This window comes from Amblyraja radiata, chromosome 4, assembly GCF_010909765.2.
Source record: "Amblyraja radiata isolate CabotCenter1 chromosome 4, sAmbRad1.1.pri, whole genome shotgun sequence".
NCBI classification, from domain to species: Eukaryota; Metazoa; Chordata; class Chondrichthyes; order Rajiformes; family Rajidae; genus Amblyraja; species Amblyraja radiata.
Genome location: NC_045959.1, coordinates 104,936,123 through 105,224,480, shown reverse-complemented (window position 1 = coordinate 105,224,480; position 288,358 = coordinate 104,936,123). Strand labels below are relative to the sequence as shown.

Sequence of the window (288,358 nt, the reverse complement as noted above, 5' to 3'; positions counted from 1 at the left end):
GAATGTCAAAAAAACGAAGGAGCTGATCGTGGACTTTAGGAAGGCACATCATCCGAGGACGTACACACCATTGAGGATAAATGGGGATACTGTGGATAGGGTGAGCTGTTTTAAATACCTGGGCGTCCACATATCTGAGGATATGACATGGACATCACACGCTGCAGCACTGGTGAGTAAGGCAAGGCAGCGTCTTTACCATCTCAGGCAATTGAGGAAATTCAGGGTGTCTCTGAGGATCCTCCAGTGCTTCTACTCAGCGGCTGTGGTAAGCATCTTGTCCAGAAATATCACGATTTGGTTTGGGAACTGCTCTGCCCAGGACAAGAAGGCTCTGCAGAGAGTAGTGCGTTCGGCCAAATGCACTATGGGAACTTCACTCCACCCCCTGCAGGAACTATACATCAGAAGGTGCAACTCCAGAGCCAATAAGATCATGGGAGACCCCTTCCACCCCTGCAATGGACTGTTCCAGCTGCTACGGTCAGGCAAACGCCTCCGTTGCCATGCTGTGAAAACGGAGAGGTTGAGAAGGAGTTTCTTCCCAGAGGCCATTAGGACTGTAAACTCCTATCTCACCAGGGACTAACTTTACTGAACCATTCTACTGGGTTTTTTTTAATTGCTGTTTTTTCTTTCCCTTTTCCCTTCCGCCCACAATGTTTAATATGTAAAAGAATATGTGATTCTGTTCCATTCTGTTTGTAGTTTGTTTGTTTGTTTGTGTGTTTTTTGCACAAAGTCCGCGAGCATTGCCACTTTTCACATCACTGCACATCTCATATGTGTATGTGACGAATAAACTTGACTTGACTTGATGCTTGATTTGCGCTTGTAGTCGAGTCATTACCTACAAAGCGGGCTGTTCGGCGTTGTACTTTCTCCAGGATGATCTTGTTGTTGTCGTTGAAAGGATCCCATACGGCTCCACAATACTCCATTTTGGGTCTGACCAAGGACTTGTAGGCATTCTCTTTGACGGATGTACTACAGGCGTAAAAATGTCTTTTAAGAAGACCGAGAGTTCTTTGTTAGACACTTGACTAATATGCGTCGCCCAACTTAAATCTTTGCTTAATTCGACTCCTAGATACGGGTGATGGTCGACAGCAAGCAATGTGTGGCTACCCATGTTGTATTCCGATAACAGTGGTTTAATCTTGAGTGAGACATGCATAGTATGACATTTGGTTGCATTGAATGACATCTGCCAGGTTTTTCCCCACTCACAGAGAGCATCCAGATCCTTCTCCAAGGACAAACTGTCTTCTGGTGATTTAATCTCTATAAATTATGGCATAATCTGCGAAGAGTCGACCTCTGGATGAAACTGCATTTGGAATGTCATTGATACACAGTAGGAAGAGCAATGGACCCATCACAGTCCCCTGTGGTACACCTGATGTCACGGAAGTTTCAATAGACATCTCTCCCTCCAAGAGAACTCGCTGGTGTCTCCTTGTCAAAAAGATCTCAATCCATTTTAAAAGATTGCCATCTATTCCTACATGGTTGAGCTAGTACAGGAGCCGTTAGTGGGGGACCTTATCAAAAGCCTTACTGAAGTCTAATATAATCAGGTCAGTCTGACCCTTGTTATCGAGTGACCTGGCTAGATCATTTATGAGTCCCGCCAGTTGGGTGTCACATGATCGACCCTGTCTAAAGCCATGTTGGTGGTTTGTTAGTACCTTGTGGAAGTCAATATGGTCCATAATATGTCGGTGGATTATATGTTCGAGAATCTTGCATGGTATGGAGGTATCTCGAGCTATGACCTCCATTTCGGAGAGCAGAATGGGCCTCAGTTTAGTGTTTCATCTGAACAAGACGGGGCCTCTGCCTAGAGATTGGTTGAGTTTGGGAAAGAGGTCACTGCAGCTGATGGACGCACACCAGCATCAATCCGGCCCAACGATTTGCAAGAATGCAAAATGAAGAAACAACAATGCAGATTATGAATCATCCCCTACGTTATAATGACTTGTTTTGTGAATGATAAGAATATGCCTTCATTAAAATAAACACCCTCTCATATGTTTAACTTGGAGACAAAAAAGCTCTTAAGTGATGATGTAAATTATCAACATTGACTTGACAGGATTTGGTGAAGCGTTATTGATTTCATTATGTTATTTTATTAATGAAAGAATTGAAAAGTTAGCTTGCCTGATGTGCCTTTTCATGTGTTTGTCTAATGCTGCTGAATCTGACACCATGAGATCCTGCTGGATTATTAAATCACCATTAATCGTTCATGGCAAATGAATTCTTCAGCGCGTAATGGAGGCGAAGATTATAATTTATCCGAGGAGTTCGAAGTTCAGGGATCAATAGTACTTTACACCACAGCTATTTTTGACAGGGTTCAAACTGGAGTTATTGAGTGAAGGCAGGAGAATGGGGTTAGGAGGGGGAGGTAGAACAGCCATGATTGAATGGCAGAGTCAACTTGATGGGCCGAATGGCCTAATTCTGCTCCTATTGGCACGGTGGCGCAGCGGTAGAGTTGCTACCTTACAGCGCTTGCAGCACCGGAGACCCGGGTTTGATTCCGATGACGGGTGCTGTCTGTACGGAGTTTGCACGTTCTCCCCGTGACCTGCTTGGGTTTTCTCCGAGACCTTCGGTTTCCTCCCACACTCCAAAGACGTACAGGTTTGTAGGTTAATTGGCCTGGTAAATGTAAACATTGTCCCTAGTGGGTGTAGGATAGCGTTAATATGTGGGGATCGCTGGTCAGTGTGGACAAGGTGGACCGAAGGGCCTGTTTCCGCGCTGAATCTCTAAACTAAACTAAACAAAAAACTTCACTTTTCTGCATCACACAAGGGTCACAAGTTATCATGATGCAGATTTTCATCATCGTTTGGATGTTGCGAAGTACTCAGTTCCCAGGGGCAAGAAAGAGGAAATGGATGCCCAAGTTCTTGAGGTTTTCTAACACCACAACATTTTCCTCAAATATCTGGGACTTCCCAAGTCAGTCGAGCAGCTTCATTATTTACTGCAGGTAGAAACTCAATTTTGGTCAGAATCCTATTTCCTTAATGACTTGCATTGATTTGATGCAGAAGTGGTGAGAAAATATGATTTTGGCCATTTCACCAGTGCAGCAAATGTTAATTCATAAAGTGAGGTCCAAGGTCTTAGTCATAATAAAAGACATTGCCCATTTTTGCATTTTTTAGTTTAGTTTTGTTTAGAGATACAGCTCGGAAACAGGTCCTTCGGCCCACCGAGTCGGCACTGACCAGTGATTTTTTGTAAAATATAACATCAAATGTGAATAAACTTGATACGAATATATATTATATATAAATACTGATATATATATTTATTTATATATATATATATATCACCCCATATAGATATATATATATTTACATATATATATACATATCACCCCATATCCCTCCATTTATTTTATTTATTTATCTATTTATTTGTCCATTTGTTTTATTTTATATATAAAAGAACACAAATGAACAAATAAATAGATAAATAAATATAATAAATATGCAGGGAATGGAGGGATATAGGTTATGTGTGAGTAGATAAGTGATGGTCTTGGCATTATGTTCGGCACAGACATTGTGGGCTGAAGGGCCTGTTCTCGTTCTGTACTGTTTTATGTTTTAATACCCAATGGAGATGCATCTTGTGACTCTGTATTGCTCATGAGTATTGCTCATCAGTGAAAACTTCAATACATGTACAATAGAACCTCACTTGGCACCCAGAGCATTTGACTCAAAGCAGTTCATGCATTGGGATTGTGGTTTCCAACGTGACGATTCCCCCACACCTCATTAAGACTACTCACAGGATATTAAGTCAGAGAATCAGTATGAAAGTAGGCTCTTTGCCTGACGTCATCCATCCCATCAACGCTAGCCCCATTTTAGTTTAGATTTGTTTATTATTGTGTGTGTACCGAGGTACGGTGAAAAGCTTTTTTGTTGCGCGCTATCCAGTCATTGAAAAGACTATACATGATTGCAATCAAGCCGTCCACAGGGTACAGATGCAGGATAAATGGGATAACGTTTAGTGCAAGATAAAGTCCAGTTACACAGCGGTAGAGTTGCTGCCTTACAATGCCAGATACCCCGGTTTAGTTTACGGGGTACTGTCTGTAAACTAAACTGAACAATGCACTGTTTAATCATGGGACAATGAAATACTTACTCAGGACAAGGGTAACAATTCATTGCTACTTTGTATTAAGAAGCATATTCTTTTTGTTTTGTTCATTATTGTCACATGAATCGATGTACAGTGAAAAGCTTTATTGGTTGTAATATACTAACCTACTGGGTTAAAATGTAATTTGATGTCTGTTTAGATCTGCAAGCCAGCTTCTCTGTTACAACTGGGTGTAGGATAGCGTTAATATGTGGGGATCGCTGGTCAGCGTGGACAAGGTGGACCGAAGGGCCTGTTTCCGCGCTGAATCTCTAAACTAAACTAAACAAAAAACTTCATTTTTCTGCTTCACACAAGGGTCACAAGTTATCAAGATGCAGATTTTCATCATCGTTTGGATGTTGGGAAGGACCAGGGGAAATGGATGCCCAAGTTCTTGAGGTTTTCTAACACCACAACAATTTCCTCAAATATCTGGGACTTCCCAAGTCAGTCGAGCAGCTTCATTATTTACTGCAGGTAGAAACTCAGTTTTGGTCAGAATCCTATTTCCTCCATGGCTTGCATTGATTTGATGCAGAAGTGGTGAGAATATATGATTTTGGCCATTTCACCAGTGCAGCAAATGTTAATTCATAAAGTGAGGTCCAAGGTCTTAGTCATAATAAAAGACATTGCCCATTTTGCATTTTTTAGTTTAGTTTTGTTTAGAGATACAGCTCGGAAACAGGTCCTTCGGCCCACCGAGTCGGCACTGACCAGTGATTTTTTGTAAAATATAACATCAAATGTGAATAAACTTGATACGAATATATATTATATATAAATACTGATATATATATTTATATATATATATATCACCCCATATAGATATATATATTTACATATATATATATACATATCACCCCATATCCCTCCATTTATTTTATTTATTTATCTATTTATTTGTCCATTTGTTTTATTTTATATATAAAAGAACACAAATGAACAAATAAATAGATAACTAAATATAATAAATATGCAGGGAATGGAGGGATATAGGTTATGTGTGAGTAGATAAGTGATTGTCTTGGCATTATGTTCGGCACAGACATTGTGGGCTGAAGGGCCTGTGCTCGTTCTGTACTGTTTTATGTTTTAATACCCAATGGAGATGAATCTTGTGACTCTGTGTTGCTCATGAGTATTGCTCATCAGTGAAAACTTCAATCCATGTACAAAAGAACCTCACTTGGCACCCAGAGCATTTGACTCAAAGCAGTTCATGCATTGGGATTGTGGTTTCCAACGTGACGATTCCCCCACACCTCATTAAGGCTACTCACAGGATATTAAGTCAGAGAATCAGTATGAAAGTAGGCTCTTTGCCTGACGTCATCCATCCCATCAACGCTAGCCCCATTTTAGTTTAGATTTGTTTATTATTGTGTGTGTACCGAGGTACGGTGAAAAGCTTTTTTGTTGCGCGCTATCCAGTCATTGAAAAGACTATACATGATTGCAATCAAGCCGTCCACATGGTACAGATGCAGGATAAATGGGATAACGTTTAGTGCAAGATAAAGTCCAGTTACGCAGCGGTAGAGTTGCTGCCTTACAATGCCAGGTACCCCAGTTTAGTTTACGGGGTACTGTCTGTAAACTAAACTGAACAATGCACTGTTTAATCATGGGACAATGAAATACTTACTCAGGACAAGGGTAACAATTCACTGCTACTTTGTATTAAGAAGCATGTTCTTTTTGTTTTGTTCATTATTGTCACATGAATCGATGTACAATGTAAAGCTTTTTTTGGTTGTAATATACTAACCTACTGGGTTAAAATGTAATTTGATGTCTGTTTAGCAAGCTTCTCTGTTACAACTGGGACTATTTTTTTTAAATCAAAACTAGAAATTAAAATCCATATAGGAGTTTGTTTCAAGGTTTTATTGTTTCAGTTAGCATCACAATGCTCTTCATTTAGCATTATAATACTCATACAATGCTTGGTAGCCATAGCAACACTATAGCTGACAGATAAGATATAATTTGACACTGAAACTGAAGGCAGCACAGCACAGAGCTCTGCATCGTGCCGGCTAATGCACTCAACCAAGAAAGACCCCAAAGTTACGTTAAGCTGGTTACAAGCTTGTAGTTGGGCTGGTTACAAGCTTACAACTCGTTGAGAATGCTGGTTATTCTCAATAACCAGCAGATTATTGAGAATCAGCTCTATATTCTCAATAATGAGAGATAATGAGAATATCAATATCGCTTATGGATATTAATAATTAATTATTAATTATATTAATAATAAGTAACATTTCATTACTATTGGTTATTATTGTTTAATAATAATAATTCATATTTATGAATTAATTCATATAATTATTATTTTTATACAATATAATATAATATAACAGTATAATTATTATACAATCTAATTTATAATTTATATTATATTATAATTAATTTAATTTATATTATATTATATTATTATTGCCATTTAAAATGGACACTGAATTGGATATCCTTTTGTCCTGCTGTTCCTCATTCTTAAAATGAACTAATATGTTCATGTTCATAAATTCATAGGTTGTAGGAGCTGAATTAGGCCATTCAGCCCATCAAGTGGACTCCACCATTCAATCATGGCTTATCTACCTCCCCCCTCAACCCCATTCTCTTGCCTCTCCCCCTTAACCCTTGACACCATTACTAATCAAGAATCCCCACCTTGAAAATATCCATTGACTTGGCCTCCACGGCCTTCTGTGGCAAGTGTTATTCCACTTGTAGCATTGGTGTTATAGTCTTCCGCTTCCCAGATAAGGTACCTTGGAATTCCACTTCCACATTCAAATAAATGATTCCAAACTTCCCTTTATGATCAAAGTACATAAGTTTTTTTTAAATGACACCGAAGTGCCAGAGTAACTCAGTTGGTCATGCAGCATCTCTGGAGAATGTGTTTAGGCGACGTTTCGGATCGGGATCCTTCTTTGGAAGAAAATAAGTATCCGCTCAGTTTCCTGAACATCAAAACTGCTTTTAACCTACAATTTTCTTTATAAGAAATGTTTGGCTTTGAAGAAGTGAAACTGCCACTACTGCTTTTTCCAAAAAGCCTTGAGTTCTCTAGCCTTCTGTCTTGTTCGGCGTGTTGCATGATATCTAGTAACAGAATAGAAAGTGATAGCAAAGAATTCTGATTAGGGAAAGTAGACACAATAAATATCTTCCAATTCTGCACAACTATAAATTTGGTGCTTAAGATAATAAGACTCATAATATTGTTGGAGCCTGGGGTGGTGATTCTCAGTTAGTATTTGTAACAAAGCTTCAACAGAGAACTTTATTAGTCTGTCTGTTTGGTCACAGGTTTATATGTCAAGGACAATGGTTAGTTCATTAATAGCAAAGTAGGCACACTAGTGCCACTTTTGTAGCATTATCGGCACCAGACACATGTGTGCTGCCTCGGTTGTTTGCAAAACAAAGCATTTCCCTGTACCTAGGTACACGTGACAATAAAGATATAGACAAAAAGCTGGAGTAACTCAGCAGGACAGACAGCATCTCCGGAGAGAAGGAATGGGTGACGTTTTGGGTCAAGACCCTTCTTCAGACTGAGCCACAGGCCTCAACCTGAAATATCACTCATTCTATCCAGAGATACTGCCTGTCCCGCTGAGTTACTCCAGCATTTTGTCTCTATCTTTGACCTAAACCAACATCTGCAGTTCCTTCCTACACATGTGACAATAAAGTATAATTCATTCATTCATTCATTCATTCATCCATTCATTCATTCATTCATTCATTCATTCATTCATTCATTCATTCAATTTTGTATGTTTCTTTTAAATTCAACAATCATGTATATTATTATCGAACACAGAAGAATGGTATCCATAAACTTTTTTCTCATGAACTTAATTTCATCTAATTGTATACAGATGCTTGAAAGCTGTGTTTATTTCATCAAAGGTAGACAAAAGTGCTGGAAAAACTCAGCGGATGCAGCAGAATCTATGGAGCGAAGGAAATAGGCAACGTTTCGGGCCAAAACCCTTCTTCAGAGTGATGTAGGGTGAGGGGGGTGGGGGGGGGGGGGGGGGGGGGGGGAGGGGGGAGCTGAGAAGGGGAGGAGACACCAAGGGATACCGGAAATTAGAGAAGTCAATGTTTATGCCGCTAGGGTGCAAATATGAGGTGCTGCTCCTCCAATTTCCGGTGGTGCTCACTCTGACCATGGAGGAGACCCAGGACAGAAAGGTCAGATTCGGAATGGGAGGGGGAGTTGAAGTGCTGAGCCACCGGGAGGTCAGGTTGGTTAAAGCGGACCGAGCGGAGGTGTTGGGCGAAACGATCGCCAAGCCTCCGCTTGGTCTCACCGATGTAGATCAGCTGACACCTAGAGCAGCGGATGCAATAGATGAGGTTGGAGGAGATGCAGGTGAACCTCTGTCGCATTTATTTCATCATAACAGGTTTGTGGAGATTTGTTAAAAATCAGATATTTCTAATCACAGAGTCGCTGCTTTTAAAAGATTGCCCAGCTGAGGTGGGAGCAAGGGTGAGTGGACAGGAGAGGGGTAGAAATAGATTCTACCCTTGTAAAAGAACCTGCGTTAAACTACACACTGTTAGATACCCATCTGCATAACTATATTCATTTCTGAGCACCACAACAGTAAGGTTAGTTTGGGAAGAAGGCACAAACGCTGGAGTCACTCAGCAGGTCAGGCGGCATCTGGGAAAACATGGATAGGTGAAGTTTTCGCTAAACTTCAAACTGATTATGGCGGGTGGGGGGGAGGGGGGGGAGGGGGGGGGGGAGGGGGAGAAAGCTGGAAGAGAGGAGGGGCAGGACAAAGCCTGGCAGATCACCGTCTGTATCTCTCGTTTCCCTTTTCCCCGACTCTCGGTCTGGAGAAAGGTCTCGACCCGAAATGCCACCTATTGCTTTTCTCTGGAGATGCCGCCTGACCCGCTGAGTTACTCCAGCTTTATGTGTCTATCTTCAGTAATAAGTTGATGCAGGTGGCGGGGGCTTTTTGATAGGCATACGGTTGGACATAGCCCAGTGATGAGAAGCCAGAAACTGTGAGACAAAAAGATCGAAGAGTTGCGAATTGTGAAGCCGGAGGAAGGAATGTAGATGGAAGGGAGATTTAATTGGCCTGGGGAGAGACACAGCATTAGAATCATACCTGGGACTAAATGGTAAAAATACCAGACAGGGTCACTCAGACTGAGTGTGTAATCCCTTGAATATTAAGGGATTGAAGACACTAGAGGCAGGAAACATGTTCCCGATGTTGGGGGAGTCCAGAACCAGGGGTCACAGTTTAGAAATAAGGGGTAGGCCATTTAGAACTGAGATGAGGAAAAACATTTTCACCCAGAGAGTTGTGAATCTGTGGAATTCTCTGCCTCAGAAGGCAGTGGAGGCCGATTCACTGGATGCATTCAAAAGAGAGTTAGATAGAGCTCTTAGGGCTAGCGGAATCAAGGGATATGGGGAGAAGGAAGGTACGGGGTACTGATTTTACTTCGGAGTCACGTGAGTGATTCCGCGAAGAACCCGTTCAGCACGCATGCGCGGCATTACGTCCAGCAGAGCAACAGCGGCGCAGCGGGAGTCAGGCGCTCCCGCTATGGAGGTGAAAGAACGGACCGTCAGGTAAGCTGACGTCGGGTTTTTCTTTCACAGGGAGCTTTCTGCTGTCCGGCAGAGAAGAAAGGCTCTACAACAAACCTGTCCCCCGCTCGACTCCACGGAGGAGCGTTCCATCAGGGGGGGGCAGCAACAGAACAGACCTGTCCCCGCTCGACTCCACGGAGGAGCCTTCCATCTCGCGGGGGCAGCAACAAGGCGGTAGGACCGCTTACCCGGCGCTCCGCTATCCCGACGCCGTGCCGAGCCCAGCCCGCTAGCGCCTGAGCAGCGGGCTGGAAGTAACGCCACGGAGGAGGAGGCCGTTAAAAGCCTGACGACAGCCATCACATCGTTTTTTCCTCGTTCCATGGACAAATACGGAGATGACCACAACCTTCGTAAACAAGTCATAAGACCTGCCATAAAATCCTTCATTGCGGGGTTGTGCATACCCCAGCCACTGAGCCAGACCCACTGCTCTTTGGCAAAAACCTCACAAAGCAAATGAAGGACATGCAAGAGGTTTTACAAAACTTTCGGCTCATGAGGGCAGGGCCGGGACGAGTAACCAAAAACAGTAATTCCTACGCAGCAGCACCCCATCGCGTCCATCAGTCAACGTCTACCATATCGGACTGATGAAAACTCGGGGTCCGCATTCTATCACCGAAAGTCTTCTTTAGACCAGGGCCCAGAGCGGACCCCATGGGAAATGTGCCACCCCCCAACGTCACCGCCACGTCAGACGACGTGCAACACTCGTTGGACCGGCAGGAAACAGAAGAATACCCATAACCGTGGAGGTAGGTGGGTCTGGTTCCTACCAGTATATAGAGTAATACTAACACATGGGAGTCTATCACGAGTGATCAGTATATACTCAATGGCATTAGTGGATATAATTCATACTAGAAAAATTGCCACCAGGTCAACATTCACCCCAGAGGGTATTTTTCCCCTCTCCGTTAAAGAAACAAGAGGGACAAGCTGAACTGGTGAGAATAATTACAAAGGGTATCATGGGAAAACCTGAACCCTTGCAGTTCGTATCAAATATATTCACTAAACCCAAAAAAGATGGTGGATGTCACATCATCATTGACTTAACTTCACTAAATATGTTTGTTAAGTACATACATTTCAAAATGGAACCGGTTGTTACTGCCAAACAACTAAATTCCAAAGGATACTTCATGGCAAACATTCATCTTAAAGATGTTTACTATTTAATACCATTCACAAGGATCATCGCAGATATGGGGCAGCTATAGCAGTTTAAAGCGTTACCCAATGGGCTCACATCAGCCCAAGAGTGTCACCAAGACACAAAACCAGCTCTGGCAATATTCAGAAGACAAAAACATATTGTCATGGCATATCTTGATGATATCCTAAATGGTAGGCAAGACCATGAATTTGACTATGTTAGCTGTTCAGCTACCAAACAGTTATTTGAAACCCTGGGGTTGTCTTACATCCAGATAAATCTAAGTTGAAGCCATCCTCTACCATGGACTACTTGGGCTTCACAATTAATTCAGTCTATGTGACTGTAACATTGCCAAGAGACAACATAGTTGAATTGGCACAATCATGCAACAATTTAATGGTCAACATTACCAACTACCAACTACTCGACAAGTAACAGAGTAAGTGGGAAAACGGTAGCAGCATTTCCGGCTACATAATTCGGACCTTTGCACCAAAAACGACATACAGGTCATTATGATCGTTTCATGAAGTTACCCACTGAAGTAATATCAGAACTACAGTGGTGGGCAAAAAACGTTTGACATAGTTTCAGTCTATTATCATCACTAACCCTATGTCAGTTATCCAAACAGATGCCAGTGCTCAAGACTGGGGAGCAACTAACTCTATATCCAGCACAAGTAGTAGATGGACTAACCCAGAGTCATCATTACCACTTACACTGGGCATTAATTATCTAGAGATGTTGGGTGACTTTTATGGTTTAAAAGCATATGCATAAATATGCATCACTTGCATGTACGGTTATAAATAGATAATACTACGGTGGTGGCCTACATTAACCATATGGGCGGCATAAAATCGGTATCATGCGACAAGTTGGTCAACATAATTTGGCAATGGTGTGTCGAAAGACATATTTGGCTATCAGTGACTTACCTGCCAGGTAAGCTAAATACAGTGGCAGACACCAGGTCACGTAAATTTAATGACAACATCGAATGGATGTTAAAACCCCCCCAAAAAAACAAAAAAAATTCACAAAAGTTATCAAGCAATATGGCACGCCAGATATCGATTTATTTGCATCAAGGCAAAATCACCAGGTACCTATGTATGTCGCTTGGGAACCAGACCCTGAGGCAGCAGCGGTAGATGTGTTCGCGCTGGATTGGGGAAATTCTTCTTCTATGCATTTCCTCCCTTCTGCCTCATCAGTCCGGGACTACGCACAGTACAAATGGACTCTGCTTCAGGTATTTTGATAGTACCCGACTGGCCTACACAGCCATGGTTCCCAATACTCCATGACATGGTTGTTGAAACTCCGATGATATTCCCCAGTGACCCAGAGTTGTTAACACCCAGTGTCGGGCACAAGCCACCCGTGCCATGAAAAAAAATCAAACTGCTGGGTTGCAGATTATGCACATACTACTTCTGGGACTGGGATTATCATAACAAACCGTCGACACCATGTCAGCATCCCTCCGAACATCCACTAGAAAACAGCACTTGTCCAGCATCAAAAAATGGGAGAAGTACTGCTTGGATACAGGGACCACCTACTCAACCGCTACAGTTACCAACATACTGGAATTCCTGGTGAACCTTCACCACGATGAAGGACTCAGCTACAGAGCCATCAACACAGCTAGAATTGCCCTGCCTGTCTATTTAAAACCAGCTCCAGGACAACAGGCCATGGGGTCCCACCAGCTGGTGGTCAAACTAATGAAGGGTATTTACAACTCTAACCCCCTAGACCAAGGTACACCCATATATGGGATGTCAGTGTGGTCCTGACATACCTCAGGGGATGGCCACCAGCCAGATCCCTCAACCTGGAACCATCTATGCTCAAAACACTCATGTTGATGGCACTTGTAGCTGCACAGAGGGTCCAGTCACTACACCTATTGCGACTGGACACCATGCTCACAGCTCCAGACCAGATCTCTGTCGTTATCCAGGGAATGATCAAACAGAGCAGACCAGGAACACCTAATCCAGTTGTGGAATTCCGGGCTTACTCGCCAGAAACACGGTTATGTGCCATGACCCTATTATCCTACATAGACACAACCAAAACATTCGAGGGAAATGAAAAGCCTTGTGGGTCAGTCATAAAAAACCTTATGGTCGGGTGACGAGCTATTTCGAGATGGCTCAAGCAGGTGCTAAAAGCTGCTGGGATAAAAAATAACATGTACAAATTTCATTCCACCAGGGCAGCATCCACGTCGACAGCTAAAAGAATGGATGTGCCTATAAACCACATCCTGGCTACAGCAGGATGGTGGGGGGAAAAACCGTTCAGAAATTTTATAATAAGCCGTTGGCAAAACCTGTTTTATTTGCAGGAAAAATTTTACAGACTGCAAATATTTAATTTAAGCCCAGGGGAGCAATTTAATTTCTTTGTTGTTATTGTTAAAAAATACCATTATGTTTTTCTACAAACAGATTCATTGGTTAGTTACGATAACACACTTCCTCCCTCAAAGACTTCGGCAGTGATGTAGTAATAACTGTTACACGGTTTGTAATCACAGAGCTTTGAAATCTTCACGGAATCAATCACGTGACTCCGAAGTAAAATAGTAAGATTAAACGAGAATTTACCAGTTTGAAGTTTGATCTGTATTTTATGAGGAGTTACGATGAGGGATTACGTGCCCTTCGCTCCCACCCTCAATAATATGGGTCAAACTGATAAACTGATGTCTCCTTATCTTTACTATGTTTACTTCAATAACTGTGTCTATCTGTGATTCCACACCGCTGCTTTGAAGTATGCCGCGCATGCGTGCTGAGCGGGTTCTTCAAGTAATCCCTCATCGTAACTCCTCATAAAATACAGATCAAACTTCAAACTGGTAAGTTCTCATTTAATGTTACTATTTTGAATGATCAGCCACGATCACATTGAATGGTGGTGCTGCCTCGTGGGGCCGAATGGCCTACTCCTGTACCTATTGTTTATGTTTCTATGAACACTGAAGATAATTGTGTGATCGAGAAGATGCACGTTACTTTGGAAAAGAGTGGGGGGGTTTTGTTGGTTTGAGAGTGTAGAAGAAGAGAATATTCTTAAAATTAAAACTAGCATTTCAGGGGTGACATCCGAAACCTCTCTCTCGAAGATGAGGGGAGATTTCCTCCAAAGAGGTGCTGACTTTAGGCGAATTGAGATTGATGGAATTCTGGTCAGTGTGAGAAGGAAGGTTTACATATTTCTGCAAAAAGAGGAATTAATTGAAGGATTTTCACAAGTTCATAAGAGCAGAATTCTAGGAGCAGAATTAGGCCATTCGGCCCATCGTGTCTGTCTTTCATGCCATTCAACCATGGCGGATCTACCTTTCCCTCTCAACCCCGTTCACGTGCCTTCTCCCCATAGCCCCTGACACCCGTACTAATGAAGAATCTGCCAATCTCCGCCTTAAAAATGTCCATTGACTTGGCCTTCCACAGATTCACCTCCCTCTGACTGAGGAAGTCAGGGGACTTTGGGCCATGCTGTTTATCGAGTTTGATACCTGCAAAGTAATTCATATGATTCATACAACGCCCCTTTTAAACATTCTTTTGAAGTGAGCTGAAGATGTAAAAGGCACTGCTTAAATGTTTACTTTCTTCTTTTTAATCACTCTGACTCTGATAAGAAAAGATTTTGGATAGTATTTTTTTGTTTCCTATACGTTCAACTGGCTCTTTAATACATTTACATGTGAAATATAATATGCTATGAATGCATGACAGCACTGGATACATTTGTGCTATCTGATCCATACAAATAAAAATAGTCCATGGAATGTATGCAGCTGAACCCTGCAACATAACTCATTGGAAGATTATGGACAACTTTTGTGATTTACAAGAGAAAGAATCTAATGCCAGGGCATATAACATGTCTTAGTTTAGTTTAATATAGTTTAGCTTAAAGATACAGCATGGAAACAGGCCCTTTGGGCCCACCATTCCGTACCTACCTGTACACTAACACTATTCTACACTCTAGGGACAATTTACAGAAGCCCTACATGTCTTTGGAATGTGGGCAGGAAACTGGAGCACCCGGAGGAGATCCACTGTCGGTCACAGGGAGAATGTGCAAACTCTGTACAGACAGCACCCGCAGTCAGGATCGAACCTGGGTCTGTGGCGCTGTAAGGCAGCAACTCTACCGCTGCGCCACCGTGCCGCCCATTGTATCTGAGTTCCATTCGTACATTCATACTAAACCACTGGTAGACGTTGCTTTGGAATTTTGTGCAATATCCCAACGGATTTTAAACTCTCTAAGTACTGATACCTCTGAATATAAAAAGTCAAATCTGCAAACAGCTTTAAAGCTCAGGTTTTCTTTTAACTAGCTGGTCATTACTATGTTATAGAACAAGGTGTATTGTTGCAGAAATCAACAAAAGGTATCCTTGCAGATGGTGAATTGGAAGAATACATCTGCACGGGGTTTTGTAAGGATAGAGACGGTTTTAAATCTGTTGTAATCTAGCGAGATACAGTGATCAAATAGATATCACTTTGGCAGTGTTGCATTAATTAGATTGTCATATGATTATGATGCTCAGAGCGCCACTGGCCAATGAATCTTGTGTATTTTTAGTTGTGATGCCGATATAAATGCTGATTGTGCTGTCCATTCATGTTACTGTTCAGTGGGCGATGACTGACTTCAGTACACGTACACCTAACCATGTGTTTGGATACTGCTGCTGAGGTTCAATGCGTCTTGTGAGAGAAAGTATATTTATGATTTTTTTTTCTGTACTTTAGTTTGGCTTAGAGATGCGGCGTGGAAACAGGCCCTTTGGCCCACCGAGTCGGCGCCGACCAGCGACCTTCCTACACATTCCGTCTGCTTTCCTTCCAACACATCCCCATACACTAGTTCTATCCTGCACAAAATTTACACAGGCCAATTAACGTACAAACCCGCACGTCTTTCGGATGCAGTGGGAAACCGGATCACCCGGCGGAAACCCACGTGGGCACATGGAGAAGGTACAAACTCCGTACAGGCAGCACCCTTAGTCAGGATCGAACCCGGGCCTCTGGCGCTGTAAGGCAGCAACTCCACCGCAGTGCCACCCCTGGTCGTACACTGTGCGTACCCTGTGGTTAGTGCATGGGACCCTCAGGCGGATTCAACAATCAGGATAGGTAAGGTTTGGAGAGACATGGGCCAAACAAACGCAGGGTGGTGGGACTAGCGTAGATGGGGCATCACAGTCTGCATGGTCAACTTGGGCCTGTTTTCATGCTGTGTGGCTCTATGGCCAAGAGACAGTATCCCAGAATGCGCTTGGCTCTTTTTTTCCCCACTGGAAAAGTTGGATAAGGAGTCTAAAAAAATACCCCCCAATGAGTAGATCATCTGGATCATTGAATTCCTTAACAGAGACCAGGTAAATATTGGGGGTCACGATGTGAGGGAGACAAGGTTGCCACAAGATCATATGACCAGAAGACATAGAAGCAGAGTTAGGACAATCGGCCTATGTCTGATCTATGTGTCCACAAAATCCTCTTCCTACATCGGAAGGCCTCGGACCTTCAGAAAGGTTCCCCATTGATGTACGGGCTTTATCACGTTGTCCTTAGTATTCACACAACCATCTACCTATGGAAGGGGATGATGGAGAAGTCAACGTAGATGATTACAGGGCTGGAGGGAGGGTGGCAGCCTCACTGCTTCCATTTTGTTTCACCTTGGGTTGTCCATATCATTGAGAAAAATTGCAGCCTGCCTTATTGCTAAATACTGATTTTTCCGATTATATGGATTTTTTATTAGATCAAAGAAACCAATGACAAGTAACAATACACCTGCCAGCCTACAATTTTCTATGCCTTTGAAATGAATTTAAGAAAGATCTCTATAATTATGCATGTTATTCCACTTTAGCATCCCCCCCACCCCCCCCCCCCCCCACTCGGGACAATTTACAGAGGCCAATTAACCAACAGACCCACCTGTGGGAAGAAACCAGAGCACCCGGAAGCTTACCCATGCAGTTACAGGGAGAACGTCCAAACTCCACACAGACAACACCCAAGGTCAGGATCAAACCCGGGTCTCTGGGGCAGCAAGGCAGCAGCTCTGCCACTGTGCCACCTCATACTCCGACACTGCAAGGAATAGAGTCGTAGCCTGCTCAATCTCTCCCTATAGCTCAGGCCCACTTTGCATGCTATCCAAACAGATCAGATAAGAAAGGGGGTGGGAAATTGCAACCTTCACGTGGTCCACGCTTTTTCGACGAATGCAATCAACCTGGCGTGCACAAACAGAAGATCAAACAGAACAAGTTATCTTACACCTTTGCCCCTGTTCCACTTTCATGACCTAATTCGCGACCTCTGACCTTAAACGACCTAAAAAAATCAAGGTCGGGGTAACCTACGACCTCCTACCACCTTCGACGACTATGTGTACGACCTCCTACGACTATGTTGAAGACCTTCCACGACTATGTTGAAGACCTCCCACGACTATGAAGAAGACCTCCTTCAACCTCCTTCGACTATGTTGAAGACTGGCTTCGACCATGTACGTTTTACTGCTGTTTGCTGTAGCCCTTTTGCTTCAGCAACCTTTTAAGAAAGGCAGAAGGGGAAGAGCAAGGGTGAAGAGGAAGCACAAGAAGAGGTGTCAATGGGTGAATGGAGATGATGTGATGGACTGTCCCAGTACACTAGATGACTGGAAGAGAGTAGCGCTGGGCTTTGACAAAAGATGGAACTTTAAGCTCCCCTGTGCTGCTGCCTTTGGTGCCATCTCTAAAACACAAGTCTCCTCTCCAAAAAACTCTCCAGCTATGAATGAACATGCCGTGGAGTGACAGAGGTGACGTTCTGCTGTTTAAATAACCCTTTTTTTCTACTGACCTTTTTTTCACCCCGGAGCTATTACCTTCGACTGCCTCTGACCACCTACAACTACCTACGACTAGCATCACGACCTACTACGATCTACCTACGACCCACCTACGAGTAAAAAGTATCGATTTTTTCCATGCCGACCTTTTTTTTACTCGTTGACATTTTTTATCGGGCTTGAAAAAATGCCGCGACCTGCTTGATGCCACGAGTACCTGCGACTAGCATCACGACCTGCTACGACCTACCTACGACCTCCTATGACCTCGTGGCGATAGAGCAAAGGGAAGATACAGAGTACAGTTCTCAGAGTATAGTTCTCAGCATTGTAGCACATTGTAGGGCGGTCACAGTGGTGCAGTGGTAGAGTCGCTGCCTTACAGGAAATGCAGCAGCAGGGACCCAGGTTCGATCCCGACTATGGGTGCTGTCTGTCCTGAGTTTGTACGTTCTCCCCGTGACCTGCGTGGGTTTTCGCCGAGATCTTCGGCTTCCTTCCACACTCCAAAGACGTACAGGTTTGTAGGTAAATTGGCTTGGTAAATGTAAAAATTGTCCCTGGTAGGTGCAGGATAGTGTTAATGTGCGGGGATCGCTGGTCGGTGCGGACCCAGTGGGCCGAAGGGCCTGTTTCCGCGCTGTATCTCTGAACTAAACTAAACTAAATCAATTTCTTAGACGAAGGCCAGTCTTCATTGGGGTAGTGGTGAATCAAACAGTGCCCTAGCTTGATAGAAGGATCGTTCAAAAGCCTGAAGGTAGACAAAAAAGCTGGAGAAACTCAGTGGGTGAGGCAGCATCTGTGGAGCGGAGGAATAGTTGACGTCTCGGGTCGAGACCCTTCTTCAAAAGCCTGATAACACCAACAAGAACTGGAGAGGCAGCAATTAAATTTAAATTGTTTTTCCCTACATTGGTCTTCATTACCCGCCCTCCACGTGAATGGAATATTCCTGGGATTCATCTTACTTTGAAAGCTCTGTATAAATGTCCAATGTTCATATGTTCTAGGAGCAAAATTAGGCTCATTCGGCCCGTCGATTCTACTCCGCCATTCAATCATGGCAGATCTATCTTTCCCTCTCAATTCCATTCTCTTGCCTTCTCTCCATAACCCCTGACACCCGCACTAATCCAGTTCAGTTTAGTATTTTCGTGTTTGTTTTCTAGGTCTGCATAAAAACTTGAGAGTCTTTAGTTTACAACAGAAGTCTTTAAAGTTTCACTCAATGCTGGCAGCAAGACTAGTCACAATGGTTGCCCACAGACTGTGTGCCCACAGGATCAACTATATACAAAACATCTCCCTTTCTCCTGTGCAGCACCACCTGCTGCACGGGAGGAGCAACGGGTCCTCCCATCCCACACAGTCCACCAAACATCACAAGTTTCTTGCCATGTGTGCCGAGGTACAATGAAAAGCTTTTGTTTCGTGCTGACCTGTGTAGGAAGGAACTGCAGATGCTGGTTTAAACCGACCATAGACACAAAATGCTGGAGTAACTCAGCGGGACAGGCAGCATCTGAGTACTCCAGCATTTTGTGTCTACTAGCGGAAAGACAATACATGATTACAATCGAGCTATTTACAGTGTACAGAAACATGATAAGGGAATAACGTTTAGTGCACGTTAAAGCCAGTAAAGTCCGATCATAAATAGTCTGAGGTCACCAATGAGGTAGATAGTAGTTCAGGACTGCTCTCTAGTTGTGGTAGGATGGTTCAGTTGCCCATCAAGAATCTGTAAATTGTTGTCTGTGCGGGTTTTAGGGTTGCCAACTTTCTCACTCCCAAATAAGGGACAAACGGTCAAAATAAGGGACAAATTCCCGACGGCAGTTCATTGACCGACTCGGCCGTGGCTGGGTGAATGATGAGTTGGCCCGGGTGCTGGACTGCACACAGAGCCCTGCCGGCGGGCCAGCTGAGGAGTTTTGGCCCGCGCGACGTTGCGCGCAAAGTTCGACATCCCACCCAACTCATGAACCGATGATCAGTCATGAGAAGGAGGGGTGGTGGTGGTGTCGGAGGTAAGCGAAGGCCCGAAGGTCGGACAGCTGGCCGGGCTGCCGACCGACGGGGCCACGGGCGAGGCACTGCTGCTGCTGCTGCACTCCATGGGCTGCACAACATCGGGATGGGCGAGGCGGGGCCGGACGCAGCGCTCCGACCCGACAGTCCCCTCGACCCGAGTAGTAGCAGTCAAATACGGGACAAGGGCGGTCCCATACGGGACAAACTAATTTAGCACAATATACGGGATGTCTCGGCTAATACGGGACAGTTGACGACCCTAGCGTGTGTGGACCATAGATTGTTGATACACTTCCCAGAACCATAACAGTTCCTCAAATGGGAGCTGCTTATGCAATTATGAGCGCCTTTTTACTGGTTCCATCAAGATGCAGGATAGAATGCCACAGGAAATCCTTCTTCCCCATGGCTATCAAACTGTACAGCTCCTGACTGAGACAGACTCCCCTACCCTCCCCAATCTTTGCACATCCCCAATATTTTCCACTCGTCACTTTAATTTAACGTTTCATGTATTTTTGTGTTTTTTATGACTGTTGGCAGATCAATTTCCCTCCTGGGATACATAAAGTTCTCTATGGTATATCGAATCTTATTCAGATTGCTTTTCAGAAAAAAAAAGACCTGCATTGGTCAAAGATCCCAGACCTGCATTGGTCAAAGATCCCAGACCTGCATTGGTCAAAGATCCCAATAAAATATTACATTTTCTACTCCAGGTTGAAGGTTGGTCGGAATTGCCTTATTGGTCGATTTGGGCCAGCGATGTTCGCGAAGTTTCTGGATATTTTACATCAGAGCTCCGCCTCTTGCAGTGTCACGCTGCCGGGGGTGGTGGGAGAGAAGCAGAGAAGCAGAGAAGCTGGAGAGCAATGTTTCATGGTTCTTCTCCCCTCCCCCGATCTAGCCGCTCAGGCCATCTCATCGCCGGCAGGCAGCATAAAGAATAAAACTGCAGGCTCGCCTGAGGGGCAATCCTTGTGTCTGGACCTTACAAGCACTGACTGTCGCAGAGAGAGGTGCCGTGGCGTGGGTCGCTGTTCGCTGTAGATAGAGCAGTGAGTGTGTGAAATCTACCGGAGCGGGTCAGTTTCATTACCTCGTTGCAAACTTGCAATTTCTCGCTGCCTGAGCTGTTTCTAGATTAGATTTTTTTTTTTTTTTTTTTAATTTATTTAAACGCTGCCATGGACTAGTAGTTTGCACGGCAGATGTTTTGCGGCTATTAACTGGTCTGCAGTTTGTACGTGTCTGCGTCTCGCATGTGATTTCCAGTTCATGCAATTTCAAACAAAAATCAGCCTGCTTTTTTCCCCCTCTCCCCCTAGGTCGTATAGAGCAAAGATCTTAAAGCGGATAAGATCTTTGGTATAGAGTGGCATGTGGAGAAGGAAAAAGGCTACACTCGGGGTGCTGCTGCCAGCTTGCGTTTCTGCCCAGATGTAGTCATGGGACATCTTGAGTGAAAAACAGGTGAATTTTGCCACTGGGGCTAGAACAAGTAGACACTCCGCCCAAACCACCCGGGCAGGCGAGGGTACTCTAAACTTGCACCATCTTTCTGAAAATACATTGATTACATATCCAAAAAGGATGTAGATTCCCATTTTAACTGTTTGAATTCTGTGCAGTTATAGAGTTAGAGTCGTGCAGTACGGAAACAGGCCATTCGGCCCAACTTGCCCACTCCGACCCAACATGTCCCATCTACACGAGTATGCCTTTGGCCCATATTCCTCTAAACCTATTCTATCCAAGTAACTATCTTAAACATTGCGATAATAACTGCCTCATCCACCCCCTCCGGCAGCTCGTTCCATGTGTTAAAAAAAAGTTACCCCACAGGTTCCTATTAAATCTTTCCCATCTCCTCACCTTAAACCTATGTCCTCTGGATCTGGATTCCTCTACTCTGGGCGAAATACTCTGTGCATTCACCCTATCTATTCTTCTCATGATCTCATACATTCACTCCTCATCCTCCTGTGCTCCTATGAATAGAGTCCTGGCCTGCTCAACCTCTCCCTATAGCTCAAGCCATCACAATACTCTTTTCTCATTTGAGTTTGGTTTCAAGATACAGCATGGAATCAGGCCCTTCAACCCACCCAGTCCACGCCGGCCGTCGATCGGAATGGTCACAACAATTCCATGTTGTCACACTTTCACCAACTTCACCACCTATCGCCAATTCCATGATAACATTCCACGTTATCCCACTTTCTCATCCATTCCCTGCACACTCGGGCCAATTTACAGACGATAATTAACCTACAAACCCCACGAGTCTTTGGGATGTAGGAGGGAACGGAGCACTCGGTGAAAACGCATGCAGTCAAGTCACTTTTATTTCTATAGTACATTTAAAAAACAACTCTTGTTGAACAAAGGGCTTTGCATTGGTGGGGGTACTAACGTTATACAACATTGGTTCATAGATTAAGTACATACATAAATACATACATATAGCCCTCACTCAGAGGACGTCAAGAAAGGCTTGAGAGTAAAGATGGGTTTTAAGTCTCGACTTAAAGGAGTCGATGGAGGGGGCAGTTCTGATGGGAGGAGGGATGCTGTTCTGCAGTCTAGGAGCTGCAACCGCAAAGGCGCGGTCGCCCCTGAGCTTATGCCTAGACCGCGGGATGTTCAGTAACCCCAAGTCGGCCGATCTGAGGGACCTGGAGGTGGTGTGGGTAAGCAGACTTTTGATGAAGGTGGGGGCAAGCCCGTTAAGGGCTTTGTAGACATAAAGAAGGATCTTGAAATGTATTCGGAACCGCTCAGGGAGCCAGTGGAGAGAGGCCAGTATCGGGGTGATGTGGCCCCTTTTTCGGGTGCCCGTCAGGAGTCTCGCTGCGGCGTTTTGGTCACTGGGAGAACGTGCGAATTCAACACAGAGAGTACCCAAGGTCAGAATCGAACCCAGGTCTCTGACGCTGTGAGGCAGCAGCTCTACCAGCTGCGTCACTGTGCTATCCTTTTATTTACCTCCTATTTGGAACATGTTTCCCTTATTTTGTTTTTCCCCCCCCCGAATCTAACCTAAGGTATTTTGTCTGTTCAACCAGTGCCTTTCAGTTTCGGCAAAAGGAAAAAAAAAATTGATTGGCTGCATAGAAACTGTTAATATCTACCACCAGTTGGTTCATTAATATTGCCGCTTAGCAAGAACTGACTTGTGAGCTGGGAAACTATCTTCATTGTTCATGGTTATCTGGCCGAGATAACACACTCAAAGGAAGTGAAAAAATTGTTCAATGAAAATACTTCTCAACTATTACATTTCATATCTTGGCAATAACAATCTAAATTGATATATCGATTTTTTAGTACGGCCATGAAAGGGTTAATTTGTGCACAGTTTAAGATGGCCCGGACCGAAAGATACTGGACTTTTACTAATGTTTAGTTTAGTTTATTGTCACGAGCACCAAGGTACAGTGACAAGCTTTTTGTTGCCTTCTATCCAGTCAGCGAAAAGGCTACATAAGATTATAGTCGAGCCGTCCACAGTGTACAGGTACAGGGTAAAGGGAATAACTAGATAAAGTCTAAAGTCCTATTCAAGATAGTCCGAGGGTCTGCAATGAGGTAGATGGTAGCTCAGGACTGCTCTGTAGTTGGTGATAGGATGGTTCAGTTGCCTGATAACAGCTGGGAAGGAACAGTCCCTGAATCTGAAGGTGTGCGTTTTCACACTTTTGTACACTTCTTGCCTGAGGGGAAGGTGTGTTCGGGGTGAGTGCCTTGGGTTCGAATTACCACCTGACACAATAGCATAGCGACCATCTCGCCCTCAACAGCAAACAAAGTTGGGTGGACGTCCAGTGAGAAAAGTGAAGCATTTATCTTTTAAAGTGGGAGCCAGAGAACAGTATTTTGCCAAGTTTCCTGCCATGCAGGACCGCACAAGATAATTGGTAACACAGATAAAAGAATTGCTGAGCACAAATAATGCTGAGCGAACAATGGGAGCTAGAAACGATGAACTGTGTATGTTTAAGCAATGACACAAATAACTGAATCCCAGACGGATTATACTGTGCTAAATACTTCCAATCCGTTTTCGTATGAAGATTAATCATCCGAAATATGTGAGCCTCAGCATTGTATGCAGACCCAGACAATCAAATGGCTGACCTATACCTGAGGCATGGCGAGACACAGAGCCAGGGTCATGGAAATTGTTTATATCCCCTATTATTCTGACAACTGTGAATAATGCTTGCCTGGGCATCATTTTCATTATTATCAAATAATCATAAGTGATTGGAGCAGAATTAGGCCATTCGGCCCATCAAGTCTACTCCGCCATTCAATCAAGGCTGATCTGTCTCTCCCTCCTCGCCCCCATTCTCCTGCCTTCCCCCCATAACCCCTGACACCCTCTGAGTTATTAGGTTGGCCAAATTAACATTACGCAGGAAATTAATGGTGGGGAAAGTCCAATATTGGACCTGGGAACTATTTGGGAATTTTTCAAATGTTTCGGTCTATTAATCCTGATAGTACATTCCCTGGATTGGTTTATAGGTAGTTTAAACATTTTGGGGTGGCACAGTGGTAGAGTAGCTGCCTTACAACGCCAGAGACCCAGGTTCGATTCTGTCTAAGGGTGCTGTCTGTGTGGAGTGTGTACGTTCGTTCTCCCTGTGACTACATGGGTTTTCACCGGGTGCTCTGGTTTCCACTCATGCCGCAAAGACGTACAGGTTTGTAGGTTAATTTGGCCTTGGTTAAAAATTGTAAATTGTCCCTAGTGGTAGGATAGTGTTAGTATACGGGGATCGCTGGTCGGTGTGGACCTGTTTCTGCGCTGGATCACTAAACTGAACACAAAACTAAAAGGTTGGACATTTCCACCCCGGGAAAAAGGTTCTGACTGTCAACCCTATCTACGCCTCTCATAATGTTATACACTTCTATTAAGTCTCCCCTCAAGTGTTGAGCTCAAGATTCAAACATCTTGCAGTTTCTTGTGTCTCCAAGAGTTTCCTCTACTGCGCCAACTATTGGTCTGAGATGGCAAGCAAGCAAAACAATTTATCGTGTGTGTGTGTGTGAGACATTGACCAACATGTCCCATCCCACCTGGCTGCGTTTGACCAATATCCCTCTAAACTTGTCCTATCTATTTAAATTTTTAAATTTAAACATTTATACATGTGCAAACATTCCTTAAACGTTGCGATAGTACGTGCCTCGGGGTGGGAGATTGCAACCTTCACGTGGTCCACCCTGTTTCAACAACCCGACGTGCACAAAAAATAGATCAAATAGAACAAGTTAACCTACAACTTTAGGCTGTGCACGCCATATGCAAGAAGAAGAAGTACCTGCCGCGACTACCTCCTGTTTCCACACCACATCTCAAAAGTCTAAAGAAACCGCAAATATAAATGATGCTGATTAGTTTAGAGATACAGCATGGAAACAGGCCTTTCAACCCTGGGATATGAGGAACGATTGAAAAGACTAGGCTTGTATTCACTGGAGTTTAGAAGGAAGAGGGGGATCTTATAGAAACATATAAAATTATAAAAGGACTGGACAAGCTAGATGCAGGAAAAATGTTCCCAATGTTGGGCGAGTCCAGAACCAGGGGGCAACAGTCTTAGAATAAAGGGGAGGTCATTTAAGACTGAGGTGAGAAAAAACTTTTTCACCCAGAGAGTTGTGAATTTATGGAATTCCCTGCCACAAAGGGCAGTGGAGGCCAAATCACTGGATGGATTTAAGAGAGTTAGATAGAGCTCTAGGGGCTAGTGGAGTCAAGGGATATGGGGAGAAGGCAGGCACGGGTTATTGATAGGGGACGATCAGCCATGATCGCAATGAATGGCGGTGCTGGCTCGAAGGGCCGAATGGCCTCCTCCTGCACCTATTTTCTATGTTTCTATGTAACCCACCATTGATAACAATCGTTGATCACCCGTTCACACTAGTTCTATGTTATCCCACTTTCTAGCCCACTCCTGACACATTAGGGGCAATTTACAGAGGGCCAATTAACCTACAAACCTGCACGTCTTTGGGATGTGGGAGGGAAGCCGAGCACCCGGAGGAAACCCACGCGGCCACAGGGAGAACGTACAAACTCTGCACAGACAGCACCCGAGGTCAGGATCGAACCCGGGTCTCTGGAGCTCTACCAGCTGCGCCACCGTGCTAAAATAAAGCTATGTACTAAGAAAAATCAAATAGTCATAGCGTGATACAGTGTGGAAACAGGCACTTCAGCCCAACATGCCCACACCGTCCAACAATGTCCCAGCTACACTAGTCCCACCTGCCTGCGCTTGATCCATATCCCTCCAAACCTGTCCTATCAATGTACCTGTCTAACTGTTTCTTAAATGTTGGGATAGTCCCAGCCTCAACTACCTCCTCTGGCAGCTTGCTCCATACACCCACCACTCTTTGTGTGAAAATGGCAGGATTTTACTTTGACACAGGTTGAAAAGCTAAAGCTACACCAACATGTAGTGTTGGAGCTCCTTCACAATTCAGCAGATTACAGTTTACTCAGCTCCCTTGGATCACTTCGGCCAATGTCAAACCGAAAGTAATAACCTTTGTGGAAAGTTATGTTGTAAATATATACTCCTTTCACCTGAACTGTTTGGACAGTTTGACACAAAGCACTAAGTACAGGGGTTGGGACATTGTGTTACTACTGTACAAATCATTAGTGAGACCACACTTGGAGAATGGTCTGCAATTTTGATCACTCGGTAAAAAGGGTGGCATTAATCGAGAAAGGGTACGAAAAGACTTGGAAGGGTTTTAGTTTAATTTAGTTTAGTTTGGGGATACAGCGTGGAGACAAGCCCTTCGGCCCACAGAGTCCACCCTGACCTGCGATCACCCGTTCACACTAGTTCTAGTCCCACATACTAGGGACAACTTACAGAAGCTAATTAACCTACAAACCTGCACGCCTTCGGAACGTGGGGGGAACTGGAGCACCCGGCGAAAACCCACGCAGTCTCTGGCCCTGTGAGGCAGTAGCTCTATCAGTTCTAGTTCAACATTATCCCACTTTCGCATCCATACCCTATACACTAGTGGCAATTATACAGAAGCCCATTAACCTACAAACCTTTTGCAATGTGGGAGGAAACCGGAGAACCCGGGGAAAAGCCACGCGGTCACGGGGAGAAGGTACAAACTCCGCACAGATCGAACCCTGGACTCTGGCGCTGTAGGGCAGCAACTCTATCGCTGTGCTATGTTTGCACATTTTGACACAAAGTTTGCACGTGTGTTTAACAGTTTATAATTGAAGAAATTAAAAGATCACGGCAGTTAACTCGCCTTGTTTATCTTCAGCTGATTTGATCGACTGCAGAATTGCGACCTGTGAAGATTGAGTGTGAAAATCAAGTGACAGAAGAGGCTCTGCTCTGTTACGGTCCCAACGAGGCAGCAATGCCACTACTGGAAGAAGCCACTCTCCTGGGAGACGTCTCATTAAATGTCCCCGTCGTCGTTATCGGTACGTTCTCTCTCTGCCTTTCTCCCCCACATATGATTATTTTGATCCTAGCAGTAGCATTGTTCGCAAGCAAGCAGATACAGGTGCTGGCCTTTGTAAAGGAAAGGAGGATTTGCCCATTAATGCCAACTCCAGATCGGTGAGAGACAGAAAATAAATGCAGGCAACAATGCCACATAGAACATAGAACAGTACAGCACAGGAACAGATCCTTCGGCCGACAATGTTCATAAGTGATTGGAGCAGAATTAGGCCATTCAGCCCATCAAGTCTATTCCGCCATTCAATCATGGCTGATCTATCTCTCCCTCCTAACCCCATTCTCCTGCCTTCTCCCCATAACCCCTAACACCCAGACTAATCAAGAATCTATCTATCTCTGCCTTAATAATATCCATTGACTTGACCTCCTCGGCCTTCTGTGGCATTCCAATGAATTCCAATGAATTCCACAGATGTGTAAAAAAAATCATCCTCATCTCCTTCCTAAAGGAACGCCCTTTAATTGTGAGGCTATGACCTCTGTTCCTAGACTCTCCCACTAGTGAAAACATCCACTCCACATCCATCGTAATGGTACACAATGTTAGTGCCGAACGTGATCTACATCCCTCTATTCCCTGCACCTCCATGTACCTATCTAAAAGCCTCTTAAAAACCACTATCATATCTTCCTCCAACATCACCCCTGACAATTCATTCCAGGCCCCATTAGTCTCTGTGTAAAAATAAAACGTGTTCCTCACATCTCCATTAAACTTTCCCCCTATTGCCTTGTAGCAGTGCCCTCTAGTGTTGGACATTACCACGCTGGGGAAAAAGGTTCTGACTGTCTACCCTATCTATGCCTCTCATTATTTTATAGTCCTCTATCATGCCTCGCCTCAACCTCTGACGTTCCAGAGAAAACAATCCAAGTCTATCCAACCTCTCCCTCTGGCTACAGTTTTCTCTTTGTCCTTCACATCAAGAGATTTGTTTGATTAAAACGTTTCATTATTATCAGTGTCATGATCGCCATATTGAGGTCCGCTAATCTAAGGGCTACGGATAGATAGTTGGTTTACAGTTTGTCAGTTGTGACATTTAGTTGAAACGAAATGTTCTCAAGGGCAAATTTCCCAATTGTGAATGATTGCCGAGATATTTATCTCTCTGTTCATAAGATCATAAGAGACAGGAGAAGAATTAGGCCATTCGGCCCACCGTCTACTCTGCCATTCAATCATGGCTGATCTATCTCTCCCTCCTAACCCCATTCTCCTGCCTGCTCCCCATAACCCCTGACACCCGTACTAATCAATAATCTATCTATCTCTGCCTTAAATATATCCACTGACATTGCCTCCATAGCCGTCTGTGGCAAAGAATTCCACGTGTTGCTTGTGAGATATAGCTCCATGTTGCATTTCACTTCCTCTCCATGTAAAAAGAATTCACTAGCTATGAATCTTATAAAAGTGTAAATGCTGTCTGAATGCACACACTCTCAAGAGTCAAGAGAGTCTTATTGTCATGTGTCCCAGATAAGACAATGAAATTCTTACTTGCTGCAGTAAACATAATACAAAACGGAAGATAAAAGTTCAGTGTGTCTATAGACCATAGACCATATACATAATAAATAAGCAGATATAGTGCAATAATAATAATAATAATAATAATAGACTGTTATTGTTCAGAGCTTATTTGATGTTGTGTTTAATAGTCTGATGGCTGTGGGGAAGCAGCTGTTCCTGAACCTGGATGTTACAGATCTCAGGCTCCTGTACCTTCTTCCCGATGGCAACGGAGAGATGAGTGTGTGGCCAGCATGGTGTGGGTCTTTGATGATGTTGCCAGCCTTTTTGAGGCAGCGACTGCGATAGATCCCTTCTAGATGGTGGGGAGGTCAGAGCCGGTGATGGACTGGGCAGTGGTCACAACTTTTTGTAGTCTTTTCCCCTCCTGGATGTTCCAGTTGCCGAACCAAGCCACGATGCAACCGGTCAGCATGCTCTCTACTGTGCACCTGTAGAAGTTCGAGAGAGTCCTCCTTGTCATACCGACTCTCCGTAATCTTCTCAGGAAGTAGAGGCGCTGATGAGCCTTCTTTATAATTGCATCAGTGTGCTGAGACCTAGTTGGCCTTGGCTCACTGTAGGCATTCTTATTTATCTACCAGTCAAAACATGTTATTCCAATCTACTCCAGAGCTTTAAGCACTGGGCTAAGGGGTACAGTGCAGAAATATGGAATGCTTGAAAGTTAGATGTGTGAATTTTTGCACTTTTTCACTCAGACAAGGACTTACTCAAGTCAGCAATAACTTACCCAAGTTAATAACTCCAACTTATTGGACTAGATATGCCTTGTTTCCAGGCTCCCAACATTCCAACAGACTTAACCAGTATATTTAGCACAGCCTGGTTCCTTTAAGTCGGATTGCCTACCTTAACCACGAAGGTATTACTCACTACCACCAAACTTTGGAATATTTCTGTCCCCTGTTATCAGACTTCTGAACAGTCCATCCATTAGCTAAGGTACTGCCTGATTCACCTCAATCTCATTGTGGGCATTGGACGTCATCTCTGGAACTGAGAACTACAGTCCACACTCTGTATCTTCCCCTTTGCTCCATGTATTGAACCTGAGTTTGGCTTGATTGTATTTTTGCATGGCATTGTCTGACTTGGAGACACAAGGAACTGCAGGTGCTGGTTTACCAAATTAGCATGAAGTGCTGGAGTAACTCAGCAGGTCAAGCCCCTGTCCCACTTTCCTGAGTTACTCACGAATTCTCCCGAGATTTCCCCTTGATTCAAACTCGGGGAATGTCCGTAGGAGTCCGTAGATATTTCGTAGCGGCTCGTAATGCCACAGCCGTAGGTACTCGGGGCATCAGGTAAGTCGGGACGTTTTTTCAGCATGTTGAAAAATGTCCACGAGTAAAAAAAATAGCCCCGAGTACCTACGGCTGGCATCTCCGAGTTTGAATCAAGGGGAAAACTCGGGAGAATGCGTGAGTAACTCGGGAAAGTGGGACAGGCCCTTTTGGCAGCATCTCTGGAGGACATGGTTGGGCAACATTTCAGACCCGGAAAAGTGTGAAGAAGGGCCCTGACCTGAAAGGTCACCCATCCATGTCCTCCAGAGATGCTGCCTGACCCACTGTGTTATCCCAGCACTTGTGTATTATCTAACTGGACTGGAGCATGCAAAACAAAGCTTTTCAATCTTACCCTGTGATACACATGACAATAATAAGTCCCTAATTCTAAACAATTTTTTTTGGTTTTCTCTGTATATTTATCATTTAATAAATTAGAGATTTTTAAATTTTTAACTTTTTATTTTTTAACTTTTTAGAATAGATTGTGTTTACCTTGGTCAATTCCAATTGTTTTTAAATGTCTCTGATCATGAGCTGTCAAAGGCTGCTGGATTTGCATTGGAATTGCTTGCCCAAAGACCTGGGTAGCATATATAGCCTACACCATTTGCAGGCAGATCAGCTATGAAATGAAGGACAGAAGGTTGTGTCAGCAGCTTTGTACGGGAACCACACATTACTCACTAGTCATCATATCATTCTGATTGTCCTGTGTTGTGGACAGACCACATTGGTACAAACCTGAAACCTGCCCAAAATTGTTTTATTAGTACTATTTCAAATCACAAATAAAAATATAAAGTGCAGGAAGGAACCGCAGATGCTGGTTTACACCGAAGAGAGACACAAATACTAGAGTAACTCCGGATCAGGCAGCATCTCTGGAGAGAAGGAATGGGTGACGTTTCGGGTCGAGACCCTTCTTCAAACTAATACATTTTTTAAAACTTTTGCACAAGTGATAACAGTAATTAAGCATTTAATTTAATCACTTGGAAATAGTTTCACAAACTAATTTGGGATAGCTATGTATGAATGCTTCATTATTTTGTCACACACCAACGTAGAAATATTCAGTTTTATATTCTTAATTATTTTGCAATTTCATTTTTGAGATTTTTTTAAAAAGGTGAATTTTAACATTAAGTGAAAAGTTGTAGGTGACTATTTTAACTTGGCCTCTGTAGCAAACAAACTTGAATGGTTGTGTAGGAAGGAACTGCAGATGCTGGTTTACACCAGAGATAAACACAAAATGCCAGAGTAACTCAGTGGGTCAGGAGAGAAGGATTAGGTAACATTTTGGGTCGTGGCCCTTCTTCAGACCCAAAACGTCACCTATTCCTTTTCTTGAAGGATGAAACCTGTATTGTTTGCCCCTTCCCCAGCTCCCTTATATGTTTGGCATGAGTTTACAATCAACGGATAATAAAATGACATGAAATATGAAAAACATGTTTCCTCACATTGATCTGCAGGAAAGTTGAAGTCAATGTCAAATTTTGATTTAAATTTGTCTAAGAACTTTTATGTTAATATAACAATTTTGCAAAACTTTCCCAATGCAGGAAATGGTCCCTCTGGAATATGTCTTTCCTACCTGCTGTCTGGATACAGACCGTTCATGGCATCTGGAGCTGTACATCCAAACCCAATCCTTCACAACAAATTGGAAGAAGGAATTCATTTTTCGGTTGTAGATCAGGTTGGTTGTACAACCAATGTTTCGTGCATTTATGCATTCATTTTTGATTCCTTTTTAGTTTCTATTAATATTGAGCAATTTTGAAATATACAAAACTATACTAACCTTTAATCTTTCTAACATGTTTTTATTTTTTATTTTACATTAATTTTTCAGACTACAAAACTTTAATTTGTCAATGCAAGTTTATTTTGTTTTTTCTATTAATTTTTCAGACTACTAAACGATAATCTTTCTATTTTAAATTACATTAAAAAGATTACAGTTTAGCAGTGTGGACAATAAAGGTTACATACAAAATTTATGATGTCAGAAATTAAACACCTTCAAAGTGGAATATTTTAAACATTCACTATGTCACCTGTAGGTTAAATTTGTTAAGCATGGCATGACAAGATTTAGACTTTGGAGATAAAGTGCATAAACAAGTTCTTCGGCCCACCGAGTCCGCTCCGACCACCAATCATCCCATACGCTAAAGGGCCTGTTCCACGAGCATGCGACTCCATGCGGCAAGCGCGACCTAAACGGCTGGTCCCACCAGCATGCGCCTGCATGCGGCAAGCGCAACCAAACCAGAAGCGGGGGCCGCGCGGAGGTCGAGTGAGTGACATGAAGTTCGAGCGAAGTCCGCGGGAAGTTCGCGCGTGACGTACGACGTCGAGGCGGCTGCGGGCCGGCAGGCTGTTGCCGCGCGGAATTTTTTAACACGGTCAGTTTTTCGGAGCCCCGTGCGATGTCGGGACCAGCTCCGCACAACTCCATACGGCTCCGGCGATCGAAGTGGGACTGACCCCGCGAGGCCGTACAGCTCAAGCGACCGCGTCAGGTCGCGCTTGCCGCATGCAGGCGCATGCTGGTGGGACCGGCCCTTTAGGTCGCGCTTGCCGCATGGAGTCGCATGCTCGTGGGACAGGCCCTTAACACTATCTTACACACTTGGGACAAGTTGCAATTTTACTGGAGCCAATTAACCTACAAACCTATACGTCTTTGGATTGTGGGAGGAAACCGGAGAACCTGGAGAAAAGTCACGGGGAGAACTTACAAACACCGTACAGACAGCACCTGTAGTCAGGATCAATCCCCGGGTCTCTGGCGCTGTAAGGCAGCAACTCTACCGCTGCCTGTTCATAGAGTGATACAGGGTGGAAACAGGCCCTTCGGCCCAACTCTCCCACATCGGCCAACAATGTCCCAACTACACGGGTCCCACTTGCTTGTGCTTGGTCCATATCTCTCCAAACCTGTCCTATCCATGTACTTGACTAACAGTTTCTTAAACGATTATAGTTCCAGCCTCAACTACCTCCTCCGGCAGCCCGTTCCATACACCCACCACACTCTGTGTAAAAAGGTTACCCCCTCAGATTCCTATTAAATCTTTTCCCCTTCACCTTGAACCTATGTCCTCTGGTCCTCGATTCCCCTACCATGGGCAAGAGACTCTGTGCATCTACCTGATCTAATCCTCTCGTGATTTTGTACACCTCTAAGATCTCCCCTCATCCTCCTGCGCTCCATGGAATAGAGACCCAGCCTACTCAACCTCTCCCTATAGCTCACAACCTCTAGTCCTGGCAACATCCTCGTAAATCTTCACTGGACCCTTTCAAGCTTGACAATATCTTTCCTATAACATGGTGCCCAGAACTGAACACAATATTCTAAATGCGGTCTCACCAACGTCTTATACAATTGCAACATGACCTCCCAACTTATATACTCAGGTGCTGGCTCGAAGGGCCGAATGGCCTACTCCTGCACCTATTGTCCATTGTCAATACTCTGACTGATGAAGGCCAAAGTGCCAAAAGCCTTTTTGACCACCTTATCTACCTGCAACTCGACCTTCAAGGAACCATGCACCTGTACTCCTAGATCCCTCTGCTCTACAACACTACCCAGAGGTCTACCATTCACTGTGTAGGTCCTGCCCTTGTTTGAAGTCCTAAAATGCAACACCTCACACTTCTCTGTATTCAGCGGTGAGAAATTATCATGGCTTTGCAGATTACAATATGGACTTGGAGTCACAGTGTCGCTGGAACTCTAAAGCCTAAAGAGACTCGAGGGCATAGCTTTAATATGAGTGGACATGTTTTTTTGTAGAGAGAGTGGTGGGTGCTTCAAACACTCTGCCAGGAGTGCTAGTGGAGGCAGATATTATGGTGGCATCTAAGAGGCTTTTGGATAGGGACATTGATATGTTGGAAATCAAGGGATATGGGTCACATGCAGGCTGAAGAGACTGGTTTAATCTGGCATCACATTCGATGCGGACATTGTGGGCCAAAGAGCCTATTCCTCAGCTGTACTGTTCTATGTTCTATATATTCAGGTAGAGCTAAGAAGAAACAAAAGGCAGAAAACATTGGTATGAACTATTTATAGTACAATGATTGGTAATTATCATATTGGGTTTTGTGCGATTAGCATTTGTTTATATTCAGAGGGCCCGGCATATCCTTGACAACGATTTCCTATATACAGGTGTAGCGCATGTTTCGGAATGTCAATTGGTATGTTGGCTCTGTTAGAAGAGCCTTTAATTGGAGGTAACTTACTGAAAATACATAGGGCCTCGGTTATTTGGCTTCGGTGGAATTGTAAATTGTAAATTGTCGCCAGTGTATAGGAAAGTGCTAGTGATCGCTGTTCGGCGCCGACTCGGTGGGCCGGAGGGCCTGTTTCCACACTGTATCTACAGTTTCAATAGACAATAGGTGCAGGAGTAGGCCATCCGGCCCTTCGAGCCAGCACCGCCATTCACTGTGATCATGGCTGATCATCCACAATCAGTACCCCGTTCCTGCCTTCTCCCCATATCCCCTGACTCCGCTATCTTTAAGAGCCCTATCTAGCTCTCTCTTGAAAGCATCCCGAGAATTGGCCTCCACCGCCCTCTGAGGCAGAGAATTTCACAGGTTCACAATTCCAGAAATGCCAGAGTAAATTCCAGTGTACAAGCCCAGCCGCTCCATATGACAGTCCCGCCAACCCAGGAATTAACCTTGTGAACCTATGCTGCACTCCCTCAATAGCAAGAATGCCCTTCCACAAATTTGAAGACCAAAACTGCACACAATACTCCTGGTGTGGTCTCACTAGGGCCCTGTACAACTGCAGAAGGACCTCCTTGCTCCTATATTCAATTCCTCTTGTTATGAAGGCCAACATGCCATTCGCTTTCTTCACTGCCTGCTGTATCTGCATGCTTACTTTCATAGACTGATGTACAAGGAGCCCCAGGTCTCGTTGTACTTCCCCTTTTCCCAACTTGACACCATTTAGATAATAATCTGCCTTCCTGTTTTTGCCCCCAAAGTGGATAACCTCACATTTATCCACATTAAACTGCATCTGCCCACTCACCCAACCTGTCCAAGTCACCCTGCATCCTCATAGCATCCTCCTCATGGTTCACACTGCCTCCCAGCTTTGTGCCATCTGCAAATTTGCTGATTCAATGCTGTATCTTTAAATTCTAAAGTTTAAGATACTATTATTGCAAGAAGAATCCTTGCATACTATTGATATATTTATCTTTTTCAGGATTTGGAATACCTTTCGGAAGGGCTTGAAGGCAGGTCTTCGAACCCAGTGGCACTGCTCTTTGATACCCTCCTTCATCCTGAAGCAGACTTTAGGTTCGATTATCCTTCAGTCCTACAGTGGAAACTAGAGAAACACAACGGCATTCCTCACGTAGTGCTGGGGAAAGGACTGCCTGGTGGTGCATGGCATGTAGGTATCTGATCCAGGCAGCATAATGTTCTGTAGCTCAGCAAAGATAGACAATAATAATAATAATAATACATTTTATTTAATGGGCGCCTTTCAGACATCTCAAGGACACCTTACATAGTAATCGGAATAACATATAATCGGAATATAACAAGTAATAAAGACATCACAGAGACACAAATTAAAAACAGAATTCAATCCAAAAACAGAAAATCAAAAACACAGTGTGAAGAGGGAGCAGCGGCAGCCAAAGCGCGCCAGCGTCCACTCTCTCTTCACGGCAGCCATCTCTTCACGGCAGACAATAGACAATAGGTGCAGGAGTAGGCCATTCGGCCCTTCGATCCAGCACCGCAAGGTAGAAGTACTGATGTTATTAATGCGAATGAGGAAGAAATTGCTTGGATAGACACAAAATGCTTGGGTAACTCAACGGGGATAGACAGCATCTCTGGAGAGAAGGTGTAGGTGACGTTTCTTCTCGACCTGAAACGGCATCCATTCCTTCTCCACAGATGCTGCCTGTCCCGCTGAATGACTCCACTGAGTTTTGTGTCTATCTTCGGTGTAAACCAGCAGCTGCTGTTCCTTCCCACACGAGATACTGCCTGGGCTGGGGTGGGCAGATGGAATACGAAAGTACATTTAACGATAGATACAAAGTGCTGGAGTAACTTTGCGGGACAGGCAGCATCTCCTGAGAAAATGGATAGGTGACATTTCAGGTCAGGATTGGACTCTTAGAGAACTTCACACACAACAGGCACAGAAATAGAGGGCGGGTCTCGTGGAGGATGGGATTTCAGGTACTAAGTGAAAGGACTGTCACCAAAGAGACCTAGAGGTGTTCAGCACAGAAACAGACCCTACATCCCGACTTGTCCATGCTGATCAAGACGCATCATATACGCAAGTCCTATTTTCCCTGCATTGGTCCCAAATTCCTTCGAAACCTTCCCTATCCATGTAGCTGCCCAAGTGTCCAAATGTTGCTGTTTGTACGTGCCTCAACTACCTCCCCCGGCAGCTCGTTCCATAATACTCACCACCATCTGAGTGAAAAAATTGTCCCTCGTGTTCATTTAAAATCTTGCCTCTCTCACCTTAAACCTATGTCCCCTGGTTCTCGATTCCCTGCCCTTGGGTAAAAGACTCTGGGTAAAGGACTTCTTCTGATAAGGAGCCTTTCAGACTCTCAGGATAACCCAAAGCCTGAGCCAAAGAAAGTACATCTTGAGTCTTGAGTGGACTTTACTTTAGACTTTAGAGATACAGCGTGGAAATAGGCCCTTCGGCCCACTGAGTCTGCGCCAACCAGTGATCCCACACACTAGCACTTACCCTACATGCGAGCGACACTGGACAATTATCCTACAAACCTGTATGTCTTTGGAGTGTGGGAGTAAACTGGAACACCCGGAGAAAACCCATGTGGTCACAGGAACCATGTACAAATTCTGTACAGACAGCACCACTAGTCAGGATCGAACCCGGTTCTCTAGCGCTGTAAGGCAGTAGCTCTACTGCTGTGCAACTCTGCCACCCTCTCTAAACCTTCTTGATTACCTTTTGATTAGTCTGGGTGTCAAAGGTTACGGGGAGAATGGGGTTGAGAGGTGAAAAATAGATCACCCGATGGGCCGAATAGCATAATTCTGCTCCTCAGTCTTATGAACAATGCACATATCTATCCACAATAGCTATCTGTATAACTTATTAGATCTTGTATTCTTTCAACCATAAATTCTATCAGTGCTGTGGACCCCTTTATTTAATCTCTCAATAATGGACAAATGATCTGTGTCTTTAGATGATGGAAGGGTCCATGCTAACAATTAGCCTGAACAATTGGATGGAGCTACCAGGCTTGAAGCTAAAAGACTGGACCAATGGTAAATGGAGGTACAAATACATTGTAAAATATTTGCTGAGAAAAGCTAATACCAGAGCAAATTACTCCGAATGTTTGAAATTTGAAATGAAAACACGGAATGTTTTCATTTGCCTGAAATACTCAGTAAGTCAACAGCGCCTTGTAGAGACTGAAAGAAAGTTAACAATCGAACCACGGGGAACTGCAGGTGCTGGAGTCTTGAAAGCAAAACACAAAGTGCTGGAGTAACTCAGCGGGTCAGGCAGCATCCGTGTTTTGGAGAATGGATGGGGTGACATTCCGGGTCGGGACCCTTCTTCAGGACTGAACATTTTGCCATCAGAGCATTTGTGGCTGTCATTGGGAAACCTACGTCGGCCAAATTTTCAATATATTTCCAACGCCCCTTTACCTTTCTAAATATTGTTCCACATTTTTGACAAAGTGTTTTTATGTACAGAGGGATCATGGGGTCCAAGTAAAACTCACTGGAAGTGGAAAAACGAGTAGATAGAGTGGTAAAGAAGGCATATGGAATGTTTACTTTCATAGGTCAGGGCATATGAGAGTCAGGATGGCATGATCATAAGGTCCTGAGTGATAGGAGTAGAATTAGGCCATTCAACCCATCAAGTCTACGCCATTCAATCATGGCTGATCAATCTCTCCCTCCTAAGTCCATTCTCCTGCCTTCACCCCATAACCTCTGACATCTATACTAATCAAAAATCTATCTATTTCTGCCGTTAAAAATATCCACTGATTTGGCCTCTACAGCCTTCTGTGGCAAACAATTCCACATATTTACCCACCCTCTGACTAAAGAAATCTGTCCTCATCTCCTTCCTAAAATAATGTCCTTTAATACTAAGGCTATGACCTCTAGTCCTAGACTCTCCCACATCCACTCTATCCAAACCTTTCACTATTCTGTATGTTTCAATGAGGTCCCCCTTCATTCTTCTAAACTCCAGCGAGTACAGGCCCAGTGCCGACAAACGCTCATCATCGATTAACCTACTCATTCCTGGGATCATTCTTGCAAACCTCCTCTGGACCCTCTCCAGAGCCAGCACATCCATCCTCTGATATGCTGCCCAGAATTGCTCACAATATTCCAAATGCGGCCTTACCAGCCAGCGCCTTATAGGTTTATCAGAATGTTCCCTGGATTAGTGGGTGTTAGCTGTCGGAAGAGGTTGGACAGACCTGGATTGTTTGTTGGAAGAGACTTTTGGAATAGGCATATGGATATGCAGGGAATGGAGGGATATGGATTATATGCAGGAAGACAAGAATTGATCTTGGCATCATGTTCAGCATAGACATTGTGGGCCGAAGGGCCTGTTCTTATGTTGCACTGTTCTATGTAGCATGTTCTGAAATGTGACACTTTTTTTCCACAGTTACAGACTGTGTTCACAAAAACAAAACTTGCTAGAAATATTTATGATAGACAATAGGTCTTCAAAGTATTTCTCAAAATAATTATACACAGGGGAAATAAACCCATTTGCAGGAAATTAAATCACTCTTAACTTTTAAGCCAAAGGAAATATTAAGTAATGTGCATTTAATTGAAGGCTCTTGTCGGGGTTATGATGATCCAGATTCTAGGATTTGATGTACGTATTAATCCCTTCAGAGGTATCGATATAAAAAGAATGTTCCTTCTGAACCCATTTGTTTAAAGTTTGGCAGCATATAATATGTCCACTTTGATAAGGTAGACAAAAATGCTGGAGAAACTCAGCGGGTGAGGCAGCAACTATGGAGCGAAGGCTACGGGCAACGTTTCGGGCCAAAGCCCTTCTTCAGACTGATGTGAGGGTGGGGGGTAGGGGGGCGAGAAGAAGAAAGGAAGAGGAGGAGCCAGTGGGCTGAGGGAGAGCTGAGAAGGGGAGGAGAAAGTAAGGACTACCTGAAATTAGGGAAGTCAATGTTCATACCGCTGGGGTGCAAATATGAGGTGCTGCTCCTCCAATTTACGCTGGTCCTCACTCTGGCCATGGAGGAGGCCGAGGACAGAAAGTGCTGAGCCACCGGGAGATCAGGTTGGTTATTGCGAACCGAGTGGAGGTGTTCGGTAAAGCGATCACCAAACCTACTCTTGGTCTCACCGATATAGAGCAGATGACATCTAGAGCATCGGATGCAATAGATGAGGTTGGAGGAGGTGCAGGTGAACCTCTGCCGCACCTGGAAAGACTGCTTGGGTCCTTGAGGTAAATCGACAAGTGTAGCATTTCTTGCGGTTGCAAGGGAAAGTGCCCGGAGAGGGGGTGGTTCGGGTGGGAAGGGACAAATTGACCAGGGAGTTATGGAGGGAGTGGTCTCTGCGGAAGGCAGACAGGGTAGGAGATGGGAAGATGTGGCGAGTGGTGGGGTCACGTTGGAGGTGGCGAAAATGATGGAGGATTATTTGTTGTATGTGACGGCTGGTGGGGTGGAAGGTGAGGACTAGGGGGACTCTGCCCTTGTTACGAGTGGGGGGATGGGGAGAGAGAGTAGAGTCACGGGGTATAGAAGAGACCCTGGTGAGAGCCTCATATATAGTAGAAGAGGGGAACCCCCGTTCCCTGAAGAATTAGGACATCTCCGATGCCCTGGTGTGGAACACCTCATCCTGGGAGCAGATGCAGTGTAGACGGAGGAATTGGGAGTAGGGGATGGAGTTCTTACAGGAAGCAGGGTGGGAAGAATTGCAGTCCAGATAGCCATTGGAGTCAGTGGGTTTATAGTAGATGTCGGTCAGGAATCTATCACCTGCGATGGAGATAGTGAGGTCAAGAAATGGTAGGGAGATGGCGGAAATGATCCAGTAGGGAAATGTATTTGAGTGCCGGATGGAAGTTAGTGGTGAAATGGATGAAGTCAGTGAGTTGTGTGCGGGTGCAGGAGGTGGAACCAATGCAGTCGTCGATGTAGCGGAGGTAGAGCTCGGGGATAGGGCCAAGGTACGCCTGGAACAAGGATTGTTCGACGTACCCTACAAAGAGGCAGGCATAGCTGGGGCCCATGCACGTGCCCATAGCCTTGTATTTGGAGGAAATGGGAGGAGTCAAACGAAAAGTTATTAAGGGTAAGGGCCAGCTCCGCTAGGCAGAGGAGAGTATCGGTAGATGGCTTATCATAGATATATTTTCTTCACTGTTTATGTTGTCAGAAGGAAAGGCACAAAAGTAAATTATTCAAAAGTAAAATATAGATCGAAATAAAGCTGCAGTTTTAAAAGGCATCCAACTCTATTTTAGCCCAAAGTAGTGACAATTAAGGATTGTAAAATATTGGAAGATTTGTATAGCATGGGAACAGGACCATAAGTGCAAGACCAAAGCTGCGGCACAGTGGCGCAGCGATCGAGTTGCTGCCTTAAGGCTCCAGGGACCTGGGTTCGATCCTGCCTACAAACGCTGTCTGTTTGGAGTTTGTACGTTCTGCCCGTGACCTGCGTGGGCTTTCTCCGGGTGCTAGGGTTTCCTCCCACACTCCAAAAGGTTGTAGATTAATTGGCTTCGGTAAAATTGTAAATTGTCCCTAGTGTGTGTGTGTAGGATAGTATTGGTGTGCGGGGATCGCATGTCGGCGCGGACTCAGTGGGCCGAAGGGCCTGATGAGGTTGGAGGAGGTGCAGGTGAACCTCCAGTGCTAGTCCAGATAGCCCTGTAACTCTGTATCTCTAATCTAAATTAAACTAAACTAGGCTAAACTAAATTAAACCAAGCTTGTCTACCTGAATTGTATACCTGAGCTGGGCCCGTTTGCCTTAATTTGGCCCATATGCCTCAAACCCTTTCCTTAATGTCCTTTAAACCTTTCCCACATAGCTAGTTTTATCCACCTCTGTTGCCTCTTCTGACATAGTATTCCACATTCACCATGCGAGTAAGTTGTCCCTCTGGTACTTGTCAAATCTTTTTCTTCTCACCTTAAAACGATGGCCTCTAGTTTCACATTTCCTAATCCTGGATAACTGACTTTAATAATAACTATCTTTGCCCCTCATGATTTCATTACCTCTATAATATCACCCCTCAGCCTCCTGTGCTCACGGGAAAAATGTTCCAGCCTACCCAGCCTCTCTTTTACAACTTAAGCCCTCCAGTTCCAGTAACATCCTTGTGAATCTTTGCTGCCACCCTTCCAGCTTAATGACACCGGTCTGAAGAAGGGTCTCGACCCGAAACGTCACCCATTTCTCTCTCGAGATGCTGCCTGTCCCGCTGAGTTACTCCAACATTTAGTGTCTACCTTTAATGGCAGTGGGTGACCAGAACTGCACGCTAGACTCCAAGTGTGGTCTCACCAACGACTTGTACAGTTGTAACATAACATCCCAACTCTCAGTGTAGGAAGGAACTGCAGATGCTGGTTTAAACCTAAGATAGACACAAAATGCTGGAGTAACTCAGGCAGCATGACTGGGGAGAAGGAATGGGTGACATTTTGGTTCGGGACCCATCTTCAGACTGGGACGGACCCGAAACGTCACCCATTCCTTCTCTCCAGAGATGCTGCCTGTCCCGCTGAGTTACTCCAGCATTTTGTGTCTATTTTCTACTCGGTGCCCTGACAGAGGAAAGCAAGTGTGCCAAATAACACCTTCATCGCTGAGGGTCGAGGAAATTTGAATGGGGGAAAAAAACAGGTCAAATGACACCTAATTATTGGTTCATTTAATGGTATTAAAAAAACCAACATATATTAATCGTATTATGTTTTTAAAAAACCCAACATATATTCTTTCCAATAATTCTGTGATGACCTTGGCACGCCAATGCTCCTGGAGCGTAGATAATATTTCAAACCATTATGTGAAATGTATTGGTTTGATATTCTCCTCCCACATCCAACTAGTTTTGCAGGTGGAAATAATTAGCTTCCATTACTAATCTTACAAATCCTTTGTTTGTGAAATGTTATCTAAATTGTTCCAACTAGCTCCACAGCAACTCATGGCTATGTACTTCCTGGCCTAAAGCTTAGTCCAGCTTGATGTTAAGAATTCATTATGTCTGGGGGAAATATTGATCAGGTGCTCCTTTGTGCAATGTGCCAGGAAATGTTTACGGACGTATAGACTTTCTACCATGCCTGCTTAGAACATCTTTAAGGTGAGAGGGACAAAGTTTAAAGGAGACGTGTGGGGCAAGATTTCTTTGTAGAGAGTTGTGTGTGCCTGGAATGCACTGCCAGGAATGGAGGTGAACGCAGATGCCATAGGGACACGTAGGAGACGTGAATTTGTCGACAGAAAAGATGACGTGAATTTGTCGACAGAATTAATCAATTTCGTGAATGACATCATCTTTCACATAAGGCTAGAACATGGACTCGGTGGGCTGAAGGGCCTATTTCCATGCTGCAGCTCTAAACTAAACTTTTGAGAAAGCTTAGGAACAGGCCCTTCATCCCACGATGTCCATGCTGAATAGGGTGCCAATTTAGACTAATTTGAACTGCCTGTATGTGATCCATATCGCTCCATTTCCTGTATATCCATGTGCCTATCTAAAAGTCTCCTACATGCCCCTATAGTATCTGCCTTCACCCCCATTCCTGGCAGTGCATTCCAGGCACAGACAACTCTCTACAAAGAAATCCTGCTCCGCACAACTCCTTTAAACATTGCCCATCTCACCTTAAAGATATGTCCTCGAGACGTTTTGAGAAAATTCACTCTATCCTCCACCAGAGCCTCATTGCTGCGATGTGTACCTTCTGCAAGGTCCATTGATGTCTTTCATCAGAAGTATCCCCCAATATTTGAAGGCCAAGAGCATTTGATACATTTCGCCTCATAGTTCCCTCCTCAACTTGCACAAGGGCAGCATAGTGGCGCAGCTGTAGAGTTGCTGTCTTACGGCGCCAGAGACCCGGGTTCGATCCCGACTACAGGTGCCATCTGTATAGAGTTTGTGCGTTCTCCCCGTGACCACATGAGTTTTCTCCAGGGCCTCTGGCTTCCTCACACACTCCAAATACATACGGGTTTGTAGGTTAATTGGGTTTGGTTAAAACATTGTAAATTGTCCCTAGTGTGTGTAGGATAGTGCTAGTGTACGGGGTGATCACTGGTCAGAGATGTCTCGGTGGGCAGAGTGGTCTGTTTCCGTGCTGTATCTCTAAAGTAAAGTCTAAATCATCCCGATGTAGATTGCCATGTGTTCCACACACGTGGATCCAGTAATTACCATAAAATTAATGAATTAATGATTCCAGTAATGACAAGAAATGAATGAATTGCACCTCATTAATCCCTCAAGAATCACAGACATAATTTATTCGCAACAGCATACCAATTGATAGACTAATTGTAACAGCAACTATGTCAAGCATTAATGTTTGACGATCTAGTAACAGTTTTAATTTGATATCAATATGTTTTCCACAGGAACCTGATGAACGATAGAGCAACAACAGAAGAATTGGCTTCATATTATAAAGACTATGTTAAGATTATGGGTCTGCAGAAAAACTTTATTGACAATACCTGTGTCACTTCTGTCTCAAAGATTCAGCAAGATCAGAAGTGTGCAAAGGGCAAAATGCCGAAGAGCGTCAAAATAGATTCCACCACACCGCAGCTGTTTACGCCTGACAATGGATTGCCTCCCAGCCTTTGGGAAGTCCGAGGATATCAGAGAATTGGAGATGGATCACATGTGCCTTTTTGCCTTTATGCTGAAAATGTTGTCTTGGCCACCGGCACATACGACTTACCAGCTAGACTCGGGGTGGAGGGTGAAGACCTGCCCTTTGTCTTTCACAACGTCTCGGCCTTCGAGTTGGCCGTCCAAAGCTGCAAGGTGGGTCAGGCGTCGGATCCCGTTCTCGTCGTGGGGGCCGGGCTGACCGCGGCCGACGCGGTGTTGTGCGCGCACCGCCACAGCGTCCCCGTCGTTCACGCCTTCCGGAAAAGCGTCACCGACCCAGCCCTGATCTTCAAGCAGCTTCCAAAGAAGCTTTATCCTGAGTATCACAAGGTCTATCACAAGATGTGCAAGCAGGGCTACATCAACACCTCCCACTCTAACTACACGAGCTTTCCCGAGACACGCATCGTCTCGTTCCTACCAGATATGAAATGCACTCTTCAACCAACTTCAGGAAGGAACATCGTTCTAAGTATCTCAATGGCCCTGGTGCTGATAGGTACCTACCCTAATTTGTCCTTTCTTAAAGAGCATGGGAAGCACCTGGGATTAGATCCAAGTAAACCCATTTCCTGTAAGCAAAATCCCATTGACATTAATCCCTACACATTTGAGTGCACCAAAGAGGATAACATTTTTGCTATGGGTCCGCTAATCGGGGATAACTTTGTCCGCTTCCTCAAAGGCGGTGCTCTGGGGATCACGAGTTGTTTAGTGAAACGCCTGAAGGAAAAGGGACAACTAATTTCTGAAACTGGAAGCGATGACGGGTAGCATGAGTCATAAACGGTTAATTTAGAACTATTCTACTTTCGACCAAAAGTCGCCAAACAACTGTCTTGAAGAAACAGATTCTGGATGGAAAAGAATCAGTCAGTGCCCTGTTCACCTTCGGATGCCGGAAGTGGGGGAAATAGTTTAGTTAATTGTTAGTGTGCTCAGCAGTAACATGCACATTTTTGTACTTTGTGAAATGCTCAGTTCTTTCCGCAAGAAGGGCCGACAAGCTTAGCAAGCAATGGGTAAGCAGTTCTGGGAAAAGTCCATCTTTAAAATTGGATATCAGAATATAATCGGACTCAAATGGTCACAACATCTAATGTGAGAATCACAGTGCTTTGACCTTCTGCCCATCTGTTTTCATCCTCCACACAGTTTCACAGTCCATTAGTTTCAGTGAGCCAGATATTTCTTTGCATATTTGGTCCCACGGGTATCAAAAAGGTAGATTGTTCCATAAGTATCCTTTCAACCACAATTATGCTGGTTAGGACAATTTTATAAGACTACTAGTAGAGTTGCTTTTGGACATTCCTAGAGCATTTATATACATCTCCAACTAACAAACATCTCAAAGCGTTTTGATAGTACACAGAGTTTATTTACCTGGTGAGAAATTATATTGAGAGCTCCAGAGACTTTTATCTTGAAATATTATAATGGAGCTGGGAGCGGTGTGAGAATCGGAGCCAGATTTCCGTGCTTGACACGGCCGTACCAAGAGGGAGATGACCAGTATCCGTGTGAATGCATTCATGTTCACAGAGGTAATTTTCCCAACATTGCATTGAAATGAAGAAGGGATATAGACTGCGCCGGCCTGCTCTGGGCTGGTTTGTGGGAAAACTTTCCCTAATTGGGCACAAGATCACAAATATTTATGGGAAGGACAATGCCAAGCTGCTGGGGCTGGGAGCTTGGTCTAAAACTGGTGCCTTAAGTTGGTGGCGGATGACCTGCCAGGTTTTATTCCTATCTTTTGACAATGGGCTTGATACAGCTGACTTGCTGGGATGTTTCAGTACACAATTGAAGAAACGAGCAAGGAAGATCAGGCAAAGAATGCACTTCGGAGACACGAAGAGGTGCAGATGCTGAAATCTTGAGCAAAACACAAAATGCTTGAGCAACTCAGCAGGTCAGGCAGCATCCGTGGAGGGAACGGGATAGGCGACGTTTTGGGCCGGGACCCTTCTTCAGGAATGCAGATTTCCATTCTGAGAAGTTACTTATTACACTATCGGGAGAATCCAGAAACTGTATTATCACCATAACTGATAAAGCACTTGATAGCCCCAAATTAAAAAAATTAAAATAAAATTTTAATCACACTGGTAAACAACAATATCCCTCTTTCCCTCGCCACCCTTCTCACCTTCCCAAAATGTGTTTGCCTAGTTATCATCCTGCAACAATTTAAATTTTTTTTTGTGTAAAATTGAGCCCGAAATAAAAGCAGAAAATGGTGGAACTAATGAGCAAGTCCGGCAATAACTGTGTTGAGAGGAAAATGGAGGCAATGTCTCGTTGGTGACTTTTCATCAGAACCAAGAGAAATCAAACATATTTCATGTTAAATGGAAGGGAAGCAGTGCAGATAAGGGTGAAGACCAAGACAGACCGAATGACAATTGGCATTGGTGTCAACTAAGATGGGATGGTGAAAGCTTGTTGATTGCAGGCTCTTTGATAACTGGAGGTGTAAAGAGAAGGAGATGAATGTAAACAGGAAAAATACTTTAATGGGAATTTCTGGTTCTGTAAGATACAAGCAGATGCTGGAAATCTGAAAAAAAATTAAAATACTCATTATGTCAGGCATCATCAATGGAGAAAACAAACAGGATTATCCTTTTGGGTCGATGAAAATGGAAAGGTTGATTTCAGCCGTTTCAGATAAGCAATGCTGAGTCCTGCAGAGTGGTAGAGTATGTGCCAAGTGAGAACATGCCCGGGTTCATCGACTCCATTTATACCTCACGCTGCCTCAGCAAGGCCAGCAGCATAATAAATGACGAGTAGTACCTTGGCCACTCCCTCTTCTCCCCTCTCCCATCAGTCAAAAGGTATAGTTGTGTGAGAACGCACATCTCCAAATTCAGGAACAGTTTCTTCCCAGCTGTTATCAGGCAACTGAATCATCCTACAATAGCCAGAGAGCAGTGCTGAACTACTATCTACCTCTTTGGTGATCCTTGGATTTTCTTTGATCGGACTTTGCTGTCTTGCACTAAACGTTATTCCCTTACGGTGTATCTGTACACTGAATAGCTCGATTGTAATCATATATTGTCTTTCTGCTGACTGCATAGCACGCAGCAAAGGCTTTTCACTGTACCTCGGTACACGTGACAATAAACTAAACTGAACTGATATTACACTAGCCTTGTAGAAACAAGGAACCGAGAATGCTAATTTACAAAACATAGATAAACAAATTGCTGGATTAACTCAGCCTCTCAGGCGGGATCTCTGGAAAACGTCGGTAGATGAAGTTTTGGGTCCGGAGCCTTCCTCAGACTAGCCTTCCTTGGGGTAGTGTAAACGGTCCAAGACTGAGGTGAGAATGGGAGTGCAATGGAGAATTAAACTGAAAGGTTCACAAATGACTAGCAGAATTAGGCCATTCAGCCCATCAAGTCTAGTCTGCCATTCAATCATGGCTGATCTATCTTTTCCTCTAAACCCCATTCTCCCCGTAACCCCTGACACCCGTACTAATCAAGAATCTATCTATCTCAGCTGTAAAAATGTCCGACAAATATAACAAAGTTCAGGCTCATTGTTATGAATTGACAGAGGTATTTCAACAAAAGAGCATTCTGTATTTGGTTCCTCTGATGAAGTGAAATCCCCACAGTGAGCACCATATGTAGCACGCTACATTAGAAGAGTACCAGTAATGGACAAGGTCCATGGATGGTGGGAAGGGATAAAAAGGGTGGCGTTGCATGAGAAGGTGCCTTGAGGAGGATATGGGTACTGGTGGAGATGGATGTGTGAGCCAGACCATCGGAAAGAAAGCAGTTTGTTTAGAATGCTGAAATGGAAGGGGAGAAATACACGACTGGTGGTTTCTTCGTATTGAAATCATGGACAGTGCGGGATGGGGGAATGAGAGCAGAAGTGCAAGGGAATGAAACAAAATGACACAAAGCGCTGGAGTAACTCAGCAGGTCAGGCAGCATCTCTGGAGAACATGGACAGATGGCACTTTGGGTTGAGACCCTTCTTCAGACAAATGAAATGAAACAAGTGGGGATGGCGGGACAGTCATATGAGGAAAGATTGAAAAGACTAGGCTTGTATTCACTGGAGTTTAGAAGGATGAGGGGAGATAGAAACATATAAAATTATAAAAGGACTGCACAGGCTAGATGCAGGAAAAATGTTCCCAATGTTGGGCGAGTCCAGAACCAGGGGCCACAGTCTTAGAATAAAGGGGTGGCCATTTAGGACTGAGGTGGGAAAAAACTTTTTCACCCAGAGAGTTGTGAATTTGTGGAATTCCCTACCACAGAGGGCAGTGGAGGCCAAATCACTGGATGGATTCAAGAGAGTTAGATTGAGCTCTAGGGGCTGGTGGAATCAAGGGATATGGGGAGAAGGCAGGCACTGGGTTATTGATTGGGGACGATCAACCATGATCACAATGAATGGCGGTGCTGGCTCGAAGGGCCGAATGGCCTCCTCCTGCACCTATTTTCTATGTTTCTAAATGTCCACCAACAGAGTAGATGCAATAAAGCTGGAGAAACTGGGAGAAAGGAATGTAGGTCTTACAGGTAGCAGGAGAGGAGGTGTAATCAAGGCAGCTGTACGAATCTGTGGTATGTAGAGGATGATGGTCACTAGCCTATTCTGATATGGAAAGAAGTCAAGAAAATAACTAGTTTAGTTTAGGGATACAGCACGGAAACAGGCCCTTCGGCCCACCGAGTTCTCACCGACCAGCAATCCTCGCACACTTACACTAGCCTACACATTCTAGGCACATTTTACATTTCATACCAAGCCAATTAACCTACAAACCTGTACGTCTTTGGAGTGGGAGGAAACCGAAGATCTCGAAGAAAACCCACGCAGGTCACAGGGAGAACGTACAAGCTCCGTACAGACAAACACCTGTAGTCAGGATTGAACCCTGGTATCTGGCACTGTAAGCCAGTAGCTCTACCACTACGCTACCATGCCGCCACTAAATCAGAGGTAGACCACATGAAAGAAGTGAAAGCAAGGTGGAGCGTCATCTACGTAATGATAAAAAGAGGTCTGGAAGTGATCCTTAGTGGTAGTCTTCTTCTTGCGTATGGCGTGCGCAGCCTACAGTTGTAGGACAACTTGTTCTATTTGATCTTATTTGATTGCATTCATCGAAACACGTGAAGGTTGCAATCTTCCACCCGTCAGTGGGATTGAAACTGGACTATTCCACAGAGGAAAGTATTGCTTAGTCCAATTCAGATTTTCCATTTCCAGTGGTGCAGTGGTAGACTTGCTGCCTTACAGCGCCACAGACCCGGGTTCAATATTAACTGCAGGTGCAGTCTGCATGGAGTTTGTAGGTTCTACCCATGGTGGTTAGAACGTTTTCTCCGGGTGCTCCGGTTTCCTCCCACACTCCACACTTAAATGCCACTATCGATAGACAATAGGTGCAGGAGTAGGCCATTCGGCCCTTCGAGCCAGCACCGCCATTCACCGTGATCATGGCTGATCATCCTCAATCAGTACCCCGTTCCTGCCTTCTCCCCATATCCCTTGACTCTGCTATCTTTTATCCACAAAATACCTGCATCTGCAAACTGCTGGAACAACTCAGCAGGCCAGGCATCATCTGTGGAGGGAAATGGATAGATAATATAGAAACATAGAAAATAGGTGCAGGAGTAGGCCATTCGGCCCTTCAAGCCTGCACCGCCATTCGATATGATCATGGCTGATCATCTAACTTCGTATCCCATCCCTGCCTTCTCTCCATACCCCCGATCCCTTTAGCCACAAGGGCCACATCTAACTCCCTCTTAAATATAGCCAATGAACTGGCCTCAACTACCTTCTGTGACAGAGAATTCCACAGATTCACCACTCTGTGTAAAAAATGATTTTCTCATCTGGGTCCTAAAAGACTTCCCTCTTATCTTTAAACTGTGACCCCTAGTTCTGGACTTCCCCAACATCGGGAATAATCTTCCTGCATCTAGCCTGTCCAACCTCTTAAGAATTTTGTAAGTTTCTATAAGATCCCCCCTCAATCTTCTAAATTCTAGCGTGTACAAGCCGAGTCTATCCAGTCTTTCTTCATATGAAAGTCCTGCCATCCAAGGAATCAGTCTGGTGAACCTTCTCTGTACTCCCTCTATGGCAAGAATGTCTTTCCTCAGATTAGGAGACCAAAACTGTACGCAATACTCCAGGTGTGGTCTCACCAAGACCCTGTACAACTTCAGTATAACCTCCCTGCTCTTATACTCAAATCCTTTTGCTATGAATGCTAACATACCATTTGCTTTCTTCACTGCCTGCTTCACCTGCATTCCTACTTTCAATGACTGGTGTACCATGACACCCAGGTCTCGTTGCATCTCCTTTTCCTAATCGACCACCATTCAGATAATAGTCTACTTTCCTGTTTTTGTCACCAAAATGGATAACCTCACATTTATCCACATTATACTGCATCTGCCATGCATTTGCCCACTCACCCAACCTATCCAAGTCACCTTGCAGCCTCCTCACAGCTAACACTGCCCCCGAGCTTCGTGTCATCCGCAAACTTGGTGATGTTGCATTCAATTCCCTCATCCAGATCATTAATATATATTGCCTAATATATATATTAATATATATATGTTTGTCATGTACATCAATGATCTGGATGATGGTGTGGTAAATTGCATTAGTAAGTATGCAGATGATACGAAGATAGGTGGTGTTGTGGATAATGAATTAGATTTTCAAAGTCCACAGAGATTTATGCCAGTTGGAAGAGTGGCCTGAAAGATGGCAGATGGAGTTTAATGCTGATAAGTGTGAGGTGCTACATCTTGGCAGGACAAATCAAAATAGGACGTACATGGTAAATGGTAGGGAATTGAGGAATGCAGTTGAACAGAGGGATCTAGGAATAACTGTGCACAGTTCCCTGAAGGTGGAATCTCATGTAGATAGGGTGGTAAAGAAAGCTTTTGGTGTGCTGACCTTTATAAATCAGAGCATTGAGTATAGAAGTTGGGATGTAATGTTAAAATTATACAAGGCATTGGTGAGGCCAATTCTGGAGTATGGTGTACAATTTTGGTCGCCTAATTATAGGAAGGATGTCAACAAAATAGAGAGAGTACAGAGGAGATTTACTAGAATGTTGCCTGGGTTTCAGCAACTAAGTTACAGAGAAAGGTTGAACAAGTTAGGTCTTTATTCTTCGGAGCGCAGAAGGTTACGGGGGGACTTGATAGAGGTCTTTAAAATGATGAGAGGGATAGACGGAGTTGACGTGGATAAGCTTTTCCCACTGAGAGTAGGGAAGATTCAAACAAGAGGACATGACGAGAATTAAGGGACAGAAGTTTAGGGGTAACATGAGGGGGAACTTCTTTACTCAGAGAGTGGTAGCTGTGTGGAATGAGCTTCCAGTGAAGGTGGTGGAGGCAGGTTCGATTTTATCATTTAAAAATAAATTGGATAGTTATATGGAGGGGAAAGGAATGGAGGGTTATGGTTTGAGTGTAGGTAGATGGGACTAGGGAAGAATACGTGTTCGGCACGGACTAGAAGGGCCGAGATGGCCTGTTTCCGTGCTGTAATTGTTATATGGTTATTGTAAATAGCTGGGGTCCCAGCACTGAGCCTTGCGGCACCCCACTAGTCACTGCCTGCCATTCTGAAAAGGACCCGTTACTCCTACTCTTTGCTTCCTGTCTGCCAGCCAGTTCTCTATCCACATCAATACTGAACCCCCAATGCCGTGTGCTTTAAGTTTGTATACTAATCTCTTATGTGGGACCTTGTCGAAAGCCGCCTGAAAGTCCAGATATAACACATCCACTGGTTCTCCCTTATCCACTCTACTAGTTACATCCTCGAAAAATTCTATAAGATTCGTCAGACATGATTTACCTTTCATAAATCCATGCTGCCTTTGTCCAATGAATTCACCACTTTCCAAATGTGCTGCTATCCCATCTTTAATAACTGACTCCAGAATTTTCCCCATCACCGATGTTAGACTAACTGGTCTGTAATTCCCCGTTTTCTCTCTCCCTCCCTTTTTAAAAAGTGGGGTCACATTAGCTACCCTCCAGTCCTCAGGAATTGCTCCAGAATCTAAAGAGTTTAAAGAATCTAAAGAATAATGCTTCAGACCAGCAAATTCCTGCTCAAGGGAAGGGATGTGGCAGTTTTAAGTGAGCTTGTTCAACACTCTACAAGAAAACAAATGAAATTGAAACCAGTGAGGGTGAACAAGATAAATTGGACAAAAGGGACTTATTTCTGGGAGAGGTTGAGAGCCTTTTCAAGACATGTGTTCTTCAATTACTATGCTTTTATTCCTGACTACGTGTCACAGAACCAGTGTGGAAACAGGCTCTGCAGCCTAACTTGTCCATGCCCCGTCTACACTAGTCCCACTTGCCTGCGATTGGCCCATCTCCCTCTAAACCTGTCCTATCTATGTACCCGTCTAATCACCTCAACTACCTCCTCTGGCAGTTCGTTCTATACACTAACCGCCCTTTGCGTGAACAAAGTCACTCCTATTAAATCTTTCCCCCTTCACCTTAAACCTACGTCCTCTGGTTCTCGATTCCCCTACTATGGGCATTCTCCCCACATGTTTTTTCTAAGCATCAGGTGCGATTGGCTAGAATCATTACAAAGAGTCAAAATCATAAAAATATCAAGAATTAATGAAGAGGATTTATCTCTTGCCCAGCTGGCAATACTATCATCAGAAACTGGTTCTATTTGCTCTGATTCCTGTGCCCTGCTTGAGTTTGTGTCTCCCTCTAAGATCACTGACAGAAGCATGTGTCTTGCAAATAAAGGGAGTTTGCATTGTTGGCCTAAGTAACCGAGGCCAGTTCAATGTCTACTAAGAGGACATAGAAAATAGGTGCAGGAGGAGGCCATTTCCCACTGAGCTTTTCCCACTGAGAGTAGGGAAGATTCAAACAAGAGGACATGACTTGAGAATTAAGGGACAGAAGTTTAGGGGTAACATGAGGGGGAACTTCTTTACTCAGAGTGGTAGCTGTGTGGAATGAGCTTCCAGTGAAGGTGGTGGAGGCAGGTTCGATTTTATCATTTAAAAATAAATTGGATAGTTATATGGACTGGAAAGGAATGGAGGGTTATGGTCTGAGTGCAGGTAGATGGGACTAGGGGAGAATACGTGTTCGGCGCGGACTAGAAGGGCTGAGATGGCCTGTTTCCGTGCTGTAATTGTTATATGGAGTGGGTGATGCTAGAATTTCAGCTTCTTTCGCAAAGTGGAGGCATTATTTACTGTTACACTTTTTTAAGACATACCTCTTTAGCAAGAGTGTTATTGGAGGGAGTAGTTTTCATATTTTACCTACAGTACGTATGCATTGATCAGGAGTACAGAGGATGCGCAGCCACTAAACAGATCATTCTGCATTAGAAGAATAAGACTTCACATTATTCCCTTTATGCCTACACGGTGGATGGTACGGCGGGCGAATAAGCAAGCCACGCGTGGTGAATCAAAGAGATCTTTATTGTTGAAGTAAAGAGAACAACGCGAATGAGGGAAGGCTGATCCAGGGCTCATTATTTATACTAGGGCACACCCCGAAACCTTGTGACAACTCCTTCCTGCCACAACCCAGTCACGTGACCCCTACCCCCGACTGCCGAGGATTCGCACAGTAAGTGGCCTAACCACGGGGTGGCACCACAATGGTTCGATTGTAATTACGTATTGTCTTTCCCCTGACCGAAAGCAACAAAAGCTTTTCACTGTACCTCGGTATACTTGACAATAAACTTAACTCAAAGTATGGTTCATAATTTATGATTAAGACATCAGCATACATATGGACGGATTAAAATTCTAAACATAGCTCTGCTGGATGCGAATAAAACAGTGCGTGGAATGACGTGACTCACAAACTAGCAATCTGAGAAATGGTTGGCTTTGCTGTAGAACTGTGGCAGCATTTAATCTGAGCAAAGGCCGAGCCTAATAATATCTGACCAGGTATAAATAAGAATACTTAGAAGTTACAGAATGCGTCCTTAAAGATCAACCACGTTGAATTTTGAATGGACAGCCCCAAACTTTTAATTCCTAACCTACATTAGTCAAGTGCTCAAACAGCAAAATTGATTTAAAAAAAGGTATTGACATTAACCCCTCCTCTTCCCTCCACAACTCTCTTGGGAGATAATAGTGAATACAAATTTACTGAAGCAGCTCCATGCTTACATGTTCCCTGCTCTATGCCTTAAAGAATCCAGAGAGAAAATAAATATCATGGTATAACTAAATATCATCTGGTTTCGTTTGAACCTCAATGAGGTTCAAATGACAACAAATAAATCAAGTTCAAGTGAGTTTATTGTCATGTGTCCCTGTATGGGACAATGAAATTCTTGCTTTGCTTAAGCACACAGAAAATAGTAGGCATTTACTACAAAACAGATAAATGTGTCCATATACCATGATATAAATATATACACACATGAATAAATAAACTGGTAGTGCAAATAACAGAAAGTGGTTGTTAATAATCAGAGTTTGGTCCGAGCCAGGTTTAATAGCCTGATGGCTGAGGGGAAGTAGCTATTCCTGAACCTGGTTGTTGCAGTCTTCAGGCTCCTGTACCTTCTACCTGAAGGTAGCAGAGAGATGAGTGTGTGGCCAGGATGGTGTGGGTCTTTGATGATACTGCCAGCCTTTTTGAGGCAGCGACTGCGATAAATCCCCTCGATGGAAGGAAGGTCAGAGCCGATGATGGACTGGGCAGTGTTTACTACTTTTTGTAGTCTTTCCCTCTCCAGGGCGCTCAAATTGCCGAACCAAGCCACGATGCAACCGGTCAGCATGCTCTCGACTATGCGCCTGTAGAAGTTAGAGAGAGTCTTCCTTGACAATCCGACTCTCCGTAATCTTCTCAGGAAGTAGAGGCGCTGATGAGCTTTTATGATAATTGCGTTAGTGTTCTCGGACCAGGAAAGATCTTCAGAGATGTGCACGCCCAGGAATTTGAAGTTCTTGACCCTTTCAACCATCGACCCGTTGATATAAATGGGGCTGTGGGTCCCCCTCCAACTCCTTCCAAAGTCCACAATCAGTTCCTTGGTTTTGCTGGTGTTGAGGGCCAGGTTATTGCGCTGGCACCATATGGACAGTTGCTCAATCTCTCTTCTGTACTCTGACTCATCCCCATCAGTGATACGCCCCACAATAGTGGTGTCGTCAGCGAACTTGATGATGGAGTTCGCACTGTGGTTCGCGACGCAGTCATGGGTATAGAGTGAGTACAGCAGGGGGCTGAGCACGCAGCCTTGAGGTGCTCCCGTGCTGATTGTTATTGAGGCTGACACATTTCCACCAATACGAACAGACTGTGGTCTGTGGACGAGGAAGTCGAGGATCCAGTTGCAGAGGGATGCGCAGAGACCCAGTTCTGCGAGTTTGGTAACCAGTTTGGAGGGGATGATTGTGTTAAATGCCGAGCTGTAATCAATGAATAACAGCCTGACATATGAGTTTTTGTTGTCCAAGTGGTCCAGTGCGGAGTGGAGGGCCAGCGAGATCGCATCCACCGTTGATCTGTTGTGGCGGTACGCGAACTGCAGTGGGTCCAGGTTTTTGTCGATGTAGGAGTTGATTTGCTCCATGATCAACCTCTCAAAGCACTTCATCACCACCGGCGTTAGTGCCACTGGTCGATAGTCATTGAGGCATGTCACCTTACTCTTCTTGGGCACCAGTATAATTGATGCCCTTTTAAAGCAGGTGGGGACCTCAGACCTCAGAAGTGAGAGGTTGAAAATGTCCGTAAAAACTCCCGCCAGTTGGTCCGCACAGGTTTTTAGAACACGACCGGGTATACCATCAGGTCATCAAATTGTATCATTGTTTCCTCCCTTTGGTAAATCTTCTTCAAAATATATTTCAGGAATGATTTTGGCAACTCACTTTGGTCACCTATCAAACATGCCAATTGTCTCTTCATTTTTTTTTATCATTGCAAAGAAACTTCAAAGTTTATTTAATTTAAGTTTACAGATACAGCATGGAAACAGTCCCTTCGCTCTACTGAGTCCACACAGATGATCACACCAGTTTTATTATCCCACTTTCAAATCTGCTCTGTACACACCCTGGGAAATTTACAGAAGCCAATTAACTTGTAAATTTGCTTGTCTTTGGAATGTGGCAGGAAACTTACGCAGTCACAGGAAGAACATGAAAACTCCACACAGGCAGCACCCAAGGTCAGGATCGAACCCAGGTCTCTCGTGCTGTGAGGCAGCAGCTCTACCAGCTGCATTGCTGTGTCACCCAAAACAGTTCATAAAATAAAAAGCACTTGGATTTTCAAAATGATTTGGAATAATTTGATGATCTCAGAATATCCTTTCTCTTTTGTTAGTTGCAGCAACACCTTGGCTATTTTCAAATTACAATTCTCGTAAACCCTGTGTGTTGATTTTGATTACCACTTGGTAACTGTAAAATCTGTTAAGCTTTGTGTAAATTTCCCATGTCAATATGTGAAATAATTATGTAAAAAAGGTAGATAAATGTCATAGACAACTCGTTCATAGAAATGTTTTATGATTTTACTGCAAATTGCACAAAGATTTACTCTAATAATGCAGAATTGCCATAGCATTTGAAAGGTAAGAGAAACATTAATTTAACATGTCTCAACATGATAGGTTGCTTGACACATCCAAGTTATATCTTTTATTGCAGAATCTTCAATTGGATGGTAAAATGTATTGTAATAAAAGCAAAATAATTGTACAAAAGCAATTTTGGATCAAAGATAAACTAACATGCAAGTGAAACAGGTCAGATTTCCTTCATGCAGATAATTTAGGTTTAGTTTAGAAATATAGCGTGGAAACAAGCCCTTCGACCCGCTAAGTCCACACCGACCAGCGATCCTCGTACACTTGCACTATCCTACTCGAGACAACTTACAATTTTTACCAAGTCAATTAACCTACAAACCTCTAAGTCTTTGGAATGTTGGAGGAAACCGGAGCTCCCGGGGAAAAACCCACGCAGGTCACGGGGAGAACATACAACGTCTGTACAGACAGCACCTGCAGTCAGGATCGAAGCTGGATCTCTGGAGGTGTAAAGCAGCAAATCTATAGCGGTGCCACTATGCCGCCCTACCCAGGTTATTAATGCACTTTAGTTCAGAAGCATGGAGGTCACAAAAACTCACATAATTCTATCTTTACAAATCTGACTCAAGCACAGTTGTAGTAAAACACCAATTTGTGGCATATATTTGGGAAGTTTAATGCATGTAAAGAAGGTTAAGTTCTTGCATATTTTAAACAATATCAACTTATTGTGAATCAGATATTTAGTATATTTACATTGCATAATGACAATTCCCATGTGAATATATTAATTTGTCCGTCAATTCTGTTTTGTGGCTTTCAGCAACTTACTCCGATTCTTCACAGAACATCACATAGCCCATTGAAGGTAGACACAAAATGCTGGAGTAACTCAGACTGAAGAAGGGTCTCGACCGAAACGTCACCCATACCTTCTCTCCAGAGATGCTGCCTGTCCCATTGAGTTACTCCTGCATTTTGTGTCGACCTTCGATTTAAACCAGCATCTGCAGTTCTTTCCTACACACGTAGCCCATTGAAGTGGTCAACAGAAAAAACACACACACAAAAAAAAAAATCAGATCCTGACTTTTAAAATTAGAACACAGCCAAACACAATTAGAAATACAGGGTTTTTACAGGGTTTCCTTTATTGTCATTCAGACCGAAGTCTGAACGAAATAGCTGTAAACATTACAATAGGAAATCTTTCAGACTTTTGGGTGTCATGTCCAGCTACATACAACTGTTCTCTGAAGCTCAAGAAAAGGTTTGCTTGTTGCTACAGTGATCATTTCCCCCAATAGCATCATCTTCTTTTGATGGATTTAGGATTATATCTGAAAAATCAAGTAAAATAGTAAAGTAAAAATACAATATAGGTTAATTTTTATAGGTGAGAAAACAGAATAAAATAAGAATAAGACTTGCAGCAAGCTCCTTTATCTTAAACCCTTTAGTGTTCTGGTGCAATATATTCACCGTGTGAAATTATTTTTGAAGCATTTTGAAACATTTACTAACCTCTGACTAAAGAAACTCTTCATCTCCTTCCTAAAGGCATGTCTTCTAATTCTGAGGCTATGACCTCCAGTCCTACTCTCCCACATGGAAACATCCTTTGCACATCCACTTGATCAAAGCCTTTCACTATTCAGTAGGTTTCAATGAGGTACCCCCTCATCCTTCTAAACTCCAGCGAGATGAGGAGGAATTTCATTAGTCAGAGGGTGGTGAATCTGTGGAATTCTTCGTCACAGAAGGCTGTGGCCGCCAAGTCAGTAGATATATTTTAGGCAGAGATAGATAGATTCTTGATGGGTACGGGTGTCAGGGGTTATGGGGATAAGGCAGGAAGATGGGATTAGAAGGGTGAGATAGATCAGCCATGATTGAATGGTGGAGTTGACTTGACGTGCGGACTGGCCTAATTCAGTTACTATCACTTATGATCTCCTTCTGAAACCCTGAATATGCAGAAGGTACGCACGTATAGATAAACGCATACCCAAGTACAAGCAGTCCATAAACAAATTGATCTTAATCAGCTTTAACAAGAACATTACTGTTAAATTTCTAGCTTCGAGCAACTATTATTTGATATGATTATACTGCCAAGACAAAGCTTTGCTTATCAACTTACACATGCAGTCATATTAAAACATGGGCATTTTGTGTTACATAGAAACATAGAAACTAGGTGCAGGAGGAGGCCATTCGGCCCTTCGAGCCAGCACCGCCATTCATTGTGATCACGGCTGATCGTCCCCTATCAATAACCCGTGCCTGCCTTCTCCCCATATCCCTTGACTCCACTAGCCCCTAGAGCTCTATCTAACTCTCTCTTAAATCCATCCAGTGACTTGGCCTCACTGCCCTCTGTGGCAGGGAATTCCATAAATTCCCAACTCTCTGGGTGAAAACGTTTTTTCTCACCTCAGTCTTAAATGACCTCCCCTTTATTCTAAGACTGTGGCCCCTGGTTCTGGACTTGCCCAACATTGGGAACATTTTTCCTGCATCTAGCTTGTCCAGTCCTTTTATAATTTTATACGCTTCTATAAGATACCCCTCATCCTTCTAAACTCCAGTGAATACAAGCCTAGTCTTTTCAATCTTTCCTCATATGACAGTCCCGCCATCCCAGGGATCAATCTCGTGAACCTACGCTGCACTGCCTCAATCACAAGGATGTCCTTCCTCAAATTAGGAGAACAAAACTGTACACAATACTCCAGATGTGGTCTCACCAGAGCCCTATACAACTGCAGAAGAACCTCTTTACTCCTATACTGAAATCCTCTTGTTATGAAGGCCAAAATTCCATTAGCTTTCTTCACTGCCTGCTGTACCTGTAAGCCAACTTTCAGTGACCGGTGTACAAGGATGCCCAGGTCTCGCTGCACCTCCCCCTTACCTAACCTAACCCCATTGAGATAATAATCTGCCCCCATGTTTAGGCCGCCAAAGTGGATAACCTCATATTTATCTATATTATATCTGCCACGCATCTGCCCACTCACTCAACCTGACCAGGTCACCCTGCAACTTCCTAACATCCTCTTCACAGCTCACACTGCCACCCAGCTTTGTGTCATCCGCAAACTTGCTAGTGTTGCTCTTAATTCCCTCTTCCAAATCATTAATATATATGGTAAACAGTTGCAGCACTCCACTCGCCACTGCCTGCCATTCTGAAAAGGACCCGTTCACTCCCAGTCTGCCAACCTATTTTCTATCCATGTCAACACCCTACCCCCAATACCATGTGCTCTAATTTTAGTCATCAGTCTCCCGTGCGGGACCTTATCAAAGGCCTTCTGACAGTCTAGATACACTACATCCACGTCATCCATTTTACTTGTTACATCCTCAAAAAATTCCAGAAGATTAGTCAAGCATGATTTCCCTTTCATAAATCCATGTTGACTTGGACTAATCCTTTTACTGCTATCCAAATGCCCCATTATTACCTCTTTAATAATTGACTCAAGCATCTTTCCCACCACTGAAGTCAGGCTAACTGGTCTGTAATTCCCTGTTTTCTCTCTCGCTCCTTTCTTGAAAAGTGGGATAACATTAGCTATCCTCCAATCCACAGGAACTGATCCTGAATCTATTGAACATTGGAAAATGATCACCAATGCGTCCACTATTTCTAGAGCCACCTCCCTGAGGACCCTGGGATGCAGACCATCAGGTCCAGGGGATTTATCATCCTAATAATAGCCTAACCAATACTATTTCTCGCCTAATGAAAATTTCTTTCAGTTCCTCTACCCCTTTAGATCCTCTGTCCTCCAGTACATCTGGGAGATTGTTTGTGTCTTCCTTAGTGAAGACAGATCCGAAGTACCTATTCAACTCTTCTGCCATTTCCTTGTTGCCCATAATAATTTCACCCGTGTCTGCCTTCAAAGGACCCACATTTGACTTTGCTACTCTTTTTCCCTTAACATATCTAAAGAAGCTTTTACTGTCCTTCTTTATATTCCTGGCCAGCTTCCCTTCGTACTTCATTCTTTTCAGCCCGTATTGCCCGTTTTGTTTCCTTCTGTTGTCCTATGAAAGTTTCCCAATCCTTTGGCTTCCGGCTACTCTTTGCTGTGTTATACATCTTTTCTTTTAGTTTTATTCTATCCCTAACTTCTCTTGTCAGCCACGGTTGCCTCCTACTCCCCTTAGAATCTTTCTTCCTTTTTGGAATGAAATGATCCTGCGTCTTCCGGATTATGCCCAGAAATTCCAGCCATTGCTGTTCCACCGTCATTCCTGCTAGGATCCCTTTCCAGTCTACCTTGGCCAGCTCCCCACTCATGCCTTCATAGTCCCCTTTGTTCAACTGCATCACTGCCACTTCCGATTTAACGTTCTCCTTCTCAAATTGCAGGTTAAAACTAATCATATTATGATCACTACATCCAAGCGGTTCCTTTACCTCGAGTTCTCTTATCATATCTGGTTCATTGGACAACACTAAATCCAGAATTGCCTTTTCTCTGGTCGGCTCCATTACAAGCTGCTCTACGAATCTTGTTTGACTTATTTCAGTCCTATAATTTCTTAAAAATGGGATATCTTCCCTGCTATCAAGTTAATCCCTCAAGGTAAGTGCACAACACTGAATACTTGATACTAGACATAACTAGCATACAGTATGCATTTTTATTTAACATTTTCGATGACTCCTCCATTTAACTAGAGTTTTTGTCCCGAACTAAACTGGAACTATAATTTATACTCCAAAGTGGTAAACTAAACATGAGCAGTGGTAGAGTTGCTGCCTTACAGCGCTAGAGACCCGGGTTCGATCCTGACTACTGATGAAAAAGCTACTTTTCTTAACAACTAAACCAGGTTCGCTTCTTAATAAACAGACACCACACAAACTGTTTGGTAGACCAGTTCACAACTTTACTTATTATCGGCCGATGGAAGGGAGGGAGAACTCCAGTCAAGTGACCAATGTAGACACTCGACTGTCCTCAGTCCACTTCTCTGAACAACAGAATTACATTGCATTAAATAGGGTTTTTTGTCCCCTTATCACATTCCACAGACATTAGTCATGGTCAGAGGTACAGGAAAAGGTTTCCACAGAATGCATCACATCAAATGCATTTTGTTTACATGGTACAAGATAACATTGGCCATTTGGTTTACGACATTTTATCTTTCTACTTCCCTGGTTCCTCTCTCGTCACTTCGTCCTTCATAAACATTGGCCATTTGGTTTATGCCATTTTATCTTCACAGAGATCACCCTAGCTCTTTCGCTGCTTCCTCTCTGTCATTTGGTCCCTCATAAACATTGGCCATTTGGTTTACGGCATCTTACTTCACAGATATGACTAGCTGTTTCTCTCTTCCTTTCTCGCCTCCTCCCCCATAACATTGGCCATTTGGTTTACGGCATCTTACTTCAAAGAGATCTAGCTCTTCTCTGCTTGTCACTTGGGAGACAATGTTATGGTATTTATTATCTCACACACCGCAACCTGAGGCAAGCCTAATTTGACAATAAAGATAAGCTGTAAGCTAGCCCAGAAACCTATTTTAATATTTTCTTATTTTTGTAACTTTATTCGGCCTCATCACTGATGCTGTCTATACGGAGTTTGTACGTTCTCCACGTGACCTGCGTGGGTTTCTCCGAAAGCTTCAGTTTCCTCCCACACTCCCAAGATGTACAGGTTTGTAGATTAATTGGCTTGGTACATATGTAAAATTGTTCCTAGTGTGTGTAGGATAGTGTTAAATGTGCGGGGATCACTGGTCGGTGCGGACTCGGTGGGCTGAAGGGCCTGTTTCTGTGCTGTATCTCTTAGCTATAAATTAAACCAAACTGTAATATTGTTCCTACAGATGATTCATTCTACATTCACTAATTATTCAAAGGATAGTTGAGATTGGGAACACACCAACAAACTGGACTTGAATTTAAATGAATATAATTTAAGTACGTTACATCCTTTGTATCCAACATATCTCATTGAATTTAAACAGAAGATTGGCATTACTGCAAAAACTGAGAATTTACTTTGAAAGCAAACTGGCTTTATTGGCTGGTTTCAAAGAAGCTTCAGGAGGGTGAGAAAACAAGTGTTGCCAAGCAGCATGAGAAAAGGGAGAAAACTGCAAAATACTGCTGTCAAATGGAATATCCATTAGTGAGGCCTGAGCCTCGATTGCTTAACAGAATTCAGTGATGCATTACTGTATCCAGCTAAAACTAATCTATGGGATTCTGGATTGAAACAGAATACATGCAGTTAAATGTCAATTTTTATAATTGTCTAACATTGGAAAAATGCTTGAAAAGAATATGTTTATAGAAAGTTGTAGATAATATAGTGGAGAGTATAGTCTTTCTCATTAATCTCCGAACAACTTGATGGTATCAGGGAAAGACAAAATGCTGGAGCAACTCAGAAGGTCAGGCAGCACACCTGGAGTACATGTATTGGTAACATTTCATATCGGGACCCTGCTTCAGACTGGGGCGCTGAGTTACTCCAGCATTTTGTGTCTTTCCTTGGTAAACCAGCATCTGCAGTTCCTTGTTTCTACAGATGGTATTAGGGGCAAGACAAGGAATTTCTGGTGCAGCTCAAAGGTATCCTGCGTGACAAACGGCAAAATGTTTTGCCTCATCGGTTTCCTTCATGATTTTGTAAAAAGATATAACTGGGAAACTGCAATCAACAAAATATGAACTTGGAAAACACAAATGGTTTTCAACTATTTGACATGTACACACAAGTTGTTCAAAGTCATGTGCACCAGAAAAATGTTGAAGGAAAAGCTTCATCTTCATCAGTTATACTGGTCTTGACAAAAAACAGAAAATAAAAAGTGCTGCATCCTTGAAGAGTATAACCATATAACAATTACAGCACAGAAACAGGCCATCTTGGCCCTTCTAGTCCGTGCCGAACACATACTCTCACCTAGTCCCATCTACCTGCACTCAGCGCATAACCCTCCATTCCTTTCCCGTCCATATACCTATCCAATTTCTTTTTAAATGATAAAAACGAACCTGCCTTCACCACTTTCACGGTAAAGCTCATTCCACACAGCTACCACTCTCTGAGTAAAGAAGTTCCCCCTCATGTTGCCCCTAAACTTTTGTCCCTTAATTCTCAAATCATGTCCTCTTGTTTGAATCTTCCCTACTCTCAATGGAAAATGCTTATCCACATCAACTCTGTCTATCACTCTCATAATTTTAAAGACCTCTATCAAGTCCCCCCTTAACCTTCTGCGCTCCAAAGAATAAAGACCTATCTTGTTCAACCTTTCTCTGTAACTTAGGTGCTGAAACCCAGGCAACATTCTAGTAAATCTCCTCTGTATTCGCTCTATTTTGTTGACATCTTTCCTATAATTTGGCGATCAGAATTGTACACCATATTCCAGTATTGGCCTCACCAATGCCTTGTACAATTTTAACATTACATCCCAACTTCTGTACTCAATGCTCTGATTTATAAAGGCCAGCACACCAAAAGCTTTCTTTACCACCCTATCTACATGAGATTCCACCTTCAGGGAATTATGCACAGTTATTCCTATCCCTCTGATCAACTGCATTCCTCAATTCGCTACCATTTACCATGTACTTCCTATTTTGATTTGTCCTGCCAAGATGTAGCACCTCACACTTATCAGCATTAAACTCCATCTGCCATCTTTCAGCCCACTCTTCCAAATGGCCTAAATCTCTCTGTAGACTTTGAAAATCCACGTCATTATCCACAACACCACCTATTTTATATCATCTGCATACTTACTCATCCAATTTACCACACCATCATCCAGATCATTGATGTATATGACAAACAACAGTGGACCCAACACAGATCCCTGAGGCACCCCATTAGTCACCGGCCTCCAACCTGACAAACAGTTATCCACCATTACTCTCTGGTATCTCCCATTCAGCCACTGTTGAATCCATCTTGCTACTCCACTATTTATACCCAACAATTGAACCTTCTTAACCAACCTTCCATGTGGAACCTTGTCAAAGGCCTTACTGAAGTCCATATAGACAACATCCACTGCTTTACCCTCATCAATTTCCCTAGTAACCTCTTCAAAAAATTCAAGAAGATTAGTCAAACATGACCTTCCAGGCACAAATCCATGTTGACTGTTCTTAATCAGACCCTGTTTATCCAGATGATTATATATATTATCTCTAAGTATCCTTTCCATTAATTTGCCCACCACTGACGTCAAACTAACAGGTCTATAATTGCTAGGTTTACTCTTAGAACCCTTTTTAAACAATGGAACAACATGCGCAGTACGCCAATCCTCCGGCACCATTCCCGTTTCTAATGACATTTGAAATATTTCTGTCATAGCCCCTGCTATTTCTAAACTAACTTCCCTCAATGTCCTAGGGAATATCCTGTCAGGACCTGGAGACTTATCCACTTTTATATTTTTCAAAAGTGTCAGTACTTCTTCTTCTTTGATCTTCATAGTTTCGATAGCTACCCTACTTGTTTCCCTTACCTCACATAATTCAATATACTTCTCCTTGGTGAATACCGAAGAAAAGAAATTGTTCAATATCTCCCCCATCTCTTTTGGCTCTGCAGATAGCTGTCAACTCTGACTCTCTAATGGACCAATTTTATCCCTCGTTATCCTTTTGCTATTAATATAGCTGTAGAAAACCTTTGGATTTACTTTCACCGTACTTACCTAAGCAACCTCATATCTTCTTTTAGCCATTCTAATTTATTTCTTAAGATTATTTTTACATTCTTTATACTCCTCAAGCACCTCATTTACTCCATGCTGCCTATAATTATTGTAGATCTCTCTCTTTTTCCGAACCAAGTGTCCAATTTCCCTTGAAAACCATGGCTCTTTCCAATTATTACTCTTTCCTTTCAACCGAACAGGGACATAAAGATTCTGTACTCTTAAAATTTCACTTTTAAATGTCCTCCATTTCTCTACTACATCCTTCCCATAAAACAAAATGTCCCAATTCACTCCTTTTAAATCATTTCGTATCTCCTCAAAGTTAGCCTTTCTCCAATCAAAAATCTCAACCCTTGGTCCAGTTCTGACCTTCTCCATAATTATATTGAAACTAATGGTATTGTGATCACTGGACCCGAAGTGCTCCCCAACACATACCTCCGCCACCTGACCTCTCATTTCCTAACAGGAGGTCCAGCACTGCCCCTTCTCTAGTAGGTACTTCTATGTATTGCTGCAAAAAACTATCCTGCACACATTTTCCAAACTCCAAACCATCCAGCCCTTTTACAGAATGTGTTTCCCAGTCTATGTGTGGAAAATTGAAATCTCCCACAATCACTACCTTATGCTTACTACTAATATCTGCTATCTCCTTACATATTTGCTCTTACAATTCTCGCTCCCCATTAGGCGGTCTATAATACACCCCTATATGTGTTGCTACACCTTTCCCATTTCGCAGTTCCACCCAAATAGCCTCCCTAGACGAGCCCTCCAATCTATCCTGCCAAAGCACTGCTGTAATATCTTCCCTGACAAGCAATGCAACACCTCCACTTCTTGCTCCTCCAATTCTATCACACCTGAAGCAACGAAACCCTGGAATATTTAGTTTCCAATCACAGCCATCCTGCAACCATGTTTCACTAATCGCCACAACATCATACTTCCAGGTGTCAATCCAGGCTCTAAGCTCATCCACCTTTCTTACAATGCTCCTAGCATTAAAATATACCCATTTAAGAAACCCACCACCTCTTATTCTCTGTTTATTATCTATTTCTTCTTTCTCCCCTACATGTAAATCATAAAATAAACAAGCTCTGTTTAATCTTGACAGTCTAAAAAAAAAAACTGCGCGCAAACAAGTCGACAAGATAATATTAAGAAGCCACATTCAAAGAAATGAAAAGCAACTATAACAAGTATATCAACAAAGTATTGCAATAATAATGGGAACTAAGTAAGGGATACACATTGAGGTCAGTGCAAGCAAATAAGAAACTGAGCTAATATGGGAAGGGAGCATGATTTTCAGAGAGTATGTGACCTACCACAGAGTGATTGAAACCCAAGGAACTGGGCTGGGTAGCTGGAGGGAGGATTGGACAAGAGGAGGAATGTCGGCAGATGGTGGCGGGGGAATGTTGGGGTATTTGAGTACATCATTTGAGAATAGGGAGGCAGAAGGGTGGGAAGAATTTTCAGAGATACAGCACAGAAACAGGGCCTTCAGCCAAGAGTCTATTACAACCACCAAGCACGCATGTTTACACTAATCCTGCCCTGATCCATTTTATTCTTCCCATTTTCCCATCAACCCTCCTCCAACCCCCAATTCTAACATTGGAGACTCGATGTATATGAGATGGATAAATAGGGTAGACAGTCGGTACCTTTTTTCCAGGATGGAAATACTCAATACTAGAGGTGAAAGGTGATATGCGTAAGGAATTAAAAGTAATGTATATGAATGCGCGAAGTATAAGAAGTAAAGTAGATGAGCTTGAGGCTCAGTTAGAGGTTGGTAGATATGACATTGTGGGGATTACTGAGACGTGGCTGCAGGAGGATCGGGCCTGGGAAATTAATATTCAGGGTTATACATCCTGTAGAAAGGACAGGCAGGTGGGCAGAGGAGGGGGGGTAGCTCTGCTGGTGAGGGATGGAATTCAGTCCCGTGCGAGGGAAGACATAGGGACTGACAAGGTAGAGTCACTGTGGATTGAGTTGAGGAATTGTAAAGGCAAGAAGACACTAATTGGTGTTATCTACAGACCCCCAAATAGTAGCACGGATGTAGGGTGTATGTTGCAGCAGGAGTTAAAACTGATGGGGGATTTCAATATGCAGGTAGACTGGGAAAAGCGGGTTGGTTCAGGACTCCAAGAAAGAGAGTTTGTAGAATGCCTCGGAGATGGATTCTTAGAGCAGCTTGTAATGGAGCCGACCAGAGAAAAGGCAATTCTGGATTTAGTGTTGTCCAATGAACCAGATATGATAAGAGAACTCAAGGTAAAGTAACCGCTTGGAGGTAGTGATCATAATATGATTAGTTTTAATCTGCAATTTGAGAAGGAGAACGTTAAATCGGAAGTGTCAGTGTTGCAGTTGAACAAAGGGGACTATGAAGGCATGAGAGGGGAGCTGGCCAAGGTAGACTGAAAGGGATCCTAGCAGGAATGACGGTGGAACAGCAATGGCAGGAATTTCTGGGCATAATCCGGAAGACGTAGGATCATTTCATTCCAAAAAGGAAGAAATATTCTAATGGGAGTAGGAGGCAACCGTGGCTGACAAGAGAAGTTAGGGATAGAATAAAACTAAAAGAAAAGATGTATAACACAGCAAAGAGTAGCCGGAAGCCAGAGGATTGGGAAACTTTCATAGGACCACAGAAGGAAACAAAATGGGCAATACGGGCTGAAAAGATGAAGTACGAAGGGAAGCTGGCCAGGAATATAAAGAAGGACAGTAAAAGCTTCTTTAGATATGTTAAGGGAAAAAGAGTAGCAAAGTCAAATGTTGGTCCCTTGAAGGCAGACATGGGTGAAATTATTATGGGCAACAAAGAAATGGCAGAAGAGTTGAATAGGTACTTCGGATCTGTCTTCACTAAGGAAGACACAAACAATCTCCCAGATGTACTGGAGGACAGAGGATCTAAGGGGGTAGAGGAACTGAAAGAAATTTTCATTAGGTGAGAAATAGTATTGGGTAGGCTAATGGCACTGAAGGATGATAAATCCCCTGGGCCTGATGGTCTGCATCCCAGGGTCCTTAGGGAGGTGGCTCAAGAAATAATGGACGCATTGGTGATCATTTTCCAATGTTCAATAGATTCAGGATCAGTTCCTGTGGATTGGAGGATAACTAACGTTATCCCAGTTTTTAAGAAAGGAGCGAGAGAGAAAACGGGGAATTACAGACCAGTTAGCCTGACTTCGGTGGTGGGAAAGATGCTGGAGTCAATTATTAAAGATGTAATAATGGGGCATTTGGATAGCAGTAAAAGGATTAGTCCAAGTCAACATGGATTTATGAAAGGGAATTCATGCTTGACTAATCTTCTGGAATTTTTTGAGGATGTGACAAGTAAAATGGATGAAGGGGTGCCAGTGGATGTAGTGTATCTAGACTTTCAGAAAGCCTTTGATAAGGTCCCGCACGGGAGGCTGGTGACTAAAATTAGAGCACATGGTATTGGGGGTAGGGTGTTGACATGGATAGAAAATTGGTTGGCAGATCGGAAGCAAAAAGTAGGATGGCAGGCAGTGGCGAATGGAGTGCCGCAAGGCTCGGTGTTGGGGTCACAACTGTTTACCATATATATTAATGATTTGGAAGAGGGAATTAGGAGCAACACTAGCAAGTTTGCGGATGACACAAAACTGGGTGGCAGTGTGAACAGTGAAGAGGATGTTAGGAGGTTGCAGGGTGACTTGGACAGGTTGAGTAAGTGGGCAGATGCGTGGCAGATGCAGTATAATATAGATAAATGTGAGGTTATCCACTTTGGCGGCAAAAACAAGGGGTCAGATTATTATCTCAATGGGGTTAGGTTAGGTAAGGGGGAGGTGCAGCGAGACCTGGGCGTTCTTGTACACTGGCCACTGAAAGTTGGCTTACAGGTACAGCAGGCAGTGAAGAAAGCTAATGGAAGGTTGGCCTCCATAACAAGAGGATTTCAGTATAGGAATAAAGAGGTTCTTCTGTAGTTGTATAGGGCTCTGGTGAGACCACATCTGGAGTATTGTGTACAGTTTTGGTCTCCTAATTTGAGGAAGGACATCCTTGTGATTGAGGCAGTGCAGCGTAGGTTCACGAGATTGATCCCTGGGATGGCGAGACTGTTATATGAGGAAAGATTGAAAAGACTAGGCTTGTATTCACTGGAGTTTAGAAGGATGAGGGGGATCTTATAGAAACATATAAAATTATAAAAGGACTGGACAAGCTAGATGCAGGAAAAATGTTCCCAAAGTTGGGAGAGTCCAGAACCAGGGGCCACAGTCTTAGAATAAAGGGGAAGTCATTTCAGACTGAGATGAGAAAAAACCTTTTCACCTAGAGAGTTGTGAATTTATGGAATTCCCTGCCACAGAGGGCAGTGGAGGCCAAGTCACTGGATGGATTTAAGAGAGAGTTAGATAGAGCTCAGAGTTAAGGGATATGGGGAGAAGGCAGGCACGGGTTATTGATAGGGGACGATGAGCCGTGATCACAATGAATGGCGGTGCTGGCTCGAAGGGCCGAATGGCCTCCTCCTGCAACTATTTTCTATGTTTCTAGAGGATATAACTTTAAGGTGAGAGGAACAAAGTTTAAAGGAGATGTACGGTGGATGTTTTTTGGTTAAACAGAGGGTGCCGAGTGCCTGGAATGTGCTGCCGGGGGTGGTGGTGGGAGGTACAACAGTGGCATTTAAGAGACTTTTGGATGATCAGGTGGACATGCAGGGAATGGAGGGATATGGATTATGTGCAGGCAGGTAAGAGTTAGTCTTGGCATCATGTTTAGCACAAACTTTGTGGGCTGAAGTACCTGTTCCTCTGCTGTATTGCTCTATTTTCTATGAACTACATTCTTATAATGGAAAATCTCAATAATTTATCTTTCTCATCCTCGGGGGAGGGGTGGGCAGTATATCTCTATAGAGCACCAATTCAATTGAGGTTTGAGTAGTCATGAAAGCAAAATTGGCTATTTCTCTTCATTAGTATCATGTGATAATTGGATACATGCATGAATAATTTGAGCCTCAGCTTTTATCGTTATGTTATCTCTCAGCAACCAATCTTTTGCTTAGACAGGAAAATACCCTCATATCTGATGTGAATTACATCACCATTTTGCTACATCTGTGTTTGTAGGCAAACATAGTTTCTAGGCAACATTTGCTCATTGCCTTGCAATGTGCAAAGATTGCATACATTTGTGCAATCTATGTCAATACTTCTTGGCAGAGCTGCAAGTACATGGGGAAAAAATGTAGCAGCGGCCAGTTCTGTGTTCCATAGTTCTACTAACATAGTCACTGCTCTCCTTCCTCAATAATCAATACAGTAAGTATTCTTCACGCTGCCTCCGCTAGGCCAGCAGCATAATCAAGGACGAGTTGCAACCTGGCCACCCTCTTCTACCTTCAGGCAAAAGGTATTGAAGTGTGAAAACGCACACCACCAGATTCAGGGACAGTTTCTACCCAGCTGTTATCAGGTAGCTGAATCATCCTATCACAACCAGAGAGCAGTGCGGAACTACTACTTACCTCATTGGTGACCCTCGGACTATCCTTGATCGGACTTTGCTGGCTTTACCTTGCACTAAACGTGATTTCCTTATCATGTATCTATACACTGTAAATGGCTCGATTGCAATCGTGTATTGTCTTTCTGCTGACTGGATAGAACGCAACAAAAGCTTTTCACTGTACCCCAGTACACGTGACTATAAACTAAATAAACTAAACTGAAGCATTTATCTTCTGAACCTATTCCAGAAACAGGTTATTAAACAGAGTTAAGGGCCTGTCCCACTTATGCGATTTTTTCGGCAACTTGCCGACACCCGTCATAGCCGCAGCAGGTCTACGAAAATTTTCAACATTGAAAATCGAGCGGCGACCAGAAAAAGGTACGACTCTTTAGCAACTACTCACGACCATACATGTCGTGGGGGTACAGGCCCAGTGCCCTTTCACAACTCTTTAGATTATGGAGTAGTTCCTGAGGATTGGAGGGTAGCTAATGTAACCCCACTTTAAAAAAAAAGGAGGGAGAGAGAAAACGGGGAATTACAGACCAGTTAGTCTAACATCGGTAGTGGGAATGGCAGACAGTGACTAGTGGGGTACCGCAAGGCTCAGTGCTGGGACCCCAGCTATTTACAATATATACTAGACTAAGTGGGACCCATTGGGTCCCAGCATCACACAGGAGGGCTGGTCACCAACGCAATATTCCACCTCTCCACCAATTCCAATACTGCTCGCCAGTGGGGGGGGGGGGGGCTGTCTGTTGCGCTAGTATGGGTGTTGCGGGCTGAAGGTACTGGTTTCCAGAGAGCTAGTCTAGACATTGTGGGCCATATAGATGCTTGGGCAGGAATCCAACTGTTGCAACGATTTTAAAAGCCAAGCCAAGGCAAACAATTGGGCTGCAGCCACCCGACTACCAAAATTCATTTTGTGAACACAGACTTGTTAAAAAAAGCGAGGCAATCAATTGGGCCGCAGACACCCGACAACCAAAATTCATCTTGTGAACACAAACTTGTTAAAAAAGGCGAGGCAAACAATTGGGCCGCAGACACCCGACAACCAAAATTCATTTTGTGAACACAAACTTGTTAAAAAGGACTGCAGCCACTTTACAGCCGCATCGAGGGGACTCACCCTTGCCGAGGGGATGTGCGTTCAGTGTTATTCGCAGCTCAGAGAGCCGTGACCTTCTCGCTTCCTGGTCTGGCAGAGACTGAGTGAGGCACGACACTTCCTGGTTTTATAGCCCCTCCCCCTGTCACCAGCGGGGGCAGCAGAGAGAATGGGGAATTTTGTAAAAACATTAATATCCCTCTCATTTATCATCGACGGAAAAAATCCTCTGCACTCATACGGCGGAGGGGGGCTCTGAGTGAGGTGGCCAAAAATGACGGCCGTAGGTGGCGGCGTTCTCTCGGAAATCGCAGCACAGTCGGCCAAAAGCGGTCAAGATCAGAGATTTAGTAATATATAGATTAATGATTTGGACGAGGGAATTGAATGCAACATCTCCAAGATTGCGGATGACACGAAGCTGGGGGGCAGTGTTAGCTGTGAGGAGGATGCTAGGAGGCTGCAAGGTGACTTCGATAGGCTGGGTGAGTGGGCAAATGCATGGCAGATGCAGTATAATGTGGATAAATGTGAGGTTATCCACTTTGGTGGCAAAAACAGGAAAGTAGACTATTATCTGAATGGTGGAGGGGAATTAGGAAAAGGGGAGATGCAACGAGACCTTGGTGTCATGGTCCACCAGTCATTGAAAGTAGGCATGCAGGTGCAGCAGGCAGTGAAGAAGGCGAATGGTATGTTAGCATTCATAGCAAAAGGATTTGAGTATAGGAGCAGGGAGGTTCTACTGCAGTTGTACAGGGTCTTGGTGAGACCACACCTGGAGTATTGCGTACAGTTTTGGTCTCCTAATCTGAGGAAGGACATTCTTGCCATAGAGGGAGCACAGAGAAGGTTCACCAGACTGATTCCTGGGATGTCAGGACTTTCATATGAAGAAAGACTGGATAGACTCGGCTTGTACTCGCTAGAATTTAGAAGATTGAGGGGGGGATCTTATAGAAACTTACAAAATTCTTAAGGGGTTGGACATGCTAGATGCAGGAAGATTGTTCCCGATGTTGGGGAAGTCCAGAACTAGGGGTCACAGTTTAAGGATAAGGGGGAAATCTTTAGGACCGAGATGAGAAAAACATTTTCACACAGAGAGTGGTGAATCTGTGGAATTCTCTGCCACAGAAGGTAGTTGAGGCCAGTTCATTGGCTATATTTAAGAGGGAGTTAGATGTGGCCCTTGTGGCTAATGGGATCAGGGGGTATGGAGAGAAGGCAGGTACAGGATACTGAATTGGATGATCAGCCATGATCATATTGAATGGCGGTGCAGACTCGAAGGGCCGAATGACCTACTCCTGCACCTATTTTCTATGTTTCAAACATTCATCATATGTTAACCCAATCATTCCTGGAATCCTCCTCTGAACCCTTAACTTGCTAACTGGCTCTTCCTCTGAACTAGTGTACTGCATTCAGTGTTGGTAATGCTTTGTTGAGCACCCTGATTTCCAACTTGTGCTAGCTCTGATACAGGTCAGAAACACAAAACATTTGCTGGAGAACTTCACCCGCTGAGTTATTCCAGCTCTGTGTCTTTCTTGGTGAAACATTAGCTGTTTCTCCTTCCATAAACACCACCTGACTGAGTACTTCCAGTATTTTCAGCTCTTCTTTCAGATTTCCAGCACCAGCAACCTGCTATTATAATGTGCCCATTGTAGTTCAACTTTCCCTTTTAATTTACAGAATGGTAGCTCAAACATCATAGAAAAATTCTGCCAATGATGCAAACATTTTGACCATATGCATTTTAATTAGATCTGTGCTTCAAAAAAAAAGGTTAATCCCCTACCTGAACAAATCATCAGCAAGATTCTCTTCCTTAGCTTTCTGGCTCTGTTCCTGAATGAAAGAAAGTTTTGAATATGTTACTTCAGAGTTTGATATTTTGTGTAACAACTTAATTCTCCGTCCATAGTTTTCTGTTCTTATGATATAAGTGCTCAGGTCTTTCATACATTTAAATTAAAAACAGAATTGTAGGCATATAATGTCAGAAGCATGTTAATAGAAATCATACCTCCACTTCTTGTCGTAACCACTCCTCCATTTCTGAGCTCTTTTTAGTTTGATAAGCCTTCAGATCCGTGCCCCCAATAATTTTAGGAAGTGCCTTTGCTCCAGGATACAACATCTAGGAGTTAACATAAATAGGTGTTAAAAAATACGATCGAAACAGCACTTTAATTAATATTTAATTGTTCAAACAAAACTAAAAAGGTTCACAAACAATCAATTAAACAACATTGAATGAAAACAGGAGACATAATGCAGCAGGTGCTGGAATCCTACGCAAAAAATAAAAATAAAAGTAATGGAGGAACTCAACAAGCCAAGCAGCAGCTACAGAGGGGAATGGACAGACGACGTTTCAGGTCGGAAGCTTTCATCAGACTTCATGACATTTCCTCGCTGATTCACCTGCACAGCTTAAATACGTTTCACACCACCAGCTGCATTTAAACTCAAGACTATTTTGTTTTGGCTGAAGACAGAATTGTTGGATTATCTTGTGGGACATGCCCCATTAACCAGTTAGAAAAGCAAGCATCATCATTTGTTATTGCTGTTACAAAGAAGCAATTGGTTCTTCGCAGATAGACAGAATCAAAGGTTTACATTTTTAACTAACGAGAGTTAATAGTGGCAAAAGAAACAAAATAATAATGAACAAGGCAGTGCAGTAAGAGAAATAGAAGAAACAAAAGGTGGGAATAAAAAAAGAGGAAAAGCATAGCCTTTTAATATAAAAAGTTTTAAATCCGTAAAAAAGACTTTAAACCCCTAAAAATCTTAGGTTTATATTTATTATTGTCACATGTACAGAGGTACAGTGAAAAGCTTTGTTTTACATGCTATGAATTAATACTAATGGATTAATGGATAACGGTAATATTAATGCCAAGGAAGCTGAATCTCTGGACCATTTCTACGTCCTCGGCATTAATACTGACAGAGGCATGTACTCCACCGTGCTTCCTGAAGTCAATAACTAGCTCCTTCATATTGCTGACATTTAGTGAGATGTCATTGACAACATTTTACTAAGTTATCCTGTACTTCATCACGTCATTATTTGTGATTCGGTCCACCAGTTGTGTCGCCTGTAAACCGGAGGATGGAATTAGAGCTGAATTTGGCCGTACAGTGGTGAGTGTGAGCATAATACAGGATATAGAACGCATCCTTGCATGGCACAGGTGTTGAGAGTTATTGTGGAGGAGGTGTACATTACTTGTGCATGTCCGTGAGGTCTTGAGCTCTATGGGTCAGAAAGTGGAGAATCCAGAGCAGAGGGGGGGGAAGCTGATTCCAAGATCCCCAGAGTTTGCATCTGAATATGGATAGATTATGGTACTGAAGGCAGAGCTATAGTTAATAAATAAAAGATAAATAGGGAAGTGAGAGACTAGAAAGTAAATTATTTTAATTTAGGACCTGAGCTTCATTAGTACTTATCAGCAATTTCATCTTTGGAAAAGTACTTAATATTGAATTAACAATTTCTGTGATGGGTTATGGGTGTAAAGGGAATTTACTATGCTAATCCAAGACATTATTTAAAAAACAGGAAGGTTCAAGAAATATTGTCATTTCTGACAATCAAACTCAGATAATTCACAACTCGCAGGAATCTTTTATCATTTTACGTTTCTGACCAATTTTCACATGGATAGATTGAATGGAAATGGAAACTTGCCCTTCAGCCCACTGAATCCACGCAGACTACCCATTCATGGTACTTCTATGTTATTCCAATTTTGCATCCACCCCCTACAAACTAAGGGCAATGTACAGAAGCCAATTAACCTACAAACCCACGAGTCTTTGGGACGCGAGAGGTCGGTGGGGGCGCTGCAAGCCGGCAGCCCTGTCAGCAACGTGTTGGTCTTTTCAACTTTTTTTGTATTTTTAGTATGTTTTAATGGATGTTTTTAACGTTTCTTTGTGTGTCTTGTGTGTGTGGGGGGGGGGGTAAAGGGGAAACCGTTTTGGTTGCCTCCTCCACAGAGAGGCGACTTTTTCCAGGTCGCCTCCCCAGGATTCGGCGAGTTTTCCCGGAGACGCGCTCGGGGCTTTAGCGGCGGGCACAGCGCGGACTCTCGGCATGGAGCGGGCGAGCCCTCGCTGGGACTCGCCGGAGGGGAGTGCTCCGTTTCGATGGCCCGCGGCAGCCTGAAGCCGCGGTCTGCAGAGCTCCAGCTAGCGTGGCGTGGCGTTCGCAGCCTGGGATCCCTCGTTAGGGACCCGGGAGAAGCCACCACTGCCGGCCCACGGCCTACTTCTACTGCGGGCCCGGCGTGGACTTACCATCACCCATGGAGGGGAGCTCCGACCGCCGGCCTTGCGGTGCTTCTGGCTGCGGCGTGGCAGGGACTTTAAATCTTCGACCGCCGGCCTACACCAACCTAAAGCCACGGTCTCCGGTGGGGAAGAACCGACTCTGGACTTACCTGGACTTTTACCTGTCTGCACATCTGGACGCCCGCAGCGAATGCTGCGGAGGGTTGAGGTCCCGGCCACGGGGGAAATGGAGGAGGACTAGCCAAATTTTGTGCCTTCCACCACAGTGATAACATTGTGTGTTTTTAACGTTGATATTTTTCTAATGGGATAGAGTGGCATTTTAAATGGATTTGCATTTTTTACGCGTACTAATTATTTGGGAAACTGCAATTCCAAAACCTATTTACCTTCTACTATGAAAATAGAGCATATAAAATAAATATTAACCTTTCTAAAATTTTTAAAGTTCTTCAGTTGAGTGTCCTTGGCATTAACAGCAGAGGTAATCTGTGTCTCTTTTCCAGTCTGGCAAACAAGCGACTTGAACACTGTTAACAAAAGTTTGCTTGGAATAGTCTCATCATTTTCAGATTGAAGAAGTAATTCCAAATGCTATAAAACAAAGAAAATATTAAATATTAAAGCAACCAATGAACACTTTATTTCAAGCATTCTTTTCATAAAATTGCTATACTTGAAATTACAAAACAGTATTCCTAAAATAATTTGATATGGAGTGTTTTGGGTTGTATAAATAATGGAATAGACATAGTAAAATAGCAAAATACAAGAAGATATCGAAGCATGATGACTCTTCACATGCTGCAATCGGAAAATCTACTAACGGGCAGCACATTGGTAGAATTGCTACCTTGCAGCGCCAGAGACCCGGGTTCGATCCTGACTGCAGGTGCTGTCTGTACGGAGTTTGTACGTTCTCCCCATGACCTGTATATGTTTTCTGAGATCTTCGGTTTCCTCCTACACTCCAAATAAGTGCAGGTATATAGGCAATTGGCTTGGTATAAATGTAAATTGTCCCTAGTGTGTGCAGGATAGTGTTAATATGCGGGGATCGCTGGCTGGCGCGAACTCGGCGGGCCGAAGGGCCCGTTTCCGCGCTATACATCTAAACCATACTAAACTAAAACTAACATCTATATCAACCATTCCATCCCTTTAAATCTCAATTCCCAAACCAGTGGAATTACTAACAACATTCTCTTAAATCTGCTTTCAGGTTTGGTGATTTGCCATCCACCAGGAGCAGCTGACCTCCCAACCCGACCTCTGGATCCAAATGGTTCCGACCATCTAGGCCCATGACGAGACCTACCTTGACCGTGGCCTACCCCAACCTCAACATTTAGATGAAAGGATTCAAAGTAACATTATCAAATTTGCAGATGACACAAAGCTGGGTGGCAGTTTGAACTGTGAGGAGGATGCTATGAGAATGCAGGGTGACTTGGACAGGTTGGGTGAGTGGGCAGATGCATGGCAGATGCAGTTTAATGTGGATAAATGTGAGGTGATCCACTTTGGTAGCAAAAACAGGAAGGCAAATTATTATCTAAATGGTGTCAAGTTGGGAAAAGGGGAAGTACAATGGGATCTGGGGGTCCTTGTTCATCAGTCATTGAAAGTAAGCATGCAGGTCCAGCAGGCAGTGAAGAAAGCAAATGGCCTTTATAACAAGAGGAGTTGAGTATAGGAGCAAAGAGGTCCTTCTGCAGTTGTATAGGGCCCAATGAGACCACATCTGGAGTATTGTGTGCTGTTTTGGTCCCCTAATTTGAGGAAGGACACTCTTGCTATTGAGGGAGTGCAGCGTAGGTTTACAAGGATAATTCCAAGGATGGCGGGACTGTCATATGCTGAGAGAATGGAGCGGCTGGGCTTGCATACTCTGGAGTTTAGGAGGATGAGAGGAGGTCTTATTGAAACATAAGATTATTAAGGGTTGGACACGCTAGAGGCAGGAAACATGTTCTCAATGTTGGGGGAGTCCAGAACCAGGGGGCACAGTTTAAGAATAAGGTGTAAGCCATTTAGAATGGAGACATGGAAACACTTTTTCTCACAGAGTTGTGAGTCTATGGAATTCTCTGCCTCAGAGGGCAGTAGTGGCCAGTTCTCTGGATACTTTCAAGAGAGAACTAGATAGGGCTCTTAAAGATGGCAGAGTCAGGGGATATGGGGGGGAGAAGGCAGGAACGGGGTACTGATTGTGGATGATCAGCCATGATCACATTGAATTGCGGTGCTGGCTCGAAGTGCTGAATGGCCTACTCCTGCACCTATTGTCTATTGACTCTTATCTGCCTGCAAATAATCCATATTCCTCCATTCCCTGAATATCCATGTCCCCATCAAAAAGTCTCTTAAATGCCACTATGATATCCACCAGCACCCGTGTCAGTGCATTAGGAGCTTACCACCCTGTGTAAAAAACTTGCCTCGCACATGTCCTTTAAACTTTGCCCCTTTCTCTTTAAAGCTGTGCCTTTCAGGATTTGATATTTCCATCCTTGGAAAAAGGTTCCACATGTCTCCCCTATCCATTCCTCTCATTATTTTAGATCTAGTCATATACCACGGAAACAGGTCCATTGGCCCAAGTCATACATGCTGACTAACATACCCAATCTATGCAAGTCCTATCGCGTTTGGCCCTCTACGCGCCTCAACTATCTCCTCTGGCAGCTCGTTCCATGTACCCATGTACTTTTTCAGTGTGAAAAAGTAGCGTCTCAGGGAACGATAAATCAGCCATGATTGAATGACGGAGTAGAGTTGATGGACCAAATGGCCTAATTCTGCTCCTAGAACTTATGAACTTATAAAGTAAGGCAGCCCCACCTCCAACCTCCTGCCAATATTCTCTGACTTGAATGCCAAGATCCCACTGTTTGTCAATGCTATTGGTCTTCCCATTAATTGTATATTTTCCCCTCATATTTTCAAGGAAAAGCTCTTTAGACCTAAAAAGCTGGAGTAACTCAGCGGGACTGGCAGCATCTCTGGAGAGAAGGAATTGGATCTAGACCCTTCCTCAGACCCCCTTCAGTTACTCTTTAGTTACTATTTGGGGGGCTCGGTGGCAATTTCTTAAACACAATGACAAGGAACAAGACTGGATTTAAACAGCTGTTTCAAGTTTCCATAGTCTCTTGTGTCGCCAAGGAAGAAATTTGTTCTTGTGCAGCATCAGTCTAGTATTTAAAAGGATTTTTGCATATCCACACAACAAAGCTATCAGTTAAAGCCAAACTTTACTCACAGATTCTTTGGTCCCATTCTCTGTCGTTAGCTCATCTTTCACCTTGCACTCCAAAACCTCAGCTTCCAACTTCCTCCTTTTACTCACTCCCAGCTGTTCATGTCTGGAAAACATCACATCATCTGCCGGGCTTTCGACTTGCTTTATTTTTTGTGTTTTAAATTCACAAACTACATCAGTATTCTCGGGGAACTTTTCTCCTGATGTTTTTTCTTCCTTCAAGGGTCCAGCGTTCCCTTTTGAACACTCAGCAGAGGTATCTATTTTGACGCTTTCAGAAATATATTTGTTCTGCGTGTTCTGACTAGTAAACTCTGAATCTTTCTTCTCCAACGAAGGATCGACGTGCAGATGATGATCATCAAGTAGTTCTGGGTCCTCCATTCTTGCAAATTTCGCCTGGGATACTTCTGTTTCCTCTCTTTCCCTGCATTTATTATATGTATAAAAGTATACATTAAAATCTCTTACTTTCCTTTCTCGCCTTACTAAAAGTAATTCTGCTCAAAAAGGCATTGAGGGTCACCAGCATAATCAAGGATGAGTCTCACTCCCGACATACCCTTTTCTCCACTCTCCCATCGGGCAATAGGTATTGCAAATGTCCCCCTCCAGATTCAGTGTTTAAGAAGGAACTGCAGATGCTGGAAAATCGAAGGTAGACAAAAATGCTGGAGAAACTCATCGGGCGAGGCAGCATCTATGGAGCGAAGGAACTACGCAACGTTTCGGGTCGAGACCTTTCTTCTGATGTGAGGGTGGGGGGGGGGCGGGGGGGGAAAGAAGAAAGAAGAGTTAGAGACAGTGTCTCCGTCGAAATCTGCGAAGGATGGAACTGCTTTTTTGATTTCAAAATTCCATTGAAACCCTCAACTTGATAGCTTATAGCAAACTGACGTGTAAGTTCTCACACTACCCAGTGTTGCAGTGCTAATTTGACAGGTGCCGGAGCTGTCAAATAGGGGCGTCATTTCAGGTTTTGCTTGGGGGGGGGGGGGGGGGGAGGGAGAGGGGGGTAAGCTAGTCTCCCAAGAGGGTCAAACAAGTTTATAGCCGATCACTACATCCCAGTGTATAACTAGTACAATAAAGCATATAAATACTTAATTTAATAATATGACAAAATATTGCACAGTTGCACTCACTAATTATCATGAAATATAATTATCAAGCAAGTAGAGAAAAAGACGGTGATCATGTATTTTTACAGAGGTGCTGGCCCAGCACCAACTCACCCTGATTCTCCCGCAGCTCTGGGGCCACGCACACACTCTCACACACACATACCCACGCACACACACCCACACATCCACACACGCACACACCCACCCCCACACATACCCACCCACCCACTCACAGACTAACTCTGCAGCAGCCACCAGTGGGCCAGAGCCGTCGTCATCTCACCAGAGTCAGCACCAAGCCCACGAATCTGCTGGGTCCTAGTGCGCCTCCCCCTCCTCCTACAGGGAACGTCGTTAGCAAATATATCTAACAATGTTTTCCGACTACTCTGCATGAATTAATACTTTTATCATAAAAAGTGCTTTTTCAAGGACTTTCAAGGACCCATGATAAATCCAAGGATGTTCAAAGCCTTGAAAAACAGAGTTTCAAGTTCCAGGACTTTCAAGGACTGTACGACCCCTGTATACTTTGATCTTGAGATCATCAGAATGCAATTTGCAATTGGTTATCTGAGTTTGCAAGTAGCATACTAAAACATGTGATTATCAAACTGAGCATGCTAAAACAAATAATGAGCCTTTGTTTTAATTAGTGTGTACACAATCAAATTACACAACTAAATGGAATGGAATTAAACTAAAATTGCATAACCTCGCTGATGAAGAGAAAAAAACACACGCCAGTTTCAATTGGTAACTTTCTTATATTATGAACTTTCACCTTTTTTTTTCCGCTGGATGAAAGAAGTTGCGGATAGAAAGGGATTGATTTTGCGAACAGGAGTTGCTTTTCTTCTGAGCACTCGTGGATTTTGTTGGTGAGGATGTTTTGTTATTAAAAATGGCAAACGTTTGTCTCTTTTGTTCGTTCGCATATTTTACTTCTGTAGAATTTAATGGCCTCATGCTGGATGTTTCATTTACCGCAGAAATGTCTTGTGTAAGCGCTTTGCTGTGCTCTTCCATATCCAGTGTTTCTTCTATCACGTGCAGTCCGCTTGTGCTTGTTCTGTAAGAGAATTTGACAACACTTGATAAGTTTACTTACAGCTAACTTATCAAATTACTTTCATATCAAATTGACTGTTCCTTTAAAATGTATTAAATGTTTGAAAGGCCTCGACCCATTCCTTCTCTCCAGAGATGCTGTCTGTCCCGCTGAGTTGCTCCAGCATTTTGTGTCTATCTTTGGTTTAAACCAGCTTCTGCAGTTCATTCCTACACATCAGGGGCGGAAATCCTGGAGGGTACAGAGGGGACACGCCCCCCCCCGCTTTGAGAGGTGGGGGACGATCCCCCCCCCACACGTTTTGTCATCCGGACTTTATCAGTCGCTTTCTAAGGGCTGAATCAGCCCATTTGCGGGGCCTTTCAGCGCCCGTCGCGGCTTAAAATCAAACTGCTGCATCGAGGCGATCAAGGCTCCCGATGTTGAAGCCCCCGCAGGCCGATGAAAGACCCCGTGAACAGACCCATTCAAGCCCACCACCGAAGGCCTTGCGCTCGCGCGCGCAGCCACCAAGAAATTGTGCCCTCACATGTTTTGACAGCGATTTCCGTGCCTGCTACACATTAAATATTTGGTATATGGTGGCTCCTTTCATGGGAACCGAAACATAAGCAATTAGAAGTGGAAAATATAGATGGGACTGCGGTGGGTAAAGTGAGAGAAATTGCTGCAAGGACAAAATATAACCTGGTAGATGAAGCCAGTTGTACAATTGTACAATTTCAGCCTGTGCAGGTTAGGAAAGCTGGCTTTTGGAAAATGGATCGAAAAAGGAAACAATCTAGAAAAGGAGATGAATGTGAGGTTTGCTGTCTCAATCTTGCACAGTGATTTTAATATGACTTTAAATTGTGAATAACTGATCAAATTGCCAGCATAGATACAACATACCGAAGATAACTAAAAAGGCAATACGGGGAGAAAAGATAGGTACACAGGTAAGCTAGCCAAGAATATAAAGGAGGATAGTAAAAGCTTCTTTAGGTATGTGAAGAGGAAAACACTAGTTAAGGCCAAAGTTGGACCCTTGAAGACTGAAAAGGGTGAATTTATTATTAGGAAACAAGGAAATGGCAGACAAGTTGAACAGGTAGTTTGGATCTGTCTTCACTAAGGATGAGAAAAAAAATCTTCCTGATGTACTAGTGGCCAGAGGATCTAGGTTGGCGGAGGAACTGAAGGAGATTCATATTAGAGAGGAAATGGTGTTGGGTAGACTGATGGGACTGAAGACTGATAAATCCCCAGGGCCTGATGGTCTGCATCCCAGGGTACTTAAGGAAGTGGCTCTAGAAATCATGGATGCATTGGTGATCATTTTCCAATGTTCTAGATTCAGGATCAGTTCCTGTGGATTGGAGGGTACCTAATGTTGTCCTACTCGTTAAGAAGGGCGGCAGAGAGAAAACAGGGAATTATGGACCAGTTAGCCTGACATCGGTGGTGGGGAAGATGCTGGAGTCAATAATAAAAGATGAAATACCAGCACATTTGGATAATCGCAGGATCGGTCCAAGTCAGCATGGATTTACGAAGGGGAAATCATGTCTCACTAATCTTCTGCAATTATTTGAGGATGTAACCAGAATAATGGGCAAGGGAGAGCCAATGGATGTAGTGTAGCTGGACTTTCAGAAAGCATTTGATAAGGTCCCACATAGGAGATTAGTGGGCAAAATTAGAGCACATGGTATTGGGGGTAGGGTACTGACATGGATAGAAAATTGGTTGGCAGACAGGAAACAAAGGGTAGAAATTAAAGGGTAATTTTCAGAATGGCAGGGAGTGACTAGTGGGGTACCGCAGGCTCGGTGCTGAGACCGCAGCTATTTACAATATATATTGATGATTTGGATGAAGGGATTAAAAGTAACATTAGCAAATTTGCAGATGACACAAAGCTGGGTGGCAGTGTGAACTGTGAGGATGCTATGAGGATGCTGGATGACTCGGACAGGTTGGGTGAGTGGGCAGATGCATGGCAGATGCAGTTTAATGTGGATAAATGTGAGATTATCCACTTTCGTGGCAAAAACAAGAAGGCAGATTATTATCTAAATGGTGTTAAATTGGGAATAGGGGAAGTACAACGGGATCTGGGGGTCCTTGTTCATCAGTTACTGAAAATAAGCAGGCAGGTACAGCAGGCAGTGAAGAAATCGAATGGCATGTTGGCCTTCATAACAAGAGGAGTTGAGTATAGGAGCAAAGAGGTCCTACTGCAGTTGTACAGGGCCCTAGTGAGACACCATAAGGTGCATTACATCTAAGGAAATCGAAGACACAATAAACACACTTAAGAATGGAAAAACACCAGGACCAGACGGATTCAGTAATGAATTTTATAAATGTTTTTACGACATAGTTACATGTCTACTGAAAATGTATACATACGCTTTTAAAGAACAAATCTTACCTGAAACACTAGCAGAATCAATGATCACATTAATACTTAAAAAAAGATAAAGATATAGAAGAACCAGGCTCATATAGAGCTATTGCTTTGTTAAATACGGATCAAAAAATGTTAGCGAAAACACTAGCTAGAAGACTAAGTCAATATGTTAGTAAATTAATAAATGAGGACCAAACGGGATATATACCTAAGAGACATTCATTTAATAACCTGAGACGTCTGCTTAACATAATGCACTCTCACAAACCTCAAGAACAAGAGTTATCTATCATTTCATTGGACGCAGAAAAAGCGTTTGATCAAGTAGAATGGGATTATATGATTAAAGTATTGCAAAAATTTCAAATGGGAGAGAACTTCATCGCATGGATAAAATTATTATATAACAAACCCACAGCTAGAATATTAACTAATAATATACTATCTACGAAATTCCAATTAACAAGGGGCAATAGGCAAGGATGTTCATTATCACCGCTGTTATTCGCTCTGGTAATTGAACCTTTAGCTGAAAAAATTAGAACACACCCGGATATTTACGGTTATAATACAAAATATTCAAATAACAAAATATCCTTATACGCAGACGATGTATTACTGTATATCACAAAACCCCAAATCAGTATACCAAACATATTAAATCTAATTGAGGACTTTGGATCTTTCTCAGGATACAGAATAAACTGGAACAAAAGTGAAATTATGTCGATAAAACCGAAAGACTCAACACATCTCTTGAAATTCCCCTTTAAAATAGCCACAGAAAATTTTAAATATTTAGGAATTGAAATCACTAGAAACTATCACGCTATGTTTAATGCCAATTATAAGCCCCTTACTTAAGAAACTAAATAATCTAATCAAATTCTGGAAAACACTCCCGGTGTCCTTAATAGGTCGAATAAATGCTATAAAAATGATCTGTTTACCACAAATCCTATATTTATTTCAATCAATTCCAATATATCTTCCAAAAAAGTTTTTCAAAAAACTAGACTCAGACATTACAAATTTTATATGTAATTACAAATCCCACATAATACAAAGAGCACACCTTAGTAAACCAAAAGAGATGGGTGGTTTAGCGCTCCCTAACTTTATGTACTATAATTGGGCAGTAAATATTAAAAATATGATTCACCTGCTGGACAACTCTGCCCAGCAGGTGGACAGGATTGTAATGGAGAGAGAGGACTGCTCTCCGTGGGATGTAATGTTAAATTGTACAAGGCATTGGTGAGGCCAATTTTGGAATATGGTGTACAATTTCGGTCGCCTAATTATAGGAAGGATGTCAACAAAATAGAGAGAGTACAGAGGAGATTTACTAGAATGTTGCCTGGGTTTCAGCAACTAAGTTACAGAGAAAGGTTGAACAAGTTAGGGCTTTATTCTTTGGAGCGCAGAAGGTTAAGGGGGGACTTGATAGAGGTCTTTAAAATGATGAGAGGGATAGACAGAGTTGACGTGGATAAGCTTTTCCCACTGAGAGTAGGGAAGATTCAAACAAGGGGGCATGACTTGAGAATTAAGGGACAGAAGTTTAGGGGTAACATGAGGGGGAACTTCTTTACTCAGAGAGTGGTGGCTGTGTGGAATGAGCTTCCAGTGAAGGTGGTGGAGGCAGGTTCGTTTTTATCATTTAAAAATAAATTGGATAGTTATATGGACGGGAAAGGAATGGAGGGTTATGGTCTGAATGCAGGTGTATGGGACTAGGGGAGAATACGTGTTTGACACGGACTAGAAGGGTCGAGATGGCCTGTTTCCGTGCTGTAATTGTTATATGGTTATAATACAGGAGCGACTCTCCTCTCACCAATGAATCTGAATAACAAAAATTATAATAAAAATCCAATGATACATAGCACAATTAGAACTTGGAAACAAATAAAACAGAATCTAAAATTAAGAAATCTATCTCTTTTAATGCCAATAGTAAATAACCCGGCGTTTAAACCCTCAATTATAGATAAATCATTTACACAATGGGAAAGAATGGGAATCAAAACGCTCGGAGACGTATGAATTAGGAAAATTATTATCATTTCAACAATTACAACTGAAATATAATTTGAAAAATAATCAATATTTTAAATATCTTCAAATCCGTGACTATCTGAAAAGTATACACAAAAGACATGCCCCCAGACTTATTGGATGAAGCCATGAAGACAAAGGCTGAATCAGCAAATCTAATATCATACTTATACAACATTATTTTAAATATAGAAATACCTACAACCGATGGTATTAGAAGAGACTGGGAACAAGAACTAGCTATAAAAATTTCAAAAGAGAGCTGGGATAAACACTTACTATATGTGCATAAATGCTCGATCAACGTACGACATACTCTAATTCAATATAAAACATTACATAGACTATATTATTCAAAACCTAAAATAAATAAACTTTTCCCCAATGTCTCACCCATTTGTGATAAATGTCAGTCACAAGAAGCTACCATAGCGAAGCTACCATAGCGCACTCTTTTGTTTTCTGTATAAAAATTCAAAACTTCTGGAACGAAATATTTGAAATCTTCACAAAATTATTTAAAATAAAACTTGTACCAAAAGCAGAATGGATCATTTTTGGAATATCGGAAGGTAACCCCGAATTAAATGTGTTTCAAAAGAACTTACTTAATTACGGGCTAATAATGGGAAAAAAGCTTATACTCAAATTTTGGAAAAATGCTCCAATCCCAACAATAAAAATGTGGATTTGAAACATGTTCGAAACACTACACTTGGAAGAGATGAGACTCCTCCTAGCAGGCAAAGCAGACCACTTCCAAAAGACGTGGTCTGCATTTACGGAACTATTACAAGCATAAGGTGCAATAGTAATTTAAAATATAAATGGTACCAGGATCTGGTAACGGGGGGTATAAAATAAACTTTTAAAAAAACACGGTTGGTATATCCTTTTTTGCGGAGTTTTGTGTTACAATGGAGCGATTGTTTTTCCTTTTCCTTTCTTTTCTTTCTAGGGTCTTATTTCCTTTCTTTACTTCCTTCTCTAACTTCTTCCCTAAGGGGCTTTCTTCTCCCAACACTTTCCTGCACCTTCACGATTCTTGCTCACTTCTTTTAATTCTACCTTTTTTAAAGCTCGAAAAACGAAGTGGTACAACAAAATGTAATAAGATATATGTGATGTGTATTACTGTAATTTACTGTACTTCTAATAAAAATAAATAAATAAATAAATAAGGTGCATAAGGTTCATTTATTGTCACATACACCAATTGGTGTAGTGAAATTCAAGTTGCCAGGAGTATTGTGTGCAGTTTTGGTCTCCAAACTTGAGGAAAGGCATTCTTGCTATTGAGGGAGTGCAGCGTAGGTTCACGAGTTTAATTCCCGGGATGGCGGGACTGTCATACGTTGATAGCTTGGAGCGGCTGGACTTGTACACTCTGGAATTTAGGTGGATGAGAGGGAATTTTATTGAAACATCAGATTATTAAGGATTTGGACACCCTAGAGGCAGGAAACATGTTCCCAATGTTGTGAGAGTTCAGAACCAGGGGGCCATGCTTTAAGAATAAATGGTAAGCCATTTATATAGAAAATAGGTGCAGGAGGCCATTCGGCCTTCGATCATTGTAATCATGGCTGAACGGAGATGAGGAAAAACATTTTCACACAGAGTTGTGAGTGTGTGGAATTCTCTGCCTCAGAGGGCGGTGGAGGCTGGTTCTCTGGATGCTTTCATGAGAGTTAGATAGAGCTCTTAGGGATAGCGGAGTTAAGGGATATGGAGAGAAGGCAGGAACAGGGTACTGATTGTGGATGATCAGCCATGATCACATTAAATGACGGTGCTGGCTCGAAGGGCCGAATGGCGTACTCCTGCACCTATTGTCTAAATTCAATAGCTTCCGTCAATACGTAAGGATGTCTAAAATCATTGGTTTAAAGTGAGAGGGAGGAGTTTTAAAGGAGATCTGAGAGAGATATATTTTAGACAAAGAGAGCCTATATCTGGGAAGTGCTTTGAGAGGTGTTGGAGGCAGGAACAGCAACACCATTTAAGAGCCATCTGTATAGGTGCTTGAATGAGCAAGGCATAAAGGATATGGAATAAATGCCTCCAAATGAGATTAGTATAGATAGGCATGATGGTCAGCATGTGAGTGGGTGGAAGGGCTTGTTTCTGTGCTGTGCAGTTCTATAATCATTTTTGATACACAAGAGACTGCAAATGCATGAATCTGGAGTTTCAGCAAACAATTTGTAGGAGTAACTCGGTTGGCGGACAGGAATGGGAGACACCTCAAGTCAAAACCCTGTAATGTTGTATGTAATGTTAAAATTGTACAAGGCATTGGTGAGACCAATTCTGGAGTATGGTGTACAATTTTGGTCGCCCAATTATAGGAAGGATGTCAACAAAATAGAGAGTACAGAGGAGATTTACTAGAATGTTGCCTGGGTTTCAGCAACTAAGTTACAGAGAAAGGTTGAATTAGTTAGGTCTTTATTCTTTGGAGCGCAGAAGGTTAATGCGGGACTTGATAGAGGTCTTTAAAATGATGAGAGGGATAGACAGAGTTGACGTGGATAAGCTTTTCCCATTGAGAGTAGGGAAGATTCAAACAAGAGGACATGACTTCAGAATTAAGGGACAGAAGTTTAGGTGTAACATGAGGGGGAACTTCTTTACTCAGAAAGTGGTAGCTGTGTGGAATGAGCTTCCTGTGGAAGTGGTGGAGGCAGGTTCGATTTTATCATTTAAAAATAAATTGGATAGGTATATGGATGGGAAAGGAATGGAAGGTTATGGTCTGAGTGCAGGTAGATGGGACTAGGGGAAAATAAGTGTTCGGCACGGACTTGTAGGGCCGAGATGGCCTGTTTCCGTGCTGTAATTGTTATATGGTTATCATTTCTGTGAACGTCAACAATCCCCTTCCTCCGCAGATGTGACTGAACCCAGTGAGTTCCTCCAGCAGACTCTTTGCTACTCGTTGACTCTTTCTACTGTCACAAACTACAATAATAGGGTTGAGTGGCAGAGTAAGCCCGACGTTGAGACAACTGCTCCATCTACTGTTACAAAGTATAAAAGGAAATTACTGGTAAGGCTCAGCATATCAGACAGCATGTGTGGAGGGAAAAACAGAGTTTTCGCTTCAGATCAATGGCAAAAAGCCATTGACTGAAATATTAACTCTGCATCTCTCTTCACAGTATGTAAAAATATAAAAAACTTGTTACTGAAAACCTGACATAGAAAGTGAAAATTATGGAAACATTCAGCAGTTAGGCAGCTTCTTGAAATGAGAATCAGTTAACATTTCTGGTCCATTCCAGTCACATCTGCTCCCATGAGGCTTTCCATTCTAGAACATCCATGATATCCTTGTTCCTTGGAAAACGTAGTTTCCCCCCTGCTGTTGTGAATGGATCCTGTGTCCCTAAGTTCTGCCTCGCTCCCCCTTCCTTTAACCCGAACAAGGAAAGTGTTCCGCTGATCCCTATTTTACACCACGCCAGACTCTACATACAACACGTCATCCTCTGACAATCCCGCCACAATAGACAATGGACAATAGGTGCAGGAGTAGGCCATTCGGCTCTTTGAGCCAGCAAAGTCATTCAATGTGATCGTGGCTGATCATCCCCAATCTGTACCCCGTTCCTGCCTTCTCCCCATAACCTCTGACTCCTCTATCTTTAAGAGCCTTATCTAGCTCTCTCTTTAAAGTATCCAGAGAACCGGCCTCCACCACCCTCTGAGGTAGAGAATTCCACAGACTCACAACTCTCTGTTAGAAAAAGTGTTCCCTCGTCTCCGTTCTAAATGGCTTACCCCTTATTCTTAAACTGTGGCCCCTGGTTCTGGACTCCCCCAACATCGGGAACATGTGTCCTGCCTCTTAGCGTGTCCAAACCCTTAATAATCTTATATGTTTCAATAAGATTTCCCTCTCATCCTTCTAAACTCCAGAGTATACAAGCCCAGCCGCTCCATTCTCTCAACATATGGCAGTCCTGCCATCCCATGAATTAACCTTTAAAACCTACGCTGCACTCCCTCAATAGCAAGAATGTCCTTCCTCAAATTAGGGGACCAAAACTGCACACTATACTCCAGGTGTGCTCACTAGGGCCCTATACAACTGCAGAAGGACCTCTTTGTTCCTAAACTCAACTCTTGTTATGAAGGCCAACATGCCATTCGCTTTCTTCACTGCCTGCTGTACCTGCATGCTTACTTTCATTGACTGATGAACAAGGGCCCCAAGATCCCATTGTACTTCCCCTTTTCCCAACATGACACCATTTAGATAGTAATCTGCCTTCCTGTTTTTGCTACCAAAGTGTTCACATTTATCCACACTAAACTGCATCAGCCATGCATCTGCCCACTCACCCAACCTGTCCAAGTCACCTTGCATTCTCATAGCATCCTCCTCACAATTCACACTGCCACCCAGCTTTGTGTCATCTGCAAATTTGCTAATGTTACTTTGAATCCCTTCATCAAAATCATTGATGTATATTGTAAATATACTACCTGCCATTCTGAAAGGGACACGTTAATCCCTACTCTTTGTTCCTGTCTGCCTACCACTTCTCTATCCATGTCAGCACTCTACCCCCAATACTATGTGCCCTAGTTTTGCCCACTAATCTCCTATGTGGGACCTTATCAAATGCTTTCTGAAAGTCCAGGTTCACGACATCCACTGGCTCTCCCTTGTCCATTTTACATCGGCGAGCCCAAGCGTAGACTCAGCAGCTATTAGACTGAACACTTGCGTGCGGTCCGTCAAGGCCTGCTGGATCTCCCAGTTGCTAGACATTGTAACTCACATTCCCATTTCCAATTCTGACCTTTCTCCTCTGGGCCACCTCCATCCTCTTCCCCTTCTAGCTATGTTCCTTAAGCAATTCACACTTTTCTCCTTATCTCACACCTATTGAGTTTTTAGCTTTGGCTGTTGTCCAACCATCTGCCTATCAAACCCCCCCTCTCTCCTGTATCCACCTATTACTTGCCAAGCTTTGTCCTGCCCCTCCTCTATTTCAGCTTTCTCCTCCCACCCACCTGAATCAATCTGAAGAAGGGTCTCGACCCAAAATGTCATCTATCCCTGTTCTCCAGAGATGCCGCCTGACCAACTGAATTACTCCAGCACTTTGTGTCAACATTTTAGGTCATGGAGTGATACAGCATGAAACTGGCCCTTCGGCCCAATTTCCCCATGCCGACCAAGATGCCCCCTACTACAAATCTGCGGGGGGGGGGGGGGGGGGGGAACTGTGCCACCAAGGACACCACTGTAAAATAATAGATAGCAATGGAACATTTTGATCCATTAACAGTCAATCCACACAACAAATTTAACAGTAGTTTTCTCCTTCCTTCTCTATTACAATATTTTAATTCAAAATCCCGTTTAAATACTGTGATGCAAGTTCATTTCAATAGTTGTTTATGATGGGACCCGTATTGTTCTAACGTTAAACCAAGGTTATCGTTCCCTTTTTACCAAGGGAACAATCAACATAAATAGGACAGGTTGGCCGGTGTGGGCAAGTTGGGCCGAAGGGCCTATTTCCACACTGTATGACTATGACAAATATTTTTCTCTATTTTCCCTCATATTCCTTCAGATTATCAAATAGGTCCATTTTTCTCTGCGCCAATGAAGTTTTAGATTTGCAAATATTTTGAAACTATTTTCTGTAATGAATGCAATACCCAAATAAATCTATTTTGCATTTTTTCCAAAGCTCAAACATGCCTTCTGAAGTTTTGAGCACAAGACCACAAGAAGATGTGACGCACTAAACCAATCAAAGGCGGCAAACAGCCACTAGCCACAAAAGTGGCAAACAGCTTTTTACGGAACAGTACAGAAAGTGAACAAACAACTTCAGAACATGGTCTCTAGCAACAGAGGTAAAACGGTAAAGGATTCTGAAGAACAGGTTGAACAGCTATTTTAAGTACTAGGTAATGTGAAGAAGGTGTCAAACAGATGCAGTGCCCTCCATAATATTTGGGAAAAAGTCCCATCATTTATTTATTTGTCTCGGTACTCCACAATTTGAGATTTGTAATAGAAAAAAAATCACATGTGGTTAAAGTGAACATTGTCAGATTAAAGGCAATTTGTATACATTTTGGTTTCACCATGTAGAAATTACAGCTGTGTTTATACATAGTCCCCCATTTCAGGGCACCATAATGTTTGGGACACATGGCTTCACAGGTATTTGTAGATGCTCAGGGGTGTTTAATTGCCTCCTTAATGCAGGTATAAGAGAGCTCTCAGCTCTTTTACTGCTGTTTATCAACATGAGGACCAAAGTTGTGCCAATGAAAGTCAAAGAAGCAATTATGAAACTGAGAAACAAGAATAACACTGTTAGTGACATCAGCCAAACCTTAGGCTTACCAAAATCAACTGTTTGGAACATCATTAAGAAGAAAGATGATCCCAAACATTAGGAGGCACTGGTGAGCTTACTAATCGCAAAGGGGCTGGCAGGCCAAGGAAGACCTTCACAGCTGATGACAGAAGAATTATCTCTATATAATAAAGACAAATATAATGCCTGCTCTATAATAAAGAAAAAGCTCCTGCATTTTCAAAACATTTAAAGTGATTCCCAAGCATTCTGCTGGTAGTTTACATAACAGAGGTTTAGAAATGTTCTAACACCCAACCAGTAAAATAACCCCCAAAAGATAAATATTTCATGAAATAAATTACTTCATACAGCTAAATATATCTTTACAAAAAATGTTACATGAAATGTCTCTTTGCCTAGCGCGCGCACACACACACACAAACACACACACACACACACACACACACAAGCGGGCCAGAGCTCACCAGAGTTCCAGGCGCAGCACTCGGCCCACAACCTTCACAATAACGTGCCTCTGCTGGGTCCTAGTGCTCCACCCATCCTGCAGGGAATCTCAGCAGTGATGGGTCTTCCCCGACCACACACCCGCTAGTTAAAATTCCCCGCTGTTTATCTTCTTGGCTTTTTTTTTTTTTTTTAGAGGTGCCGGAGCAGCGCTCATGTGAGCTCTGGCAGCACAAAAAATTTAAAAATCAGATTCATTGCTAGGAAATTTTTTTTTTTAAATTCCAATTTTTACACTGGTTAGCTGCAAAAATAGGATGGCCAGGTTACAGTTTGCCAAGAAGTATTTAAAAGAGCAACCACAGTTCTGGAAAAAAGGTCTTGTGGACAGATGAGACGAAGATGAACTTATATCAGAGTGATGGCAAAAGCAAAGTATCGAGGAGAGAAGAAATTGCCCAAGATCCAAAGCATGCCACCTCATCTGTGAAACACGGTGGTGGGGGTGTTATGGCCTGGGCATGTATGGCTGCTGAAGGTACTGGCTCACTTATCTTCATTGATGATGGTAGTAGCAGAATGAATTCTGAAATGTATAGACACATCCTATCTGCTCAAGTTCAAACAAATACCTCAAAACTCATTGGCCGGCGGTTCATTCTACAGCAAGACAATGATCCCAAACATACTGCTAAAGCAACAAAGGAGTATTTCAAAGCTAAAAAATGGTCAATTCTTAAGTGGCCAAGTCAACCACCCAATCTGAACCCAATTGAGCATGCCTTTTATATGCTGAAGAGAAAACTGAAGGGGACTAGCCCCCAAAACAATCATAAGCTAATGATGGCTGCAATACAGGCCCGGCAGAGCATCACCAGAAAAGACACCCAGCAACTGGTGCTGTCCATGAAGCACAAACTTCAAGCAGTCATTGAATGCAAAGGATATGCAATAAAATACTAAACATGATTAGTTTCGCACAGAGAGTGGTGAATCTCTGGAATTCTCTGCCACAGAAGGTAGTTGAGGCCAGTTCATTGGCTATATTTAAGAGGGAGTTAGATGTGGCCCTTGTAGCTAAAGGGATCATGGGGTATGGAGAGAAGGCAGGTACAGGATACTGAGTTGGATGATCAGCCATGATCATATTGAATGGCGGTGCAGGCTCGAAGGGCCGAATGGCCTACTCCTGCACCTATTTTCTATGTTTCTATGATAACTTTCATTCACATGACATTTCTGTGTCCCAAATATTATGGTGCCCTGAAATGGGGGGACTATGCATAAACACTGCTGTAATTTTTACATGGTGAAACCAAAATGTATAAAATTGGCCTTTATTAAAATCTGACAATGCGCACTTTAACCACATGTGATTTTTTTCTATTACAAATCTCAAATTGTGGGGTACAGAGGAAAATAAATAAATGATGGGTCTTTGTCCCAAACATTATGGAGAGCACTGTAAATCACGCACGTTAAGCAGAGATCAATCAGATTAAGTTATCTACAAAACTTGATCATTATCTTTAAAATAATTAAAATGTTAAAAAATGGTTAAATGACACTAATACAGAAAACATAAATTTAGAAAGATTGAACAAGACTGAATATATCGAGCATAAATCATTCAATTAGTTTGTACATCTCGACTACAAAGTATGCCCTGTGTTCATTTACCTAGTACTGTGTTTCTGTGACGACTGAGTATCTGGAACACATGGAATAATTTGTGAAAGGCCAGGAGCTGTCATATCACCCATGTACATACTTTGAGAAAGCGTAGAACCTGGAATCATTGTTCTTGAACAAGTGTCTATAAAATTAAGAAAAGAATACGATTCATAAAGAAAGTAAACCAAGCCCAAAAATGCCTTGCATACATGTACTTCCTACAAACAAAACACAAGAGTCAGGTCTCCTCCACACTACGCGTAAAAAAAAAAAACCTTGCAAGAGCTAGCAGCAATGAAACTACCATGATTCAGGAAAACCCACCATGTCTTTTCCCCATTGGAAAAACAGTAGGTAACAATAAATACATCCTCTCCATCCAAGTTCATTGCTCACTTCCAAGTTTAGTTTAATTTAGAGATACAGTGTGGAAACAGGACCTTCGACCCACCAAGTTCACCCCGCACATTCGAGCTATACTACATACTAGGGACAATTTACAATCTTTACCAAAGCCAATTAACCTACAAACCTGTATGGATTTGGAGTGTGGGAGGAAATCGTAGCATTCAAATAATACCCACGCAGGTCACAGGGACGACGTTCAGACTCCGTACAAACAGCACCCGTAGTCAGAATCGAACCCGGGTCTCTAGCACGGTTGGCAGTAGCTCTACCACTGCGCCACCGTGCTGCCCGGTTCATAGCGGCACAGATGGATAGCGGGTGAAGAAGACGTATGGTATCGCTGGGGCACTGAATGTGCGAGTTGAGCTCATAATGCAGCTCTATGGGACTTCGTTGGGATACGTTTGTAGTGTGGCGTGCAGTTCTGGTCACCTCATTGCAGGAGGGATGGGGGGCTTTGGAGAGTGCAGAGGAGTTTCCAAGAATGCTGTCTGGATTGGAGTTTCAGTAAAATTTGTTAGAGATGTGCAGGGCAGATTTATTCAATGTAAAGTGGCGAGAGCCTGGAGTGTCCCGCAGGGGGTGGTGGCGGCAGATGTGATGGTGGCCTTTGGGAGGCTTTTGGATGGGCACATGGAGGTGCTGGGATGTAGATCATTTGCAGGCAATTGAGATCGGTTTGGCTTGGCATAATATTCAGCATGGGGCTAGTGGGCCGAGGGGCCCGTTCCTGTGATGTGCTGTTCTATATTCCACATGTATGCTCATTGGCTTTATTTTGTGTGTCATTAATTATGGCATTTGCCTTTAAAGTTTAGTTTGCCCGTTATTATGTGGGTGGGATTTATTATGTAGTCGGTGGCGTGTTTGTTGCTGGGTCCTCTTGCGCAGTGGCTTAGTTTGCTAGTTAGTTTAATTTTAGAGCTCAACATGGCTAGAAGGAATACCCTTCGACCATATGGAGTTTTGCCGAGACACGAGGAGTTTTCTAACGTTTAAAAGCGATATGCTGGAGTTTGATGAAGATTAAAGTGTACCAGTCAGAGAAGAAGGTTGGATGAATGTCTTACTGTTTTTCTTCAGCAATAAAGACACTATTAATCAAAAGACTGTGTTATGAAGATTTATCTTTCGAGAAGCTCTGAAAGTCTCTGAAGAGCTCACATACGTAACGATACAACATTCTCTTAAAACCATGTTGTCTCCGAAGTGGCTAGAGAGATAATGGAGCGATCTCTTAAACGATATAATAATTTGCCGCTACAATTATAGGATGACTATGTTTGAAATCTCAGAATATTGACTCTGGGACCAACACTATGATGATGATGCAAATGTTTGCATTTATCGACTCAGAAAGAATAACGTTGGAACATACTGCTCTCTCGAACATGCATTCTTTTCTATCCAGTTGAGGTCATATTATTATCCTAAAGTATACTTTTTACACTTACCAGGAATAGGCTTGCTGCGAGGGTTACAATAATTATCTGTTGAATTGTAGATAACGGCTAAACCAATTTCTGCCTCGGGTATAGCACGTAATTCTTTTCTAGTCAAACAGAAAACATTCTGGTTTAAGTGTGATCCATCAAAAGACAACCAAATGGTGAACAAACAAAAGTAATTTAAAGAGACAAGCTATATAGAAATCCACCCTTGTGTACTACTAGGTGGATATTCATGGTTTTAAAATTTGCCTGTACAATATCAGAACTACATTGTTTGAACCCATCCATAGTGGATTAACCATTAAACAACAATAATTAAATATTTATTGTAGTCCAACCTTTGTGATTTTTTCTCTTAGTGTGACCAAGATTCATCTGTCTGGATAAATGCAACTGCCTTTAAATGCAACTGATGAAATGTAACTACTAGACATTGAGAATCCCCCCCCCCCCCTCCCCCCCAAGATGGAAAAATTCAAATGCTAGAGGGCTTAGCGTTGAGGTGAGGGGCAAAGTTTAAAGGAGATGTGCGGGGCAAGTTGTTTTTTTTTTTTACACAAAGGGTGGTGAATCACATGTTACAGGAACCATTCATAGAGTCATACAGCACAGAAACAGTCCATTGGGGCCAACTTGCCCATTCCAACCAAGATGCCCCATCTACACTTGTCCCCACCAGTCCGTGTTTGGCCCATATCTCTCTAAACCTTTCCTATCCATGTTCCTGTCCAATTAACTTTTAAATGTTGTTATAGTGCCTGCCTCAACTACCTCCTTTGGCAGCTCATTTCAGAAACCCACCATCCTCTGTGTGTGAAAATGTTGCCCCTCAAGTTCCTATTAAATTCCTATTCCTTTAGGAATCCTATTCCTATCAAAAACCGGGGACCTTCCTCATCTAAATCTATGTCCCTGGTTTTTGATTCCCCCAATCTGAGTAAAAGACTGTGCATTTACTCTCTCTATACTCCCCATCTATCTATATTACTAAAAGTCTGATCTTGACCGCTTTTGGCTCGCTGTGGCGTGATTTCCGAGTGAATGCCGCCACCTACAGCCGTCATTTTTGGCCACCTCGCTCAGAGCCCCCCTCCGCCTCCGGGACCGGAGGATTTTTCCCATCGATGAAAAATCAGAGAGATATTAATGTTTTTTAAAAATTCCCCATTCTCTCTGCTGCCCCCTCTGGCGGCAGGGGGAGGGACTATAAATCCCGTAAGTGTAGTCCCTCACTCAGTCTCTGCCAGACCCAGGAAGTGGGAGGATCACGGCTCTCTGAGGCTGTAAGGTGGCTGCTGCCTAATGGTTTGCCTCGCCTTTTTAACAAGTTTGTGTTCACAAAATGAATTTTGGTTGTCGGGTGGCTGATGCCCAATTGTTTGCCTCGACTTTTTAACAAGTTTGTGTTCACACAATGAATTTTGGTTGTCGGGTGGCTGCTGCCCAATTGTTTGCCTCGCCTTTATAACAAGTTTATACTAGCCCTCTGGAAACCAGTACCTTCGGCCTACAACACCCATACTAGCGCAATAGAAAGCCCCCCTCCCCCCACTGGCGAGCAATATTGGAATTGGTGGAATATTGCTTGGTGACCAGCCCTCCCGTGTGATGCTGGGACCCAACGGGTCCCACTTAGTCTAATTATCTTATATAACTCTATAATATCATCCCTCATTTTCCTGTGCTCCAAGGAATAAAGACTGCCCAACCTTCCCCTATAGCTCAGGTCCTCGATTCTTGTAAATTATTTTCTAAAAGCTCTCTAATGCTTTCATATACTTCAATTGGTGCAAAACCAAGGGAAATACAGGTTAATTTTTTATGACTTATTTTTGTTCTCGTATTTTAAAAAAATTAAATAAGTTTAACAAGTAATTATTTACTTAAATCTGTCAACGGAACATCCATTGTCTGTTTCGGAACGTCCTTCATATTTAAAACAAAAACTATGCAAGTCCTTTACAGCATTGACAAGTGTCAAAGTTAAGGTTGAGCTTTACTGGTTTTCAAAGCTTTTTGTGACTATTTGAGTACAGGGCTTCACTACCAAAGGCTTGTCGCTGCTCTGGCCACACTGCTGGAATCTGGTAGGCTTCAAGAAAGGTGGACCCTGAGCATCCAGATCAGACACGAACAAACATGGTGAGATCCCAATTGGTAGGAAGGCAACAGTCAGATCTAGCCTTTAAACTCATGCTCCTGTAACGCTAGTCGACTGCCAATATTTATACAGGGAAAGAATGAATTAATATAACACATTTTTTTTTGTAATATACCATAGATTTTCTTTCCAGAAAACAGTGTAATAAGGATATCTAAATTATTCAAACAAATCTCAATATACATAACAGTATAGCACAGAAACAGACCCTTCGCCCCACAGTCACTGTCGAATATGATGGGTTAAACTTATTTAATACCCCGGTTAATATAAATAATTGACTTATATTCCGCATAAAAATACATTTCATACCGTTGCAGGGTTCTCATGACCGACTCAATCCATTTTTCTGTTGCATTTGACAAGTTCTGAGAATCCGACACACCAACCTCAACGATACAGCTCCCTGTTGCTTCAATGGATGAAATATTTGAGCCACTACTCTCCAAAACTTTAGCTTCTCCTCCACCAAATGTTATAGCAGTGCTCAGCCTCTTGTACTGCAAGACAAGGTATGTGTTTAGTTAATGATAATCAGAAATATATGGTAGTAACAAATGTTTAATCAGATGTGCTAATTAAGTGAATAATCTAGTAACCCGAATGGAGCAATCGAGCCAAGAGCAAATGGGAATTTTCAATTTAAATACCTGGGACCAACAGACCGCTCAAGTTCTTTCCAATGACAAGTGGAGCCGATGGGGGTTGTCTTTTCTCACAGCTACCATTGGGCAAGAGACACGTCTCACTACCAGGTCCACGAACAGATACTTTCTTAAAGCCCTGTCTCACTGAACGAGTTCATTCAAGAGCTCTCCCGAGTTTAAAAAAAAATCAAACTCGTGGTAAGCACGTAGAATGAACGTAGAGGGTACGTCGGAGCACAGGGACGTCTCTTAGCAGTTCGTAACGCTAACGGCAGGTACTCGGGAAGACTCGTGAAGTTTTTCAACATGTTGAAAAATGTCCACGAGAGCTCCGAGTACCTACGAGCGGCCATTACCGTAAATCTCCGAGTTCGAATCAGGGCAAACTCGGGACAACTCTTGAATGAACTCGTAACAATGGGACAGGGCTTTCACATTAATCTGGATCTTGAATCAACCTACTCAACACAAATCCCTTCTCAATAAAGGAGCACTACAATGTCTTGCACTACCACATAAGTGTTTCTTTCTAAAGATGTTTTTGCACTAACATCTTTTTTTGTTGCAGTCTCTTATTAGTTTAGTTTAATTTAGAGAAGCAGCCCAGAAACAGGCCCTTCTGCCAATTAATTCTGCACTAACCAGTGAATCCCGCATACTAACACTATCCTACACGTACTAGGGACAATTTATAATTATACCAAGCCAATTAGCCTACAAGTCTGTATAGTCTTTTGGGTGTGGGAGGAAACCAGAGATCCCGGAGAAAACCCAAGCAGGTCAGGGGGAGACCGTACAAACTCCGTACAGACAAGCACCCATAGTCAGAATCAAACCCAGGTCTTTGTTGCTGTAAAGCAGCAACTCTACTGCTGCACCGCCTTTAAGAGATTTTGTGTTCATTTTTATTTTTTAGAGATTTTGTGTACATTATGTATGACTTATGAGTGATGAGTGTTTTTTTTGTCTGAGGCCACGTGCCTGTCATTGTATTTTACCTCAGTGTACTTGCACATGTGATAATGAACTCAACTTGCCTTGAAACTGCAGCAGTCAATTATACAGGCCCCAGGTATACTGACCCTAGTACAACCGTAGGTACTCATGATAATTTGTTTTAATTCAGGGAAGAGGGAGAATTATATTTGGCAATTTATTGATGCTCTGTTATACAAACTGAAGCTCATCAAGCACATTTGCAATGTGGCTTTACCGATTTACTAGTTTTAGTAATATGCCAAATATCAATCACATGGACAAGAACACTGAAAATTTATATCAGTAACAAAGGTAGCCCTTCATTCAATGTTCAAGTGCCCTTCTCCACCCAGAACACAGGAAGCTACGATGAAGAATTTATCTCAAACACTTTTACGGATTAGATGACCAACATGAATTATGTGAATCTACGATGGCATTGAACAGAAAGCCAAAAATTGATCTTAGCATTGGGTACTAACAAAATGTAGCAATAGGGACGGCTCAGTGGCGCAGCGGTAGTTACTGCCTTGGCGTCAGAGACCTGGGTTCAACCCTGACTACAAGTGCTGTCTGTACGGAGTTTGTACATTCTCCCCGTGATCGTGTGGGTTTGTCCCCGGGTGCTCCGGGTTTCTCCCATGCTCCAAAGACATACAGGTTTGTAGATTAATTGGCTTTAGTAAAATTGTAAATTGTCTCTAGTGTGTAGGATAGAACTAGTATATGGGGTGATCGCTGGTCGTTGAGGAATAGGCAGGCCAAAGGGCCTGTTTCAATACTGCATCTCTAAAATCAAATGTATAAAAGTCTAGAATAGTGCAACTAGTTATTTAGTTATCATGGAGTGACTGAATATATTTAAGTGGCTCAAGAGTTGCTTCAGGTGACTGGATAAATCCAAGAATGTGCTGCAATCCTCTATGGAGGATGATGAAGATAGCTGTGATCTGCTGTGCTTTTAAGACTGAGAGTGTGTTTTGTTTTTCATTTGCAATGGGTATCACATGATACCCATTGCAAACTACATATATAGAACTGAGGTATATGACCTAACCAAATGCTGGAGCACACTTCAGGGAGAATGGTTGAGAACTATCAGGAATACACACATCAGGAATACACACAAAGCACTGTTTGTTAGGCGAGGATAATGCTTCTGATGGGATCCACACAAGTCTCCACATGAAATCCATACTGGGGATTTTATTGATTCTTACATTTGTTTGGTCCATTGAGGCCCTGCAGAAATTTATGTAAGCTGTAGTGCATAAATAGAATAAAATATTGGTATATATTCCTGATTATGCTATGCTGCTTAAAGATGGCTTTAAACAGTGTATAATTCTCCACCCCTTTACAACAGAAGCTTCGTATTGATATTGTTTATCTGTTTCTATTTGAGTAATTTCCTTTGAGCATAATTCATATGCTGAAGCTGATAACTAGGGCAAATGTTTCACGAAACAATTAGCTGAAGGTCACTACTAAATCCAATACTGTTATGGGTTACTTTTTCTTCTAAAAGTCATCATTACCTGTTTTGCATTTAAAAAGAAGAATGTTTTGCCTCTAAAAGTCGATTTTCGTTCAGGTTTCACTGTAATATCCAGCTCTCCAGGCTTGATACTAGGTTCATCAATAGGAGGGGAATAACTGCAGAGAATGAAAATTAAAGGGATTTGACATCACAGTTCCGATTGAAAATAATGAAGGGTTTGTTTATCAACAGAAGATATTTCAAGAGTTCATGTACCAGGCCGCAGTCGGGGCGATTGAAGCTCCCGCAGCCGGCGATCAAAGCACCCACGTCAGCGCGGCCGAAGCTCCCGTGACGTGGAGCTCCCGAAGCCGGTCCTTAACCAGGAAACGCGAGCTTCACAATGTTAAAGTCCGCAGGCTCCCGCGGTTGGAGCTCAGAGGTCCCAGCAACAGGCCACCAGCTCCACGATGTTAGGCCACAGTGCAGACGGAGATACGACACGAAAAAAGTTGCATCTCCATCGAGGAAAGAGATAAAAATAGTTCCCCCCCACATAACACAAAGCTAAAGATAAACTAAAACATACGTTTTGCAACAAACTAAAAACACAAAGGAAAAAGATGAGACAGACCATTGGCGAGGCAGCCATCATTCGGCGCCCCCTGGTGGTTCAAGTTAATAATTTAACAATTTCATAGAAAATACAGTAATAAGAATCAAAGGACAACTGTGCATATTTTCTTTTGTTCTCTGTTCCCAATTTTTTATTTCAAATGATTGGCACCTTTTGTAGATAAATGTGTATTTTTGTGAATGTTTAAGGAGGTTGATACATTCAACTTACCTTTCTGGATTGGGTATTTGTCTTCTATTTCGGATTATTTCAATAAGATCGACAAAGTATTCTGGTTTTACTATCGGTCGACCACAGATCATTGCGCATATGGTCTTAAAAAGCAAGCATAAGAATTATTATGAAGAATAGCACTCAATTGTTAAGCCAATATTGTCACCCACAGAACCTAATACACTTCCTGGACAAATACAAATGTACAATAATTTGTCCAAGAAATGGAAAAGGCACCAATTTCTTTCTGAAATCTATTTGATACATAATTAATGAAGTCTTGTTTGTTCATACAATTCAAATACATTTTTTTGAAAATGGAATCAACTCAAATTATATATTCGTAATAAACTAGAGAAATATGACCATTTAGAAAATGCAATTATCCCCTCTAATGCTACCACAAAAATTACATTTGATGTTGTCTAAATATCCTTCATACATATTTAAAAAGAACACTAGTAAGGATCTCAAAACAAAATCTGGCACTGAACTAAACAGGGAGAAACTTGATCAAAGTTTGCATTAGTGTTTTAAAGAGAAGTAAAAAGGTTTGGGAAATTTCAAGGTTCACGTGGTTGTAGGGCTGGAGAAGGTGAGCAAAAAGCAAGAGTTTGGGGTGATTTGAAAGCATTGTCACAAGATCAAAGTATCTCAGGTACCACTAAAATACTGGGTGAATTTGTTTTCAATGAAAATCTATTCAGGACATCTAAAAATAATAAATCCAGATACAATGGCCTAATTTCTCTATCAATATGCATCTGTATTTTAAAGCATACTGCTCTGGGTTTTGATTACGTTTTTCCAAATAGTGTGAGACCGTGTTGGAGCACGTAGAGTCCGTCTGAGTCCTCCAGTGACCTCCGTTTAATCCTAACTTCCAAAACTGGCTGCATTGAGTTTGCCCATTCTCCAGGTGACCATATACATTTTCTTTCGATGTTCCAGTTTCAGCCCACACTCATCCCAGTAGCTTCCAAGGTCAGTAATAGGCAAGTACGAATGTGAGTGGTAAAATCTGGAGGAAAATTTACAGCGCAAGAGATCTGGGTTTGATCCTGACCGCGGGTGTTCTCTGTATGGAATTTGTATGTTCTCCCCTTAACCACGTGGGTTTTCTCCGGGTGCTCTGGTTCCCTCCCACTGCACAGACGTACAAGTTTGTAGGTTAATTGGCTTTGGTAAAATTGTAAATTGTCCCTTGTGTGTAGGATAGTGCTAGTGTACAGGATGATTGCTGGTCGGCGCAGGCCCGGTGGGCCGAAGGGCCTGTTTCCGCGCTGTTTCTCAAAAGTCTAAAGTTGTTGGAAATATGGGCAGAATAAAATGGGATTAGTGTATGATTATATTAACTGGGTGCTTGATAATCTGCAAAGACCTGGTGGACCTCTTTCCATGCGGCATTATTCTACGCCTTTAAACGTTTCAGGTTATGTTTAAAAAGAACTCCCAAATATACTAAAAAAAAATAAAATGTTATGCTTTAGGCCACACCAGGCATATACAAAATATTTTTTGGAAGATTTGGAATTCTCAATAGATAAAGTTTATTGATAGAAACTACTCAGTGCTTTCAAAATCTTAGCATTTCTTCTTTTAAAAATTAGGATATCAGGGTTTAGCCATTTAGGGGCAATATGATACATTTTATTTAAAGGATCTTAAATTGTTAGAATTTCCAACCTTATAGAGTACTGTGGATACTCATACTGTGCATTGAAATATAAGAATAATAATGGTTTTGAAACCTGATCCCAAGATTATAGGGATGTTACAAAACCATGTCTGAGTACATGGAATATCATAAAATCATTGTTGCAGGCTTGAGAGTCACTTGAACTACTCCTGCTAATGTGCAGAAGATTTAAGTAAATAAATACTTGGAAATTACAAGTATCTGATTCATTTGGTGTTGCTTCCAATTAACAACAGAAGTAAAGAATTGTTATAATAGTTGAGGTAACCTATGCCTCGTATAGTTTAACATTTTGTTGACATCTCCCACAAAACATGGAAGAGTGAGTAACATTTTACTTTATTCAATTCCACTGACCTTCACTGTAATCTTTACCGATGACATAACGAGATGAGTGCTATCCTTCGTCCAATTCTTGGCAACATGACCTCCAAGTTGTTGAATCGAATGGTTTAGTGCAATTTTAACTGGCACTTCCAAGCAGGAAGAACTAATGACCAGGGGTTCATATTCTACCCTGAAGATTGGAAAATACATTTAGACATTGTAGAAATGTTCACATCGGACATTTTAGTGCACATTCAAATCATGTTGGCAGCATCCAAATTGTCTACATTCAGTTCACCAACGTGTAAGCTGTTTGCTTCATAGAAAGGAAATAGAACCATTCAATCAAATCCTGATGCAGTCTCAACACCAAAGGACAACCATCCCTTTGCCTCCATAGATGCTACTTGCTCTGATTAGATCTTTCAGAAATCTATTTACTTGCATCAGATCATAACAATTGTTTATTTGAAGAGGATATTCATTTAAAATCAATACACCGCATAAATAAAATTCCTGAAGATATCAGAAGTAGATGTAAAGTGTTGTTTAATTATAATTCCTTCCCTTATGTAACTGACAATTAATGCATATGGGCTGAGGGAGAAACAGGAATTTCAACATAATTTGTGACTTCTTTCAATGTTTCCAATTTAGAAATGCTGTTTTAAATCAAGGCACAGATGAAATGGTTAAATTGGATCTTATCTACAACAAGAAATATTTGGTTCAACAAGTCAAGCAGTATCTGTGGATACAAAGGGATGTTCAACATTTCAGGTTAAGGGCCTGTCCAACTTGGGCGTCATCATTTATGCGTCATTCGATGAGCTTATTACTGGAATTAAGAACAAATAAACAAATGTGTTGGAGCTGCATTGGCTACTGAAAATGTTGTAGAATTTTTGCACTCAGTAAGGCACCACAGGAGAAACTGAGATTAAAAACTCTTCTTCTTCTTGCGTATGGTGTGCACAGCCTAAAGTTGTAAGACAACTTGTTCTGTTTGTGCACGCTAGGTTGATTGCATTCGTCGAAACAGGGTGGTCCACGTGAAGGTTGCAATCTCCCACCCCAGCTTTAAACTCTCAAATATGTACAATATCTTTGCGTGCCATCTGCGTGACGGCCAAGTGGGACAGGCCCTTTAGTCACCACTCTAGGAAACAACTGTGCTTTGCCATTTGTCCATTGATTGAGTCCAGAAGGAGAGGGTTGTAGTGGAAGAGCAGATTTCTCACCAATCTTTTCATCATTAATCAAGCAGTATTAACTGGAAGAAACAGCCACAGACAAACAGAAAGGTGTTTAATTAAATATTCAACCAAGCTGATATAAATGAAGCATCTCCAAGTAGGTTTCCAAGTGTTTTTTTTCACCTACACTAAAACATTTAATGGCGTTTTTAAATCATGAACATTTACATGAAAGGCATTCAATTTTTTTGAAAGCTGCAGAAACCAAACAGTTTGGGGCAGGAGTAACTTCAACATTTTTGAAGGCACAGCTCATCACATCTGATTGGAAAGACCCTGCACTGAAGACACCACACAGCTGTTGTGAGGGAATAATGCAGCTGAGGAGCTGCTTCAGATACGACCAGTGAGCTCAAGAGATTCACCAAGGTTAGTACCAATGTTTTGGTGTAGAAAAGAATTGCAGATGCTGGTTTATACCAAAGATAGACACAGAATGCTGGAGTAACTCACCTTTCAGGCAGCATCGCTGGAGAAAAGTTTCGGGTAGCAACCTTTCTTCAGTCTTCTTCACCCCCAAAAGTCTGAAGAAGGGTTCTGACCCGAAACATCACCTATTTATTTTTCCCCAGAGATACTGCCTGACTTGCTAAGTCTGCATTTTGTGTATATATTTTGGTGCCAACCTTGGGGAACTCCATCTTCAAACATTGGAATGGGACAATGAGACAGGCACCTCGCCTTTTACGCGTGCTTGATTTTTGCATTTTTTAAAATAACAGGCTTTTTCCTTTAATACCAAAGCTTGATTTACGCACTAGATACAAAATGCTGGAGTAACCGAGCAGGTCAGGCAGCATCTCTGGGAAAAAGAAATAGGAGCCGTTTAGACTCAGAACCCTTCTTCAGACCGATATACGTTCAGGTATTTTCAGAATAACATGCTCAAATTTACTGCTGACAGCGCAGTCAGGTGATGTTAAATTTACGCATATTTGAATTAACGCACCACTTTTCAACAATGCAACTCGCGCATAAAAAATGAGGTGCATGTGTATGCAAACAGATAAAATAAAAACATTTAAATGAGAGTACATAAATTTACCAGCAGCAATATAATTTTATCTTTAAATTATCTCACGTGACATGTAACTTTTCTATGGTCACAATAGCAGGATTCTTAATCAAACAGGGGACACTTAATTCAAATGTTAATTTGTGATCATTTAAAAAAAAAATGTTAGTCCAAAACAGAAATTGGCTACCTGAATTTGCTGTCAAAAACGCCGAATGTGACCGCATCGCCTGACTTCAAGATCCTTGGGCTGTTGTTTTGTAATCGCGTCTCGTTTACAAAAGTCCCATATTTTGAATTATCTTTTAATGTCAGTACAGATCTATTGGCCATGTTGTTCTATAAAGAAAACGTAAACAAAACCAGAACACAAAATATTCATTGTTAAGATTTCACAGTGCTAAGAATAAATTGGAGGATAGCTAACGTTATCCCACTTTTCAAGAAAGGAGCGAGAGAGAAAACGGGGAATTACAGACCAGTTAGCCTGACTTCGGTGGTGGGAAAGATGCTCGTCAATTATTAAAGAGGTAATAATGGGGCATTTGGATAGCAGTAAAAGGATTAGTCCAAGTCAACATGGATTTATGAAAGGGAAATCATGCTTGACTAATCTGGAATTTTTTGAGGATGTACCAAGTAAAATGGATGAAGTGGATGTAGTGTATCTAGACTTTCAGAAAGCCTTTGATAAGGTCCCGCACGGGAGACTGGTGACTAAAATTAGAGCACATGGTATTGGGGGTAGGGTGTTGACATGGATAGAAAATTGGTTGGCAGACCGGAAGCAAAGAGTAGGAGTGAACGGGCCCTTTTCAGAATGGCAGGCAGTGGCGAGTGGAGTGCCGCAAGGCTCGGTGTTGGGGCCGCAACTATTTACCATATATATTAATGATTTGGAAGAGGGAATTAGGAGCAACACTAGCAAGTTTGCGGATGACACAAAGCTGGGTGACAGTGTGAACTGTGAAGAGGATGTTAGGAGGTTGCAGGGTGAACTGGACAGGTTGAGTGACTGGGCAGATGCGTGGCAGATGCAGTATAATATAGATAAATGTGAGGTTATCCCTTTGGCGGCAAAAACAAGAGGACAGATTATTATCTCAATGGGGTTAGGTTAGGTAAGGGGGAGGTGCAGCGAGACCTGGGTGTCCTTGTACACCGGTCACTGAAAGTTGGCGTGCAGGTACAGCAGGCAGTGAAGAAAGCTAATGGAATGTTGGCCTTCATAATAAGAGGATTTCAGTATAGGAGTAAAGAGGTTCTTCTGCAGTTGTATAGGGCTCTGGTGAGACCACATCTGGAGTATTGTGTACAGTTTTGGTCTATTAATTTGAGGAAGGACATCCTTGTGATTGAAGCAGTGCAGCGTAGGTTCACGAGATTGATCTCTGGGATGGCGGGACTGTCATATGAGGGAAGATTGAAAAGACTAGGCTGGTATTCACTGGAGTTTAGAAGGATGAGGGGGAGATCTTATAGAAACATATAAAATTATAAAAGGACTGGACAAGCTAGATGCAGGAAAAATGTTCCCAATGTTGGGTGAGACCAGAACCAGGGGCCACAGTCTTAGAATAAAGGGGAGGTCATTTAAGACTGAGGTGAGAAAAAACATTTTCACCCAGAGAGTTGCGAATTTATGGAATTCCCTGCCATAGAGGGCAGTGGAGGCCAAGTCACTGGATGGATTTAAGAGAGAGTTAGATAGAGCTCTAAGGGCTAGTGGAGTCAAGAGATATGGGGAGAAGGCAGGCACGGGTTATTGATAGGGGACGATCAGCCGTGATCACAATGAATGGCTGTGCTGGCTCGTAGGGCCGAATGGCCTCCTCCTGCACCTATTTTCTATGTTTCTATGTTTCCTAGTCTGACGTCATGAAATTCTGCTGCGGTGCCCTCATAATGTGTACTGACGTCAAGTGCTACTGTTATTCATGTTTTTACCAATATTGCTGCATACATAGCAGATGCTAAAATTAAAGCGCTGTCATTGGGGTATTAAGGTCAAGGCAATATTAGTACATACTTGTTACAATAGACAATAGGCGCAGGGGTAGGCCATTCAATGTGATCATGGCTGATCATCCAGATTCAGATTCAGATTCAATTTTAATTGTCATTGTCAGTGTACAGTACAGAGACAACGAAATGCATTTAGCATCTCCCTGGAAGAGCGACATAGCAAATGATTTGAATAAATAATAATAAGTACCCAGTTCCTGTTCTCCCCATATCCCTTTAAGAGCTCTATCTAACTCTTATTATCTTACATCTTATTATGTTTGAGCAATGCGGAATGATGTACCTTCAATCTGACATTTTTAAAAGCCGTGCATAAGAACCAAAAACAAGGTGCCAAATCCATCTCAATGTGGTAGCCTGTGGTCGCCAGGTTGCTAACAAACATAAACTTTAGTTCCAACTGTTTGAAGCAGGGATTGTTTGACTAACACATCAATAAAATTGGCACTTCCGAATTTATTCACTCTATCATTGAGGCACATCTAACCTGCATATCTTTGGCATATGGGAGGAAACCGGAGCATCGTAGGAAACCCAGGCAGTCAGAGGGAGAACATGTAAACTCCCCACGTACAGCATTGGAGATTCAGATCAAACCAGGCACTCTGGCTCTGTGACACAGAAGCTCTACCAGCAGTGCTACTGTGCTGTCTTTATTCCTTGTCTTTGCATAATAGCAACCATAGATACATAGAAAATAGGTGCAGGAGTAGGACATTTGGCCCTTCGAGCCTGCACCACCATTCAATATGATCATGGCTGATCATCCAACTCAGTATCCCGTACCTGCCTTCTCTCCATACCCCCTGATCCCTTTAGCCACAAGGGCCACATCTAACTTCCTCTTAAATGTAGCCAATGAACTGGCCTCAACTACCCTCTGTGGCAGAGAGTTCCAGAGATTCACCACTCTCTGTGTGAAAAATGTTTTTCTCATCTCGGTCTTAAAGGATTTCCCCCTTATCCTTAAGCTGTGCCTGTCCCCCTTATCTTCCTGCATCTAGCCCGTCCAACCCCTTAAGAATTTTATAAGTTTCTATAAGATCCCCTCTCAATCTCCTAAATTCTAGCGAGTATAAGCCGAGTCTATCCAGTCTTTCTTCATATGAAAGTCCTGACATCCCAGGAATCAGTCTGGTGAACCTTCTCTGCACTCCCTCTATGGCAATAATGTCCTTCCTCAGATTTGGAGACCAAAACTGTACGCAATACTCCAGGTGTGGTCTCACCAAGACACTGTACAACTGCAGTAGAACCTCCCTGCTCCTACACTCAAATCCTTTTGCTATGAAAGCTAACATACCATTCGCTTTCTTCACTGCCTGCTGCACCTGCATACCTACTTTCAATGACTGGTGTACCATGACACCCAGGTCTCGTTGCATCTCCCCTTTTCCTAATCGGCCACCATTTAGATAATAGTCTGCTTTCCTGTTTTTGCCACCAAAGTGGATCTCACATTTATCCACAATATACTGCATCTGCCAAACATTTGCCCACTCACCCAGCCTATCCAAGTCACCTTGCAGTCTCCTCACAGCTAACACTGCCCCCCAGCTTAGTGTCATCCGCAAACTTGGAGATGTTGCCTTCAATTCCCTCATCCAGATCATTAATATATATTGTAAATAGCTGGGGTCCCAGCACTGAGCCTTGCGGTACCCCACTAGTCACTGCCTGCCATTGTGAAAAGGACCCGTTTACTCCTACTCTTTGCTTCCTGTTTGCCAGCCAGTTCTCTACCCACATCAATACTGAACCCGCAATACCGTGTGCTTTAACCAGCTGTTGCTATTCCAAGACCAGCAGGTACTTGCACTTTCTTTCACTCTCAGAGTGGTTCCAGGTTTAACCTTCTTTCTACCAGGCTACCAGGTGGTTTGCGAGTTCGGACATCGTATAAATGGTCCAAGTGCCTTGAACAAGAATTAATTGTCTTGTTGTCTTGGCTCCCAAACTCACCTAGAATTGTTGCACTGTAATGCTGGGAACTATATTCTGCACTCAGTATTTTTCCCTTCACGCTACCTATGATACTTTACTTTAGATCACCCCATAGACCAACACACTAGGGACAATTTACAATTTTAGTGAAGCAAATGAACATAGAAACCTGGATATTTTTGGAGTGTGGGAGGAAACCAGAGCACCTGGAGAAACCCACGCAGTCACAGGGAGAATGTATAAATTCCATAGACAGCACTTGTAGTCAGCATCGAACCTGGGTCTCTGTTGCTGCCATTGTACCATCCAAGTACTTGAGTTTAGCTCAATTGTATTTATGTATAGTATTATCTAATATGATTGAATAGCATGCAAAACAAAGCTTTTCACTGTACCTCAACGCATGTGACAATAGTAAACCTATTCCTATTCCATTCATTGTTCATAGAAACTAAAGGGCCTGTCCCACTTGGCGATTTTTTCGGCAACTGCCGGCATCATTGACTGACGTTTCAGGGTCACTGAAAGATTTTGAACATTTCACAATCCAGCGGCGACAATAAAAATGTTGTGACACTTGAGGAAACATCGCGCATCAATACGTCATCACGCCGCAACTTTTTCGGTGACAATAGTCAATAGATAATAGGTGCAGGAGTAGGCCATTCAGCCCTTCAAGCCAGCACCGCCATTCAATGTGATCATGGCTGATCATCCACAATCAGTACCCCGTTCCTGCCTTCTCCCCATATCCCCTGACTCCGCTATTTTTAAGAGCCCTATCTAGCTATCTCTTGAAAGCATCCAGAGAACCTGCCTCCACTGCCCTCTGAGGCAGAGAATTCCACAGACTCACCACTCTCTGTGAGAAAAAGTGTTTCCTCGTCTCCGTTCTAAATGGCTTACTCCTTATTCTTAAACTGTGGCCCCTGGTTCTAGATACGTCAGTCAATGATGCCGGCAGTCGCCGAAAAAAATCGCCAGGTGGGACATAAGTGACATGTTCTTAGTTTCTCCTCCAAATCAAACCCGCAATACTGACAATAACTAAAATGACAGTGATAACTAAGATGACAGTGATAATGAAATGCAACCCTAATGACAAGTTAAGGTTCTAATATAAGAAAAGTAATACTGGTGAAATCTACAGAAGAAAAATTGACATGTGACTGATTACCAGATTTGCCTCAGGGTGAACAACCGAAAGCTGAGCATGAGAGCGACTGATGGACTGATCTTCATGGAGAAGGATTAAACAATTTTTTCGTCCAACAATGTAATTCACACCAACCAATAAATAGTAAGGTCCTTCTGTAACGTAAGAAAAAGATGAAGTGGAATTTAAATTTATAATTTCTATCCAATTGGTTTGAGTTGAAAAACAGGCGTAATAATAACTCTAGCTGCAGTAGTGTTATACAGCATGGAAATAGGCCCTTCAGCCCAACTTGTCCACACGACCAACATGTCCCATCTACAGTAGTCCCACCTGCCTGCGTTTGGCCCCAAATCTCTCTAAACCTGTCCTTTCAATTTACCTGTAGTTCCATACACCCACCCCCTTTGTGTGAAAAGGTAACCCCTCAGATTCGTATTAAATCTTTCCCCCTTCACTTTAAACCTATGTCCTGTTTCTCGATTCCCCTACTCTGGGCAAGAGAAACTGTGTGTCCACCTAACCTATTCCACTCATGATTTTATATACCTCGATATGATCAGTACCATACATAGTAAATGTTCAGAAATTATCTAGATTATTGGTTATACATTAGCTTTTACATGAAATGTATTCAAAAGAATCATAAGATTTTCCCCACAATATGTTCTGCCAACTCCATGACATGTTCCCATCTACATACAGTGCCCTCCATGATGTTTGGGACAAAGACCCATCATTTATTTATTTGCCTCTGTAAAAAAAACACATGTGGTTAAAGTGCATATTGTCAGATTTTATTAAAGGGTATTTTTACACATTTTGGTTTCACCATTTAGAAATTACAGTTGTGTTTATACATGGTACCCCCATTTCAGGGCACCATAATGTTTGGGACACATGGCTCCACAGGTGTTTGCAATTGCTCAGGTGTGTTTAAATGCCTCCTCAGTGCAGGCATTTGCCTCATCACTCAGCACCTAATCTTTCCTCCAGTCTTTCCATCACCTTTGGAACCTTTTATTGCTATTTCTCAACATGTTGTGCCAACGAGAGTCAAGGAAACCATTATGAGTGAGAAACAAGAATAAAACTGTTAGGGACATCACCCATACCTTAATTATAATTTAATTATTTTATAGACCACCAGGGCCGCCCTGCCGGCAGTCTGTTAGTTTTTTATTTCTTTTTGTTATTTTTTAGTGCGTTAAAAGTTTGTTTTAATGTTCTTCGGTTTGTTTTATGTGGGGGGACGTGGGTGAGGATCGGGGGAAACTTTTCTTCAAGTTCTTACCTTCCTGGAGATGTGATCAATTTTCGGATCACATTCTCCGGGCTCTGTGGCCTACCATCGATGGAGCTGGAAGCCTCCTCGGACTGTGGTGAGCCCCACCGCGGGGCGCGGACTTAACATCAGAGCTGATCCCTTGCCTGGGATCGATCCCACCGGGGAATCACCACCAAGGGCTTGCAGTCTCGGGTGAGGCTAGTCGGGAGCTCCAACGTCGCGAAAGGTTCGACCAGCCCCGACGCGAGGTTCGATCACCCAGCGCGAGGTGCTGACATCCCCCCCCCCCCCCCCCGGTGCAGGAGTAGATCACATCGACGCGGAGGGCCCGAACGCCGCCGGCTACGGGAGTCAAGATCATCCCGTCAACGGGGGCTCGAGGCACACGACCGAGGAAGAACAAAAGGAATAGACTTGAACTTTATTTCGCCTTCCATCAGTGAGGAATGTGTAGGAATCACTGTGGTGGATGCTCATGTTAAAATGTGTTTTTTTGAGTGATCTGTTTATATTGTATGACTGACCTGACCAATGAAATTCCTCATATGTTGCAAAACATACTTGGAGAATAAAGTGTGATTCTGATTCTGATTATTTTTTATTAAGATGCAACTGAGCTTAAATAGACTCATAGTCATACAGCCTGGAAAGTGGCCCTTCGGACAAACAGGCCCACACCAGGGCTGATCTTATAGAGGTGTATAAGATCATGAGAGGAATAGATCAGGTAGTCTCGTGCCCAGAGTAGGTGAATTGAGGACCAGAGGACATAGGTTTAAGGTGAAAAGATTTAATAGGAATTTGAGGAATTAATAGGAATTTTTTCACACAAAGGATGATAGCTGTATGAAAGAAGCTTCGGGAGGAGGTTGTTGAGGCAGGGACTATCCCAACATTTAAGACAGGTACATAGATAGGGCAGGTTTGGAAGGATATGGACCACATGTAGGCAGGTGGGACTAGTGTAACTGGGACATGTTGGCCGGTGTGGGCAAGTTGGGACTAAGGGCCTGTTTCCACACTGTATCACACTATGACTATCAGTTTAGCCTTCCCTTCCCCTAATTTATTTTAATAATAATTCTCATATTTTTTCTGTATATGAAACATCCTCACAGCTGTTAAAAGTGGCGCCCAATTGTTCCACTTTCATTCACACATTCAGTTATGAATGATACAAAGGCCGGCCAGTACAGAAAGTGAATCAAAAGAGGAGAGGTCCTGGAGGTTTTTTCCCCAGCTGGGATCAGGCAACTAAATCATCCTACCACAACCAGACAGCAGTGCTGAACTACTATTTACCTCAATGGTGACCCTCAGACTATCCTTGTTCGGACTTTGCTGGTTTTACCTTGCACTAAATGTTATTCCCTTATCATGTATCTATACACTGTAAATGGCTCGATTGTAATCATGTATTGTCTTCCTGCTACTGGATGGCACACAAAAGCTTCACACTGTACCTCGGTACAAGTGACAATAAATTAAACTAAACTAAACTGGAGGAAGTCAGTATATGTGGAAGGAGCGGACAGTGGACATTGGGGTGTGTAGGAAGGAACTGCAGATGCTGGTTTGGAACGTAGGACCAAATTACACCTGCCGACCATCTATAAAGAAACTCATGGGTTAATTCCAAGCAACATCAAGAGACATCTTCAATCTACAAATTCATCCAGACAACCAAAGACCAGGCAATCAGGGGTTTTAAAATACAACATCATCCAAACAAATAATGGCTGTTATAGGTATTCACTGTACCCAAAGACAATTTGCGAATGGAATCATCTCCACCATGACATTCGCACTGCACCCGACATCAAGACCTTCAGGACCAAGTTGGAAACAGTTGATATTGAGACGCTGACTTCTAAGGCCCAAGTTAGTATTTAATTGCGACTTTGCACATGACCCTCCCAACTTATGCGACAACAGTGATGGTGATTATACGTCAAGATACAGGTTACATCAAAGATGGACACAAAATGCTGGAGTAACTCAGCGGGATCCGAAACGTCGCCCATTCCTTCTCTCCAAAGATGCTGTGTCACCCGCTGAGTTGCTCCAGTATTTTGTGTCTATCCTCTGGCTGCTGCACCAGTGCTGGGCTGGAGCTGGGCAACCTGCCAGGGCCCAGCGGGGTCGAACCCCGGCGCACAGCGCTCGGTCAGGACCATTGCATTTGCGTCCTTCAGTTCCTTGAAGATCTCAAAGAGGTGTATAAAATCATGAGAGGAATAGATTGGGTAGATGCAAAGTCTCTTGCCCAGAGTAGGGGAATCGAGGACCAGAGGTCAAAGGTTTAAGGTAGGTATGTTACAATACTTACCTTCAGCGGTGCTGCAGTTCTGGCCGTGTGCGCGAATTTGGCGCCTTTGAGGGGGGGGGGGGGGGATGGGGCGGAGGCGGGATTAAAATGCCGTTTTCTCCTGCCTGTCCAAGATATATTTTCTCGGGCTGCTAGCTGATGCTGAAAAATCGTTCCGACTTCCATTCTCGGAAGTTGTTAAAAAAAAATTGAGGGACAATTTAATCGCTGGAGTAAAATAAAAAAGTGACTTCTAACGCCGTCAACGGGACGGATGTCACGTAGGGGGCAAAACATAAGGTAAGTCGTTTATTTTACATATAAACTTGATTCTTAGGATGACTTAAATCAAAATTTCCTTGTACGAACCGGCAGTGTTTTTCCTGCCGATATGGGGTTCAAATTTACTGCATCCGCAATGTTCCAATCTATCGCGTCCACAAAAACCCACTCACAAGATGATTAAAATGGCCATTAATTTACGGGAATTAAACATTAAATTCCTTCCATTTGGCCTATAAATTCATGACAATGAGATTTAAAAATCATGTTATATTGTGCATTCTTGTGTGAATGTTATTTGGACACATAGGCTATTTAAAAATGTTCATCTTTTCTTAAGAAATGGATAGATGTTTAGATCTAGTAATTTAATTTTGTGATTAGCTACAAGTAGGTAACTAACTAATTATATGCTTTAATTTCAGGTCATCCAAGTAAGATTGTTTCATATTTGTTTCAGAATGTTTCAATCTATAATAACTGAAAATTTCTTTCAATTCTCTTGATTTTTAAGAAAGTAATGGGCATTTGACTGTCCTCGACCACAGCTTTTGTGTTAAATCAATGGAAAAGCAATAGGGAACAAAATGCTAATTTACGAGTATAGGGAGGTTTCACGGCAGTCGGGTCACAACCCATGACCCGTACTGTTGCTACCCTACTCCAAATGGATTACACGCGATGTACTGCAGGTAGGCACTAAATAATTATGGAAATCGGGATAAGCGTGAGAGACATTTAGCATACTTCAGAATTCCAAAAGTGAGGAGAAATGACGGCAGATAGAAGCGAAAGCTGAAGGGACAACAACAGCCAGAGTGCTTGGCGAACATTGGCCGTTTGCTCACTGCATTTCATCAAGTAAGGCATTATTTGTGTTTTTTCTTGATTCCTTTGGCATTTAAAAAGTTTCAGAAGTGATAAATCTGGCTGTAATTTTTTTAAATCGCCCATAGTTGTGCGTTTTTAGATACAAAATGAAAACGCATCTGAAGAAAATTTTACAGCCAGATTTATCACTTCTGAGAATTTTTAGATACCAATGGAATCAAGAAAAAACACAAATAATGCCTTACTTGATGAAATGCAGTGAGCAAACGCGATAATTCCCAATATTTCCAATGTTTACCAAGCACTTTAGCTGCTGTAGTCCCATTCTATTATCGCTTCTCTATACCTTCATTTCGCTTCACTTTTGGAATTCTGAAGTTGGGTACGTGTCTCTCACACTTACCCCGACTCCCACAATTTTTTTCAGCGCAAAAATTCAACATTTTGGCTGTTTTTAACAGGTAGGGAAGTACGCGTTTCTAGCATTAATAACATATACCAGAAGTGACGGATGTCTTCCAGTTGGATTTAGCGGCTACGTGCGTCGAGCCCTATGACCCAGTGGCCTTCCGTGCAACCCCCCTATATAAATGGCCATAACTTTTTTAATACTGAAGATATGAAAGTGAATTAGGTGTCAAATTAAACTTCCTTTTATGCTTTATCTGATGGGATAAACTGCAGACTTGATTTTTAAAATCTCAAAATGTTGTAACATTGCTATTGAGGAGAAAAGATTAAATAGGAATCTGAAGGGTAACTTTTTCAAAAAGAAGGGTGGTGTGTGAATGGAACAAGCTGCCAGAGGAGGCTTGAGTTGAGGCTGAGACCATCCCATCGTTTAAGAAACAGTTAAGCAGTCACATGCATCACCGACTTCATCAATTCCCACGCCCTACCTGACCAAGCCTCCAAACTCATCGTTCCCCAGCCCCGCACGGCCCGTTTTTACCTTCTCCCCAAAATCCACAAACCCGGCTCTCCCGGCAGACCCATTGTCTCTGCCTGTTCGTGCCCCACCGAACTCATCTCCACATACCTTGACTCCATCCTATCCCCCTTGGTCAAATCCCTCCCCACCTATGTTCTAGACACCTCAGACACTCTCCGCCGCCTCCACGCATTCCACTCTCTGGGCCCTCACCCCCTCATCTTCACCATGGATGTCCGGTCACTCTACACCTCCATCCCCCACCAGGATGGCCTCAGAGCCCTCCGGTTCTTCCTCGACCAGAGGAGCAACCTATACCCAGCCACTGACACTCTCCTCCGCTTAGCGGAGTTGGTCCTCACCCTCAATAACTTTACATTTGACTCCTCCCATTTCCTCCAAACACAAGGCGTAGCTATGGGCACACGCATGGGCCCCAGCTACGCCTGCCTCTTTGTCGGGTACGTTGAACAATCCTTGTTCAATGCGTACCAGGGCCCCATCCCCGACCTCTACCTCCGCTACATTGACGACTGCTTTGGTGCCACCTCCTGCACCCACACACAACTGACTGACTTCATCCACTTCACCACCAACTTCCATCCGGCACTCCAATACACCTGGACGATTTCAGACACTTCCCTACCATTCCTTGACCTCACCATCTCCATCGCAGGGGACAGACTCCTGACCGACATACATTATAAACCCACTGACTCACATGGCTATCTGGACTACACGTCTTCCCACCCTGCCCCCTGTAAAGACTCCATCCCCTACTCCCAATTCCTCCGCCTACGCCGCATCTGTTCCCAGGATGAGACATTTCATACCAGGGCATCGGAAATGTCCTCGTTCTTCAGGGAACGGGGATTCCCCTCCGCCACCATAGATGAGGCTCACACCAGGGTCTCATCCATACCCCGTAACGCTGCTCTCTCTCCCCATCCCCGCACACGCAACAAGGGCAGAGTCCCTCTGGTCCTCACCTTTCACCCCACCAGCCGGCAAATACAACACATAATCCTCCGCCATTTCCGCCACCTCCAACGTGACCCCACCACTCGCCACATCTTCCCATCTCCCCCCATGTCTGCCTTCCGCAAAGACCGCTCCCTCCGCAACTCCCTCGTCAATTCTTCACTTCCCTCCCGCACCACCCCCTCCCCGGGCACTTTCCGTTGCAACCGCAAGAAATGCAACACCTGTCCCTTCACCTCCCCCCTCGACTCCATTCAAGGTCCCAAGCAGTCGTTCCAGGTGCGACAAAGGTTCACCCTTATCTCCTCCAACCTCATCTACTGCATCCGCTGCTCTAGATGTCAGCTGATTTACATCGGTGAGACCAAGCGTAGGTTGGGCGACCGTTTCGCCGAACACCTCCGCTCAGTCCGCAATAACCTACCTGATCTCCCGGTGGCTCAGCCCTTCAACCCCCCCTCCCATTCCCAATCCGACCTCTCTGTCCTGGGTCTCCTCCATTGCCAGAGTGAGCACCAGCGGAAATTGGAGGAACAGCACCTCATATTCCGTCTGGGGTCCTTGCGTCCCCTTGGCATCAACATTGAATTCTCCCAATTTGGCTAGCCCGTGCTGTCCCCTCCCCCCCTCCCCTCCCCTTCCTTCACCCTCTAGCTGTCTCCTCCCATCCGCCCGCCCTCGGGCTCCTCCTCCTCCTCCCTTTGTCCTTCTTTCTTTCCCCACCCCCTATCAGTCTGAAGAAGGGTTTCGGCCCGAAACGTCGCCTATTTCCTTCGCTCCATAGATGCTGCTGCACCCGCTGAGTTCCCCCAGCAATTTTGTGTACCAGTCACATGGATAGGACAGGTTTGGAGGGATATGGACCAAGCGCTGGCAGGTGGGACTGGCGCGGCTGGGACATGTTGGCCGGTGTTGGGCAAAGTTGGTTTCCACGCTGTATCACTCTATGACCAACGCAGCGGAGGACAGCGCAGCCCTCGGTCAGGACCATTGCACTCGTGTCTTCCCGCTCCGAGATGAAGGCGGGCAGCGCAGCACACGGTACCTCTGCCCGGGGCCACCGGCCTGAGGATCCACATCGTCCGTCCGTCCGTCCTCCCGCCCTCGGGCCGCTTCTTCACCCGCGGAGTCGCGCAGACAACCGCCCGCCGCCTCACGTGACCTCCGTCGCGGTGCGGGAGGGGGCGGGGCTGTCGGGGAGCGCGGCGTGCGCACGCATGCGTATTCTCAGCGGGCAGGCGGATCATTGCAGGGCGGAGATCGCTACGCATGCGCATCACCACACCCGGGTGCTCTCACTGAGCCGCATGCGCATTCTCTCCAAAGCGCGCTCACATGGTGGGGCGGGACAGTTGGCACGCATGCGTACCCTGCATTCCAATCAATGGGGCGGGGCGATGTTCCAACCATTGAACGAGCTGTTAAATGGGGCGGGGCGGGGCGTTCGGCACGCATGCGCATTCCAACCACTCGCAACGGGGCGATCGGCACGCATGCGCGTTACAACCATTGGACAGGTTGCTCAGAGGGGCTGAGCGGTCGGTGCGCATGCGCGGTTGCTGACTGGGCCGTTCAATGAAGTCGATGCCGGGGGAGAAAATGGCGCAGGTTGCAAGTCGCAGCTTTTCACGGTGTTGGCGCAGGTTTACCATTGCTCCGTCTCAGTTTAGTCCAAACGAGCGGGTGAGGTCTGTTACATGACTTTGGAAGAAGTAACCTCGTCATCTGACAACTTTGTTTCCCGAAACTAGCTGCTAACAACATTTAAAAGACAGTTGGAGAGGTACATGGACAGGGAAGATATGGGGGCAAATGCGGCCGAAGGGCCCGTTCCTGTGCTGTACTTTGTTCTATGATAAGTATGGATATAAATAAAGAGTAGAACTGAGAGTTGAAGTTCTGAAGAACTGTTGTGGACAAAATCTTGTAGACGCACAGATTCTCTTGCTCAGAATAGGGGAATCGAGGACCAGACGACATAGGTATCCGTTCAGTTTAGTTTTGGTAACTTTCGAGGGGTAGGTTTTTCACAAAAAGAGCGGTGGGTGTATGGAGCAAGCTGCCAGAGGAGGTAGTTGAGGCTGGTACTACTGCAACGTTTAAGAGACAGGTAGATGGATAGGACAGGTTTAGAGGGATATGGGGCCAAGTGCAGGTAGCTGGAACTAGTGTAGATGGCACAAATTGACCGGAGTGGGCAAGTTGGGCCAAAGGACCTGCTACCACAATTATTATGACTCTTAAGAATTTAATTATATCGTGACTTTTCAGGTTGTAAATAGGCGAAGTTGAAGAGATTGCCCACCATTGCTGCTATCTGCCCCATATCCCTCCAGACTTTTCCTATCCATGTATCTCCCCAAGTGTCTTTCACATCTTGTTATTCTACCTGCACCATTCTGTTATTCTACCAGCTTGTTCCATCACTCTCTGAAAGGGTTGTTCTTTGGGTTCCTTTGAAATCCTTCCCCTCTCACCTTAAACCTATGAGTTTTAAACTCTGCCATCTTGGGGAAAAGACTGTATTTATACCCTTATTCACCGAATCTATACTCTTTTGTGAAAGGACACAAAGTGCTGGAGTATGTCAGTAGGTCAGGCAGTATCTCTGGAGAACATGGATAGGTGAACTACTCATGTGAAACCCAGCTAAACTTAATAAAATTAGTTCTTTGTTTAGAGTTCAAGGGATAATTATGTTTACTCAAATTTCAACCTCAATAAATAGTGAAGTATTTTACTGTGCGTCATTGCAAATATATTTATCTGCGTTTTTAAGTCTGCTCATGGAGTCAGACGTGGTTGTATGAATGTGGGCCATTGTCTTGGAAAAGATACAAGCTCGATCACTCAAACCTCCTCCACCATTTAATAAGACCGTGGCTATTTGGATTGTGACCACAGTTCCACATTGTTGCTCTTGAACGGGCTCACGTTCATACCTTCACTTCCTCTTTGCTTATCTGCCTTAGCTTTAAACATTTTTAGATTTTCCACTCACTTTGAGGGAAACACTTACAAAGATTCACAAAAACATACTTTTAAAACAATAACTGCATTTATGTCTTAAATGGTGACATTCATTTGTTTAACTTTGACTCTTCTGATAGATTCTCCAACAAAAGAAAATATCCTTCAAACCAGCCTATCAAAACCCCTGGGGTCTTTCAGTCAAGACCCCTTACTCTTCTGAACCCTAGCATATACCAAAGTCCAAAGATTTTTCCTAAGATACCCTACCTATTCCAAATGTTAGTTGTAAACTTTCTCTGAACTGCTTTCATCCTTCCCTAAATAAGGAGCCCAGTGCTCCGGATGTAGTCTCATAAAATAGTATCCAACTGAACCATAAACTTCCTTTTGTATTCCATTCCATCTTCAACAAATAACTTTTGGCCAAGTTTTCAAATTAAATCACTTTTCCCACTAGCCCTTTATAAATTGTACACAAAATTACTGCTACTTCTCAAACCTTTGTAATCTCTCAATATTTAGGGAATAAGCTATTTTACTTTTTTTGCCTAAGTTTCTCACGATTTATTAAAATTGCCAGTTCATTGTATACTTAGTCCCAATGAGGTCTCCCAATTCCCTCACTTCTTTATGTCATCAGCAAATTTCACAACTGTAACCAAGTCATTTATATAAATTGTATGAATTGAGACTCCAGCACTAATCCCCTATTTATGCCTGCCCTCGATTTCCTCTTTGTGCCAATACATTGTGTTTTGCACCATGAAGTTGAGCTGGTAGTTAAATACCAAATGAGCTTACAATAGCAGTTTTATTTCTAACCAAACTTTATTGTCACATGTGACTATGCACAGTGAAATTCTTTGCGTGCATACCCAATTTATACAAATGGCGGCCGCCTACGGTGCTGACAAAATTACAAAGCATGCCGGCTCATCCTTTTGTTGTCTTCCCCCCCCCCCCCCCCCCCCACCCAGTTGCAGTGGATTTTTACACTTGCCAGTAATTTGCAGATGTAATGTAAACTTTTTATTTAAAAAAACCTAGTCAAAACATTACAAAGTCAAGTCAAGTCACTTTTATTTCTATAGCACATTTAAAAAACAACTCTCGAAAAAACAACCAAAATGCTTTACATTGGTGGAGGTACTAACATTATACAACATTGGTTCATAGATTAAGTACATACATAAATACATACATATAGCCCTCCCTCAGAGGATGTCACGAAAGGCTTGAGAGTAAAGATGTATTTTAAGTCTCGACTTAAAAGAGTCGATGGAGGAGCAGTTCTGATGGGAAGAGGGATGCTGTTCCACGGTCTAAGAGCTGCAACCGCAAAGGCGCGGTCGCTCCTGAGCTTATGCCTAGACCGCGGGATGTTCAGTAACCCCAAATCGGCCGATCTGAGGGACCTTGAGGTAGTGTGGTGGGTAAGCAGACTTTTGATGTAGGTGGGGGCAAGCCCGTTAAGGGCTTTGTAAACAAAGAAGGATCTTGAAATTTATTCGGAACCGCTCAGGGAGCCAGTGGAGAGAGGCCAGAATCGGGGTGATGTTGTCCCTTTTTCGGGTGCCCATCAGGACCAGTTGCAAGCGGGACAGGGAAGATTGCCTGATGCCAGTGTAAAGGGAGTTGCAGTAATCGAGGCGGGAGGAGATAAATGTGTGGATGATTTTTTCGAGGTCATCAAACTGGAGGAATTGTTTTACTTTAGCTATCGTCCGAAGCTGGAAGAAGCTAGCTTTTACCACGGTATTGACTTGTTTGTCAAATTTCAATGCTGAGTCAAATATCACGCCAAGGTTTTTGACGTGAGGTTTGAGTAATGGAGTAAGGCTTCCAAGGCTGCCTGCTATTATTTTGATTGAGTCCGAGGGGCCGAGATGGATGACCTCAGACTTACTCTCGTTTAGTTGGAGGAAGTTCTGGGCCATCCAACACTTTATATCCTCGAGGCTGTGGATAATGTTAAGTAGATTTGATCTGTTTTTGGGCTTCAGGGGGAGATAGAGTTGTGTATCGTCTGCATAGCAATGGAAGGAAATGCCGTGCCTTTGTTGTGTAAAGTGGAAATATCTTGACTTATTGACAATAATGATAATTCCCTAGAATGAACAAAACTGATTGCTGCAATGAAATACTGTGCTAAATTATAATAACAAGATAAAAATGCTCTTTAAAGATAGCAATTTACTGTTAACATTGAATTTGGTCTCCAGGCATTCAGCCAAAGCACAAAGACACTATACCAGAGCAATGGTCCCGATCAAGTCGTGATGCTTCCTCAAAATCAAACATTGATGTTGCCTTCTGGAACATTTAAGGGTAAAGTAGCCTTTATCACTGGTGGTGGTACTGGACTTGGGAAAGGAATGACAACTGCTCTCTCTACTCTGGGTGCCGAGTGCGTTATTGCAAGTAGGTAAGTAAGATTAAGTGTACTCCAACAAAACAGTCATCAGCGCACTATTTATAATTGCAGATGTCCTTTTGTCAGTAATCCACAAAGAGTAAATAAAATAATTTACAGTTTGAGCAGTTTATTGTACCACTCTATAATGTCCTGACATGAACCATGAAGTCATGATGCTGCTCTATACGACTTTAGTCACAAAACCATAGTGGTGTTTAAGAGACTTTTAGATCGGCACATAAAAGTGCAAGGAAGAGTTAGGGATATAGTTCATGTGCAGTCAGATGAGATCAGTTTAACTTTGCATCATGTTCGGCACCAACATTGTGGGCCAAAAGGCCCATTCCTGCGATGCACTGTTCTGAGTTGTCTCAAGTGAATGAAAGTACCAAGCCAGCTGGATACGTGTTGAGTAAATCTGGACTTGTAATAGATTACATTTTACTGGTATTCAGAAAGGAGGCTCTCAAGATCTTCTTTCTAGCTCACACCAGAAGATCTGACATATTTGACAGCAGTGGAATGGGCATTCATGTGATCATTTAAAGTGGAAAAATAACCTATCACGCATCACAAAAATGTTATAAACATGGCTTTCCAGTAAAATATATCGTTAGAGGCGGTGACAAGTAACTCAGTCAAAAGTCTGTGGAGTTTATAGGTAGTCAATGGAGGAGAGGGGGAGAGACAGAGAGAAGCAAATACTGGGGCCAACGCAGCTGAATCCTTAATTGATGTCATAAGTTATAGGGGTAGAATTAGGCCGTTCGGCCCATCAAGTCTACGCCGCCATTCAATCATGGCTGATCCATCTCTCCCTCCTAAGCCCATTCTCTTGCCTTCTCCCCATAACTTCTGACACATGTACGAATCAGAAATCTATCTCTGTCTTAAATGTCCTTGGATAACTGAGAAGCAAAGCTAAATTTGGTGGCTTTGGCCATATCTGTCTTCATCTAGTGGAAGGTGAGAAACGGATAACGATGGATATCATAAGCAAGTGTAGATATGGAACAAAATTGCCAGAAACCCTCTGCAGATCATGCAGCATTTATGAGAAAAGAAACAGTTTAACATTTCAGGTCATTGACATTTCATCGCAAATGGGAGTGTGTCAACCTGAAGGATTAACTCATTTTTTTCTCCATAGATGCTGTCTGATATGTTAAGCATTTTCAGCAATCACAGTTTTGATTTAAGATCTCTAGCATCTGCAATGTTTTTGATTTCCCACCATTCTCTATGCTTTTATTTCAATCCAACATAACACGATGCAGTCAACCCAGACCTGGTGTTGGATGGTAAATTAGACATAATAATTATTGTGCTGCTTGAACTCTGGGTGATGAATACGGAGAGGTACCCAGGGAAGGAAAGATGGTGACAATATGAAGGGTCAAGAATCTGTAATTGTCATATATGGTGGGAACAAAGCCATGAAATTCTTACTCGCTGCAGCTTTACAGGCCCATAAAAGCAGTAACATAACAAACAAATATACAATAATCGATAGTACAATGAATTAATAATTTGTAATACATGGTAACCATAATGGTGGATCAAGGAATGTGAGAAGGATGCAGCTGTGTTAATGTTATCGATTGCATGATTGTTGCATTAAACAGGTGGCTACTATTGCAATTGAAATTCAAAAATGTTCTTTGAAAAATGTCTTCCAGAAAGCTGGATGTTTTGAAGGAGACAGCAGAAGAAATCTCAAGTCAAACTGGAAACAAGGTAATAAAAATGAACTGCAGATGCTGGTATAGATAAATACAAAATAATGGAGTAACAGTTATCTTGACTACACTTCCCACCCTGCCTCTTACAAAGATTCTACTCTCAAATCCTCCGTCTCCGCCACATCTGCTTCCAAGATGAGGCTTTCCATACGTTGTCATTCTTCAGTGGACGTGGTTTCCCCGATGGATGGATCTCTCACCTACATCTCTTTTGTAACCCGGAGTTTTGCACTCACTCCCTCTCTCCCCTGGCGCAACAAGCACAGCGTTCCCCAGGTTCTCACTTTCACCCCACTAGCTTGTGGCCCCACTCTGGCAATGGAGGTGGCCCAGGACGGAAAGGTCAAAGGACATTTATTGTCACATACACCAATTGGTGCAGTGAAATTTGAGTTACCATGCAGCACACAAATAAGATAAACACAACACTATAGAATTTAACATAAAACAAAAAACCCCCCCCCCCCCCCCACAGCGGAATCAACGTTTCCTACTGTGAGGGAAGGCAACTAAGTCCAGTCATCTCATCTTCCTCCCGTTCACCCGTGGTCAGGACCTATCGAGGGTCAGCATGGAAATGGGGCGGTGAATTGAAATAGTTGGCAACCGGGAGATCCCGTAGGCCTAGGCAGACCAAGTGTAAGTGTTCAGTGAAATGGTCACCGGGTCTACGTTTGGTCTCGCCGATATTCAGGAGCCCACATTGGGAACACCAGATGCAGTGGATGGGGTTGGAGGAGGTACATGTACGCCACATTGTTTGCCCCTTGAGATCATACCTTCCCCGGCCAACAATGGGCCCACTAGTTAACAACCTGCCAGAGGTCGTTTGTGATTTTGTCCTGGTCTTTTTTCACCTTCAGCTCTTCACTCTCATTTTCTGTCTGAAAAAGGATCCCAACCCGAAACGTCACCCATCCTTTTTGTCCAGAGATGCAGCGTGACCCGCTGAGTTACTCCAGCACTTTGTGTCTATATTTGGTATTATTAACATATCTATTGTCAGAAGTCATGATGTTAGCAATCATACCTTGACCACACCTCAAAACACCTCTTGCAAGAATGCCATCTCTTACTGTCTCTTGTGCATATGTGTGTGAAAAATAAGTCCGACAGAATTCTCATGCCTATCTTAACCTATCATGAAACTATCATATCTACTTCCTCCACCATTGGCCCTGGCAATGTGTTCCAGGCACCCATCATTCTCTATGTAATAAAAAAACTAGCCTCGCCCATCTTCCTTAAACTTTCTCCCTCTCACCTTATAGCTATGCCCTCTAGTGTTGGACATTTCCACCCTGTGGAAAATGGAAATGACTGTCTACCCTATCTATGCCTCTCCTAATTTTATATACTTCTATCATGTCTCTCCCTTCAAGCTCTGATGTTTCCGAGAAAACAATCCAATTCTATCCAACCTCTCCCTGTAACTGAAACCCTCTAATCCATTCTGGTCCTCTGCACTCTCTCCAAAGCTTCTACGTCTTTCCTGCAATGGGGCGACCAGAACTGTATGCAGTATATTCCAAACGCAGCTTAACCAAAGCCCTGTAGAGCTGCATCATGACTTCCTGGCTCTTATACACAATGCCTCTACCAATGAAGGCAAGCATACCGTATGCCTACACCCGATGTACTTGTGTTGCCACCTTTTGTGTTACCATCTTGCGCTCGGTCCGCCAAGACCTACTGGATCTACTGGTTGCTAACTATTTTAACTCTCCTTCTCATTCCGTCCTGGTAGCCTGCACCATTGATAGAGTGAGGCCATATGCAAACTGGAGGAGCAGCACCTCATATTCCGCTTGGGTAGCATGCAACCCAATGGTATAAACATTGAATTCAAACATTTTAGGTAACCTGGCAACCAACCCCACCTTCCTGCGCATCCCTTCCCCTTACTCACTCTCACCCCCTCCCCTCCCCTCCCCCCCCCCCTCTGTGCCCACCCAGATTCCCACCTTTTTCTCCCCTCCTGTCCAGCTAATTTCCTCCCTCTAACTTTGCAATTTGCAACTCTTCAACCCTGTCTCACACTTTGTGCTTTTATCTCTGGCCTTTGTTGCAGCCTTACGCCTATCAACCCCCACCCCTCCCCCGCCCTTGCCTGCATCCACCTATTACCTGCCATGCTTTCTCCTGCTTCTCCCCTCATCTAGTTTTCTTTCTCCCCCCCCACCTGCAATCAGTTTGAAGATGGGTTTAGACCCGAAACGTAACCTATCCATGTTCTTCAGAGATACTGCCTGACCTGTTGACTTAATCCAGCACTTTGTGTTCTTTTGTGCAAAATAACTGTTGTGCAGACTGGTTATGATAAATGGGTCATGTTTCTGTATCTAGATGACTATTCCTCACATGCCCATGCATGGCCCCGAGCCTCCACTTCACATCTGGCCCTTGATTGAATGACGGAGTAAACAATGGGCTGAATGGCCTAATTCTACACCTATTCCTTATGACCTTATGGGGAGAAGGTAGGATAATGGGGTTAGGAGGGAGAGATAGATCAGCCATGATTGAATGGTGGAGTAGACTTGATGGGTTGAATGGCCTAATTCTGCTCCTATCCCTTATGACCTTATGACTTTAGTGAGTACAAGTATGAATTCCTGTTTTTTCTTGGCGAGCTTTGGGCAGACCTTGCAAGTATACAAGTCCGCAGATAGAAATCAGTGACTATCAAAAGTTTGTAGTTGTCTTCCTGGGGATAATTTTTAAACTCCATGAATTTGATGTTCTAATATTTTCAGGTCCATTCCATTCAATGTGACGTGAGGGACCCAGCATCTGTGAAGTCTGCCGTGGAGCAGATGTCTGAAGTGGCAGGTCTGCCTGATGTACGTATAGCCCTTATGGTATTTACTGGGAATACAGTGCACCATTGCTAGGGTGTACAGGGACCTGTGCATGAACAGCCACTTCCACATGGGTAACCAAGCTCATTTCAAACACCAACAGTCCTATTCCACGTGAATATACAGCCTGAAACCAATTTGGAGGAACGAAAGTGTAACTGTTTTTTTCCACCAAAATGCTCGAGGCTAGAGGTTTAATTTGAAATTCTTTTGTTATTTTATAGTTAAAGGCTGCATGAAAAGAGGGAGCCAGCACAAACAAGGGGATACGACTGTTTCCCCATGGCTTTCAATCTTGTTCTGCTTTATATTTAAAACAAATTAAGTATCAAAGTATATTTTTCCCCATCCGTCACCATGCACGGTGGTGCAGCGGTAGAGTTTCTGCCTTACAGCGCCAGAGACATGGGTTCAATCCGGACTACAGGTGCTGTCTGAGCGGAGATTGTACGTTCTCCCCATCATTGTGTGGGTTTTCTTCGGATACTCACTTCTCCAAAGATGTACAGGTCTGTAGATTAATTTGGCTTCAGTAAAAATTGTAAATTGTCCCGAGTGTGTAGCATTGTATTAGTGTATGGGGTGATCGCTGGTCGGCGTGGACTCAGTGGGCCGAAGGGCCTTTTGCCGCACTGTATTTCTAAACTAAACCAAACCTGATGTACAAAGCTGCAAAAGTATAGGTGAGAAAATCACTCTTCCCAGTACAGGGATTCTCTATCCAGATCCTTGCTCTCAGTCTATCAGTGGCCTTATTTGGTTGAACAGATATTCCACACACTGTCAGTGCTTTTGGAAAATGTATGAGATTTTGAACCCAAAATGTTTGAACATCCATTTGACATAGCACCCAATTTTAAAACTCCAAATCGCCTAAATGTTTTGAAATTACGCTCCCTACTATGGGAAGATTTTAGGAGAGGTTTTAAAGTTCTTTGGATGCAATTTTCTTTTCTGACACGACAGGTTGTAATAAATAACGCTGCTGGAAACTTCATCTCGCCTTCGGAAAGACTTTCTGCGAATGCTTTTAAAACCATTACTGAAATAGTTCTGAATGGTACTGCATATGTAACTCTGGAAATTGGAAAAGAATTGATCAAAGCAAAAAAAGGTAAAAAGAAAATTTCACTTTTTGGAAAGCACATGGAACGTACTGTGTGTTGCTTGTTTTTGAGGAGTAGATTATATCGATTTGATAATCATTTTGACCCATATAGTGCTCTTGCTTGAAGCGGAAGGCAATGGATTTTAGACACAAAATGCTGGAGATCTCAGCGGGTCAGGCAGCATCTCTGGAGAAAGGGTATGGGTGACGTTTCGGGTCGGAACCCTTCTTCCGACCCAAAACATCACCGATACCTTTTCTCCAGGGATGCCTCCTGACCTGCTGAGTTTTTTCGGTCTAAATCAACATCTGCAGTTTCTTCCTACACAGTAATGGATTTTAGTCACCCATAATAAAACAGGTCATATTAGTTAACATTTCAAGTTATCTTACTGGGCTAGACTGTAAACCTGGAATCTTGTAGGAAAGAACTGCAGATGTTGGTTTAAATCGAAGGTAGACACAAAATGCTGGAGTAACTCAGCGGGACAGGCAGCATCTCTGGAGAGAAGGAATGGGTGACGTTTCGGGTCAAGACCCTTCTTCATACTAGAAACTTGGAATCTTGTTGCCTTTTCAGTTTCATTCAAAGTACTCCATGTTTCATATTCATTTAAAGTACCCAAAGTCTGGTGCAGCATTTTATTGTGGAGCAATAAATGGATAGAATGGATGTGGAGAGTTTAAGAAGGAACTGCAGATGCTGGAAAATCGAAGGTACACAAAAATGCTGGAGAAACTCAGCGGGTGCAGCAGCATCTATGGAGCGAAGGAAATAGGCTGGATTTTCTTCGCTCCATAGATGCTGCTGCACCCGCTGAGTTTCTCCAGCATTTTTGTGTACCTTGGATGTGGAGAGGATGTTTCCACTAGTGTGAGAATCTAGGACCAGAGGCCATAAATCAGAATCAGAATGCTTTATTGTCATTGCATGTGTCACAAACAACGAGATTACTGTGTCTCTCCATTTAAAAGAACTTCAAACATTCACATACTCATACTTTTTACACTCCCTCCCTCCCCAAACCCACCCATGGATTCACATTTACATAAATTAACACTGTCTCCCACCCCCCCTCCTTCCCCATAACCCGCTCCCGAGACAGAGTTCAGTTCCAAGATTGCTGATGGCTAAAAGCTGTTCTTGAGTCTGGCAGTGCGTGACTTTAGCGACCTGTACCCTTTTCCTGAGGGCAGCAGTGTGAAAAGGTGGTGACAAGGATGTGTAATGTCTTTCACGATATTACAGGTCCTGCTGCGGCATCTGGAGTGGTAAATGTCCTCCAGAGGGGGCAGGGGGAGTCTAATGATACCCTGGGCAGTTTTTATCACCCTCTGGAGAGCTGCTCTGTCAGCTGCTGAACAGTTCCCAAACCAGGCAGTTATATAGTAAGTCAGTATGCTTTCTACCGAACAGCGGTAGTAGGACTCCAGCAGTTTAGCAGACAGATGGGCCTTCCTCAAACCCTCTTTTCACGGGGCGAGTTGACGCAAGATGTCACCAGAGTGAAGAGGTCGTGGTCCAGCACGAGTCTCGCACGATATAACGGCAGTAGATAAAGAGTTCCCACGGTACTCGGCATTTATGTTATTCGTGCGAGTTACTTGGCCGTTTCCCGAGCAGTCGCGTTAAATCTTGAATGAACATCGTGAACTACACGTGACACAAATGATGTAACTTTTTTTTTCACACACTATATATATCCTCCCTTGGTTGAATCGGCTCATTTGGAGACGTAGAGTGGTGGAATTAAATAGAACTTCAAGCATTGGATGTATTCCGTTATATTAAAAGTTCTGAACAGTAAATAGAGCCTGCCCTCCGCATTTAATGTGCTATTTCTTGTGCTTCTTGGATACCTGAGCACAAGTTGGTAAATACAGATGGCCTTTTTAAAGGCAAGCATTACAAGTGAGAATTGCCTGCCCTCATGCATAATTCTTTTTATGGCTCTTTAAACTTCAAACACAGAGGGTGTAAAAGCTGTCTGCGACTTTTTTACTTTGCAGCTGCAGGGCAGACAGACAGACTTATAAGAGAAGTTTAAGTTTACTGCAAACACAGAACTTTTACATCAATAGCAATGTATGTTTTAAAATCTTGGATAACATTAAATGGTTCTCCTCTTGATGAACTTATATATCGTTATATAAACTCACATGAGCACTCGGGAAACTCGGCAGCCTTCGTCTCCAGCAGGTTCCTTTTCCTCTCCCTGTTTCTATAATCCTCTCTGGATTTATCGTACAGAATCTCGTTAAATTGGAACCATTCTACAAGTTCCCCCTCTTGTTCCCTGGTGAAGTTATATGGCTTTACCTTCTGCCATCTTCCCTTTACATAAGCGTCTGTAGAGGCTATTCCTACAACGGCTACTGGGGAGGCAATCTGAATTGCACCTTGCTCACCCTCTCCCTGCTCCAAGGAGCCCACAGGCAGTGTTATCTGTGGCATCTCCTGTTGCCTCTCCACCTGTCTCTCTTGCTGCGTCTCCTCCTCATTCTCCTGCATGGCAAAAACATCTCTGACCCGCTTTTCCCCCTTCCTTTGAGATTTTCTGGGAGCCATCTCTGCAAGTGTTCCTGTTAAAAAGATTATCCAACAATGACAATTAGGTGGGACGTCCTCGAAGGACACATGTTCCCATGTGTCCTTTTGAGACCACCTTTTTTAATCACCTTCTGTCCCCTCTGTCCAGCTTCCGGGTTCACCGTTCGCAGGAGTTCCCACGGTACCCGCAAGAGTTATTACGGATATCGCACGGATATCGCACTGGCCACTACGTTCATATAATGTTGCAATACTCAACCACAAGTGTACAAGTCACTCTTGGAGAAATTCCAATTTTCTTGAATTTTCTCCCGAGTGACCAAGTTACACGATGACCTGCCGTTAGCGCTACGGTGGTCCACGGTGGTCCACGAATGCCGCACTGTTATCGCACGAGGTTCCCACGATGTTGAACTCTGGTTAACTCTTGCGTCAAGTCGCCCCGTGTAAAAGCCGCATTAGTGTTCTGAGGAAGTAAAGTCTCTGTTGCGCATTTTTTACAACTACAGCAGTGTTCACAGACCATTTAAGATCCTCACTGATGTTGATCCCCAGAAATTTTAAAACTAGGCACCCTCTCCACCTCCTCGCCCCCTATCTCCAGTGGCCTGAGCTCTGCTCTATGTCGCCCGAAATCAGTGATGATCTCCTTTGTCTTTTTAGTGTTCAGAGAGAGATTGTTGTGAGCATACCACTCAGAAAGTCTGTGCACCTCCTCTCTATAGGCGACCTCGTTCACATTTGAGATGAGCCCCACCACGGTTGTATCGTCCGCAAATTTTATGATCCTATTTGCGGGGTGATGGGGCAAGCAGTCATGTGTGTATAGGGCGTAGAGGAGCGGACTGAGCACACAGCCCTGCGGTGCTCCTGTGCTGAGGGTCAGGGATGTCGAGGTGTAGGGTCCAAGTCTCACCGTCTGTGGGCGTTCACTGAGAAAGTCCAATATCCACCGACACAGTTGACAAAGGATGTTCCTTTAGGAAGGAGATGAGGAGGAATTTCTTTAGTCAGAAGGTGGTGAATCTGTGGAATTCATTGCCACAGAAGGCTGTCGAGGTCAAGTCAATGTATATTTTTAAGAAGGAGATATATAGATTCTTGATTAGTGCAGGTGTCAAGGGTTATGGGGAGAAGGCAGGAGAATGGGTAGGGAGCAGACTTGATGGGCCAAATGGCCTATTTCTGCTCATGTCACTTATGAACATGAACTTATGAACGTTATGGCAATGCTAGACAGTAAGTCATATTTATCAACCATTGTATTATCAGATACTACTAGGGTAGTTGCAACCAATTCAGTAGCATGGTAAAACTCCCCTGGAGTATTAACCCGATGATGCAAATTGAATGCATGATCATTTTCTACCAGAATATATAGGGTAAATGCAGTCCTTCACTCAGAATAGGTCAATCAAGAACCACAGGACATAGGTTTAACGTGAGAGGGGAAAGATTTAACAGGAACTTGCGAGGCAATTTTTTCCACACTGAGCATGGTGGGTATTTGGAACGAGCTGCCAGAGGAGGTGGTTGAGGCAGGTACTATAACAACGTTTAAAAGACAATTGGACAGGTCTATAGGTAGGAAAGGTTTAAAAGGAATGAAGGCAAGTGGAACTAGTGTAGATGAGACATCTTGATGGGCGTGGGCAAGTTGAGCCGAAAGGCCTGTTTCCATGCTGTATGACTCTAACATAAACAGAAAAATCCTGGTGATTCTTGTAGGTCATGTAGACATGGGACGGGAAGAATAGGTACAAGGCATTGCATCAGAACTAAAAAAAAATCAAGAAATGTTGCCGGTATTGAGGTGCCGCAAAGGGGAAGGAAAATATAGTACAGGTATTAGAGATTAAATGACCAAATAATTATATTGCAAAGCAACAAATGATGATCATGGATCTAATAAAGAAACAAAAGATGCCATAAAACAGAAAATGCTGGAAAAACTTAGCAGGTCTGGCATTGTCAGTAAGGAGAGAAACAGAATTAACGTTTTGGGTCCTTAATCTTTGGTTAGCATCCCATCCACCACTCAGCCTTCCACTTTTGAGGCACTGAAAAATGCAATGCAGTGCTGTACTTGGCCATATCACCATCATCTAAATGTAATAAATAGAAACTGCAGATGCTGGTTTATATCAAAGATAGGCACAAAATGGAGTGACACAGCGTGCTAGGCAGAATCTCTGGAGAAAGTCGACGTTTCAGGTCGGGATCCTTCTTCAGACTCTTTCCTGTGTCTATCACCACGATCTCAAAGTCTGTTAGGAAAAGGAATACTTTACCAATACTTTAAAAACTGCTCCAAAATGAGAATTTATGTGCTCATTTATAAAATAAATATAATAAATAATAATTTAAAAAATAATTTGACTGTTTTTAGAAATGTGTAGGAAGGCACTGCAGATGCTGGTTTAAACCGAAGATAGACACAAAAAGCTGGAGTAACTCGCGAGACAGGCAGCATCCCATTCCTTCTCTCCAGAGATTCTGCCTGATTCGCTGAGTTACTCCAGCTTTTTGTGACTATCTTTGTTTTTAGAAGCTTGTGTTTGTTTCAACAAAGAGTTATTCAGACACATTGATAATTTTTGACAGGTTTAACAGTCAGCAAAGGCAAAGGCAAGGCAAATTTATTTGTATAGCACCATTCGTGCAAACAGCAATTCAAGGTGCTTTACAGGAAAGAAAAAATAAAATAGTCAATAATTAAAAATTGCAAAATAAGCAATACGACAAATGTATGAATAATAAAACAACGTCAATGAAACAATAAAATGATTTTAAAAAGCACATAAAGGTTAAAATTAGACGGTTAAGATTACCTGCATGTCGGGTTATGGAAAAGCTATAGTAAACAACAGTGTTTTTAGGCCTGATTTAAATGCGCTTACAGTCTGTGCACACCTCAGGTGTTCAGGGGGCTTGTTCCACAGGTGTGGAGCATAAAAACCGAATGCTGCTTCAATAAACCTGTCCCTGAAGACCTGAGGAGTCAAGGCGCCTCATATACAACAAGTAGGTCAGAGATATATTTTGGACCTAGACCATTCAGTGCCTTGTAGGTCAGTAACAGAATTTTAAAATCTATCCTCTTACACACGGAGCCAGTGCAAAGATTTAAGGACAGGTGTAATGTGGTCCATTTTCTTGGTGTTGGTCAAGACTCTGGCAGCGGCATTTTGGATAAGTTGCAGTTGTTTAATTGATTTTTTATTGAGACCTGTAAAGATGCCATTACAATAATCTAACCTACTAAAAATATATGCATGAACAAGTTTTTCAGTGGCTTCTTTGGACAGAAATCCCTTGATTCTTGCAATATTTTTTAGATGGTAATAGGCAGATCTGGTAATGGTCTTTATATGGCTGTTAAAATTCAAATCCGAGTCCATAACTACACCAAGGTTTCTGGCTTTGTCTGTGGTTTTCAGTGCAATTGAGTCGAGTTGAGCACTCACCTCTAGCCTTGTTTTTTTTGGGACCAAAGACAATAATTTCTGTCTTATTTGCATTGAGCTGGAGGAAGTTCTGGTTCATCCACTCATTGATATGTTTGACACACTGGCTCAGTGAGTGTAGGGGACTATGGTCATGTGGTGACACTGCGATATATAGTTGTGTGTCATCGGCATAAGTGTGGTAGGATATGTTAAAATGCTCTATGATCTGAGCTAGGGGGAGCATATAAATGTTGAACAAAATGGGTCCAAGAATGGAGCCCTGAGGAACCCCGCATGTGAGTTTTGTACGTTCTGATTCAAAATTACCAAGGGAAACAAAATAATCCCGATCTTTCAAGTAAGATTTGAACCAGTCCAGCACAGAACCAGAGAGTCCCACCCACTTCTCCAGTCTGTCAAGCAGTAAAGGCAAAGGCAGAGAACTTTGTCCAAATTGTTCAGGCTGTTTTTAATGAGCTGCCTTCTGGCCTGTCAGCGTGATGCAGAGCTTCATACGGATCTTGCTGCTATACAGGGTCTCCCTATTGAGTTTATGGCCATCTTGGGAGTGCACGTTGAAAACTGCGTGTTGATCATCAGCAAGAACAGGTAACTTGTCAGCAATAAGTTCCAACTCAACAATATAAATGCAAAATATTGTGGAATCTATAGGTCATATCATAAGTAGAGCATTTTGTGTATTGTGGTAGTTTAAGCCGATGTTTTTGGACTTCTCTCACCACTTAAAGCCCTGTCCCACTGTACGAGTTCACTCAAGAGCTCTCCCGAGTTTAAAAAAAAAATCAAACTCATGGTGAGCACGTAGAATGTGCGTAGCGGATACGTCGGAGCTCGGGGACGTCTCTTAGCAGCTCGTAACGCTAACGGCAGCTACTCGGGAAACGTGGTAAGTTCAGGAAGACTCGTGAAGATTTTTCAACATGTTGAAAAATGTCCACGAGAGCCCCGAGTACCTACGAGCGGCCCTTACTATAAATCTCCGAGTTCGAATCAGGGCAAACTCTGGAGAACTGTTGAATGAACTCGTACAGTGGGACAGGGCTTTTAGTTTTTGCATGTATCCTAAAATGTCTAATGTTAATAATGACTTCAAGTTCCCAAACACTGTGTCTTTTAGGTGCTGCCTTCCTGGCTATTACTACTATCTATGCAGAGACTGGGTCAGGTTTTGTGATGCCCAGTGCATCAGCAAAAGCAGGCGTAGAAGCCATGTGCAAGTAAGTATTTCTAGGCCTAAGTTGGTTGATAGAAATAACAGTGAATCTTTTGCTGCGCACCATAGTTAAAGAATAATTATCTTTAACATGTGTATATGTGCAGTACAAGTGGAAAACCATGGTTGCTGTTCTATTTGCCCCACACATAATACTAGAATTTTACTGACAGACGTGACATTGAAATGCATGAATGAGTATTATTTGTTTAGTTTTAGTTTAGTTTAGTTTAGGGATACAGAGTCGAAACAGACCCTTTGGCCCACCGAGACTGCGCCGACCAGCGATCCCCGTACACTAGCACTATCCTACGCATTACGGACAATTTACAATTACCAAAGCCAAATTAACCTACAGACCTGGAGGTTGGGAGGAAACCGGAGCACCAGGGGAAAACCCACGCAGGTCACCGGGAGAACGTATAAACTCCGTACAGACACCACCCGTGGTCAGGATTGAACCATGGGAAGATTTCATATATTATATATTAATATAAAACGAGAGTGGCCTTTAGTGGGCCTTAAAAGACCTGTTGGAAGCTGCTATTTATCAACATCTTGATCGGTGCTGGTGTTGTGGAGTTTATATAAACTTAAGCAGTGACTAGTGGGGTGCCGCAAGGTCGGTGCTGGGACCCCAGTTATTTACAATACATATTAACGATTTAGACGAGGCAATTAAATGTAACATCTCCAAGTTTGCGGATGACACAAAGTTAGGTGGCAGTGTGAGCTGCGAGGAAGATGCTACGAGGCTGCAGGGTGACTTGGATAGGTTGGGTGAGTGGGAAGATTCATAGCAGATGCAGTATAATGTGAATAAATGTGAGGTTATCCACTTTGGTGGGAAGAACAGGAAGGCAGATTATTATCTGAATGTTGTCAGATTAGGAAAAGGGGAGGTGCAATGAGACCTGGGTGTGCATGTACATTAGTCACTGAAAGTAAAGATGCAGGTACAGCAGGCAGTGAAGAAATGAAGAAAGGTACAGCAGGCGAGATGATTTGAGTTTAGGAGCAGGGAGGTCCTACTGCAGTTGTACAGGGCCCTGGTGAGACTGCACCTGGAGTATTGGGTGCAATTTTGGTCTCCTAATTTGAGGAAGGACATTATTGCTATTGAAAGAGTGCAGCGTAGGTTCACCAGGTTAATTCCCAGGATGACTGGACTGGCATATGATGAAAGAATGGGTCGACTGGGCTTGTATTCACCCGAATTTAGGATGAGAGGGGATCTTATTGAAACATATAAGATTCTTAAAGGATTGGACAGGCTAGATGCAGGAAAAATGTTCCTGATGTTGGGGAAGTCAAGAACCAGGGATCAGTTTATGAATAAGGGGCAGGCCATTTAGGACTAGGATGAGGATAAACAATTTCACCTAGAGAGTTGTGTATCTGTGGAATTCTCTGCCACAGAAGGCAGTGGAGGCCAATTCACTGGATGTTTTTAAGAGAGAGTTAGATTTAACTCTTAGGGCTAAAGGAATCATGGGGTAAGAGAAAAAAGCAGGAACGGGATACTGATTTTAAATGATCAGCCATGATCATATTGAATGACGGTGCTGCCTCGAAGGACCGAATGGCCTACTCCTGCACCCATTTTTCTATGCTTCTATGTTTCTAAATGTTCCAGCTGTTTTGGTATTGATCAAAATGCTTAAAAAAACTTTGTAAAATGCATGTAATTATTTGTGCGAGAGGAAAGCGCAACTTCTTTCCGCTAATCTGTTAGTATTTCAGTATTCATAGCTTTTGGCAGCTTAGACACGTGGACAGCTCCTGACACATGAAACAGAAGATGAATCTTGTTCACAATCAAAAGCATATTTAGTTGTTTGATGTTTGGCCTTTCTAGTAGTATTTCACACTCATCTCCCTGATGTGTAGGAACAATTGTTGGTCCACATTTGCTTTGAACTTCAGTAGATTTGAAAAGCTGCTATATTTGGGAATTACCAGTTTTTTCTTTGGTTCGGAAAGTAGATGAAGGGAATATAGATCTAGACACATCTTCATAGGGCTGCCAGTGGCGCAGCTGTATTGTTATCTAACAGCACCAGCGACCCAGGTTCGATCCTGACTATGGGTGCTGTTTGTACGGAGTTTGTAAGTTCTCCCTGTGTCCGTGTGGATTTTCTCCTGCTTCCTCCCACTCTCCAAAGAAGTACAGGTTTGTAGGTTAATTGACTTTTGGTTAAAAAAAATTGTAAACTGTCCCTAGTGAATGGTGAGTATCATAGTTCTAGTCTACAGGGTGATCTTTGAACAGCGCAGACCTGGTGGATCGAAGGGCTTGTTTACACACTGTATCTCTAAAGTCTAAAGTTCACCTTCAGCTCTCCTCCCAGACATAATGTCATTTGAGTGCAGCAGATATTTAGTGTTTTAGAGTGATAATGTATGAGAAGATATTTGTAAATTTCCTCTTTATTTTTGATCTTGTTTTGTTTTAACACAAGATGGAACTGTTAGCTTGCAGGTTCAATCTATGCACAAATGCTCCAAGCTACTTTTTGTTTTGGTTTATAGATCACTAGCTGCTGAATGGGGTCGATACGGTATGAGATTCAATGTGATTCAGCCAGGACCCATTAAAACAAAGGTATTATGAACATCTGAGTTAGGAGCAGGAGTAGGCCAATTGGCCTCTCATAAGTTCATATGGTATAGGAGCAGAATTAGGCCATTTGGCCCATCAAGTCTATTCTGCCATTCAATCATGGCTGATCTATCTTTCCCTCTCAACCCCTTTCCTTTGTTTTTTCCCCACAACTCCAGATACCCTTACTAATCAAGAATCCGTCAACTTCCACCTTAAAAATAGTAATTGACTTGGCCTCCACAGCCACCTATGGCAATGAATTACACAAATTCTCATCCATGAATTTTCAAACCTCCTCTGCCATTTAGTAAGACCGTGGCTAATCGGATTACAATCTTAGCTCCACATCCAGTAATCTTTCACCTCCTTGCTTATCAAGTATCTGTCTACCTTTACCTTAAAAATATTCAAAGATTATTTCCACCACAGAAGAGATAGTCCTTAAGAGAAAATATTTTGCCTCATCTGTCTTAAATGACAAACCCTTATCCCTCGTTTCTACATTTTTACACAATTATCTTCTCCACATCCACCCTCTTAAGATCCCTCAGGATTTTATATATTTCAATATCGTCTCGTTTTTCTTGTAAATTGCAGAAGGAGGCCCAGCTGCTTACCCAATCCTCATTAAACAGCATCCCTTCAAGTTATTACGACCCTGACTTAAAACTGTTTCTGGAGTCTAAACATAGTACAGTTTAGCATAAGAAAAGGCTCTTCGGCCCACAATGTCTGCGCCAAGCATGATGCCAAGACCATCACATATCCACCTGTACATAATCCATATCCCTTCATTCCCTGCACATACATATAACTATTCAAAAGTCTTTTAAATGTCACTAATGTATCTGTTTCAACCACCACCCCCTGAAATGCATTCCAGGCTTTCACCTCAGCCGTCTGTGTAAATAAACAACCTGCACCTCACATCTCTTTTAAACTTTGCCATTTAAGAAACTTGACCTGAAACATCGCTATCTGATCTGCTGAGTTCCTCCAGCATTTTATGTTCCAGCATCTGCGTATCTTGAAACTCCACCGTTACTCTTTTATTACTTTATCTGTTACATAACTGACTTTTTTTAAATGTATTCTTATCTTGTTTTTGGTTTATCGTGTGTTTCCAAATTGCAGGACAGCTTTAAAGTTTATTTTACTATTATCACAATTCATCGTGTTAATTCTCAATTGTTTACGGTTTAAAATTAGTTCAATAGTATTGTCTGAATTAGTAATGACACAAGGGCATTCTTAAATATAGTCATTGGGTATCAAGGCAAACAGCTTTCTTCATTATTTGCTTAAGAATTTTATTAGGAATATAATGATGTAAGCAAAACACAAAGTGCAGGAGTGATTCATCGGGTCAAGCAGCATCTGTGGAACGAATAGATAGTGCTGCCTGACCCACTGAGTCACACCAGTATTTTGGATTTTGCTTAACATTACAGCATCTGCAGTTCCTTGTGACTCCATAATGATGTACACTTTTTAGCTATCCTTAAAACTTAATACATGGGTAAAGAAAGAGATCCTAAAGATGATTACATGAACTAGAAGTAGTTATTTTCATTTCTCTCTTTGTGTCCAGTAAATGCAGGAAATAGGCATAGCCAATATATAACTCAAGATATTCATTTCCAGTGCCTTTAGGTCAAGAAATAGTTGTTATCCATTGCATGCAAACTACAGATCGTCTTTTTGGTGAAGGATGGCGACCCAATTTAAATGAATGGGGCAATGCTAGATGCATCAACTGTAGCTAGTGTAAAACTGAGGGACAAGATGGCCAAAGTCAGTCATACAGTGTGGAAACAGGCCCTTCGGCCCAACTTGTCCACACCCACCAATATTTCCCCTCTACACTGATCCCACCAGCCTGCATTGGCCCCATATATCTATGTACCTGTCTAAATGTTTCTTTAAACATCGCGATAGTACCTCCCTCAACTAGCTCCTCTGGCAGCTCGTTCCATGCACCCACCACCCTTTGTGTGAAAAGGTTACCCCTCAGGTTCCTATGAAATCTTTCGCCTCTCACCTTAAACCTATGCCCTCTGGTTCTCGATTCCTTTTTTTCTGCCCGAGGAGAAAAATAAAAGTCAGACGTCAGATCAGTAATGTATGGAATCACTGCTATTGTGAGAGGTCAAGTGCACCTCCATTTGACCTCTGGCGTGTTCTCCACCTCCAAGCTATTGTGTTTTGGGCCAGTTGCCTGGAACACTGATGCATGTTGCAGCTAGCTAGCATTCTCTGGAACCCACAGGCCAGCCGACGAAACAAGGTGCCAAACAGTCTGTTTTATTCTTATGTTCTCATAAAATCTAAAAGTATATTAAATGTCAGGTCTAATATGTATTTTCTACATTAGCATGTACAAAAATTGTATCACGCACAAAAGGTAATCACGGTTTTCAAATTGTTCATATGATCATTTGGAAAGATTTTACTTGTGTTTTTAATCCTTTGTAGGGTGCCTTCAGTCGACTTGACCCCAGTGGTACGTTTGAAAAAGAAATGCTGAAGAGAATTCCGATGGGCCGCTTTGGTACCGTAAATGAAATCGCCAACCTTGCTGCTTACCTGTGCAGTGATTATGCCAACTGGGTTACGGGAGCAGTAAGTTCACACTTGGAGTGCTCACGTTCTTTATTTAAAACATTATTTTCCCACAATAAAGCAGATGTGAGGTCATGGTATCTCAATTATTTAGTTTAGACTTTAGAGATACAGTGCGAAAACAAGTCCTTCGACCCACCGAGTCCGCGCCGACCAGCGATCACCCCGTGCACCAGTTCTATCCTATACTTTTTACCGAAACCAATGAACCTACAAACTTGTATGTCATTTAAGAAGAGTGGATAATTGGAGTTTTACTGTTTACTCTTCCTCAAAAATGAAATTCTCTATTCAAATTTTGTTTTTACTGAATAATTTTCCAAGACCATAGAACATCTTTTAAACACTTTTTTCTCAAGAGAATATTGACTGCGGGCGGAGACACTTGCATCTCAGTTTTGCAAATGGCCTGCGAGGAAGGTCAGAAATATGACGGTTAGTTTCGAACATCTACCTCAACGACTTGTCTTTATTACAATGATCAGGATGTAATTAAAAATCTCTGTGGAAATTCACAAGTAAAGAAAGAAAAGAAATTGACACTCAGCTACATGTTACATTGGATAAGAGTTATGTTTAAGAGAGCATCTTGAATTGAAAAATGGAGATGTTGAAGTTCATGATAGGAAATTCCAGAATTTGGGTCGTCAGCATTAAGGCAGCGATAGATAGATTCTTGACGAGTACGGGTGTCAGGGGGTATAGGGATAAGGCAGGAGAATGTGGTTGAGAGGGAAAGGTAGATCAGCCACGATTGAATGGCAGAGTAGACTTGATGGGCCGAATGACCTAATTCTGCTCCTATCACATGAAAGAGATAAAGATATGAAAGGTACACAAAAATGCTGGAGAAACTCAGCGGGTGCAGCAGCATCTACGGAGCGAAGGAAATTGGCAACTTTTCGGGCCTAAACCCTTCTTCAGACGTGCTCCATAGATGCTGCTGCACCTGCTGAGTTTCTCCAGCATTTTTGTGTACCTTCGATTTTCCAGCATCTGCAGTTCCTTCTTAAACACAAAGATATGAAAGGTAACAGCTTAGTGAGGGCAGGTACGGAGCACTGCTCGTTTATAGATCTTAAGTGTCAAAGATGACAGAAATGTTTCCTGGCAGGAAGCAATCAAGCTGTTTGAATTCTGCAGTAAAATACATTTATATTGTTTCATTTTAAGCTACAAATAATTGAATTTTGTTTTTGTTTTTTATAGGTAATAAGATTTGACGGTGGTGAATATGTTTCAATAGCTGGTGAATTTAACACTCTGCAAAAGGTAATTTCTTCTTTAGAAACTGAACCTTTCTCTTCTGGACTTTTTTTTCTTTGCCTCAATTTCTGCATAGGAGGCAAAGCATTAAGACCATAGGAGCCGAATTAGATCATTTGGCCCAATGAGTCTACTCTGTCATTCGATCATGGCTGATCTATTTTTCCCTCTCAACCTCATTCACCTGCCTTCTCCCCATAACCTTTGACGCTCTTACAAATCGAGAACCTATTGATCTCTGCTTTAAAAATACCTAATGTCTTGGCCTCCCCAGCCATCCATGGCAATTAATTCCACAGATTCACTATCCTCTGGCTGAATAAATTCCTCCTCATCTCCATTCTGAAGGCATATCCTTTAATTCTGAGGTCGTGCTCTCTGGTCCCAGACTCTCACATTACTGGAAACATCCTTTCCACATCCACACTGGGCCTTTCATTATCTGGTAGGTGTCAATGAGATCTTCCCCTCATCCTTCTAAACTCCAGCGAGTGCAGGCCCGGAGACATCAAACGCTCCTAATATGTCAATCCAATCATCACCGAAGTCATCCTCTGATACCTTTCACAACCAGCAATCCTTCCTCAAATAATGGGGCCCAAAACGGCGCACAATATTCCAAATGTACCTTCACTGGTGCCTTATAAAGCCTCAGCATTACACCCTTGCTTTTATATTCTAATCCCTACAAAATGAATGCTGGCATTGCATTGGCTTCCTTTCCATCGACTCAACCTTCAAATTAACCATTTGGGAATCCTATTCTACGGTAACTCTTCCAAGTCCCTTTGCACCTACGACTACGAATCGACCATAATCCATGTATGCATTAACTCTAGAGATGTTTGTGGGGAATAATGTATTTCTCACCCAAGTAATCAATCACTACTGATGCCCTCCAGCATATCTTTCCCCACTAAATGATATATGTCCATATCAGACAACAAAATGTGTTACTCGTCACCTGCTGTATGAATAATAGGAAATTGCTTCATTTCTCAGTGATTTCTGTTATGACTTTTAAAATATAAATATTGTATATACTTACCTCTGAATTTTTATTCTAGGTTACAAATGAACAATGGGACATGATGGAGTCACTTATCAGAAAAACCAAAGGCTCCTAAAAGTGCTACAAAGCAAACAGAATTTAACATGACACATCGCGCAAGAGTGTTATGCCAGTTTACAGATGGAAGAACCTGTGGTACTTTTTGATGATTTATAGTTGATTCGATTTTCAAAATAATTTCCTTGAAATCCAAGTCGAAAAATCTTTAATTGGAACGATGTTCGTTGGAGAATCAGAGCTTGCAGAGTTAATTGCAACTATATTTTTAATTGAGCAGGAGCAGCAGTTTTGCTACTCTGCTTGGTGCAAAGTGAGGCGAAACAATCCTGAAAACATTTCAGGAGCAATGTGTTGTAGAATATTACAATCATCATTATATAACAATCACCTTCATATATGATGCATGCGCAGTGGGAATAAAGGATGATTCTTCAAATTGGTAAACTCTAATTTTTTGGGGGGAAAAAAAGATACATCAATAAGATGGAGTTTGATTTTTAAAACATGTCGGGTTTATATAGACGTTTGAAAGGAGTTGGGTTGTAGAACTATTCAGCATGAATACAGGACCTTTGGTCTAACTTGTCCAAAACAAACAAGTTGTCTAACCAAGCTACTAGTCCCACTTGATTGCACCTGGCCCATATCCCATCAAACTTTTTCTATCCATATTTCCCTTGATTGGCATAATTGTACCTGCCTCTACCACTTCCTCTGACAGCTTGTTCCATACCCATGTGCTCTAATTTAGAGTCCCCTACCTTGGGGAAAAGGCTGTGACTATTCATCTTGCGATTTTGCAATGTCTTGTACAGCTGTAATATGATAACCCAACTCCTGTATTCAGTTAAATAAAAAGACAAAGTGCTGGAGGAACTCAGCAGGTCAGGCAGCATCTGTGGAAGGAATGGACACATGACGTTTAAGGTTGGGCACCTACAGACTGCATCAAACAGTATGAAGAAGGGTCCCAACCCCAAACGCCATCAGCTCATTCCCTCCACAGATGCTGTCTGACCCACTGAGTTCCAGCAGCACTTTGTTTTTTTGCTCAAGGTTCCAGCATCGAAGCTTCTGTACTCAATACACTGATTGATAAGGGCAATTGCCTTCTTCACCACCCTATCTACCTCCGATGATAGGGCTGTAATGTTATATTTTGAATAATTGCTTCATTACCTATTTTCAATTTCAAAATACCATGTTAGGCTGAGTTTCAAAGCCACCGTCCAACACAATGGTAAGATGCTGTATCATTATAGACTTATAATCTGGAACGGATATTAAACATACAATGCAGTAGTGGTGACGTTTCACGCGTAAAGATGGTCTTTTGTCAATTTACTTAAACTTTCCTGTTTATTTTCCCTGATTTTATTCCTGTATCCTCAATCTCGGCATCTTTAGCTCATCCATGATAATTCCCTCATTTTATTTTTATGTCAAAAAAAGCAAACAAACAAAAAAAACTACATATAAAATGTTCTAGTTTGTTAAAGGAATTAAATGCTTTCAACTCATCAATAAATTATGAAGATCACCAAGTTTTCAGCGTTATATTATTTTACTTTCCATCTGATATAAGCAATTTTTCCTCAAAAAAAAGTTTACACCATGCTCAAAGAAACATACAGAGCAATTATTGAAAATTTTACCGCATAAATGTAACATATTTAATTGTAAATTTTGGGAATTGCACAGGAACAATACCTTCATTACATTCATTAAACAATTCGGCACGGTTTTGTAAACATTTATTATAAACATTTCCTTCACTCCCAAACAAAATGATTGTTTTATGCCTCATTTCATATTATATTCTGTAGTGTAATTTATTGTATGAATTCTGTAGGTACAAAAGCAATAGATTACAAAGAGTATAGATACAACAGATCAGAAAGAATGTGTTGCACATTCTCCTGATTAACCTATATGCATACCAGTTGAAGGAGAGCATGTCCTACACCCTTTTAGCACACAGCTATCTTCACAGAAATCACAAGCACACGAGAATGCGAGATATTTAAAATTCTTCAGCACAGAGGATTAATGCCAAGTCTTTCCGAAAGAGTTTTCCTGCATCAGATAAAGCCATGATGTTTTTCTTGTATGTTGCGAGATTTTGAATGTCTAGGTCCTGCATTTTATAATCAGTCATACAATTAACTAAACGTCACACCCAGTCATTTAGAATAAAGCCTTCATTTGCTATTAAAACTTTAAAAAGTTAGTAATTTTGCATTGAGTTATTACCTGTTTGTTCTTTTCGCAGAGATCCTTTAGTAGTGCATCTAATTCATGTTCATCGATATATCCACTGCTGTCCTAAACAGATTAAGATACAAGATTAAGATATTTGTCTGGTCTTCAAAGATTACAAATCTTATTAACATCAGCTAACTGTTTAATTAGTGTATACTCTACCTAGGGTTTATTTCTAAAACAATAAACCTCTCAGTAGTTTATGGTTGTAAATTGGTTTAAAATCTCAAAATCCCCTCTTTAAGTAATGGGAAAGCACAGTGTAAGGTTACAATACAGCAATATGCACACCCATCGTAAATGAATGTTTTGTTTTGGAGTCATACAGCGTGGAAGCAGGCCCTTCGGCCCAACTTGCCCACAATGACCAACATGTCCCATCTAAACTAGTGCTATCTGCCTGCATTTGCCCCATATCCCCCAAAACCTACCCTATCCATGTACCTGTCTAAATGTTTCTTAAACATTGCGATTGTACATGCCTCAACTACCTACTCATGCAGCTTGTACCATACACTCATCATCACCCTTTGTGGGAAAAAAGTTTTCTTTTATATTCCCCCCCCCCCCCCCCTTAAACCTGTGACCTCTAGTTCTCCATTCTCCCACTCTGGGCAAGAAACTCTTTGCGTCTAACTGATCTATTCCTCTCATGATTTTGTACACCTCTATAAGATCACCCCTCATCCTCCTGCGTTCCATGGAATAAGAGTCCAAGCCTCCTCAACCTCTCCCCATAGCTCAGGACATTGTGTCCTGGCAATATCCTCGTAAATCTTCACTGCACCCTTTCGAGCTTTTCTCCATTAAAAAAAAAAAAAGGAACTCTTTTGGAAATCTCTTGTGGGGGTCATTTTTTTCAAGAAATGTGCAATATTAAACGTTTAAAGGTGCTTTGGAATTTGAGAGTTGATTGCGTTCATTTAAACCATTCTGGCCTGATGCCAGAGAAGACGCCATTTATTATTTTTCAAAAATGTTGCTAAACTTGTGGGTTAATACATATTTATAGTGAATAAATCCTATTGTATAAATCATAACAGTCTGCATATTGAATGTAAACATATTTGTATCGGTAGAAACCTCGTACTCTATTATTAAACATGTAATTTGCCTTTCTTTATTGTTATTCATAAAGAATATTCCGCTCATAGATCCTGCCTGTGATAACAATAAAAACATCCATTAGTATGCTTGCCTTTATGCATGTTTAACTAGATATTCAATAATTAAATCAATTTTATTGTTCCGAAAAATGTGTAGTACTGACAGACTGCATCTTTAGACATTACTGCTGGTATTCTCGTAAAAAGATCATGTAGGGCTATATTAATAAATATTTTCTAACTGTATGCATGTGTTTTAAAATTAATAATAGGTTAAACTAACAATATCAATAGTACTTGGATGAAACAGTTAAATTGCATGATCCAAAGATTACAATATAATTGTGTACTATATAACAATGTTGATGTCATCAAACTAAACTCACACTAAATAAATAAGACTACAGAAAAGTAAACTATTTGAGATTTTTGAAGAAGTGACCAAGTAGATTGATGAGGGCAGTGTGGTAGACATTGTCTTCATTGGTTTTACCAAGGCTTTTGACAAGGCATTGTGTGGAAAGTTAGATCACATGGTGTCCCGTGCGTGCTAACCAATATTGGCTTGAAGGTAGGAGATAAGGGTAGTGATAAAGGGACGTTTTTACGATTGCAAGGCTGTAACAAGAGATGTGCCAGAGTGTTAAGGTGCACTGTTGTTCCTTATTTCAGTAACCAATTTAGGGCGGCAATGTGGTGAAGCTGGTAGACGCTGGGTGGAGTCTTGCGTGTTCTCCTTGTGACCACGTGGGTTCCCTCCGGATGCTCCGGTTTCCTCCCACATCCCAAAAAGGCGTGCAGTTTGTAGGTTCATTCGTCTCTGTAAATTGCCCCTGATGTTTAGGAGAGTGCATGAGAAAGTGGGATAATTAGTTGAACGGGTGATCAATGGTACGGCGTAGACTCAGTGGGCGGAATGGCCTGTTTCGATGCTGTGTCTCTGAACTGAATTAATGTAGATGTAAATATAGGTGGCATGATTAACAAATTTGTAGATAACATTAAAATTAACTTTAAAAAATAAATAATTTAATGTATTTAACTAAAATACAACATTAAATTCAATAATTGGAGGGTCTTTCAGGAGTGCTAAATTATTTGGAAACTGGTTTTGGGACTACGTCATTATATTAATTAGCATTAGAAGTATATCTGGTGTCTCTGGAAGCTGCTGTTACATTCCCTGAGAGGACAGCTTACCTTTCAGTTACACTTTCCTTCCTATCCCCTTAAACCATAATTACCTTGTTATTTAAAATCTATCATCAACGGGTTCGAACATATGCACTGACTGAACATTCCACTGGAATAGAAAAAAACAAACATAATTTGTTGAACAATTTGGGGTGGCACAGTGGCGCAGCGGTAGTGTTTCTGCCTTCCAGCACCAGTGACACGGGTTCGATCCTGACCACGGCTGCGGTCTGTACGGAGTTTGTACGTGTACATGTAACAATAATGTATCATTGCAGTGACATTTTAGAAAAATTACCTGGTCATAATAATCAAAGATATCATTAAATTCTTTTGAAGACATATTCACCCCCTGAAAAATTAGGAAAAAAAACTCAGCAAAAATATAGCAAGACATTCAGTCAACATGTAACATTTCTGAAGACAGGGCCATTTAAGGCTTCTGAAAATACAAGACATGAATGGACCTGTGACATTGATGAAGGTGATGGAAAGATTATTGAGAGATCATTGATGTAGCTAAAACAAATAGTGCATTTTACTCGAGTGATTCTTGGGAGAGGCCAGGATAATGTGAACTTGCAAAAATGAGACGAAGAACTAAATGCTCAGAGTGAATTGTGTTTCAATAGATTACTTTGCTTTTCTCGTACTGAAGCATGAAAAAATGTGGGGATTTTTTTTTTAAAGTGATAGAACAACTACTTATAGAATCATACAGCACTAAAACAGGCCCTTTGGCCCAACTCGTCGATGCTGGCCAAGATGCCCCATTTAAGATAGTCCCATTTAAGATAGTCCCATTTAAGATAGTCCCATTGGGACGGCAGATGGCACAATGGGCTAAGTGTTCGGCTGGCAACCGGAAGGTAGCCGGTTCGAATCCCGCTTGGAGTGCATACTGTCGTTGTGTCCTTGGGCAAGACACTTCACCCACCTTTGCCTGTGTGTGAATGTGTGTGAGTGATTGGTGGTGGTCGGAGGGGCCGTAGGCGCAGATTAGCAGCCACGCTACCGTCAGTCTGCCCCAGGGCAGCTGTGGCTACAGAAGTAGCTCACCACCACCGAGTGTGACTGAGGAGTGAATGAATAATGCGATGTAAAGCGCCTTGAGTATTCTAGAAAGGCCCTATATAAATCCCATCCATTATTATTATTATTATTCTTTCCAGAGATGCTGCCTGTACCGCTGAGTTACTCCAGCGGTAAGATAATTCCATTTGCCCACATTTAGGCCAGATCCCTCTATACCTTTCCTATCCATGTACATGTCTAAATATGTTTTCAACATTGTTATTGTACCTGCCACAACTACCTCCTCTGGCAGCTTGTTCCATATACCCACCACCCACTGAATAGGAACCTGAGGAACCCTCAGGTTCCTATTAAATCAGGCCCCTCTCGCCTTAAACCAATGTCCAGTGGTTCTAGATTCCCCTTCCCCAGGTAAACGATTGTGCAATCACCCTCTTTATTCCCCCATGATTTTATACACCTCTATAAAATCATCCTCGGCCTCCTGTGCTCCAGCCACTAAAGTCTTAACCTGCCCAACCTTTCCCCATAGCTCAGTCGCTCAAGTCGTGGCTAGAATTAGGCACCAAACACCAAGATATTCAATAGGCAGATATTGAGACGGCTTGAAATTGATTGGTATGTGTTGTTTAGACAATAGGCAATAGGTGCAGGAGTAGGCCATTTGGCCCTTCGAGCCAGCACCGCCATTCAATGTGATCATGGCTGATCATCCCCAATCAGTACCCCGTTCCTGCCTTCTCCCCATATCCCCTGACTCCATTATTTTTAAGAGCCCTATCTAGCTCTCTCTTGAAAGCATCCAGAGAACTTGCCTCCACCGCCGTCTGAGGCAGAGAATTCCACAGACTCACCACTTTCTGTGCGAAAAAGTGTTTCCTCGTCTCCGTTCTAAATGGCTTACTCCTTAAACTGTGGCCCCTGGTTCTGGACTACCCCAACATCGGGAACATCTTTCCTGCCTCTAGTGGGTCCGAGCCCTTAACAACCTTATATGTTTCAAAGTGTTGGTGTTATGAGTACTTGTAAATAGCCGCAGACTGCTGCCCGCCAGTGCGGCACGGTGGCACAGCGGTAGAGTTGCTGCCTTACAGCGCCCGAAACCCAGGTACGATCCTGACTACGGGTGCTATCTATACGGAGTAAGTACGTTCTCCCCATCACCTGCATGGGCTTTCTCCGGGTGCTCCGGATTCCATCCGCACTCCAAAGACGTACAGGTTTATAGGTTAACTGGCTTCAGTAAAATTGTAAATTGTCTCTAATGTGTGTAGGATAGTGCTATTGCACGGGCGATCGTTGGTCAGCACGGATTCGGTGGGCCAATGGGCCTGTTTCCACGCTGTATCTCTAAACTAAACTAAATGAAAAGATGGAAGCTACAAGTCTCCAACAAAAGCAAATAGAGAAACAAATTTCTCGGATGGCAGGATGACAGTAATAGTGTAGTAATTGTCGATAGTTCGTTCATAGTATTTGATCTGCAGTGTCTGGAAAAGCTCGTGGTAAAGGTTTGAATTGTAGAATATAGTTGCCTCGGTTTCATTTACAAATTACTCCCATTTATATTTACTCTTACAGTGCTAGAGACCTGGGTTCGATCCTGTCAACGGGTGCTGTCCGTAGGGGGTGGGTTTTCTCCGGGTGCTCCGGTTTCCTCCCATATTCCAAAGACGTACAGGTTTGTAGGTTAATTGGCTTCAGTAAAACTATCAATTGTCTCTATTGTGTGTGTAGGACAGTGTTAGTGTGCGAGGATCAGTGGTCGGCGCAGACTCGGTGGGTCGAAGGGCCTGTTTCCACGCCGTATCTCCAAACTAAACTAAGATGGACAGAACCACCACTCCTTGCACGTTTAATGGACTTTTCCTTTTCAAATGCGAGACGCAAATATTGTCGCACCTACCTGAAATTTGAGGAGAAAATTCTCTTTATCAGGAAGTAACCTATTTAAAAAAATGCATGTTTAATTTATCTACTTTACATTGAATAAATGAAGCTGTTTATTTAAGTAAACAAATTATAAACTGTTAAAAAATTACATACCTGGCCATTTCGCCCAGTCCCAGCTTTCCATCATTATTTGAATCAAACATTTTGAGCTTGAAAAATTAAAAAAAAAGAAAGTTTCCTAAAATGGGTCAAACATTTACCTTGTTCAGAATATGTAAATCTGTTCAGACTTGCAAAATAAAATGTTGCATTAGATAATTAAAGGATTCTGGACAAACAAAATCTTTTCCATAAAATTTGGGCTCCATTCATTAACTATCTGAAGGGATAGATTGGCACAGCACGAGGACCCAACTGAAACTTGAACTCAGGAACAGATGAAAAGCTATACTTTATAACCTACGCTATCTCCATTGACGTATTACAGGTAACCCATTCCACCTCCCTTGTTTTTCTGTTGTGTTTTTTTTTTCTTTCTTTTTTATTTGTAACTTTCTACCTTTTTCCCCTCTTTCTATAAAAAATAAAAACACTAGAAGCAGAAGTAATTGATAATGGAAAATTTTAATAATGTATGACTGATGTATATGAAAAGTTTTTTTACTATAATATGTAACTACATTTTATAATATGTCTACTTCTAATAAATAAATAAAAGATAAATAAATATTAAAAAAAAGATAATTAAAGGATTCTGCTGTTACATGCGCGCAATTTACAGTTAAAGAAATTAACCAACACTAGGTAGTTTTTTTTAATTAGCTTTATAGTTATTTACATCTCAATGAACCAGTATGCTTTGAACTACTTATTCTATTTGACTAATTAGTATCCATCCATGTACTAGCCTCTAGGTTTTTAATCCAAAATCACTATCTGCACCGACCAGGGATCGCCCGTATGCTAGTTCCATCCTACACACTAGGGACAATTTACATAAGCCAATTAACCTACAAACGTCTTTGGAATGAGGGTGGAAACCACAGCACTCGGAGAAAACCAATGCGGTCACAGGGGGAACGTACAAATTCCCGTACAGACAGCACCCAAGGTAAGGATCGAACCCAGGTCTCTGATGCTGAAAGGCAGCAACTCTACAACTGAGCCACTGTGCGTCTCATCCCCTGAGTTCCAAAAATCTCTCGGCCCTTAATATAGAAGAGTACAGCACAGGAACAGGTGTGTCAGCCCACATTGTATGTGCTAAACATGATGTCAAGTTAAACTTACCTCCTCTGCCTGCATGTGATTTATATCTCCCCATTCCCTGTATATCCATGCGTCTGCCTAAAAAGTCTCTTAAATGCCCCTATCGTATCGTCCATCATGGATAACGCTCAATGAGCTTGCAGGTTATATTATCAGAAATTGGTCATGTATGAATGATATCTGTTTTTTTTTTTTTAAACATTGGAGGAGGTACGAGTGCATAGACAGACACAAAATGCTGGAGTAACTCAGCGGGACAGGCAGCATCTCTGAATGAAAGGAATGGGTGACGTTTCAGGTCGGGACACTTCTTCAGTCTCGTCCCAAAACGTCACCCATTCCTTCTCTCCAGAGATGCTGCCTATCTTGCTGAGTTACTCCAGTATTTTGTGTCTATCTTCGGTTTAAACCAGCACTGCAGTTCTTTCCTACATAGGTGTGAGTGCATATTCTCTGGGAGTTAACTTGCAAACAGTAAAAGAAAGGAAAAATGCACATTCCAACATGAAAATCATACGTTCAAAATTCACAAAAATGTCCACCTCCTTTATTCCTTATCATTTAAAGAAGAAGATAATAATAATAATGATGGATGGGATTTATATAGCGCCTTTCTAATACCCAAGGCGCTTTACATCGCATTATTCATTCACTCCTCAGTCACACTCGGTGGTGGTAAGCTACTTCTGTAGCCACAGCTGCCCTGGGGCAGACTGACGGAAGCGTGGCTGCCAATCTGTGCCTACGGCCCCTCCGACCACCACCAATCACTCGCACACATTCACACACATTCACACACAGGCAAAGGTGGGTGAAGTGTCTTGCCCAAGGACACAACGACAGTATGCACTCCAAGCGGGATTCGAACCGGCTACCTTCCGGTTGCCAGCCGAACACTTAGCCCATTGTGCCATCTGTCGTCCCGATAGGGGTTTAACACTGACATGGAGTAGAGAGACAAGGATCAGAGGCCATAGCCTCAGAATGAAAGGATGTACCTTTAGAAAGGAGATGAGGAGGAATTTCTATAGTCAGAGGGTGGTGAATCTGGGGATTTCATTGTCACAGAACGAGTTCCCTTCTCACTGATGGTCATAAAATGATTTTGTCCACACGTGAAAAGGCAATTAGTTGCAATATGTAATTACATCTATTAGCTTTCCTAATTACTTGGTGTAATTGCATACTAGCAATATGTAAATTATGCACCAAGACCCACATCTCTCCACACATGTAGTGCCTCAACATTAATATTATTTAGAATTTTTCCTGCCAGCATGGACAATTTCACAATTTCCCACATTGCCAAGTCTTTGTCCACTCATTTACCCCACATATGTACCTTTGTAAGCACATTATGTTTGCTTTGCAACTTACTTTAGTTTAGAGGTACAGCATGGAAACAGTCCCTTTGGCCCTAACACTAATTCCATCCAACACAACAGGGACAATTTACAAAATTGCACGACTTTAGAGTGTGGGGGGCAACCGGAGCACCCGGACGAAACACTCACAGAGAGAACGTACAAACTGCATACAGACGGCACCGAAGGATCGAACGCGAGTCTCTGGTGCTGTAGGGCAGCAACACTACCGCTGTGCCGCCACTGTGCCACCATCTACCTACCTTTCTACCTATCGATGTATCATCAGCAAATTTAGCAAACACACGGTGGCGCAGCGGTAAAGCTGGTGCCTTACAACGCCAGAAGCCCGGGTTCGATTCTGCCCACGGGTGGTGTCTGCACAGAGTTATACATTCTCCCTGTGACCGTGTGGATTTTTTCTGGGAGCTCCGGTTTCCTCCCAGTTCCACACTCCAAAGACGTACAGGTTTGTATGTTAATTGGCTTTGGTAAAAATAGTAAATTCTCCCTAGTGTGTGTGGATTGATGTTAATGTGTGGGGACCGCTGGTCGGCGCAGACTCCGCGCTGTATCTCTAAACTAAAACTAAACTAAACCACATCTTTCAATCCTTCAACCAAATTGTTTCTATAATTGTAAATAGTGGGGCCACTGGTACTAGTCTCTGCGGCACCCCACTCTTTACATCTTGCCAGCCACAGACAGAAACAGTTATGATGATCAAGTTTGGATCCAGAATTGATTAAAACCATGTGATATCTTTCCCTAAATTTCAAGGTTCATGTTCGTAAACTTTGTTTGGGACAGTCAATAAAATTTCTATGATATTTTAATTTGTCCTTTTCTTGAGGAAAAGAATATCCTGGATAAAAATCTGTGTAATCAAGATATTTGGTCTCCAGGTATAAATGGCACCCAACCTAGGCCACTTATTGTTTGCTAGTCACAGAAAGGGACTAGTCATAAAGTGGGACAGTGTGGAAACAGGCCTTTCGGCCCAACTTGCCCACACCGGCCAACAATGTCCCTCCAAACCTGTCTCATCCATGTACCTGTCTAACTGTTTCTTAAAAGTTGGGATAGTCCCAACCTCAACTACCTCCTCTGGCAGCTTGTTCCATGCACCCACCACCCTTTGATTGAAAAAGTTAACCCTCGGATTCCTATTAAATCTTTTCACCTTCACCTTGAACCTGTGTCCTCTGGTCCTCGACTCCCCCACTCTGGGCAAGACTCTGGCAATCTACCCGATCTATTCCTCTCATGATTTTGATTCCTCTCAAACATTGATCGAAGCACATCTCAGAGTGACCACCATTTGTTCCCTCCTGTGTTTTTAATGCATTGAAATTATAGGCTTTCAAACATATATAATGTTAGTTATTCCCTTTATCATGCATCTCTCCGTATACTGTCGAATCAGAGTGGATCAGACAGCATCAAGGAGGGAAATGGACAGACAATGTTTTCAGGCGGGACCCGTCATCAGACTGACATTGTATTAGCGGAGACTATGAAGCGGGAGTTGGACATGTTGTGGTTACACAATCTGCATACACATGTCATAGGGGAAACAGATCAAAATTGCTGGAAATCTGAAACAAAAAGTTCTGCAACACAGCACAGATCAGGCAGCATCTCTGGAGAAACAGGGTTAATGTTTCAGCTTGACTTTTCATTTTTACTTACATGAGAGTCATGGTAAAATTGTAAATTGTCCCTTATGTGTGTAGGATCGTGTTAGTGTGCGTTAGGGATTGTTGGTCGGCACTGACACAGTAGGCCGAAGGGCCTGTTTCCATGCTCTATCTCTAAACTAAACTAAAGTCAGCTTATTAAAGGTATTTGTAATATTTACAGCAATGTAGGTCATTTTTTTATTTTGGTTGCTTGGGTAAAGGCAGAGGATGCCTAAAGAAAAACAAGAGTTCAACTAAGGTCTGTTCCAATATTCTCAGGAAGATATTTTTTTCCCTGGAGAAAGGTGAGTGCAGAAAAGGCAGAATTGGGGAACTTTTGGAGTTAATAGCCATGTCAACGTTGACGTAATTGAGCTAACAAGCACAACTCCACACATGTTTGCAGGACCGTCTCAAAGAACTTGGTCTCTGAGGACAGCACAGTATTTATACGTTCTGGTTAGAAATTATCCAAGAGGAACAGCATTCGATGCCTGGATGCTGGAGATCGCATTAGTTTGCTGGTGGAGGCGTCACCACTGTAAACCATTAGGCAGGAGAATATTGATTAGAGGTCTAATAGGCATTATATAATTTTCAAGGATCAATTAAAACAGCAGAGGGAAAACAAACTTTGAAGAAAAGTTTCAAAGTTTTCTTGAGGAGGAATTTCTTTCGCCCGACTACAGGTGCTGTCTGTATGGAGTTTGTACATTCTCCCTGTGACCACGTGGGATTTCTCCAGGCGCTCCGGTTTCCTCCCACACTGCAATGACAGGTTTGTAGGTTAATTGGCTTTGGGAAAATCGTAAATTGTCCCTAGTGTGTAGGATAATGCTAGTGTACAGGATGATCGCTGGTGGGCCGAAGGGCCTGTTTCCATGCTGTATCTCTAAGGTAAAGTCAGAGGGTGGTGAATCTGAGAAATTCATTGCCACAGCCAGTTGTGGAGGACAAGTCATTGGGTATTAATAGGTTCTTAATTATTAAGGGTGTCAAAGATAACCAGAAAAAGGCTGGAGAATGGGGTTGAGAGGGAAAAATAGATCAGCCATGATTGAAAGGCAGAGTAGACTTGATGTGCCGAATGGCTTAATTTTGCTCCTGTGCCTTACATGGTGTTATGGTCTTATGCATTTCATCACATTCACTCCAACGGAATGTGGCCCTGTGACGTAGAATATATATTGTGGACATTTTTGTGGGGTAATTCGCATTCGCCACAGGAGCGGATCCATCAGCATTGAGGAGAGGTCGGCACGGCGGCCAATGACGTGAAGTAGGGACGTCGCTGCTGAGGGAAGGAGGGGGGAGGAAAGAACAAAGGGGGAACTTATACTGGGGGGGGGGGGGGGCAGATTTGTAACTTTGTAAGTACCCTTCATGGCAAGGTATGCAAGCAAAGAATTTCACATGTGACAATAAAGTTTTCGTTCGTTCATTAAATAAGGATGTCAAAGTTAATATGCATATTGGTGAAATTTTAATCATTTAAGATAGGGAGAAAGAAGAACTCTATAGCACATTTCACACCTCATGAAACACAAAAGGCGGGTAATTTAGGAGTAACGTACTTTTGAGATGTTATCTCCAATTTTGTTCAGTAGACAGTACAAAATAAAGACAAATGTCTTCTCTGGGCCATGATTACCTCTGTTCTCATGCCACTTTGCATTTGAGGTTGGGCACTATGCTTCTCCTGCCCTTTTAAACATTGCCTCTGTTGTTTAACCAGGCCCTATCCATAGGGTTGTCTATACAACAACATGCCCCAGCATCCTGGCCACACACTCATCTCCCCGCTACCTTCAGGTAGAAGGTACAGGAGCCTGAAGACTGCAATGTCCAGGTTCAGGAATCACCTACTTCCCACAGCCATCAGGCTATTAAACTCAACTCAAACACAACTCTGAACATTAATAGCCCATTATCTGTTTATTTACACTTTATCTGTTTATTCATTCATGTGTGTATATATTTATACAATGGTATATGGACACACTAATCTGTTCTGTATTCATGCCTACTATATTCTGTTGTGCTGAAGCAAAGCAAGAATTTCATTGTCCTATCTGGGACACATGACAATAAACTCTCTTGAATCTCTATTACACTTCTCTTCAATCCTCTTCACTGGTATGTATTGTGAGGCTCTTTTATATTTAAGTTTAATTTAGAGACACAGTTCGGAAACATGTCCATCAGACCACCAGGTTCGCGGCGACCACCGATCCCCATACACTAACATTATCCCACACACAAGGGACGATTTACAATTATGTACCAAAGCCAAATTAACCTCCATACCTGTACGCCTTTGGAGTGTGGGAGGAAATCGAAGAACCCGGGGGAAAATCCATGCCACCACAAGGAGAATATAGAAACTCCGTACAGACACCACCCGTAGGTAGGATAAAACCCGGGTTTCTGGTGCTGTAAGGTGGCAACTGTACCACCAAGCCGTGGCACTGCCCCTTATTAATCCCACATTGCATGGTTGTAATATACGTTCAGAAAACATAGACTATTTCCAACACCACTTTGCCAAAACGCAACATAATTAATAGGACTCCACAATTTGTGTGTTTCTTGTACAATTTTCCAACCATTCAAAATTGTGTCAGGAATGTCCCTGGTTAATTTGTTCCTCTGAGAGAACTGTTGGAAAGTTTACCTCAAAAAAAAGTTTTTAGTCCCGTTTATTCTACCTAACTAGTTACACCTTTCAAAGTTCCTAAGACTTAGAAGCAGAATTAGACCATTAACCCATCTAGTCTGCTCTGCCATTCAACATGGCTGAGCTATTTTCGTTCTCAACCCCATCCTCCTACTTTCTCCCCATAACTTCTGAAGCCCCTATTAATCAAGAACCCATTAATCTCCGCTTTAAAACTATGCAATGACTTGGCCTCCACAGCCATCTCTGGCAATGAATTCCACAGATCCACCACCATCCGTCAAGTAGCATTTCTGCAGAGAAAGAATCATTGACGATTTGGGTCGGGACTGAAGAAGTCCGAAGAAGGGTTCCAACCTGAAACATAGCCCATCATTTTTCTCTAGAGATACTGCCTGACCTGCTGAGTTACTCCAGCACTTTGTGCCTATCTTTCATCCAAACCAGCATCTGCCATTCTTTGTTTCTACAGGGGGAATCAAGAACCAGAGAACATAGCTTTAGTTGAGAGGGGAAAAATGTAATAGGAATCTGAGGTGCAACTTTTTCATTTAGAGGGTGGGTGTATGGGACCAGCTGCCAGAGGAGGTAGTTGAGACTGGTACAATGACAGCATTTAAAAAGACACATGGACAAGTCCATGGACAAGAAAGGTTGAGAGGGATATGGGCCAAATGTGGGCAATCGGGACCAGCATAGATGGGTCATCTTGGTCAGAATAGGGCCAAAGGGCCTGTTTCTGTGTAAGAAAAAACTGCAGATGCTAGTAAAATCGAAGGTAGACACAAAATGCTGGAGTAACTCAGCGGGTGAGGCAGCATCTATGGAGAGAAGGAATGGGCGATGTTTCGGGTCGAGACCCTTCTTCAGACCTGTGCTGCATGACTCTATGACTATGCTGTGAATATTACTTTCATTACTAACAATTCCATAATTAACATTGTCATATCACTTTTTTTTGCTAAATCTGAAAATGGGATTTCAGCCGAATTAGAAAATCCATTATGCGTAGGTTCTGTAAAAAAGATGATACTGTCAATAAACACTTGCGGTGGCAAACCATTAGGATTTTCCTCTTACCGTGGTCAGGGTATACTCCTCCAGCTTCACTTCATCAAAGGGCCTTTTTGCTTTCTTCAGTAAGTCTCGAAGAAAACTCTGTTGAGAAAGATTACAGCAAAACTTTAGGATCTTGGTTGTGGATTTTAACAGCATCATTCATGAGGGTTTCATGAAGTGTACACTGTCAAATTCCCTAGGTGTAACATTAAAAAATATATTGTGAAAACTTACTTTGACAAGTGTTATAATCAGCTTAAACCATAATGCATGATTGCCTTTTTATATGAGCAATGCAATGCAACGGTGGCGCAGCGGTAGAGTTGCTGCCTTGCAGCGCTTACAACACCAGAGACCCGAGTTCGATCTCGACTACAAGTGCTTGTTGGTACAGAGTTTGTACTTTATCCCCGTGGGTTGTCTTCGAGATCTTCGGTTTCTTTCCACACTCCAAAGACGTACAGGTGTGCCGGCTAATTGGCTTGGTTTAAATGTAAAATTGTCCCTTGTGGGTGTAGGATAATGTTATTATGGGGGGGGGGGGGGTCGCTGGTCGGTGCGGACTCGTTGAGCCGAAGGGCCTGTTTCCGCGTGTATCTCTAAACTAACTTAAACTAATAAGAGATTCCACAATAATTTGATTACAGTTTATATTAAAGCTTGGAAGATTATACCAATGGTTTCTCAAAACTTTGTAAACTCAATGCGGTTGCAAGAAATGTGTGCTTTGTTTATTGGGTATTAATCGGCCTGTAAAGGTGTAGCAATTACAATGTTCTGTTGCTGTTTCATATAGGCTCTCTTGCTTTTTGAAAGACACAGGTGGGGTTAGGAGGGAGTGATATATCAAAGTGCTGGTGTAATTGAACAGTGGAGTAACTTAGCAGGTCAGGCAGCATCTCTGGAGAAAATGGGTAGGTGATGTCATAAGTGACAGGAGCAGGATTAGGCCATTCGGCCCATCAAGTCACCGCTATTCAATCATGGCTGATCTATCTCTCCCTCCCAACCCCATTGATGTTTCAGGTTGGAGAAAGGGTTCGAGGAAGGGTCCTAACCCAAAACATCAGCCATCCATGTTCTCCAGAGATTAAACCTAATTGTTCAATCACTCCAGCACTTTGTGTCAGTCTTTGTAAGCCAGCATCTCCATCTTGTACTCCACTCTGGACTCTTGACTTGACTCCTTACATTAAATGGTAGATGCCAAGCATTTCTGAGATCCTCTTGTAAAGTGTATGTTTTTGTATCAGTCTGCTCAATTTGTTTGCGTTCAACTGGGGATTGGTATTGGTATCAGTTTATCGTTGTCACATGTGCTGGGATACAGTGAAAAACTTTCTTTTGCTTGCTACCCTACCGAGAAAGTGTGGGAAAAAAAAAAAGTTCAAGAACCACAACAAGATAGATTGGAAGATCAGGAACTCATCCATAACATATGGGCAGCACAGTGTCGCAGTGGCTGAGTTGATGCATCTCAGCGCCGGAGACCTGGTTCCGATCCTGAAAATGTACGCTGTCTGTACGGAGTTTCTACATTCTCCCTGTGACCACGTGGGTTTTCTCCGGGTGTTCCGCCTTCCTCCCACGTTCCAAAGACGTGCAGGTTTGTCGGTTAATTGGCTTCTATCAATTGGCTTCAGTGTGTAGGATACGGATGACCATTGGGCCAAAGGGCCTGTTTCCACACTGTATCTCTAAATTAAACATGAGAGTTCAGTTCAAGAGTCCAATAATAGCAAGGCATAAGATCATAAGAAATAGGAGCAGAATTAGGCCCTTCGTCCCAACTTGCCCACATCCAGCTGGATCATAGCTGATTAAATTTTCCCTCTCAACCCCATTCTCCTGCATTCTCCCCGTAACCTTTAACACCCTTACCAATCAAGATCCAATCAATCTCCGCGTTAAAAATACCCAATGACATGGCCTCCACTGCCATTTGTGGCAACAAATTCCACAGAAGATCACCACCCTCTGACTAAAGAAATTCCTTCTCAGAGAAGCTGTTCTTGAATCTGGTGGTAGGTACTTTTGAGCTTTTGTCTCCTCTGCACAGATGGGAGATAATGATCGGAGTATGAGTGTTCCTTGATTATCTTTGGTTGCTTTCCCGAGACAGGGTGGAGGGTCAGTGGAGTAGATGGCAAGGGGAGGCTGGTTTTTCTCTTGCATGGAGCTGCACCCACAACTCTGCTATTACTTACCGTCTTGGGCAAAGGAGTTGCCACACCAAGCTGTGATGCACCTTGAAATGATGCTTTCCATCGTGCAGCTGTAGAAATTGATAAGATGCACTGGAGACATGCCAAACTTCCCTAGCCTTCTGATGAAGTAGAAACATCAGTGTGCTGTTTAGGCCATTGCATTAATGTTGGCGAAACCAGATCATAATAGTGCAATAATAGTGCATAATAGTACAAGGGTCTTGGTGAGACCACACCTGGAGTATTGCGTACAGTTTTGGTCTCCTAATCTGAGGAAAGACATTCTTGCCATAGAGGGAGTACAGAGAAGGTTCACCAGACTGATTCCTGGGATGTCAGGACTTTCATATGAAGAAAGACTGGATAGACTCGGCTTGTACTCGTTAGAATTTAGAAGATTGAGGGGGGATCTTATAGAAACTTACAAAATTCTTAAGGGGTTGGACAGGCTAGATGCAGGAAGATTGTTCCCGATGTTGGGGAAGTCCAGAACAAAGGGGTCACAGTTTAAGGATAAGGGGGAAATCTTTTAGGACCTAGATGAGAAAAACATTTTTCACACAGAGAGTGGTGAATCTCTGGAATTCTCTGCCACAGAAGGTAGTTGAGGCCAGTTCATTAGCTATATTTAAGAGGGAGTTAGATGTGGCCCGTGTGGCTAAAGGGATCAGGGGGTATGGAGAGAAGGCAGGTACGGAATACTGAGTTGGATGATCAGCCATGATCATATTGAATGACGGTGCAGGCTCGAAGGGCTGAATGGCCTACTCCTGCACCTAATTTCCATGTTTCTAAGCCAAACTTGACAGTAGAAAGTCCATGAAAAAGAGATACCAAGAGTTGGAGTAACTTAGCTGGTCAGGCAGCATCTCTGGAGAACATGGACTGATCATGAGAGACCCCTTCCACCCCAGCAACAGACTGTTCCAGCTGCTACGGTCAGGCAAACGCCTCCGTTGCCATGCTGTGAAAACAGAGGATGAGAAGGAGTTTCTTCCCAGAGGCCATTAGGACTGTAAACTCCTATCTCACCAGGGACTAACTTTACTGTACCATTTTACTGTTTTGTCTAATGTCTTTTTAAAATCGCTGTTTTTTATTTTTTTCCTCCCACAAATATGTGGGAATTACTGATTCTGTTCCATTCTGTTTTGTAGTTTTTTTGCACAATCCGCAAGCATTGCCACTTTTCATTTCACTGCACATCTCGTATGCGTATGTGACGAATAAACTTGACTTGACTTGACTTGACTTGATGACATTTTGGGTTGGGACCCTTCTTGAGACTCACAGTACAAAGTCTGGTATTTCTTCAGTTCAAAGTCCATAGTAGTTAAGGTCATAAGTGATAGGTGTAGAATTAGCCCATTCGCCCCCATCAAGTCTACTGTGCCATTCAATCATGGCTGATCTATCTCTCCCTCCTAACCCCATTCGCCTGCCTTCTCCCCATAACCTCTGACACCTGTACTAATCAAGAAACTATCTATCTCTGCCTTAAAAATATCCACTGACTTGGCCTCCACAGTCTTCTGTGGCAAAGCATTCCACAGATTCACCACCCTCTGATGAAATACATTTCTTCTCATCTCCTTCCTAAAAGAATGTCCTTTAATTCTGAGGCTATGACCTCTAGTCCTAGACTCTCCCACTAGTGGAAACATCCTCTCCACATCCACTCTATCCAAGCCTTTCACTGTTCCCCCCTCATTCTTCTAAACTCCAGCGAGTACAGGCCCAGTGCTGACAAACGCTCATCATCGGTTAACCCACTCATTCCTAGGATCATTCTTATAAACCTCCCCTGGACCCTCTCCAGAGCCAGCACATCCTTCCTCAGATATGGTGCCCAAAATTGCTCACAATATTCTAAATGCGGCGTGACTTGCGCTTTGGAGAGCCTCAGCATTACATCCCTGATGAGGTAGAGATGTGGTTAGGGTTGTGCAGTGTGGTCCAAGGGATGTGCAGTGTGCGGTTCCTAAACCCGGAGGTAAAAGTTCTCAGGCTTCTGTAGTTTCTTCCTGATGGCAGCAATGAGATGAGAGCATGACCAGGGTCCTTGATGCTACTGGCTGCCTTCTCGAGGAAGTGCTTCCTATAGATCCCTTTGATGGTGCTGACATCTAAATCCATGATGGGCCAGGCAATGTCAACCACTATCTGTCAACCAGCCTCCTTCATTAACAAACCAGGTTGTGATGCAACCTATCACCAACTTTTAGAGTGTTCGTCAGAGTATTTAGTAACATGCCAAATCTCCTCAAACCTCTGAGGAAGTAGAGACATTGGAGAACTATCGTTGCAATAGCATAAATGTGCTCATTTCAGGACAGATCAATAACTGTCTGTACGGAGTTTGCCCGTTCTCTGGGGTGTGCCCGTGTGGGTTTTCTCCAGGTGCTCCAGTTTCCTCCCACACTCAAACGACATGCAGTTTGCAGGTTAATTGACTTCTGTAAATTGTCCCTCGTGTGTGAGATAGAACTAGTGTGTGGGCGATCGCTGGTCGGCAAGGACATGATGGGCCAAAGGGCCTGTTTCCACACTGTATCTCTAAACTAAACTAAAAGATGTGCGGGAGCAGAAATTTGAAGCTGATGGCTCCTTTCATCACCATTCGATCTATGAAGACGGGTTCGTAGATCCTTGGCATTCCCTTGGTGAAGTAAATAATCAGCTGCTTGGAGATGGGTCTCGACCCGAAACGTCACCCATTCCTTCTCTCCAGAGAAGCTGCCTGTCCCGCTGAGTTACTCCAGCTTTTTATGTCTCTAATCAGCTGCTTGGTCTTGCTAACGTTGAGAACAAGACTGTTGCATTGGCATCTTTCAACCAGTTTCGCAGTATCCCTCCTGTTCACTAACTTGTTCTTACCTATTATTCATCTAACAACAGGAGTATCAATGGGGAGAAGGCAGGAGAAATAGGTTGAGAGGGTAAGGTAGATCAGCCATGACATCGACTCGATGGGCTGAATGGACCTAATTCTGCTCCTATGGCTTATGAACTTGTGTATTGTCAATGAATTCAAAGTTTAGTTTAGTTTGTCCCGTGTACTAAGGTACAGAGAAAAGCTTTTGTTGCATGCTAACCAGTCAGCGGGAAGACAATACGTGATTCCAATCGCGCTATCCGCACTGTATAGATACATGATAATGGGAATAACGTGAATACCATTTAGTGCAAGATAAAATGCAGTAAAGTCTGATCAAAGATAGTCCGATGGTCTCCAATGAGGCAGATAGTAGGTCAGGACTGCTCTTTCTATGCTATGTCGGGTTACGTTGTCGCGGGTATAGAAAGAGTATGGCAGGGGACTGAGCTTACAGGCTTAAGCTACCCCTGCCAATGGTCAATGCAGAGGAGGTGTTGCTGCCAGTTCATGCTGATCCTGGTCTGTAGAGGAAGAACTGGACAGTTGCTTAGGTACAATAGAGACCCAATAGGCTGAGAACCTGTATCAACACTGGGGGTAGACACAAAATGCTGGAGTAACTCAACAGGACAGGTAGCATCTGTGGAGAGAAGGGAATAGGTGACATTTCGGGTCGAGACCCTTCTGCAGACTCGACCCGGAACGTCCATTGGATAAATGCACAGAGTCTTTTACCCAGATAGGAGAATCAGGAACCAGAGGACATAGGTTTAAGATGAAAGGGGATAGATTTAATTCAATAAGTCTGATCAAAGGTGGTCCGGTGGTCTCCAATGAGGGGCAACTTTTTCAGTTGGACAGTGATAGTTGTATGGAAAGAGCTGCCGGAGGAGGTACAATTACAATATTTAAAAGCCACATGGACAGGTACATGGATAGGAAAGGTTTGGAGCGTTATGGGAAACACGAGAAAATAGGACTGACTTGGATGGGGCATCTTGGTCCGCATGGTAGGGCCTGTTTCTGTGCTGCAAGACTCTGTGACTGTATAAGAAAAACAACTAAGTCAAATCTGTCCTTAGGATTGACTTATAGTCAGTCATTGTTTACTTCTTCGGTCATTGTTTACTTCTCTGTTGTGTTGCTGCAAATAAGAAAATCATTGTACCATTTTGGGACCGATGTCAATAAAATATTCTTGACTCCTGTCTCTATAAATGGAAGCCCGACAGTAAGAGAAATCTATCACTTCATTCACATTTAGGCAGTGAAGACTTTGCTGCCATCTTGTGATTAGTTTTATGTTCAGGCATAAATGATAAATCATCGAGTATTTATATGTAGATAGACATATAAATGCTGGAGTAACTCAGTGGGACAGGCAGCATCTCTGGAGAGGAAGAAGGGGTGACATTTCGACTCGAGACCCTTCTTCAGTATTCCAGAGTATTTATATGTAAACTTGTGATAGGGGCCTTACTTACAGTGAACCATAACATCCTGCTTACCAGACTTGGGGACCTTGGCATTGAAAGTTCTGCACTCAGCTAACTCTGTTCCTACCTTTCCAACCGATCCCACTTCATCTCTCTCCACAACCACACCTCTGCTACAGCCACAGTCACTCAAGGCGTTCCCCAAGGCTCCGTACTCGGCCCCCTCCTCTTCATCATCTACATCATCTACATCCTCCCCCTTGGTCAGATACTCGGCCACTTCAACCTGGACTTCCACTGTTACGCTGATGACACCCAGATCTACCTCGGCACCAAATCCCCCCACAACCCCCCCCCCCCCCCCCCCTCTCCCATATCAACTCCTGTTTGTCAGCTATAAAAACCTGGATGCAACATAACTTCCTCAAACTCAACAGCGATAAAACAGAATTCCTCCTCATAGGCTCCAAATCCACACTCAGCAAAATCAATAACCCCACTCTCACCATCGACGGCACCACTGTCTCCCCATCTCCCCAGGCCCGCAACCTTGGTGTGATCTTTGATTCCACCCTCTCCCTTGAGCCTCACATCCGCCATGTCATTAAAACCTTCTTCTTTCACCTCCGCAACATCGCCAAAATCAGACCCTCTCTCACACCTCCCGCTGCTGAAAGACTCATCCATGCCTTCATCTCCTCCCGACTGGACTACTGCAACTCACTTCTCCTTGGCATCAGCTCCACCTACATCAACCGACTCCAACTGGTCCAGAACGCAGCCGCCCGACTCATCACCCACACCAAATCCTGGCATCACATCACTCCAGTCCTCAAACAACTTCACTGGCTTCCCATCTCCCACCGGATCACCTACAAAATCCTGGTCCTCACCTACAAAGCCCTCCACCATCTGGCCCCCCCATATCTCACTGACCTCCTCTCCCCCTACCAACCCTCACGGTCCCTCAGATCCACATCAGCCGGTCTCCTCTCCATCCACAAATCCAACCTCCGCAGTTTTGGGGACAGAGCCTTCTCCAGGGCAGCTCCCAGGCTCTGGAACTCCCTCCCCCAACTGATCCGCAATTCCGTGTCCCTCACCATCTTCCAGTCCCGCCTCAAGACCCATCTCTTCACCTCTGCCTATCCTTAGCCCCACGTCCCCCTCCCTTTTCATCTGTGCTTGAATTGCCTCATATTGTGTTTTGTATTGAATTCTGTCTTTAATTTGTGTACTAGTCATGTCTCTACTATTTATTTCATTCCGCATACATGTTTTTCCTCTACTTGCTAAATTTTTGTATGGTGTCCTTGAGACTCTTGAAAGGCGCCCATAAATAAAATGTATTATTATTATTACTAAATATATTCATCTGCGTTGGGGTAAGGTCATAAGGAATAGGATTAGAATTAGGCCATTCATAGAAACATAGAAAATAGGTGCAGGAGTAGGCCATTCGGACCTTCGAGCCTGCGCCGCCATTCAATATGATCGTGGCTGATCATCCAACTCAATATCCCGTACCTGCCTTCTCTCCATTCCCCCTGATCCCTTTAGCCACAAGGGCCACATCTAACTCCCTCTTAAATATAGCCAATGAACTGGCCTCAACTACCTTCTGTGGCAGAGAATTCCAGAGATTCACCACTCTGCCCATCAAGTCTACTCTGCCATTCAATCATGGCTGATCTATCTCTCCCTCCTAACCCCATTCTCCTGCCTTCTCCCCATAACCTCTGACACCCACACTAATCAAGAATCTATCTATCTCTGTCTTAAAAATATCCACTGCCTTGGCCTCCACAGCCGACTGTGGCAAATAATTCCACAGATTCACCACCAGTGGTAAATGCTTCCACTGTGCAATTCCTGTCCAACTATTTTTATTCTGGCTATTTTCCCCTCTGGCACACATCCAGTGTCATACTCAATTTTGTGTTTGAAATCCTACATGTGTGTCTGTCGTGGATCAGTTGGTGTATCTCTGTAAAGGTTCTGGTCAGGTATAAGTCCCACTCTAGAGCCAAGGGCGCAAAACACCCAGGTGGTAGCTTCAGTGCAGTATAATCAGTTAACCCAAACCCTTACACTGCACAAGCACTGTGTTTAGGTAGCACAGACAGGCAGTTAAAAGAGCATTGAAGGATACAGGCAAAAGAAATTGGTGTAGATGATCAAAAAGGCTGACATGATCATGTTGGGCCAAAGTGCGTGCTCTGTGCTGGAGGATTGTGTGAAGACATTGTTTGCGGAGGGGTCTTCAGTAACAGGAGTTGCCTCACTGTAGGTAGTCCATGTCTCTGAAGCATGCTCAGAGGTGAGGAACCTCACTGCTCAATAGTTCCCGAGATTCTGAGATTGAGAACCTCGTGAGCTGGTGTCAAGACAACAACCTTTCTATGTTTATAAGAAAGACACAAAATGCTGGAGTAACTCAGCGGGACAGGCAGCATCTCTGGAGAGAAGGAATGGGTGACGTTTCGGATCGAGACCCTTCTTCAGGTCTCGACCCGAACGTCACCCATTCCTTCTTTCCAGAGATGCTGCCTGTCCCTCTGAGTTACTCCAGCATTTTGTGTTGATCTTCGGTGTAGAAACATAGAAAATAGGTGCAGCAGTAGGCCATTCAGCCCTTCGAGCCAGCACTGCCATTCAATATGATCATGGCTGATCATCCAGAATCAGTATCCTGTTCCTGCTTTCTCCCCATATCCTTTGATTCTGTTAGCCCTAAGAGAATATCTAACTCTCTCTTGAACACATCCAGTGAATTGCCCCCCACTGTCTTCTGAGGCAGAGAATCCCACAGATTCACAACTCTCTGGCTGAAAATGTTTTTCCTCATCTCAGTCCTAAATGGCTGACCCCTTATTCTTAAATTGAGATCCCTGGTTCTGGACTCCCCTAATATCTGGAACATTTTTCCTGCATCTAGCCTGTCCAATCCCTTAAGAATTGTATATGTTTCTATAAGATCTCCTCTCATCCTTCTAAATTCAAGTGAATGTAAGCCCAGTCAATCCATACTTTCATCATATGTCAGTCCCACCATTCCTGGAATTAACCTGGTGAACCTACGCTGCACTCCCTCAATAGCAAGAATGTCCTTCCACAAATTAGGAGACCAAAACTGCACACAATAGTCCAGGCTTGGCCTCACCAGGCCCCTGTACAACTGCAGTAGACAATAGACAATAGGTGCAGGAGTAGGCCATTCGGCCCTTCGAGCCAACACCACCATTCAATGTGATCATGGCTGATCATCCCCAATCAGTACCCCATTCCTGCCTTCTCCCCATATCCCCTGACTCCGCTATCTTTAAGAGCCCTATCTAGCTCTCTTTTGAAAGTATACAGAGAACCGGCCTCCACCGCCCTCTGAGGCAGACAGTAAGACCTTCTTGCTCCTAAACTCAAATCCTCTTGCAATGAAGTCCAACACACCATTAGCATTCTTCACTGCCTGCTGTACATAAACGCTTTGATAATCGTTAATATATAATTGTTAATATATATTATAAATAACTGGGGTCCCAGCACCGAGCCTTGCAGCACTGCCTGCCATTCTGATAAGGACCGGTTAATTCCTACTCTTTGCTTCCTGACTGCCAACCAGTTCTCTATCCATCTCAATACCCTACCCCCAATACCATGTGCTCTAATTTTGCACACTAATCTCTTGTGTGGGCCAAGACTTTTGAAAGTCCAGATACACCACATCCACTGGCTCTCCCTTATCCATTCTACTTGTTACATCCTCAAAAAATCCCAGTGGATTAGTCAAGCATGATTTCCCCTTCATAAATTCATGCTGACTTTGACCGATCCTATCATTGCTTTCCAAGTTAGAAAGGTGGTGGACCGAAGGGCCTGTTTCCACATTGTACCTTTAAAAACTAAGCAAAGCACAATGTCTGCGCTGAACATGATGCTGATCCAAACAATTTCCTCACCTTCACTTGGATTTTTTATTCTCTGTCTATCACTGACAAAGTTGCCATTATAAGTTATGTGCAAGAAGAAAGTCATAAGTAAATCATTGTCAAGTAGTAAACTATCCCAATTAAATATAGGGTTGCAACGTTAGAGCACTTACATTTTTCTCTGCACTCCCTGGTGTAGTTGTGTACGGCTTGATTATATTCACATACGGTCATAAGGGATAGGAGTAGAATTAGGCCGTTCCGCCCATCAAGTCTACTCCACCATTCAATCATGGCTGATCTATCTCTCCCTCCTAACCCCATTCTCCTGCCTTCACCCCATTACCTCTGACACCCGTATTAATCAAGATTCTATCAATTTCTGCCTTAAAACTATCCACTGACTTGGACTCTATAGCCTTCTGTGACCAGAAACATCAACTATTCCTTTTCCCCAAAGATGCTGCCTGACCTGCAAAATTACTCCAGTTTTTTGGAGTAATTTTGCATATGTGTCTATATGAGTCTATCTTCACATATGGTATAATTTGACTGGATAGCGTGCAAAGTTCTGCTCTGTATCTCATTACACATGACAAGACAATAATAAATCAATATTAATCAATTGGCATCATAATTGGCAGGGACATCATGGCTAAAGGGCATGTTCCGATGCTATATTGTTCTATCAACCACATGACACACAATCCACTCTCTTGTAGATAACAACAGTAGACAGTTGTCTGCATGGGCTCAGTACACAGAACGGGAGTCTGAAAACACTGGAGCTGTAGGCCATACAAGATGACGCAATCCATAACTGGAGAAGCTGAAAGCTAAACCTCCCCTCAAATTAAATGTCACCTCATTCAGCACACTTAGTTTGCAAGATGCAAACAAACAATGGAAACATACTCCCTCTCCATCAAGTCACATAGCATGGAAACAAGCCTTCTAAGCTAGTTCCATTTTCCTGTGCATGACCCATACTCCTCTGCACCCTAGATAGACACTGTAATGTATTCATGCATATTCATGTATATGTTAATGAGTTGGTGTTGTATATAAGTATGGAATGTTGGGTAATAAAGCTCTCTCTCGTGATCCAGGCAACCTGCGTGTAAGTAGTTATTCATTCTGCCATCCGGAATATAGCAAAATTGGCGACAAGGATGGGATAGAGTTTGTGAACTCATCCTTTAAATACAGTGCAGGACTGTTTTGCAACACGCAGTATTGTTTAACATTTTAAACAGTAAATACGGAGTTGTGTCGCAGTTGTTTTGTGAACTGGACACGATAGGCCGCAGATCCTTCTATGCAGGGGACTGTAGTTTAAAACAGCAGCTGGACAAATTGGCGAGAGTTTGGCAGTATATCACTATGTTGTGTCTACGTGGCAAGATGTCGTCCTTGGGATTGTATAACATTTTAGACTGTTTTTTTGTTGATTCCCTCAAGCTGAATAGCCTTTGTATAGGTATGTTGCAAAGCGTACCTGAAGCGTCGTTGAAAATCTGCCGTTGCGGGTGTGCGCGATTTTGGTGCCGTTTAGAGGGGGGGCAGGTTTAAAACGCGATTTTCTCTAAGCTGTTCCAATCGAAAATGTTCAGCCTAGTTAATTATTAACGAAAAATCGCTGGAAGACCCCGTCGCAAAAGCTATTATTAGGTTTAAAGGCCTTGAATAATAGTTATAGTAGTTTAAAAATCAATCTCTAAACCCGCGACCGCCAGCAACCGCAGGGTCTCATAAAGCAAATAGCAGAAGTTAGGTTGTATATTTTTACATTAAAAAGGGCTTCTAAAGATCCCTTTATACAAAGTTTAATATTGCGAGTAGCTCAATTTAGGCCCATTATATCCCGCAGTATTTTTCTCGGCATTTGGGGCACAAATCTAGCGCAATGTGAACGTTCTAAACCAGCGCGTTCCACAGGGACCCACTGGAAAGCTGATTTAAATGGGCATTTATTTACAGCAATTAAACACTAAATTCCTTCCATTTGGCCTATAAATTAATGTAAATGAGATTTAAAAATCATGTTTTATTGTGAATTATTTGTGAATATTATTTGGACATTTAGGCTATTTAAAAATGTTAATCATTTATTAAGAAATGGATAGATGTTTAGATCTAGTAATTGAAGTCTGAAATTAGCTACAATTAGGTAACTAACTAATTATATGCTTTAATTTCAGGTCATCCAAGTAAGATTATTTTATATTTGTTTCAGAATGCTTCAATCTATGATAACTGAAAATTTCATTCAGTTCTCTTAATTTTTAAGAAAGTTATGGGCTTTTGACTGTTCACGATCACAGCTTTTTTGTTATGTCCATAGAAAATCAATAGGGAACAAGATGCTAATTTCCCAGTATGAAAATGGCCATAACTTTTTAAATACTTGAGATATGAAAGTGAATTAGGTGTCAAATTAAACTTATTTTTATGCTTTATCTGATGGGATAAATTACAGACTTGATTTTTAAAATCTCAAAATTTTGTAACATTGCTACTTTGTACAGCTATGTTTTAGGTGAATTGTTACACCAGAACAGACAGGAATTCGGGGTTTTTGAACAGACTTTAAAAAAAGAGAGAATGACACGATGGCAGCGTCCACAGGCTACATCGGAAACCTTGGCACTTTTGACAAGAGTAGAGATCCATTCATGTTTTTCACGGCAAACAACATAATGGAGATTAGTGAGTGGTGAAGGAGAGGTAGTGACTGAAACAAAAAAAGCCGTTTGCGAACGCATTAAAGCGATTCTGCTCACGGGGATCGGTCCTGAAGTGTACGGCACACTCGTGAATCTCCTTGCGCCCTTAAAGGTAAAAGACGTGCCGTTCAATGACATTATGAAGAAGTTGGAGGAGCATTGAACCCAAAGCCTCTGGAAATTGCTATACATTTGGCACTGGAAACCAGAAGCAGAATGAGACAATCAATGAATACATTGTTGCCTTGAAAACTTAAGTTTATACTGTAACTTTGGAATCTTTCTTGGACGCCCACTACGTGACAGATTTGTTTGTGGTCTAGTGGATGAACGAATTCAGTCCAAACTCATGAACACTCCAGATCTTACATTCGAGAAAGCATGCAAGATTGCTACCACAATGGAGATAGCATTAAAGAATACTCGCGAGTTTCATGCAATGGCCGTTCAAAGTAACATTAGCAAATTTGCAGATGACACAAAGCTGGGTGGCAGTGTGAACTGTGAGGAGGATGCTATGAGAATGCAGGGTGACTTGGACAGGTTGGGGGAGTGGGCAGATGCATGGCAGATGAAGTTTAATGCGGATAAATGTGAGGTTATCCACTTTGGTAGCAAAAACAGGAAGGCAGATTACTATCTAAATGGCGTCAAGTTGGGAAAAGGGGAAGTACAACGGGATCTGGGGGTCCTTGTACATCAGTCTATGAAAGTAAGCATGCAGGTACAGCAGGCAGTGAAGAAAGCAAATGGCATGTTGGCCTTTATAACAAGAGGAATTGAATATAAGAGCAAAGAGGTCCTTCTGCAATTGTAAAGGGCCCTAGTGAGACCACACCTGGAGAATTGTGTGCAGTTTTGGGTCCCTAATTTGAGGAAGGACATTCTTGCTATTGAGGGAGTACAAGGTTAATTCCCGGGATGGCGGGACTGTCATATGCTGAGAGAATGGAGCAGCTGGGCTTGTACACTCTGGAGTTTAGAAGGATGAGAGGGCATCTCATTGAAACATATAAGATTATTAAGGGCTTGGACGCGCTAGAGGCAGGAAACATGTTCCCGATGTTGGGGGAATCCAGAACCAGGGGCCACAGTTTAAGAATAAGGAGTAAGCCATTTAGAACGGAGACGAGGAAACACTTTTTCTCACAGAGAGTGGTGAGTCTGTGGAATTCTCTGCCTCAGAGGGCGGTGGAGGCAGGTTCTCTGGATGCTTTCAGTGAGAGCTAGATAGGGCTCTTAAAAATAGCGGAGTCAGGGGATATGGGGAGAAGGCAGGAACGGGGTACTGATTGTGGATGATCAGCCATTATCACATTGAATGGCGGTGCTGGCTCGAAGGGCCAAATGGCCTACTCCTGCACCTATTGTCTATTGTCTAATCTCAAGGCAGGGCCTATGGCCAAACCAAGAGGCGCTAAACCAAAACCAACGTATGGCGCGGACCCGAGTTCAGCCAGTTGTTATCGTTTCAACGGTAATCACTCATCCCAATTTTGTCAGTTCAAAATGGCCAAGTGCTATAACTGCTGGAAGGAAGGCCATTTCGCCTCAGCATGTCGGGCCAAGCTTAAAGCAGGAAACCAACAATCTGCAGGAATCAAGCGACAACACCAGAAAGGAGTTCACAGCTTGAAGGTGAACCTAGATGTAAATGAACTTGGGTTGTACACCATTTATGCAACCAACATCGATAAGCCGACAACCAGCCAAGGCAAGGACTTTCGAACTAAGCTATTGATTAATGAACAGTTAATCGATATGTGTATTGACATGGCAGCAGATTGTTCGGTCACGAGCAAAGACCTGTACGAAACAAAGTTCCCACAGATACCATTGTTTGAGAATAAGGTCAAGCTGAGAACCTACTCGGGCGAAGTTTTGGAGACATGTGGACAAATAAACTGTAAAGTTCAGCATAATGGTCAGTCAGTAACACTGCCCATCATAGTGGCCAGCTACAGAAATAAACCAACCCTCCTTGAAAAGGATTGGCTGAGTAGAATAGAGTTAGACTGGAGAACATTTTCAGCGTCGATTTGTCCAAATCACGTCTTGAAAACGTCATAAGCAAACATGCAAACATTTTTGCTGACAGTTACACGGGAATAACAGGGTACTCTGCACACATTCGACAAGCAAGATGTGAGACCTGTGTATTGTCGACCAAGACCTGTACCATATGCACTAAAGCAACTAGTGGAGGAAGAACTCAACAGGTTAGAGCGGAATGGAGTAATCGTGAAGACAGACCAGAGTAACTGGACAACGCCAATTTTGTCCATACCCAAGGCCGACAAAACTGTTCGACTATGTGGTGACGACAAAGTCACAATCAACCAAGCCGTTGATGACGAACAATATCCGTTACCAACCTTGCACGATGTGTACGCAGAACTTAGCGGAGCAAGAGTCTTCACTAAACTAGATTTGTCTCACGCTTACACCCAACTCAATGTCGACAAGGAAAGTCAGCAGTATTTGACTATCAACACACATAAGGGCTTGTATTCATATACAAAGCTGCCCTATGGTGTGAAATCCTCTAAATTTTTCCAGTCTGTCAGGGACAAAATGTTACAAGGCATTCCGCACTGTGTGTACAACCAGGATGACCTACTGATATTCACAGAGGGCATGGTAGAACATCTGGAAATCCTTGAGCAAGGTCTCACATGACTGTGGAATTCTCTGCCTCAGAGGCGGCGGAGGCAGGTTCTCTGGAAGCTTTCAAGAGAGAGCTAGATAGGGCTCTTAAAAATAACGGAGTCAGGGGATATGGGGAGAAGGCAGGAACGGGGTACTGATTGGGGATGATCAGCCATGATCACATTGAATGGTGGTGCTGGCTCGAAGGGCCAAATGGCCTACTCCTACACCTATTATCTATTGTCTATTGTCTATTGACTGAACTGCCACAATGTCAAACTGCGACAAAGTAAATGTGCATTTGCGCAGTTGGAGGTGGTCTGCCTTGGACTCTTGGATGCATTGGTGATAATTTTCCAATGTTCTATAGACTCAGGATCAGTTCCTGTGGATTGGAGGGTAGCTAATGTTATCTCACTTTTTAAGAAAGGTGGGAGAGAGAAAACAGGGAATTATAGACCAGTAGGCCTGACATCGGTGGTGGGGAAGATGCTGCAGTCAATTATAAAAAGATGAAATAGCTGCACATTTGGATAGCAGTAACAGGATCGGTCCGAGTCAGCATGGATTTACGAAGGGGAAATCATGCTTGACTAATCTCCTGGAATTTCTGAAGATGTAACTAGGAAAATGGACAAGGGAGAGCCAGTGGATGTAGTGTACCTGGACTTTCAGAAGGCATTTGATAAGGTCCCACATAGGAGATTAGTGAGCAAAATTATGGCACATGATATTGGGGGTAGAGTTGACATGGATAGAAAATTGGTTGGCAGACAGGAAACAAAGTGTAGGGATTAACGGGTCCCTTTCAGAATGGCAGGCAGTGATAAGTGGGGTACCGCAAGGCTCGGTGCTGGGACCGCAGCTATTTACAATATACATCAATGATTTGGATGAAGGGATTCAAAGTAACATTAGCAAATTTGCAGATGACACAAAGCTTGGTGGCAGTGTGAACTGTGAGGAGGATGCTATGAGAATGTAGGGTGACTTGGACAGGTTGGGGGAGTGGGCAGGTGCATGGCAGATGAAGTTTAATGCGGATAAATGTGAGGTTATCCACTTTAGTAGCAAAAACAGGAAGGCAGATTACTATCTAAATGGCATCAAATTGGGAAAATGGGAAGTACAACGGGATCTGGGGGTCCTTGTTCATCAGTCTATGGAAGTAAGCATGCAGGTACAGCAGGCAGTGGAGAAAGCGAATGATATGTTGGCCTTTATAACAAGAGGAGTTGAATATAGGAGCAAAGAGGTCCTTCTGCAGTTGTACATAGCCCTAGTGAGACCACACCTGGAGTATTGTGTGCAGTTTAAGTCCCCTAATTTGAGGAAGGACATTCTTGCTATTGAGGGAGTGCAGCGTAGGTTTACAAGGTTAATTCCCGGGATGGCGGGACTGTCATATGCTGAGAGAATGGAGCAGCTGGGCTTGTACACTCTGGAGTTTAGAAGGATGAGAGGGTATCTCATTGAAACATATAAGATTGTTAAGGGCTTGGACACGCTAGAGGCAGGAAACATGTTCCCGATGTTGGGGGGGTCCAGAGGTAGGGGACACAGTTTAAGAATAAGGAGTAAGCCATTTAGAACGCAGACGAGGAAACACTTTTTCTCACAGAGAGTTGTGAGTCTGTGGAATTCTCTGCCTCAGGGGGCGGTGGAGGCAGGTTCTCTGGATGCTTTCAAGAGAGAGCTAGATAGGGCTCTTAAAAATAGCGGAGTCAGGGGATATGGGGAGAAGGCAGGAACGGGGTACTGATTGGGGATGATCAGCCATGATCACTTTAAATGGCGGTGCTGGCTCGAAGGGCCGAATGGCCTACTCCTGCACCTATTGTCTATTGTCTATTGACCCAAAGTAGATCACAACAAACTTCGCCCTGTGAAGGCGAATGTTGAAGCAATAGTGAATGCTCCAAAACCCAACAATGTGTCAGAGCTACGATCATTCCTTGGGGTGGTGCAGTTCTATGCACGATTCCTTCCAGATTTAGCAACTGTGCTAAAGCCACTACATGATCTGCTACAAAAAAATGCGAAATGGATGTGGGGAAGAGAACCGCAACGTGCATATGACATCTGCAAAGAAAACTTGATGAGTGACAAACTCCTTGTTCACTACGATACGACACGCGAGATGAAACTGGTTTGTGATGCTTCAAGTTATGGTGTAGGTGCAGTGATCTCCCACGTAATGAATGACGGACAGGAAAAGCCTGTTGCTTTTGCATCCTGCACCCTATCACCAAGTGAGTGTAATTATGCACAGATAGAAAAGGAAGCACTCAGCATCGGAATCAAGAAATTCCATCAGTTTCTTCTCAGCAGACCATTCACCCTAGTGACTGATCACAAGCCACTACTAGTGATACTGGGTCCCAAGTCAGCTATACCTTCCATGGCGGTATCAAGGATGCAGCTGGGCAATGTTGCTGTCCCAGTATGACTACAAGGTTGAGTACAGAAGCTCCAAGTGCAACGCAGTTGTAGATGAAGACTTTCCAGTGACTGCAACAGAAATTGCAGCAGAAACAGAGAAAGACACTGTGCTGAAGTGGGTCTATGAACAGACATTGAATGGTTGGACTGAAATCGATAGTGGATTGAACTCAGTTCTAAACTCAGAGCTGAAGCCTTTCCATAATCGAAGCCATGAATTATCATGTGAGCAGGGATGTATTAAGTGGGGTTACAGAGTGGTCGTACCATAGTCTTTGAGAAACAAAATTATGAATGAACTTCATGCCGAACATCCTGGCATAGTAAGCATGAAGTCAATTGCCAGAAGTTTCGTGTATTGGCCCTGGTATTGACAGTGATATCGAGTCACTGGTGAGCAAATGTAGCGTCTGCCAAAATTGCCGGAGTAAACCACCAAAAACACCACTGCAACGCTGGTCATGGCCAAGTAGTTCTTTTCAGAGAGTTCATGTAGATTTTTGTGAAAAGGGTAATGATCACTTTCTGGTACTGGTAGATAGTCATTCCAAATAGATTGAGGTTAAGCATATAGGGTCAAGCACTACTACTGAGTTAAGATCATAGATGAGTTGGGATCCATTTTTGCATGCCATGGTTTACCGGAAGAACTTGTTTCTGATAACGGGCCTCTTTTTCGTTCAGAACGGTTCAAAGTATCATGCAGTGGAATGGTGTAAAACACACACTTGTTCCCCCATACCATCCAGCCTCCAATGGGGCGGTGGAAAGGTCTGTTAGAATAGTCAAAGATGCTCTCAAGAAACAGGTTTTGCAGAATAGTTCAAAGCTCAGCATGAAACATCATTTGGCTAGTTTCTTGCTGAAGTACAGAGCCACACAACACACAACAACAGGTTACTCACCTGCAGAACTGTTGATGAAGAGAAGGCTAAGAATACGCATAAGTCTAGTTCAACCCAATTTGCCCTTGAGAGTTGAGCAAAAACAGTTAAGTCAAAAACGCCATTTTGACTCTCACAAAAAGGAGAGGTACTTCAAGCCAGATGAGCAGGTTTGTGTTCTCAGTCCTCCCCAACAAGTCCAGTCAAGACAAATAGGATGTTGGGGGAAATAGTGGAAGTATGTGGAACAAAAAGATACTTAGTTGTAGTTGGAGATAGGATCAAAAGTGTCCATGTTGATCAAATGATTCCAGCCAAAGATGAACCAAAAACTGAGCATGAATTCCTAATCCCTGAGTCTTTATCTGCAAGTGAGTTGGAAGAGACCACTGTGATTGACACACAAAGTTCAGTTAGTACAGACAAAGTAACAGATTCCTCTGGTCAAAGTTAGGGTACTAAAACAGAGCCAAACAAGCCTACAGTTGAGTCAACACCTAAACCTGTTACACCTGTTACTGTTAGACGATCAGGCAGGATCCGTAAACCAGTAGTCAGGTTAGGTTTGTAAGTTAAGTAACTCACTGTATAAGTAAAATGTGTAAATATGTAAAATAAATATATTTTGTTTATCATTTAAGATTTCATAAATACTGGTTATATCAAGTATCACAACAACAAAATTGAAACTGTATACTTAGATTTAATACTTAAAAAAAGGAGAGCAGTATTCATGTATATTCATGTATATGTTAATGAGTTGGTGCTGTATATAAATAGGGAATGTTGGGTAATAAATCTCTCTCGTGATCCAGGCAACCTGTGTGTAAGTTTTTATTCATTCTGCCGTCCGGAATATAACAGACACAAAATGCTGGAGTAAACCAGCAGGACATGCAGTATCTCTGGAGAAAAGGAATGGGTGACGTTTCGGGTCGAGACCATTCTTCAGATTCTGAAGGAGCGTCTCGACCCAAAACATCACGGATTCCTTCTGTCCAGAGATGCTGCCTGTCCCGCTAAGTTACTCCAGCGTTTTGTGTCTATCTTCGGTGCAAACCAGCATCTTCAGTTCCATCCTACACACTCCTCTAAACCTTTCCGATCCACCTTCGCACTTTTCTCTTTCAGATAAGGACGGCAGAGTGGTGCAGCGGTTGGGACGCTGCCTCATGGTGCCAGAGGCCCAAGTTAAATCCTGACCTTGAGCGCTGTCTGTGGAAACAGGCCCTTCGGCCCACCGAGTCCACAACAACCCGTTCACACTAGTTGTACGGTATTCCCAATTTCTCATGCACTCCTTACACACTAGGGGCAATCTCACCTGCAAACCCGCATGTCTTTGGGATGTGGGAGGAAAGCGGAGGAACCCGGAGGAAACCCGCGCAGTCGCAGGGAAATCGTGCGAGATGACTCCATGATTCCGACTTGGAGACGGTGAGTGAAATTGAAGAAAAAGTAGTTCAATACAAGAATAAGTTCAACGAGGCAAAGGAGAGTGGTGGTGAATGGGAACGTATCTGCCGTTTCATTCACTAAGTTTCTTCATCCTATTATAGGTGACTGGCACAGAGGTGCAGCCACCAGCTCTACACAGCTACAGCAACCTGCTTTAATCCTGCCCTTGAATTACCTCATTTGGCCCTTCAAGCCTGCACCGCCATTCATTGTAATCATGGCTGATCATCCACAATCGGTAACCCGTGCCTGCCTTCTCCCCATATCCCTTGATTTCGCTAGCCCCTAGAGCTCGATCTAACTCTCTTTTAAATTCATCCAGTGAATTGGCCTCTGCTGCCTTCATTGGCAGAGAATTATTCCACAAATTCACAACTCTCTGGGTGAAGTAGCTTTTTTTCTCATCTCAGTTTTAAATGGCCTCCCCTTTATTCTTACACTGGCCCCTGGTTCTTGAATCTCACATCATTGGGAACAGTTTTCCTGCATCTAGCTTGTCCAGTCCTTTTATAATTTTATACGTTTCTATAATTGGATACATTTCCCTCAGGTGCTCTAGTTTCCTTCGCCCATCCCAATGACATGGTGATTGGCAAGTTAATTATCTGCGGTAAAGTGCCCCGACTGTATAAGTGAATGGTAGAATCTGGGGAGGTGATGCTATTGTAAGAAGAGCAAATTGGGAATAATGTCAATTGATAATTCATGGTCTGGGGCGGCACGGTGGCACAGCGGTAGAGTTGCTGCCTTACAGCACCAAAGACACGGGCTCTGTCTGTATGGAATTTGTATCTTTTCCCCTGTGACCGCGTGGGTTTTCTCCGGGTACTTTTGTTTCCTCCCGCACTCTAAAGGCGCTCAGGTTTGTAGGTTAATTGTCAATCGGTAAAAATGTAAATTGTCTCTCGCGTGTAGGATAGTGCTCGTGTACGGGGTGATCGCTGGCTGGCGTGGACTTGGTGGGCTGAAGGGCCTGTCTCCACGCTGTATCTCTAAAGTCTAAAGGTCAGCATGGACATGATTAGCCGAAGGGCATAATTCCATGATGTACGACTCAAGTGCGTAGGCCCCCCCTCGGTCATGACTGACCATGGGTGATGCATCCTAGTTGTTGGCTGCTTGCTCCAAACCTTGGCTAGAGCAGCGTCGCTTGTGGCTGAAGAGACAGTCTCTGTCGCAAAGGTCACATTTGTGTGTGGTCTCTGGTCTGTTGATGTTTCTGCGCTCCTTTCTACGTGCCCGCTTGTCTGCCGTTGCGTTCACCAGTTTCTCTTCCTCCGTTTTGAGATGTTGGTTCAGGGTACCTCTCCACCTCGTGCGGCCAGCCGCAAGGCTCTCCCAGGACTCCACATCGATGTTGAGCGTCTTCATATCTCTTCATATCAATGCATGCTTCCAGCATCTTCACATCTGGAGTATTGTGTACAGTTTTGGCCTCCTAATTTGAGGAAGGACATCCTTGTGATTGAGGCAGCACGAGATTGATCCCTGGGATGGCGGGGCTGTCATATGAGGAAAGATTGAAAAGACTAGGCTTGTATTCACTGGAATTTAGAAGGATGAGGGGGAATCTTGTAGAAACATATAAAATTATAAAAGGACTGGATAAGCTAGATGCAGGAAAAATGTTCCCAATGTTGGGCGAGTCCAGAACCAGGGGCCACAGTCTTAGAATAAAGGGGAGGCCATTTAAGACTGAGGTGAGAAAAAACTATTTCAGCCAGAGAGTTGTGAATTTGTGGAATTCCCCGCCACAGAGGGCAGTAGAGACCATCACTGGATTGATTTAAGAGAGAGTTAGATAGAGCTCTAGGGGCTAGTGGAATCAAGGGATATGGGGAGAAGGCAGGCACGGGTTATTGATTGGGAACGATCAGCCATGATCACAATGAATGGCAGTGCTCGCTCGAAGGGCCGAATGGCCTCCTCCTGCACCTATTTTCTATGTTTCTATGTTTTTATGTTGAGGAAGTTGGTGGTGGTTGGCGAGTGTGGGGCAGTTAATGGAAACAATAAGTGCATTTCAATATAGATAGATGTGTCATACTGCATTTTGGTAGGAGGAATATAAACTTCAAAACGATTCTTAGAAAATACCAAACTATATGACTCAGACATGCAACAGAATCTAGAGAAAACCAACTCACACATCAGAGCAAGGCAGGTGGCAAAGTAGAGAAAAATGCTGGAGAAACTCAGCGAGTGAGGAAGCATCTATGGAGCGAAGGAAATAGACAACGTTTCGGGCCGAGACCTTTCTTCAGACTGATGTGAGGGTGGGTGGGGCGAGAAGAAGAATGGAAGAGGGGGAGCCAGTGGGCTGAGGGAGAGCTGAGAAGGGGAGGAGAAAGCACGGACTACCTGAAATTAGAGGTCAATGTTCATACCACTGGGGTGCAAACTGCCCAAGTGGAATATGAGGTGCTGCTCCTCCAATTTACGGTGGTCCTCACTCTGGCCATGGAGGAGGCCCATGACAGAAAGGTCAGATTCGGAATGGGAGGGGGAGTTGAAGTGCTGAGCCACCGGGAGATCAGGTAGGTTAATGCGAACCGAGCGGAGGTGTTGGGCGAAGCGATCGCCAAGCCTGCGCTTGGTCTCACCGATGTAGAGCATCTGACATCTGGAGGAGCGGATGCAATAGATGAGGTTGGAAGAGGTGCAGGTGAACCTCTGCCGCACCTGGAAAGGCTGCTTGGGTCCTTGAATGGAGACAAGTGGGGAGGTAAAACGACAAGTGTAGCATTTCCTGCGGTTGGTGCCAGGAGAGGGGGTAGTTTGGGTGGGAAGGGCCGAATTGACCAGGGAATTACGGGATGGAGCAGTCTCTGCTGAAAGCAGACAGAGGAGGAGATGGAAAGATGTGGCCAGTGTGGGATCCAAAGCATTCCAAGACCAAGCTTCATTTAAAAAACAAAATGAGATAGAAATCAGACATGTTTTTTAAATGATCTTGGTTAGACTAGATATCAACAATACAATTCAGGAGCAAGAAGATTCAACAGTGTATGGCCACAGGGGTTGAGGCAAAGCATTGAAATACAAGTTAGACAGAGACTAAGGCAGGAAAGGACAATGATATGTTGGTCTTTTGCATTTAGTGGGTTGCTTTTTGCAATGGAAATCTTCTGTGAAATTACCACAGATAATGGTCTATACCAAAGATCCTACACACTAGGGACAATTTAAAATCTTTACCGAAGCCAATTAGCCTCCAAACCTGGACATCTTTAGAGTATGGAAAGAAATCGGAGTACAGGGAGAAAACCCACGCGGTCACGGGGAGAACGTACAGACTCCACACTGCACCCGTAGTCAGGATCAAACCCGGATCTCTGACGCAGTAAGACAGCAGCTCTACCGCTGCGCCACCATTACTTTGATTCGTTCCACACCTATTGATAGCCCTGATAATGGAGCCACTTAAAGTGCTGCGAGTCCTGGCAAAATCTTCATCAATCTTCTCTGCACTCTTTCCAGCTTGATAACTTCTTTCCTATAACATGGTGACCTGAACTGAATACAATACTCTAAGTGTGTAGATGCAGATGCTGGTTTACACCAAAGATAGACACAAAATGCTGGAGTAACTCAACGGGTCAGGCAGCATCTCTGGAGAAAACGAATAAGAGACGTTTTGGGTCCGGTCTGAAGTGGGGTCCAGTCCCCAAACATCACCCATCTATTTTCTTCAGAAATGCTACCTGACCCAGCATTTTCCCCCATTTTTCTTCTGAATCTTGTTTTATTTTTTTCAAATACAGATTTTAGATAAAGCACGCTTTTGGAGACACAGGAAACCACAGATGCTGGAATCCTGAGCAAAACGCAAAGTGTCGGGAAAACCCAACGGTTCAGGCAGCATCTGTGGAGGGAATAGATAAGTGACATTTCGGGTCAGGATTCTTCTTCTGTTTAGTTTAGTTTATTGTCACGTGTACCGAGGTACAGCGAAAAGCTCTAGTTGCGTGCTATCCAGTTAGCGGAAAGACTATACATGATTACCATCGAGCCGCCCACATTTTACAGCGACATGAAATTACTGCACAGAGCAAATGGAATGACCAAGGAAGTTGGTGGCAAAGATAAGCTAGGTTTGTTACATTAATTATATACAAATTATTTGAGCAACAGCAGTAGAGCTACTGCCTTACAGCACCAGAATCCAGAGTTCAATCCTGACTACAGGTGCTTGTCTGTATGGAGTTTGTACATTCTCCCCGTGACCTGCGTGGGTTTTCTCTGGGTGCTCCGGTTTCTTCCCACACTCCAGAGACGTCCAGGTTTGTCGGCTAATTAGCTTAGTATAATTGTAAATCGTCCCTAGCATGTGTAGGATAGTGTGGTCGGCACAGACTTGGTGGGCCGAAGGGCCTGTTTCCGCACTGTACCTCTAAACTAAACTAAGACTGGGATATCTTCGGAATGCCACCTCCAAGGTATGACTACAGTAAAACTGCTGCAAATTTATCAAATTCTCGCCCACTGATATTCTGGATTATTTTAACTCCACACACGGAGTGGTGCAAGTGCTTACTGTGGATGGACAGGACAGGTTTGGAGGGATATGGACCAAGCGCAGGCAGGTGGGACTAGTGTAGCTGGGACATGTTGGTCGGTGTGGGTAAGTTGGCCGAAGGGCCTATTTCCACACTGTATCACTCTATGACTCGATGTAAATGAACTGCAAAATGAAATGTTAGACAAGTTGTCTTTGATCTGTAAATGCCAACTCCTTTCCTGTCTCCCTTTCCAGAGATGCTACCCAACCTGCTGAGTGCTTTCAGCTGTTTGTTTTGCATTTTGGACTCGCAGAATCTGCAGCTTTTATTTCTGATCAACATTAGCAAATATATTTGATGGAAAGTGGGTTTCACATGGTTAAGTAAATTGAATGGCGTGTGATTTCAGGGAAAATAAGAACCATACTTGCAGGTGTCACATCGAAGCAGAGATTGCTGTTGATGCAATTACATTGTCTCTCTGAAACAACCATTAGACTATTTATAATTTGCAGTAAATAAGTATGTGAAATGCAGAGAAAATTTTGGAATTATTGAGGAGTCAGTGCATACTAATGCCCCTGTCCCACTTAGGAAACCTGAACGGAAATCTCTGGAGACTTTGCGCCCCACCCAAGGTTTCCGTGCGGTTCCCGGAGGTTCCAGGAGGTTTTTTGTCAGTCTCCCTACCTGCTTCCACTACCTGCAACCTCCGGCAACCACCTCCGGGAACCGCACGGAAACCTTGGGTGGGGCGCAAAGTCTCCAGAGGTTTCCGTTCAGGTTTCCTAAGTGGGACAGGGGCATAAGCAGTAATAGGCATCAAAATGTAGGTGTTTGAAATTAAACATGAAGAAAAAACAAAATCTAACTTTATAGCCCTACTGCAAGCTTTAGCTTTAAGATTTAGAGATACAGCATGGAAACAGGCCCTTCGGACCCCCGACTCCTCGCCGACCAGTGATCAACCCATACACTAGCACTATCCTACACACACTAGGGACAATTTTACAGAAGCCAATTAACTTACAAACCTGTATATCTGTGAAGTGTGGGAGGAAACTGGAGCACCCGGAGAAAACCCATGCCGTCACAGGGAGAACGTACAAACTTCATACAGAGAGCACCCGTTGTCAGGATCGAACCCGTGTCTCTGGCAGCTACTCTACCGCTGTGCCACTGTGCTGCCCTATGCAAGCTGTGCCTGTCATCTCCCCAAAGCCTATCCTTCCTCGATTAAACATCAACATTGTTAAAAATGTAGAAACAAGGAACTGCAGATGCTGGTTTATACCAAAGGTAGACACAAAGTGCTGGAGTAACTCAGCAGGTCAGGCCACACCTCTGGAGAAAAACGATGGGTCCCAATCGGAAACATCACCCATCCTTTTTCATCAAAATTGTTCATCTGGGTTATGGATCCAAAATCTTTGGCAAGTTTATTGAAACATAGTCTCGTTGCAGACTCACGAGGGGTGGAAGCTGCACACCTGAAAATTATCCATGAGCAATTTTTGAAGTATTGAAAATAAGTTTGAGTCTGAGTTTGAGTTTAGCTTATTGTCACGTGTACCGAGGTACAGTGAAAAGCTTCAGTTGAGTGCTCACTAGTCAGCGGAGAGCCAATACATGGTTACAATTAGGCCATCCACAGTGTACAGATACATGGTAAAGGGAACAACATGAATAAAGTTTGGTGCAAGATAAAGTCCGGTAAAAACTGATCAAAGATAGTCCGCGGGTCTCCAATGAGGTAGATGGTAGCTCAGGAGTTTTGTGCCTGCCTCAATGAACATCATTCTACCAGGCCAGATATGACCTTGGGATACACAGACACAGAGGGACACACACACACATACACATGCACGCACACACATTCGCACACGGAATTTTAGAATTCAGCCAGTAAGCAGATACTCATCAAGTTGAATGTTATTTATTGGGATTTCCCCGTCCTGCCTGAAGGCTGAATATTAGCAGGCTTATTATAAAGGCTTATTAGCAGACTGAATAACTATCCCTAATTTAGGACCAGAAAATGCTTCCAGATCACACACATATCCTGAGAAACTTAGAAAACCAACCAACTATATTTAAGAAATCCTACTTACGTGCCGGAAATCAAATAGCTTCTTACGGTTCTAACGGAAGATAACAAACAGTCATTTCGAACTATAGTTCCTATTTGGTACCAATGCGTTGCGGAAATTTACTGAGCACCAGAATCTTCACTGGAGAATTACAGGTAGTTTCGGCTAGACGATTGCAATTGATTTCAACCAAGAACAACGGTGGTCTTCTGCAATGTTCACATATGGTAAAATACCAATATATGTTTAGTTTAGTTTGGTTTAGAGGTACAGAGCGGATACAGGCCCTTCACGCACCGAGTCCACACCGACCAGCGATCCTCACATATTAAAACAATATCTTACACACACTAGGGACAACTTACATTTATACCGAGCAGATTAACCTACAAACGTGTACGTCTTTGGCGTTTGGGTGGAAACCGAAGATCTCGGAGAAAACCCACGCGGTCACAGGGAGAACGTACAAACTCCGTACAGACAGCACCCATAGTTGGGATCGAACCCGGGTCTCTGGTGCTGCAAGCGCTGTAATGCCCCTGTCCCACTTAGGAAACCTGAACGGAAACCTCTGGAGACTTTGCGCCCCACCCAAGGTTTCCGTGCGGTTCCCGGAGGTTGCAGGTGGTTGCCGGAGGTTGCAGGTAGTGGAAGCAGGTCGGGAGACTGACAAAAACCTCCGGGAACCGCACGGAAACCTTGGGTGGGGCGCAAAGTCTCCAGACGTTTCCGTTCAGGTTTCCTCAGTGGGACAGGGGCAAGTGGGACAGGGGCATAAGGCAGCAACTATACCGCTGCACCATCATGCCGCCCGTTTCATGTCTCATGATCCCTGGGGCCTCAGCTTTTACAGAACTGTGGGTGTTCTGGGTATTGTTGCAATCTGTTAGTAACCCTAGGGCCAGACAGCTTGTAAGCTGATTATATTTCCTAATTTAATTTTCTCCAAGTTATTGCATTTCATCTGAGAGGCTTTAATCTTTGACACCCAGTGAGCGGTGATCTCTCTGGATTGAAAATCACTCTACTAGAATATTATCATATACAATACCTTATGCACAATTGGCCTTTACCTTCAGCTCATCTGCCTCTATGAAGCCACTATGATCTTCATCATATCTTCGCCAAGTCTGAAAGAGAAAGTATATTTGCCACTTTGCCACTTTGAATGATCAAAAGGAACAACTAATTTTGAAAAAGTGGAACTGTTGATTGTAACAAATTCTAACACAATTGTTAAGTTTAGTTAGAGTTAGTTTAGAGATACAGCGAGGTAACAGGCCCTTCAGCCCCCCAAGTCCGTGGCGATCAGAGATCTCTGTACACTAGCATTATCCATTAGGGACAATTTAAAATCTTTACCAAAGCCAATTAACCTACAAACATGTACGTCCTTGGAGTGTGGGAGGAAACTGGAGCACCCGGAGAAAGCCCACACGATCACAGGGAGAACGCACAAGCAACGTACAGACAGCACCCGTAGTCAGGATCGAACATAGGTCTCTGGCGCAGTAAGGCAGCAACTGTACCATTCCACCGCTGTGCCGCCCAAGTGGAGCAACCTTTTAAATTTCATTACTGGGTAATAAAGTTGACAAATATGTTATAAATCTTAAGCTCATAACAAGGGCCTGCAGATGCTAGTTTATACCAAAGATAGTTACAAAATGCTGGAGTAACTCAATGGGTCAGGCAGTATCTCTGGAGAAAATGGACAGGTGATGTTTTGGGTTAAGTCTGAAGAAGGGTCCTGACCCAAAACACCTCCTATCCATTTTTTTTTTTTTTTTTTTTAATTTTATTTTATAAGAAGCAAGTGTACAAAAATATAACCAACGGCATATGACATAATACAGTTATTGAACAGCTTCAATTTTGACTTTTAGCTATAGTTAAGAGAAAAGAGAGAAAAAGCAAGAGAGAGAAAAAGTGGAATGTGCAAGGATAGAACCCCTAGACTACCAAAATGGTGTAACCAAAGAGTGAGTAAGTAAAGGAAATAAGAAAGGAATTGAAAAATAAAAAGACAAAAAAGAAAGAAAAAGAGAAGTGATGATATTCCTGCTTCGCATCCCTCCCCACCCATCACCCAACCCGTAATTAGATCTAACATCAAAATTGTGTTGTACCATACTATCCTCGTAATAAATCAATGAATGGTGTCCTATCCATTTTCTTCAGAGATTCTGCCTGACCCGCTGAATTATTGCAGCACTTTGTGTCCATCTTTTTCCTAAATCTCGTCTTGTTTTCGAAAAACAGACAGATTTCAGGTGAAGCTAATTTTTGGAGACAAGAAACTGCAGATGCTGGAAACCTGAGGTAAACCCAAAGTACAGGGGAAGGGAATAGACGTTTCCGGTCTAGTGAATTTTCATCAATCTGAAGACGGGAACTGCTGCGAAATGTTATTTGTCCATTCCCTTCACAAATGTTGCTTGGCCCACAGAGTTCCTCTATTATTTTATTTTTTGAAATTATTTTGGATATTTGCTTCTTTTTTTTGTACTGTAAAATTCCTTTTGGAATCAAAGTATTTCAGTGGGCAAAGAAACAAGTCGATTTGGCCCACCAGGTACATGCCAATTGTTAATTATCCAACTATACTTGCCCTACTTAACAATTCTTGGCCTGTATCTTGCTATCTCTTGGCAATTCAAGTGTTCATTCAGATACTTTTAAAATTGTTGTAAAATTACCTGCCCCCGCCATCTTGAATGTTAGCGGCACTGGGCCTGTGCTCGCTGGAGTTTAGAAGAATGAGGGGGGGGGGGCCTCATTGAAACATGCAGAATTGTGAAAAGCTTGGATGTGGAGAGGATGTTTCCACTAGGAGAAGAGTCTAGGACTAGAGGTCATAACCTCAGAATTAAAGGACGTTCTTTTAGGAAGTAGTTGAGGAGGATTTTATTTAGTCAAGAGGGTGGCGAATCTGTGGAATTCTTTGACACTGAAGGTTGTGGAGGCAAAGGCAGTGGATATATTTAAGGCAGAGATAGATAGATTCTTGATTAGTATGGAGGTCAGATGTTATGGGGAGAAGGCAGGAGAATGGGGTTAGGAGGGAGAGATAGATCAGCCATGATTGAATGGTGGCGTTAGCTTGATGGGCCGAATGGTCTAATTCTACTCCTATCATTTATGACATGACTAGTGCATTCCAAATTGCAACTACCCTCTTCGTTAATAATTTTTTGTCCCTCAGATCCCTTCTAACCAGCTTACACCTCATTTTAAATGCGTGCTCTGTGACGTTATATATTATAGTTGTGGAATAAAGTTCCCCCTCAGTGTTTCGCCTCTCTATGCTGCTCACAATTTAGGATATCTGAGTTAGGTTCCCCCCACCTCATTCCTTCGCCCACCACCCTCCACTATCCTCTGCTCCAAGTGTATCCATTACTGAAACATTCCAAGCTCGGCAACAGTCCTAGTGAGTCGAATACAAAGGAACTGCAGATGCTGGTTTATACCAAAGATAGACACAAAATGCTGGAAGTAACTCAGCGGGTTAGGCAGCATCTCTGAACAAAATGGGTAGGTGAAGTTTCGGGTCGGGACAGTTCTTCAAACCCTTAAGTCTTCAGTCTGAAGAAGGATCCCAACCCTAAACGTCACCATCCATGTTCTCAAGAGATGCTGCCTGACCCATTGAGTTACTCCAGCACTTTGTGTCTTTCCAAATGCATCTCCTCTCTATTCTCACCAGGGCAACCATATGCTTTCTGTGCATAGACACGACATGCTGGATTAACTCATCGGGTCAGCTGCATCCCTGGAGAAAATGAATAGTTGGGACGACAGATGGCACAATGGGCTAAGTGTTCGGCTGGCGACCGGAAGGTGGCCGGTTCGAATCCCGCTTGGAGTGCATACTGTCGTTGTGTCCTTGGGCAAGACACTTCACCCACCTTTGCCTGTGTGTGAATGTGTGTGAATGTGTGTGAGTGATTGGTGGTGGTCGGAGGGGCCGTAGGCGCAGAATGGCAGCCACGCTTCCGTCAGTCTGCCCCAGGGCAGCTGTGGCTACAGAAGTAGCTTACCACCACCGAGTGTGACTGAGGAGTGAATGAATAATGCGATGTAAAGCGCCTTGAGTATTAGAAAGGCGCTATATAAATCCCATCCATTATTATTATTATAGGTGATGTTTCGGGTCGAGACCCTTCTTCAGTGGAGAGGAAAACGAAAGATATAGGCCGTGCTTTCTGTAGTTTGACAACCAGAACTGCACCCAAAAATATTAATTTAGTTCAGTTTAGTTTATTGTCACATGTACCAAGGTACCAAGTGAAAAGCTTTGTTGCGTGCTAACCAGTTAGCGGAAAGGCAATAAATGATTACTATCGTGCTATTTACAGTGTACAGATACATGATATGGGAATAATGTTTAAAGCAAAGTTTGATCAAGGATAGTCTGAGGGTCGCCAATGAGGTAGATAGTAATTTAACACTTATTCATTTGCCTGGTCCTGCAGCTTGTGCCGAGACGACTGGGGAATGTTCAGGCCGCTATTCCGCTGTTGTTTTCGAAAATAGTCTTCCAGAAGGTGGCAGAGATATGCCAGTAATTCCTGGTGACTGTGACATTTGCTGCTCCATCCCCAAGGATACCAAGCTATTGTCTGCCTCACAGCAGCAGCCGGCTCTCTGTGGCACAAGCCACAACTCACATGGGAATTAATATCCCTTGCTAGATTTGAAAATCCTTGTTTGAGGCGTACCACGGCCCCATCCCCGACCTCTACCTCCGCTACATCGACGACTGCATTGGTTCCACCTCCTGCACCCACACACAACTCACTGACTTCATCCATTTCACCACTAACTTCCATCCGGCACTCAAATACATTTCCCTACTGGATCATTTCCGACATTTCCCTACCATTTCTTGACCTCACTATCTCCATCGCAGGTGATAGACTTCTGCCCGACATCCACTATAAACCCACTGACACCCATGGCTATCTAGACTATTCTTCTTCCCACCCTGCCTCCTGTAAGGACTCCATCACCTACTCCCATTCCTCCGTCTACGCCGCATCTGCTCCCAGGGTGAGGTGTTCCACATCAGGGCATCGGAAATGTCCTCATTCTTCAGGGAACGGGGGTTCCCCTCCCCTACTATAGATGAGGCTCGCACCAGGGTCTCTTCCATACCCCGTAACACTGCTCTCTCTCCCCATCCCCCCACTCGTAACAAGGGCAGAGTCCCCCTAGTCCTCACCTTTCACCCCAATAGCCGTCACATACAACAAATAGTCCTCTGTCATTTTCACCACCTCCAACGTGACCCCACCACTTGCCGCATCTTCCCATCTCCCCCCCCCCCTGTCTGCTTTCCGCAAAGACCGCTCCCTCAGTAACTCCCTTGTCAATTCTTCCCTTTTCTCCCGCACCACCCCCTCCCCGGGCACTTTCTCTTGCAACCGCAAGAGATGCTACACTTGTCGCTTTACCTCCCCCCTCGACTCCATTCAAGGACCCAAGCAGACGTTCCAGGTGCGACAGAGGTTCACCTGCATCTCCTCCAACCTCATCTATTGCATCTGCTGCTCTAGATGTCAGCTGATCTACACCGGTGAGACCAAGTGTAGGCTTGGCGATCGTTTCACCGAACACCTCCGCTCGGTCCACATTAGCCAACCTGACCTCCCGGTGGCTCAGCACTTCAACTCCCCCTCCCATTCCGAATCCGACCTCTCTGTCCTGGGCCTCCTCCATGGCCAGAGTGAGCACCACCGGAAATTGGAGGAACAGCATCTCATATTCCGCTTAGGCAGTCTGCACCCTAGTGGTATAAACATTGAATTCTCCCATTTCCGGTAGCCCTTGCTGTCTCCTCCCCTTCTCAGCTTTCCCTCAGCCCTCGGGCTCCTCCTCTTCCTTTTTCCTTTCTTCTCCCCGGCCCCCCCCCCCCCCCCCACCCTCCATCAATCTGAAGAAGGGTTTCGGCCTGAAACGTTGCCTATTTCCTTCGCTCCATAGATGCTGCTGCACCCGCTGAGTTTCTCCAGCATTTTTGTCTACCTTAAAATTCCCTTGTGAGATTTGATCAAATTATTATTATTTTTTAAGCGCACCAATGTCTCTACTTCCTGAGAAGGCTTAGGAAATTCAGCATGTCCCAAACAACTCTCAGCAACTTCCTCAGATGTGCCATAGAAAGCATTTTATCGGGACGCATCACTGCATGGTTTGGGAACAGCTCCATCCAAGACCGCAAGAAATTACTGTGAATTATGGACGTAGCCCAGACCATCACAAACAAACCTCCCTTCTATTGACTCCATAATCAAGGACGAGTCGCACCCTGGCCACTCCCTCTTCTCCCCTCTCCCATCGGGCAAAAATATAGAAGTGTGAAAACACTCACCTCAAGATTCAGGGACATTTTCCTCCCAGCTGTTATCAGGCAACTTAACCATCCCACCATCAATAGAGAGCACTCCTGAACTACTATCTGTCTCTTTGGTGGCCCTCGGACTATCTTTCATCAGACTTTATCTGGCACTAAACGTTATTCCCTTGTCCACTCTGAATGGCTCGTTTGTAATCAAGATTTGTCTTTCAGCTGACTGATTAGCATGCAACAAAAGCTGTTTACTGTACCTGACACAGTGTTACATGTGGCAATAAACTAAACTAAACTGAACAAAACTAAAATTACATATCTCCTAAAAGAGCCTCAGATCACCAGTAAAATGTAACCACAAGGATGGACAAAAAGTGCTGGAGCAACTCAGCAGGTCAGGCAGCATCTCTGGGGACAATGTGGAGAGGATGTTTCCACTAGTGGGAGAGTCGAGGACCAGAGGCCATAGCCTCGGAATAAAGGGACATACCTTTAGAAAGGAGATGAGGAAGAATTTATTTAGTCAGCGAGTGGTGAATATGTGGAATTCATTGCCACAGATGGCCGTGGAGGCCAAGTTAATGGATATTTCTTAGGCGGATATTGACAGGTTCTTGATTAGTGTGGGTGTCTTGAATCTCTTGAATCTTGGTGTTAGGAGTTATGGGGAGAAGGCAAGAGAATGGGATTGAGAGGGAAAGATAGATCAGCCATGATTGAATGGCCTAGACTATATGGATCGTACAGCCTAATTCTGCTCCTAAAACTAATGGACATGGATAGGTGATGTTTCGGGTTGAAATGTCACCTATCCATGTTCTCCAGAGATGCTGCTTGACCTGCTGACCGCTGTGCCTGTTTCTGTGGCAAATGAATTGGTTCTGATGAACAATCCCCGATCTGAAGACTGACTGTGTCTCCCTTCCTCTTTTTGTGCCTTAACCAGCATTTGCAGTTCTTTGTTTCTACAGGTAGACGCAAGGAGATGTGGCTGCTGCTGCTTTATAAAAAAAAAGACACAAAATGTTGGAGTAACTCAGTGGGTCAGGCAGTATCTCTGGAGAACGAGGCTAGGCGAATGTTGGGTTGTGTCTGAAGAAGGGTCCCGACCCAAAGCAATATCTAACCATGTTCTCCAGAGATGCTACCTGACCCGCTGAGTTGCTCCAGCACTTTGTGTGTTTCTCAGATTAACAATACTGTTTGGACTCCCAACACTGCCATGCCCATCTCCCAGTCTCACTGCTCCAAACTAATGTTTTGATTGCAACATCAGGGGTCTAAGTTGACTTGAAATTATTCAGTGTATTCTTCCAACATTCATTTTTGTGGCTGCACACTTGAAATTAAATTTGTTTAATTCATTCTTTCAAATACATTTCTGCCATTTAGCACGCAACAAATGCTTTTCACTGTACACTAAACTAAACTAAACAAAAACTAAAGATAGACACTAAAACTAAACTAAATTGAACATTTTGAAATTCCTTTTGAACAGATTCAATGATGTCTTTATAAAAATGTATAAAAATGTATAATGTATACCATGTATTAAAAAAATCATGCTACTTGATGTCTATGGACTTTGTGTACATTTGTTTGTGTCATTAAATTGGTTACAAAACCCACAATCAAAGCTATGGGGAAAAAACACAGAAATTTAGGAAATGTTTATATACCACTGATACAATAGCATAAACGTATAATTTGTGGCAAAAATTAACTAATAATGTAATTTATTTCATAATTCCAATAATATCTATTAGATTGACACAAAATGCTGGAGCAATTCAGCAGGTCTTAGAGTCATGGAGAGTCATAGTGATACAGTGTGGAAACAGGCCCTTTGGCCCAACTCGCCCACACCGGCCAATAATGTCCCAGCTGCCCTAGTCCCACTTGTGTGCGCTTGGTCTACATAACTCTCCAAACCTGTCCTGTCCAGTTCAGGCAGCATCCGTGGAGAAGATTGTTAAGGGCTTGGACACGCTAGAGGCAGGAAACATGTTCCCGATGTTGGGGGAGTCCAGAACCAGAGGCCACAGTTTAAGAATAAGGAGTAAGCCATTTAGAACGGAGACGAGGAAACACTTTTTCTCACAGAGAGTGGTGAGTCTGTGGAATTCTCTGCCTCAGAGGGTGGTGGAGGCCGGTTCTCTGGATACTTTCAAGAGAGAGCTAGATAGGGCTCTTAAAAATAGCGGAGTCAGGGGATATGGGTAGAAGGCAGGAACGGGGTACTGATTGGGGATGATCAGCCATGATCATATTGAATGGCGGTGCTGGCTCGAAGGGCCAAATGGCCTACTCCTGCACCTATTGTCTATTGTCTATAAAATGGAGAGGTGACATTTTTGGACGGGACCCTTCTTCAGACATTATTAATTAATTATTATTATTATTATTTTCATCATCAATTGGGTAGATGTATTCACAACGTTATTCAAAAATTTAAAATAATGTTATAATCTTGCATATACTATAATACGCAAAAAGATTCAAATGTCAGTCAGATCCCATTTGTATTATAGGCAGGTAACTCGGCTGTTTGAACAAATACAAATGTTTTTGTTAGTATTGTAGGTAGTGACAGGATTCACATTCTTAGAAAATAATAAGCAAAAAAAAAAACACAATATTGAACCTTGACCGAGCAAGGATTTTGTACAATATGACACGAGTGACTATTTGACTCTGTCAAAGACTGGGGAAGGACACTGGTACCTCGATAAATTCTGTGCTCGACTTCAACTGTTGACGAAAGAATAAGAAGAAGTTTTCCTCTGTCGGCAGAATCTGGATAAGCTAGAAAAATGATACACAAGATTAGCACTCGGTTTTCTAATTCAGCATCGGCAATACTGAAAATGGAACTTTCTTGACGGGAAAAGCTTTACAATTTTATACGCTGCCACTTATTTGCATCCTTTTGTGTCCCTCCCTCTTACCATTATTGAATGATTATCAATTATTCTAGCTTTCACCCACACTGTCTTGGTTTGCTGGAGGTTGGATGCAATCATTGACCTAGGGTGCAAGCTTCAAGAATTCGTCAGCATTATAACAATGATCCCAGGATTGAGTAGGTTACCATATGATGAGCGTTTGACGGCACTGGGCCTATATTCCCTGGAATATAGAAGAATGAGGGGGGAACCTCATTGAAACATACAGAATAGTGAAAGGCTTGGATAGAGTGGATGTGGAGAGGATGTTTCCACTAGTGGGAGAGTCTAGGACTAGAGATCATTGCCTCAGAATTAAAGGACATTCTTTCAGGAAGGAGATGAGGATACATTTTTTCAGTGGTGAATCTGTGGAATTCTTTGCCACAGAAGGCTGTGGGGATCAAGTCAGTGGGTATATATAAGGCAGAGATAAATAGATTCTTAATTAGTGCAGGTGTCAGAGGTTATGGGGAGAAGGCAGGAGAATGGGGTTAGGAGGGAGAGATAGATCAGCCATGATTGAATGGCAGAGTAGACTTGATGGGCCGAATGGCCTAATTCTACTCCTATAACTTATGATCATACGAACAAATTCCCGTTTCAAAACTGAGATTTTTACTATTCTGACATAAATTGCCTCCTAAGCCTCCCAGATAACGAAATATACTGAAACCATTGTTGATTCGTGTCATAACAATGGTTAATGTTCAAGAATTGATCTATCCAGTCGTGTCTTTCATTGACTGAAGAACTATTGTGTTGTCTTGACAACGTATCTGACCTGGGAACTTCACACACACACATATCCTTTGATGTTCCTTCGTGACATTAAAGTCAATTCCTGACATCCTGCTGAAAATTGTTACATTTACATTGATCACTGCAGAATAAGGGCAGTTTATGATGGGGGGGGGGGGTGTTTAGAGAGATACAGCGTGAAAACAGGCCCTTCGGCCCACCGGGTCTGTGCCGACCAGTGATCCCCACACACCAACACTATCCTACACACTAGGGACAATTTACAATTTTACCGATGCCAATTAACCTACACACCTGCACGTCTTTTGGATTGTGGGAGGAAACTGGAGCAGACGGAAAAAACCCACGGGGTCACAGGGAGAACGTACAAACTCCGCACAGACAGCACCTGTAGTCGGGATTGAACCCGGGTCCATGGCGCTGTAAGGCAGCAACTCTACCGTTGCACCACCGTGCTGCCCCATTCTCATCAATTTTTATTAACACTGTTACATAATTCTGATTATCTAAATTTATTTTCATTTAGCACAGCAGTCCTTGGAGGCAGAGGACCTTCATAAATTCCTTAAATACATATCGAAATCACAAAGAGTCTTAACGCATTGCATTGAAGGTGAGGAAACTAATGTGAAAATGTTGCCACCTTTGTGTATAATAACTGATTGTATACAATGAAAAATTGCTTTTATTCACATCATTTTCAATAAATCCGTTACTTTCTGATCTCAACTTATATTGAGAATTGGGATTTTGAAAAAAGGTTTTCACTGGATCAATAAATGGTTTCAATGCATTCACAAATCAATACCAGGAAAGTTTTTCATTCATCTTATTGTTATCGTATCTTTAAAAGATATCTTTTATTTCTGTCATCTTCATTTGGTTAGGGTCTGATTAGGAACAGTCAACATGGATTTGTGCCTGGAAGGTCATGTTTGACTAATCTCCTTGAATTTTTTGAAGAGGTTACTAGGGAAATTGATGAGGGTAAAGCGGTGGATGTTGTCTATATGGACTTCAGTAAGGCCTTTGACAAGGTTCCACATGGAAGGTTGGTTAAGAAGGTTCAATTGTTGGGTATTAATGGTGGAGTAGCAAGATGGATTCAACAGTGGCTGAATGGGAGATGCCAGAGAATAATGGTGGATGGCTGTTTGTCAGGTTGGAGGCCGGTGACTAGTGGGGTGCCTCAGGGATCTGTGTTGGGTCCACTGTTGTTTGTTATATACATCAATGATCTGGATGATGGTGTGGTAAATTGGATTAGTAAGTATGCAGATGATACTAAGATAGGTGGTGTTGTGGATAATGAAGTAGATTTTCAAAGTCTACAGAGAGATTTAGGCCATTTGGAAGAGTGGGCTGAAAGATGGCAGATGGAGTTTAATGCTGATAAGTGTGAGGTGCTACATCTTGGCAGGACAAATCAAAATAGGACGTACATGGTAAATGGTAGCGAGTTGAGGAATGCAGTTGAACAGAGGGATCTAGGAATAACTGTGCATAGTTCCCTGAAGGTGGAATCTCATGTAGATAGGGTGGTAAAGAAAGCTTTTGGTGTGCTGGCCTTTATAAATCAGAGCATTGAGTATAGAAGTTGGGATGTAATGTTAAAATTGTACAAGGCATTGGTGAGGCCAATTCTGGAGTATGGTGTACAATTTTGGTCGCCAAATTATAGGAAAGATGTCAACAAAATAGAGAGAGTACAGAGGAGATTTACTAGAATGTTGCCTGGGTTTCAGCACCTAAGTTACAGAGAAAGGTTGAACAAGTTAGGTCTTTATTCTTTGGAGCGCAGAAGGTTAAGGGGGGACTTGATAGAGGTCTTTAAAATGATGAGAGGGATAGACAGAGTTGACGTGGATAAGCTTTTCCCATTGAGAGTAGGGAAGATTCAAACAAGAGGACATGACTTGAGAATTAAGGGACAGAAGTTTAGGGGTAACATGAGGGGGAACTTCTTTCCTCAGAGAGTGGTAGCTGTGTGGAATGAGCTTCCAGTGGAAGTGGTGGAGGCAGGTTCGATTTTATCATTTAAAAATAAATTGGATAGTTATATGGATGGGAAAAGAATGGAGGGTTCTGGTCTGAGTGCAGGTAGATGGGACTAGGTGAGAGTAAGTGTTCGGCACGGACTAGAAGGACCGAGATGGCCTGTTTCCGTGCTGTAATTGTTATATGGTTATATGGTTACATTTCTGCGTTAGATCTGTTCAATTCAGTTTAGTTTATTGTCACATGTACCGAGGTATAGTGAAATGATTTTGTTGCATGCTAACTAAAAAGACAATACATGATTACAATCAAACCATTTACAGTGTATAGATACATAAGGAATAACGTTCAGTGCAAGGTAAAGCCACCAAATTCCGATCAAAGACTGAGGGTCACCAATTAGGTAGATAGTAGTTCAGGATAGCTGTCTAGCTGTCAGTGTGATGATTCAGTTGCCTTTTTTTTACAACTGGGAAGAAACTGTCCCTGAATCTGGATGTGTGTGTTTCACCCTTCTTTCCCTTTTGCCTGATGGGAGAGAGGAGAAGAGGGAGTGGCTAGGGTGCGACTTGTCCTTGATTATGCTGCTGGCCTTGCCGAGGCAGTGTGAGGGGTAAATGGAGTCAATGGAAGGGAGGTTGGTTTGTGTGATGGTCTGGGCTGCGTCCACAATTCTCCTTTTGCAGTACGCCATCCTCTCAATAGGCACCGATGAAGGGTCGGCTGTGAAGACCATTTCCAATAACATGTAGGAAAGAACTGCAGATGCTGGTTTAAATCGAAGCTAGACATAAAATGCTGGAGTAACTCAGCGGGACAGGCAGCATCTCGGGAGAGAAAGAATTGGTGACGTTTCGGATCGAGACCCTTCTTCAGACTGATGTCAGGGGAGTGGGCGGTACAGAGATAAAATGTAATCAGAGACAGGAAGACTGGTTGGAGAACTGGGAAGGGGATGGAGAGAGAGGGAATGCAAGGGTTAGTTGAAGGTAGAAGAAGTCAAAGTTCTTTCTGGGGTACAAGCTGCAAGTTCTGTGGTGCAAGCTGCCCAAGCGAAATACGAGGTGCTGTTCCTCCAATTTGTGCTGGGACTCACTCTGGTAATGGAGGAGGCCCAGGCCTAAAAGGACAGTGTGGGAATGGGAGGAGGAGTTAAAGAGCTGAGCAACCAGGAGGTCAGGTAGGTTTAGGCGGACCGAGAGGATATACCACTGGGGTGCAAGCTACCCAAGCGACATACCGCTAGGGTGCAAACATTTCCAATAATGTTCCGCATTGAACCGCCAGGTCCAGGCAATCTCAGTCTTGAATTAATATTCATCTGATGATGAGAATGCTTCAGTGGATGTGGTCAATTTGGTTCAAGAATGTAACAAATGAAATTGCAGGCAAAATATAATTTACTTACCAATTTAACCTACTGAAATATTGTTCCTCTAACTCTCAAAGTTGTGATGAGCTTTTTTTATGCTGCTTAAAAATACTGCAGACTCAAGTCATGTTTGCCAAAATGTAAAAATAGATTACAATTGTAACATTTCTGAATTAGTAATATAGCATTTAAAAGTTTAAAATCTGGATTCATACAAGGGTGTTCCTGAATATTTTATTTCTTTTGTGAAATTGTTTTATGTGAGAGTTGATACTGCGTCTGAAGACCTGTAATAGTTTTGAAAATGGTAAATGGTAAAAATGGTTCCCCAAACGAATTGATAAATTTGATATTAAAGTGTGGGAAATAACAAGAAACAGCAAGCACCACGTTGCTTAAAAGTAATGAGATCAAATATTTCCCCACATCAATTGATATTAACAGTTTGGGTGCAAGCGCGACATAGGCGGTAGAGTTGCTACCTTGTAGCGCATGAGACCCGGGTTCGATCCTGACTACGGGTGCTGTCTGAACGGAGTTTGTACATTCTCACTGCATAGGTTTTCTCCAGGACCTCCCGTTCTCCCCCCCCCCCCCCCCCCCCCCCCCCCCCCGTATTCCAAAGAATGGCTTCGGTAAAATTGTCCCTAGTGTGTAGGATAGTGTTACTGGGCGGCGTGGACTCGGTGGGCCGAATGGCCCGTTTCCACGATGCACGTTCTAAACTAATCCAAAGTTAAAGCAAATGGGAGGTTCTTACATCTGCCAGTTCTATTTTTCCCTCGGCGCTCTGGTCGAATTTCTCCACCAAAGCTTTCATCTCGTCAGATAATTCCTGGGGATGGAACACGTTAGTTTTGTTACTCAACATTCCTGCAGGACTCGGCCTTTAAACTTGTACACGAGCCTTTAATACGTACACAAGCAAATTAAAAAGGTGTACGGATGACAAAGCATGTTCTAGTGCTACATACACACAGTTACACAACGGCGATGTAAAATGAGAAGAGCTTGCAATTGTAAAAAAAAAATTTTTTAAACTGCATATGCGTGTTTACTCCGGAGATAGACACAACATGCTGGAGTATGGAGTATAAATGGGAACTCTGGTATTTACTGTTTCGAAAATGATCTACATTTGGTTTGTTTACAGTAACCAATTAAATAAGTTTTGCTTTACATTTCGAAGCTATTAATGCCCCACTTTTATTACATTATACGTAGCAGATGTCACTTAAACAAGATAACTCCTTTAAATCCACAATGTTAGGCGAGCGCGGAACGATAATACACACATATAATAAAGTATAATCCAACTACTTTTAAGGCTAATTGATCAGTAGATACGAGGAACTGCAGATGCTGGTTTAAGGTGATTAGTTTGTCATTAATTTGTGGATGTTATAGTGACGATCTCATTTATCCTACGAGTTACGCTATCATTAAGGATTGATTTCTAAATAACCCGCCAATTTCTCTTAATTCGCTGTTATATCCGAGAACTGCTCCAGATGAACTCCTGGATTTGATTCCCGGGGTTAAAAGAAACAAAAAACAAATGCACTTAAAGCACCAGGGGTGGGGTAGAGGCGTACGACCAACGAACGGGGCGATATTATCCAGAATTAGTCAAATAAAATAAAAATTGGAGTACTAAATAATGGCACAGATTTGAGAGGTGCGGGAAGGAACTGCAGATGCTGGTTTAAACCGAAGATAGGCTCAAAAAGCTGGGGTAACTCAGCGGGACGGGCAGCATCTCTGGAGAAAAGGAATGGGCGAGATTTCGGGTCGAGACCCTTCTTCAGACTGCAGTGTGCAGTCGCCTAGTCCATTTCTCCAGAGATGCTGTCTGGCCCGCCGAGTTACTCCAGCTTTTCGCGTCTCTCTACGGATTTGAGAGAGTGAGATTCACTGCCTAGAGAGAGAGTGAGATACATCGTCGGTATTAAATGTACAAGAGTCGTTTCACAGGGCCGTAGTCAAGGAAACAGCAGCGTACCAATAGTCCGATTATTGTAGCGGTATAGCAATGACATCTCTCTCTGCTGTCCGTTTTTGGTGCTTCATATATTTGTGATTCCCCTTAACGTTAACGACCTACTGCAGCAGAGATTCTAAATACAGGCTAACATTTCATCAATGTATTTCATACATTTAGCATTCTTTAGTTACTCGGGAAACTCAACCCCCCTGACTAAATACGATTGGATTAAACCGAAGACAGACACAAAATGCTGGAGTAACTCAGCGGGACAGGCAGCATCTCTGGAGAAAAAAAGAACGGGTGCCGTTTCGGGTCGAGACCCTTCTTCAGACCATTGGTGTTCAGACCGGTTTTAAATGGAAACAACATTGGCTGCAGTGAATTTCAAGAGTGGCGACTCGGTCTAAGAACTGCCAGAGGTTTGTAGCAGAGAGATTGTTAATGACTTGGTGACCAAGTAGTTTTCACTACACGAGTTAAACGCGAAATGCTGGAGCAGCGGGGATAGATGGGCGATTTTTCGGGTCGGGACCCTTCTTCTGTCCGTTAGAAAGAAACGGAGTAGATTCGAGTTGAAATCTAGGATCCCTGTGCGATTAGTTATGAAGAAGTAGAAAATGGGAACCGTAGATGCTGTTAATACACACACAAAAACCCCCTCAAAGTGCTGGAGTAACTCAGCAGGTCAGGCAGCATCTCTGGGGAGCATGGATGGTTGATGTTCAGAAGAAGGGACATTTAAACATTTAAAATTCTTCCGAAGAAAGACCTCGATCCAAAACGTTACCTATCCATGTTCTCCGGAGATGCTGCCTGAGTTACTACAGCACTTTGAGTCATTTTACGATCAGTTGTGAATTCTGTAGGTGGGTGTTTGGATCTTTCCGACTGATACATAAAAATCAGCGATATCGCTGGGGAAACTCGCGGGATCAATGATCAACAATAATTTGATCCTTCTCCCTCGTGGAACAGGGACAACAACTATTCCCATCTCTGAAAGAGATGCTCCATTTATGCCTAGGAAGGAACTGCAGATGCTGGTTTTACACCGAAGACAGACACAACAAGCTGGAGTAACTCAGCGGGCCAGGCAGCATCTCCGGAGGAAAAGAATAGGTGACCTTTCGGGTCGAGACCCTTCTTCAGACTGGGAGAAGTCCAAAGAAAGGTCTCCATCCAAAACTGCATCTATCCCTTCTCTCCAGAGATGCTGCCTAGTCCCGCTGAGTTAATCCAGCTTTTTTGTGCCTATCTTCCATTTTCGCATCTGGGCGCTGTTGAGAAACAGTCACATGCCTGGTCTTCCGAAGAAATCTCACTTCATGTATCACATTCACTTCAATAAAACGACACCCGCTTTATTATTCCCGACGTGCAGGAAGGACTGAAGAAGGGTCTCGACCCGAAACGCCACCCATTCCTTCTCTTCGTAGATGCTGCCTAGTCCCGCTGAGTTACTCCAGCTTTTTGTGTCTATTTTATAATTCTGATTGCAATCTAACATTCGGCCATTTATTTGTCGGTAATTTGCTCCCGCGCGGATTAATTCCATAGCATAAAACAGTCGTGGATGATCTGACACTTACTAAGCCGGCGCCTTTCCGGGCTTGCTGCAGTTCTCGAATGAAGTTTTGCAAATCTCTTCCGGCAATATAGCCATGACCTAAAACAGTAAATCACACTTTTAGCAATGACAAACGTCGGTATTTGGAGCCATACATCGTAGAAACAAGCCCTCGGTCATCAGATCCCCCCCACCTTATCCCAATGTAGACACAAACATGCTGGAGTAACTCAGCGGGTCAGGCAGCGTCTCTGGAGAAAAGGGATATGCGACGTTTCGGGTCGAGACCCTTCTTTAGACTTCTCCCAGGCTGAAGAAGGGTCTCGACCCGAATCATCACCCATTTATTTTCTCCAGAGATGCTGCCAGACCCGCCGAGTTGCTCCAGCTTTTTCTGTGTCCATCTTCGGTTTAAACCAGTATCTGCAGTTCCTTCCTGCACTTATTCTAGTTTAATGTTTTGGACTTTAGACATACAGCGTGGAAACAGGCCATTCGGCCCACCGAGTCCATGCTGACCAGCGATACACTAGCACTACCTTACACACCAGGGACAATTTTACCGAAGCCAATTAGCCGACAAACCTGTAGGTCTTTGGAGAGTGGGAGGAGATCCCAGAGAAAATCCACACGGGTCACGGGGAGAACGTGCAAACTCCGGACAGACAGCACCGGTAGTCAGCATCGAACCCAGGTCTCTGGCGCTGCAAGGCAGCAACTCTACCGCCGTCCGCTTTGTTTTTATCCCTCTCAGTTTCCACCAGCTCGCTTGCAAATTCTAACAGATACACTATCGGGATAATTAACTTGCCCCAAGTTTAATCAAGTTGGAATGAGAAATATCTTAATCAAGTTGGAATGAGAAATATCTTAATCAAGTTGGAATTAGATATATTGGTCACTTCACACATCAGACAGACAGGTTCACTATCTGACGTCTACAATCTCATTTAGTTAATCGTACGAATTTAAAATGTTTTCTTTAGCATTTTGTTGTTATTTAATGCAAAGAGTCCACTAACTTTTTTTTGCAAATAAGTGTGGAAGCAGTTGGAATTTGGTGTATTTCAAAGGAAATTTAAAAAAAAGTTAGAATTACCAGCATGATCGTAGTGGTGCCAAATTTCCAAGAACTGCGAGGTGGAGTCTTCAATCCCTTGGAGGTAAAGGCTGTGTGTGTCTGCCATGGTGCTGGGTGCTTGACGCCGGGCTGCCGGCTGCCCTCTCGCTCGCTATCTCAGTCTGAGCCCAGCTACTGGCGGTGCGCTCCTCTAAATGCTGCCCCCAGACGCGGTGGGCAGGACCTCACTGCGACAGTACGCAGGCGCCACTCTTCCCATTCAGTCGCCAGGGGGGGAGAGAGGAGAGGGGAGAGGAGGGGTGAAGTGAAGGGAGAGGGGATGAGGGAGGGGTAGAGAAGAGAGGGGAGTTGAGAGGGGAGAGGGGGTCATGTTAGAGAGGGGAGGGGATGGGAGGGGAAAGGGAGAGGAGGGGATGGGAGAGGGGATGAGGGGAGAGGGAGGGAGGGAAGGGGGAAAGGGGAGTAGAGAGGGGGAAGATAATAGGGGAGAGGAGGGGAGAGAGGAGAGGAGGGAGAGGAAAAGAGGGGAGGAAAAAGGGGAGAGGAGAGGATGGGGAGAGGGAATAGGGGAGGAGGAGAGGGGAGAGGAAAGGGGAGAGGAAAGGAGGGTAGAGAGGGGGAAGATAATAGGGGAGAGGAGGGGGGAGAGGATAGGGGAGGGAGAAGAAAAAGAGGGGAGGAAAAAGGGAGAGGAGAGGATGGGAGAGAGGGAATGAGGGGGAAAGATGGGAGGATGGGGAGAGTAGGGAGGGGAGGGGAGAGGGGAGGAGAGACGTGTTAAGGGAGAGAGGAGAAGGGAGGGGTAGAGAAGAGAGGGAGAGGAAAGGGGAGGGGATAGAGGGGAGAAGAGAGAAGTGGCGAAAGAAGAGAGGGGAGAGTGAGGAGAGAGGTGAGAGTGGAGGAGAGAGAGGTGAGTGGAGAGGGGAGGGAGGAGAGAGGGAAGAGGAGAGAGAGGGGAGAGCAGAGAGGGGTGAGGAGAGAGGGAGTATTTACAAGGCAAAGTGCCCGACTTCCACCGTATGCAGAGCCGCAGGTTTTGCAACGTGTGAGGGAACTGCACAATATAGTGGAAAATAAGATTATTCTTTCTGGGTGTTTTGTTATTTTCCCCCAGTTTCAAACAAATAGCACATGAGTTACTATTGACTCCATGCATGGGGAAATGAGGGACATTGGATTTTATTGTTTACTAAAATATACAGTGCCCTTCATAATGTTTGGGACAAAGTCCCATCGTTTATTTATTTGCCTCTGCACTCCACAATTTGAGATTGGTAATAGAGAAAAAAAAAATCACATGTGGTTAAAGTGCACATTGTCAGATTTTAATAAAGACCATTTTTACACATTTTGTTTTCACCATGTAAAAATTACAGCAGTGTTTATACATAGTCCCCCCATTTCAGGGCACCATATTGTTTGGGACACAGCAATGTAATGTAAATGAAAGTAGTCATGTTTAGTATTTTGTTGCATATTCTTTGCATGCAATGACTGCTTGAAGTCTGTGATTCATGGACATCACCAGTTGCTGGGAGTCTTCTCTGGTGATGCTCTGCCAGGCCTTTATTGCAGCCATCTTTAGTTTATGCTTGTCTTGGGGGCTAATCCCCTTCAGTTTTCTCTTCAGCATTTAAAGGGATGCTCAATTGGGTTCAGATCGGGTGATTGACTTGGCCAATCAAGAATTTACCATTTTTTAGCTTTGAAAATCTCCTTTGTTGCTTTAGAAGTATGTTTGGGATCATTGTCTTGCTGAATGAACCGCCGGCTAATGAGTTTTGAGGCATTTGTTTGAACTTGCTGTGTCTATACACTCCAGAATTCATTATGCTACTACCATCAGCAGTTGTATCATCAATGAAGATAGGTGAGCCAGTACCTTCAGCAGCCATACATGCACAGGCCATAATACCCTCACCACCGTGTTTCGCAGATGAGGTGGTATGCTTTGGATCTTGGGCAGTTCCTTCTCTCCTCCATACTTTGCTCTTGCCATCACTCTGATATAAGTTAATCTTTGTCTCATCTGTCCACAAGACCTTTTTCCAGAACTGTGGTTGCTCTTTTAAGTACTTCTTGGCAAACTGTAACCAGGCCATCCTATTTTTGCGGCTAACCAGTGGTTTGCATCTTGCAGTGTAGCCTCTGTATTTCTGTTCATGAAGTCTTCTGCGGACAGTGGTCATTGACAAATCCATACCTGACTCCTGAAGAGTGTTTCTGATCTGTCGGACAGGTATTTGGGGATTTTTCTTTATTATAGAGAATTCATCAGCTGTGGAGGTCTTCCTTGGCCTGCCAGTCCCTTTGCGATTAGTCAGCTCACCAGTGCTCTCTTTCTTCTTAATGATGTTCCAAACAGTTGATTTTCATAAGCCTAAAGTTTGGCTGATGTCTCTAACAGTTTTATTCTTGTTTCTCAGTCTCATAAAGGCTTATTTGACTTTCATTGGCACAACTTTGGTCCTCATGTTGATAAACAGCAATAAAAGTTTCCAAAGGTGATGGAAAGACTGGAGGAAAGACTAGGTACTAAGAGCTCTCTTATACCTGCATTAAGGAGGCAATTAAACACACCTGAGCAATTACAAACACCTGTGAAGCTATGTGTCCCAAACATTATGGTGCCCTGAAATGGGGGGGGGGACTGTATAAACACTGCTATAATTTCTACATGGTGAAACCAAAATGTATAAAAATACCCTTTAATGAAATCTAACAATCATGTGATTTTTTCTAATATAAATCTCAAATTGTAGAGTTCAGAGGCAAATAAATAAATTATGGGTCTTTGTCCCAAACATTATGGAGGGCACCGTATGTACATATATTTACAGCAGTGGGCGGTGCTGGGGACATATTAACGATTCGCTGCATGCCCAGGAAAGTGCTGAGATGAACTGTGTAACCCATTCACTGCATGTGTGTGAGAGCAAGTGTCATTACAATTGCATTTAGCACCCAAACGAAACATGCATCTCAATAAGTACAGATGCTCCCTGATTTATGATGCTTCAACGTACAATATTTCCACTTGCCGATGGTGCAAACGCTCGGCAACGTAACCCCATGGTGTGATTGACAGGAGAGAGAATCTCAACATTATTTAAACACTAATAACTCTTTTACTTTTCATCGATGGAAAAAAATCCTCGGCACCTGATGAGCGGGGATGGGGGGGGGGTCTCTGAGTAAGATGGCCAAAAGTCACAGCCGTACATGGTAGCATTTTTTCTAAAATCAATATAAAGTGCAAATAGGAAGTGATCAAGATTAGACTTTTAATTATATAGAAGGCAAGGCAACTTTAATTAGTCAAGGCAACTTTAATTTGGCAAGGCAACTTTAATTTGGCAAGGCAACTTTAATTAGGCAACACAGCTTTAGCATTTCCAAACCAAAGGCAACACAGCATTTCCAAACTATATTTTCAAACCACATTAATGGCACTGACAGGTCAGTAAAACCACTCACAGTTTAGTAGACATGTGTTTAGTGTTATTCACAGCTCAGACTGAGAGACGTGACCCTCTCGCTCACCCATCTTGCAGAGACTGACTGAGGCACTCAACACCTCCGGGTTTTATAGTCCCTCCGGAAGGGGCGTGGCCTTCAGGAGAGAATCTCAACATTTTTTAAACACTAATAACTCTTTTATTTTTCACTGGTGGGAAAAAACCTCTTGTCCTGCGCAGAGTAAGATGGTCAAAAAATCACAGCCATAAGTGGCAATGTTTTTTCTAAAATCAATATACAGAACACCAGGAAGTGATCAAGATCAGACCTTTAGCAATATAGATATTATTTCATGTGAAAAGCAATAAGATACAATACAAATACATCCTTTTCTTTTTTTTTTTTTTTTTTGTTTTTGTTTTGTTTTTTGTTTATTTTATTTGAAGTTAATACAGTGTTAATACAGTACAAAACAGTACAGTGGAACCTAATTTTAGGTGCCAACTATGTCATACCATAATCCATTCTATGTACAACCTCTAGTTTTATGTTTTGAGAAGGAAGTAAGCAAGACAAGAAAAAGAAAACAATAGAAAGGGGAAAAAGAGGAAAAATAGATGGTAGTATACATCCTTTTCATAAGTTCATTAGTTCATAGGTTCTTGAGGCAAAATTAGGCCATTCGGTCCATCATGTCCACTCCACCATTCAATCAAGGCCAATCTATCTTTCCCTCACAACCCCATTCTCCTGCCTACTCCCCATAACCCCTGACCCCTGTCCTAATCAAATTCTGGCCGTTGTTCGTATACAGTATACTGACCCGAAATGTCACCAATTTCTTTTCTCCAGAGATGCTGCCTGTCCCACTGAGTTACTCCAGCCTTTAGTGTTTTATCTTCAGTGTAAACCAGCATCTGCAGTTCCTTTCTACGCATTGCAACGTTTAAGAAGCATTTGGACAAATGCATGGATAGGATAGGTTTAGAGGGATAAGGGCCAAACGCAACCAGGTGGGACTAGTGTAGATAGGACATGTTTGTTGGTCAGCATGGTCAAGTTTGGCCGGAGGGCCTGTTTCCACACTGTATGACTCTAGATGGTAGACCCAGTGATCAAACCTTCTCCAGGATGGTGTTTCTTGATGGCAATCAAGAGATTTGAAATACTTTAGACCGAGATACAGTGTTGAAACAGGCCTTTTGCCCCACTGAGTCCCCGCTGACCAGCGGTCACCCTTACACTAGTACTATCCTACACACTGGGGAAAATGTATAATTTTACCGAAGCCATTTAGCATACAAGCCTGAAAGTCTTTGGAGTTTGGGAGGAAACCGGAGAACCGGGAGAAACCCTAGGCAGTCACGGGGAGAATGTCCAAATTCTGTACAGATAGCACCCATAGTCAGGATTGAATCTGGGTCTCTGGCGCTGTGAGACAACAACTCTATCGCTTTGCCACTGTGCGGCCCTATGTCCAGACTTAGAATTTTCTCCTAGAATGTGGGAGGCTGACGGAAGACCATATAGAAGTACATAAAATTATGGGTGACACGGACCACATAGACAGTTAAGGGCCTGTCCCACTTGGCCGTCATTCGCGTGCCATTTACGTGCCTTGCTAGCGTGTGGGTAGTGTGTGGGTAACGTGTGGGTAGTGCGGGACGGGTGCATGGAGTGGTGTGGAGGAGTGTGGAGTGGCGTGGAGGAGTGTGGATTACATCCTGCTCGAAATCTTCGCGCGCCACCGGCCTGTCGCGTAATTGACGGCCAAAGTGGGACAGGCCCAAGACCCTGGCGCGGCCCAACGTCTCACCTCCAACAGCAGCAGGAGCAGGCAAACGATCGCCGAGCTCGGCCTGGGGCTCACGGCCGTTGCGGATCTGGATCCGTCCCCACTCCTACTCCCAGAGCGGGGCCAAGGCGATTGGAGATGGACACAAAATGCAGGAGTAACTCAGCGGGATCGGCAGCATCTCTGGAGAGAAGCAATGGGTGACGTTTCAGGTTGAGACCCTTCTTCAAACTGAAGAAGAGTATCGACCCGAAACATCATCCATTCCTTCTCTCCAGAGATGCTGCCGGTCCCGCTGAGTTACTCCTGCATTTTGTGTCTATCTTCAAATGACGTCACGCGCTCCAGACGGCTGTGCGGACGCATGATGACGCGCGCGACCATTGCGCGACCGTCACGCGAAAGTCACTACCGGCCTGTCCCGTAAATGATGGCCAAGTGGGACAGAACCCTTTTCCCAGGATGGAAATAATGGAGGGCATACAGTAGCTTTAAGGTGAGAGGGGTAAAGTTTAAAGGAGATGTGTGGGACACAGAGGGTGGTGGGTGCTTGGAACATGCTGCCAAGAGTGGTGATGCTGGAAAATACTGTAGTGACATTTAAGAGACTTTTGGATAGGCACATGATAGACCCAGGTGTCAGAGGTTATGGGGAGAAGGCAGGAGAATAGAGTTAGGAGGGAGAGGTAGATCAGCCATGATTGAATGGCGGAGTAGACTTGATGGGCCAAATGGCCTAATTCTACCCCTATTCCTTATGACCGTAATATGCAGGGAAGGTTGGGTATGGATTATAAGCAGGTAGATAAGAGTTGGTCTTGGCACAGACATTGTGGGCAACCAAGCCGTCCACAGTGTACAGATACTGAATAAAGGCTATAACATTTAGTGCGAGATAAAGTCCTATAAAGTCCAATTAAAGATTAGTTCAAAGGCCTCTAATTTAGTTTATTGTCATGTGTACCGAGGTACAGTGAAAAGTTTTTGTTGCGGGCTAACCAGTCAACAGAAAGACAATACATGATTACAATCGATCCATTTACAGCGTATACAGTAGATACATGATAATAGAATAGCCTTTAGTGCAAGGTAAAGCCAGCAAGTCCGATCGAGGATAGTCCAAGGGTCATCAAAGAGGTAGATAGTAGTTCAGCACTGCTCTCTAGTTGTGGTAGGATGATTCAGTTGCCTGATAACTGCTGGGAAGAAACTGTCCCAGAATCTGGAGGTTTAAGAAGGAACTGCAGATGCTAGAAAATCGAAGGTAGACAATAATGCTGGAGAAACTGAGCCGGGGAGGCACCATCTGTGGAGCGAAGGAAATAGGCAACGTTTCGGGCCGAAAACCTTCTTCACGGATGTGGGGGTGGGGGTGGGGTGGAGTGGAAAGAAGAAAGGAAGAGTTGGAGCCAGTGGGATGAGGGAGAGCTGAGATGGGGATTTCAGGTAGTCCTTACTATCTCCTCCCTTTCTCAGCTCTGAAGAAGGGTTTCGGCCCGAAACGTTGCCTATTTCCTTCACTCCATAGATGCTGCCTCACCCGCTGAGTTTCTCCAGCATTTTTGTCCACCCTGAATCTGCAGGTATGTGTTTTCAAACTTCTGTACCTCTTGTCTGATGGGAGCGGGGAGAAGAGGGAGGGAGGGAGGGAGAGGGTGAGACTGGTCCTTGATTATGCTGGTGGCCTTGCTGAGGTAGCGTGTTGGTCTGGGCTATGTTAGCAATTCTCTGGAATTTCTTGCGGTCGTGGATGGAGCTGTTCCCAAACCATGATGTGATGCATCCATATGTGCCTATCTAAATGCCCCTTAAAAGCCACTATTGTATCTGCCTCCACCACAACCTTCCAGGCATTCACCACTCTCCTTGTAAAAAAACTTGCCCCACACATCTCATTTACGCTTTGCTCCTCTCACCATAGGGCTGCGCGGTGGCACATCAGTAGAGTTGCTGCCTTACAGCGCTTGCAGTGCCAGAGATCAGAGTCCGATCCTGACTACGGGTGCTGCCTTTACAGAGTTTGTACGTTCTTCCCGTGACCTGCGTGGGTTTTCTCCGAGATCTTCGGTTTCCTCCCTCACGCCAAAGACGTACAAGTTTGTAGGTTAATTGGATTGGTATAAATGTAAATTGTTCCTAGGGTGTGTAGGATAGTGTTAATGTGCAGGGATCGCTGGTCGATGCGGACTCAATGGGCCGAAGGGCCTGTTTCCGCGCTGTATCTCTAAACCTTAAAGCTATGCCCTCCAGTCTTTGACATTTCCACTCTGGGAAAATGGTTTTGACTGTTTACCCTATCGATGTCTATCATAACTTTATATACTTTAATCAGGTCTTCCCTCTGCCTCTGACTATTAGGATGTGTGCAAAAAAGTTACAACTTAGTTATAATAATAATAATAAATTTTATTTAATGGGCGCCTTTCAGACATCTCAAGGACACCTTACATAGTAATCGGAATAAAAACATATAATCGGAATAGAACAGGTAAAAAAGACATCACAGAGACACAAATTAAAAACAGAATTCAATCCAAAAACAGAAAATCAAAAACACAGTGTGAAGAGAGAGCAGCGGCAACCAAAGCGCGCCAGCGTCCACTCTCCCTTCACGGCAGCCATCTTGGACACAGACCTACAGGACTACAATTAGACAAAAAAATCATCCCCCCACAGTGGGTAGCACTGTGGAGGAAGGCACAATGTCCAGTCCCCACCCCATGTTCACCCCAAAGTCAGGCCTATTGAGGCCACCGCAATTGCCTCTACGGAGGCCCGATGTCCCTGGCCGTTCTCACCGGGTGGTCTTGCCCCGGCGTCGGGAGAGTCCTCTCGGCGGCTGGGCCACCTGGAACGGCCGCTTCCTGGTTGGAGCCCGCGGCTGCCGAAGCCGACAAGGCCGCGCCGGTTTGGAGCACCCAGGCTCCCGATGATAAAGTTCCCATTAAATCTTTTCCCCTTCACCTTAAACCTATGTCCTGTGGCCCTTGATTACCCTATTCTGGGCAAGAGATTCTGCCCGATCTATTCCTCTCATGATTTCGTACATCTCTCCAAGATCTCCCCATCCTCCTGCGCTCCAAGGAATAGTCCCAGCCTAATCAACCTCTCCCTATAGCTCAGACCCTCTAGTCCTGGCAACATCCTGGTATGTCTTCTCTGAATCCTCCCACATTACAAAGGCTTCTAGGTTTGTAGGGGGTTAATTGGCTTCTGCGCATTGTCCCTGGTGTGTAGGATAGAACTAGTGCGCTGTGTGCGGGTGATCGCTGGTCGGTACGGACTCGGTGGGCCAAAGGGCCTGTATCCGCGCTGTATCTCTGAACCTCTGCTCCAGTGTGATCGTTCTTTTTACATCGGCAGTCACTCATGAGCCTCTAGAGAGAGTGCCAGACTACTGCCAGTTATCATCGAAATAAACAATCTAGTGGTTTGGACCTGCAGACAGTGGGAGACATACTGAGACTGTTGAAACTAATTTCACTTTGAACTCCCATAACTAACAGAAAAATAGAGAAAAGGTTTTCATTCCATGCGAAGGGATTGAAAACCAGATTACAGATTGAAAAGTGCAATTACTGTATAACCCAGGGAATCGTCTCGCCTTGCTTTGAGCCAAATGGAACGAAAATAGTACAGCATTAATTTTTTTACAAAATGAGTGAAGCAGTTTAATTGTATTTTTTATCTGCTTGATGTGATGCCAGATTGCTACATTCGCAGTAGTCTTCAAAAAATTGTTATATTCTCCGTTCTCACCCGTGCCTGTTTATCCCGATGTGTTTTTCTCAACCTTAATGTGGTGCAGCTAGTAGAGCTGCTGCCTTACAGTGGGAGAATCCTGGGTTCAATCCTGACCATAGGCGCTGTCGGTGTGGAGTTTGCACGTTCTCCCTGTGACTATATGGGTTTCCTCCCGCAGCTCTGGGTTCCTCCCACATCCCTAAGACATGCAGGTTTGCAGGTTAATTGGCCTCAGTAAATTGCCCCCAGTGTGTAGGGAGTGGATGCGAAAGTGGGATAACATAGAAATAATGTCAATGGACAATCGATGCTCGGCGTGGACTTGGTGGGGCTGAAGGGCCTGTCTCTTTCCATGATCTATTTAGAAGGATGAGAGTGGATCTTATAGAAACATATAAGATTCTTAAGGGATTGGACAGGCTACATCAAGGGTGGGGAACCTGTGGCCTTACGGCCGCATGCGGCCATCTAGGCCATTAAGTGCGGCCTTTTGAATGAATCCAATATTTGTAGAACAAATCCTTTTATTTTTATTATATGTTTTTTTTGTCTTTTATTATTTTAATCTTAATCTTAAAACGAATGTATTTAAAATACAAAAGAGTCAAAGAAGATTCAACTAAATAATCCTCCCTGACTGACGGCCACAATTAAAACATTAGTAAGTCATGAGGGTTATTATAACAAAATAATATACATTTTGAAGTATATCTAATTTAAGTTTCTTGGATGCGGCCTTGTTAGATTACAGCTAACTTGATGCGGCATTCCAACATGAAAAGGTTCCCCACCCCTGGGCTAGATGCAGGAAAAATGTTCCCGATGTTAGGGGAGTCCAATACCAGGAGTCATAGTTTAAGAATAAGGAGTAGGCCACTCTGTGGTGAACATGGATAGGTGGCGTTTCATAGAGTGCTGGAGTAACTCAGCAGGTCAGGCAGCATCTCTGGAGAACATGGATAGATGATAGATGGATAGGACTGAGATGAGGAAAAATCTTTTCAACCAGATAGTTGTGAATTTGTGGAATTCCCTGCCACAGAAGGCAGTGGAGGCCAATTCACTGGATGTTTTCAAGAGAGAGTTAGATTTAGCTCTTAGTGCTAATGGAATCAAGGGATATGGAGAGAAAGCAGGAACGGCGTACAAATTTTGGATGATCAGACAAGATCATATTGAATGGCGGTGCTGGCTTGAAGGGCTGAACTCCTGCATCTATTTTCTATGTTTCTATGTTTCTATTTGACAAGGTTTACGTGTGCTATTGATGACCAAATTTAACTCCCCACCCTATAGTACATTTCACTACTTCTTGAAGGACTGTTTTTGGATGAGCAGGTTCTATGCCTTATTTAAAATCAGCATGAGTGGAACAGGAAATACTGGAATAAATCTATCGGCAGAATAAAGAGATATGGCAGAGCAATGTTTCAGAACTAGATATTGAAATCTGTGAGCTTTTCTAAATTAAACTAAAAAGCTTTATTCCTGGAGTTCGGGAGTCTAGATATGAGCAAATCAGAAAATAACCAGAGAGCTGAGAAGAGGCTAATCATAGAGTGATACAACATGCAAACAGGCCCTTAGTATTTACTGATTTGATTGAAAAGCATGCCAAACCTTCTTCTTCTGTCGTATGTCTTTTAGAGCTGCAGCTCCGTTGAGGTGAGCCAGGCCAACGTGTCATCGCCCAGGTCAATCAGACCTCGTTCACCATTCGGTGGCCGGTGTTTGGGGCAACTGGTGACTATGTGCTCCACTGTCTGTGTTGGGTCCCCACACTCGCAGGAGGCGCTCGCTGTCCACGAGGCCCCACCTCTTCATCGCTACTCCATAGCGCCCGACGCCTGTCCTCAAGCGGTTGAGGGTTGTCCACTGCTTTCGGGGCAGGTCCTGGCCAGAACGTCCATGGGGCCATTGATATAGTGGTGTAGCCTAGATGGTTCCGCTGACTTCCACTGGTCTATACCTCAGTACGTGACAACACTAAAAAAAACAAAACCTAAAACAACCAAAAAGTTGTATAATTACACAACGATCCCGGAAAGAACATACAGGTATGGCACAGTGGCGCGGCAGCACAGTGGTAGAATTGCTGCCTTACAGTGTCAGAGACCCGGGGTTCGATTCTGACTACAGGTGTTGTGTGTATGGAGTTTGTACGTTCTCCCCATGACTTGCATGGGTTTTCCCCGGGTGCGTTTTTGGAGTGCGTTTTCCTCCCGCACTCCAAAGACGTACAGGTTTGTAGGTTAATTGGCTTCGGTAAAGCGTGTAAATTGTCATAGAGTCACAGAGTGAAACAGTGTGGAAACAGGCCCGTCAGCCCACCTTGCCCACACTGGCCAACATGTCCCTGCTACACTCGTTCCACCTACCCGCGTTTGGTCCATATCCCTCCAAACCTGTCCCATCCATGTACCTGTCTTAACTGTTTCTCACATGTTAGGATAGTCCCAGCCTCAACTAGGTCCTCTGGCAACTTGGTCCATACACCCACCAACCTTTGTGTGAAAAACGTGTCCATAGTGTGTAGGATAGTGCTAGTGTACAGGGATCGTTGGTCGGCATGGCCTCGGTGAGCTGAAGGGCCAGTATGTATCGCTCTAAACTCTGAAAGCATTATATTGGAGTCTGTGAATTTGATAGTAAAAGAACAGAAAATTCCATAAGCATTTGTAAGTATTGCGGGTCACCTACCATCTGTCAGAAAACAGACCACTTAACATTTTACTTATCTAAATTAAACGCTGTGCTGCTACTTCAGTGGATCAAGATAGGAGAGAAAATCAAGCAGATATCATGAAATGATTTATACTGCTTAAAGGATTGCCTGATGACTGAAATGATTTTTGCATTAGGGAAGGGAATTAGGCATCAAAGGCATCAGAGAAACAAAGAATCTGTGAAGAGCTAAAGTGGCAAGGGACTCACCTAAAGGAGAAGTGGAGAACGTGACTGAGTGTCTGAAATCAAAATGGCAGATGGATAGATTGTCCTGGATAGAGTGAATGTGGAGAGGATGTTTCCACTAGTGGAAGAGTCTGAGGGTGATGCGGTGGCGCAGCGGTAGGGTTGCTGCCTTACAGCGCTTGCAGCGCCGGAGACCCATGTTCGATCCTGACTTTGGGTGCTGTCTGTACGTAGTTTGTACGTTCTCCCCGTGACCGCGTGGGTTTTCTCCGCGATCTTCAGTTTCCTCCCAAGACGTACAGGTGTATAGGTAAATTGGCTCGGTATAAGTGTAAGCTAGCCTTAGTGTGTGTAGGATAGTGTTAATGTGCGGGAATTGCTGGTCGGTGTGGACTCGGTGGGCTGAAGGGCCTGTTTCCACGCTGTATCTCTAAACTAAAAATAAACTAGAGTCTAGGACCAGACGTCACGGCCTCAGAATAAAAGGACGTTCCTTTAGAAAGGAGAGGAGGAGCAATTTCTTTAGTCAGGGGGTGGTGAATCTGTGGAATTAATTGCTATAGACGGCTGTGGTGGCCAAGTCAATGGGTGCCTTTAAGGCGGAGATTGACAGATTCTTGATTAGTGCGGATGTCAGGGGCTATGGTGGGAAGGCAGGAGAATGGGGTTAGGAGGGAGAGATAGATCAACCATGATTGAATGGGCCAAATGGCCTAATTGGGAATAGTGTAGTTTTTTGTAGTTAAATGTGTAGTAAATGTGTAGTAACAGGCCATTGTTAGCTACACATGTCAGACTCTTTGTCTGAAGAAGGATCTCGACCCAAAACGTCACCCATTCCCTTTCTCCTTAGATGCTGCATGACCCGCTGAGTTCCTCCAGCATTTTGTGTCTATCTTCGGCGTAAACCAGCATCTGCAGTTCCTTCCTATAAATTTTAGCTTGGATTAGTTTAGTTTAGAGATACAGTGCGGGAACCGACCTTTCGGCCCATCGAGTCCACACCTACCAGCAATCCCAGTACACTAACGCTATCCTATACACACTAGAGACAATTTACAATGTTACCAAGCCAATTAGCCTACATACCTGTACATCTTTGGAGCTAACAAAATACTGAACAAGACACCCTATCTAAAAGTTCCCCTTTACCACTCTAAGCTAGTCTCATTTAGTCCCTATAGACATATAGCATTTAAACAGTATAGAAATATAGAAACATAGAAAATAGGCGCAGGAGTAGGCCATTTGGCCCTTCAGGCCAGCACCGTCATTCAATCTGATCATGGCTGACCATCCTAAATCAGTACCCTGTTCCTGTTTTCTCCCCATATCCCTTGATTCTGTTAGCCGTAAGAACTGATCTGGAATACTAATTAAAAAAACTCGCACATCAAAAAAACATCAATATTGGAGGATATTTGCGTAACATTATGTTTTCTCGTACTCCATAGGGATTTTATTTGATTGTATAACTTGTTCAATGTTCCGAATTACACTGGGTACATTTCCTAGCTTCTCTATTTCTCATCTATCATTCAGGAAACTAATTCGATAGTTACACCCAGCTAATCTAATAAATCTTAATGAGATAATTAAAAAATACCATGCACAGTAATTTGAATTTCTCTTTATAATCATATTATTACTTGATTTTCAAACAAATCAAATATTTGATTGATGCAAATAAGCATTCCTAGCAATACAATACCAGCCAATCAAACGCTTTGCCAAATTTTATGATTTGCACCTCTTTCAGATAACAAAGAAAACATTAAATTAATATCCTAGAATAAGCCTCATTTTAAACAATTGAACAATGTTTCATTAAGTTTTTGTTTAGTTTAGTTTAGAGACACAGCGCATAAAAACAGGCCCCTCAGCCCACCGAGTCCGCACAGACCAGCTATCCCCGCACACTAACACTACCCTACACATACTAGGGCCAATTTGACTTGAATTCCAAACCAGTTAACCTACAAATCTGTACATCTTTGGAGTGTGGAAGAAAACTGAAGATCTCGGAGAAAACCCACACGGGTCACGGGGAGAACGTATAAACTCCGGACAGACAAGCACCTGTAGTCGGGATCGAACCCGGGTCTCTGGCGCTGTAGGCAGTTGCTCTACCGCTACTGGTAGAATTAGGCCATTCGGCCCATCAAGTCTACTCCAACATTCAATCATGGCTGATCTCTGCATCCTAATCACATTTTCCTGCCTTCTCCCCATAATGATTGACACCCGTTCTAATCAAGAATTTGTCTATCCACTGACTTGGCCTCCACAGCCCTCTGTCGCAGTGAGTTCCACAGATTAACTACCCTCTGACTAAAGAAGTTCCTCCTCACCTCTTTTCTAAACGAGTGCCATTTAATTCTGAGGCTGTGACCTCTGGTCCTAGACTCTCCCACCATTGGAAACATCCTTTCCACAACCACTCTATCTATGTCTTTCATTATTCTGTAAGTTTCAATGTGGTCCCCCTTCAACTCCAGCGTGTACAGGCCCAGTGCCGTCAAGAGCTCATCATGTGCTAACCCACCCATTCCTGGAATCATTCTTGTAAACTTCCTCTTCTACAAAAGAAGACACTAAGTGCTGGAGGAACTCAGTGGATCAGGCAATGAAGGGGGGACCGAGCGGGGATGGCTGCTGAGAACGAAGGGGAACCAGGTGGAGGTAGAGGGAGGGGGGGGGGGGGGGGGGGGGGTGTTCTGCTTCCACGTGCAAAAGCAGGTACAAGATAGGACAGTTCAGTGAACGTTGTCAGCGCCAAAACGTGGTGACACGTGTCCTGACTCATTGAGATCTGCTACATGAATGTACTGGGTCGTATGCAAAACAAAGCATTTCACTTTAGGTACATGTGACAATAAAGTATCACTGAATCATATAAGGTCATAAGAGCAGAATTAGGCCATTCGGCCCATCAAGTCTACTCCGCCGCTCAATCATGGCTGATCTACCTCTCCCTCCTAACCCATTTCTCCTGCCTTCTCCCCATGACCCCTGATGCCCATCTCCAGAATCATTATCTGTGGAGAACATGGATGGGTGATGTTTTGGGTTCTTCAGACGCTCCTTAGTGGGAGGGGGTGGGTGGGTGGTGGTGGGGTTGGTGGGGGGTTGGGGGGGGGGGGGGTGGGGGGGTGTGGTGGGTGGGTGGGTTGAGGGGAGCAGTGGAGGGTGGGAAGGGGAGGCAGAGGAGGAAGTTGGAAGAGAGGTGGGGGTGAGACAAAGCCTGGTATGTCACAGGTGAGGGAGATAAAATGACTTCCAGGTGAAATGACTGCAATTGTATAATTGTACTGGCCACTACTGCGCACAATCCACATTGTTACACCAACTGAAACAAAGGAAAACCCTTCCTTGGTCGTCAGTGCCGGCTCTGATTTGTTCTAAAAACTTTCATACCTCTAGTTTCCCTCTCCCCTGATTCTCTCTCTGAAGAAGGGTCTCGACCCCGATACATCGCCTATTCCTTTTCTCCAGAGATGTTGCCTGACCCGCTGAGTTACTCCAGCATGTTGTGTCTATCTTCAGGGTAAACCAGCAACTGCAGCTCCTTCCCCCACAAGATTCTTCAAGTGTTGACTCTGATCCTTAATGCAACATCCTTAAGAAATGCATGGGTCAGCAATTAAATTTCTGACGTCCTGTGTTATAAATTGATTTTTTTCCCCTCAGAAAATAATAGATTGTGTGTCAAAATTAAGCGAAGTCCAATCTCTACTCTTATACATTCTTCACTATGTATTCTTCACCATAACAGACAGGTCATCACTTTCCAATCAAAAACCCATAGAAAATGGCTGATGATGTGCCAGTTAGGACTTCCCAATCAGGATCGATGATCAGAGATGCTGCCTGTCCCGCCGAGTTACTCCAGCATTTTGTGTCTATCTTCGATTTAAGCCGGCATCTGCAGTTCTTTCCTACTCAGGATCAATATTGCCAGGTGGTGCTATCTCAAGCAGTCAAGCAAGGGTCTCGACCGGAAACGTCACCTATTCCTTCGCTCCATAGATGCTGCCTCCCCCGCTGAGTTTCTCCAGCATTTTTTTCTACCTTCGATTTTTCCAGCATCTGCAGTTCTTTCTCAATCAAGTGTATTGTATACTCGTTACAAAGATGACAACCACAGAAGTCACTCAGAATGGACAGGTTGTAGCTTGGAGGGATTAATTATGTTGCATCTCAGTGGAAAATCCACGACTGAAATCAAACTGAAGGATTAACTATCCCTGAAATTTTAGATTAGAAGCTCACTTTAATATGTTCAATTGGAATTCGTTCGTGTGTTGTTTTTTTCGAGGCTTCGAGCTGTTTATTATAAATAGATTAATGCTTGAAGTCGCAATCCAGATAAATCAATTTCATACATACTGTAATCCCCGTTTTGTGTTGATATATGAAGTGCAAAACAGTTCAACTGGCATAGATTGATTGGGCATAGAAAATATACATGGCAGAATTTTGAACTGTTAATATTATCCTGTGATTATACACAAGCTTGTCTGATGGCAATCAGAAAGATGATATTTAGGCCACTTTTCTATTTACTAAGATCCTTTAGACTGCCGCAATATTATTTTCATTTATTTTAAATGCAGACTACATTCATATCATTTTCCAAATATCCAGATGCACACCTACATCAGGCAGCCCTCACGCTTTGCTTGTCAGAAGTCAATAATATATCCCTTAAAAGTGTTATTGATTAAATAAATAATTAATACAGTGGTATTATATTATATTTCCCAGCCAAAGTTGCAATACATCAGATGAATACAGAACCAAGAATGAAAATTGAAATCAGCATCTCTGAACAAAAAATGTGAAATCCAAACTGTTATTTATTTACATATTTTAACATACTGTGCGGTAATTTCAATGATTAATCATCTGCACCTTGCATTAGTTAGTGGTGCAACTAACTAATTTGCATTAGTTGCATTACTAACTAATGCAAGGTACTTATTAGTACCATTTTGTTTCTGAGTTGCAGAAATGACTAAAATGATTCATATTGGATCTATTGTTATGGGCACAATTATGGAGAAAGTAGAATGCTTTCCCACAAGGATACATTCACAGGCACGATGGCGCAGCAGTAGAGCTACTGCCTTACAGTGCCAGAGCCCTGGGTTCGATCCTGACTACGGGCGCTGTCTGTACAGAGTTTGTACGTTCTCTCTGTGACCGCATGGGTTTTCTCCAGGATCTCCGGTTTCCTCCCACACTCCAAAGACGTACAGGTTTGTAGGCTAATTAGCTTAGTATAATTGTAACTTGTCCCTAGTGTGTGTAGGGTAGAGTTAGTGTGTGGGGATCACTGGTCAATGTGGATTTGGTGGGTCGAAGGGTCTGTTTCCACGCTGTATCTCTAAACTAAACTAAACTAAACTAAACTAAACTAAACTAAACTAAACTAAACTAAACTAAACTAAACTAAACTAAACTAAACTAAACTAAACTAAACTAAACCAAGTGTAAACAAGCACAGAGGGTGCAAGAGGCTGTTAGATTTTTCCATCTTTGAATCAAAAGTATTAAAATTCTGTAAAGATTACAAATGACCCTTGCATTCTTCTCTCACCCACCGTCCCTCACCCATCCTAGTCATCTTGCTAGTTTCATTGTTTGGTATCACCTCTTCCACAGCCAACAATGGACCATTGTGGGCTCCACCTTTCCTGAGTCATCGGCGCCGGCTTTGATTTGTTCTGTAACTTTTCACACCTCTAGTTTCCCTCGCCTTTGACTCTCAGTCTGAAGAAGGGTCTCATCCCGAAACGTCATCTATTCCCTTTCTCCAGAAATTCTGCCTGACCTACTGAGTCACTCCATCATTGTGTGTCTATCTTTGGTTTAAAACAGCATCTGCAGTTCCTTCCTACGCACTGTAAAAATGTGTATTTGTTTTTTACGATATGGAATATATTTACACATTCTCACTTAAAATTAATTGATTGCAGGTAGTTACGATGAACTGTGTGAAACGTTGATTAATAATGAAGATAGCTCTCGTCAACACCACAGGTTGTCCATAATTATAATGTCACAGTTATGGTATGTTCTTGGAAAAGCTTGGTTGCTTCTTGAGATGCTGGTGCTTCAATCTTAATTGACAAAGTCAGAATGGCTATGCCAAAACAAATTATGTTTTTTTTTTCTATTTACTGTAGCACAATGATGCAGAAATATAAATTTTGCAACCAGATTCATAGGTTCATAGGTTCTCGGAGCAGAATTAGGCCATTCGGCCCATCAAGCCTACTCTCCCATTCAATCATGGCTGATCTATCTTTCCCTCTCAGCCCCATTCCCCTGCCTTCTCCACATAACCCTTTGCACCCGTGCTAATCAAGAATCTGTCAATCTCTGCCTTAAAAATATCCATTAACTTGGTCTCCACAGCCGTTTCTGGCAATGAATTCCGCAGATTCACCACCCTCTGGCAAAGTGAATTCTTCCTCATCTCCTTTCTAAAGGAACGTCTTATTATTGTGAGGCTAAGGCCTCTAGTCCTAGACTCTCACACTAGTGGAAACATCCTTTCCACAATCACTCTATCCAGGCCTTTAACTATTCGATAAGTTTAAGTGAGGTCCCCCCCTCCCCTCACCCTTGTAAACTGCAGCGAGTACAGGCCCAGTGCCATCAAACGCTCAAGATTTGTTAACCCAATCATTCCTGGGATCATTCTTGTAAACAAATACAAATTCTGCATTTTACACAGTTTCCAATTTACAAATTGAAGTTGGGCAGCACAGTGGCAAATTTGATATAACTGCTGCCTCACAGTGCCAGAGACTGGGTTCAATCCTGAATGATTGTGCGGAGTTTTCACGTTCTCCCTGTGATCATGTGGGTATCCTCCAGGTGCTCTGGTTTCCTACCATGTCCCAAAAACGTGTGGGTTTGTTGGTTAATTGGCCTCAGAAAAAGTGCTCCTCGTGTGCAGGGAGTGTATGAGAAAGTGGGTGTAGCATAGAATCGGTATGAATGGGTGATCGATGGTTTGCATGGACCAGGTGGGCAGAAGGGCCTGATTCCATGCTGCCTTTATATAGGCTTCCTTCGGCCATGGCTGAGCATGGGTGTCTCCAGGGTGCTATTCCCTATATGGAGGACGCCTGTGCGTGACTTTATTTAACGTGGGGAGACTGCCACCCCATGGTCCTTGACAGATCTGGCTCAGGATTCAGTGGCATGGAGTCCAAGACGACCAGAGACCCTTTCCTGCTGCAGCCTTCATCCGCCTTCCCAGCCGTTGTGACGCTCCACTAAAGTCAGCCATCGTCCTCCACCTGTTCCACCGTTGAGGTCTTGGGTGGATTGCTCTTTGTCGGAGACCTCCCCCTCGACCTTAGGGCTATAGTTGGCCCTACCAGGAGCATAGCTCCAGACGGCATCACACTCAGGATCTCAGGTCCACACAAGCTTCTACACCACAACAAGGTGACAATCCACAGAGTTTCTCCACCACGACAAGGCGACAATCCATGCTGTATTCCTAAACTTTAAACAAATAACGATTTGACCATTGCTAATATTGCGGGGATCATTATTGATCAGAATTTCAACTGAAATTGTCACATAGAAACCATAGAAACATAGAAAAACAGGTGCAGGAGCAGGCCATTCGGCCCCTCGAGCCAGCACCGCCATTCAATATGATCATGGCTGGTCATCTAAAATCAATACGCCGTTCCTGCTTTTTCCCCATATCCCTTGATTCCTTTAGCCCTAATAGCTATATCCAACTCTCTCTTAAAAAACATCCAGTGAATTGGCCTCCACTGCCTTCTGTAGCAGAGAATTCCACAGATTCACAACTCTCTGGGTGAATTTTTTCCCCCGTCCTAAATGGTCTACCCCTTATTCTTAAAACCCCAGACCCCAGGTTCTGGACTCCCCCAACATTGCGAACATTTTTCCTGCATCTAGCTTGTCCAATCCTTTAAGAATTGTATATATTTCTATATGAATCCCTCTCATCCTTCTAAATTCCAGAGAATACACGCCCAGTCGACCCATTCTTTAATCATATGTCAGTTCCAATTAACCTGGTGAACCAATGCTTCACTTCCTCAAGAGCAATAATGTCCTTCCTCAAATTAGGAGACCACAATTGCACACAATGCTCCAAATGCGTTCTCACCAGGGCCCTGCAGAAGGACCTCCTTGCTCCTTAAATTAAATCCTCTCGCAATGAAGGCCAACTTTTCTGGTCTCCTAATCTGAGGAAAGACATTCTTGCCATAGAGGGAGTACAGAGAAGGTTCACCAGACTGATTCCTGGGATGGCAGGACTTTCATATGAAGAAAGACTGGATAGACTCGGCTTGTACTCGCTAGAATTTAGAAGATTGAGGGGGTATCTTATAGAAACTTACAAAATTCTTAAGGGGTTGGACAGGGTAGATGCAGGAAGATTATTCCCGATGTTGGGGAAGTCCAGAACTAGGGGTCACAGTTTAAGGATAAGAGGGAAGTCTTTTAGGACGGAGATGAGAAAATCATTTTTTACCCAGAGAGTGGTGAATCTGTGGGATTCTCTGCCACAGAAGGTAGTTGAGGCCAGTTCATTGGCTATATTTAAGAGGGAGTTAGATATGGCCCTTGTGGGTAAAGGGATCAGGGGGTATGGAGAGAAGGCAGGTACAGGACACTGAGTTGGATGATCAGCCATGATCATATTGAATGGCGGTGCAGGTTCGAAGGGCCGAATGGCCTACTCCTGCACCTATTTTCTATGTTTCTATGTTTCTATGTAACTTTCTTCAATGCCTGCTGTACCTGCATACTTACTTTACTTACTTACGTTATTTGTTTAAGGTTTAGGGATACAGCATGGAGTCACATTAGTACTCTCCTGATAAGACAAAATTGGTGCCATGCAACACATATGTCAAACACATTTTCCCACCTACGAGGTAAAATTAGAGTAATATGGTTGAATACTCTGGGATAAATGTATCACCAGAAATATCCAATCCATAGTGATACATTTGGTATACATTAGCCACCCTCATTGTTAGTCCCTGTACTGATCATTTTCATTTTCTACCCGATATTGATATTCCTCATCTAAGTACTCCATTGCTAAGCTTCACAGGATGACAGAGTTGCCTAGCAACCAGCAAATTGATGTAATGGCCAATTTTGGTCAGGCTAAATAATTGGACATTTCTCTATCTTTCAAAGATCTCCAGAACTGAATTTGCTTTTCCATAGCATCTTAGTCTGACAGCTCCGATACCATAAGACCATAAAACATAGGAGCAGATTGAAGCCATTCAGCCCGTCAAGTTCAATCATATCAGAGGGGAAGAACAATGGGGACTCGGGGTGGGGGAACCGCTGTGGGAGGAACAAAAGGGGGAGCCGGTTTGATTTGTATTGTTGTAGCTGGCTGCTATACACATTGATTGGACATGTGGTGGCGCTGTTACTAGCTGCCTCCGCCCACAGTCTAGTTGTCTTTTGGGTTTTTTTTTGTTATGTTTAAAGTGTGGGGTTTTTTTGGGTTTATTTCAGTATTTTATGTGGGGGAAGAGGGTATAGTAAGGGGGAACCGTCCTTCAGTCACTTCCTGACGAGGATGCGACTGTTATCTGAGTCGCGCTCTCGCCTCCCTCCTCGCGGCCTACTAACTGGATTGGCGCGGCTTTTCCTGCCGGACCGGACCAGAGCTTCAGCAGCGGCGGCGAGGCGCTGGAAACATCGCGCAGCGGGCAAGTCCTTACCTGGGATCACTGCTTGGAGCTCCGGAGTGTTGGGCCGCTGCTCCAACATCGCGGAGCTCCCAACGCAGGCGGCGCTGACCTCGACATCGCGGAGTCCTGGGACCATTTGCCGGGGGCCGCCAGTGTGAATCTCCGCCCAGCGCGGCCTGTGGATATCGGTGCCGCGGACTCCGGTGGAAGGTGGCAGATTCAGAGCTCCAGGCTGTGGATGTTCTCCTATTCGACGTCGGGGTTCCATCATTCCCGGCGAGAGGGCCTGAACATCGGGCCGCCCTTAGTGGCGACTACGGGAGGCTCGGGAGGACCCGACCACTGGTGAACATTGGGGAACATCAGCGAGGAGGCTGACTGGAATTTGGTTCCTTCCCTCACAGTGAGGAACTTTGGTGCCGCTGTGGGGATGTTTGTGTTGTGGACCACTGTGTTCTGTGTTTTTGTGGTTTTTTTAAATTATTTGTATGACTAAGGGGAAAATAATTTTGTTGTCTCTTAATTGAAGACAATGACAATAAATTAAATCAAATCAAATCATTATGCAAGCAAAGAATCTTGGTTCTTGGTTCTTGGTCCTTGGTCCTCCAAAATATTCCAAATGGAATTTAAACTGGAGGTGGCGGAGGGTGGACTTAAGTAAAAAAGGATTCTTGGAGAAGAAGAGCTACCTTAAATTTAGTTGCATCTGTTTGGGTAACTATGGTAGGGTGAAGACTATGCCTTGCTTTAATTGTGCGGGGGAAGAATGAATCGCTGCACACATCTGTCTTGGTAGCTGGTATCTCAAATTGGATCGAATGCCCTCATCTGCTCCTAATAGGTTTGGGTTTGGTGTAGGTTTGGTAATCTATGTCGAGCTGACAATAAAGTATTCCTATCCCTATTCCTATCAATCTTGCCTCTGCCGTTCAATCGTGGCTGATCTATTGAACCCCATTCTCCTGCCTTCTAGCAAAAACAAAGATACAGGTCCACCACCGATTTTCCAGCACCTTTGGTTCCAGAGACTTTCTGGATTATCCGTTTTGCCGGATCAATGTAGGCCACGGTCTCCGGGAGGAATCCAACGGTACTGGAACGGTCCGCCTTGGCCGCCGAGGGGCCGAGATACCGGCCCCCAAAGCCGGCCTTTGAAGGCCAGGCTGGATTTTCAGAGCCCCGGTCGCAGGGAGCAAAGTCGACTGCTGATGAGGGCCAGATCGGCCGCCTCACCCGGCCTAGGCGCTACATTTTCAGGGGGGCTTCCGGGGGGGGGGGGATTTCCAGTGTGCTCTCGTGATTTTATCCAGATTAAAGTAGGCACCGGACCATCAGTTGCTGGAAAATCGGTGGTGGACCCGTACTTTGTTGTTTGTGTTGGGTGTTGTAGCCAAGCCGGAAAAAACGTTTTAAGTTTGTTCTTTCCTTTGGGGTTTAAATTATAGGAGTGTGGCGAATTGCCTTAACACAAGCCACAATGCATTGTGTCGCAGAGATAATCATTGCCTTACAGTGATCACTTCCATACAGACTGCAGATGAATTGAATGCTGATGAAGCATTAGTTACTGCTGTTCATGAACATGTAACTTGTCGCCGAAACTGCTGAGCCACAAATAGGTGATGAAGGATACCCTGAAGTTTTAGGATTGCTGCTATTGTACAATACAATACAAATACAGGGCGGCACGGTGGCCTAGCGGTGGAGCCGGGTTAGATCCTGACTACGGGTGCTGTCTGTACGGAGTTTCTACATTCTCCCCGTGAACTGCGTGGGTTTTCTCCGAGATCCTCAGTTTCCTCCCACACTCCAAAGACGTACATGTTTGTAGTTTCATTGGCTTGGTGTAAAAGTAAAATTGACCCTAGCTTTTCCTTGCTTTGGAAGAAGTTGCATTGTTGGCTCGAAGGGCCGAATGGCCTACTCTTGCACCTATTGTCTGTTGTTGCATTCAAGTACCACAGGCTAGAAACTAACTGAGAACAACTCTTGTGTAAGAAGGAACTGCAGATGCTGGTTGAACAACTCTTGTTCCCTCTCCACCATAAGAAAATATTTGCCTGAATCGTAGGGAAATGCTTCAAATATAAACAGGCAGATTGGTAGATGTGGGGAAATTGATATTGAACCAATATATTGACAAGCCTGGGGATCCTGCACAGTGGCGCAGCGGTAGAGTTACAATGCCAGAGTCCCGGGTTTGATCCTGACTACGGGTGCTGTCTGTACTGAGTTTGCACGTTCTCACTGTGACCGTGTGGGTTTTCTCCGGGTGCTCTGGTTTCCTCCCACACTCCAAAGACATACAGATGTGTAGGTTAATTTGCCTTCGGTAAAACTGTAAATTGTTCCGGGTGTGTGTAGGACAGTGCCAGTGTACGGGGATCACTGGTCGAGCGGACTCGGTGGGCCGAAGGGCCTGTTTCCACGCTGTGTCTCTAAACTAAACTAAACTAGACTAAACAAAAATGACATACAAACTGAAATTGCTGGAGAGTGGAACGGAGCTAATGTTTCAGGATAATGATTTCCCACCCACATCATGATGGAAACAAAAGAGCTACTACAGCAGTGGCACATTTGCAAAATCAGCAATTTAATTTTTCAAATGCATTAGTAAATTTGTTCCTTTTTTTTTTTGCACTAAAACTATATTTAAAAATTATATTTAAAAATTATATTTAAAAATTGTCACAGACTTTGTCACATAGCTTTCAGGTGAGAGAGACAAAGTTTAAAGGAGAAGAGCGGGGCAGGTATTTTTTTTGTACAGAGGTGGTGGGTATCTGGAAACTTGCCAAGGGTAGTTGGTGGAGGCAGATATGAGATGAAGAGAATAGACACAAAAAGCTGGAGTAACTCAGCGATCAGGCAGCATCTCTGGAGAAGAGAAATAGGCGACGTTTCGGGTCGAGACCCTTCTTCAGACTGAGAGTCGGGGAGAGGTAGATATGAAAAGGTAAATAGAGCTAATTAATGAAAGATATGCAAAAAGACAGATCAAAGCCAACAACCGATGATCAAGGAAGGGTGGAGCCCACAATGGTCCATTGTTGGCTGTGAGGAAGGTGATAACGAGGGATACAAACAGTGAAATTCAGGAGAGGTTCTTGGATAGGCACATGGATATGCAGGGAATGGATTATGTACGGACGGATGAGATTAGTTTGTCTTGACATCATGTTCACCACGGACATTGTGGGCTGAAGGGTCTATTCCTGTACTGCACGGTTCCATGTTCCATGCAATGAAATTTAGAATAAATGCTCAAGCTTCCCAGATGGAAGGAATAAATCATATCTTGCTAATTATCTATTACATTTGCAAGCAATCTGGTAAGCAACAGCACCTCATATTTCGCTTGGGAAGATTCCAACCCAGCGGTATGAATAATGAATTCTCTAATTTCAAGTCACCATTGCGTTCCCTCTCTCACCACCCCTCCCCCATCCTAGAAGTCTGACTGTCCTGATTACATTTTATCTCTGTATGCTTCATTGTTAACTTCCCCTAGCTAACGAATACCCAATTCTACAGGCAATTCTGTATTGAACTTTGTCCCCTTTGATGTCTTGTTTTCACACCTTACCCTTAACACATCTCTGTGCCTCCCTCTCCCCTGACTCTCAGTCTGATGCAGAGTCTCGACCCGAAATGCCACCCATTGCTTCAATCCAGAGATGCTGCCTGTCCCGCTGAGTTACTCCAGCATTTTGTGTCTATCTTTGGTACCAGTTTAACAATAGACGGTAAATATGTAGGTTCCTTAGACTCTACAGTACATTCTAACCACCAAAGCATAATGATTTGCCTCGTTATACCATCATTGAATTTTTATGACAAAGTTATGAAATACATTTTTAACATTCCATTAAAGTTGGATAACACAATACTATACAGTGTGTATCATTGCTCTTGAAATGTATGCTTCGTATAATGCAGTTATGCAAAATATTTTGTATTGAGGTAAATTAAAATCAAATTTTGCAGTTTTATAACTGGGTTAATATGTAATAGTGAACAGTGCTTTCATACTAAGAAAAGACACAAAGTACAGGAAGCCTCTCAGCCTCAGAATTAAAAGATGTTCCTTTAGGAAGGAGATGCAGAGCGATATATTTAGTCAGAGGGTGGTGAATCTGTGGAATTCATTGCCACAGAAGGCTGTAGAGGCCAAGTCATGGATATTTTAAGGCAGAGATACATAGATACTTAGATTAGTATGGGTGTCAAGGGTTATGGGGAAAAGGCAGGAGAATAGGGCTAGGAGGGAGAGATAGATTCAAGATTCAAGATAGTGTATTGTCATGTATCCCAAATAGGACAATGAAATTCTTGCTTGCTACAGCACAACAGAATATATTAGGCATAGATACAGAATAGATCAGTGTGTTCATATACCATTGAATATATATATATATATTCACCTACGGCCGTAATTTTTGGCTACCTCGCTCAGAGCCCCCCTCCGCCTTCCGGGACCGGAGGATTTTTCCCATCGATGAAAAATCAGAGAGATATTAATGTTATTTAAAAATTCCCCAATCTCTCTGCTGCCCCCGCTGGCAGCAGGGGGGCGGGACTATAAAACCCGGAAGAGTAGTCCCTCACTCAGTCTCTGCCAGACCTAGGAAGCAAGAGGGTCACGGCTCTCGAATAACACTAAACCACGTCTACTCCACGGTGAGTCCCCTCGATGCGGCTATAAGGTGGCTGCTGTCCAATTGTTTGCCTCGCCTTTTTAACAAGCTTGTGTTCACAAAATGAATTTTGGTTGTCGGGAGGCTGCTGTCCAATTGTTTGCCTCGCCTTTTTAATACAATACAATACAATACAATTTATTTGTCATTTGAACCTCACATGAAGTTCAAATAAAATTTGGTTTCTGCAGTCATACAAGAAAAGAACTAAGACACACACCAACACAATTTACACAAACATCCATCACAGTGAATCTCCTCCTCACTGTGATGGAAGGCAAAGTTTTGTCTCTCCCCTGCTCTCCATTCTTTTCCCGATGTCAAAGTCAAAGTCAAAGCCCCTGGCAGGCGCTAGCAGGTCCCGCAGCCATTTAAAGCCGCGCCGGGCGATGTAAGGTCTTGATGTTGGAGCCCCCGGCGGGCTCTAACAAATTTGTGTTCACAAAATGAATTTTGGTTGTCGGGTGGCTGCTGCCCAATTGTTTGCCTCGCCTTTTTAACAATTTTGTGTTCACAAAATGAATTTTGGTTGTCAGGTGGCTGCTGCCCAATTGTTTACCTCGCCTTTTAAAAAAATATATATATATGCACACATAAATAGCCAGTATTGTCCAATCAAAGATAGTCCAAGGGTGCCTGATGAGGTAATAGTAGTTCAAGACTGCTTTCTGGTTGCGGTAGGATGCTTCAGTTGCCTGTTAACAGATGGGAAGAAACTGTCCCTTAATTTGGAGGTGTGCGTTTTCACACTTTGATGTAATGTCAGACAGAAGACTAGGTGATTGGCTGATTGTTGTGTAGGAAGGAACTGCAGATGCTATTTTAAACCGAAGATAGACACAAAATGCTGGAGTAACTCAGCGACACAGGCAGCAACTCTGGAGAGAAGGAATGGGTGACGTTTCAGGTCGAGGCCCTCCCCGATGTCGGGAGAGGGAGATACATAGATAAGGAAGTGTAAGGTGTGAAAATAAGACAAAGGGAATGACGATCAAGGAAAATATGGAATAGATCATTGTTAGCTGGGAGAAGGTAACAACAAAGCAAACAGAGATAAAATGTAGTCGGAGACAGTAAGACTGGTCAGAGAACAGGGAAGGGGGAGGGATGGAGAGAGGGTGAAAGCAAGGCTTACTTGAAGTTACAGAAGTCAATGTTCATACCGCTGGGGTGTAAGCTGCCCAAGTGAAATATGAGGTGCAGTTCCTCCAATTTGCGCTTGGCCTTACTCTGACAATGGAGGAGGCCTTGGACAGAAAGGTCACCAGACTCACGGGAACAGAGACACAGCAAGACAGACCTTCCATATCTGGTCAAGGTAAGTGTGGCCATGACATATCACAATAATAAACCTATCCTATTGTTTTCAGTTGCCATGGAGACCTTTACATCCAGAGTGTTATTGAAAAACCTTCCTTATTTGTCCAGCAACTTATTCACCATGCCACCCCCATGATAAAAGGAGATGTGATGTATAATATTCTCAGCTGTCCTGAGATATTAGCGGTGAGTCTTGATGCTCAGAGTCATAGTCACAGAGTGATACAGTGTGAAAACAGGCCCTTCGCCTAACTTGCCCACACCGGCCAACATGTCCCAGCTACACTAGTCCCACCTGCCTGCGCTTGGTCCATATCCCTCCAAACCTGTCCTATCCATGTAGCTGTCTAACTATTTCTTAAAGGTTGGGGTAGTCCCAGCCTTAACTACCACTTCTGGCAGCTTGTTCCATACACGTGACCCTGTGACGCTACATGGTTCCCTGAAAGAGACAACACATGTAATCAGGGTGGTAAGGCAGGCTTGCCTTCATAGAGCCATAGAGATATGGCACAGTTATGGACCCTTTGGCCCACCCTGCCCGTGCCGACCAAGATATCTCATCGACATTAGGTTCATTTAAAAAAATTCACCCTCACCTTGGACCTGCCCTCTGGTTGTTGATTTCCCCACTCCAGGTAAAATAATCTATCTATTCTCCTCTTGATATTCACCAAAACACTTCACGCCTCATCTACCTACACTCCAAGGAATAAAGTCCGAGCTTACCCCACCTGTCATGCTTTCATCTTGAGGGAGGGCACCTGTAAATGAGTTATTAGGGGTGGGCACCAGTAAATAGGTTATTAGGTACACAAAAAAGCTGGAGAAACTCAGCGGGTGCAGCAGCATCTATGGAGCGAAGGAAATAGGCAACGTTTCGGGCCGAAACCCAACGTTGCCTATTTCCTTCGCTCCATCGATGCTGCTGCACCCGCTAAGTTTCTCCAGCTTTTGTGTGTACCTTCAATTTTCCAGCATCTGCAGTTCCTTCTTAAACAATAGGTTATTAGGGGTGGGCACCAGTAAATAGGTTATTAGGGGAGGGCACCAGTAAATGGGTTATTAGGAGAGGGCACCAGTAAATGGGGAACAAGACCGGGCACAAAACAAATTCTGTGCGATTCAGTTATGATGGGAGGCTGGATAGAATGGGAAAAAAAGACACAAAATGCTGGAGTAACTCGGGGTAGCTCAGCAGGTCAGGCAGCTTCTCCGGAGAACATGAACAGACTGGCAAAGTTTCCTGACAGGCCTGATCTGCTGACTTACGCTAGCACTTTGCGCCTTTTTTTGTAAACCAGCATGTGCAGTTCCATGTGTCTGTATTGACTGGGTTTATTTTCCTTACAGTGGAGAAGAATGAAGGGTAGGGTTGCCAACATGATCACATAAGGGACAAAAGGTCAAAATACGGGACAAATTCCCGACGGCAATTCGTTGACCGACTCGGCCGTGGCTGGGTGAATGATGAGTTGGCCCGGTGGCTGGACTGGTCTATGTATCTATGTACCCACCAACCCTTGTGTAAAAAGGTTACCCCTCAGGTTCCTATTAAATCTTTTCCCCTTCACCTTGAACCAATGTCCTCTGGTCCTTGATTCCCCTACTCTGGACATGAGACTCTGTGCTTCTACCCAATCTATTCCTCTCATGACACCTATACAGCTCAGATACACCTCTATAAGATCATCCCTCATCCTCCTGCGCGCCAAGGAATAGAGATCCAGCCTATTCAACCTTTCCCTGTAGCTCACACCCTCTAGTCCTGGCAACATCCTGGTAAATCTTCTCTGAACCCTTTCAAGCTTGACAATATCTTTCCTATAACATGGTGAAACACAATATTCTAAATGCATCACCAACATCTTATACAACATCAACATGACCTCCCAACTTAATACTCGGACTGATGATGGCCGAAGTGCCAAAAGCCTTTTTAACCAACTTATCTACCTGCGACTCGACCTTCAAGAAACCATGCACCTGTACTCCTAGATCCCTCTGCTCTACAACACTCCCCAGAGGCCTACCATTCACTGTGTAGGCCCTGCCCTTGTTAAACGTGCCAAAATGCAACACCTCGCACTTCTCGGTATTAAATTCCATCAACCATTCCTCTGCCCACCTGGCCAATCGATCCAGATCCTGCTGCAATCTTTCACAACCATCTTCACTATCTGCAAAACCACTCACTTTTGTATCATCAGCAAAATTGCTAATCTTGCCATGTATGTTCTCATCCAAATCATTGATGTCGATGACAAACAGTAACGGGCCCAGCACCGAACCCTGAGGCACATCACTAGTCACAGGCCTCCAGTCCGAGAATCAACCTTCCACCGTCACCCTCTGCTTCCTTCCATGGAGCCAATTTGTCATCCATTCAGCTACCTCTCCATGGATCCCATGTGATCTAACCTTCCAGAGCAGCCTACCATACTTTCCTTTCAATTATGTGTGCTTTTAATTTACTTTAGAGATACAGCACGGAAACAGGACCTTCAGTCCACCGAGTCCACGCCGACCAGCAATCCCCACACATTAACACTACCCAACACACACTCGGGACAATTTACAATTGCACCAAGCCAATTAGCCTACAAACCTGCACGTCTTTGGAGTATGGGAGGAAACTGGAGCTCCCGGAGAAACCCACCCAGGTCACAGGGAGAACGTACACATTCCGTACAGATAGCACCTGTAGTCAGGATCGATCGCGGGTCCCTGGCGCTGTAAGGCAGCAACTCTACCGCTGCGCCACTGTGCACCACTGTTATAAGCAGGTTTTCTGAAAATCCTATCAGTAGGTCTTTAAGAAACACTATCCTGCACTTAATTGGAATTCGCCATGTGTTTCCGTGGACAGAACACTACACTATTTACATGAATGTTTCCTCCGTTGCCTGGATATACGAAGAGTGCAATGTTTTTTTTCCCCTCAAAAGCAGGAAAAAGTTTGCTTGTCATCTTTCCAATGTTTGGACAAAAATATTATGCTTAACGTTTTTGTCTATCGCCCCATCCAATGTCGATGCATTGCATTCTGAGATACCTGTGCTCACTTCCACACAGCTGATCATCTTTTAACACATCCAGTGCATTCTAATGCCCCAGTCCCACTTAGGAAACCTGAACGGAAACCGCTGGAGACTTTGCGCCCCACCCAAGGTTTCCGTGCGGTTCCCGGAGGTTCCCGGAGGTTTTTGTCAGTCTCACTACCTGCTTCCACTACCTGCAACCTCCGGCAACCACCTGCAACCTCCGGGAACCGCACGGAAACCTTGGGTGGGGCGCAAAGTCTCCAGAGGTTTCCGTTCAGGTTTCCTAAGTGGGACAGGGGCATTAACCTCCCAGCACCAGGGTAGTACAAGGTCTCTTCCAATGAACTGCAACCAAAAATAACAAACACTTTGTGGAAACAAAATATTGTTGATGCTGGTGATGTGAGGGAAAAAGCAATGTTCAATGGAGCAGGCAGCATCCATGGAGAGGGAAACAAGTTAAAATTTCAGGTTGGTTATTGATCAGACCTTCTATCATTTTGATAATCGAGATAAACTGATTGGAGAACCATGAGTCAAATCAGATGAATCCTTCTACCCTTCTAAGATACAGCATGGAAACAGGCCCTTTTGGCCCATCGAGCCCACACCGAACATCCATCACCCCCACACTGCTTCTATGTTATCTCACTTTTGCATCCACTCCCTACACACAAAGGGCAATTTTAAGGAGGCCTAATTAACCTATAAGGAAACCGGCTCGACTTTAGGATGTGGGAGGACACCGGATCGCCAGGAGGAAGCCCATACGGTCACAGGGCATACGTGCAAACTCTGCACAGACTGCACCCAAGGTCAGGGTGGAACCTGGGCCTCTGGCGCTGGGAGGCAGCAGCTCTACCGCTGCACCACTGAGCTCCCGGGGTGGGAGATTGCAACTTCACGTGGTCCACCCTGTTTCGACTAATGCAATCAACCCGACGTGCACAAACAAATAGATCAAATAGAACAAGTTGACCTGCAACTTTAGGCTGTGCACGCCCTATGCAAGAAGACTGTATCTCACTCCTTATAGAACAGGGTGCACCAAGGTTCTGTAATGGAGGCAGCTGGCACACATTGTGAGGTATGATCCTGTTAGACAATTGCTCGGCTGCTTTGTAGGACAATCCGCCAGTTTCTTGATGTTCGTGAGAAAGACTTTATAATGTCTGGTTGACTGCGTTCATCGTTGCCACATGAGATGTTTGGCTGAGCTGCTGTTGGCAGGAACTCTATTCCTGGCAAAAAGCCTTCCAGTACCATACTTCCCACCAGCAATAACATTGATGTACACATCTTGAAAATGTCAGCGTCAGAGACCTGGATTCGATCCTGACTATGGATGCTTGTCTGTACGGAGTTTCTATGTTTTCCTCATGACCTACGTGGGTTTTCTCCAGTAGCTTCTGTTTCCTCCCACACTCCAAAGATGTACAGGTTTATTGGTTAATTGGCTTGATAAAAATGATATATTGTCCCTAGTGATAGTGTGCAGGGAGCGCTGGTCGGTGTGGAGTCGCAGCCAGCCGGCAGGCCTGTTCCCACACTGTACCTCTCTCTACACTAAATTAGTGGTAAAACATTTAAATATATTTCCCTCATCTGTCATGTTCATAAGGGATAGGAGCAGAATTAGGCCATTTGGCCCATAAAATCAACGCCGCCATTCAATCATGACTGATCTATCTTTCCCTCTTAACCTCATACTCCTGCCTTCTACCCATAAAACCTGACACGCGTACTATCTATCTCTGCCTTAAAAATATCCATTGACAGCCTCCACAGCCTTCTGTGGTAATGAATTCCACAGATTCACCACCCTCTGACTAAAGAAATCCCTCTTCATCTCCTTAAAGGAACGTCCTTTAATTCTAAGGCCATGATCTCCAGTCGTACACTCTCCCACTAGTGGAAACATCCTCTCCACATCCATTCAATCAGGGCTGCCAACTCTCACGCATTGAGCGTGAGACTCACGCATTTCGCACAATTCTCACGCTCTCACACTCTGTTGTGCGAAATTCTGTGATCAACTAGAATTTCAAACCTAATACCAACTGCTTGTGTGCGCATCAGTTGACAAGACAGCAGCATTCTTATTCTCTCTGTTATTCTCATTTGACCAACAACCGTCACACACCTCCAAAGCATGTCCCCATGCACATTTACATTGAAAGACACGGACTAGGCAGTGAATGCCATGCAATGTCAACCAGCACAGCAAGTAGCAGCCAGAATTTAACGATTTGGGGGAAGTCAAGTCACATTTATTTATATAGCACATTTAAAAAACAACTCTCGTTGGCCAAAGTGCTTTACATTTGTTATAAGAATAAGTGGCTGATATGAGCGAGGCCCGCGAGCGGCAGGAGAGAGGTGTTCAGATGGAGACCACTGCCAGATGTAGGTGGAGAACTGAGGATGTCCGTGATGTCCGGATCCCAATGCTCAGCGCTTCATGTTTCAGAGTTGGCTAATGTTATTGATTTGCAATTAGCCCGATTTGTAATTAGTTGACAAAACCTTAATTTATTAGTCCGGAATATCTAGGGGGGTGGGATAAATGCAATATTAAAATGACATGCAAGGTGTCAGGCTGTCTGTCACAACATACAGCCCCGATAACCCATTATTTCCTTCAGGTAAATATTGGGAAGGTAGCACTATTGTCATTTGTCACTTAACTATTATGTTTGTTTACCTCACTGATTATTTCTAACCCCCCCCCCCCCAATTTCTTTGACAAGTTGAATAGAAATGTCCCCAATCTCGTTGTTTCATTAATTGCACATGTAGATAAACATACTCAAGAGTGTTCAAAGAAGGGACATATTTTAAAGGAGTGACAGAGATACTTGCTTGGGAATGTGTGATGAGGTTATTATTTGTCTTTAGTTTTCGCTTGAACCAGGACATCTGAAGATTCAAAGTTTAATATAGTAATTGTGCTGATGCTGACCAACTAACCATGTAATGAATATCATCCATTCCAGAGGGTTTATTTTTCTGATGCCATTTAAACTTCACTTGGATTTCAATCAATTCAATGTAAAAGTAATTGGGAATGGGGAGCATTGGAACAAAAATTTGCCCTCGGTACATATTAACTGTAATATAATAATGTATGCATGTTGGTAGGTGCAAGCAACACAAATATATTTTTTATCATTGTTGTGTTATGAAAACCACAGAAAATATTATGTACTCTCAAGATCACATTAAGTAGAATATTATTCCTTAAATATATATTGTTATTGAACTTTGCATTTCGGAAAAGTCCCAGCTGAGAGGAAGACAGCAAAATACTGAAAATATTGGGGGTGAAAATTACTTCAGGACAGTTTGTTAGGAAAATGAAGGAAATGGTAACAGAATAACTATACAGCTGAGTGAGTATACTTTTATGGATGAGAAATTGTGTTCAACCAATTGATGATTTCTTTGAAAAAGTAACTAGCATGTTAGTTGACAAGGAAGCCAATGGATGCAGCAAATTTTGTTATTCAAAATTTGGTCTGTGAAGTGCCCCATAAAAGATTACCATAGAAACATAGAAACATAGAAAATAGGTGCAGGAGTAGGCCATTCGGCCCTTCGAGCCTGCACCGCCATTCAATATGATCATGGCTGATCATCCAACTCAGTATCCTGTACCTGCCTTCTCTCCATACTCCCCGATCCCTTTAGCCACAAGGGCCACATCTAACTCCCTCTTAAATATAGCCAATGAACTGGCCTCAACTACCTTCTGCGGGAGAGAATTCCACAGATTCACCACTCACTGTGTGAAAAATGTTTTCCTCATCTCAGTCCTAAAAGATTTCCCCCTTATCCTTAAACTGTGACCCCTAGTTCTGGACTTCCCCAACATCGGGAATAATCTTCCTGCATCTAGCCTGTCCAACCCCTGAAGAATTTTGTAAGTTCCTATAAGATCCCCCCTCAATCTTCTAAATTCTAGCGAGTACAAACCGAGTCTATCCAGTCTTTCTTCATATGAAAGTCCTGACATCCCAGGAATCAGTCTGGTGAACCTTCTCTGTACTCCCTCTATGGCAAGAATGTCCTTCCTCAGATTAGGAGAACAAAACTGTACGCAATACTCCAGGTGTGGTCTCACCAAGACCGTGTACAACTGCAGTAGAACCTCCCTGCTCCTATACTCAAATCCTTTTACTATGAATGCTAACATACCATTCGCCTTCTTCACTGCCTGCTGCACCTGCATGCCTACTTTTAATGACTGGTGTACCATGACACCCAGGTCTCGTTGCATGTCCCCCTCTCCTAATTGGCCACCATTCAGATAATAGTCTACTTTCCTGTTTTTGCCACCAAAGTGGATAACCTCACATTTATCCACATTATACTGCATCTGCCATGCATTTGCCCACTCACCCAGCCTATCCAAGTCACCTTGCAGCCTCCTAGCATCTTCCACACAGCTAACACTGCCCCCCAGCTTTGTGTCATCCGCAAATTTGGAGATGTTGCATTCAATTCCCTCGTCCAAATCATTAATATATATCGTAAATAGCTGGGGTCCCAGCACTGAGCCTTGCGGTACCCCACTAGTCACTGCCTGCCATTGTGAAAAGGACCCGTTTACCTCCTACTCTTTGCTTCCTGTCTGCCAGCCAGTTCTCTATCCACATCAATACTGAACCCCCAATACCGTGTACTTTAAGTTTGTATACTAATCTCCTTTAAGTTTGTATACTAATCTCGCATTAGATAAGCACCTGTGGACTTGAATGTAGTAAGTTAAGTTTAGGGGGTCAGATATGGGGCTTTATGTGTGGGTCAGGTATATTGTCAGTGCAGAGGGGCTAGGAGCAAGGCCAAGTTAAGGTCTGGAATAGTACTAGGTGTGCAGTCAAAGCTGGGACAATGGGAGTGTTCGGCACTGGGAACCTAAGCAGGTATGCAGCTATGATCAGGGCAGAATAGGGGGGCAGGTGTAAGGCTGGACTCAGGGTCAGGAGAAGTTATGCAACTGGAGTCAGGGACAGTAGTAGTACCAGGTGTGCAGTGAGACCCAGGTTGGTCAACATGGGCCAAGTGCTTGATTCTAATCTGATTTCCATACATGAATATTCTAAGATCATTCATGTGCTGCGCCTGTTGATCAGAGCCTGGCTCTACTGTGGAATGTAGTTTGGTCTAACCTTATTCATAGCTAATCCAATGTGAAGCATAAATGTTGCATTCAAGTGTAAGTTAAAATACTTGCTACAGTATGCACCATATTGCACAATTTCAAGCTGAAAAATGCAAAAGCTCGATACCATGGGCGGTGGGGGGGGGGGACATCCCCCTCCTGCACCCTGCCCCCCTTTCCCACAACCTCCCCCCCCCCCCACATCCTTCCCCCCATCCTACACCCTCCCCTCCCCCTCCCACACCCTCCCCCCCCTCCCACATCCCCCCCCCCATCCCACACCCTACCCCCCCTCCCTCCCACACCTTCCTCCCCCCCATCCCCTCGGTCGCTATGCTCCCTCGGGCTTGGTCTCTCGCAATTTCTCACTCCCAACTCTCACCCAATGTTGGCAGCCATGATTAAATCACCAGCAAAGGGTCTCAGAATGCATTTAGCTTTTTATCCTCGAATTGAGAATTTGATATATATTTTTTTATTAAAGGTAATCAATTACAATGCTTCAAACAACTTTATATCAAATTAATTCAATTTGCATTAAGTAAAACACTAGTAATACTTATCTACTATTTTTTTAGAAATAATAATAGAAAAAGAATAGAACAGTTATAAATCATTAAGAGAGTGATTAAATAATAATAATAAGAAAAGAGAAACGAAAAAAAAAAAAAAAAAAAATGAAAAACCACAATATGTATTGTTAATAACACTACTACAAGTGATAGTATCAATAAAGACATATATGTTAATTCCAATATAAAAATGAATTATTCTCACCAAATCCCGCAGGGTGCACGCCGAGCTGTGTTGCCAAGAACAGCTACTTCTCTAAATACTGTATATATGGAGACCATATCTGTTCAAAAGAATTATACTTGTCCAATAGGACAAATCTAATTCTTTACAGATGTAACGTCTCCATCATCTCTGTTGCCCACATTTTGGTTGTGGGGGATAATGTTCCCTTCCAAAATTTCAATATGATTTTTTTTCCAATTATCAAACAGTAATCAAAGAAATTTCTTTGATTTACTGTAAGTGATAGATGTAAATCCGGAATTCCAAATATTATTAGCTTTGGGTTAGGGTCCAATTTAACTTTGATGACTTCAGAAATAACTTTAAAAATTTCTGTCCAGTAATAATTCAATTTAGGACATGTAACGAAACTATGTATTAAATTTGCCTCTGCTTTCTTGCACTTATCACAAATAGCGGAGAGATTCGGAAAAATACTATTTAATTTAGTTTTCGAATAATGTAACCTATATAATACTTTAAATTGTATCAATATATGTCTGGCGTTTAATGAACACCGGTGTATTCGTTGTAGACTTTCTTCCCAGTTTTCTTTTGTTATAGCCAATCCCATTTCATTTTCCCATGCTTGACGATATATTTCCGTTATTGGATTCTCCCTATCCAAAATGATGTTATATATATAGGCTATTAATTTTTCTGTATTTGGATATAAATTAAACAGTTCGTCTAACAATCCTGCTTCTTTATTTTTATAATCTTGTGTATTGGATTTAATATAATCTCTAATTTGTAAATACCTAAACAAATGTTGTGGAGACAATCCATAAATATCTTGTAACTCCTGGAATAAAAGAAATTTTCCTTTTCTATAAAGGTGTTCTATCCTTGTAATTCCTAAATCCTCCCATTGTTTAAACCCCCCATCTAATATAGCAGGTTTAAACGATGGGTTATTCATAATTGGTAATCTAAATGAGAGATTATCCAAATGTAGAGTCTTAACTATTTGTTTCCAAATACGTCTATTATTATATATTATTAGGTTGTCTTTATAATTTTTTTTTTGTACTTCCGTTGGTGCAAAAATTATCGAACCTACATTGAAAGGTAGACAGTCTTCCTTTTCTATATTTAACCATGTCGGTTCATGATCCATATTTACCCACCAGAAATTCATATTCTTATCGAATTGGGAATTTAAAAAAAAAATGAATGTAAGTGTCAGTAATATAAAAGAGAGCCCACATATATAAATGCACCTTTATCACAGTTAGAGTCATAGAGTGATATAGTGTGGAAACAGGCTTTTCGGCCTAACTTGCCCACACCAGCCAACATGTCCCAGCGACACTAGTCCCACCTGCCCACGTTTGGTCCATATCTCTCCCAACATGTCCTATCCATGTACCTGTCTAACTGTTTCTTAAACGTTGGGCTAGTCCCTGCCTCAACTACCTCCTTTGGCAGCTTATTCCATACACCCACCAGCCTTCTCAATCTCTCCCAATAGCTCAGACCCTCAAGCTCTGGAAACATCCTTGTAAATCTTCTCTGTACCTTTTCCAACTTGACAACATCTTTTCTATAACATGGTGCCTAGAACTGAACACAATACTCTAAATGTGGCCTCACCAATGTCTTATACTACTACAACGTGACCTCCCAACTTCTATAGTCAATACTCTGACTGATGAAGGCCAATGTGCCAAATGCCTTAGACACAAAATGCTGGAGCAATTCAGCGGAACAGGCAGCATCCCTGGAGAGAAGGAACAGGTGGCGTTTTGGGTCGAGAGCCTTCTTTAGACTGATGTAAAGGCCAAACGCCTTTTTGACCACCCTATCTACCTGCGACTCCACCTTCAAGGAACCATCCACCTGCACTCCAAGATCCCTCTGCTCTACAACACTCCTCAGAGCTCTACCATTCACTGTGTAAAGCCAATTTTTCATTGTATTCAGTATTTAGATTTTATGCATAAATATGTGGAATATATATCACCATCATCTGAATAAGGAAAGTTGGGGATTTTGATGGAGTCGGAATGAAAAGAATGGTCTTTGTACGAAAAGCTCATAACTTAGCAGTTGGCTTGCACAAATCACTTGGTATGATTACATTGTTCAGGTTGAGAGTTGTGAGCGCCACGAAATTTACATGAGAAACAGGAAATCCAATTTACATGAATTGGAAATTTTTTAAAACAGAAACGAGAGGAGTTATGACAGGAGAAGCATGAAACGAGTATAATCATGAAGGGAATAGTCGTGTTGAGTGAAGAGATGGGATGTAATTTAGTTTAGTTTAGTTTAGAGATACAGCGCGGAAACAGGCTCTTCGGCCCACCGAGTCCCACGCCGACCCGTGATCCCCGCACATTAACATTATCCGATGCACACTAGGGACAAGTTTCATTTATACCAAGCCAATTAACCTACAAACCTGTATGTCTTTGGAGTGTGGGAGGAAACCAAAGATTTTGGAGTTAACCTAAACAGGTCACGGGGAGAACATACAAACTCAGTACAGGCAAGCACCCGTAGTCAGGATCGGACCCGGGTCTCTGTCGCTGTAAGGCAGTAGCTCTACTACTTCCGATAAAGCCCCTGTCCCACGATGCAAGTTCACCCAAGAGCTCTCCCGAGTTTAAAAAAAATCAAACTCGTGGTAAGTACGTAGAATGTATGTAGCGGGTACCTCGGAGCTCGTGGATGTCTCGTGGCGGCTCATAATGCTATCGGTAGATACTCGGGAAACGCGGAAACTCGCGAAGTTTTTTCAACAGTGTGAAAAATTTCCAAGAGTAAAGAAATACTCGTGATGAAGTACCACGAGCTTGATTTTTTCTAACTCGGGAGAGCTCTTGGGTGAACTCGCATCGTGGGTCAGGGGCTTAAGACTGGAACACACTTTTGCCTGAACATATTTTAACCAAATATTCCCTAATCAAAGGGGTGAGTGTAGAGACCGATTCTCCTCTACCTCATTGGACTTTATCCATGGAACTGTTACGCTTCAATGCTGAGAAATATATTCTGCACTCCACATCTTTCCCTTTACCCTACCTCTTCTTCAGTTTGACCGGATTGTATTTATGTATGGTATTAACCGACTTGATTTGATCGCATGCAAAACAAAGTTTTTCACTGTACCTCAGTGCATGTGACAATGGTAAACCTAAACTTAAATCTAATTGCAAATGGAAATCCATAAATTAGCACAAAACGGTGGCACAGTGGTACAGCTGGCAGAGCTACTGCCTCACAGCATCAGAAGCCCCGGTTCAATCCTGAGGGAGTGCAGCATAGGTTCACCAGGTTCATTCCCGGGATGGGGGGACTAACAGGATGATAGAATGTATCGACTGGGCTTAGATTCACTGGAATTTAGGATGAGAGAGGATTATTTTGTATTGTATTGTTGTATTGTATTCAATTTATTGTCATTATCTCATAAGAGACAACAAAATGGATTTTCCTTACAGTCAAGTAACATAAAAATAAATAATAAATAAATAAAACATTTTTTTTAAAGGCACAAACACAGAAGGCCTCGACACAACATAACCCCACAGCGGCACCAAAGTTGAGGAAGGTACCATAGTCCCGCAGATCTTCCCAGATGTTCACCCATGGTCGGGGTCTCCCGAGCACCCGCAGTCGCCACCACGGGCCCTCTCGCCGGGAACGATGGAACCCTGACGGAGAACATCCTCAGCGGCCCGGACCTCCAGATCAGCCACCTCCCACTGGAGTCCGCGGCTCCCGAAGTTCACAGGCCGAGCCGGGCGGAGTTGTAGGGAGCTCCGCGAACCACAGCTCCGTGATGTCGGTGTAGCGGGCCCAGCGCTCCAGAGCTCCAAACGGCGATCCCCGGTAAGGTATCGCCCGCCCCACGATGTATCCAACGCTGCGCCGCCGCTGCTGGAGCTCTGGTTGGTCCCGGCAGGAAAGGCCGCGCCAATCCAGTAGGTAGGCCGCTGGGGGGGGGGGGGGGGGGGGGGGGGGGGGCGAGGACGCGACTCGAATAATAGTCGCATCCTCTCCAGGAAGCGACTGAAGGACGGTTTCCCCCTTACCGTGCCCTCTTCCCCCACATAAAGACATTTAAAAAAACACAAAAACGCTCTTCAAACATAACAACATAGAAACATATAAAATTCTTAAGGGATTGGACAAACTAGATGCAGAAAAATGTTCCCCATGTTGGGAGAGTCCAGAACCAGGGGTCGCAGTTTCAAGAATAAGGGGTAGGCCATTTAGGACTGAGATGAGGAAAAGCCTTTTCACCCAGAGAGTTGTGAATCTGTGGAATTCTCTGCCACAGAAGGTAGTGGAGGCCAATTCACTGGATGTTTTCAAGAGAGAGTTGGATTTAGCTCTTAGGGCTAACGGAATTAAGGGATATGGGGAGAGAGCCCACGGGTACTGATTTTGGAACGGATACTGATTTTGGAGGATCAGCCATGATTATATTGAATGGCTCGAAGGGCCGAATGGTGTACTCCTGCACCTAATTTCTATGTTTCTAACCTCGGGTGCTGTCTGTTTGGAGTTTGCATGTTCTCCCCGTGATGCCATTGAATTGCATTTAAATCAAAGGGATTAACAAGTAGCGATATGAATTTAATCTATTTTTGAATTAGTCCCATTACAAATTATCCTGAAATCTTTATGCTTTTTTTTTTGAGGTAGAATGCATAAAAAGTCAGAGTACAATTTATCAAATACTCAACCCATAAAAGTTAATTTTCGTGCATGTATACTGATTTCTTCATGTGGAAAATGCTATATATAAGGGGTTTTGGAATTTTTAATTCTTTAATATTTAGTTATAATATTTTAGCAGCCATCATCAAAAAACATATGCTCTCCAGTTTTTATTTAGCACTCTGTTAATGTTCATAACAGGTGCGTTTGATTTATAACACTGTGTTTGGTACAGTGGCTCAGCAGTAGAGTTGCTGCCTTGCAGCGCCAGAGACCGGGTTCGATCCTGACTACGACTGCTGTCTGTGCAGAGTGTGTACTTTCTCCCCGTGAACTCATGGGTTTTCTCCGGGAGCTCTGGTTTCCTCCCTCATTCCAAAGATGTGCCGGTTTGGATGTTAATTGGCTTCTGTAAATTGTGCCTGGTGTAGGATGGCATCACAACGCTGTGGGTCACGTGTTTGACCATGTCTTTACATGTGGACAACCTAACACCAACATGCTTAATGCAGACACCATCCCTGTACAACAAATGCTTACTTACTTACTGACTGCATATTATGCCTCCTGGGACGACAGATGGCACAATGGGCTAAGTGTTCAGCTGGCAGCCGGTTCGAATCCCGCTTGGAGTGCATACTGTCGTTGTGTCCTTGGGCAAGACACTTCACCCACCTTTGCCTGCCCATGGGCAGCTGTGGCTACAGAAGTAGCTTACCACCACCGAGTGTGACTGAGGAGTGAATGAATAATGCGATGTAAAGCGCCTTGAGTATTTGAAAGGCGCTATATAAATCCCATCCATTATTATTATTATTATGTAGGGCAGCAACGAAGGTCCTCCTCTCCTGTGGATTACATCAGTTGCTGTTTCCGTAACATATTTGTTTTACGAGACAGGGTTGTTAGCCCTGTGCTCAACCTCCAACCAGGAGGACCAGTGGATCGCTCTTCATCTCGCCTCTACCCTTCGACTTGTCCAGCATGGGCGACCCTAACAGTAGATGAATCTCCCGCTGGCATAGCTCAAGTCAAGTCAAGTTTATTTGTCACATACACATACGAGATGTGCAGTGAAATGAAAGTGGCAATGCTCGCGGACTTTTGTGCAAAAAGACAAACAACCAAACAAACTATAAACACAATCATAAAACACATATACCTTTACATAATAAATAATGGAAGGAAAAACGTTCAGTAGAGTTAGTCCCTGGTGAGATAGGCATTTACAATCCGAATGGCCTCTGGGGAGAAACTCCTTCTCAACCTCTCTGTTCTCACCGCATGGCAACGGAGGCGTTTGCCTGACCGTAGCAGCTGGAACAGACCGTTGCAGAGGTGGAAGAGGTCCCTCATGATATTCTTGGCTCTGGAGTTGCACCTCCTGATGTATAGTTCCTGCAGGGGGGCGAGTGAAGTTCCCATAGTGCGTTCGGCCGAACGCACTACTCTCTGCAGAGCCTTCTTGTCCTTGGCAGAGCAATTCCCAAACCAGATGGTAATGTTCCCGGACAAGATGCTTTCCACAGCCGCTGCGTAGAAGCACTGGAGAATCCTCGGAGACACTCTGAATTTCCTCAATTGCCTGAGGTGGTAAAGGCGCTGCCTTGCCTTACTCACGAGTGCTGAGGCGTGTGATGCCCATGTCATATCCTCGGAGATGTGGACTCCCAGATATTTAAAACAGTTCACCCTATCCACAGTATCCCCATTTATCCTCAATGGAGTGTACGTCCTCGGATGATGTGCCCTCCTAAAGTCCATGATCAGCTCCTTAGTTTTCTTGATGTTCAAGAGGAGGCTGTTATCCTGGCACCAGAGTGCTAGATCAGCCACCTCCTCCCGGTAGGCCTTCTCATCGTTGTCTGAGATCAGGCCCACCACCACAGTGTCATCAGCAAACTTAATTATTGAGTTGGAGCTGAACCTAGCCACACAGTCATGTGTGTACAGGGAGTACAATAGGGGGCTGAGGACGCAACCCTGGGGCGATCCTGTGCTCAGGGTGAGGGACTTCGATGTATTCCCTTCCATCTTGACTACCTGGGGCCTGGCGGTGAGAAAGTCCAGGGCCCAGGCATGAGAATGGCGGTGCTGGCTTGAAGGGCCGAATGGCCTCCTCCTGCACCTATTGTCCATGTTTCTATGGAGAAGCTTTTAACTCCACATAATTATAATATAATAATAATATCTTTTATTGTCATTGCACGTCAGTGCAACGCGATTTAGTGTGCAGCTCCACTGATGTACAAGAAAGGTAAATAAACACAATACTTAAATAAGCAAGCTGAATTGATTGACGTGACCATCTGAGGGAGACTGTCCAAAGGGGGTGGGTGGGGGGGGGGCACTCATTAGTGCCGGTTCAGAGCCGCTATAGCTCTTGGGATAAAACTGTTCCTGAGTCTGGAGGTTCGGGCGTAGAAGGCCTTGTAACGTCTGCCGGAGGGAAGTAGTTGAAACAGACCGTGACAGGGGTGTGATGAGTCCTTATGGATGCTGAGGGCCTTCCTGAGGCACCGCGTGTGGTAGATGCCCTCCAAGGCTGGTAGCTCTGTCCCGATGATCCGCTGCGCTCTGTTGACGACGCGCTGAAGAGCTCTCCTCTCCGCCTCCGTGCAGCTGAGATACCACACAGAGATGCCATACTCTCTATGGTGCAGCGGTAGAACGTTGTCAGCAGCTGTTGGGGCAGACCAGTCTTTTTTAATGTCCTCAGGAAGAACAGTCGTTGCTGTGCCTTCTTGACCAGCGCGGCGGTGTTTGTGGACCATGTGAGGTCTTCTGAAATGTGAGTGCCCAGAAACTTAAAGCTGGACACTCTCTCCACACTTTCCCCGTAAATGGAGATTGGGGCGTATTCTCCAGAATGGGACCTCCTGAAGTCAATAATCAGCTCCTTGGTCTTGGAGGTGTTTAGTGCCAAGTTGTTATTGGCGCACCAGTCCGCCAGGTTCTGCACCTCCGCTCTGTAGTTTGTTTCATCACCGTTGGTGATCAGCCCAATCACTGTTGTGTCGTCTGCAAACTTCACGATGGTGTTGGTGTCGAATGCAGGGACACAGTCGTGAGTGAAGAGGGAGTAGAGCATGGGGCTTAGTACACAACCCTGTGGTGTGCCGGTGCTCAGGGTGATGGTGGAGGACAGGTGCGGGCCCAGTCTCACTGCCTGCGGTCGCTCCGTGAGAAAGTTCAGGATCCAAGCGCATATCGGTGAGCTGAGGCCTAGCTGGTGGAGTTTGGTGGTGAGCTTGGTGGGGATGACCGTATTGAATGCAGAGCTATAGTCAATGAAGACCATCCTCACATACGTGCCCTGTCTGTCCAGGTGAGTCAGGACAGTGTGAAGGGCCAAAGAGATGGCATTCTCTGTCGATCTATTTGCCCTGTATGCAAATTGATGGGAGTCCAGTGAGGCAGGGATGCTGGATTTAATATGGGAGAGGACCAGCCTTTCGAAGCACTTCATAGGGATTGGAGTCAGGGCAACCGGCCGGTAGTCGTTGAGGTTGGTGATTTTGGACTTTTTCGGCACCGGCACTATGGTGGCTCCTATCAGAGGGAGGAGAACTTATTCAAACACTGAACTCCCGTTGGAGAGAGGTGGATCAGTCTGACGAAGGAACGCAACCAGAAACGTCACCTTTCCATGTTCTCCAGAGATACTGCCTGACCTACTGAGTTACTCCAGCACTTTGTGCACTTTTGTGGCCCCTGTACAACTGTCCATAATTGCCATACCATTACCATAAGGAAGCAATGCCCAAGGATGCTTGTGGCACATGGAGAAGAATTCAAGGAACATAAGGCTCTTACATTGTGAGAACTTCTGCTGCGTTACAAGTTTAGTTTAAAGATTCCGAATAGAAAAAGGCCCTTCAGCCCATCGAGTCCACACCGACCATTAGTTCTATGTTATTCCACTTTCTCATTCACAGCCATAATTTACAGAGGGCCAATTAACCTACAAACCCGCACGTCTTTGGGATGTGGGAGGAAACTGGATCACCTGTAGGAAAACACAAACAGTCACATGGAGAATGTGCAAACTCCACACAGGCAGCCCCCGAGATCAAGATCAAACCCTGAGGCTCTGGCGCAGTGAGGCCTGGCAGCTCTACCAGCCGCACCACTGTTCCACCTTGTGGTCTTAGCTGATAATCATGTGCACACTTATGTACTTTGGATGGTCGCAAAGTCCTTCACTGAAAGATCTTTTTTCTTCCAAATATCTCCAGCAGTGGCAGATAATTCTAGACTAGAGCATTAGCATTGGCATGAACACAGTGGTGGACTGGGTCTAAAAATATTGGTTGCCAGGAGACAAAGGGGGCCCACTTCTTCAGGGGCCCACTTGCCATCGGGCAAGCTGACAGCCTGGCCAGTCCGCCACTGCATGAACATATCTCTTTGACACACCTAACAAAATTAATTTTCAAATGTGTACCTGAAGCTAATGTTAGCAAAATGATGCAGACTGCAGCACACTGTGAACATTCCCTTTGCAGTATAAAATCATGAGAAGAATAGATCGGGTAGATGCACAGAGTCTCTTGCCCAGAGTAGGGGAATCGAGGACCAGAGGGACTAAGCTTAAGGTGAAGGGGGAAAGAATTAATAAGAAACTGAGAATAAAATTTTCAAACAAAAGTTGGTGGGTGTATGGAACAAGCTGCCAGAGGAGGCAAGGTCAACAGCATAATCATGGACGAGTTGCAACCCCAGTCACTCCCTCTTCTCCCCTCTCCCATCAGGCAAGAGGTATGGAAGTGTAAAAATACACACCTCCAGTTTCTTCCCAGTCGTTATCAAACAACTGAACCATCCTCTCACCAGCTAGAGAGCAGTCCTGACCTCCCACCTACTGTACCTCATTGGAGACCTTCCGCCAATCTTGAATTGGACTAAAGTGGACTCTATCTAGCACGTAATGTTATTCCCTTAATCCTGTATCTGTACACTGTTGAGGGCTTCATTGTAATCATGTATAGTGTATAAATGTAAATAATTTGGTGTACATATAGCTGCTGGTGTACATATGGTGTACATATAGCTGCTAAATATGTATAAGATAATTACAAGCAGTTGAATAAGGGGTGGGAATTAATAAACTTTGGCTTCTTCCTGCTCCTTTTCGGACACATACGATTTCATTTATTTATAGATATTGTTTATGACACTTTATAAATATTCTTGTTTTGTTTTTTGTATGCTGTTTCACACTTGCTTTTTATTCTTTTATTCTGTTCGAAATAAATAATAAAATAAATAAGTAAATAAAGTAGTCTTTTCGCTGACCGGAAATTGCCTAAGTGGAACAGGGGCTTAAGTATTTCACTGAATTAAGAGGAGATGGCATGGAGCAGCGGTGGAGGACATCGACACATCGCCTGTCTAGGCTGACCCCCTGCATTTCCGACCCAGTGCCACCGCCGCCATGACAACGGGCCTTTATGGCCAAGTTAAGACCCTAACATTTTATAACATTTTGGACTTGAAAGGTAAAATATAGTGTGTAAACGTGGCGAATCAGTGGTGTCTACTCTCATGTACCTTGTATGATTATATCTAATATATAGTAGGATTGTGACTGGACTATGCACAAAAAAGAATTTCACTGCACTTACTGGAGGTACTCGTGACAATAAAGTACTGTTGAGGCGTTAAACCATTGAAGTAGCCATCTGACCTCATTTAACAGCCTGCTATTCTGTATTGTTTTGATGCTAAATATTCATTAGTTTTCCTGACTACAAGTGTTCGTAAATGAGGAGCATTTGATGAGGACCTTTAAGGTTCATTCACAGGAACAGCTACTTGGTGTAATAGGGTTAGCCTCTTAGATTAATTCAAAAAAGTGGTAGGTGTTGCATTTGAAAAGTATAGGCGATAGATTCATAATCTCTTTCCCCCAAGGTTTCATAATAATGACAATTAGACATAATTGAACAGGTCTTTGTTTCTGAATATGCTCTTGTTGCAATGAATACAATTGAGATTTGAATTGAAAGCTTCAGCCTACAGTTCTTGCTGAAGAAAACCTAGCACCACTTTGGTGGAAGCCTTACCCCACTACTCAAACCTCACGTCAAAAACCTCGGCGTGATATTTGACTCAGCCCTGATATTTGACAAACAAGTCAACGCCGTGGTAAAAGCTAGCTTCTTTCAGCTTCGGATGATAGCTAAAATAAAACAATTCCTCCACTTTGATGACCTCGAAAAGATCATCCACACATTCATCTCCTCCCGCCTAGATTACTGCAACTCTCTTTACACTGGCATCAGCCAATCTTCCCTGTCCCGCCTGCAACTGGTCCAAAACGCCGCAGCGAGACTCCTGACGGGCACCCGAAAAAGGGACCACATCACCCCGATCCTGGCCTCTCTCCACTGGCTCCCTGTGCGGTTCCGTATACATTTCAAGACCCTCCTCTATGTCTACAAAGCCCTCAATGGGCTTGCCCCCTCCTACATTAAAAGTCTTCTCACCCACCACTCCACCTCCAGGCCCCTCAGATCGGCTGACTTGGGGCTGCTGAATATCCCGCGGTCTAGGCATAAGCTTAGGGGCCTTTGCGGTTGCAGCTCCTACACTGTGGAACAGCATCCCCCTTCCCATCAGAACTGCCCCCTCCATCGACTCCTTTAAGTCAAGATTAAATCTTATCTATACTCCCAAGCCTTTCCTGACGTCCACTGAGCGAGGGCGATATGTATATATGTATGTAGTTTGTTTGTTTATACTATTCTTATAACAAATGTAAAGCACTTTGGCCAACGAGAGTTGTTTTTTAAAATGTGCTATATAAATAAATGTGACTTGACTTGACTTGACTTTAGAGTCCTAGTTTCTCTCACTTCAAGTGATCCTCGCATCCTTTTGTGTTCTGTCGAGTTCGACTCGTTATCACCTATCCGACAACCAACAATGGACCATTGTGGGCTCCACATTTCCTTGATTATCACTGCCTTTCTATATACAGTGCATTGAGAAAGTATTCAGACCACTTCACTTTTTCCACATTTTGGTACATTACAGCCTTATTCTAAAATTGATTACAGTCAATTTTTTTTAATCATCAAACTACACACAATACCTCATAATATAAAAGCGAAAACAGGTGTTTAGAAATTTTTGCAAAGTAATTAAAAAGAAATAACTGAAATATCACATTTACATAAGTATTCAGGCCCTTTGCTGTGACTCTCAAAATTGAGCTTCGGTGCATCCTGTTTCCATTGATTATCCGTGAGATGTTTCTACAACTTGATTGGAGTCCACAAGTAGTAAATTAAATTGATTGTACATGATTTGGAAAGACACACACCTGTCTATATAAGGTCCCACAGTTGACTGTGCATGTCAGAGCAAAAACCAAGCCATGAAGACGAAGGGATTGTCTGCAGACCTCCGAGACAGGATTGTGTTGAGACACAGATCTGGGGAAGGGTATAAAACATTTTTTGCAGCATTGCAGGTCCCGAAGAGCACAGTGGCCTCCGTCATTCTTAAATAGAAGAACATTGAAACCATCAGGACTCTTCATAGAGCTGGCTGCCCGGCCAAACTGAGCAATCAGTGGAGAAGGGCCTTGGTCAGGGAGGTGACCAAGAACCCGATGGTCACTCTGACAGAGCTCCAGAGTTCCTCTGTGGAGATGGGAGAAACTTCCAGAAGGACAACTATATCTGCAGCACTCCACCAATCAGGCCTTTATTGTAGAGTGGCCAGACAGAAGTCACTCCTCAGTAAAAGGCACATGGCAGCCCGCTTGGAGTTTGCCAAAAGGCACCTAAACAAGATTCCCTGGCCTGATGAAACCAAGATTGAACTCTTTGGCCTGAATGCCAAGTGTCACGTCTGGAGGAAACCAGGCACCGCTCAACACCTGGCCAATACCATACCTACGGTGAAGCATGGTGGTGGCAGCATCATGCTGTAGGGATGTTTTTCAGCGGCAGGAACTGGGAGACTAGTCAGGGTCGAGGGAAAGATGAACGGAGCAAAGTACAGAAAGATCCTTGATGAAAACCTGCTCCAGAGCGTTCAGGACCTCGGACTGGGGCAGACGTTCACCTTCCAACAGGACAATGACCCAAAGCTCACAGCCAAGACAACGCAGGAGTGGCTTCGTGATTAGTCTGTGAATGTCCTTAAGTGGCCCCGCCACTTGAACCCGATCGAATATCTCTGGAGGGACCTGAAAATAGCTGTGCATCAACACTCCCCATCCAACCTGACAGAGCTTGAGAGGATCTGCAGAGAAGAATGAGAGAAATTATCCAAACACAGGTGTGCCAAGCTTGTAGCGTCATACCCAAGAAGACTTGAGTCTGTAATCACTGCCAAAGGTGCCTCAATAAAGTACTGAGTAAAGGGTCTGAATACTTATGTAAATGTGATATTGCAGTTATTTATTTTTAATTATTTTGCAAAAATTTCTAAACACCTGTTTTCACTTTTTTATTGTGGGCTATTTTGTGTAGATTGCTGATAAAAAATAGAATTTATTCCATTTTAGAATAAGGCTGTAACGTAACTAAATGTGGAAAAAGTGAAGGGGTCTGAATACTTTCTCAATGCACTGTATCTTTCATTTCTTTGTCCCAAGTACTGTCTATATCTCTCGTTCCCCGTTCCCCAGACTCTCAGTCGGAAGAAAGGCTCGACCCGAAACGTCACCTATTCCTTTTATCCAGAGATGCTGCCTGACCCGCTGAGTTACCCCAGCTTTTTGTGCCTGTCTCCTTATCGCTCGATTCCCTCCACAGATGCTGCTTGACCCGCTGAGTTACTCCAGTACTTTGTGTTTTGCTCAGTCATTTGTCCAACAACATTTTGAATGACTGCACATGGAACAGCAGCGACACAAAATGTAATTCCAAACTTTAATTCTCAAGACCTGCAGGGACAGACAATAAATGCTGACCATGCAGGAAATTAATGAACGAATTCTACATGTTCATGTCGTAAATCGATGATGAATGTTATCTTCACAGCTGTGCTGTATTTTATCAATGAATGACTCAAGCACCGTCAGGTTAAAATAAAATTCCTTATTTTTGCAAACTGGGGACATTTTTAGCAGTATGTTACTTGGAGATTAAATGGATGTGTCGAAGACTATAATGGAACAGCTTGTACATAGCAGCTCGGCTGAACGATATCTGTTTTTACTCTACACTTTGTCACTTTATTCCGAGTTTTGTCACTGATTATGGAAATACAGTCAGAGAATGCTTTTACCTTTTAGAGTCTAATTTCCTCCAGAAAGATTGATTTTCTCCACTTGCCTCTGACACAGTGGAATACCAAGATAGGATGTGCAGTGGATATCTCAATGGATGGTGAGAAACTCATTGAATAATATTATTTAAGCAGGGGAAAAAGTATATATTTAATGGCATTCATTTTCTTGCTTCAAATTTTGCTTCCATTTATATCTTCCCACTTGACAACACTGACAAAATCCGCTCAGCCAAGATGTGATTTTGAGTGGCAGGTAACTCCAAATTTAAATTAATGACCTTCCTGCTGGAAATCAAGCACTTTATCAGATCAGGACATCAATTTCTGCAAGAAAACCGTGCTATATTTCATCAAAATAAGACAGGTGACAATGATAACCGAATACTTTTAGTTTAGTTTAGTTTAGGAATACAGCGCGGAAACAGACCCTTCGGCCCACCGAGTCGGCTCCGACCAGCGATCCCCGCACACCAACACTACCCTGCACACACTAGGGGCAATTTTACATTTTATACCAAGCCAATTAACCTACAAACCTGTATGTCTTTGTAGCGTGGGAGGAAACCGGACATCTCAGAGAAAACCCACGCAGGTCACGGGGAGAACGTACAAACTCTGAACAGACAAGCACCCGTAGTCAGGATCGAACCCGGGTCTCTGGCGCTGTAAGGCAGTAGCTCTACCGCTGCGCCACCATGCCGCCCTACCCGACCTCGATGCATAAGAATAGTATAAGATGGACATCCTTCCAAAAGCTATAACATGTAACCATAAATCCCTTCCGTCTCTAATTCAACTTTGCGTAAATGTAATTGATATTGAACGTTTGGAAAATAAAGATGTAATATAAAATCTTGAAGCAATGACACATTTATCACATCAGCATTGCAAGTCCAGTTAGAGTTAGCACCAGGTCCAGTAAAGTGAATGAAAATGTGTGCCAACTTTAGTACTTGACAAATGAAACGATATCTGAGTTAATTCAAAGTGACTGGCATTGCCATGTCAGATACAGTTAATACTAATCGTATCCTGAAGCATCTCTCCTCTCGAGAAAAACAAAACCCATCAAGGCAAAATGCAGATAAACACCATTCTTTTTGGGGGTTCTAATTGTGGTTCATGGTCTTCCATAAGAGTATAACATGTGTCTATGGAAAATGAACATAGAACATAGAACAGTACAGCACACAGATCAATGGCCCTTTGATCCACAATGGCTGTGCTGACCATGATGCCAAGATTTCCAAGCATTTTAACTCCCCTTCCCATTCCCATACTGACATTTCTGTCCTGGGCCTCCTCCACTGTCAGAGTGAGGTCACACAAATTGGAGGAACAGCACCTCATAGTTTGCTTGGGCAGCTTTCAAGCCAGTGGTATGAACATTGATTTCTCTAATTTTAAATAACGCCTGCCTTCCCTCCCTGCTGTCCCTCCCTTCCTTTCCTCCCTTCCTTCCCTCCCTTCCTTCCCTCTCTTCCTCCCTTCCTTCCCTCCCTTCCCTCCCTCCCTCCCTCCCTCCCTCCCTCCCTCCCTCCCTCCCTTCCCCCCCCCTTCTCCTCCCTCCCCACCCTAGTCGTCCAACTAGTTCCACTGTTCTCATCCTTTTATCCTTTTGTTGTCACCTCTTCCCCAGCCAACAATGGGCCCTGCTTTGGTCATCTATTACCTGCCCTGCTTTGTTCTGGCCTTTTCTTACCTCCAGTTCCCTCCCCACTACTTTCAGTCTGAAGAAGGTCCTGACGTGAAACATCACTTACCCACGTTCTCCAGAGATGCTGCCTGAGCCGTTGAGTTACTCCAGCACTTTGTGTCTATGCCAAGTTAATCTACTATTCGCATGTATGTTATTCACATCCCACCATTCCCTACGTATCTATGTGGCTATCTAAAAGCCTCTTGAACACCACTGTCATACTACCCTTGGCAGCGCATTCCAAGCACCTACCATGCTCTCTGTTTACAAAAAAAACTTGCCCTGCACATCTCCTTTAAAATTTCCCCTTCTGACCTTAAAGCAATGGCCTTAGACCTTAAAGAATAGTGAAAGGCTTGGATAGAGTGGAAATGGAGAGGAAGTTTCCACTAGTGGGAGAGACTGGGACCAGAGGTCATAGCCTCAGAATTAAAGGACGTTCTTTTAGGAAGGAGATGAGGAGAAATTTCTTTAGTCAGAGGGTGGTGAATCTGTGGAATTCTTTGCCCCAGATGGCTGTGGAGGCCAAGTCAGTGGATATTTTTAAGGCAGAGATAGATAGATTCTTGATTAATACGGGTGTCAGAGGTTATGGGGAGAAGGCAAGAGAATGGGGTTAGGAGGGAGAGATAGATCAGCCATCATTGAATGGCGGAGTAGACTTGTTGGGCCGAATGGCCTAATTCTACTTCTTATGACCTTTTGATACAGATGTGCGATGTGACAACCTTAGCCACTAATTGAGGTCGTTCCAATCCATTGTCAAATTATTTATTTATTCTACTCTAAATGTAAACGTGTGGTGGAGTTTAGTCCCTGCTCCACCTGCAGTTCAGCAACTGGCTGTTCTAATAACCCATATGTGAGCTTCCTCATCCTATCTTATTGTTATTTCCTTCCAACCTACTTAAAGTTTAATGAGCCACTGATACCAACCAATTCAACAAGTAAACAAGCTGCCGATCACATACCCAGGCCTTCAATTAATTTTCACATGTGTTCTGTCCAAAATCAATAACATACTGTGGATTTGACTACTGCTGATTTTTCTTAATCTGGTGCAGCCTTACATTCTTAATTTGGCGACAATGGTTTTTGTAATTGCTTGTTAATTAACCACTTCATTTGTTCCTGGGGTGCTGAAGGAAGTGGGTGAAATGTGACTCTATAATCTTTGTCAGTTCCCAATTATATCGCTGCATGTGGGAAGAAGCATCAGCGCTTGGGCTTGTATGTTCTTTATTTTTGAAATGTCATTGTTTTGGGTCGAGATCCTTCTCGGAAGTGAAGGAAGATCCCGACCTGACACGTCACTTCTCCGTGCTCTCCAGGAATGCTGCCTGACCTGCTGAGTTACTCGAGTTTCTACGAAGGAACTGCAGATGCTGGAAAATCGAAGGTAGCCAAAAGTGCTGGAGAAACTCAGCGGGTGCAGCTCCATCTATGGAGCGAAGGAAATGGGCAACGTTTCGGACAGAAATCCTTCTTCAGACTGATGTAGGGTTGGGTTGGGGTGGGGGTGGGGCGGGGAGAAGAAAGGAGAAAGGAAGAGGAGGAGCCCGAGGGCTGAGGGAGAGCTGAGAAGGGGAGGAGACAGCACTCGAGTACTTTGTGTCTTTCCTCGGTAAACTAGCATCTGTAGTTCATATTTTGCTGCCTATCCTGCTGAGTTACTCCAGCACGTTAAGTCTTTTTTAGGTAAACGTCCATCTGCAGCTCCTTGTTTCTACATTTTGCTGCCTTGATACGCTGGGATCCTCCAGGACTTTGTGTCTTCTCCTGTCCAGGCATTATTTCTACATGCAAACTCCAATTGTGTGTAACATTTTCCAGGGGAAACCTTTTGAAAATTCAGATGTCTATACTGACCCCATCTTCCAGCACTTGACATAGTATTAATGCCTTTTTGATTTAATTAGACAATAGGTGCAGGAGTAGGCCATTCGGCCCTTCGAGCCAGCACCGCCATTCAATGTGATCATGGCTGATCATCCACAAGCAGTACCCCGTTCCTGCCTTCTCCCTATATCCCCTGACTCCTCTATCTTTAAGAGCCCTATCAAGTCTCTCTCTTGAAAGTATCCAGAGAACCGGCCTCCACCGCTCTCTCAGGCAGAGAATTCCACAGACTCACAACTCTCTGTGAAAAAAAGTGTTTCTTCATCTCCGTTCTAAATGCCTTACCCCTTATTCTTAAACTGTGGCCCCTGGTTCTGAACTCCCCCAACATCTGGAACATGTTTCCTGCCTCTAGCGTGTCCAAACCCTTAATAATCTTATACGTTTCAATAAGATTTCCCTCTCATCCTTCTAAATTCCAGAGTATAATTACCTAACTACATACTTCATCTTTGCTATGTGAGTATTTGCCAAGGTTGGCACAGCGGTAGACTTGCTGCCTTACAGCACCAGAGACCTGGGTTCGATCCTGACTATGGTTGCTGTCTGTACGGAGTTTGCACGTTCTCCCCGTGACCCATGTGGGTTTTCTCCTGGAGCTCCGGTTTCCTTTCCCACACTCCAAAGACGTACAGGTTTGTAATTTAATTGGCTTTGGTTAGTCCCTAGTGTATAGGATAGCACTGGTATACAGAGATTGATGGTTGACGTGGACTCTGTGGGCCGAAGGGCCTATTTCTGCACTGTATCTCTAAAGTCCAAAGTAAAAGTAACTTTTGTGATGGCTGATCGACTGTATCTCTCCCTCCTAACCCCATTCACCTGCCTTCTCCCCATAACCTCTGACACGGTGAATATGTTCTTCAATTAGTCCTCTTGAAAACTCTTAACTCTCATCCCAAATCTATGTCTTCTTGAACATAGAAACATAGAAAATAGGTGCAGGAGGAGGCCATTCGGCCCTTCAAGCCAGCACCGCCATTCATTGTGATCATGGCTGATCGCCCCCTATCAATAACCCATGCCTGCCTTCTCCCCATATCGCTTGACCACTAGCCCCCAGAGCTCCATCTAACTCTCTCTTAAATCCATCCAGTGACCTGGCCTCCACTGCCCTCTGAGGCAGTGAATACCATAAATTCACAACTCTCTGGGTGAAAAAGTTTTTTCTCACCTCAGTCTTAAATGGCCTCCCCTTTATTCTAAGACTGTGGCCCCTGGTTCTGGACTCGCCCAACATTGGGAACATTTTTCCTGCATCTAGCTTGTCCAGTCCTTTTATAATTGTATATGTTTCTATAAGATCCCCCTCATCCTTCTAAACTCCAGTGAATACAAGCCTAGTCTTTTCAATCTTTCCTCATATGACAGTCCCGCCATCCCAGGGATCAATCTCGTGAACACTGCCTCAATCTCAAGGATGTCCTTCCTCAAATTAGGGGACCAAAACTGTACATAATACTCCAGATGTGGTCTCACCAGAGCCCTATACAACTGCAGAAGAACCTCTTTACTCCTATACTGAAATCCTCTTGTTATGAAGGCCAACATTCCATTAACTTTCTTCACTGCCTGCTGTACCTGTAAGCCAACTTTCAGTGACCGGTGTACAAGGACGCCCAGGTCTCGCTGCACCTCCCCCTTACCTAACCTAACCCCATTGAGATAATAGTCTGCCCCCTTGATTTTGCCGCCAAAGTGGATAACCTCACATTTATCTATATTATACTGCAACTGCCACGCATCTGCCCACTCACTCAACCTGTCCAGGTCACCCTACAACCTCCTAACATCCTCTTCACAGTTCACACTGCCACCCAGCTTTGTGTCATCCGCAAACTTGCTAGTGTTGCTCCTAATTCCCTCTTCCAAATCAATAATTTATATGGTAAACAGTTACGGCCCCAACACTGAGCCTTGCGGCACTCCACTCGCCACTGCCTGCCATTCTGAAAAGGACCCGTTCACTCCTACTCTTTGCTTCCTGTCTGCCAACCAATTTTCTATTCATGTCAATACCATGTGCTCTAATTTTAGTCACCAGTCTCCTGTGTGGGACCTTGTCAAAGGCTTTCTGAATGTCTAGATACACTACATCCACTGGCACCCCTTCATCCATTTTACTTGTCAGATCCTCAAAAAATTCCAGAAGATTAGTCAGGCATGATTTCCCTTTCATAAATCCATGTTGACTTGGGCTAATCCTTTTACTGCTATCCAAATGCCCCATTATTACCTCTTAAATAATTGACTCCAGCATCTTTTCCACCATCCATCAGGCTAACTGGTCTGTAATTCCCTGTTTTCTCTCTCGCTCCTTCCTTGAAAAGTGGGGTAACATTAGCTATCCTCCAATCCACAGGAACTGATCCTGAATCTATTGAACAAACTCATCAGGAAAGCTAGCTCTGTCCTTGGGGCGGTGTTGGATTCTTGGGAGGTGGTCTTGGAGGGGAGGATGCTCCTCAAGCAGCAGAGCATCCTGGACAATACAGCTCACCCCCTCCATGACACACTGGTCAACCTGAGGAGCACCTTCAGCAACAGACTGGTTCCACCAAGATGCAGGACACAACGCCACATGAGATCCTCCTTCCCTGAGGCTGTACAACTCCTTCCCACTGTTCCGTGGGGTAGACTGCGACTGACTCCCCCCCCCCCCCCCCCCCCCCCCCCCCCCCCCCCCCCAATCTTTGCACATCCCCAATCCTTTCCACTTGTTACTTTAAATTCATGTTTCAAGTGTTTTGTGTATTTTGTGTTTTTATGACTGTTGGCAGATCAATTTCCCTCCTGGGATAAATAAAGACCTATCGTATCGTATCATTATCATTTTAGTCATTTTAGTTTATTTACAAAATGTAATTGCTTTTTGATTTTCACCCCATAACTGCACGACGTGATATTTTTTTATAACCTTCCACTGCGAAAGTATGCAAAATACTGGTTTAATATCTCAGTCAGCTTCTGATTTCCAATCATTGTTTTCCTATTTCAGCATCTAAGGAACGTGTGTTTACTTCTGCAACTCTCTTTTGACATATTTGGGGAATATCTTCCAGTATTTTTGTGCTTCAGATCAGCTTTTGTATTCATTCTGTCATCTTGCTATTTGCCATTTTTGTTCAGGTTTTGTTGATTTCAGAAGGTCTCCCAATCCACAGTGTCTCCAATCAGCCAATAAAAAACGATTGTTTTTTGCACATGGGGGCGGCACAGTGGCACAGTGGTGGATTTGTTGCCTTGCAGTGCCAGTGACCCAGGTTCGATCCTGACAATGGGTGCTGTCCGTATAGAGTTTACACGGAGCAGGGAGGTTCTACTGCAGTTGTACAAGGTCTTGGTGAGACCACACCTGGAGTATTGTGTACAGTTTTGGTCTCCTAATCTGAGGAAATACATTCTTGCCATAGAGGGAGTACAGAGAAGGTTCACCAGACTGATTCCTGGGATGTCAGGACTTTCATATGAAGAAAGACTGGATAGACTCGGTTTGTACTCACTAGAATTTAGAAGATTGAGGGGGGATCTTATAGAAACTTACAAAATTCTTCAGGGGTTGGACAGGCTAGATGCAGGAAGATTGTTCCCGATGTTGGGGAAGTCCAGAACAAGGGGTCACAGTTTAAGGATAAGGGGGAAATCTTTTAGGACCGAGATGAGGAAAACATTTTTCACACAGAGAGTGGTGAATCTGTGGAATTCTCTGCCATAGAAGGTAGTTGAGGCCAGTTCATTGGCTATATTTAAGAGGGAGTTAGATGTGGCCCTTGTGGCTAAAGGGATCAGGGGGTATGGAGAGAAGGCAGGTACGGGATACTGAGTTGGATGATCAGCCATGATCATATTGAATGGCGGTGCAGGCTCAAAGTGCCGAATGGCCTACTCCTGCACCTATTTTCTATGTTTCTATGTCCTCTCTGCGACCACCTGGGTTTCTTCTGGGTGCTCTGGTTTCTTCCCACACTGCAAAGATGTCCAGCTTTGTAGGTTAATTGGCTTTGGTAAAGATTGTAAATTGTCCCTAGTGTGTAGGATAGTGCTAGTGTATGGGGTGATCGCTGATCAGCGCAGACTCGGTGGGCCAAAGGGCCTGTTTTTACTGCTGTATCTCTGAAATAACACCAGCATTTGCAGTTCCTTCTTGCACAAGGTTTGGCAAGCAGTAATTTATAGACAATAGGTGCAGGAGTAGGCCATTCAGCCCTTCAAGCCAGCACCGCCATTCAATGTGATCATGGCTGATCATTCACAATCAATACCCCATTCCTGCCTTCTCCCCATATCCCTTGCCTCTGCTATCTTTTAGAGCTCTATCTAACTCTCTCTTGAAAGCATCCAGAGAACCGGCCTCCACCGCCCTCTGAGGCAGAGAATTCCACAGACTCACAACTCTCTGTGTGAAAAAGTGTTTCCTCATCTCCGTTCCAAATGGTTTACCTCTTATTCTCAACCTGTGGCCCCTGGTTCTGGACTCCCCCAACATTGGGAACATGCTTCCTGCCTCTAACGTGTCCAAACCCTAAATAATCTTATATGTTTCAATAAGATCCCCTCTCATCCGTCTAAATTCCAGAGTATACAAGCACAGCCGCTCCATTCTATCAACAGATGACAGTCCCGCCATCCCGGGAATTAACCTTGTGAACCTACGCTGCACTCCCTCAATAGCAAGAATGTCCTTCCACAAATTTGGAGAGCAAAACTGAACACAATTTCATTAGAGGTTTGCTGCCAATCATGATCTGTGGCTGCAGTATCTAAGCTTCATGCCTTAACATCCAAATATAAGATGGGTATTGTTTGCTAAAGATTCAGGTACAAATTATTCAATGCATTTTCTACAGAAAGCAACTGAATCAGACAGATGTGAAACATCAGAATTAATCTGTAGTCATAGCGTGTGGAAAAAGGCCCTTCGGCCCAACATGTCACAGCTACACCTGCCTGCCTTTGGCCCATATCCCTCCAAACTTGTCCTATCCTGTCTAAATGTTTCTTAAATGTTGCGATAGTCCCTGCCTCAACCATATTCTCTGGCAGCTCGTTCCATATACCCACCACCCTTTGCGTGAAAAAGTTATCCCTCGAGTTCCTATTAAATCTTTTCCCCCCTCATCTTAAACCTTTGTCCTCTCTTTTTTGATTTGCCTACTCTGGGCAAGAAACTCTGTAAATGTACCTGATCTACTACTCTTGTGTTGACATTTAATCTGCGTTGCTACTGATTTATTTTTTAAATAGTGTGGGGATGTGTTTCAAGTGGTCTGAAAGCATTGGATTATGAAGTGGGAAATCATCTATGATTACTGATCCTTACCGATATCTGAGAGTGTGTGTATATGTGTCATTTAATTGCCTGATTGGGTATACTTAGAACCACCCTTGTAGTCGAATAGTTATCATAAAATCTAATTATGTAACCACATAAATAACATAAATATAGGCTGAGACTCTCTTGGAGTGCAGGAGGATGTGGGGTGATCTAATAGAGGTGTATAAAATCATGAGAGGAATAGATCGGTTAGATGCACAGAGTCTCTTGGCCAGAGTAGGTGAATCGAGGACCAGAGGACATAGGTTTATGGTGAAGGGGAAAAGATTTAAGGGTCTGTCCCACATTAAGAGTTTACCCAAGAGCTCCCCCGAGTCTAAAAAAAAATCAAACTCTTGGTAAGCACGTAGAATGTACGTAGCGGGTACGTCGGAGCTCGGGACTTCTCTTAGCGGCTCGTAACACTAACGGCAGGTAACGGCCATGAGGCAGGAAACGCAGTAAGCTCGTGAAGTTTTTTCAACATGTTGAAAAATGTCCACGAGAGCCCCGAGTACCTACGAGCGGCTATTACCGTAATCCTCCGAGTTCGAATCAGGGGAAACTCGGGAGAACTCTTGAATGACCTCGTACAGTGGGGCAGGCCCTTTAATAGGAATTTGAGGGGCAACTTTTTCACACAAAGGGTGGTGGGTGTATGGAACAAGCTGCCAGAGGTAATAATACAGGCTGGGACTATCCCAACGTTTAAGAAACAGTTGGACAGGTACATGGATAGGACAGTGTTTGGAGGGTAATGGACCAAACGTGGGCAAGTGGGACTAGTGTAGCTGGGACATGTTGGCCGGTGTTGGCAAATTGGGCCGAAGGGCCTGTTTCCACACTGTATCACTCTATGACTCTATGATTCTATATCAAAAGTTGTCACAAGGTGCTGTTGCATTCTGAGGGCAGGACTTTCTGCCGGAGTTCTTCAGTTTATTACGCTTACTAGAATTTTGTAGGAAGTTGTTGTCAAACAAGCTTCTTTGTACATTATGACCCTTGCGTCTGCTTGCTCCCTCTTCATCATGTAACTCCAAATTACTTGCAATTAGAAACTGACTGATCAAAGCATGTAAAATGAATGAGGGAATGATTAGCTAGGAGGGAATCATTACAATAATATCAGAATCGTGGCCACCAGCGTGATTAAGGACGAATCTCACCCCTGAGTGTGACTGGTCTTCAGATCATGTCGTTCTGCCATGGTACACTGCCTAGTTTGGAGTTGTAGTAAGTGCAGAGATGGTCTCTCTGGTCCTTGGCTCTCTTTTTGCCAAGTGTTTCCTGGCAATCTCTCCAGTGCCACCATCGGTGCATCCTGTCCTCCAGTCCTCCATGAGCCTGGTGTGATGTTGCCTGTCCGCTTGTCCACTCGGTCACCCTCCTCCATGGCCGCTGCTGCAGTACATCTGGTACGGATCAGGTTGTGTGGAGGACACATGCTGCGCAGACAATTGTCTCCACATTCTTGGGCTCCTGTTCCATCGTAGTCAGCAAGCATCTGATTCTGCTGGCGAGGATGCCAAAGGCGTTTTCCACGACCCTCCTAGCCCTGGACAGCCTGTCGTTGAAGATCCTCTGCTCCCTTGACATCTGCCTGTGAGGGTATGGCTTCATCATCCATGACCTGAGTGAGAAGGCATCATCAGCAACTAGTGTGTAGGGGATGTCAGGGTTGTCCTCTCCTGGCAGAGGTTCTGGATCAGGAAAGCCTGCTCTTCCTTCTTCCAGTGCTTGCCCTATGGAGGTCTCTCTCCAGATCCTACCATCTACGACACTGCCAGGTGTGCCCGCATCCACAAACAGGAACTTGCAGTTTGCATCCACCACAGCTAGGAGTACGATGGAATGGAACTTCTTGTAGTTGACGTACTTTGAACCTCCCTTGGGTGGACACCTGATGGCCACATGCTTGCCGTCCACTGCCCCACATGTGTGCTGGAAGTTCCATCTAGTTTCAAAGCCCTGCGCCACTCTCTTCCACTCATCTGGTGTACCAGGGCAGTCCATGACTTCATCTTCATAAGCACTGATGATGGCCTCACAGGTCTCTCGGACAACCTTGCTGATGGCGTTGTGGGCCACAGGAAAGCTGTACGAGAGGCTCTTGTGGTAGTCTCCCGATGCCAGGTAGCGGAGAGTGATGGCTAGGCTCAGGCCTGGTTCCAGTGGCTTCCTCATGAAGGATTCCTTTTTCTCAAGGAGAGGACCCACCCATGTCTTCAGTTCCTGAAACAGCTCAGGGGGGAGCCTGGTGATGTTTCTGAAGGCAGCCTCATCTTCTTGCAGGAGCACAGTCATCATGTTTTCATACTGGCCCAATCTGCTCAGGGACAAGTTCGTCAACCACACAGACCTGTTCTTGACTTTCCTCTTCCCCATTCTTCTTGTCCTTCTGCCTTTCTGATCTATAAGCACGAGGGCTGCTGCAAGCAGCAGGGCTCCTTCTTCTTGTGTGAGCAATGCTCTCTGATGTTGTTCCATGGCAGTCATGACGCAGAATGATTGGGAAAACCCCACCCTACAACCTCTACAATAGGACAAATGAATCATTCCATTGCTTTGGAGGTTAAAATGAGGTTAAATGCCTCCAGTTGACGCCGACAGGGTCGTAGCTTGTCGTATCTTGACGTTGGTTGTCGTAGGTGTCGTCGTAGGTTGTCGTAGGTGTGGTCGTAGGTGGACGTCCTAAGTCTCGACTATTGGGTTGCCGTTTGTCGGGGGCTTGACGTCAACTAGGTTGTACGTTGGTGTAGCTTGCCGTAGACATTGTCGTAGGGGGGGTCCAGTCAACGATTTTTCGGGCGATCTGCCAAGACTATGAAAGTTGCCGGCAGTTGCCTAAACAAATCACCAAGTGGGACGGGTCCATTAGATATAGCTCTTTGGGCTAACGCAATCAAGGCATATGGGGAGAAGGCAGGAATGGGGTACTGATTTAGGATGATCAGCCATGATCATACTCAAAGCACCGAATGGCCTATTCCTGCACCTATTTTCTATGTTTCTATGGTCACTCTCTTCTCCCCTCTCCCATCAGGCAAAAAGGTACAGAAGTTTGAAAACACACACCTCCAGATACAGGGACAGTTTCTTCCCAGCTGATACCAGGCAACTGAACCATCCTATCACCAACTAGAGAGTGGTCCTGATCTTCCATCTACCTCATTGGAGACCCTCCGACTATCTTTAATCGGACTTTACTGGACTTATCTTGCATTAAAAGTTATCTTGCATCTGTACTCTGTGGACGGCTTGATTGTAATCTTGTACAGTCCTTTTGCTGCCTGGATAGTATGGAGCAAAAAAACTTTTCACTGTACCTCAGTACCCATACCGATACCGGGAGGAGGTGGCTGATCTAGCACTCTGGTGCCAGAATAACGGCCTCCTCTTGAACATCAAAAAAACGAAGGAGCTGATCATGGACTTTAGGAGGGCACATCATCCGAGGACGTACACTCCATTGAGGATAAATGGGGATCCTGTGGATAGGATGAACTGTTTTAAATATCTGGGAGTCCACATCTCCGAGGATATGACATGGGCATCACACGCCTCAGCACTCGTGAGTAAGGCAAGGCAGCGCCTTTACCACCTCAGGCAATTGAGGAAATTCAGAGTGTCTCCGAGGATCCTCCAGTGCTTCTACGCAGCGGCGGTGGAAAGCATCTTGTCCGGGAACATTACCATCTGGTTTGGGAATTGCTCTGCCCAGGACAAGAAGGCTCTGCAGAGAGTAGTGCGTTCGGCCGAACGCACTATGGGAACTTCACTTGCCCCCCTGCAGGAACTATACATCAGGAGGTGCAACTCCAGAGCCAACAATATCATGAGAGACCCCTTCCACCCCTGCAACGGACTGTTCCAGCTGCTACGGTCAGGCAAACGCCTCCGTTGCCAAGCTGTGAGAACGGAGAGGTTGAGAAGGAGTTTCTTCCCAGAGGCCATTCGGACTGTAAACGCCTATCTCACCAGGGACTAACTCTACTGAACGTTTTTCCTTCCATTATTTATTATGTAAAAGAATATGTGTGTTATGATTGTGTTTATAGTTTGTTTGGTTGTTTGGTTGTTTGTCTTTTGCACAAAAGTCCGCGAGCATTGCCACTTTCATTTCACTGCACATCTCGTATGTGTATGTGACAAATAAACTTGACGACTTGACTTGAACTAAATTAGCATCATGCAGCAGCATCTATGGAGCGAAGGAAATAGGCTCCATAGATGCTGCTGCACCCACTGAGTTTCTCCAGCTTTTTTTTGTGTACCTTCGATTTTCCAGCATCTGCAGTTCCTTCTTGAATAAATTAGCATCATTGTGTTATACAACGTGGAAATAGGCCCTTTGGCCCAACTCATCCAAGTGGATCATTTGTCTGTCTGAGCGAGCCCAATTTCCCTGCATTTGCTCCACATCCCTTGAATCTTTTCCCTATTTATTTACCTTTTAAATGTTGTATTTGTACCTGCCACAAAAGTCTCCCCCGGCAGCTCATTCCGCATAATCACTCGGTGTGAAAAAATTGCCCCTTGGGCCACCTTTAAATCTTTATCCTTTCTATTTATTTGTCTTCCACCCACGCAGCCTTTCTGGACAATCTCCCGAGAATGCAATGCGGCACGGTGGAGCAGCGGCAGAGTTGCTGCCTTGCAGTGCCAGGGACCCAGGTTCCATCCTGACCACGGCACTGCCCTGTACAGAGTTTGTACCTTCTTCTCGTGACCGCATGGGTTGTCTCTGGGTGCTCCAGTTTCCTCTCACACTCCAAAGGCATACAGGTCTTTAGATTAATTGGTAAAAATTGTAAATTGTCCCCAATACAATGTAGGGTCGTGTTAGTGTATGGGTGGATCGCTGGTCGGTGGGCTGAAGAGTCTGTTTCCGCACTGTATCTCTAAACTAAACTAAACTAATATGCTCCCGAAGCACGACAATGATGTTCTCCCTAATCAGAAATGTAACTCCCCCTCCTCGCTTGCCTTCACCTCTATCACTCCTATAGTATCTGTACCTTGGTTCATATCTCTGCCAGTCCTGCCCCTCTCCCAACCATCTTTCTTGATGGCCATAATATATCAGTCAGATGTATCATTCTCCAGCAGAACTGGTTTTGCAGTGAGTCAGAGCCAGATCTATTGCAAACGGAGAAAAATAAAGAAACACAAGGAAATAAATTGACAGATTCAACGAACATAACTGAGAATATTTATGAAAGGTACATTTTGATTATGATGCACTTTCCAGAATGGCAAATCTTAATGGTGCCTAATTATCATGCTTTCACCAATGAAGTTGGTTGTGCTTTTCAAAATTAAATTGCTTGCATTTATGTGAAGATGTACATGTGGTGTCAGCGGGTTGACTTGTACTTGGCAACTGTACACAGTCTTCTTTAGTTTAGTTTTATTTAGTTTAGAGATATGCGGAAACAGGCCCTTCGGCCCACCGGGTCTGTGCCGACCAGTGATCCCCGCACATTAACACCATCCTACACCCACTAGGGACAATTTTTTTTTTTTACATTTACCAAGCCAATTAATCTACAAATCTTTGGAGTGTGGGAGGAAACCGAAGATCTCAGAGAAAACCTACGCAGGTCACGGGGAGAACGTGCAAACTCCGTAAAGACAGAACCCGTAGTCGGGATCGAACCCGGGTCTCCGGTGTTGCATTCGCTGTAAGGCAGCAACTCTACCGCTGCGCCACCGTGACCAGCCATATAATATAAACATATTACATACCCATGGAAACCTCTTAGCTGATAACTTTTGAACAAAGAGTGCTGCCATTTAGATTCTGAAGAAGGGTCTCGACCCGAACCGTCACATATTCCTTTAAGGGTCTGTCCCACGATGCGAGTTTACCCAAGAGCTCTTCCGAGTTAAAAAAAAATCAAACTCGTGGTAAGTACGTAGAATGTACGTAGCAGCTACGTTGGAGCTTGTGGATGTCTTGTAGCGGCTCGTAGCGGCTCGTAATGCTAACGGCAGGTACTCGGGAAATGCGTTAACTCATGAAGATTTTTCAAAACTGAAAAATGTCCACGAGAGCCCCGTACCTACGAGTGGTTATTACCGTAATTCCCCGAGTTCGAATCAGGGGAAACTCGGGAGAACTCTTGAATTACCTTGTACAGTGGGACGGGCCCTTTACTCCGGAGATGTCTGACCCGCAGAGTTACTCCAGCTTTTTGTGTCTATCTTGGGTTTAAATCAGCATCTGCAGTTCCTTCCTACCCATTTAGATGCGCTTGTCTGAAATGAATTTATTTTTAGCTGTCAAATTTTTATTTGATTGAAATGAAGTCTATCTCCCCCCAGGCAAATTGTGTCTATCTATTAAGCTGTGGGCATCGAGCAGGAAAAGCTTCTTGTAAAAAAAAAAACCCAAAAGCTCCAGGGCTTGTTGCGTATATGATTTTCAAGAATTAAAGATTATCACTGAATATATATTGCCACATACTTTTCAATCAAATATGAATATATAATATGGAGTATAGAACAGGAAATAACAGATGTGGAAAGAAGGAAGAAGCGTGTGTACAGATACAGGATATAGGGTGTAATGTATAATGTTTAGTGCAAGATAAAGTCCAGTAAAATCTGATTAAAGATAGTTCAAATCCCCCCTGGATTTAATGTGTAATAGCCCTGTCCCAAGGTGCGAGTTCATTCCAAGAGCTCTCCCGAGTTTAAAAAAAATCAAACTCGTGGTAAGCACGGAGAATGAACGTAGCGGGTACGTCGGAGCTCGGTGACGTCTCTTAGCGCTAACGGCAGGTACTCGGGAAGACTCGATAACGGCAGGTAAGCACGGGAAGACTCGTGAAGATTTTTCAACATGATGAAAAATGTCCACGAGAGCCCCGAGTACCGACGAGTGGCCATTACCGTAAATCTCCGAGTTCGAATCAGGGCAAACTCGGGAGAGCTCTTGGAATGAACTCGTACCGTGGGACAGGGGTTTAAGAAAGAACTGCAGATGCTGGTTTAAATCGAACGTAGACACAAAATGCTGGAGTATCTCAGTGGGTGAGGCAGCATCTCTGGAGAGAAGGAATGGGCGACGTTTCGGGTCGAGACCCTTCTTCAGACTGATGTCAGGGGAGGGGGCGGGACAGAGATAGAATGTAGTCGGAGACAGTAAGACTAGTGGGAGAACTGGGAAGGGGAAGGGGATGGAGAGAGAAAGCAAGGGCTATCTGAAGTTAGAGAAGTCAATGTTCATACCGCTGGGGTGTAAACTACCCAAGTGAAATATGAGGTGCTGTTCCTCCAATTTGCGCAGGACCTCACTCTCCCAGGACAGAAAGGCCAGATTGGGAATGGGAGGGGGAGTTGAAGTGCTGAGCCACTGGGAGATCAGGTAGGTTAAGACGGACTAAGCGGAGGTGTTCAATGAAACGATCGCCGAGCCTGTGCTTGGTCTCGCCGATGTACAGAAGTTGACATCTGAAACAGCGGATACAGTAGATGAGGTTGGAGGAGGTGCAAGTGAACCTCTGCCTCTCATGGAAAGACCGTTTGGGTCCTTGGATACAGTCAAGGGGGGAGGTAAAGGGACAGGTGTTGCATCTCCTGCGGTTGCAGGGGAAAGTACCTGGGAACGGGATGGTTTGGGTGGGAAGGGACGAGTTGACCAGGGAGTTACGGAGTGAACGGTCTCTGCGGAAAGCAGAAAGGTGTGGAGATGGGAATATGTGGCCAGTGGTGGGATCCTGTTGGAGGTGCCGTAAATGTCGGAGGATTATATGCTGTATGCGACGGCTGATGGGGTGGAAGGTGAGGACAAGGGGGACTCTGTCCTTGTTATGAATGGGGGGAGGGGGAGTAAGAGCGGAGCTGCAGGATATCGAGGAGACCAAAAAAGATCATCTGGTTTAAACGGGTAATTTCTTATTTTTAAAATGTGGTCCCTGGATGTATTCATGAGAGAGGAAATTTAGCTCTTAGGACTAAGGGAATCAACGGATATGGGGAAACGCCAGAACGGAGTACAGATTTTGGATGATCAGCCATGAACATATTGAATGGCGGTGCTGGCTCGAAGGGCCGAATGGCCAACACCTGCACCTATATTCTATTTTTCTATGTCTCTAATCAGGTAGATGGGAGGTCAGGATCGCTCTCTTGTTGGTGAGAGGATGGTTCAGTTGCCAGATAAACCATCCATGTTTTTTTGGAAAATCAGAATCTGCTGTTCCTTGTGTCAACTATTTTCTCCCTCTATACAATAATCTCCAGAAATCACACCTTGAAGCTCTAAACACCAACCCTCCCCTTTTTCCCAGATTGTTTTTCTCTTCCACAGCAGCTGCCTGAACAGCTGTATATTTTCAGCAGTTTCTGTTTTTATCATCAATCACAATGGCTCAGAGTTAGTTGTCCCATTGGGAAAAAAATCTTATTATGTCAATTTTTTATGTCATAGAGTCATACAGCACATGTCCCATTTACACTAGTCCCACCTGCCAGCGTTTGGCCCATATCCCTCTTAACCTGTCCTATTCACGTACCTATCTAAATGTTTCTTAAACGTTGCAATAGTACCTGCCTCAACTACCTCCTCCAACAGCTCGTTCCATACACCCACCACCGTTTGTGTGAAAAAGTTAGTCCTCAGCTTCCTATTAAATCTTTCCCCCCTAACCTTAAACATGTGCCTCTTGGTTCTCAATTCCCCCACTCTGGGCAAGAGATTCTATGCATCTACCCGATATATTCATGTCATGATTTTCAACACCTCTGTAAGAGCACTCCCCATCCTCCTGCACTCCAAGGAATAGAATCCTAGGCTGCTCAACCTCTCTCTATAGTTCAGGTGCCTTGAGTCCTGGCAACATCCTCGTCAGGAACATTAACGGGGCTGTCCTACTGCGGCGACCTAATTTGCGAGTTTAGAAGAGTTTGCCCTCGACTCAAACTCGCAGCATGGTCGACACGTGGTCCTAGGAGGTCCTATGAGTTCATTGGAACTCTCCTTCATGCTTGAGGGAAGTTCCTGAATATTTGCGGCCTCAGTTTGTTCGAGGAAACATTTTAAGCATGTTGAAAAAATTTCCGTGAGTAAAAATTGGTTGGCATGGTTATTTTGAACTCGTAGTGAAGTGGAGTGGGGTCGCTATGTAGTGATAGGCAGTCGAGGGCAGCCTATAACTACATTGCCCTTCACTGACCGGGAATTTTAATTGGCTCATTGGAGTTTTCAGGACCAAGGAAAACCGACCGGTAATTTAAATGCCCGCTAAACTTTATTATGTTGTCTGGCTTCTTAAAAGTGTCTCCACTCCTTCTTCCCCCCCCCCCCCCCCCCTCATCCTCCTTCTTCTCTCCTCCTTCTCTCCTTGTTCTCTTCCCCTTCTTCCCCCTTCTTCCCCCTTTCTCCCCCTTTCCCCCCCTTTCCCCCCCCGCACTCTCTAAAGGACTTACCGTACACTGTGCAACCGTCTTTTACCTTCCTGTTCATCGCGGGTGTCAATTTCAGAGAGCTTTCCCTGGCCCCCGCCTTTGCGGTGTGTGTGTGTGTGTGTGTGTGTGTGTGTGTGTGTGTGGGTGTGTGTGGGTGTGTGTGGGTGTGTGTGGGTGTGTGTGTGTGTGTGGGTGTGTGTGGGTGTGTGTGGGTGTGTGTGGGTGTGTGGGTGTGTGGGTGTGTGGGTGTGTGGGTGTGTGGGTGTGTGGGGGTGTGGGGGTGTGGGGGTGTGGGTGGGTGTGGGTGTGGGGTCGCGTCAGTGGGACAGGCCCTTAACGGTCAGTTTTTGTGTGGAGTGGACCAACTTCACATAAACCTACTCTTGCAAATCTCAGATGCCCAAGGCATGCTGTAGAGTGCATGGGCAACTAGAACGGAGGAAAGGGGAGCTTCACGGTGTGATTCCTGGAGATTATTGTATGGAGGGGGAGAATGGTTGACACAAGGAACAGCAGATGCTGATTGACCAAAAAACATGGATGGCTTATCAGGCAACTGAATCGTCCCCTCACCAAGGAGAGAGCGGCCCTGACCTCCCATCTACCTGACTGGAGACCTTTGAACTATCTTTAATCGGACTTCACAGGAATTTATCTTGCACTAGACGTTATACCCTTTATGACGTATCTGTACACTGTGGACGCTTTGATTATAATTCATGTTTAGTTTAGTTTTTTGCTTAGTTTATTGTCATGTGTACTGAGGTACAGTGAAAAGATTTTGTTGCATGCTAACCATGTATAGTCTTTTTGCTGACTGGATAGCACGCAACAAAAAAAGCTTTTCACTGTGCCTTGGTAAACGTAACAATAATAAACTTAACTAAACTAACATGGATAAGCAATGTTTTGGGTCGGGACCCTTCATCGGATGTAGTTTAAGTTTTTTAATTTGCTCCCACTGAGTCCGCGCCCCCCCCAGTGATCCCCGCACATCTACACTCTCCCACACACACTAGGGACAATTTTACATTTATACCAAGCCAATTAACCTACAAACCAGTATGCCTTTGGAGGGTGGGAGGAGACTAAAGATCTCAGAGAAAACCCACGCAGTTCATGAGGAGAACATACAAACTCCGTACAGACAGCACCCGTAGTCAGGATCGAACCCGGGGGTGCCTGGCACTGTAAGGCAGCAACTCTAGTGCTGCATCACTGTGCTGCCTGGTTCTCCATCCATGTTTATCCATGTTTTCCAGAGATGCTGCCTGATCCGTTGAGTTACTCCAGCTTTTTGTGTCTGTCTTCGTCATGAGTTCAAATCCTGGATGTGGGGAATGAGCAGTGGGGTTTTTGACAGAAGACCATGGGGCATGGATTGATGTAATATCTGGGTAATGGTGGACTCGTGGAGGACAGGCAAGTTTTATTTTTTTTAAATGGTGAGAGGTCAGTATGACCCTGTTTTCTGGGAATGGTGATACTAAGTGCTTTGTTGATCTGCAATTATATGTTTTCAGTTGAATTTCTGCAGAGGCATGATTCATGGAAATGGTTGCAATTATATTCCCTGCCAGAACTAGGTGATTCTCAGATGCGCTGATTTAAGAGGTTGAATTTTGAGCTTTTGAGTTTATCCAAGACTGATCCATGATTGTTTTAAGCTTCCCCTCCTCCCCCCACTTTTTGAGATACTTTTTAATGGTTCCTGCAGTGAAGATATATCAAAATATGTATTCAAAATCTCTACCAGTTCCTCATTTGCATTATTGATTTCCCAGTGGCAACCTCTAAGGGACTAATATTTGCATTTGCTGAATATTCGCTTTTAATCAGTAAGTAAATAAGTAAGTAAGTAAGTTTATTGGCCAAGTATTCACATACAAGGAATTTGCCTTGGTGCTCCGCCCACAAGTAACAACATGACATACAGTGACAGTTACGAATCAGAAAACACTAAACATTAATAATAAAACATTCATGATAAAACACCTTTGATCAAGCATGTGAACCAACAAAATACCAGATCAAAGGGAGGCTACAGATTTTTGGCTGTTGAGTAGAGCAACTACTCGTGGATAAAAATAGTTTTTATGTCTGGCTGTGGCAGATTTGACATGTAGAAGATCTTATTATATGTCATTGGCATAGATAGGTTAGACAAGGTAGACAGATAGGGTATGAAAGAACTGCAGATGCTGGTTTAAATCGAAGGTAGACACAAAATGCTGGAGTAACTCAGCGGGACGGGCAGCATCTCTAGAGAGAAGGAATGGGTGACATTTCGGGTCGAGACCCTTCTTCAGACCGATGTCAGGGGAGTGGGCGGGACAGAGATAAAATGTAGTCAGAGACAGTAATACTGGTGACCGACTAGGAAAAGGGGAGATGCAGCGAGACCTGGGTGTCATGGTACACCAGCTTTCATAGCAAAAGGATTTGAGTATAGGAGCAGGGAGGTTCTACTGCAGTTGTACAGGGTCTTGGTGAGACCACACCTGGAGTATTGCGTACAGTTTTGGTCTCCAAATCTGAGGAAGGACATTATTGCCATAGAGGGAGTGCAGAGAAGGTTCACCAGACTGATTCCTGGGATGTCAGGATTGTCTTATGAAGAAAGACTGGATAGACTTGGTTTATACTCTCTAGAATTTAGGAGATTGAGAGGGGATCTTATAGAAACTTACAAAATTCTTAAGGGGTTGGACAGGCTAGATGCAGGAAGATTGTTCCCGATGTTGGGGAAGTCCAGGACAAGGGGTCACAGCTTAAGGATAAGGGGGAAATCCTTTAAAGCCGAGATGAGAAGAACATTTTTCACACAGAGAGTGGTGAATCTCTGGAACTCTCTGCCACAGAGGGTAGTCGAGGCCAGTTCATTGGCTATATTTAAGAGGGCGTTAGATGTGGCCCTTGTGGCTAAGGGGGATCAGAGGGTATGGAGAGAAGGCAGGTACAGGATACTGAGTTGGATGATCAGCCATGATCATATTGAATGGCAGTGCAGGCTTGAAGGGCCGAATGGCCTACTCCTGCACCTAATTTCTATGTTTCTATGTTTCTATGGTGGGAGAACTGGGAAGGGAGAGGTGATGGAGAGAGAAAGGGAAAGCAAGGCTATTTGAAATAAGAGAAGTCAATGTTCATACCGCTGGGGTGTAAACTACCAAGCAAAATATGAGGTGCTGTTCCTCCAATTTGCACTGGGCCTCACTCTGACAACAGGAGATGCAACACCTGTCCCTTTACCTCCCCCCTTGACTATATCCAAGGACCCTGACAGTCTCTTCGGGAGAGGCAGAGGTTCCCTTGCACCACCTCCATCCTCATCTACTGAATCCGCTGTTCCAGGTGTCAACTCCTCTACATCGACGAGAACAAACGCAGGCTGGGCGATCGTTTCGCTGAACACCGCTGCTCAGTCCGTCTTAACCTACCTGATCTCCCGGTTGCTCAGCACTTTAACTCCCCCTCCCATTCCCAATCTGACCTTTCTGTCCTGGGCCTCCTCCATTGTCAGAGTGAGGCCCAGCGCAAATTTGAGGAAGAGCACCTCATATTTCACTTGGGTAGTTCACACCCCAGCGGTATGAACAGTGACTTCTCTAACTTCAAATAGCCCTTGCTTTCCCTCTCTCTCCATCCCCTCCCTCTTTCCACTTTTCCTGCCAGTCTTGCTGCCTCAGACTACTTCTATGTCTGAAGAAGGGTCTCGACCCGAAACGTCCCCCATTTCTTCTCTCCGGAGATGCTGCCTGGCCCGCTAAGTTACTCCAGCATTTTGTGTCTACACCAGACAGATAGGGTAGACAGTCCACTACCATTACCAGCAATGCTCAGATCCTTGAGATATAAAATGAATGTAGAAACAAGGAACTGCAGGTACTATCGCAATGTTACCGGGTGGCACCAGCAATGGCTGCCTCGCCAACAGTCTGTCTGTCCTTTCCTTCTTTGTGTTTAAATTGTATGTGTTAAACGTATGTTTTTACTGTTCTTCAGCTTGCAATCCCTTTGACAGGGGTCGACCTCGGAGCTCAAACCGTGGATGCTTGGGGACTTAAATTAACCGAGCCCGCGGTCTCTGGTTAGAGTCCGACTTCGGGAACTCCGAGCCGCTGGAGTTTCGAACAACCTTATGTGGGAGTTTCGATCGCCCCGACACAGGTGCTTCGACCACCGGCTGTGGGAGCTTCGATCATCCCGACGGATGGTTCGACTGCCCTGACCACGGGAGAATAAAGGGGAAGAAGATTGGACTTTGTTGGCTTCCATCACAGTGAGGAATGTGGGGAATCCGCTGTGGTGGATGTTTATGTTAACTTTTATGTAGTTGTGTGGCTTGTTGCTTTTTTATTCGTATGGCTGTATGGTAATTCGCTTATCACTGTACCTTTGAAACCTTTGAATGTTTAAAATAACATTTAAGAAACAGACAGGTATATGGATAGTGGGATGTGGGCCAAAAGCAGGCAGGTGGGACTAGTATAGATGGGCCAAAGGCCATGTTGGTCTGAAGGGCCTGTTTCCACACTGTCTGACACTCTGGCACTCTGACACTGACACTCTGGCACTCTGGCACTCTGACACTCTGGCACTCTGACACTGGCACTCTGGCACTCTGACACTCTGACACTCTGGCACTCTGGCACTCTGACACTCTGACACTATGGAACTGCAGATGCTGGTTTACACAAAAGGACGATAGATTTAATAGGAACCTGATCTCTGCCTCTGTCAGTCTATCAAGTCCAGCTCTCAGCTTCTCCTTGACAACTACTGTAGGGGTGGAATGTATTCTTGACAAGGATTGTCACATCGTTCCTTTAATACTCAGTATATTTGATATTTAAGCATACTTGTTTTACTTTGTACTATGATGGTAGACTTGTTGGGATTGATTTGTATTGTACATATTATTCTTGTAAATAATTGATTACATTTATTTCTGGTTTAAAAAAAAACCCACATCCCTGGCAATGTGCGACTGATTCCTCTCATCTCCCTCGAGCTTTCTGCTTCCTTCAAATGCTTCAGCAAATTCATCTGGGAATTGCTTCTTGTCGAGCGCAGAGGTTGTACACCTTCAGCAGCCTTCAATATCAACATCCTACATCGCCACACACGATTTTAATAAAGCAATGAAGAGAAGCCATTGTTTAATGAAGGCAATTGAAGATATCCTGTCAGTTAACCCCAGCCAAAATCTTCAGAACACCAGGATTAAGAAAGGATCTTGGCATTCTTTTTTATAACTGGAGAAGGGCCCCGACTCAAAACGTCACCCGTCTGCATTCTCCGTAGATGCTGCCTGACTCGCTGAGTTCCTCCAGCACTTGGAGTAAACCAGCATCTGCAGTTCCATAGCACAGTTTCACTTGTCGAGTTGCACAACTCTATGGCATTGCTGGACATTTCTCTTCACATACAACAAACCCTGCCTTGATCTTGTGTTTCCAGATTGCCCTTTGCCCACTGGTACTAAAATCATGCAGTGGTATGCTTTTAGTGGTTGTTGCAAGCTTGCTCACAAAACAATATGTTCATACGTCAGAGGAGCAGAATTGGGTCATTGGGCCCATCACGTCTACTCTGCCATTCGGTCATGGCTGATTTATCTTTCCCTCTCAACCCCATTCTCCTGTCTTCGCCCCATAACTCCTGACGCCTGTACCAATCAATCTCCACCTTAATAATATCCATTGATGGCCTCCACAGCTGTGTGGGGCAATTAATTCCACAGATTCACCACCCACTGACTGAAGACTTCCTCATCTCCTTTCTAATAGGCCTGCCCCACTTAGACGATTTTTCAGCGGACTGCCGGTGACCTTCAAGATGCCGGCATTCGCCTGACAAAACCGGCAACTGGAACGGCGGCTGTCAGAGTGGAACACACATACACACACACACACACACACACCACACACACACCACACACACACACACACACACACACACACACACACACACACACACACACACACACACACACACACACACACACACACACACACACACACACACACACACACACACACACACACACACCCCCCCGCTTCCTTCACCACCCCGTTCAGGTGGGGGACAGGGCACGTGGGCACGGTCAGCAAAGGCTACAACCTACGCAACGAGAACATCCGACCTCCTGGCGACCCACCTACGGCTCGAGAATTCTTGCTACTCTCCATGGCGGCTTCATTGTAGTCGCCGCTAATTTTTCAACACGTTGAAATATTCACGGTGACCATAATGAGGGCGCGACTAGTTCCCAGAATACGGGAACTCCTCACGACCATTAAGGCGACTCCCCGGCAACCACCCGCGACCATGTGGCGGCCATGTGGCCTAAGTGGGACAGGCCCTTAAGTGGGACAGGCCCATTCAGGTCTGGCCTTTTATTCTGGGGCAATGCCCTGTGGTCCTAGACACTCCCACTAGTGGGAACATCCACTCTATCCAGGCCAATATTGCAAGATGTACCTCTGACTACTTGTAACTATATCTCTTTTCCTTCTACTTCTGTAGTAGTGAGGATCTGTATTGAGTTCTTGGCCTACTGCAATTTGTTCACTCGTCCCACCTGCCTGTATTTGTCCCATAATCCTCTGAACATGTCCAATCCATGTACCTGTCTATAGGCTTCTTAAACGTTGGGATAGTCCCAGCCTCAACGACCTCCTCTGGCAACTCGTTCCATACACCCACCACCCTTTGTGTGAAAAGGTTACCCCTCGGGTTCCTATTAAATCTTTTCCCCTTCACCTTAAACGTATGTCCTCTGGTTCTCGATTCCCCTACTCTGGGCAAGAGACTCTGTGCGTTTACCTGATCTATTCCTCTCATGATTTTGTACACCTCTATAAGATCACCCCTCATCCCCCTGCGCTCCAAGCAATAAAGTCCCAGCCTGCTCAACCTCTTCCTGTAGCTCAGACCCTCGAGTCCTGGCAACCTCCTCGTAAATCTTCTCTGCAACCTTTCCAGATTGACGACATCTTTCCTATAACATGGAGCCCCCAAAATTGAACACAATACTCTAAATGTGGCCCTGCCAACGTCGTCTTCTATGACTGCAACATGACCTCCCAACTTCTAGTCTCCAACTTGTAATCTGAAAGCACGTTAAAGGCAGAAACCTTTACAGTGTTTGGTGAGGCGCTTAGCATTGTTGCACTGGTGCTGGGAAAGGAGGTTGGAGTGGATAGATCTGTTACAGTCTGTTTGGTCATAAGGTCATAAGGAATAGGAGTAGAATTAGGCCATTCGGCCCATCAAGTCTACTCTGCCATACAATCATGGCTGATCGATCTCTCCCTCCGAACCCCGTTCTCCTGCCATCTCCCCATAACCTCTAACACCCGCACTAATCAGGAATCTATCTATCTCTGCCTTCAAAATATCCACTGACTTGGCCTCCACAGCCTTCTGTGGGAAAAAATTCCACAGATTCTCCGCTCTGGTCTACGTGGGCCAAATAGCTCTCAACTCTGCCGCACATTTTGATGATTCTTGGACTATTTAAAAAGCTGCCCTCTTTGATGGTTTCCTTTTTCTTCTGGTACTCAGCTGCGTTGTTAAATTAGAAAGTGTTTGAGGGGGTGAGTATGGAGGCAGGCTGACAGAAGTAATCCTCTTATGTAACAGCACACACCTACCCATAGATCATGAGCAGCGATGATAACGCCAGTGAAGAAGTGAGTGGCTCAGATCATCCCACTTTGCTGAAAAAGCCTTCGGCACCGTGCCAGGAGGATGGAGCAACAGAGTGGAGGGGAAGCCATTTTTTAGAAATCAATCATACGGCGAAGATACAGTAATGGCTGAATTACCAGACAGTGGCACCATCTGAGGGTTAGGGGCTTCAGGGGTTGCCTGCAGATCCGGTCCCCTGCTTATAGGAACCAGCAGAAGGGGGGGTGCCGGCCCCTGCACATCCCCCGAAAACCAGAGGAGTGAGCAGGCGATGATGACAAATGGCGAGGCCGGAAGGAGAGGAGAGGGAGCAGTGGTCTGGCCCACCCCGCCCACGTGTGCTGCTCCGGGAGGCACCCCTGGGGAACAAAGGTGGCCGGGTGAGGAGAGAGACGTGGCGTCCAAGGAAGGAGATGGCTGCAGGCCCCACAACATGAAGCCTGGGACTCGCCTGGAACGGGCGCCGCTCATAAGAACTGGAACCAAAACATGGCGCCTCCTGCATGCAGGCTCAGTTGACTATGCCTAATCAAGGATCGGGGATATGGCAATAGTCTACTGAAATGTTAGTAAGGAAAAGAATTTCACCGTGTTAGCACTTTGCACACGTGATAATAAAGGCCAATAGGCAATAGACAATAGGTGCAGGAGTAGGCCATTCAGCCCTTCGAGCCAGCACCACCATTCACTGTAATCATGGCTGATCATCCCCAATCAGTACCTAATTGAACCGTAGAGACAATGAACCATTGAAATAAGTCTTGTGAATTAGAGGGTGTCAACTTCACGATGGATGCACAAGGCTCACATCCAACTGAGTCTCAACCTCACTTCCAGTAGCATGTTGAGCTATGGGCATCAATCAAATAATCCTAAATTAGACCCAAAGTGCTGAAGTAACTCAGCGGGTCAGGCAGCGTCTCTGGAGAAAAGGGATGGGTGATGTTTCACGTTGGGACCCTCATTCATCCTTCAACTTGCATGTGATCCATATCCCTCCATTCTCCGCACATCCATCTAAAAACTTCTGGAATGTCATTATTATACCTACCACCATCACATTATGATGTTCATGTTATTAACAATGATCGCAAATATAGTTGGGACTACAACAAGATATACAATGCAGAAGTATTGTTTCGTTATTTTAGTTTCGAGATGCAGCGCGGAATCAGGCCCTTCGGCCCACCGAGTTCACACCAGCCAGCGATGCCCGCACACTAACACTATCCTACACACACTAAAGGACAATTTACATTTACGGTCAGCCAATTAACCTCCAAATCTGTACATCTTTGGAGTGTGTGAGAAAAAAACGAAGTTTCCGAGAAAACCCACGCAGTCAAGGGGCAAATGTCCAAACTCAAAGGATTCAGAGGTCGAAGGTCTTTTATTGTCACGTGTACCAATTAAGGTGCGGTGATATGCAGATTACCATATAGCCATACGAAAAAAAAGCAACAAAACACACAACTACATAAAATTTAACATAAACATCCACCACAGTGGATTCCCCACATTTTTCAATGCGATGGAAGGCAGAAAAGTCCAATCTTCTTCCTCTTTATTCTACCGCGGTCGGGGCAGTTGAACCATCCATCCATCGGGGCGGTCGAAGCTCCCGCAGCCAGCGGTCGAAGCACCCGCGTCGGGGCGATCGAAACTCCCGCGTCGGGGCGCTCGAAACTCCCACGTTGGGGCTGTCGAAGCTCCTGCGGCTTGGAGTTCCCGAAGTCAGTCTCTAATCAGAGACCACGGGCTTTGTGATGTTAAAGTCTGCAAGCACCCATGTTGGAGCTCCAAGGTCGATCCCTGGCAAACGGATCGCGAGCTCTGTGATGGTAAGTCCGCAGGCACCCGCGGTGGAGCTCTTAAAGGTCTCCAGCAAAGGCCGCCAACTCCTCGATGTTAGGCCGCAGTGCGGACGGAGATACGATACGGAAAAACATCACATCTCCGTTGAGGTAAGAGATTTTAAAAAGTTTCCCACCCCTCCCAAACCCCCACATAAAACAAGCTAAAGAACACTAAAACCATACATTTAACACATACTATTAAAACACAAAGAAGGAAAGGTCAGACAGACCATTGGCGAGGCAGCCATTGCTGGCGCCACCCGGTGGTCAAGGCTGTACAGACAGCACCCGTAGTCATGGGTCAAACCCGGGTCTCTGGCGCTGAAAAGCGTTGTAAGGCAACAACCCTACCGCTGCACCACTATGTCGCCCAGAGTTAGTGCGAGTTGCCACCACTTTGACCAGCTTTTGTAGATTTAGATTTTTTATTTATTTTGTGAGGTTGAACAAACAACAAAATCGGTGACAGTTGTCACAGAGTCGCTTTGTCACATTGACTGTAGTGGTGCAGTGCTGGTAATGAGTAAAAATCAAGAGTCAAGTGTTTAATTGTCCTATGCGCCAACAACAGAACAGGCAAAAACATTCAGATAATAGGTAATAATTGTTAAAAATTCAATAAATTACAACCATAATACGAGTGCGTAAATCAAAGGTCATCATACATCCAAAGACAGTCCATAGATGTTCACAATTGCAGAGGTTAGTGTTGTGTAGTGTTCAAGTGATGGTTGTTGCGAAGAAGCTTCTTCATCCTAGTGGTCATGGTTTTCAGGTTCCTGTATCTTTTTCCCAATGAAAGGAGTGAAATGAAAGTGTGGCCAGGATGACAATAGACAATAGACAATAGGTGCAGGAGGAGGCCATTCGTCCTTTCGAGCCAGCACCGCCATTCAATGTAATCATGGCCCAATCAGTACCCCGTTCCTGCCTTCTCCCCATATCCCCTGACTCCACTATCTTTAAGAACCCTATCTAACTCTCTCTTGAAAGTATCCAGAGAACCGACCTCCACCGCCCACAGAATCACAACTCTCTGTGAGAAAAAGTGTTTCCTCGTCTCCGTTCTAAATTGCATTGCTTGTCAGGGAAGATATTACAGCAGTGCTTTGGCAGGATAGATTAGAGGGCTCGTCTAGGGAGGCTATTTGGATGGAATTGAGAAATGGGAAAGGTGTAGCAACACTTATAGGGGTGTATTATAGACCGCCTAATGGGGAGCAAGAATTGGAAGAGCAAATATGTAAGGAGATTGCAGATATTAGTATTAAGCACAAGGTAGTGATTGTGGGAGGTTTCAATTTTCCACACATAGACTGGGAAACACATTCTGTAAAGGGGTTGGATGGTTTGGAGTTTGCAAAATGTGTGCAGAATAGTTTTCTGCAGCAATACATAGAGGTACCTACTAGAGAAGGGGCAGTGCTGGACCTCCTGTTAGGAAATGAGACAGGTCAGGTGGTGGAGGTATGTGTTGGGGAGTACTTCGGGTCCAGTGATCACAATATCATTAGTTTCAATTTAATTATGGAGAAGGTCAGAACTGGACCAAGGGTTGAGATTTTTGATTGGAGAAAGGCTAACTTTGAGGAGATGCGAAAGGATTTAAAAGGAGTGAATTGGGACATTTTGTTTTATGGGAAGGATGTAGTAGAGAAATGGAAGACATTTAAAGGTGACATTTTAAGAGTACAGAATCTTTATGTCCCTGTTCGGTTGAAAGGAAAGAGTAATAATTGGAAAGAGCCATGGTTTTCAAAGGAAATTGGACACTTGGTTCGGAAAAAGAGAGAGATCTACAATAATTATAGGCAGCATGGAGTAAATGAGGTGCTTGAGGAGTATAAAGAATGTAAAAAGAATCTTAAGAAAGAAATTAGAAAAGCTAAAAGAAGATAATAATAATAATAATGGATGGGATTTATATAGCGCCTTTCTAGAATTCTCAAGGCGCTTTACATCGCATTATTCATACACTCCTCAGTCACACTCGGTGGTGGTGAGCTACTTCTGTAGCCACAGCTGCCCTGGGGCAGTCTGACGGAAGCGTGGCTGCTAATCTGCGCCTACGGCCCCTCCGACCACCACCAATCACTCACACACGTTCACACACAGGCAAAGGTGGGTGAAGTGTCTTGCCCAAGGACACAACGACAGTATGCACTCCAAGCGGGATTCGAACCGGCTACCTTCCGGTCGCCAGCCTAACACGTAGCCCATTGTGCCATCTGTCGTCCCGATATGAGGTTGCTTTAGCAAGTAAGGTGAAAGTAAATCCAAAGGGTTTCTACAGCTATATTAATAGCAAAAGGATAACGAGGGATAAAATTGGTCCATTAGAGAGTCAGAGTGGACAGCTATCTGCAGAGCCAAAAGGGATGGGAGAGATATTGAACAATTTCTTTTCTTCGGTATTCACCAAGGAGAAGGATATTGAATTATGTGAGGTAAGGGAAACAAGTAGAGGAGCTATGGAAACTATGAAGATCAAACAAGAGGAAGTACTGACACTTTTGAAAAATATAAAAGTGGATAAGTCTCCAGGTCCTGACAGGATATTCCCTAGGACACTGAGGGAAGTTAGTGTAGAAATAGCAGGGGCTATGACAGAAATATTTCAAATGTCATTAGAAACGGGAATGGTGCCGGAGGATTGGCGTACTGCGCATGTTGTTTCATTGATTAAAAAGGGTTCTAAGAGTAAACCTAGCACTATAGACCTGTTAGTTTGACGTCAGTGGTGGGCAAATTAATGGAAAGGATACTTAGAGATAATATATATAATCATCTGGATAAACAGGGTCTGATTAGGAACAGTCAACATGGATTTGTGCCTGGAAGGTCATGTTTGACTAATCTTCTTGAATTTTTTGAAGAGGTTACTGGGGAAATTGATGAGGGTAAAGCAGTGGATATGGTCTATATGGACTTCAGTAAGGCCTTTGACAAGGTTCCACATGGAATGTTTGTTAAGAAGGTTCAATTGTTGGGTATAAATAGTGGAGTAGCAAGATGGATTCAGTGGCTGAATGGGAGATATCAGAGAGTAATGGTGGATAACTGTTTGTCAGGTTGGAGGCCGGTGACTAGTGGGGTGCCTCAGGGATCTGTGTTGGGTTCACTGTTGTTCGTCATATACATCAATGATCTGGATGATGGTGTGGTAAATTGGATTAGTAAGTATGCAGATGATACTAAGATAGGTGGTGTTGTGGATAATGAATTAGATTTTCAAGATTCAAGATTTCAAGATTTCAAATTTATTTTGTCACATACACCTTTCGGTGTAGTGAAATTCTTTTTGCCATGCAGCACATAAAAAAAGAATACAACATAACAGTAATAGATAGTTTCAGATAGGTACATCAAAACATCCCCCCACAATGGTTCCCATTGTGGGGAAAGGCACAAAGTCCAGTCCCATCCCCATGTCCACCCATAGTCGGGCCTCCTTACTCGAGACGCGCAGCTCCGCCGTCGATGCCGAACCGGCACCCCTGCCGCCGCTGCTGAGCCGGTGCCGCTGCCGCCGCTGAGCGGTGCCGTTCGCCGCTGAGGCCGGTGCTGGTTCCCGCTGAGCCGGGCCGCCGACGCTGAGCCGGTGCCGCCGCTGCTGAGCCAGTTCCGTCGCCGGGAGCCGTGGTGCCGCCGCGCCGCTGAGCCGGTGTCGTCGCCGGTGTTGAGACGGTGCCGCCGCCGCCACTGAGCCGGTTGCCGTCGCCGCTGCTGAGCCGGTTGCCGTGACGGGCTGAGCCCGGTGACGTCACGGTGCTGGATCCGGTGCCGTCGCCGGTGCTGAGCCGGTGCCGTCGCCGCTGCTGAGCCGGTGCCGCCGCCGGTGCTGAGCCGGTGCCGTCGCCGCTGCTGAGCCGGTGCCGTCGCCGGTGCTGAGCCGGTGCCGCCGCCGCCGCCGATGCCGAAGCTCCAGTCCCCTCAGGAGACGCTGCTCCAGGCCCGCTGGTAGGCCGCTGGGACGGGTCGAAGCTGCAGCCCGGAGAAAAGCTGCATCTCGGACCAGGTAGGGACCCTGAAAATTAGTTTTCCCCTCCCCCCTCCCCCACACATAAAAAGCTAGAACTCCTCAAACCAAAACACTAAACTAACTAAAAATAAGAAAAAGAGACGA

General features: G+C 43.8%; 4 protein-coding genes and 1 long non-coding RNA gene across 9 annotated transcripts; 3 read left to right on the top strand and 2 right to left on the bottom strand.

The window, feature by feature from the left end:
• The first annotated feature begins 20,768 nt into the window (after positions 1–20,768).
• osgin2 (oxidative stress induced growth inhibitor family member 2) lies at positions 20,769–46,560 on the top strand. 3 transcript variants are annotated; one of them, XM_033020167.1, is made up of 7 exons: positions 20,769–21,040; positions 21,284–21,428; positions 27,288–27,453; positions 31,897–32,033; positions 35,589–35,780; positions 37,591–37,682; positions 44,048–46,560. In XM_033020167.1, exons 3-7 carry the CDS (start codon positions 27,387–27,389, stop codon positions 45,081–45,083), a joined length of 1,524 nt encoding a protein of 507 aa, XP_032876058.1. In that variant the 5' UTR covers positions 20,769–21,040; positions 21,284–21,428; positions 27,288–27,386; the 3' UTR covers positions 45,084–46,560. The 3 variants fall into 3 exon arrangements, with proteins under 3 accessions (XP_032876058.1, XP_032876059.1, XP_032876060.1); XM_033020168.1 differs by lacking the exon at positions 20,769–21,040 and having other exon boundaries at positions 21,330–21,550; XM_033020169.1 differs by lacking the exons at positions 20,769–21,040; positions 35,589–35,780 and having other exon boundaries at positions 21,330–21,550.
• Positions 46,561–57,564: 11,004 nt separating this feature from the next.
• nbn (nibrin) lies at positions 57,565–120,234 on the bottom strand. 2 transcript variants are annotated; one of them, XM_033020161.1, is made up of 16 exons: positions 120,096–120,234; positions 112,451–112,584; positions 107,495–107,643; positions 105,064–105,223; positions 103,005–103,108; positions 102,216–102,333; positions 99,365–99,552; positions 96,895–96,992; positions 95,039–95,174; positions 81,809–82,096; positions 79,901–80,327; positions 77,065–77,229; positions 74,351–74,464; positions 74,123–74,172; positions 58,115–58,270; positions 57,565–58,058 (listed from the first exon to the last, which is right to left on the bottom strand). In XM_033020161.1, the coding sequence occupies exons 1-15, from the start codon at positions 120,127–120,129 to the stop codon at positions 58,240–58,242; spliced, it is 2,196 nt and encodes a 731-aa protein (XP_032876052.1). In that variant the 5' UTR covers positions 120,130–120,234; the 3' UTR covers positions 57,565–58,058; positions 58,115–58,239. The 2 variants fall into 2 exon arrangements, with proteins under 2 accessions (XP_032876052.1, XP_032876053.1); XM_033020162.1 differs by lacking the exon at positions 81,809–82,096.
• Positions 120,235–120,581: 347 nt separating this feature from the next.
• On the top strand, positions 120,582–148,558 carry decr1 (2,4-dienoyl-CoA reductase 1). Of its 2 annotated transcripts, none has more exons than XM_033020163.1 (10): positions 120,582–120,733; positions 124,246–124,448; positions 126,119–126,176; positions 128,938–129,024; positions 130,009–130,156; positions 137,289–137,388; positions 139,917–139,989; positions 142,465–142,611; positions 143,821–143,883; positions 144,945–148,558. In XM_033020163.1, the coding sequence occupies exons 1-10, from the start codon at positions 120,626–120,628 to the stop codon at positions 145,002–145,004; spliced, it is 1,047 nt and encodes a 348-aa protein (XP_032876054.1). In that variant the 5' UTR covers positions 120,582–120,625; the 3' UTR covers positions 145,005–148,558. The 2 variants fall into 2 exon arrangements, with proteins under 2 accessions (XP_032876054.1, XP_032876056.1); XM_033020165.1 differs by having other exon boundaries at positions 120,593–120,833; positions 144,945–147,747.
• Positions 146,947–205,897, bottom strand: calb1 (calbindin 1). The gene is made up of 11 exons (XM_033020166.1): positions 205,774–205,897; positions 204,697–204,773; positions 201,881–201,955; positions 196,768–196,848; positions 188,762–188,818; positions 160,512–160,589; positions 152,593–152,648; positions 152,453–152,492; positions 149,810–149,863; positions 147,203–147,274; positions 146,947–147,086 (listed from the first exon to the last, which is right to left on the bottom strand). The coding sequence occupies exons 1-11, from the start codon at positions 205,859–205,861 to the stop codon at positions 146,973–146,975; spliced, it is 792 nt and encodes a 263-aa protein (XP_032876057.1). The 5' UTR covers positions 205,862–205,897; the 3' UTR covers positions 146,947–146,972.
• On the top strand, positions 172,361–173,528 carry LOC116972450. The gene is made up of 2 exons (XR_004411805.1): positions 172,361–172,417; positions 173,466–173,528. It is a non-coding gene; the product is annotated as an uncharacterized LOC116972450 (long non-coding RNA).
• Positions 205,898–288,358: the final 82,461 nt, after the last annotated feature.

Coding starts and splice junctions, on each gene's coding strand:
- osgin2 (XM_033020167.1), top strand. CDS start 27,387: ATGCCACTACTGGAAGAAGCCACTCTCCTGGGAGACGTCTCATTAAAT. Junction 35,781..37,590: donor TGCCTGGTGGTGCATGGCAT/GTAGGTATCTGA, acceptor CTGTGTCTTTAG/ATGATGGAAGGGTCCATGCT. Junction 37,683..44,047: donor TGGACCAATGGTAAATGGAG/GTACAAATACAT, acceptor TGTTTTCCACAG/GAACCTGATGAACGATAGAG.
- nbn (XM_033020161.1), bottom strand. CDS start 120,129: ATGTGGATCCTCAGGCCGGTGGCCCCGGGCAGAG. Junction 102,334..103,004: donor CAAATACCCAATCCAGAAAG/GTAAGTTGAATG, acceptor CATTCTCTGCAG/TTATTCCCCTCCTATTGATG. Junction 74,173..74,350: donor GGTTACGACAAGAAGTGGAG/GTATGATTTCTA, acceptor TCTTTCATTCAG/GAACAGAGCCAGAAAGCTAA.
- decr1 (XM_033020163.1), top strand. CDS start 120,626: ATGAAGTCGATGCCGGGGGAGAAAATGGCGCAGGTTGCAAGTCGCAGC. Junction 130,157..137,288: donor ATTGATCAAAGCAAAAAAAG/GTAAAAAGAAAA, acceptor TGTGTCTTTTAG/GTGCTGCCTTCCTGGCTATT. Junction 143,884..144,944: donor AATTTAACACTCTGCAAAAG/GTAATTTCTTCT, acceptor TTTTTATTCTAG/GTTACAAATGAACAATGGGA.
- calb1 (XM_033020166.1), bottom strand. CDS start 205,861: ATGGCAGACACACACAGCCTTTACCTCCAAGGGATTGAAGACTCCACC. Junction 196,849..201,880: donor GAAAAATAGAACTGGCAGAT/GTAAGAACCTCC, acceptor TCATTTTTCTAG/CTTATCCAGATTCTGCCGAC. Junction 147,275..149,809: donor TCTTTGATTATTATGACCAG/GTAATTTTTCTA, acceptor TAATCTGTTTAG/GACAGCAGTGGATATATCGA.